This window comes from Alligator mississippiensis, chromosome 4 (assembly GCF_030867095.1).
Source record: "Alligator mississippiensis isolate rAllMis1 chromosome 4, rAllMis1, whole genome shotgun sequence".
Taxonomy (NCBI): Eukaryota; Metazoa; Chordata; order Crocodylia; family Alligatoridae; genus Alligator; species Alligator mississippiensis.
The window spans coordinates 113,190,422-113,392,612 of NC_081827.1; the positions used below are offsets into that span (position 1 = coordinate 113,190,422).

General features: G+C 44.6%; 4 protein-coding genes across 7 annotated transcripts; 1 reads left to right on the forward strand and 3 right to left on the reverse strand.

Moving 5' to 3' along the window:
- Positions 1-47,850: 47,850 nt before the first annotated feature.
- Positions 47,851-74,901, reverse strand: LOC132243259 (cytidine and dCMP deaminase domain-containing protein 1-like). Its single transcript, XM_014606590.3, has 11 exons — positions 74,669-74,901; positions 73,603-73,789; positions 71,611-72,090; positions 69,064-69,113; positions 67,916-68,037; positions 65,473-65,593; positions 54,354-54,390; positions 53,546-53,593; positions 52,994-53,112; positions 51,969-52,079; positions 47,851-50,197 (listed from the first exon to the last, which is right to left on the reverse strand). Exons 1-10 carry the CDS (start codon positions 74,801-74,803, stop codon positions 51,984-51,986), a joined length of 1,395 nt encoding a protein of 464 aa, XP_014462076.3. The 5' UTR covers positions 74,804-74,901; the 3' UTR covers positions 47,851-50,197; positions 51,969-51,983.
- Positions 74,902-76,980: 2,079 nt separating this feature from the next.
- Positions 76,981-108,955, reverse strand: LOC102568025 (cytidine and dCMP deaminase domain-containing protein 1). Its single transcript, XM_059726198.1, has 11 exons — positions 108,889-108,955; positions 107,815-107,911; positions 105,291-105,391; positions 102,237-102,423; positions 97,407-97,835; positions 94,200-94,252; positions 88,561-88,700; positions 85,874-86,015; positions 85,020-85,061; positions 83,300-83,327; positions 76,981-77,075 (listed from the first exon to the last, which is right to left on the reverse strand). The coding sequence occupies exons 2-11, from the start codon at positions 107,822-107,824 to the stop codon at positions 76,981-76,983; spliced, it is 1,227 nt and encodes a 408-aa protein (XP_059582181.1). The 5' UTR covers positions 107,825-107,911; positions 108,889-108,955.
- Positions 108,956-119,005: 10,050 nt separating this feature from the next.
- On the forward strand, positions 119,006-126,812 carry YARS2 (tyrosyl-tRNA synthetase 2). The gene is made up of 5 exons (XM_006276346.4): positions 119,006-119,734; positions 121,501-121,668; positions 124,991-125,146; positions 125,475-125,645; positions 126,453-126,812. The coding sequence occupies exons 1-5, from the start codon at positions 119,034-119,036 to the stop codon at positions 126,610-126,612; spliced, it is 1,356 nt and encodes a 451-aa protein (XP_006276408.1). The 5' UTR covers positions 119,006-119,033; the 3' UTR covers positions 126,613-126,812.
- An 8,156-nt stretch (positions 126,813-134,968) lies between these two features.
- Positions 134,969-197,104, reverse strand: DNM1L (dynamin 1 like). 4 transcript variants are annotated; one of them, XM_019489431.2, is made up of 20 exons: positions 196,871-197,104; positions 182,528-182,675; positions 170,219-170,257; positions 168,935-168,981; positions 167,178-167,249; positions 165,559-165,645; positions 164,301-164,463; positions 162,371-162,491; positions 161,655-161,786; positions 161,076-161,282; positions 160,739-160,859; positions 158,489-158,644; positions 156,015-156,104; positions 154,183-154,275; positions 151,208-151,264; positions 149,975-150,052; positions 144,209-144,376; positions 143,677-143,786; positions 139,422-139,581; positions 134,969-138,050 (listed from the first exon to the last, which is right to left on the reverse strand). In XM_019489431.2, exons 1-20 carry the CDS (start codon positions 196,970-196,972, stop codon positions 137,994-137,996), a joined length of 2,208 nt encoding a protein of 735 aa, XP_019344976.1. In that variant the 5' UTR covers positions 196,973-197,104; the 3' UTR covers positions 134,969-137,993. The 4 variants fall into 4 exon arrangements, with proteins under 4 accessions (XP_019344976.1, XP_006276405.1, XP_019344977.1 ...); XM_006276343.4 differs by lacking the exon at positions 170,219-170,257 and having other exon boundaries at positions 196,871-197,103; XM_019489432.2 differs by lacking the exon at positions 149,975-150,052 and having other exon boundaries at positions 196,871-197,103.
- Positions 197,105-202,191: the final 5,087 nt, after the last annotated feature.

Sequence of the window (202,191 nt, forward strand, 5' to 3'; positions counted from 1 at the left end):
AACCACCTGCCTGCCAGGGCTACTCCAACCTGGCTCAACATACTGTGATCCCAGATACACATTCAAAGAGCAATAAATTCTGGAGTTTATTGCTTCCTATTAATTACACATGTAGACACACCCAGTTAGATCCAAGATCGCTGTGTTAAACTACAGAGTTGTCTACAGATGAAAACAGGCTTTGCACACTTGACCCCACTCACATGCACCAAATATCAATGATGTCACATAGCTGTTTTCTGATGCGTGCCCATGGTATAGCCAGCATCATTCATATTTTGGTATGTTCATGAGAGCAGCACTAGGTCCACCCAACAGTGGCAGCTTCCTGACTTTTTTTTCAATGCATGGTTCATCCAGAGTGGGAGCAACAGGGTGGGTCATGCTTTCAGGACACCTTCTCTAGCACCACCTAACACAATGCAGACAGGTCTTGCATATATGACAGTTGGTTTTCAGTGTTTCTTTTAGTTTGGGTAGTATTATAAGGTACATACAAGGTGTTCTCTGTGTAAGTATGTGTAAGATATGTATTATCTATATATCCCCATTCAAAGCTCATCAGGAAAAAGCATTATCACCAAAGTGAACCATAATACAGCAGACCATCCCGTGCAGCATTTGGAACTGTTTAACCTGGTAGTGTGTGCTAGACATCTTCTCATTAAACTGAAAGATGGTTTCTTCTGTTTTTACAGTCACTGAGTCTACAGGTTCATGTATTTATCCCTGGATATCTGACTAGCCCAAAATACTCAGATTTCCCTGTCCCATGGGTTCTGGAACAAAGCCCAACTGCGTAACTTCATTGTCTTCCCAGAACTGGGACATGTGCTGCTTCTTCAATACAGTGAAGCTATCTCATCTATGCTGCACGTGGGAGTAGATCACAGCAGTCCAGGCAAGGAGATGCTACATTCTGTGTAGGCAGAGCTCTGCTTTACTGTGCCTCTCTCTGGCACATGGCAGAGAAGTTGGGCAGGGTCCATAGGATCTAGTACTACATGAATTAACAAGATTGAACCCTCCATATACAGGGCCCCAGATAGGGACAAAGCTGAGTTGTGGCTCTATATTCAGCTGCTTATTGAAAGGAAGAGTGTCTCCAAACAAATCCCATTTAGTACTTAGTACATGGGTGTAGTGATTTTTGACTCTTGATCCAATCTTGATCCAATCTCATTTACTGAGGCCTTGTCTTCCCTGCAACCTTTAGCTTGAGCTACTCTACTCAAGCTAGCTCAAGTGAGTGGTCACAACTGTGAAATTCCACTCAGGATGCACAGATAGATTGGATTAGCCATGGGCAAGTCGATACAACTGAGGATGCTACATCCCTACACTTTGCTAGCTCAAGCACCAACAGTAGTGGAGCATTGCAGTCTCCCTTCTCAACCTATGGACAAACAGGTGAGAGCCTGTGTGTGTGGACAGGAGTTGGATGACAGTAAAATTTGAGTTATACTTTGAGTTCACAGTGCAGCAAGGCCAATCCTTTGGAAGATCAGAAAACAGCCACGTTGTGGGAGGGGAAGTGGTAGATCTTTGTGTTTGAGGTCACATTTTACATTTCCTCTGAATAGACAATTCATTTCTACAACAAAGAGTATGTCTCAAAATGCACCCAAGATAACATTGCTTTTTTATGGCTGTGAAGTTCTCTAACTTGCCAGTACTGTATCAGCCTCTATCCCCTTTTCCTTCGGTAGTCTCTATGCTCACCTGCCATGACTTTGATGTTTAATGATGCACAAAAAAAAAAAAAGAAAAACAAAGGGAGATGAGATTTTCAATTCTCCATGCTGTTAGGGATAATGGCAGTGATTTTCTTCATGGGACTCTGCTACCCCTACATCCTGCCCTGACCACACCAATATAGGCACAAGCCTGTGACCTCCGTTGGCCTTGCCTTTACAACAAGTGAGATATGGTGACTCGTAACAGAGTAGTTATCCCAAACTATTGCAGGCAAAAGGGTAACCACTGGCCCCTCTCATGTGATTTACAACATTGTTAAGACTTTATACCCTTAGTACATCAGTTGCCACCGGGTCTCTTTATAATGACTTCTATTATTCCTACTTATAGATTCATAGATTCATAGATGTTAGGGTCAGAAGGGACCTCAATAGATCATCGAGTCCGACCCCCTGCATAAGCAGTAAAGAGTGCTGGGTCTATTTGACCCCAGCTAGATACTCATCTAACCTCCACTTGAAAACCCCCAGGGTAGGGGAGAGCACCACCTCCCTTGGGAGCCCGTTCCAGACCTTGGCCACTCGAACTGTGAACTTTTGTCCCCTCTGTGTACAGACACTGCCTAGCATTAGTCTTCTTCTTTCACCCCAAGTCAGGCTAATCCAAGCTCAACTCAGTCCTCCCTCAGGGCCTACTAATTACCCAGCCATACACCTTGATTCATTCCTACTTACAGTCTATCATTCTTCTGGCATGACAGTATGATTCCTATTACGTCCATTAACAGGCCTCTCAACCCCAAGTCAGTCGCTCAGCTTTTGCTTTCTTGCTCTCAGCATCTTGTTTAGTAGTCTAAAACTAAATGGGGAAAACAGGATTCTTACCCGGTGCCCAGGTGCTGCTGCTGCTACTGCTACATGCTGTACCCACTCCTGCTCTTGCTCTTAAAGCCACAGCAGTGCAGTACTGTAGGACTGTGTGAAGCAGCTAGTATTCGCTTTGGATTCAGATTCGACTGATTCGGGGGAAAGTGATTTGATCCAGTGATTCAAATCACTGTCATGAATCGAGTTGGCTGAAACTGATTCGGAGATTCGGCCGCTGCTGAATCAGCCGAACCTCTGAATTGGACAGGCCCCATCCCCCGTCCACTCTCCCAGCCCCATCTATGGCTGGCCTGTGCAGCCCCAACCTTCCGGCTCTTTAAAAAGAAAAGCTCCGGGATTACCAGCTCCTGCCAGGTGAGGAGGATCCCCACTGCCCCCGACTGCCCCACACTGCATGGGGACCTCTGTCATGAGCGCCCATCCCCCACCTACTCTCCCAGCCCCCCGCCCATGGCTGCCCCACCTGGTCCCAGCTCCCAGTACTTAAAAAAAAAAAAGCCCCCACTCACCAGCTCCTGCTAGGTGGGGGGGAGATCCCTGCTTCCCCCGCTGCCCAGCGCTGCATGGGGGACTCTGTCACGAGCCCACAGAAGCCCACATAGCCACCACAGCAGTCGGTGAGTTCGGGGTGGGCAGAGCAGCCATGGGGGCAGGTTTTTTAAAGAACCGGGAGCTGGGGCGGGCAGAGCAGCCATGGGGGCAGCTGGGAGAGCGGGCAGGGGCTGGGGGGCACTCAGGGGCCTGAAGAACCAGGCAGGAGATGGGGTCTGGCGGGGGTCCCACCATGGTCCCTTCCCCTCTCCTCCAGCCTCGGAGTCTGGGTCCAGCTCCTTGCGGCGGCAAGCAGGGACTGCCCAAATCTCCAAAGCTCTCTGAATCTTTTCTGAATTGATTCAGAGAGCTTCGAATCTATTTGGTCCTTTTTATTGATCTCCTGAATCAGTTTGAATTTGGAGATTCAGCTGCCAAATTGGGCCGAAGCTCCTCCGAATTGAATCATCACCTGAAGCTTCACACAGCCCTACAGTGCTGCTACAAAAGCAACACTGTGGGACTCCTTTTGCTGCCAGGCCATGAACTCTGTGGGGGTGGGGGATGTTCTTGCTGCTTCTCCTAAGTTGGCACCTGGGGCTGGTGCCCTTCTTGCCCACCCCTAGTTATGCTACTGGCAAGAATGTTACCAATTTAGGATGAGCAATAAGAGTTAGAATTTTTCATTCTTCAAGAAATAAATGCTTGTAAAAAAGGATAATATAAAAGTATTATTGTGATTCTATTTGGAAACTGTCCCTCTAAACAGGAAATGCATCATATTTCTGGCATCATTGGAGGGGTTGTGAACTTTAGAGTGGGGGTACCTACCCACTAGATGCAGGTATCAATCAGGACTACAACCAGCCACAATCTCTAATAGAGTTGAGCAAACCTATAAGAAGTTTGGATAAGAAAATTAACCTCTTGCACCTGATAAATAGAACCGGCTTTCCTTTAAGATTCCTGGTATTTCTCCTTTCCTCCTGGCCAAAAAAAAAATGGAGAAAATCAGAAAGTTAAACTGATTTCTCACTGCTTTTCTTTTCTTTTTTTTTTTTTTTTAAGTTTCCAAAATGTTCTGATGAATATTATTTTTCTATATTTAGCATGGCCATCACCATGGTGCTGTTTTATTAATGTTCTTCTCTTCAGAAAAAGATGACCTGCCAAAGACAGAATTCTGTAGAGGCCAGTAGCAAGGCAGTGAGCGCTCAGGTATTTTGGTAAGAGGTTCTGTTCTTAATTTTGCCACTGGCCTTCAGGCAAGTCAATTAACTTATTTTTCTATTGTCTGTCTGATCTACCTAGGCCATGTGCTCAATGGAGCAGGGACTGGTTTATCTGTGTTGGTACAGTGTTTAGAAAAGAATTGGGTAGAGTCTCTGGGTATCATTGTAACACAAATATTAGATTTCATAGACATTAGGGCTGGAAGGAACCTCAGAAGATCATCGAGTCCAGTCCCCTGCCCCAGGGGCAGGAAGTCAGCTGGGGTCATAGGATCCCAGCAAGATAAACATCCAAATTTCTCTTGAAGGTGTTCAAAGTAGGTGCTTGATACTTGTAGCTAGTTGGAGTTCAGTCACAGCCTTGGCTTTCCTGGTTCACTCCCTGCAGGACCGGACCAGTGCAAAATATTCCTCCTTGGATGTGGATCCAGTCCTCCATCTTAGGTCTTCTTTCTTTTTAGACGCAGGAGGTCTGCTAGTTCCCTGCAGAGCCAAAGGGAATGCTGTGCCCTTTTGCTGCCTTTCCTCCGAGATGGAATAGCATTAGCTTGTGCATCCAGGATCACTCCCTTGAGGAGCAACCACTCTTCCTGAACTCCCATCCCCATCAGGTTGTGGTCCCTTAGGGTCTCACCTACAATCCTCCTGAGCTTGTCAAAGTCAGGTTAGTTTGTTTCCTACTCTAAACCTAAAATGGAGACTGTAGTATCTCAAATGCAAACATAGGACCCTCTTAGATTTGAGAAGATAAAAATAATATTTTTAATTGTTCCCTATGTGTACTTGTATATTTTCCAGCTGAACATAATAACCCAGCTCATTGGTTGAAAGTTCAGGCTGATCATGATTCAGTGGGCATGAGAGAATTTCAGCCACTGGTAAAATGTTCAGTTTTGTGCTAGTGTCAATCAGTCTGTCATTTGGGTTCTTAGTCACTAGTGCAAAGCTGCTGCATTTGGGTTAACACTGCAGACTACAAAAATTACAAAAGTTCGAATGTTTCCATTCATTTTTGTTTTAACTGAATCAAAAACTTGTCAGTCTGTATAAATCTTTGCAAAAGCTTCTCTCTAAATAAAAGAAACTTTGAGGTAAATAATATAAATGAAATATTGAGCCAAAACTAAGTTGACAGAATCCTTTCATGGTAGTCTTAAAATTAGTAGCTTCAAAGCGTTTGTCAGATCTGATTTCAGAGCAAATTATGATTTGTAGGAATCTTGATTTCCCCAGTACTATCACCTGTCCCTCCTATATTTCCTTTCATATTTTTTCAGACCCATCATTACAATTCTCATATTACAGCTCTGGTAGCCACGATGAGGTAGTCTGGGACAGCTGTAGACATTCAGTTAACAAATTCACCAACAAGAGGCTTAAACATAAACCCCACATCAAGACGAACCCAGCCTTGCTTAGCTGATGAATGAAAAATATAGTTAGTTGTCAAGCATGACAGATAAGAAGGAAGCCCAAACTCTCTTATTCAGCCATTTTTACCAACCATAATCAGCAGATTGCTTTCAAGTAGTAACTCCAACATGGCTTTTTTCCAGCTGTTGGGGCCTTTAATAAAGTCCACATCTTCCTCCCTTATTTCACTGCAAATGCAAACTGACAAATGTAGCGCATGCAGAAGATCTTTTAGGATTAATAAAGGTTTTGGGACCTGGGTGCTTCATTGCATTTAAATATTTGGGCTTTTCTTCCTCCTACTGTCTCAGAAAAAGGCATATATCTTAAAACTAAAAACCCTACATAATCTACTAAGAAAATTAGAGAAGCAGCATTTGTTTGATCATATATTTTACTGGACCAACTAGATAGTTGGGAGAGATGTTTGGTAACATTTCAGGCACAAAATGCTCTTCCTCAGGTCTAGGAAAGAAGCAAATACATTAAATACACCAAACACAATTTTTTTTGTTTAACTCACATATAAAGTAAAGTGGTCATTTATGATTCATAGGTTCATAGATTGTAAAGCTGGAAGGGACCTCGGAAGATCATAGGGTCCAGCCTCCCTGCACCAAGAAGGAAAGACAACTGGGGTCAGGTGACCCCAGCAAAGTGACTGTACAGTTTCCTCTTGAAGATTTCCCAGGTAGCTGATTGCACCACCTCTGGAGGGAGCTTATTCCACAGTCTGGACACCCTGAATGTGAAGAAGTTTTTCCTAATGTTGAGCCTGAAATGGTCTTCTAGGAGTTTGTGGCCATTACTCCCAGTTTTCCCCAAGGGTGCCCTGGTGAACAGTTGTTCACCGAGCCCTTGATGTATGACCCTGATGTAGCAGTAAGATGCTACCAAGTCCCCTCTCAGCCTTCTCTTTTTCAGGTTGAAGAGTCCCAGATCCCTCAGCCTTTCCTCATATGGTTTGCTGCACAAACCTCTGATCATATGGGTGGTCCTTCTCTGGACTCTCTCAAGGATTTCCACATCCTTGTTGCTGTGCAGCACCCAGAGCTGGATGCAGTACTCCAGCTGTGGTCTCAGCAATGCCAAGTACAGCAGAAGAATCACTTCCTTGGTTTTGCTGGAGATGCATCAATTGATGCAAGCCAGAGTATTATTTGCCCTGCTGGCTATAGCATTGCACTGCCAGTTCCAGTTCATACTGTGATCGATTATAACCCCCAGATCTCTTTCATTCATAGTGCTGGTCACATCGGCATTGCCAAGCCTGTAGGTGTGTAGGGGATTGTTTGTCCCTAGATGGAGCACTTTACATTTCTCGATGTTAAACTTCATCTGGTTCCAATCTACCCAACTTGCCAGCCTGTCTAGGTCCAGCTGTATCTGTAGCCTATCTTCAAGCATGACCATGCTTCCCCATAACTTGGTGATGTCCACAAACTTGGCCAGCGAGTTCTTCATCCCTACATCCAGATCATTGATGAAGATGTTAAAAAGCACTGAACCAAGCACCCACCCCTGAGGGACACCACTGGCCACTTTTCTCCAAGACAACACAGTTCTGTTCAGTAAAACTCTCTGGGTCCTGCCCTGCAGCCAGCTTCCTACCCACCTAACTGTCTCACCATTAAGCCCACAATCTTCTAATTTTTTCATGAGAGCATCGTGGGTTATCATATCTAAAGCTTTTTGGAAGTCAAGGTATACCATGTTAACCTCCTCTCTCTTATCCAGGTGCCGGGTTCCCTGATCACAAAAGGAGACCTGCCCGTGACGAAGCCATACTGGCCGTCATTTAGAATCCTACCTTCTTCAAGCCTATCACATATAGACTCCTTGATGAATTTTTCAAAGATTTTCCTTAAGATAGAAGTTAGGCTAATTGGAGTATAGTTACCCAGGTCCTCCCTCCTCCCCTTCTTGAAGATGGGCACAACATTGGCCCTCTTCCAGTCCTCAGGGACTTCCCCCAAGAACCACGAATTTTGGAAAGGTTTTGCCAGGGATTCTGCAATGACTTTGGCCAGCTCCTTCAACACCCTCGGGTGACATTCATCCAGGTCTGCTGACTTACATAATTTTTAATTGATCATACACCAGTTCTATGGCAATAGTAGGAAGACAGTCATTCCTACCCTGCTGCTTCTGTACCATATCTAACATGTGTTTCCCCAGGCCCCCTTCAGCTTGAAAGACTAGAGCAAAGTAGTCATCCAGGAGTTCAGTTTTCTCCTGAGTGCCGGCAACCAGCTGTCCTGAGTTGTTGAGCAATGGCCCCAAACTCCCATTTGTTTTCCTCCTGTTCCCTACATACCTATAGAAGGACTTCTTGTTGTCCTTGATCCCCATTGCTAATTTTAGTTCAGTTGCCACCTTAGCCCTTCTAATTGGTTCCCTACAAGTGCGGGCCATTGTTGTGTAGTCCTCCTTGGGGCATGCTCTAAGCTTCCATTGTTTGTATACCTCTTTCTTCTTTCTTATGAGGACCTTGTTTAGTCAAGAAGGCTTCCCAGCCCTTTTGCTACCTTTCCTCTGCATGGGAATAGACTTCCTTTGTGCTTTAAGGATCGCATCTTTAAGGGACAACCCCTCTTCATATACTCCTTTTGCCTGTGGTCCCTGATCCCACAGCACTTTTCCTACTAGTGACCTGAGCTTGTTGAAATTTGCATTTTTTAAGTCTAAAACTTCAATCCTGTTATCTAATTTGTCTGCCTTGACAATCCTGTTATCTAGTTTGTCCTGCCTGTGACGGACAGTGAATGTAATGGGTTCGTGGTCACTGTCACCCAGGCTACCCTCTATGCTTAAGTTGGTCACCAGGGCATCTCCTTTGGCCAGGACCAAGTCTAGAAGAGCGTTACCTCTGGTTGGCCCTCGCACCTCCTGAGTCAAAAAAAGCTCGTTGATATAGGTCAGGAAGGAATGTGACCGATCCAGTTTGGCTGAGTGCCTCTCCCAAGAGATGTCCGGGTAGTTGAAGTCATCCATGATGACCATGTCCTGTGCACATGCAGCCTCTGTAAATTCTCTGGTGAACTCTAGATCAAGTTCCTCCCCTTGGTTTGGTGGTCTGTAATAGTGAAGAGAAATGGACACTAAAGAAGAGAAATGGGCAGTACATCTATGCAGCGAGAATGTTCAGGGAATCTGAGCTGTGCTACATTGAACACTAAGTATATATTTCACTCTGGAAATAAATGTTATGGCTCACAGCATACTATAGACAAACCAACAGGTTTTACCTGTCCTTGTAGGCTGTACTTAACCTTCCCGCACCCAGAGTTAATCTATTCATAATAGCTCGGCTGTCAAATTAATGAAAGGCTCTTTGCTTCTGTAAAATCTATTGTTAATTTGATGCCTTCCACGAGAAGCATAATTTCATAAGACAATTTTCACTGGTATCAATCTAGCACAACAATGGATCAATTAATGCAGTCATGGTGGTCTTAAATTATCATTTAGACATAGAACTAACTGGTTTCCTTCTGCCCTAAAATATCTACCTAGGGGCAGTGCTAAATAAGTCTTTCCAAGGCTACTCTGGTGTGCCAAGATCTCAGGAACGTCTTTGGGAATATCTGCAGTGGCTCAGGCCAGAAGCCTGGGGGCATGCCTCCCTGCTGGGCTGGAGCAGACAGCTTGAGCCAAGGCTAGCCAGCCCATCCTGGGCTGAAAGTGGGTTATGTGAGCGGAACTTCTGTTCTGTTACAGATTTGAACTAGTTTCAGATCACTTATGCCAGTTTATGTGTAATTTCTGTCCCTAGCCCAAATGAATATAGACAAGGGTGGATCCAGAATTCCCCAAAAGGGTGCAAGAGCGGCAACCTGCACTACAGGAATGGCTGCACCCATAGATCCCAGACTCCTCGGCCCCCACCAATGCAGGCAGAACACCCTCCATATTCCAGGGACTTTTTTAAGCAGGTGAAAATCCTGCAACTCCTCTCCTTCCTCTCCCTCCTACCTCACCTGCCACTGTTGCTTTTCCCGCTGTGCTGGCAACAGGAGAAGCCCTAGAGCTGTTCCTGCCTGCCCCAGCCAGGCTGTGCCAGGGCTGGGTTCATCTGGGGGACAGAAGCAGGCATAGGGAAAGGGCTCCCCCCCTCCACTTATCTGCACTGCTGCTTTCCTTGTCCCCAGCCCACATGCAGCCCAGCTGAGGCAGAAATGAACAGCTCTGGTGCTTCCCTCACCCTCAGGAAAGTAGGAGAAGCAACAGCAGCAGGCAGGGAAGTGGGGGAAGAAGAGGGCAGGGAAATTTGTATGGTTGGTCCAATAAACAAGATTGCCTACACAAATCCTTTCCTTCATGAAAAATGTTATTTAAAAATGGAGGATTTGTGCAATTCTTAGAGACACCTCCATTGGTTAGGACATGTAAACCATATGAGCAATGGGGAGGGGAATCCACAGGGATATACTCTACGGTGAACTAACCACTGGCAAACATCAACTTGGATGGCCCAAAATCTTTTTTCTTGATGTCTGCAAGAAAAACCTTCATGAGTTGTGCACCTATGGCCAATGGAGGGAATCAATTGCTTTGGACTGCTGCGAGTGGAAAGCCACCATGAAGCAGGGTCTACATTGCTTTGAGATGGAGAGAGTTAACGATGAGCTAGGGAAGAGGGATCAGATGCAGGCAAGACAAAACGGTACTCAGCATGCCAATGCAAGCTCAACCAAGTTTGTATGTGTGACTTGCCAAAGGGTCTGCCTGTCATACATCAGCCACTCAACAAGCTGTGGTGGTACCTGGTAACCTACCAATGCCACATTCCCTATGGTCTCCCTAAACCAATGGTTGCCGATGATGATGACATGGAATTCCAGTCCAGGAGAGGTCAAGGCATGGGAACTATGTAGATTGACCCACTTGGAGAGAACAGAAAGGGAACAGTGGTGCATATAACTATAACCACATTTTCACAATTTAAATGGACTTGGTTATTCCATTGCCTGAAATTGGTTATTCCATTATCTAACTTTGGCCACATCAACACTCAACAATTTAGCATCCGGCATTTGCACAAGTTAGGCGTGAATGGTTTCACAGGTGTTAATAATCAGGACCACAATACAGGAGCTCAGCTCATTTGCTGGAAACATAACTAATCATGTTATGTATTTTGGTAAGTGTTGAACATCCCCACAGTGTACAAAATGTTTTGGGGGGGGTTTGGGAAGTTTTTTTTTTGCTTTTTGCTGGTTTTGGTTTCTTTCCTGACAAGATGCTTTTTCATAACTCTTAATTTAATTCTGTATTTCAAAAAATGGGGGCCGCATAATTGTTGCATGTGAGCTTTCTCACTGCTTATAACTATGGACAGCACATTTTCCACCCTCAAGGCCAAATAATGTCCTGCTATGCTTTGTATTTAGTTATCATGTCCTCTGACAGGCAACTGCATATGAAAGGTTTTAGCAAATCCCACTCCTGCTCTCTCCCAGGCTCCGCTCCTGCTCTCCTTCCCCTCCCCTCTCCTCCCCAGGCTCTGCTGCCCACTTTGACTCTCATTACTCTTGCTCCATGATAGCAGGCTCCATCCATGCCGCAGCTTAGGGCATGGAGCGCAGCCCCAGCCTAGCCCCACAGTAGCCACTGGTACAGGGCTGGGCTGGGTCTGTGCTCTATACCCCAGGCTGCAGTGTGGATGGAGCTTGTTGGTGTGGAGCAAGATTAATGCAGGGGCAGGCAGAGAACAGAGGCTGTGTGGGGGAGATGGGGAGAAGAGGCTGCAGGGGGGAGACAGTGGCATGCAAAGGCATGGAGTGGGGAGAGCAGGCAGCAGCTACAGCTATGGCCCCAACCCTGGGTAGTGGCTGGAGCCCCAACTACAGCAGCTGCATGTCTCCAACCACCCTTGTATGCAATTCTGAAATGAGGTGCTTCCCTCCCCCATGTTAAATGTGGGAAGGGGGAGGAATCTCATCTTAGAATCAAGTAAATATGGTATATTTTCTTATAATGTTAAAATACGTATAGCATATTACATATAAGACATATAGTGTATAATATGAGTATATATTATGTATATCTATATATGTAGATTCATATATAGCTGTACATATGAATTATTATAATATGCAACTGTGCATGCGTGGGTGTGTATGTACATGTTATTTATATTTTGAAACATCAAGGATTCCAACATTAGGAAATCCAGAGTTCTGGTTGCCTGTGTAACCTTAATTCTTCCCCTCTGTGTATACCAAAGGAGACATGGGCGCTGTGGGAAAAAATAACATTTGACCATGTAATGAATTCAAATTATGACTGTATCATAATACTAATGCCCAAGGTACCTTATAATCAGCTTGGAATGTCCTAATAATAACAGTTTCTTAATCTTCCCCTATTCCCACTACTCAGTGGATACTTCACACAGCCTAAATGCTAGTCTGCTGACCTGACACCAGTGTGGTACTAGTGCAGCTTTATGATATTTTTGTCAAGTTTCCTGAAACCACAGAAGGCAGTTAGGGTGGGCTGAACAAGTTAGGCTACATTCTGAGCCTGTCTGAGCCATCTGCATTTAAACATGACACTCCAGTCTCAAGTTTGGTTTAGCAGGAAGCATTCAAGTGTCTTCATTTTGAAACCTTGATGATACTGTGCCAGGACCCTCTGTGGATGCATGCTGTGACAAGAAGGGGCCAGATGCTTCAGGGAAATGACTATGAGAACCCTTCTTTGGGAGTTGATCCCTGGACCTGGAAGGAGAACTTCAGGTTTGCCAAATTTAGTTCTGCACTTGGTACAGTTTGAACGTTGACACAGCATAAACATGCCCCACAAACGTTAGCAGTACGTTGTATCTTCATAATGTGGGATACTATTTTGGAATATGTACTGGGCAAGTGACAGCATGGGGTTCCATATTTGTTTGCTCAATAACTTTCAAATCTAGTTTGTTCAGTTTGCAAAGAAAAAGGATGGCTTTTCTAACAGCACCACAAAAGTTCACCCTGGGCTCTGAAAATATCCAGCTGCTTTCCTTCCTTCTTGCATTATCATTAGGAATAAAATTCTTCAAAAAGAACTAAATTGAAAATTGTGACTGTGAATGAGTGAGGCAAATTAAAACTGCTTGTTCCCCGGAGTGATTTTGCTTCTCAGTGTAAACTGGTTGATGTCAGTGAAGTAAGCCAATATAATCTGAGGATCAAAGCCACCATTTTCAAAACTACTCATCTGCCAATAATGTAACCTTGCTTAATATACTTGTACCACAGGTACAAAACATAATGATCACATAAGAAAACTGATTCTTGTAATATATTAAACATTCAGAACAGCCCCAGATAACTATGAAACGCTCTTACATTTCCATGATGGAAAACTCTCATTTGGGAAGAATTTTAAAAGGCTTGGATATCTGAGGTATGTCCAAAGGTCACTTACATGTTAAAAAACAAGCCTCAAATCCATTAAAAATACTTTGATGTTACAAAATAGCCTGTGAGCACAATAGACATCTAAGAACAATTTCTCAACAAGAGGTTAATTTAAGAATGAATTTTTACCAGTTGCTTTCAATGTAAAAATTAAAACCTGGGTAGACTGTAGACTGACACTAGCATGTCTAGATATGTAGCCAGCAACCTGGTTTTAACCGATTTAAACTTGAAGTGTCAGCCTTCATTGTCACTAGCAACAACTGAAGTTCAAGCATTGTCTAAATCAGGTGCCTGAACACTTTTTTAACATAGTTAGACAACTTTCACGGAGGACTGAAAAGGTAGTTGTGTCCTTGATCCACATGCAGGGGCATGCTAAGATTTACTACCAGGAGTAGGAACACAAGCCAAACCAGAGAAAGAGCAGGTTAAAGAGTAAGTTAGAAGCATTCATGTTGGCAGGGCCTGATGCAATTTAATCTGAAGTAATCAAAAGCAATCTAAAAAATATTAACAATCATCTCTGACAAACCTTGTAAAAGGGTGAGGTCCCAGGTGACTGAAAGAGGGAAAACAGTACTTAACTTTTAAAAAGGAGATAAAGATCTGAGGAATTATAGACCAGTCACCTTAACTTCAAAAACCAAAAAGATACTAGAATGAATTATTAAACAATCTGCTACTAAGCACCTATAGGGTAGAAAAGTAGCAAGACAGAGTCAATAAGTTTTGTCAGGAATAAACCCAGCAAACCAATCTAATATATTTCTGTAACAGTTTAACAGGCTGAACAGACGGTAGAAGAAGCAGCAGATTTGATTTTAGTGAAGCTATTGTCACAGTCTCCTAAGCAAACTAGAGAACTGTGGTCTAGACAAAATTACTTTACGGAAGGTACACAAGTGATTGAAGAAGCATATTCAAAGAGTTCTTTATTAATGGTTCACTGGTGTCAAATTGAGTGTATGTATTAAGTAGGGTCCCAAAGGGGTCCTGTCCTGTGTCTAATATTTATACAGTGTGTTCATTAGCAACACAGATCATAGTATAGAGAATACAACTATATTTCTGGGTGTCACCAAGCTGGGAGGTCTTAAAAGCACTTTAAAAGACAGGATTAAAATTCAAAAGATTGTGATAAATCAGAGAAATAGCTTGAAATCAGTAACACAAACTTCAAGAAATTCAAAGTGAAATACTATACGAGGAAGGAAAAATCAAAAGCACAGATTCAAAATGAAGAATAATGGAGTGAAGGCAGCAGACAGGAGAAAAAGTCCTGAGGATTATAGTGGATCATAAAGCAGATGGAAGTGTGATGTTATTGCAAAAAAACCCATAGTTTTGAGATGTATGAAGAGGAATGTCATATGAAAGGCACAGAAGGTAATTATTCCACTCTATTTGCCAATGGGTGATCCTGTCTCAAAGCTAAGGAAGGGAGTGGGTTAAATAATCTGTTGAAGTTTAATTAGCCAACATATGATTCTTTATTCCAAGTCTCTACAAAATATGCATCTCCCTTGGAAGGTAATGGAAGATCTTCAAGGAAGCAGGACAGATCAACACACTTCCCTGGTCTAAACTACCCAGGTTTCTCCAGGCACACACAGTCAAAGGACATTGACACACCTCTAAGGAGGTTGATTGCCTACAGTGAGAGCTGAATGCATTGCCTCTAAATTTGAGTGAAACCACACCCAGATTCCTCATGCTATTTCTAAGTTAGTTGTCACCATGTTGTGTTACCATCTTTCAGCAACTGCACAATTCTAGCATGCACATGAAGCCTTGTCTGCGTGTGTTATTAGTACTTTGTGAATATTTGTAGTAGGCGCTTAATGAGCACTCTTCATCAACATGAGCTTTCATCAGTTTAAGGGAGAATTTGCATACCTTGAATTCTTGTTGTGAAGAGGAAATATGTCAGATAATAGTGTGGAGTCAAGGAGACACAAGCAGCAAAGCATGTGGAGCAGGTATTTTGTATCTGAGTTTGGATTTAGCTGCTGAATCACTGGGTGATTTTAAGGTTGGCCATTAGCTCTTGTGCCTCACAATAGAAAAGAACCATTTTCCAACCTGTGCTAATCAACACTGGGATCCTATTCTCACACCTGTTTCACTTGTGAATTGATTCTGTTTTCCTCCAATGTAACCCCAAGTGTAACTGCGAGTGGTTTTACAGGTTACCTTAAGCTATCATAAAGGCACTTAAAATGTGAGCATTCAGCCATTAAAAGGTGTTAACCTATGCTAAGTACCCTTAAAGGGCACATCCAGACAAATGTGCATGTGCATTTCCCCAGGGACAAACAGCAGCGTCACACAGTTGTTCCCAAGGAACACCCCTGCATGTGCACTCTGGCGTGCAGCAAGTTGCCCCAGGTGGGGTATGGGAGGCCTAGGTGCTGGCCCCAACAGCCTTACCTGGGGCCCCAGGGGCGTCCTGGGGCTGCAGCAGCGGTGATCAGGGAGTGTGGAGCCTGGCCAGCAGCTGGAACATGGGTCTGGCCGGCTGGGCTTCAGTTTCAGGTGGCACATGCTGTCACCATGTGTTCCACCTTTTGGGGGGGGGGTTTGCTTGGGTTTTTTTTTTAAGATACTGAGAGTTTCTGGTATCTAATGTTGCCTCCATGCTGCAAATATGCAACACGGAGAACCTTTTCACATGAGCCACGTGTGTTTTGAGAAGCTGCAAAGTGCACATGCTCACTCATCTGGACACACCCTAAATGTTTTAAAGTTATGCCAATTCAAGTGAGGGTTGTCTTTGGTCTGTTGTACCCAGGTTGCTTCAGGTATTGTCAGTCTTCTCTGGAGAGATAAATCCCTCTATTTTCATTCCTCCAGCATCCCAGGTTGCACCATTCCTAGCCCTTCCCACTCCTTTGCTCCATGGGCAAACTTTCAAATCTCCTGAACTCTGCTTCCCAGGGGACTGGTGCTGGCCCCAGGCCAAGACCCCTTCTTGCCACCAGGGGATGCAAACCCAGCAAACCACCCTAGCACCCAGGTGCAACTCACCAGTTTGCTGCTTTCTCTAGCATCCCTCAGCTGACTGGCCATTGCTGCAATGGGAAGTTAAAAAGCCAGCTAACTGTTAATGAGTACAAGCAATTAGCTTCTAGCAGTGGGTAAACATGTCCCTCCTGATCCACCCCGCCTCTCCGTGCCACTGCCAAGCACTGCACCATGGTTCAGCTTCCCCTCTTCTCTGGTCTTCATTTGAATTGGACCGCTATTCATTTGAAATGGCTCTGCCAGCGCCCCTCTTACCCAACCCTTGCAGTAAGCCTGCTGGATCTCAGCTCTGTCCTGGTGTGGCATGCATGCAGTGAGCCTCTTGGGGCTCAGCTCTGTCCTGGTGTGAGTACTAACCCAACTCCCCACAGCCCGTGCACAAGATTCTGGTCCTTTATTTTTTTTTTATTATTCTTTTTTTCACTCCTTTCTCTTTATTCCTCTCCCCTGTCCCCATTCTCTTCAAACAGGTTTTTTTTCCAAGATTTTTTTCCCTTTCCATTGATGGCTCCAGCTGGCTTGATTAATGAAGTCTGCTGTGAGTCTGTTGGAGCATGCTAATTAGTGCAATCCAACAGCCTCCACATCACATGTATTCAGTGTCCCTGCATCGGAAAATGGCAGCGGGGGCACTTTAACAAAAGCTTGTTGAATGAGCTTTACTTAAAGCTCTCCTGCCCCAGTTTTGAAATGCAGGATGCTGAATACACATGATGCTGCGGGTGCTTTAATTAGAATTGCTCTTAGAGCCACTCCAATTAAAGCACCCTCCCCCTCCACCCTGGAGCATGCCTACAGATGCCCAACATGCCCAAATTTAAATGTTTCATGGGTAACCTGTAACAGCACTGCCTGACACTGATGCACTGAGTCTTCTGGCTGCATCTGGCTGCCTTTTTTGAAAATCCAAATTGTCAAAAGTGATCTTTGACTATGAGCACTTTGGGGTGGCAAGGCTAGATTCAATATGTCTTGAGTTACTTCTCTGTAAAATGAATATAACAAAATACCACAGGTGTGCTAAAATGTTCTCATTGTTAAGTGCTGGAATCCAGCCATCAAAGGGACTCAGTGTAAGTATCCACCTATCAGTGCTGTGATGTGCATGTGATGGAATTTGTGCTCAAGTGATTGAACTCCAATTTATAGCACTGAAATATAAATTACAGTGAAGATCAAAGTGCTGTGATTGTACAGGTTATGGGCATTGTGTGTGTGTGTGTGTGTGTGTGTGTGTGTGTGTGTGTGTGTGTGTGTGTGTGAAGGAGAGAGAAAGAGAGAGAGACACACACACAGTGAGTGAGTGAGTGAGTGAGTGAGTGAGTGAGTGAGTGAGTGAGTGAGTGAGTGAGTGAGTGAGTATGTGTGCACATACACATGCTTCTCTCACCTCCAGGATCCAAAACTCTTCCAGCCCATAATGATTTTATTGCAGTACTGAGGACCCTGAACAATGACAAGTCTGGGTGTGGTTGTATTTACACAATGAGCTTTCTGTTCTGCTCTTGGCATGAGAAAGTAGAGACAAGTTTTCCTTCATTGAGTTTCTATGGACCTTTTTGTCGGCAGGTTTGCACTTGGAAGTAGGATTGCTACTGACAGCTTATCAGTAGTTGATGAGTAATGTTTGAGTACAAGTTTGCAAAAGGTATTTCTTTGTGACTGAGCTCAAGCGAAGAAAGTCGCACCCACCCCCCAAACTCAGTTTGAACTGGATTATTCTGATTTTTCCACTGCACTTTCATCAAATGCGCTGTAGACTTTATTTACACATTAAACACCTATAGATTTCTCTATGGAGTAAGTGTTTTTAAGACACATCCTCTTCAGCTCAGTACTATTGCCATCTATTCTTGGCCTCTACAAGAGTCAGGGGTCTCCTGCCTCTTGCTCGATTTAACTGAATAGTGCATAGCTCCAGTGGAACTGTTTTTGCCAAGGTACCCATCTACTCACTAGTGCAGCTCCTGGAGCCTTTTTACAGTGATTGCACAGTAAAGTCAATGTGGGACCAATAGAGGTGTGGACGTAGGTGTGTGTGGGAGGGCAAGTCCTGGTGATCTCTCTTGAACCAGTGTGCCCTTCTCTACAGACACATCTATGAAGGGGTTCTGCAGGGAGTGTTGCAGCAGAGGTGGCAAAATCCCAGCATTGGAATTCACATGGTTTTTGGCCTCATAGAGAAGACAATTTTAGCCAATGCACATCTGGATTGTGCTACTAAGGCCTCTGCTGTAGATGGTGCAGAGCAGGACCACCCCACAAAACATGTCAAGGACACTGCCACTCAGTGAGGCATACAGTTTCCCTACACAGTGGGCATTCTACGCATGCACTTTAATGCACAGTAGCCTATTTTACTGCGCATTAAAGTGTCACAGAAAAAAATCATGCTAATATGCTAATGCACAGTAGAATAGGCACACATTAGGTGTCACTAAAAAAGTGTTCATTTTTTTCTATTGTGCATTAGGGCAGCCTAATGTACCTTTATGTAGTACCTCAAATTAGAGGTACTAAACTTAACGTGCAGTAGCAAAAGTGCATTAATGAATGTGTAGATGGACCAGTGTTACCCAATTGGGGCATGGCTCACTCTCTGGCCAGACAGCATGCATGGGCAGTATTTGGGATAAAGAGCAGTAGTCATGACTCCATCTACTCCCTCTCCCTTCCTGTGCCTTCTGCGGCTCTGTATTCCCTCTACCAAGCAGTACTATGGTAACCTTTTTATCTCCTCAGTTAACATTTTGCAATTCTAGCTGGATTGAACTGGGGCAGAGGAGCTCTCTGTAAACCTATTGTAGAACAAATAGCACCTAGCCATACCAGCCATTGTCTCTGGTACTGAGGAGCAAAATGATTCCAGACAGCCAGGGCAATTAATTTTTCATCTCTGTGGCTGAACTAAACCTATTGAAAACAGTTTTCAGTTTGGACTTGTTTGTCAAAATGAAAATTAAAAAAACTTTCTTTTTAACTAAACAAATGCTCTTGTGTAGCCTGAAACACTTCCCCTAACCCCCACCCTCATCCCCATTTCAGCCATTTTTAACAAAGGCAAAGAAAATTAAAGTTTAGGCTTAGGCACCATATCCCAAGCAGGAAGGGGGGCCAGACAGGTGGAGGTAGAGGTATTGTGTCCCCTAGTAGCTCAGTGGCTGGTATGAGACAGCTGGGGTATGGGACAGCTAGGGTAGCACAGCTGGGTACGGGGACAGCTGTGTTTGAATCTCTCTTGGGCCTTTGACTTGAGCAGACACCTCCAATAAGAATATCTTAGTTGTGCTAGGGGTATTGTGGACTCAGCTGTTCTCAGGCTTTCCAGTTGAGGCTGTTTCACTTTGTATATTTAAATATTCAGCAAGTGTAGTGAGACGGTATAACACAAAGGTCCAGGTTCCTGCCTCACATAGTATCTAAACAAAGCAGAACAGCTGCAGTAGGAGAGACTGAAAGCTTCTTACGGTATGTCTGAGCTTATTAGCACAGGCACAGGGTTCCTGTTTGGGGGCTAGTGTAGCATGTTTAACAAGAGTGAAAACATGTACCATAGGGTATGTGCAGACCTTCAGAAAGCAGGGAAGCGTGTGTATGTATGTACTTATAAAAATACTGTGTCATAGCAAGGGGTGAGGTGAGTGGGGTGACCGCCCTGGGTGCTGAATTGGGGGGGGGGGGCAACAGGCACTGCCCAGCCAGGTCGGGGCATGAGATGGAGCCACAAGTGGTTCATTTGGGGGCTGCAGGGATGGGGGAAGGACAGATCCTGCTGCTGTTTGCACTCCTGGCAAGAGTGGGGAGGGATGGCATGTGCCCCTCCACCCCCCGGATCTGTTCATGGGGCAAGAGCAGACTGCTGCTGTGGGCTTTGCCCTGGGCGCCAAACTTCAGTGCTTCAGCACTGTAAATATATATAACTTCCCATGTGAGTAGTAATATAAGGATCTGAAGGTATTGCCCTTCAAAGGGCTTTGTCCATAATACAAATGTCAGAAAAATGAAAAGCAATATATATTTACATTTTCCTGAGTGCTGCATTATGAACAAAACCTTCTGCAGGCCCATACCTTCAAACCCTTATATTTATATTCACAGAAGTGGTCCTTTTGACCATATAACTGTTAGCCCTAATGTGAGTAATCACTTGGCCATTTACTGATGATCATAGCAGACATTTAAGGGTCATATTTTTTAAATTTAGAACATGCACAACAGAGCAAAGCATGCAATATTTGCAACCCCTGATGACTTCTCAGGATCAGATCTGAAGGCAAGAACAAAGTTGTTGACTTTTGTTAATAAAAATATGGAAACATTTTTGCCACTAAAATATCTTCTGGGATTGCAGCTGTAATTCATAATTTAATTCTCTTTCTCAACAGGATACAACATAACAAGAGTGATACAAGTATTAACCCCTTCTGAATGTCAAATTCCAAGGCTGAGATACTGTTTTTCTGGTGGCTGTTTTTGCTTACTTTGTTAATAAAACACAGGCAGCCTCACCCTCAAGCTAAGTACAAACAGTCAAAAAGCCTGAGGCTGAATCAATTCAGTCTTTGCAGGTTAGTCTAAACTGTAAAGTTTACACTGAGAAACAACTGGACACCTAATAGTAATAAAACCAGCAGATAAAGGAGGAGCCATAGTCATCCTAAACCGTGAGGATTACATAAAGGAAGCCAAGAGACAGCTCTCTGACACCACCTACTACAAAGAACTACAAGAAGATCCTACTCCCCTTTTCACCAAAAAACTCAACAATACCATCAAATCATTTCCGTCAAGACTACAAGAAAAACTACAGACCTTGATCCCCTCGCTACCTAACCCAGGGACTTTTTACATGCTCCCTAAAATCCACAAACAAGGGAACGCTGGCAGACCTATCATATCCAACCACGGGACCCTAACTGAGAATATATCAGGTTTCATTGAATCAATCCTAAAACCGCTTGTCACCCACAGAGCAAGTTTTGTACAAGACACTACAGACTTTCTACGGAAACTTAAAAACATAGACCACCTTCCCAGCAACACACTCCTAGCCACCATGGACGTTACCAGCCTATATACCAACATCCCACATGAGGATGGCATCCAAGCCTGCCTTACATATCTACAGGAACAAGATTACAACCCAGAATACAGACCCAAAGATATTACTGACCTTATACACTTCATCCTCACACACAACAATTTCACTTTTAATAATCAACACTTCCTCCAGACGATGGGAACAGCTATGGGCACTAAAATGGCCCCACAGTATGCCAACCTTTTTATGAGCCACCTGGAAGAAGACTTCCTTAAGAACTGCACCATCAAACCCTTGCTGTATTTACGATACATCGATGACATCTTCATCATTTGGACTGAGAACCTGCAATCTCTGATTGAGTTTCACCAGAAATTCAACAGTCACCATCCCTCCATCCGACTTTCTTTAGAATACTCCAACACCAACATCCCCTTCTTAGACACAATGATCAGTATCCAGAAGGGTAAAATACAGACCACAGTATACAAGAAACCCACAGACCAACACACATCTGCACAGAACCAGCAATCACCCGAAACACACCAAAAAAGCTGTGATATACAGTCAAGCCCTCAGATACCACCGCATTTGCACTGAAGAGAACACCCGGGATTGCCACCTCACCAATCTTAAAAAGACTTTCACCCAGCAAGGACACTCCTCCAGAGAGATAGATCGCACGTTTGAAAGAGCCACCCAGATACCACGTGAAGAACTGCTGCAGTACAGAAGAAAAACACCCACAAATCGCACACCGCTGGTGATGACGTATCACCCCTCCCTTGAACCTGTATGGAAAATCCTCAAAAAATTGCAACCCATACTAGAAAGAGACCCTGTTCTTAAAAAGATCTTCCCAGAGCCACCCATCCTAGCCTTCAAACAAGCACCGAACCTCACCAACCTCATCACCAGAAGCAAACTTCCTCAAGCCCAGAACACACCAAAAGGATCCAGACCGTGCCAGGACAAGAAATGCAAAACCTGCCAACACATCTCCACCACCCCCACTATTACTACACCCCACAACAGAGCCATCAGCATCCCAGGATCTTACAGCTGCACCTCCAGAAATGTAATATATCTCATCCAATGCACCAAATGCCCTGATGGAAGATATGTAGGAGAGACCAGACAACAACTGCGCACCAGAATGAATGCACACCGGAAATCCATCAAAGACAGAAACACTCAATTACCGGTGGGGGCACATTTCTCACAGGAGGGCCACTGTCCCTCCAATCGCTCAGTCCTGATCCTCAAGGGAAACTTACACAACACTTCCCAGAGACGAGCCTATGAGCTCCATTTCATCAACCTCCTGGATACTAGAGATCATGGACTAAACATAGACAATGGATTTTTCATACATTATAATCTGCCTGACAACTGACTCCCCAGCCCAGCCCAGCCCAGCCCCTGACTTTTTTACTTTTCATTCCATCCGGGAAGAGCACACACCAACTGCTGAAGCTTCCTTAGCCTGACGAAGGGTTTTTGAACCCGAAAGCTTGCTTAATAACTATTCTCTAACCATTTGGGTTGGTCTAATAAAAGATGTCAAATTCACCCAAGGAACCTTGTCTGCCTATGTCCTTAGACCCACACGGCTACAACCCAAACCCCTGGACACACATTCACTTTTGATTCAGGAAATGCAGCCATTTGCCTGCAGTGGCTCAGGCCAGAAGCCGGGGGGGTGGGGGAGTGGGGAGTGGGGTGCTAGAGCACAGCTTTCTGGCACATAGCCAGCATGAGCTGTGTATTCACTTCCTCTTCCTGCTGCCCTCGAGGTCTCTGGGATTTGTGCTCCAGAATGACAGCAGCAGGACTCTGCAGGGTTGCTCATCAGTTCTTCTTCCTGCTTCCAGGTGCCTCTGGGATTTGTAGCCCAGTCACAGCCAGCAGTAATTTCAGTAAATTTATCAGGGCAGGGCAGCTCTGGACTGGAGGGAAGGGGGATTTAGCCGGGGGGAGTGGGGTTTAACCGCGCTCCCTGGCCCCAGATCCGAGCCAGGGTTTACCTGGCAGAAGGGAAATCTCTGCCTCCCACTACCCCTCACTCCTTCTCTGTTGGAGCAGACAGCAGAGTCTGGGGCTGGAAAGCACGCTGGGATGCTGTGGGACTGTGAGTTAACTTAAACCAGGAAGAGGTCTGGGACAGAAGTGTCATAAACCAGGTTGTCCCAAATCAGGTTTCAACCAGCTTGATATTAAACCAGTTTCAGCTATTTTGAAACTGGTTTATGTGCACTGAACTTCTGTTCTTTTGAAGGTTTAAACCAGTTTCTGATCACTTAAACCAGTTTACATGTAACTTCTGGCTGCAGCCTCAGTGTTAATTGGTTATTGCTTGTTAAGAAGAGGGGACTTTAAATGCTTAGTCAACAGTCAGGTAGGCAGTTTCTCTTTTTCCAGGAATTTTCCCAGATGGACATGTAGTAACAAAGGACCATTTAACAAAGGACTTCAGTGATTTGGCAGAGTACTATGGCAGTGATTTGGCCCAAGTACATATTGACATTAACATCCACTTGATATCACTGTATTAAGATAAACAGCATGAAAGGCATTTGGGGTGTGGTTCTAATTGGAAACAGATTTAAGAAACAGACTCACTTTTGTAATGTTTTCTGTTACAATTTATATGCAAATAAAAGCCTTACCTTTTTTTTTTGTTTTTAGTCCTCTGGTCAGTGTTGTCTTACTAATGAGGTGGCCAAGCCCAGCAGGAAATAGATGCCGATGTTGATACAATCACTATTCACATGCACAATGTTAAAAAGTTAAGTGTGGTCTGGGGTTTCAGATTAAATCATTGCCATTTAGTTCCAAAATAACAACCACCATTAAATTGGGTTATTTTATTATGATGATGATGATGATTAAAGACTTTAAAATAAGGAAAACAATCAGTTGAAGAATTTGAAACTTGTGGCATAAAGTGTGCCACCTTCTATTTTAATAATTCTCCTTATTCCCTTTAGCTATGTCATCTTTTATTGGGGAATTTCACATTTGACCAGCTTTTTAGATGGTATTTATGATATCACAAGCTGCTGTTTTTAAGTACTCTGGAAACTCAAGTTTGGAGTGCTACATCAGGCTTGCCCTCAGGGCATCTTCACTAGCTTATTTTTAGGGTTGACATATATGGAACAGGAGTTGCAGTGGGTGGGACCTGTTTACTGACTTGGCATTGAGCCTAAGCCCTCTGTCACTATGGTGTAGACATGCCCTTAGAGTATGTGGCTCTGGATGTAAGCCAGGTAACCCGCAGCCGTGGACATCAGGGAACTCCAGATGTTCTCAACCAACCAGGTAAGGTGTTCTGAACAGGGATGCTCAAGAGATCCAGATGGGCAGAGGCTCCACGGGGGAGGGAGTCAATTAGCTTTTGACGAACAAGGTGAAATGGCTCAGTTCCATTTTAGTTATGGGAAAGTTTGGGGCATTCTGGTTAAAGCATAATTAAGATCTGAATCTGGGAATAATAATAAAAAACAGTAGGGAAACTATATTAAATGGGTAAGGAGTCTCCCTAACCAGAATGGCAATCCATAGTGGTCGTTAAGAGAGCTTTGGCTAAGATGCTGACATGAGAGATGCTCCTGCTAGAACCATTGCCTTTGTGGCTTGGATTGCATTGTGGTTCTGTATATCTCAGTTCTCTATTTTAAAATAGAGATGGCCTGGAGACCCCTTTGAGTCAGCGACTAGAACTGAGATGGCTTGGGGTGAGGCACTAGAGGCATAATCACCTGAGCTGGGATGGGTGGGGATAAACAGACCTACTCAAATTTTGGATTCCATGAATCATGGACAAGAAATTGCAACCTCTGTCCAAAAGAAGTGGCACAGAGGTGAGAGGAGAACAAGGCTACTAATCCTGGCTGGGGGGATTCTTACTTTGCAATGTATTAATTACTGGCCTTTCCAAATTTACTCTGTGTCTAGTTTTCCCACCCTAAAGTTCTCTCTGTTTAAAACCCGTGGACTCATTGCTTATGAATGCGAAAATATTGCTCATCACAGACGCCCAGGTGATGTAATGTAGTTTCCCTGGTTGGCAGAGTTAATGCAACTTACGTTTTTCAGAAGGAATACCTTAATACAAAAAAAACCCTATTTATTTGCCAGTGGAACCTGGAAGGAAGAAAGCACGCATGTCACAGACTTTCACAAAACTTAGATATGCATTTCCTTCTCAGCAGCAGCGTACACAACTACAGAATCAAGAGGGCCATGTGTTTTTAATGGGGTAGGTGTTTTATGTTGTTAGTGTTTCTGCACCAGTTTTACCTCGTGGGTAGTATGTACCTCCAGTTTGGGGAACATTCTCTCTCTCAGTTCCCTACACTCTGCACAAATTTGGGGACCTCAGCTTCTTGTCTAATGGGTGGATGGCTGCATTTTTATTATGAAAAATTAGCTACAGCAGCAATAAAAATAATGTAACTGAAGTTACAGAAAAAAATATTACCAGTAAATGATGCAGTTTCACAGAACTAAGCTTCCTGTATGAATCATTTTTGTGCATCCCTCATCTTGTGCCTAGGTGTGTTGAGGGATATGATATCACTGTGGAGTGTGTATCCTTTTTTCTTTTCTAGGTCTCTCCTTTCTGGATTAATGGCAACCAAAATGTTACTCGATAAAATAATGTTCCTACAGAGGTTTCATATTACAACATTTTTTTTACATGTAGAGCAGCCAACTTTTTTTTTACTTGCTTTTTTAAAAAGTTCTTTCCTGATCAAATCTTTTGTTGAGTTTTTAGCCTCCAACTATTCTGATTCAAGTGCCCAGATTATGAAGGTCTGAAGGGAAGGTTGCATAGTGGAACTGCTGCCAAACCTTCACCCATTCTGGCACTAGCAGGTGCTGAGTAAAAGGCACAGTTATGACAGTCAAGTGACTACTGTTATATTTGTACAAGAACAGACATGACAGAATCTGGTGTATAGCCTTGATAATACCAATCACTAAAACTTGTATTAATTTGGGCTTCAGTCCCAGCATGCTCCAAATTCTCACTGAGCTAAAGGGGAAGTTCGTGTACACGAGGAATACAGGACTGGGCCCATTAAATGGGTGCCTGTAGACATGCGGGGAGGCTGCTCTGATGCTTCGTGATTACAGCACATCAGAGTAGACTTGATTAATCGATGTTGCTGGAACATGCTAATTAGTGCGCTCCAGCAGCCTCTGTGTTTCTTGTATCAGGATCCCACATGTTTCAGAATGGTGGTATGGGCACTTTAACTAAAGCTCATTCAGTGAGCTTTAGTTAAAGCACCCCTACGCCCAGTTTGAAGCATGTGGACACTGATACACAAGATGCTGCAGGTGCTTTTATTAGAGCGGCTCTCGAACCTGCTCTAATTAAAGTGACAGCCCGCCCAGAGCACATGTGAAAACGCCCATTATTATTTGCGTGCATGTAGGAGCTAGACCTGAAAACATGTATTCTTGCGAGCTGCCTTTGCACAGACGTGATCTCACTGAATGCAACAGAACCTCCCTATAGACTTTAGCAGGCCCTTAGTTATTTCAGTGGACTTCAGTGGAACAATTTATGGAAGTCAGGATTCACTGTCTTTGCATTTCTCCCTGAATCTGTTAATATGACTCTTACTATGTGATAAGAAAATACTGATTCATCATAGTCATACAATTAAAACAGGTACCATGCTAATTCTCAAATTTTGTGAGAAAAAATACACAATCAATTGACCACAGCACATAGAACAATGGACACATTAAAGAACAGGTGCAAGTCTCCATATTGAAGATCAATGCTTTTTTAATTTGTTATTTTCCCTATTCTTGAGAAATGAGAATGGCACTCCCCCCAAGACTAATTTAATATAGCTTTGCGAGCAAAGCATCTGCTTCTAAGTAAATGAGTTTAAATCGTTTACAGATTGGATTGTATTAACCTTCCTAATAACTTTTTTCCAGTAATTCAATTCCAGAATTCTCTTGACAAAACATATTTAATAGTAATAATAAAAAACAGAGGCAAACAAATATTAATACCTTCATAAAAGGACAGGCCCCTGAAGAACAGAATGTAAACCCACTATGCACTGCTTCCTGTCTTTTCCAGGAATAATGAACCACCTACCTCAGATAAAAATGTAGACTTAGGCTCAAATCATGAGTGATAACAAAAGTTTTACAGCAGACTATATTTATGTATTGTAGGTGTAAATGTAAGCCTGGCACAATGCAATTAAACATAATTGATGGACCCCAGGAATGGGCAAGATTTGAACATAATCTATGTTTGCCTTGAGGACAGTTGTATGATATATGTCAGGTGAGCATTTGCTTCAAATTCTTTTCAAAGGACCGGCTTTAATCAAACAGTGCAGGGAGAATGTATATCATAGGAAGGATTCTTAAACACAGCTGCACCTAGAATTTGTAATGCTAAATATTATTCAACTCTCAGCTCTAATACTTTTGAACCAAGCAAGCAAAATATGCACTGAAGAAAAGAGTTACAGCATCTTTTTATTACTCCTTGTATGTCCAGAAACCTAGGACACCATATCCCCGGATTGTCAGCCAGTGTGATAGCCATTACAACTGTGTTAAACTTGTTGATGCCAAATCAAGGGGCATATTGGATCTTTTCTCCCTTTTCGAGTAATCTGAGCTTCAAGCAATCTAGTATTTGGTTAATACATGAAAACTTGAAGCTAAATTCCCACAAAACTTGTACTGAAGTCCAGTTCATTTGACTAGCAGAGCATCATTAATTCTAGAATATACTTGTACCAAAAAATGTAACATTTGCCCAGCTTCCCCAAATAGATAAGAAATTTTAAAATGATCTTTTAATTGAGCACTTTGTAAGACTTATTTAATAGCAAAGTTGTGAATATTATCCATTTAGCACATGGAAGGTACATGACTGTATTTCTGTGCAAACCATCTTTTGATTTAAGTCAGAAGTGCTCAATCTGAGGTCTGCAGGCTGGATACAGCCAATTCATAGATTCATAGATGTTAGGGTCGGAAGGGACCTCAATAGATCATCGAGTCCGACCCCCTGCATAAGCAGGAAAGAGTGCTGGGTCTAGATGACCCCAGCTAGATGCTCATCTAACCTCCTCTTGAAGACCCCCAGGGTAGGGGAGAGCACCACCTCCCTTGGGAGCTCATTCCAGACCTTGGCTACTCTAACTGTGAAGAAGTTCTTCCTAATGTCCAATCTAAATCTGCTCTCTGCTAGCTTGTGGCCATTATTTCTTGTAACCCCTGGGGGCGCCTTGGTGAATAAATATTCACCAATTCCCTTCTGTGCCCCCATGATGAACTTATAGGCAGCCACAAGGTCGCCTCTCAACCTTCTCTTGAGGAGGCTGAAAAGATCCAGTTTCTCTAGTCTCTCCTCGTAGGGCTTGGTCTGTAGGCCCTTAACCATACGAGTGGCCCTTCTCTGGACCCTCTCCAGGTTATCCGCAACCCTCTTGAATTGCCGCGCCCAGAATTGCACGCAGTACTCCAACTGCGGTCTGACCAGCGCCTGATAGAGGGGAAGTATCACCTCCTTGGACCTATTCGTCATGCATCTGTTGATGCACGATAAAGTGCCATTGGCTTTTTTGATGGCTTCGTCACCCTGCCGATTCATGTTCATCTTGGAGTCCACTAGGACTCCAAGATCCCTTTCCACTTCCGTGCCACCCAGCAGGTCATTCCCTAGGCTGTAGGTGTGCTGGACATTCTTCCTCCCTAGGTGCAGCACTTTGCATTTCTCCTTGTTGAACTGCATTCTGTTGTTTTCTGCCCACTTGTCCAACTTGTCCAGGTCTGCCTGCAGCTGTTCCCTGCTCTCCGGCGTGTCCACTTCTCCCCATAGCTTTGTGTCATCTGCAAACTTGGACAGAGTACATTTGACTCCCTCGTCCAAGTCACTGATGAAGACATTAAAGAGTATCGGTCCAAGGACCGAGCCCTGTGGGACCCCACTGCCCACACCCTTCCAGGTCGAGACCGACCCATCCACCACGACTCTCTGGGTGCGACCCTCCAGCCAATTCGCCACCCACCGGACTGTGTAGTCATCCAAGTCACAGCCTCTTAACTTGTTCACCAGTATGGGGTGGGATACAGTATCAAAGGCCTTCCTGAAGTCTAAGTATACGACATCCACCCCTCCTCCTGTGTCCAGGCATTTCATAACCTGGTCATAAAAAGAAACTAGATTGGTCAGGCACGATCTGCCTGCCACGAACCAATGACAGCGATGGAGCTGTGTCATCCCACAGGGCTTTCCACAGGTCTGGAAATTTGGTGACTGGCGAGCATTAGCTGTGTTAATTGCTCCAGACCCCTGCAATTCATGCTATCATCACGTCCCCACCACCAAATTTCCAAACCTGTAGGGAGCCCTGCAGTCCAAATGACACAGCCCCATATATTGGTGCACAGATGGCCAGATCCAGAGCACGGCGTCATGATGAAGCATCGGACTGTACCTTTGGACTGGCCTCATGCTGGATTGGGCCTGTGAACCAACTTGTATGCAGAATCTGGCGTGTAAACCAGCTCCATGCCATTGAACTGGCCTGCAGGGCCAAAGACATTGAGCATCATGTATTTAATAGTTCTTATCAGGTGCAAGAATACAAAACATTAGGTACTGTTCCCAGCCCTAAAAATATCCAGGCTAGGGACAAAAATATACCAGTAAAAGTGATTAGAAACCAGTTCAGAGCTGTAACAATGGAAGTTCAGTGCTCATAAACTGCTTTCAAAATTGGCAAAAATGCTTTTAAGATAAACCTGGATGGATGTAGTATCAGACTTACTGATTTAGGTTAAAGTGGTTTATTGAACTTCTGTTCCAGATGCCCTTCAGTTTCAAGTTAATTCAGAGTCCGCCAGCATCTCACGATGCCTTGCAACCTCCCCTGCAAACTCCCCCCTTGCAGGGTGGGTGAGCTAGCTTTAGGCCAAGCTGCCTGCTCCAGCCCAGCAGGGAGACATGCTCTAGTGGCCTGGGCCACTGCAGGCATGTGGCTGCATTTCTGAAATAAAAAGTGAATGTCTGTTCACTTGCTTATCGGTTCACTGTACACAGCTTAGACTAACCTGTGAAGACTGAATTGATTCAGCCTCAGGCCTTTTGACTGTCTATACTTTACCCCAGATACTACAGTGAGAGTGGCCATTTTAAGAACATAGAGAAATAGATATCTGTTTCCTTAGTACAGTGAGACACCTTCTGGTAGTTGACTGAAATTCTGTTTGTTCAAGCTATGGTCATAAAGTGTCACTGAAGCAAATCTCTCTGGCACCTGGCAGTGCAGTAGGAAAAGGCAGGCATTTGCCTCACTGTTTCTTCCTTTGCAATTTTTTTTAAACAGAAATTATTTCAAGCATAGAGTTGGCTGCTGGACTGTGCGTGTTGTAAATATACACAAGCTAATTAATATCCCTGTACATACCAGGTGTTCCTTAACACCATTCTCTCCTCAAAGTTAGTAAGGAGAAAAGATGAGTGATAGATTTAGAATTGCTACTGGACAGCTGTAGTGCTGCAAATGCCACCCATCCTGCAAGTGATTTGACCCAAAATTATACATTCTTCTTCTTAAAAGGACTGTTCTCTATTGCAAGAAGGGTGGAGTGCTGAGTCCTCAGGCTTAAATGTACTTTCCTATAACAACCTGCTCAAGGTTGTTTGTTCCCAAAAGCTTGCAAAGACAAATTTTTCTATTTGAGTTGCTCTAATAAAATATATCAGATTTACCCCCCAAAAACCCACATACTTAGACCAACACAGCTACAACCTATACCACCATCCTGTAACACTTACTTAAAGTGGTGCTAAGCACTTCACAGAAGCCAGGGAAAATCACTACCCATGCCCAGAGCACTTGAAAATCTCAATTTGGACAAGTCATGAAGGTGGCAAAATATAGCACAGGGGGAGAGGAAAGAACAGACTCACACCAGTATGATGACTTGGTTGCTTACTGTAAGAAATATGAGGTCTGGTTTATTGTTTCAATATGTAACAATAAAACGAGTCAAGCTACAAGCAGATGCTATAATTGCCATGTTTGTTGTGGGCAATACAGAAAAAAACTGAGCTGTCAGGAAAGACTTAAATAAAAAACAGAATAACACCTTGGGGACCACAGTAGGAAGGGTAACACTTGCAGGAACTGCTTGAAAAGTGTATGGAAATGCTTATGGGAAATATAGATAAATAATGGGGCTACTGAGCCTGTGAAGTGGAGGGGGTGGGAGAGAGGGGGTATATAAGGAGGAGATTTTCACTTTCCTTTGAAGCATTAAGTGCTAGCCACAAGCATTTTGGTTTTGTCTGAGGCATTTGTGTTGCTTTATGTTAACAAATAAACCAGAGGTGTTGAATTCACCTGGGGTCCTGGGCCAGATCTAGACTGTGGGGCTCCTCATGAGCAAATCCAGCACCCACCTCTGCACCACTTGAACTACAAGTACATTAACCCTCATAACATTCATCTCTCCAAAATGAATTAAACTACCAAGATGCACCTGTGTTATGCCACTGAGTTATTTTTGCTGTCACCCTTTCCTTATCTTTCCTCTTCCTGTTCATTCCTTTCTCTTTCTTATGCTCATTTATCATGCCACCTTTAAAACTGCTTAAAGACCATCAAGGCAGACAATGGGTCAGCTCCTGAGGCCCGGACACTTGGCATAAGCAGCAGGACCCAAGATGTGTGTCAGTAAAAAAAAGAGTAGTTCTGTACCATCCCTTTCTCCTGTGATCTTTTGTTATCAGCCTATCTTAGAGTAGGCTGCGTTTCTTTCAGTTATCTGGCTATTGTGGAACATGGCTCCATCAACTAGTGATTGCACAACTGCACTGTGCTTCATCTCTACTGCCTTCCATCTCAGCACATCTTAACGCACCGGAGAGGGTGGTGTGTAAGTGACAGAAAGCTAGGTACAAGTGTTTTAAACCATCCAAGAGTCCACTTACATTAGGGGGAAAATCCACAGCCACCCTGGCAGGAAGGTTTGTATCAGCCTTGAACTGTTGGAGCGGCCCAAGTATCTTGATATATTCTGCAAAGAATATATATTCATGCTGAGGCAGCACTCTTACGAATGCGGAAAATGCCTCTTTGATTGTACTCTATGGCAGTATAATGCCAGGAAGCTGTTCATCTTGCAGTGTTTAGGAGCTCTTTGTTTACAAAGCATGCGTTTTTTTGGGGGGCGGGGAGCAGGGTGGAAAAGTGTTAAACAATCTAAGTTATCTTGATCCATTTCTTTCATACACAGAAACATGTTTACACAGCCGCACCTGGACTGGCACAGTCAGTACAAATCAACAAGCTCCACAGCGTTCTGCCTTCAGGTTTTATTTTGCATTCTGCAGAAGCATTTCTTCTTCCTAGTTAATACATTAGCTGTAAGACATGTAAATAGCTAATGCTGTTCCTCTAGCAGGCAGATGTGCTGAATTGCTATGATCCCATAGGAAATGGCACCTACAGTTCGCTTAGAGAAGGCGGTTTTCCTTGCTTGGTATTTTTTCCCTTCTGTATCCAGTTTTTAGGCAGTTTATGAGCCGCATAGTACAGAAAAGGCTGTTCAGTGCCATGACGTATTTCAAGCGTCTGCAGAAAATTTAGTATCTTCATCTTGTAAAGGACGTTATTCAAATCCTGACTATGCAAATTCATGCTTACCATAAAATTTTCCCAGTCTTTAGTGGCTGTGTATAACTGGGTTGGTTGAGTCCACCTGTGAATCAGCGCAAAAAACACATCATTTCACAGCTCTGGGAACCTGGCCTTGAGGCCAGCTAATAATGGGTGTGGGCAAGTTCAAAGCTGTAATAAGCCAGTGGAAGTGTTTGCTTACACTTAATAGTAATTGCAGAAATTATTGCCTAGACTGAATGAACAGATGATAGTCAGCATTCAGGCTCTTTAACAATCTCTGCCATGTTAGGCTTGTCATTGCAGTCAGTTATAGGTAAAACCAAGCCATGGCTAACAGGAAACCGGATGGAGTGGTAAAACAAGATAAGAATGGGGCCATCATACAGAGCAACTGCAGCCACTTGGTAAGTAAGGCCTTTCAAAAATGTGCTTTAGTATTGTCAAATGCTAAGTTCTACATGGAGGAAAAGGGAAAGCAGTCCGTACTTGCAGCCCGGGGGGTTGTGTCCTGAAAGCAATGACTCCAGAAAGGTTCTAGGAGCCATAGCAGACAAGTAATTCAACACAAGCTGTTAGTGTGCTTTCCATCCCACAAGTTACTGGGACAGAAAAACCTAATGGGATCCTTGGATACAAAAATAGAGTAGTAAATAGGAGTTAGGAGATATTTAAATCTTTGTGTATGGCTTTGGTGAGACTAGTAGTGGAGCACTGCACACACTTGTAGAGCTACATTCAATTCACCCCCCACTGGACACATCTATGGCACCATTGGTACTGCGCCATCATTTAGTTCTTCCTTTTGAAAGTACTAAATGACAGCACAGTAACAGCCCGTATTGCTCTGTGCCAGTGGTGCACAGTTCTTTCTGGACGCTACATCTCCACAGAAACATGCTATAACACAGGAGCACATTGCTAGGGCGACATAGCTGCAACATCACAGTTTTTGCCCACCAATGCTACATCACCATAGTGTGTTGCTACAGCAATATATTGTCGTGTGTAGATGTGCCCACTAGATAGCTAATGCATAGCTGCCAGTAAAGTCTTGGCATATATGACCAGAATTAGGCAGGCATTCTGCTTTGCTTGTGAAGATGTGTAGTTCTCCTACGCTTTCAATGGATGAGTGGTAAGCACCTCACACACTGGAATTCACCCTGAAAAAACACCCTTTTTTTTTTCCAGTAGACAGGACTTAATGCCTCCAGAAACAGATCCCCAGTTACCAGAGGATGTGACACCCTCCTTTCATCCTAATGGGGGATTTTAACATGTGCTAAGATATCTTCATCTGCTTGGAATTCCCTTGACTACATAAGGCATACACTTAGCTGGATTTCTGACCTGAGCAGATAGATATACATCTACATAGAAGTATTATAAGGATCCTTCTCTGTCCTAAACAGTTTAGTAGTAACAGCACATGCCAAGGATATGAAAGAATATGAGTTGTAATGCCACCCCCCCCACCTCAGCTTCAGAGGATTTGAACTCACACCTCCCCTGTCCCAAGTGTCCTCCCCTCTCAAGCAAGGGGAAGACATAACACTATCTTCCAGCCCCATACTTTAGAAGCTGATCTACTTCTCAAGAGAGAAGGAAGAGCAAGCAAAAAAAAAAGGCTAACTGATGGAGGAGGGTCTGTATTCTGGTCCATGTTTCTCAGGCTGTTTATGCATTTTACCCAATGATTCTTTAATGTCAAATGGTCGGAGTCATGCCATTGCAAACCCTGGCACTATGTTGCATTGCATTTTAGTAACAGGAGCAGGATCTGACTGAATGGAATTGTGAAATAGCAAATTAGGGGTCTTGCAGTGCCCTGGGTGATCTGAAAAGGAATGGATCACCATTCATTACTATGCTCAGTCAGCCCTCCTATATAAGCTGGTGAGAGGGGTCACAGAAGAAGGGTGATTTCAGGAGAGATTTCAGCAGGGTTAGGGGGAGCTAGTGACAGTCCCCTGAGGAGGGAGTTATAAGCAGGTGGAGTAACATGTGAAGACACCTGCTTTTTCGCTCTGAGTATTGCTTGTGCCATTTTTCCCCCAGTGACTTGGTAATGCAAAATGCATGAACATAGGAAACTTTTCTCCATGTCAGAGCAGCATCCGCCTCCCTAAGTGGGGCTTCCTCTTGTTCATTCTCCATCTGTTCTCATGATACTGTCCCCATGGCGTAACTTTGCAGGACAGTGTTGTCAGTCCTAAAAGACATGCAAGCTGCTGGGAGACATGCAAGAGCTCCCCCTGCCTGCTGGCCTCAGGTACTATCCCCCCACCCCTCCAACATCAGTTCAGTTTGAATGCACTCTAATGTATAATGCTTTAATTAAAGTGCAATGGAGCGTTTTTACCACAAGCTTTCTGAACATCTGTACTTAGCCTAGGCTTAAATTGTCCTGAAACACCAAGTCTAGACTGATAAGCAGGGATCCTTGTTTTCCCTGATAAAAAAATTGCAAATTCTCTAATAAAACTCCCCAAATCTGTGATTAAAATTAAAGCCCCCCCACAGCCCCCCTAGCCCTGCTGGTGCCTCTCACTCCCCACCCACAGCCCCCTGGCCCTGCTCAAGCCTCTGACTCCCCCCCCACCCACAGCCCCTGCTCCCCCAGCCCTGCTGTGAAGGGGGCCCCCAGCTGCCAGGGTTATGGCCTATGGGCTCAGGTGAGGGGGGTGGCTCCCTGCCACTGCACGCTCTCCTGGGTGGCAGGGGGGACCTGTGCCCCGCAGATCTGTACACGGGCAGGCTGCGGGCTCAGACTCCTGTTCTGCTTTCCTTCCCCAGAGCCTCTGCAGCCCAGTGGGTGCGACCCAGTGTGGCAGGGAACAGCAGAGCCGCATGGAGAAGCTGCTCACTGCTGCTAGCTCCGCACTGCCCTGGCAATGCACCTCCTGCATGCGGGACTGCCATGAGAGCAGCAGTGAGGGGTTGTGCCCCTCAAACCAGCGGCACACACAGGGAGCACGTCACCAAGTCAGTGTGGAGGCATCCCCACACAGATCTGCTGTTCCCTGCTATGCCAGGTCATGCCCACTGGGCTGCGGAGGCCCCAGGCGAGGGAAGCAGGGTGGGAGCCTGAGTGTGCAGCCCATGCTGCCCCGCACACAGATCTGGGGGGCGCGGGTCCCCCCTGCCCCTTGGGAGTGCCTGCGGCAGTAGGGAGCCGGCCCTCTCCCTCCCCCAGACACCAGCATAACTGACTTTGAGAATCAACACATTCAAGGATATTAAAAACAAGCATCTGGCATCAAGAGCTTTGGCATCAAGAGCAGCCCACCCACTCCACAACATCTACCATCATCTGTCCAGTCTGTTACCACATTACAGGAAAAAAAAAAAAGATCAACCAGCACAACATCCATCGCTGAATACCTCAGCCATGAATGAAACGCAGTGTTTTTCAGCAATAAAAGCCAACAGTTAATTGATAATGCCTTTATTACATGTAAAATATAGTTTATAATGGTATAAATCACAGTTCAAACTTATTTTGTATTTTTATGTAAAGCTGATTTTTTTTTTATTTTTAAGATAACATCATTATAGCATCATTATAGATTCCCTTGTTTCACCCAGTGGACAGAAACGCCTTAGTATGACATGAAACATGGCTGTGGATATACTTGTAGTTAGTGGATAGGAAGGGGTAGGGATATGGCATCATAGCTACAGCAGAGCAAAACACCAATCCTGAGGAGCTGCACTGATGTAAAACAGGGCTGGTTCTGGTGCAATAAATTAATTATAAACAGAAGACATTTTTCTGCTTGTCACACCAAATTTGGAACTCAGGTGCCTATAAGCATGAATATTTATAAACACCTGACTAAATATTAATTCCTACATCCCAGTTTTAAGGGGTCCCCAAAACTTCATTGTCTACCTTGAACTATTGGATGCTTCTTATCAGCTTCTACAGTCAGCTGCTTAGCATGGCATTCTGCCATTTTACTGCAACAAAACTGTTGGTCTTCTCGTTTTCACCCTCAAATGATCAAAATACCTGTTCTGAGTATACTTGCAGTCTCTCGACTTGTCATTTACTCTTCCATAATTAAGAGGCCACAGCTTTACCTTAGTCAAATCACTTGTGCCCACCTCTACTTATGTGAAGCCTTAGTGGCACAGTAACTTTACATTACTGATTTGTTTTTATATGCTTATATTAAGCTGTAAAGTTACAGTTCCCTACCTGTATGTGTTTGAAAGAGCATGTAATTCCACTCCACAGTCACAGAACACAGAGCAGCAACAGATTATTGGAGCGGGCTTGACTTTTGGAGCTTGGGTTGAGTCCCAGGCTTGAAATCTTGCTGTTTTGATTGGTGGAGCCCATCCACAAATCAGGAGACATCAAGAGGAGTTCAGTCACGCCCCTTTCCTGAGGGGAGGGGGAGAGGAGCTCCCTCCAGGCCTCTGGACTTGATTGAAGACTGCAACACTCAGGTCTGGAGGACTTCAGGGGCGGAGCCATGGAGAGTTTAAAAGGAGCTGTGTGCGCAGCATGAGGAGACACAGCCAGGAGAGAGAGAAAAGAAGAGCGGGGCTTAGTAGAGCTGAGGAAATGTGCGAAGCAGGGTGAAGCTGTAGCCCAGAAGCGCCCCTGAAGACTTTCATCAGCAGGGAATGGCAGACTGCTCCAGCAGCTAGGCTCTTGGTGTGCAGCACAGTGCAGGGCATCCAGACCCTGGGAGCTGCATGAGGTGGCTCAGGTCTGCAACCTCTGGCATGCAGCCAGAGACACAGTGCACAGGCCTGTGCATGGAGTAGGACCTTTGGAGTGCTTGCGTGGCTCAGGTCCTCAACCCCCGGAACGAGGCTGGGAGCTTGGTGCAGGAGGCGATGCACGGAGGGTCCAGGACCAGACCGGGCCTGGTGCTGCACGAGGCAGCCCAGGCCTCCAACCCATAGCAAAAGGTTGAGTCCAGGGAGCCAGATGGTGATTGGGCTACTGAGCCAGCAGACGGGGCCGAGCCAGTGGCCCCAAAAGCCCTGCATAGCAGAGCCCTGTTCAAGGGGACAGCAACCCACCCCGAAGCCCACTGCAGGTGAGAGAGCAGCCTGGCACAGAGGCCGAGGACAACCCTCCAGGCCTGGGAGCCGTGAGTTGCAGGGAAAAGAAAATTCCCACAGGGGCGGAGAGTCCCCCTAGTTAGTGAAGGGCTCCTGAAAGGGGCGGTCCCACTGAGAGGGCCCCGCTAAAGTTACCAGCTTCTTTATAGGGCTTGGGAAAAGCCCAAGGGCATTGGGATTTCCCCTCGGGATTGAGTTTATCTTTGGGGTTCTTGCGCCATAAGTGGTGTGATATCGTGCTTTATATTTTGTGAACTCTCATGTTTGTAAATGAGTCCTAGGGCTCTGCTGGGACCCCCTGTTGCTATTATTTCACCTGATGTTTATTTGTATTTATTTGTGACTTATTTATTGTTCACCCATACTTATCTATAGTTTATCTGTTGGCTATCTAGGTTTATCTGTTTCAGATCAGATAATTACCTATATATATGGTGTAAGGTTTTATAGTATTTACCCAGAGGGTATTGTTTATGTTATTTGTTTATATATATAAACAAATAACATAAACAATACCCTCTGGGTAAATACTATAAAACCTTACACCAGTGCGATGTAGATGTAGATGTATCCATGTTTCTTTTCCTTGTGATAAGTTAATGTAAATAAATGTGTATATAGTTAAGTCCCCTGACTGCCCTGGCCTGGTTCTATAGGGACAGAGGGAAACTGAGCGGTCTGCAGTTCCCACCCCACAGCACACCTGCCAGCTAACAATCCCCTTCAGTTGGAGAAGGGGAGTGTATACCCAAGTTACCTTGTTACGTCTCAGCTCTGTGTTCTTGGGCCACCCTGGCACAGGATGCAATCTGTCTGACTCACAAGGACTCACCCCCCCCTCCCTCCCCTCCTCTACCTAAACGAAACTGATTAAGATGCAGTGAGAGACTCACCTAAGACCCTCACCAGATAAGGGTGACAAGAGTGAATCAACTGCCCTAGGTCTCATTTACATCCGAGATGGAACCAGATGACCATTCATTTACATGAGAGATGGAAAACAGAAAGCCTGAAGCAGAGACTGCAGTGAATTCTGGGACCAGAGAAGCAGGGGAGCACTGCATGATGGGGAATCTGTGCTTCCAATGTTAATCAACCCATGTTCACACACACCCAGCTCAGCATTTATCAGACCAGTTCTAATCTGGATTTGCTAAGGACTTTTCTCCCCCCAGACACACACACACAGCTCTAAGTTTAATAGGCATCTCGGGCCGTACATTCCCCGGTCCCACTATGGGAGGCCTATTTAAACTTGATTGACTAAAACTCGGTTGCCGGGTTAGGGAATGCTGAGGCAAGAGACCGAGTCAGAGGGGGTATGGGCAACATTTGAACAATGGTTAAGGGTTTATCACAGCATCCAGCCTGCTGGAGCCCTAATCCCAGGTGTTGTCGTATCTTTCCCGAGACGATTGGTGGAAGTCCTCTCCACAAAAGGTTATGAGCACCCCAATAATTGCTTTAGATCTGGAAAAGTCATGCTAAGCTGAGGCTTGTGCACAACAAGTAAAAATCCAAAATCCTGATGCTGCAAGCTATCTATTGTTCCTGAAGAAGCCATGAGATATCTCATCAGGATATCTGCCATCCATAGGAATCTCAAGCTGGCTCCCAAGTATTTGGGTTACTCCCTAATCTTAAGTGTTTCCTGATTATCAATCAGTTTCCTGAGATGGTCCAAACCAGATAACCCCTTGTCAATAGAAAAGACAATGATTTACACTACTGAGGGTGCTTCGAAGCAGCTGAACTGAGGGTATAAAAATCTGTAAGTGTGTGTGCTTAAGGGAGAAAGAAAAGGAAAGAAGAAGAAAACTCCTGTGCTGACACCATCCCCTGTCATTCTTGGGACGCTGGAAGAACAGATCGTCTCTCTTTTCAAGGACTGTGCTACGGACTGTGCCTGTCAGCTTTGCAGCCTGAGTACTGTGGACTAGGTGAGATTCCCAGCGTTCTCTCTCCTCTCTAGGCATAAACTTCTGAACCTGAACTGTATCAGTTAAACTTGAGCTAAGTTTCCCCAAATACTTAGTGAAACCAGGGTAGTATTGTCATTGTTTGTGTTTGTTTTTCTTTTGCATGTCTATTACTACTAGTACTATTATATATTTCATATGCTTAGCAATAAATAACTTTTATAGTCAAACTGGTAGTAATTGGGTATATTTTTCCTTCTCTGCTTCTCTTTCCTCCCGTGCTCTGCAACAATGCTTCTTTTACCTATGCTAAAGATCCCTGTGAAGCCTAAATTATTGTGGGGTCTGCTCATCAAGAGGCCAAAGATTGGGACGTGCTGAGTTTGAAACACATAAGGGGATCAGCTTGTACAGGCTGATTGACCCAGTTTGACTCAGACGTGCCCTTATGAACTGAATGCTGGCCCATGAGGGTGTCAGCTGGACACCCAGCCGGATTCAGAGGGTTTCTGTTTACCTGTGTGCTTGTGTTTGACTGCATTTTATTGTTGCTCTTATGAACTGATTCTTGGCATATGAGGGTGTCAGCCTGTCCATGCTGATCAGCCCGGACAGGTCAGGTGTGTCACGTTAACTTGTGTGTGTGTTTGTGTGTATGACTGATTTGGTGACTGGAGGAACCCAGTCCCATTGAGATTGAGTCCTGCAAGATAGCTCCACTGGGGGTGAGGGCTTGCAGAAGGGAGAAATACAGCTCCGTATAGTAACACAAGCAGCACACTGACAGAATCACCAAGACCCTAGAAACTATCCCTAACAAATGAGCACACCCCAAAGTAATGGGCAAATTTGGTAACAACCTGAGCTACAAGTATATGAGATGCATGGCAGAAAGATGTGCAAATGCTCTTGGCAAAAAGTTGACAGGACACAAATGGTTAGGTTTCTAATTCAGACTTTGGAGGGTAGTGAGAAGAAAGGAAGAAAGAACTAAAAACTAGGTATAGTTTATATGTAGTCTGTGTAGTACCCTAAATAAAACTTTGCTTTCTCTCTCAATATTTTAACAAGCTGGGTCAAAAATATCCCACAGCTTGTAGCACCAGAAAAAACAAACACATGGAACCTCCCTAATATTCTTATAGGTTTGATCCAGTGTCCACCGAGCTCAGTTGAAAGACTCCTTTTCACTTAAATAAATGCTGGATTGGGTCCATGCAGACCACTGAAAAGACAAAGATTGGCAAGACACACAAGGTAGAGTTGGGCTGGTACTTTCCTGAATGGAGCCTCGGGAACTTTTCATTACTCATGTAATATCCCATACCAGCATGGTGAGAAACCACCTAACTTAAACGGCCTAACTTAAACAGAAAACAAGGAATTCCAGGCAGATTTATGAAGAGACGCCAAGAAGATGTTCTGTCTAGTTCAGGTTCCTGGCCAGATTAGTAAAATATTTCTATAACAACAAAAGACCTGCATTTTAAAATTGCACCTGAACAGTGCAACACACCCCAACCCCCATTTCCCAGCTTTTCTCTGTATCATATCCTAAAGTCTATATTAGCTATAACCAAAGTTCAGGCAAGAAAACAAAAAAGATTAATTCTGAAAGCAAAACACAGAAAATGATTATGCATAGATAGTCATCACACAGCAACCTGGCATCTCTGAGGTAGGTGATCTCCCTTTTTCTGGAAAAAGGTATGTGAATCTTCTCCCAATTATCTCTTTAGCAATTAGACTTTAGCCATACTCTGCCCTCAGCTAAAACTTCCGTGCCTCTTCCCTGGACTCCATGATGAATGCATAGTGGTACTAAAGGATCTGTTTTATTGTCTGAAACGTGTCATACCACACTCTTCATCAAAACACAGCTGTCTCTGACATGAAATACAGGACTTCTTATTTAACAGACACCGCACTACAGGCAAGGGGGAAAAAAGTGAAAAGACCAAGTTGTTATCCAGTTTCAAATACTGGGGAGTTTAAAAAACCAAAAAAAAAATTACCTTGCAATTTGAAATGTGGCCAAAAAACTGCAAGTGGTAAATCCGTACCTTTGGAAAAGATTCTGTAAGGTCTTGAATGGACCACATATCTTGTAGGCTTCTATTTTATACCTAATCCCAAATCAAGAACTGGCATTTTTATTTTCACAGTGTCCCTGCACTTATTTTGGAGCATTGGTTCTATATGGTATCACTGAAAAAAGTGAGAGAAAAAAAGTACCACAACTGATAGCCCATCCTCATGTCCTGGAGCGCATTTTCTTTGTCATTTCTCCATTCTAATATTGCCCAGACCTCACACTGTTTATCTAATGAAATCTCTCAGCAGAACAGCCTGAGGCTGCATGGGCTTGCAGGCTATACCTCTTTGATTACAAGCTATCACAAACAATCAAAGAGCTGATACTTAGAAAAACAGAGACAGCAATGGGATTAATGTAATCATTACCCCCAGAAACAGAACTGTGCTTCAAGAGTCTTACATGATTTCCCAAAAGAAAGCTTCTATTATCAGCTTTTTTTAAGAGAAAGCATTATTTACCAGCTGTCTATCAAAGCAGATTAATATATTCTAATATGTTTATTGATAGTATTTCACATCCCAGTACTTCAAGCCCAAGGGCCTGTGGCAAACAACATATTTTTGTGTACCATTTTCCAGTCACATATATGAGTACAATGACAGCGATACAGAAGCAAGTCTTGGAACCAGAAATACACTAATATACATACAGTCTTCAAAGCAAAATTAGATGGTCAACAGACTCAAACTACTGGGTTTAAGGAGCGGGGGGGAATAGGGTGAAATATAGTTCTCAGTGGGCATGTCTACATGAGACACTAAATGCACAGTAGATCAATTCTACTGCACATTAGCAGGACACAGCAAAAGCCATGCTATTGCACTAATGAGCAGTAAAATTAGTCTACTGCGCATTAGCATCACTAAAAAAGGTGTGCAGTGGCATTACTGCACAATAGTGCTGGCTACTGCACATTCAGTTAGCACCTGTTATTACAGGTACTGAAATAAATACACAGTACCTACGGCGCATTAATGCATATGTAGACATGCCCAGTGATAGATGGGGGTAACACTAGATGACTTAGTGGTCTCTTCTGAGTTTGAAACTTACAAAGCACAGTTCTGTTTCTGGGGGTAATGATTACATTAATCCCATTGCTGTCTCTGTTTTTCTAAGTATCAGCTCTTTGATTGTTTGTGATAGCTTGTAATCAAAGAGGTATAGCCTGCAAGCCCATGCAGCCTCAGGCTGTTCTGCTGAGAGATTTCATTAGATAAACAGTGTGAGGTCTGGGCAATATTAGAATGGAGAAATGACAAAGAAAATGCGCTCCAGGACATGAGGATGGGCTATCAGTTGTGGTACTTTTTTTCTCTCACTTTTTTCAGTGATACCATATAGAACCAATGCTCCAAAATAAGTGCAGGGACACTGTGAAAATAAAAATGCCAGTTCTTGATTTGGGATTAGGTATAAAATAGAAGCCTACAAGATATGTGGTCCATTCAAGACCTTACAGAATCTTTTCCAAAGGTACGGATTTACCACTTGCAGTTTTTTGGCCACATTTCAAATTGCAAGGTAATTTTTTTTTTGGTTTTTTAAACTCCCCAGTATTTGAAACTGGATAACAACTTGGTCTTTTCACTTTTTTCCCCCTTGCCTGTAGTGCGGTGTCTGTTAAATAAGAAGTCCTGTATTTCATGTCAGAGACAGCTGTGTTTTGATGAAGAGTGTGGTATGACACGTTTCAGACAATAAAACAGATCCTTTAGTACCACTATGCATTCATCATGGAGTCCAGGGAAGAGGCACGGAAGTTTTAGCTGAGGGCAGAGTATGGCTAAAGTCTAATTGCTAAAGAGATAATTGGGAGAAGATTCACATACCTTTTTCCAGAAAAAGGGAGATCACCTACCTCAGAGATGCCAGGTTGCTGTGTGATGACTATCTATGCATAATCATTTTCTGTGTTTTGCTTTCAGAATTAATCTTTTTTGTTTTCTTGCCTGAACTTTGGTTATAGCTAATATAGACTTTAGGATATGATACAGAGAAAAGCTGGGAAATGGGGGTTGGGGTGTGTTGCACTGTTCAGGTGCAATTTTAAAATGCAGGTCTTTTGTTGTTATAGAAATATTTTACTAATCTGGCCAGGAACCTGAACTAGACAGAACATCTTCTTGGCGTCTCTTCATAAATCTGCCTGGAATTCCTTGTTTTCTGTTTAAGTTAGGCCGTTTAAGTTAGGTGGTTTCTCACCATGCTGGTATGGGATATTACATGAGTAATGAAAAGTTCCCGAGGCTCCATTCAGGAAAGTACCAGCCCAACTCTACCTTGTGTGTCTTGCCAATCTTTGTCTTTTCAGTGGTCTGCATGGACCCAATCCAGCATTTATTTAAGTGAAAAGGAGTCTTTCAACTGAGCTCGGTGGACACTGGATCAAACCTATAAGAATATTAGGGAGGTTCCATGTGTTTGTTTTTTCTGGTGCTACAAGCTGTGGGATATTTTTGACCCAGCTTGTTAAAATATTGAGAGAGAAAGCAAAGTTTTATTTAGGGTACTACACAGACTACATATAAACTATACCTAGTTTTTAGTTCTTTCTTCCTTTCTTCTCACTACCCTCCAAAGTCTGAATTAGAAACCTAACCATTTGTGTCCTGTCAACTTTTTGCCAAGAGCATTTGCACATCTTTCTGCCATGCATCTCATATACTTGTAGCTCAGGTTGTTACCAAATTTGCCCATTACTTTGGGGTGTGCTCATTTGTTAGGGATAGTTTCTAGGGTCTTGGTGATTCTGTCAGTGTGCTGCTTGTGTTACTATACGGAGCTGTATTTCTCCCTTCTGCAAGCCCTCACCCCCAGTGGAGCTATCTTGCAGGACTCAATCTCAATGGGACTGGGTTCCTCCAGTCACCAAATCAGTCATACACACAAACACACACACAAGTTAACGTGACACACCTGACCTGTCCGGGCTGATCAGCATGGACAGGCTGACACCCTCATATGCCAAGAATCAGTTCATAAGAGCAACAATAAAATGCAGTCAAACACAAGCACACAGGTAAACAGAAACCCTCTGAATCCGGCTGGGTGTCCAGCTGACACCCTCATGGGCCAGCATTCAGTTCATAAGGGCACGTCTGAGTCAAACTGGGTCAATCAGCCTGTACAAGCTGATCCCCTTATGTGTTTCAAACTCAGCACGTCCCAATCTTTGGCCTCTTGATGAGCAGACCCCACAATAATTTAGGCTTCACAGGGATCTTTAGCATAGGTAAAAGAAGCATTGTTGCAGAGCACGGGAGGAAAGAGAAGCAGAGAAGGAAAAATATACCCAATTACTACCAGTTTGACTATAAAAGTTATTTATTGCTAAGCATATGAAATATATAATAGTACTAGTAGTAATAGACATGCAAAAGAAAAACAAACACAAACAATGACAATACTACCCTGGTTTCACTAAGTATTTGGGGAAACTTAGCTCAAGTTTAACTGATACAGTTCAGGTTCAGAAGTTTATGCCTAGAGAGGAGAGAGAACGCTGGGAATCTCACCTAGTCCACAGTACTCAGGCTGCAAAGCTGACAGGCACAGTCCGTAGCACAGTCCTTGAAAAGAGAGACGATCTGTTCTTCCAGCGTCCCAAGAATGACAGGGGATGGTGTCAGCACAGGAGTTTTCTTCTTCTTTCCTTTTCTTTCTCCCTTAAGCACACACACTTACAGATTTTTATACCCTCAGTTCAGCTGCTTCGAAGCACCCTCAGTAGTGTAAATCATTGTCTTTTCTATTGACAAGGGGTTATCTGGTTTGGACCATCTCAGGAAACTGATTGATAATCAGGAAACACTTAAGATTAGGGAGTAACCCAAATACTTGGGAGCCAGCTTGAGATTCCTATGGATGGCAGATATCCTGATGAGATATCTCATGGCTTCTTCAGGAACAATAGATAGCTTGCAGCATCAGGATTTTGGATTTTTACTTGTTGTGCACAAGCCTCAGCTTAGCATGACTTTTCCAGATCTAAAGCAATTATTGGGGTGCTCATAACCTTTTGTGGAGAGGACTTCCACCAATCGTCTCGGGAAAGATACGACAACACCTGGGATTAGGGCTCCAGCAGGCTGGATGCTGTGATAAACCCTTAACCATTGTTCAAATGTTGCCCATACCCCCTCTGACTCGGTCTCTTGCCTCAGCATTCCCTAACCCGGCAACCGAGTTTTAGTCAATCAAGTTTAAATAGGCCTCCCATAGTGGGACCGGGGAATGTACGGCCCGAGATGCCTATTAAACTTAGAGCTGTGTGTGTGTGTCTGGGGGGAGAAAAGTCCTTAGCAAATCCAGATTAGAACTGGTCTGATAAATGCTGAGCTGGGTGTGTGTGAACATGGGTTGATTAACATTGGAAGCACAGATTCCCCATCATGCAGTGCTCCCCTGCTTCTCTGGTCCCAGAATTCACTGCAGTCTCTGCTTCAGGCTTTCTGTTTTCCATCTCTCATGTAAATGAATGGTCATCTGGTTCCATCTCGGATGTAAATGAGACCTAGGGCAGTTGATTCACTCTTGTCACCCTTATCTGGTGAGGGTCTTAGGTGAGTCTCTCACTGCATCTTAATCAGTTTCGTTTAGGTAGAGGAGGGGAGGGAGGGGGGGGTGAGTCCTTGTGAGTCAGACAGATTGCATCCTGTGCCAGGGTGGCCCAAGAACACAGAGCTGAGACGTAACAAGGTAACTTGGGTATACACTCCCCTTCTCCAACTGAAGGGGATTGTTAGCTGGCAGGTGTGCTGTGGGGTGGGAACTGCAGACCGCTCAGTTTCCCTCTGTCCCTATAGAACCAGGCCAGGGCAGTCAGGGGACTTAACTATATACACATTTATTTACATTAACTTATCACAAGGAAAAGAAACATGGATACATCTACATCTACATCGCACTGGTGTAAGGTTTTATAGTATTTACCCAGAGGGTATTGTTTATGTTATTTGTTTATATATATAAACAAATAACATAAACAATACCCTCTGGGTAAATACTATAAAACCTTACACCATATATATAGGTAATTATCTGATCTGAAACAGATAAACCTAGATAGCCAACAGATAAACTATAGATAAGTATGGGTGAACAATAAATAAGTCACAAATAAATACAAATAAACATCAGGTGAAATAATAGCAACAGGGGGTCCCAGCAGAGCCCTAGGACTCATTTACAAACATGAGAGTTCACAAAATATAAAGCACGATATCACACCACTTATGGCGCAAGAACCCCAAAGATAAACTCAATCCCGAGGGGAAATCCCAATGCCCTTGGGCTTTTCCCAAGCCCTATAAAGAAGCTGGTAACTTCTGAGTTTGAAACTTACATTGTGAGAGGACAAAGAAATGCCTTGTTTCAATGCTCCTTGAAATGTGAACCATTTGAAATACCTTCTTCATTTGAACTGGCAACGCTCATTATATTTAATTCAAAAGTACACAATGTTCACATCAGGCCAGAGAGTCTGACCTCACCCAGGTCACACACTGAATTTGTTAACTCCTGCTAGAAACTGCCATCTCATAAAAAATAATGTTTACCATATAAAGGTTCTCTATCTTGTTACATGCCTCTGTGCAGCTATTAATTTGCTAAACCAGACTGATTTCTAATGAAAGGATTTATGCAACTCAAACTCACATTTTATCACCTAGCATAAATAACTAGAAGGGACACACAGATATTCTCACTAACAAAGGACAATTCAAGGTTACAGGAACAGACCTGCAAAAGCACTACCCTTTTTACCCACAAAAAATGGTGGGTTCAGGTAATTTACTCAGCAATTTTTATTCATAATTTGTTATTGATAATAGATGATTTATTGGACATGAAATACACATGCTAGTGATTGATAGAACATGCTTAGATAATCCAGAAACTGCAAGTGACAGATATTACTTTTAGCAATAAGAAAGAAAGGAAATATTTGGCATCAGCTTCATACCCTGTCTAAAATACTATACTAATGATGTTGCAGGATAACATGAAGGGAATTGGTGTAGGAGGCAGCAATGCTGAGAAGTCGATCAGAAATGAATGGTAGCAAGGATGATAAAGAAGGAATTCAGTGAAAATGGCATGCCTTGCTCCCTTCAGCTCTTGAAAATCCCATATGGAATGTTAAAGGTACAATTAACTGTACAAAAGATCTAGGTTTATGAAGCTAATTACATGTTACTTAATAGCATCTGGGTTTAACTTGCTACCCCACAAAATCAACCTGATCCTTCATGATTTGTGAATAGGAAGTCAACAATACATCATACGGGATACCTGTTTATTATGATTCCACAGAACTAAACAGAGTCAAATGCTGCAACAAAATATGTCCCACAAACTTAACAGAGAATAACATACATCCTGAAGAGGAGAAAACTGCTATACTGCCACCCAGTGGTTGACATTCCTGTACACCAGGGGTGTCCAACCTTTTTTGAATGTGGGGCCGAACCATGAACTTTTTATCACCCAGTGGGCTGGCGAGCCATATTCATATTTTATCATCCCGCGGGCCGTATGTTGGACAAGCCTGATCTACATGAGCATCACTCTGGGGGAGGAGAAATGGTAAGCAGTAGAAGTGCCCACCTAGTCTCTTCTATTCCAAACCACAGCGGGGTGTTCCCCTACAGCCAGGACCCCAAGGCAGGGCATGATTAGGTAAAAGTCCCAGGCCCCCTGCTCTAAGCCACTAGACCTTGTTTCCCCTCCCAGAGCATCCTAGTTTCATCTCGCAGCAGCACAAAGCCGCTACCCCCAGCCTGCCTTCCTTCTCATCTCAACTTCCCCTGCCCTGTCCAACTGGGTCCACACTAACCCTAATTCATTTGCACTCAGGCTGCAGGCACTGCTTGCCCACCAACTCCCACTTCCCTCCCAAGTGTCTCTTAGCCTGTTGGCACCAGTAAAAATGCCTTCCATCAGCCAATGCCTGCTACTGGTTGCATTTGTGCAAGGTGGCCCCATGGGCTCTCCATGTGTGGAGTAGTGAGACCCACCATGGTCATGACAGAGGCAGCCTCTAAACCAGTTACAGAAAAAGTAGGGTTGGGTGCTGGAGGCTGGGGCAGGCACCTCTGCCCATGGAATGCCCCCTTGGCCCTGCGCTAGTCAGGAAGAGAAAAGGGGGGCTATATGGCCTGAGGTGTACACGAGAATGCGTATGCATGTAGTGCCCACAACTTTGTGTGCGTGAACATGTGTGTGGAGGCGGGTGTGCACGTGCGCATATGTGCATGCATGTGTGTTTCTGAGTGCATGGGTGTGTGCACACCTGTGCTCACCCCTGGATGCTGCGTACCTGCCCATCCACCTGTGTTCATCCCGGCCCCTGCCTGTGTGAGTATGCGTGTGCAAACCCTGCCCCTGCCCCGGCCGTGTGCAGGGTGAGGTGGGGTGCATGCCCGCCTGTGCGGGGCCACCTCCCCATGCCCAAGCCGGCTCTGCCCATGGCCGCAGCCCCCCACGGCAGGGTCGGTACCTGCCTGCCCAGGGCCATGGGCAGCAAGGCACATCCGGCGGGCACAGGGCGCCGGGACCCAGCAGAGCCGCCGGCCCGGGGAGGCCCCAGCACCAGCGCCGGCCAGGCATCTGCTGGGTCTCTGCACTCCGCCAGACTGCGCCACTGCTGCCCCCACGGCCCCAGGCAAAGTCCCGGCCCCAGGGCAGTGGGGGCAGTGGGCTGGGGCTGTGCTCTTGCCCCTGCGCCTTGCTCTGTGCCCTCCGAGCCAGGCCAAGCACCGCCCCTGTGCCCGGCACGGACCCCACTGGCCCCATGGGCTGGGGCTTCCCCTCCTGCCCGCCCAGGGGCCTCTTTTTAGACAGGAACTGTCACTGTGTTTGTAAAGTGCTTAGCACAATGGGATTCCACAATCTCATCTGAAACCTCCATCCATTATTGTAATAATAAAAATAAATTTTTGCTGCTAGCAAAACATACGTTTTCTGCATTTTTTTTGCCAAAATTCCTGGAGAGAGACACCTATAAATCTTAGTAAAGTTATAACAAGTCATAGAATCCCCGACATTTCAAGTTCATTTTCCCAATATTTGAGTGAGAATGAGGATTTTGATTATTCCAGATGTTTATTCCTTCGTCTTCTACTGCTTTCACACATGGTTCTTCTCCATTATGGGATGCAAACTGTTACAAAAAAATTTAGAAATAAGTAATGTAAGTAACCAGATTCCTGGATGAAACTTTGCTATTAACTGTATCATTGAGTTTAGTTGGAGGTAGCTGATACTATCATTAACACTTCAGTAATATTTCAGTTACTTAAAATTGTTATTTTAAACTGACTGCATTATCCAACTTCTATGTTAATACATTTTAGTTTATGTACTTATGCAGTGAACTTCGCAATCCTAGCAATTATATCCTTACAGAATATCTTTTCATCATGTCACTTTAGCCCTAGTTTCCTGTTTGTCCCATGCAAGACTACCACAACAACAGGCAAGGTTATTTGGGTAGATGTGATATCTCTTATTAGATCAACTAAATAGTTGGAAAACAGTTCTTTACAAGGCTTCGGACACAAACACCCTTCATCAGGTATAGGAAGATGCTGCTGGTGTGTGTGTTCTCCAAGGTAGAAAAGAAACTAATTTACAACAAGCAGGTCTGTGAAAAAGCAAATGAATGGAAGTTAGGAAGACAATGGGTGGAGATAGGAGGGAGGGGGAGGGGGGTAAATGTGTGAAGGAATGCAAGTGGTCAGAGGGGGCAGGTTACCTGGGGTATCAGATGTCAGGCAGGTTGTAATGTATCATAAATCCAATGTGACTTGCATCCCTTCACACATTTCCCTCCCTTCCCCCCCTCCCCTCCTATCTCATAGAGTCATAGAAAATTAGGGTTGGAAGGGACCTCAGGAAGTCATCTAGTCCAACTCCCTGCTCAAATCAGGACCTTCCACAACCAGATCATCCCAGCCAAGGCTTTGTCTAGTCAGGTCATAAAAATCTCCAAGAATGCAAATTTCACAGCCTCTCAGGGTAACCTGCCACAGTGTTTTACTACCTTCCCATTGTCTTCCAAACTTCCACGCATTTGCATTTGCATTTGCACAGACTTGCTTGTTGTAAATTAGGTTCTTTTCTACTTTGGAGAACACATAACACCAGCAGCGTCTCCCTATGCCCAATGAAGGGTGTTTGTGCCTGAAAGCTTGCAGAAAACTTTTTTCCAGCTATTTAGTTGGTCTAAAGATGGAAGTCTGTCCCTCTGGGTCCATGAGAGTGTCTTTGTGAGACATACCTCTGCCTGCCTGCTCACAAAGACACTCTCATGGACCCAGCGGGACAGACTTCCATCTTCAGCTCCCTCTGTACAAAAATGAAGTTTATTTCCTACCTATGGGGACTTTTTACCATCTTGTACCATCTACACGTTTTCCCAGAGCCTGACGAAAGGACTTTGATCCCGAAAGTTTCTAGAAAAGGACAGTTTTCTTACCATTTTCCAGTTGGTCTAATAAAAGATATCATTTTGGAACCAAAAGTTCTAGTTTTTTGTATGTCTAATAAAAGATATCACATTTATGCAAAGAACCTTGCCAGCCTATGTCCAAGATAGCTCCAGCCAACAAGACTACCACAACCACTTTCTGACTTCCTCCAGGTTGCTCATATCTCACAGTTACTCAAGACTGCAGCTACTTCCCAAATCCATGAGATGAAGTGTAATAAGATTACTGACTCAACTGAAGCAACATAATGAATTCCTTCAATTGGAAGGGCTATAAATTTAAGGATCTAACAGTTAGCAAGTATTTCCTATGTGAGGGAAGGGAAATATGGCAAGTGGCACTTCTTTATTTTCTTGCTTAGTAACTGAGGAAATGTAAGATTCCTAAATCAAACTCTTCTAATTAAACAGAAATGGAGGTTTGTTAGTCAATACTACATACCTTCAATGATTCAATCTAAGAAACTAGAGGCATTGTTTCTTCACTGACATCTTTTGTTACATCAGAATCATCTCCTTGCAAGGCAGATGCTTCTGAGGAAGTTACAGTGGCCTGCAAAAATATGAACTTTTACTACTTGTCACACAGAATATGATGAAGAACATCTGAACAGAAGCATCTGAACATCTTGTTCACTGACAACGATAGAACCATTTATCTACAAGTATCTCTGTTAAACAGGAGTTGGAGAACACGTTATTTGTGCATAAGAACTAGAATAAGTTTCAGATCTTACATCTCATTAAATATTAAACATTTCCTTCTCTTACATAGTAACTGAATCTAAACTCTGCCTGCTAATTCCTGTGGAAACAGCCTGATCTCAGCTTTTTCATACCTCACTAATGCCAGTTACATTGTTACTGTGATTAGTTTTCAGACTTACTCTTCCAGAAAAGCCTGTTCTTTCTTCCAGGCTCATTATACCCCTACAACTTGCCTCTGAGAGCAGCCTTTGGAATTAATAGGACTTTCAATTTCCAAGCTTTCCCCTTCTTACTCTACCCCAAGGTATTTGGTTATACCATTCTAGACTCCTCCATCTTTTTTTTCACCACAGCTCTTTTAGACTCAGTACTTACCTGAGTCTGAGAGGCACATCACACAAAAGCCAAAGAAACTAGAATTAAGATATCAATCTCAAAATATCAATTAAAACTACAGAAAAATGGTGCATGCTCCGAGCAGTTATAAAATTCCGGTATGAACAATTTTATGTAAATCTCATGTCCATTTATTTAGTCTTCTTCTCTGCATTATTGTTGTTATAATTGTTTTGTTTGTTTGTTGTTGCAGTAGCACATAATGATGGACTGGGATACCACTGTGTAGACAGGTACAAATACATTATAAAAAGTCCCAAAGTATTTACAGCCATTATCAAACAAATACAAGTAAGATGAGCATAATTATTTTGTCATATTTTCCAATTTAACCTTTTCATTATTAAAAATAAAGGTATTTACTTTCCCAGATGATAATTCTTCCTCTGCTACTATAGCCTTCTTCTCTCCTTCCTCTCCTAAGACTGAAGTTTCTTCAGTGTCCTTTATTTTAGTTGGCTCTTCATCCATTTCAAACGACTCTTCAATACAGAAAAAAATGCTTCATGAAACACAGAATTAAACAGAAATCATGACTGCCCTTGTCCTTTAAAAGGAAAATGCCTTTTTTTACTAAAAGTAAATAGAGTAAAACTGGGAAACAGACTATAATCATATTAAAATTATATTAGGGCTTTTTGTTTGTGAGGGGGAAGCTCTTAAATACAGGTGTATCTTAACATGACAACATATTTCATCATCAGGATTATTTCTGAAGGACTCCTATGGATATAATAAGGTGCTTCAAAAAGAAATGTTATTAATATGCACTTTCAAACTGACATACATTTATCAGACTGATGTCAGTATGGACAAGGTTACACACACAGATCCAGTCTGTTTATTGAATTAAGCCTAAGGCCATAACAATATCGAGTAGATCTCAGAGGAAGCATTTAAACCAATATAACTTACTGGTCAGATCTACGACTCCTCTAGGTTTCATGAGCTGTGGTACTCCACCTGGAGTAAAACAATTTACATGTTAGTTACTGTTCATGCATTATCTATACGAAAAACAGTTCTACAGAAGGCAGTTCAATGCCAGTGTCCAAAACCACACAGTCCATAACCAGCTTGATGTTTATATTTCAAATATTTCTTTAAGCTAGTATACTCTTTGTAAATGTACTGAAGTACAGTAACGTGCTTACTGAGGCAGCATTCAAAAACACAGTAATTTATTAAAATGCAAGTGGTGCAGCAGAATGATTAAGGGGTCTTTCTATAGCCCCAGATTCATGAGTTCACGCCCTGCTATAGACTCATGCCAAAGGCTACCCCCCCAAGCCATATGTCTACAAATGGGTACCTGGTCAAAGGTGGCTTGATCTAGCTTGTGTCTTGCTGGCACAAAAAATTGCTGTGTCTTAACCCCAAGAGTCCAATATGCTGTTGGGCTTGGATGGACTTTCCTTCTATAAAATGGTACAGAAACTATCATACCATTAATGACTTATCAGTCAATATTCTTGACATAGAGGTGAAGTTCTCATTAATATGAACCTTACCTACTAATGGGAGTTACATATTTACAGAAAGACTATGATGTGCCACCTTCAGGCATAATTTGGAGCTAGCTCCATAAAGGAAATTAAGTTTTGCTTGACAGCCATTGTGGGATCTGCACTATAAATTAAACCCTCAAAATCCTTCCTTGGCTGCCACCCAGCCCTGGGGGTAGCAAAAATCCTAGCAGTGGTACCCACCCTCCGCAACTTACTATTTGCTGGATCTTCAGTTGCTTCTTTTGCTTGGTCCTAGAAGAAAAAAAATACAATAAATTAAAGAAAACTATTGGACACATCACTTCTACTGAAAAAAAATACAGTCGGACCCCAAATTACATGGGGGATACATTCCTGAAAAACACCATGTAAGTTGAAACCGTGTAACTCGAGTCATTAAGCCAATGGAAAACAGGGGGATAGGGACCTGGGAGCAAGATTTGATAACATTATTTCATAATGAAAGGATGTTTAAACACAAAATAATAGAATTAATAGTCTTATTAAAACCTTTACTCCCGGCTACATGCTCATACAGAGACAAAGCTTTAGCCCTAATTGCCACGCGGTTGACAACTGCTCCTTTTGTATTGGTTATTTCATTGATCCAAAGATTAAGGAGTTTCTCAACCTTATCTAAATGAGGAATTCTAGTCACCAACGACACTCTTGAACTCACAGGGGTTGTGGTTTTCACACAGTCTCTAATTTTTTTCTCACTTTTTTTAATGGTACACACAGTTGATTCACTTAAACTGTATTGGTGAGCGATCGACACAGCACTATTGCCTTCTCTTAATTTATCAAGGATTTCTATCTTTTGGGCCAGGATGATAGACTTACGTGCTCTTTTGGGCACAACATCAAAGGCTTTCTTTGATAACATTTTCACAAATATTCAGGGGTTAACATAACCAAAAAGATGGACAATCTGGGAGGAAACAACAAGTGTCTGCTTACATAACGTTGGCATCTCCAAACTAACAACCGCTCTACCGCAAACAGTGTAAACGTGAAGCAGGGTATCGTGTAAGTTGAAACATGGTCATGTTATATAAAGCGTGTATATGTGAATCAGTGTAACTCAAAATCATGTAACTGGGGGTCCAACTGTACTACTGAATAGCTTCTCTTGATAAAAGGAACATTTAAAATAACCTTGTGAATTAATTGTGTATTGGGGAATCAGAATAACTCTCAGTATTGACTTGAGTTTTAAGTACCAGATAATTTTTTATAAACTCTAACTAGGTTAGAAAGTCATGTGCATTAATTCTTCAAATATGAGTCTTCAGAATCATTTATACACCCACTGAAAACAAAACAAAAAAAGAAAAACTTTAGTTCAGTGATTTGCTTTTTCCCTCCAGAGAAAATAGGTCTAAATGCATGTTAGGTATATTTGTTTACACTGGGTGCATCTACATGTGAGCTTTTCTGCAGAGTTGATGAATTAGCTCCACAGTAAAGCACCACAGTCTGCCCATATTAGGGCGCAGTAGACTAGTTACTTCCACTGTAGGTTAGTACTGTCCAGGACAAGTATTATCCTACAGTGGAGTAATTACATGCACTCAGATGTAGACTATGACCAGGGCTGGCGGAGGCCCAAGGTTGTTACAGTGTTGGGGCAGCCTGACAGCTAGCTCTGCACTATAGCACCCTTGTGCCACAGCCAGCCTGTCTGGCACCTGTCACCATCACCCGGAACCTGGGGTTGACCCTACAGGCCTCCTGCCAGCCTGGGGCTGCTCCACCCCAGCTCAAATTTTTGTGGTCCCGGGTGCATGTGAAGATTCTGTGCCTGGGAAGTAGCTGACTCTGGCACAAACTGCATCAGTTTTTATTCAGACACATTAATAGCATGTATAGATGAGCTCACTGAGTGTTTCTGACCCCATCCTGCATAGAATTGTGCACGTAGTCCCCCTGGAAGAATTATTTGTAGGAGTGGAGTGTATGCCTAAATGGTATTCTCATGTGCTTTATCATGCAGTAAAACCAACATTGTTAATATAAGATAATGAGCGGTCTTTCACCTCCATCAAATAGTATAAAATTCAAAGGTATGGTTCCCATAGGTCCTGTAACTACACCCTGTTCCTTCTAAAGAGAAGAAAACCCTAAAGCAGAGCATATTTCCATGGTTTGATTGTGCTAGGTTTGAAGTCATAAAGAGGACCTGCAGTAATTTAATAGGATTTCAATATGAGGGAATTTCCTGATTTCTGAGTGTATAGAACTTCAACTTTAATTATATGTTAGTATTTTTATTTAAATGTAATGCTTTTGGCTAAAAAAAATCCTCCCTAAAACCAAACCATATTGCATACCCAAATCTTAGCAGTATGAACACTAGAGTTAATGTCAAAACTCCCACTAACCTCTATTGTATAGAATGAGATCCCTTAATACTCAAAGACTGCACAGAGTAATAAATGCACCAGTGCCTTTAATTAAATATTCAAATGAAACTTCCCACACTCTTCAGACAGCTCTTGCTTCCAGTTCCCCACCTGATAAGGTTCTTTGCTATGTATTACCAGTAAAAATGTCAAATGCCATCCATCTCCAGGATGCAGATCTCTGAGAGATGCATAACTTGTGAAATTTATCATGACAGCCTTTTAATGCCATTTTAAAAAGCAGAAGGAATTTATTTTTTAAGGAAATGAGGGGAAAGATGGATTACCAAGACTGAAAGGGAGGGTGGGAACCAACAGTTTCCTTGCACTGACAGCTTTATACCAGTGGTGCTCAACTTTTGGGCCTCATGGGCTGGGTGAGTAGCATGAAGTTGGTTCATAGCTAAATCAGGCCCCATGCTGCCTCCCTCAGCTCCCCATCTGGGATCAGGCCTCACAACTGCCTCCCTTTGGCCCATGTGTGCTTGGATCATCCCTGTGCTGCCTCTGCCCAGCCCCCATGCACCCTCATCAAGCCTGCAAGCAGGGATAAGGCCCAATCTAGTGTGGGCCCAATATTAAGCCCCAAATTTGATGTTTGATCCAAATATAAACAATTACTTTATAAAAAATTTTTGCAGCTACAATTAAGCTGTTTCTTGGTTTCACAATGTGATGGACTTGGAGTTGCTAGTGACACTTTATGAATATTATATGCTCTCTTTTTTTTATTATTGCAACAGTATTCAAATATATGGTAATAATTCAAGATGATGCTGTCAAAGCAAAGGCAGGAAAAAAATACTACAACTTCAAATAACCACCCATTTACCAAGACACAAGCTACAGTACAAGAGCCATTTGGTTTGATGTTCTACCCCTTACTAAGCTCACTAGCCCTACTTTGTCATGACTGTGCAAAAGGGGTCAGGAAGGCAGCAAGACTGTGTGAACAGGAGAACAGAAATTATGCTGGACTAAAAGATGAACTATACACCTGAAGAAGGGGGAAAGGAACCCATCAGGTCCTGACCAAGAGCATGAGTCTAGCTAAGCAGACATGTATGTAGAATAGGGGTGAGCAAAATATGGCCCACAGGCCAGATCCAGCCCATGGGGTAATTTTGCCTGGCTTGTGGTAGGTCCCTCGACTCCTGCTACTGCTGTTGCCCCCATGTCACTCTGCTCCGTGCCACTCTACCCCATGCCAAGCCTGTGGGGCTGCGGCTGCCTCCGCTTCACAAGCATCCCAGGGCAAGCAGTGGGCTGGCACAGGATGGGAGTGCCCCAGCACTACCTGCCTCCCCCAACCCAGACCTGGTCGTGGCCACTGCAAGTGGCAGGGCATAGAGTCATGGCCAGGTCTACCCCCTTCCTCCCTTGCCTGCAGGTTGAGTATCCCAGGCTGGGGGAGAGGATGGATAAGGGGAGGAGGAAGGGAGGCTAAGTTACTCCTGAGCCTCCTCCATGGGGCTCACAGCCCTCCTCTTTCACTTGTGGGTGCTCCTGCCCCCAGCGAGGCCCAACAGTAGCTTCCAGCTCTGCCCTAGCCCTGCGCTGTCACTGCCTCAAGACCTCAGCCCCAGATGCAGCTCCAGGGAGCCATGCAGGCAGGGTATGCAGGCAGGCAGGCAGCTGCATCCAGGCCCTGGATCATGGGGCTGTGACAGTGTGGGGCCGGACAGGGCAGAGCTGCAATCCACTCCCTGCACACCTCTCCCCATGGAAACTGTACCTGTCGCAGGGGCATGCGGGCAGCGGATCATGGCTCTGACCTAGCCCCAGCCCTGCACAGTCACCCCCCTGTGACCCCTCCCTGTGATCCCAACCTTGTCTGCCCCTCCTGCTCCTGAACACCATTGCCTGGAGCACCATACCACATAGGGAGTTTTGGTAAGTTGTTGTGCTGGGGCAGGAGGGGGGCGCTACTGACCCAGCCTGCAACAGCTGCCCAAAACAGCCCATGTGGCCCTCGGGCCCAAATAATTGTCCACCCCTGATATAGACCATTTGCTGCTTTATAGTCCTTTTCTCTTAAATGCTTTATTCCTATGGTTAAATGAACAAAATTCATACTTTGGTCAAATGTTTCTTTTGACCAAATGCACAGAACATGAACTCACCATCATCAACACCTTGTTCATCCAGAAAAATAGGCACAAGACATCATGGCAACACCCACAACCTAAGCACTGGCACCTGACTGACATCTGAGCTATGCTAGGAGCTGACGATTGCTGAACTGATCACTGACTCATCTGCTCAGTTATGTAATTCAAACTGGCTCCCTAACAATGGCTACAGCAGAAGCAATATCAACAAAAGATCAATGTTGAAGGACTCAAGGACCCAATCAAGCAAGACATCTTCTACCAGTGCCTCAATGAAAAACTGGCAAATTCCAAACAGCAATGAGAGAATGTCAGCACTGCTTGGGGTGCCTTCAAGTCCACCTTCATCAGCACCTGCAAAGAGACACTTTACCAGGAAACATCAAGACTGGTTTGATGAGAATGACTGGGAGATACAAGAGTTGATCAACTGCAAGCACAAGGCCTTTTGTGCTAGGCAGAATGACCTTAACTCCAAGCAAAAGAAATTGAATAACCAACAAGCCAAAGCAGCCTAAAGGAGGACCTGTGATATGAAGAACAGATGGCGGGATCTGGAGCTGATTGAATCCATGCCAAAATCTACAAGCAGGGGGGAAAGGAGCTCACATCACAGCTCCATGCCCTCATCTTAAAGATCTGGAATAACACCACCTGAGAAAATCACAGATGACCTCAGAGATGCCAAGATCATGACAAGCTTCAAGAAAGGAGACATGTCCGACTGTGGAAACTACAGAGGGATTGACTTGCTGTCCACCACAGGATAGATCATTGCAAGAACCCTCCTAAACTATCTCCTTCCACTTGCTGAAAAGTTCCTCCCGGAATCTCAGTACAGGTTTAGGGCAGGGGTCAGCAACCCCACTGCAGCTGCTTGCAGCCTCCCTGCCACCTGCTGTGAGCAGCCTGGGATCCACGGCAGGTGGCAGGGGCCTGCCCAGAGCCTACGCCAGCTGTGGCAAGCAGCCAGGAAGCTGCAAGCACCTGCACTAGGATCCACGGAGCCCCAACCTAGCTTGGTACGAACCTCTTGCAGCCCCAGCAGAGCCTGCTGAGTTGCCAGCTCCCACAGGCAACACAGGCACTACTGTAGCTACTGCCCACACTCTCACCAATACAAAACGCAAAGTGTTTGTCGTGGGAGACTCCATCCTGAAGGGGCAATCTGCCGCTCTGACCCCTTAGCTCGGGAAGTCTGCTGCTTCTCAGGAGCCCGCATCCGAGACATCGCGGAGAAGATCCCTAAACCCCTCCAGCCCACTGACCACTATCCCATTCTCCTTATCCATGTGGGCACCAATGACATGGCTCAGAGCACTCCCAGCCAGGTCATGAGGCGCTACAGGGATTTGGGAGCGGGGCTAAAGGGTCTGGGAGCATAGGTGGTGTTTTCTTTGATCCTCCCAGTCTTGGGCTGTGAGCTGAGAAGTCAGCTAGCCCTGACAATCTACACCCCAGGTTACTCAAGGAGCTGGCGAGCATCAGAGCCCAGCCCCTGGCATGGATCTTTGAGAACTTCTAGCACTCTGGTGAAGTGCCTGAAGATTGGAAGAAGGCCAATGTGGTACCTATCTTCAAGAAAGGGAGGAAAGTGGATCCGGCAAACTACAGGCCCATCAGCCTGACTCTATCCCAGGGAAGGTCTTAGAAAAGATTATTAGAGAGGCCATTCTCAACAAACTGGCTGACAGCAACATCCTGAGGGATAGCCAGCATGGGTTTGTTGTGGGTAGGTCTTGCTTGACCAATCTTATCTCCTTTTACGACCAGGTGACCTATCACCTGGACAAGGGAGAGGAAATTGATGTCATATATCTTGACTTCAAAAAAGCCTTCAATCTGGTATCCCATGATCACCTCTTGGCAAAACTGGCCAACAGTGGCCTTGGGTCCACCATGATCCGTTGGCTGGGGAACTGGCTCTGTGGGCAGACCCAGAGGGTGATGGTTGACAGAAATCAATCGTCAGGGTGCCCTGTGACCAGTGGGGTCCCCCAAGGCTCTGTCCTTGGACCTATATTGTTCAAGATCTTCATTAATGATGTGGACATTGGAGTCAGAAGCAAACTGGCCAAGTTGGCCGATGATACCAAACTCTGAGGTAAAGCATCCACACCTGAGGACAGGAGGGTGATCCAGGCTGACTCTGACAGGCTCAATAAATGGTTGGACAAGAACCTGATGGTGTTTAACACCAAAAAATGCAAGGTTCTCCACCTCGGGAAGAAAAACCCGCAGCATGCTTATAGACTTGGCAGTGCTACGCTGGCTAGTACTATGGACGAAAAAGACTTGGGGGTCATGAGTGACCACAAGATGAACATGAGCCTTCAGTGTGATGCTGTGGCTAGTAAAGGGAGCAAAACACTGGCTTGGATCCATAGATACTTCTCAAGCAAATCTCAGGACGTCATTCTCCCACTGTACTCAGCCTTGGTGAGGCCGCAGCTGGAGTACTGCGTCAGGGAAACAGAGCTTATGACAACAGGCTGAGAGCTATGGGATGACAAGGTCAAATGGTTATAAACTCCAGCAAGACCATGTCAGGCTGGACATAAGGAAGAACTTTTTCACTGTCCGAGCCCCCAAGGTCTGGAATAGCCTGCCACCAGAGGTGGTTCATGCACCTACACTGAATGTCTTCAAGAGAAATTTGGGTGCTTATCTTGCTGGGATCCTATGACCCCAGCTGACTTCCTGCCCCTTGGGCGGGGGTTGAACTCGGTGATCTTCCGAGGTCCCTTCCAGCCCAAATGTCTATGAAATCTATGAAATCTGGGTTGCCTAGAAATTAAGTTGTTTTTTAGATATATAGGGAGTAAAAGGAAGGCCCAGGGAGGAATAGGACCCCTGCTAAATGGGCAGAAACAATTGGTGACAGACAGGGGGGACAAGGCTGAACTCCTCAATGAGTTCTTTGCCTCAGTGTTCCTAAGTGAGGGGCACAACAAGTCTGTCACTGGGGTTGTAGAGAGGCAGCAGCAAGGTGCCAGACTACCATGCGTAGACCCTGAGATGGTGCAGAGTCACTTGGAAGAACTGGATGCCTTTAAGTCGGCAGGCCCGGATGAGCTCCATCTGAGGGTGCTGAAGGCACTGGCCGACATCATTCCACAGCCACTGGCGGGAATATTTGAACGCTCGTGGCACACGGGCCAAGCCCCGGAGGACTGGAAAAGGGCCAGTGTGGTCCCCATTTTCAAGAATGGGAGGAAGAAGGACCCGGGCAACTATAGGCCAGTCAGTCTCACCTCCATCCTTGGCAAAATCTTTGAAAAAATTATCAAGGCTCACATTTGCAAGAGCCCAGCAGGACAAATTATGCTGAGGGGAAACCAGCACAGGTTTGTGGCGGGCAGATCGTGCCTGACTAATCTAGTCTCCTTTTATGACCAGGTTATGAAATGCCTGGACACAGGAGTAGGGGTGGATGTCGTATACTTAGACTTCAGGAAGGCCTTCGATACGGTATCCCACCCCATACTGGTAAACAAGTTAAGAGGCTGTGACTTGGATGACTACACAGTCCAGTGGGTGGCGAATTGGCTAGAGGGTCGCACCCAGAGAGTCGTGGTGGATGGGTTGGTTTTGACCTGGAAGGGTGTGGGCAGTGGGGTCCCGCAGGGCTCAGTCCTTGGACTGATACTCTTTAATGTCTTCATCAGCGACTTGGACGAGGGAGTGAAATGTACTCTGTCCAAGTTTGCAGATGACACAAAGCTATGGGGAGAAGTGGACATGCCAGAGGGCAGGGAACAGCTGCAAGCAGACCTGGACAGGTTGGACAAGTGGGCAGAAAACAACAGAATGCAGTTCAACAAGGAGAAATGCAAAGTGCTGCACCTAGGGAGGAAAAATGTCCAGCACACCTACAGCCTAGGAAATGACCTGCTGGGTGGCACGGAAGTGGAAAGGGATCTTGGAGTCCTAGTGGACTCCAAGATGAACATGAGTTGGCAGTGTGACGAAGCCATCAGAAAAGCCAATGGCACTTTATCGTGCATCAGCAGATGCATGACGAATAGATCCAAGGAGATGATACTTCCCCTCTATCGGGCGCTGGTCAGACCGCAGTTGGAGTACTGTGTGCAATTCTGGGCGCCGCACTTCAGGAGGGATGCGGATAACCTGGAGATGGTCCAGAGAAGGGCCGCTCGTATGGTTAAGGGCTTGCAGACCAAGCCCTACGAGGAGAGACTAGAGAAACTGGACCTTTACAGCCTCCGCAAGAGAAGGTTGAGAGGCGACCTTGTGGCTGCCTATAAGTTCATCACGGGGGCACAGAAGGGAATGGGTGAGGTTTTATTCACCAAGGCACCCCTGGGGGTTACAAGAAATAATGGCCACAAGCTAGCAGAGAGCAGATTTAGATTGGACATTAGGAAGAACTTCTTCACAGTTAGAGTAGCCAAGGTCTGGAATGAGCTCCCAAGGGAGGTGGTGCTCTCCCCCACCCTGGGGGTCTTCAAGAGGAGGTTAGATAAGCATCTGGCTGGGGTCATCTAGACCCAGCACTCTTTCCTGCCTATGCAGGGGGTCGGACTCGATGATCTATTGAGGTCCCTTCTGACCCTAACATCTATGAATCTATGAAGTCCAGCTGTGGAGACGACCCACCCCCACTGTACGCCCAGTGCAGGACATGCCACAGGCCAGATGTCACCCAAACCAGGCAGGACCAAGGGACCTGCTGGGGGCCAGACAAAGTCCCTCCATGGGCCAGATCCAGCCCACAGACCATATTTTGCCCAACCCTGCTCGAAATTCCCGAAGCAAGTTTTAGTCTCCCAGCTCAGTCAAGGTGTATGCTCAAGAAGAGGGCAGAGAAAGTGCTTCAAAGACATCCTCAAGACCAACTTGTAAAAAATGCAACATCAACATCAACTCAGGAAACTATCGTCTTACCTCAATCCTGGGTAAGCTTTTTGAGAGAATTATCCTGGCACATGTCCACGAGGGGCCAGCAAGGGAGGTTATGCTTAGGGGCAGCCAACCTGGGTTCATTAAAGGCAGGTCCTGTCAGACCAACCTGGTGGCCTTCAATGACCAGGTCACCAAATCCTTAGACGCAGGGGTAGCAGTGGACATAATCTTTCTGGACTTCAGGACGGCCTTCGACACTGTCTCTCACCCCATTCTCATTAAAAAACTAGAGGACTGTGGTGTTGACACCTACACAGTCAAATGGGTCGCTAACTGGCTGGAGGGTCGCACCCAGAGAGTGGTGGTGGATGGATCATTTTCGACCTGCAGGGATATGTGCAGTGGGATCCCCCAGGGCTCAGTCCTCGGGCCCGCACTGTTCAACATCTTCATCAGCGATTTGGACGAGGGGGTAGAAAGCACCCTGTTCAAATTCGCAGATAACACTAAGATGTGGGGGGATGTGGGCACGCTAGAAGGGAGGAATAGGCTGCAATCAGACCTAGACAGATTACAGGGGTGGGCAGATGAGAACAGGATGGGTTTCAACACTGACAAGTGCAGGGTACTGCACCTGGGGAGGAAGAACCAGCAGCATACCTACAGTCTGGGGAACTCCCTTCTCGTCAGTGCAGAGGCAGAAAAGGATCTTGAAATCATTATTGATGCCAAAGTGAACATGGGCCGGCAGTGTGGGGACACAGTCAGGAAGGCCAACCATACCTTGTCATACATCCACAGATACATCTTGAGCAGGTCCAAGGAGGTGATCCTCCTCTTCTATGCAACACTGGTCAGGCCGCAGTTAGAGTACTGCATCCAGTTCTGGGCACCGCACTTCAGGAGGGATGTGGACACCATTGAGAGGGTTCAGATGAGGGCCACTCACATGATCGGGGCAGCAGGGCAGGCCCTACAAGGAGAGGCTAAGGGACCTGAACCTGTTCAGCCTCCACAAGAGAAGGCTGAGGGGGCATCTAGTGGCCTGTTACAAACTAGTCAGAGAGGACCAGCAGGCATTGGGGGAGTCCCTGTTCCCCTGAGCACTACCGGGAGTGACTAGAAATAATGGTCACAAGTTGGCAGAGGGTAGATTCAGACTAGACATCAGGAGGCGCTACTTCACTGTCAGGGCGGCTAGGATCTGGAACCAACTTCCAAGAGAAGTGGTGCTGGCTTCTACCCTGGGGGTCTTTAAGAGGAGACTAGACGAACACCTTGCTGGGGTCATTTGACCCCAGTACTTTTTCCTGCCGTGGCAGGGGGTCAGACCTGATGATCTGCTCAGGTCCCTTCCAACCCTACCAACTATGAAACTATGAAACTCATGGGAGACTATCACTCAGGGCTGCCCCAAATGGAGGAAGTGTCTGCTGGAAGGACCTTGGTACTTTGAAACCTTACAATGACAAAAGGAGATGGAAAAGCAGAAGTGGCAGAAACAGTGGACTCTAACATTGGACCAAACCAAGAACCCAGAGCCACCCACCCCACATGGAAACAGAGTCTGGAACAGAGTCTATCAATCCTGGATAGGCCTCATCAGCCACCTTCAGACCCACAGATAAGACAATCATGGAAGACAATCATCCTCAACCGTGAGGGATTGCCAATGAAGATTCATGCTTTGCAAAGGTAATGCTGATCGGTAGTTCCTGGAGGGGAACAAGTGTAATGGCTAAACCCAGTCAGATCTGCAAAGGAAGAACAATTGACACATGAGGTACTGCATCCCATGGCCCAGTTTGCAAGTGGAAGAATCCCATGATTCCACCTCAAGAAAGGTAAAACACCATAAGACTTGAGGGGGTCCAAACAAAGAGAGGACAGCAATGCAGTTAGGCTTGGAACTGTGATGCACAGCTTTATACTGTATTTTTACTATGACTCACATTTCTCACTCGATCAGGCCAAATGACTTTCTGTATCTTCATTTGTTCAATCAGTTTCATGCAGTCACTGCAGGGCTCCACTGTGGTGATTAATACAGCGCCATTCAGATCTTCCTCAGTTCTGTGAAAGACCAAACTCTGTCAGTTTTTATGAATTAGTTCTTTTTAGTTCGTTTCTCTTTTTCTCCCTCTGCCAGTGACCAACTTAGATTATTAAGGCACTTCAGGCCTATAACTAACACTCAGGACATACATCACAAGTTCAGGGCTCTGGGAAGTGATGACTGAGGCAACAAACTCCATCTAAGGTAAGTCCGTTATCCCCCACTCAGCTGTGCTTTCTCAAGACTGTAGAAATAATACTTGTGGCCCAGCCCACATCCAAGATTTAACCATTACTGCAGCCTAGATAGCACCTCTTTAGCAGGGTGAGACAACAGGCTCTAACTGCCTCCTGCAAACATGAGGGAAAATTTCCTGTTCCAATGCCCCACATTCAGTACTGGATCCCTTCTAGTACCCTATCCTGTAAAATCTACCCTATCTTAGAAGAGTATTTTGCCCCCTCGTCCAAGGCCAAGTCAAGCCTTCAACATCTGCTTCCTGTTCTCCTGTTCTTACATTATTGAGAACTGTAACAGGTAGCCTATGGCTCCTGTTACTTACAGAAGAAAACTAGGGGCAAATAGTACTCAGGCAGACAAGAAGGGGGCTACCTGTAAAGGAATAAGCAGCCAGAGCCCATAAATGGGACGTAACTATTGCTGTGTTAGTTGCACAGCAATAGTGCAATAGTATAGTACCTGTGTGAGCAGTAAAAAGCCTACTGCAATGCTAATGAATTCCTGGAAATAGTACAAGATAAAGTCTTGCATGGGAGTCAAGGCAAGACTACAACTGCTAGGTTTGCTGCTATAGGCTGACCTGAAGACAAGCAGCAAAGCTCATTAGAGAACACCTGCAGAGAGCCCAGGGAGTCACCTGATCAGAAAGGGGCAGGGTTCTGGTGGCATATGAGCCAAGGCTAGATTCTGAGTGGTCAGTCTGGCCCTGGAGGCTGAAAGGGAAGGAGATCTGCAGTAAACTGCCAATTCATGAGAGCTGGATAGACATCCTGCTATCCCACACAAATGTCAGTAAGGAGCTAAGGGCTGGCAGAGGATTAGACTTAGTGTGGATGGGGATTTCAGAAAAAAGTCAGTGTGCTTAGAGAATTAAGTTATAGCCAGTGTTTTGGTTTGTTCATGTTTAAACAGTGCACCAGGTTTCAGACTGTAGGAGAAGTCAGGATGTCTCAGTAGGTCTGGGAAGGCACATGAGGCTTCAGCCTGCAGAGGGGGTGGGGAAGAGGGGGAGATGCAGAGAAAGCCCAGCACCAAGAAGAGCAGAGATTGACAAAGGACTGAAGAGTTGTAGAAGTCCATGTGAGAGACTAGGACCCACTGAACTGTTTGACTGTTACACCTGTAAGGCATGGGCATGGCTACAGAGGAGATTGAAAGCTGTGATTAGCCCCAGTGGATGCCCTTGGAGGCATGTGCAGATCAAAAGGGTCTACCTAAGGGGAAGGACTGACTGAGAATAGTGGGGTCTGAGAGTGATGCCACCCTCTGCTATCTACTTGTTAAATTAGCAATGCAGTGCTCCAGAAAACGCATAAGTACATCATGCTTAGAGTTCTGAGGGGGGAGTGATTGGACAAGGAGATGGCACTATCATCTAGTCCTGTAAGCTAAAGGCCAAATTGATTCAATCCTTGCAGGTTAGTCTAAACTGCATAGATTGAACCAATAAAGAAATTAACAGATATTCACTTTTCAGTTCAGAAATGTAGCCACATGCCTGTAGTGGCCTAGGCCAGAAGCCAGGGGGTGCTAGAGAATACCTCCCTGCTCAGCTGGGGCAGATAACTTGGGCCAGGACTAGTCCACCCTCACTGCAAGTGGGGGTGGGGAGGTGCAAAACCTCCTGAGATGCTGGGGGACTGTAAGTTAATTTGAATCTGGAGGGGATCTGAGACAGAAGTTCAATAAACCAATTTAACCTAAATCATTTAAGTCTGATACTACATCCATCCAGGTTAATCTTAAAGCAGTTTCAGCCATTTTGAAAGCAGTATATGTGCACTGAACTTCTGTTGTGTTATTTGAACTGGTTTCCGATCACTTATGCTGGTTTATGTGTAATTTCTGTCCTTAGCCATAGGGAATACAACAGTATAAGATAATGCTGACCAAGAATTTAGTCTGAAGTGAGCGTGCTTAGTGCCTCACAGGTTCATAGCACATTGCAATATTATCTTATGCCATTTTTCCCTTTCACCCACTGAATGAAATTCCCTACAGGTGATGGGATATTATTTTGAAAATAATTTATGTTTTAATAAAAGAGTAAACAGATTGGGTCTTTATCTTACTCTTTTATATACTTAATGACTTCCTACCTCAAAATGATTGCATTAGCTTCTGCACATATGACTCCCCACTCATCAAAACTGCCGTCATCCTTCTTTGCAAACAGACTATTCACTGTCCCTTTTGGATATCCATTGTAGCCAACAGCAACCTGACAGCATACAAAATAAACAAAAACAATTTACTAGAAGCCTACCTAGAGACGCTGTGGTGTCTCCATTCCTGGACATTTCAAGAGCAGGTTAGACAGATTCTTGACTGAGATGGTTTAGTCAGGAATGATTCTTCTTTGAGCAGGGGGCTGGACTGGATGATCTCATAAGGTCCTATGATTCAACGGTTTAGGGCCCAACCTAACTCCCAAAGATTTTTTGTTGTCTACAGTTGGAGTTTGTGTCAGTGTAAAAAAAAAGAGCAAATCAGAAGTTCAACAATAACTGACAAGTAAATATTTTGCGAGAGGCAAGGCTTTCTTAAGGTGATATCTTTGATTGGACTAACTATGTAGCTGGGACAAAGTTAGACAAGCTTTCCTATGCAAGGCATTCTTCCTCAGGTAGGAAGAATTCTACCTGAGGAAGAAAGTCTTGCATTGGAAAGTTTGTCTAACGTTATCCCAGATACATACCTGGTCCAATAAAAGATATCACTCCAAGAAATCCTTACCTCTCGTATAATTTCTGAACTATCATGGTAATATCACTCTTAAACTATGATATAAATATTAAACATCAGACACAAATATTAGAATGACTATAGTCGTACCATAACAGTATGGTCTGATACTCATAGAATATTGCAGCTACTCATTTACTTGCTTCACTTATATTCTACGTGAAAAAATTATATTTTTATATTGTTATAATATAGTCATATGGAATACATAATTTGTTTCTTGGCCAAATGGTGTTGTCTGAAAACCCTTTCTTTGTAAAAGTATCACTTTAGCTTGATTACATTGATTCTGGCTTCATGATTTGAGAATTGTTATGAATCATTATTCATATGAGATGAATTAACTTGCTCACTTATATAAACAATAAACACAAAGCCTACAAAAACATTGTGCATCTTCTATAGCAGAACTGGGCCCTTGAACACATGTTGGAAGATTCTGAGTGGTTTCCTTATCACTTGGAAATTGCTTATTGTTTATGGACTCGTATACTGTACTTACAATGATGTCTTTATGGTAGATCAGTGTTCCCACTCCAGCATTATAACTATCTGAAGGAAACATTCAGATACAGAGGGTTAAAAATACAGGTAACATACAGATGCTTCAATCTATCAACTAAGTCTTAGGTCTTGAATCAACCCAACTGGTGCAAAGAAATACAAAGGATACATACCAAAGCACAAAGAGGTTCATGTTACCACTGCTGCCCACCACAAAGTATTCCACCAAGGAAAGGAAGTAATAAATTGCTGTGGGAGCTCTATAACGTCCAACAGTGACAGTTCTGTGCTGTACCAGCACATTCCACAAATAGTCAGAATGGAAGATACTTCAGCCCACATATGGGAAGATCCAGGATATACTAAAGGGGGTGCAGCACAATGCCCCTCAGACAAGGAGGGGCTTAGGGATGAGGTATGACAAGCCTCCAAGTCAGCAGGGGACACCAGGGAGCTAGACAGAGAGAAGGCACATGAAGGCTGGGGGGCACCTACCCCTGACCCCAACATTGCTGCTGCTGTTTATGGCTGACATGGTGGTGGTGGAGTGGGGGTGGCAGCTGTGTCTGTCCCACTCTAGGCAGAAGCTATGGGAACCAGCTGTACTGGGTGCTGAGCTTGGCTGGGGACAGCAGTGGCAGTATGCAGTTTCTTCCTTCCAGCACCTGCTTCCTGACTATCCTGCCGCCTCCAAAGGTGTCTTTTGCTGGCCAGGAATAGGCACTGGAAGAAAGAACCTGAGTGCCCCAGCTGCTGTCTCCAGCCGAGCCAGGCTCGCCACATGGCCACTTCCTGATGTGTGGGGCTGAAGCAGTTCTGGGGCTTCCCCCATGCTTGTGTCAGCAAGAGGCAGTAGTGTGGTGTGCCAGGGCACCTTCCAGTGCCTGCTCCTGGCCAGCAGGGGCACCTACATGGAGCAGACACTGGAAGGAGGAAAATGAGCACCGCTGCCGCTGTCCCCTCATCAGCCTAGCACCCCACACAGCCTCATCCCATGACTGGCTTTGCAGACCTGCCCCCGAGCCCAGATCAACTGGAACCAGCAGTAGCAGGGGGAGCAGTCCAGAATACCACACCCCCAGGACCTGCCCCTGAGCTGCCCCCACAGCTCTTTCTCTACAACCAATTCCCAAACTTCACACTGGTGAAGTCATCTTGATGGGAAGTACCAACAATGTTTTGCCTTCCTACACCATTCCCTTGTACTGATACTAATAGGGATTTTTGACTTTTTCTTTTATTTATACTAGTAATTTTGTGCTACTGCTGCTGAGCTATCTCCTATTAAGAGAGGAGTCATAACCCTAGTAACCCTTCTGACCACAAGGTACAGACTTCAGCTGTGGACAGATGTTACATTTGTGCCAGGATATACACTTTTTTTTCCTCAACAAAATAAGTAAGAGTACAGATGTTCAAGCTATTTCTGGTGGGAGGGCGGGGGGGGGGGGGGGGGGGGGGCAGGGAAGCAGTAAGAGTAGAGTTTTCTATCACCATGTGTAATGCCTATATGTTTACACATGGCACAATAGGGTTCCCTACGATTGCCAGTACAGTACAGTACTTCATGGTAGAGGTAATATCTTTTATTAGACCAACTAGATTTTGCAACAAAAAAAATCTTTAATTGCAAGCTTTCGGGTGTTTAAGCTTGCAATTAAATAATTTTTTTTGCAAAAATCTAGTTGGTCTAATAAAAGATATCACCTCTACCACAAGTTTTGATTCCTTTTGCCTCAAGACCAATACAGCTACAACCTGGAAATCATTCCCTTTGTTAAAAACTTAGAGTGAAATACAAAAAAGTAGCATGAAATACTATCACAAATATGTTTTTAAAACATTATCATTTTAAACTAAGAAAATGTTTAAGAAACTCAGAAATAGTGGATCTTGATTAAAACACATTTGAGACCATATTATTCAACATTTTACGTAGATGCACAAGAGTGGAAACAAGATAGACCACAACTGCTGTCTCTGAATTCAGCTCTCTAATAGCACACCCTAGCAGTAGCACTTCCTTATGGTGGAAGATACATAAGCCTGTTTTTCTTTCATGTTGGTTAGCTATAAAACATATGGTCCACCCTCCATTAAATGAATACAGTGGGTAGCCTTCCTTTTATCACCATGTACTGCCCAGGAAGCACTGCACTTCTTTAGGGCATAATCCTTCATAGAATTCTTGTTAAGACAGCATGGGTCTCCACAAAATTGAATTCAGACCAGTGTTAGCAGAACAGATTTGTCATTGATTATGGATTTTTTTTGTAAAACTGTAGTAACAGCCTTGAAATAATTTTTTTTTAGGTGATTTGTATTTGTTTTGTAATATTCAAGTAAATTCAATTAAATTATAGTCTCTATGCCCATGTAAACTGTCTAAATCTTGTGATACTACATCATTTTGACTAAACACATACCACTTCACAGTTTTTTTTAAATATATCACATCTGTATTAAATATTAGCCTCAGCTCTGCAGGACTCGTATCTTTTCTGCACTAGATTACTTTCTGACTTTAATACTAAACTTTACTTACCATTTCTTGCTGCTAGTAAGTAACAGAGCTGTAATGGATGAATATATTCAGAATTTTTATGTGTAATGATATGTACTAATTTTTCAACATTTTTTTCAGTTATCTGATTATCAATACCACTTGCCAATTTCTGAAAGCATTTCTGTGCATTTTTAATCTCTTCTTTATATGATTTTGTGAATTGATTCTCTTTTTTAACATGCTGCAGGTTAAGTATTTCCAGAAGTTTACGTGATGCTTTCTGGTCAAATATGGAATTAATTGGAGCAAGTGTCATATGATAGTCAGGTGATCCAGTCTTTGGAAAAATCTTCTCATCCACTGTTTTATAATCTAGAATTGGTATGTAGATTTCTGCAGTGATATAGCTTTCTCTAAAGATGCTGTCAACCTGTTTTGTTTCCACTTCAAGTTGATTCATACTTGTTTCTGTGATTTGCATTTCAAGATTAGGCCAGTAGGACACTTTGGAGACTTGTGCTGCATGAAGAAAAGTAAAATATTATTAAAATAAAAGTACAAAAATTATTTTATCTTCTTTACCATGAAAACTAAACTAAAACACTAATATTTAAACTAATTACACCTTGTTTGATGGAACATTGTTTGTTATTACTGTATTTACCCTAGTCCAAGACAACTTCAAATTTAAGACAATACTCTCAATAATTTAAGACAACCCTCCCATATATAGAATCTAATTAGTGGAAGGTCATCTTAAATTCATCCCCACTAAAGCTGTGGAAAGGAAGGAAGCAACAGGGGAAGAGGGGCCATAACCCAACTCCTTGCCCCCCAACCTTCGCCATCCTTGTTTGCCTCTACCACCAGTGCCTGTCCCCGCAACGCTTGACCACATTGTCACACTGCTGTCCGCCCTGTGCCTCCCCCATGTCTGTGCTACCTACCCCCTCACCCCTTAACCCCTGTGCTTGCCCTCCACTCCCTACTCCCTGCTCTCCCCTGCCACCTGCCCCCATGCCTGTCCCCTTGCTCCCAGAAACCTCTCCCCTACCACCACTTAACATCACTCTGGGACAGACAGTGGCAGCAGCCCTGGCCCAGCCCCAGCACTGCCCAGCCAGGCAGAAGGAGCAGTGGCAGCTCTGGGTTGGGCCAGGCTGGGTTGGGGACAGAGCTGGAGTAGAAGATAAGGGGGAGGAGGGCAGGCTGGAAGGAGCAGGCAGGCATTGGCTGGGAAGCAGGTTGTGTAGTCTCCCCCACTCTCCTTCTCCCTCCTCACCATGATATCTCCCCCCACTTCCCTGCCATGGTCCCCCTCCCCACCTCATGAGCCACCCTGACTCAGGACAGACAGCAGTTCAACTTTGGCTTCGGCTCCAAGTTTGGGGCTGAAGCCACAGCTGAGCTGCTGCCTGCCCTAGGCTAGTGCTTAAATTTGAGATGCGGTCTCTCCTCCCCCTACACTGTTTGGGGCAGGGGAATCTTTATCTTCAGTTAGAGTAAATACAGTAATAACAAAGGCTTTATAATGTAAAGCAACTATAGTTGTCACAGTACCTAGCATAACTGAGTCCTAATGCTCAGCTTTAGCACTTAGGGGTTTCACAGCAAGGTGCTCCCCTTGGTCTGGCACCTTGAAATGGTCTTCAGTACACTCTACATCATTGCCGCCCCCACTCCCAATGCCAGGCTTCAGGATGCAGCTTTAAGGGTCCTGGCATGTGGTAGGATTTGAGGAGCTTTATCCCAGTTCCTCAAAATTGTGACCTGCCATGTACATCTGGCATAGTATCCATATGATTTTGGGGATCTCAGGTAAAATTCACCAGATGCCAACTGAGCAGCTAAATTAACACCTGCCTGCAGCCATAAAATTATGAAAAGAAAAAGACTGAGAGTAGGAAGGGATGAGAGAGGGGAGAGGAGGAAAGCATTAAAAGGACTAAACATGGACATCACTGTTTTATCAGGCTGTTTCCCACAAGTATGAAGCCAGTTACTTTATAGCTATTTACACCTGATACAGACCTTGAACCAAAAATTTTGCACAACTGAGGCAAGGCATTCGAGAGAGATACACTTCACAGCCTCTCACTGCATTTGGAAGTCTTAACAATGCTTTTGGTACAGCATGCAACTCCGTGGTGGAGCAGTCCATTGTGATAATCCTTTTTGGTTTTTCTGCTTCACAGATGACAATCCCAGTTTTGCAAAACTACAGAAAGGAAAGGAAAAGGAAAAGAAATACCAACATCCTTTATAATTTCTTAAGATCAGTCTCTTAAAGCAGAGGATTGTCATGCCCATTTAGATTGTGTGACATTCTTGGAACGGGTCGGAGACAACTGTTTGTTTCAGAAGGTGGAGGCAGGGACTAAATGGACAGCTATTTAGATTTTATTCTGACAAAGAGGGAAACTGATTGAGATCCTGAAGGTAAAAGGCACTATGGGAAACCAAATGAAACAGCTGTGTCATAATGATCAAGTGCACGATTCCCATCTCTTGAACAAAATCAAGGATAAAATGCCAGTAAGTGACAGTCACAACATTTACCAAGCCATTTGTCTGAAGGAGAGTATAAATATTAATATTATTTAACCATCCAAAATGAATATTTATTGAACAAATAGGCTTCCATGATGCACTTCCTAAGGTATGTAATTGGAGGGAACGTTCTAAATTTCATCCAATAACTTAAAGTTCTTAATTGAGCTAAAGAACTCAATTATAGATATTCATCAATATTAATTAGAATAGATGGATATAGATGCAATAATTAAGTGGTAACACAACCTTATTATTCTGCTTACTACTTCTAGCATTGCACTGGAAACCATATCAGGCGTACAAAACCTTCACAAAGGAGAATTTTGATGCTTTTAAAGATTACTCCACCACTGTTGGATGGAATAGGGACCATGCATTGCTCCAATTACAACTAAACAATATCTGTTTTATCAAAGCGAATTGATAATATACACAATAAATTAGTTACAATAAATTAAAATCTGAACTGGTCAAACATCTTAATTAACAACAATGTCTCTAATCCCACATAATCACAACAAAAACTTGAATTCATTCAACTTACAATTGCTGTGTTTGGTTGATTATCCCCATCATTCCCTCCTGTGTTTGGTTGATTATCCCCATCATTCCCTCCTGTGTTTGGTTGACTATCCCCATCATTCCCTCCCGGAATTTTACAATTTGGTGAATTTTCCATATGAAGTGCTAAGAAGATGCACAAATCTTCTTTTTCCTGCAGACGATCAGGAGGACCTAAGAAAAAACGTGGAATTAGAAAGCAGTTCAGCAACACAAATATAGATCAAGTAGTTTTACCCAAATAGTTTTACCCAAACGAAAAACAGTCTGTAGGAATTTGTTACAATGATAATTGCCAAACTGTCTGGTCCCTCATTAAAGTACTACTGCTGCAGATATAATTTCAATGTTCATTAAAACAAAGCAACACATCCCAAACCAATGACTAGTTGGTGGACCAGATCATTTGAAATGATCTCCATCTTTGTACTTTCCTGATCCTGAGACCGTGCTGAACCTGTTCAGTGTTTTGCTGCAAAGAATGCTGGATGGTCCAACAGCCAAGGGTTGCCTTTGAGCAGTGGTATTCTTGCTTTGTCTCCTTCCCTGGTTACTCTCCCTGTGCCAGCTGAAGGTAGTAAAAGTGGCTATTACAGCCCCTCTACCTTTGGCTGGCTTCCACTGACTTAAGTAGTCTTCAGATCAGGCCTTAAGCAAATATCTTATACTCTGAATAACGTGTGTGACAAAATGCAACAATCTGTTTCCTATGCAGCAAGCAACCTCACTGTTCTCCTTCATATTCCTCTTCAAAACTAATTAACTTAATGCATCCGGCCACATTTCCTCACTTGGATGTTAAACTTCCTTTTCTGTTATATAAACATTATTTAACTAAACTCATAATTTATATATCATGCTTACTCAAATCTAAGATGACCCTGAACTTAAGATGTAATTAGATTTTATACATGGCTAATTTATAAATTGGTTAGAATTTTCCACATATGGAATCAAAGTATTGGAAGATCATCTTTAATTCAATCTCCCCACTGCTGTAGGAGGGAGGGCAGTGGGGGAGGGGGACAGGTGATGTACAGAGGTCAAGCAGCTTTCCCCCTGCTTGTGCCTGCCCCCTACCACCTCTACCCTCCCACCACAGCTCTCCCCTCTCCTCTCTATCTCTGCTCCTCTTACTGTCCTTCCACCCCAGCCTCTGCTCCCCTTTCCCCCAAGCCTCTGCTTCACCCTTCCCATCTTACCCTTGCTCCATGCTGACAGGGTCTATCCCTGTTCAAGCCTGAGGTACTGAGCACAGCTCCAGACCAGCCACTGGAACAGCCATTTGGGGCTGCACTGCTGCTACAAGGCCAGGGTGGAAACATGGTGAGTGCCCTAGACTGAAGCATGTATGAAGCCTGCCAGCACAGAGCAAAGGTAGGGATGGGGAGGAAGAGGAGCAGGTGGGGGAAGAGGGGTTGCATGGAGGGTAGAGGGAAGATAAGAAGAAGAGGCTGCAGGGGTGAGATGGTGGGGTTGAGAAGGGGGTGAGAGGAGTTGGGGGGCAGACAGCATCTGTGGTTATAGCCCTGAACCTAGGTAGGGGTTAGATCCTAAGCCACAGCAGCCACCTGTCCCCACCCTCTCTGCCCCCCGCCCCATTGCCCTCATACTTGATTCTAAGACAAGGGGCTCCCACCCATGTTAAATGGGGGGAAACCTTGTCTTGGAATCAAGTAAATATGGTAAATCACTTACAACAAAATAGCTGATACAATCAGCTTTAGTTTAAAACAATGCTTCCCTCAAAGCTGTATTCTTCTCCCACTGATTGGTGCTGTCATCTTTATTTTGTTATAGGAAGGTCAAAGTTTTGCTGTCGTCATGATGGTCCAGGTAATATGTGAGAAGCAAGGTTTGTTTGGAAATACCTTTAATTGGACTAACTATAACATCACATATTACCAAACAAATCTTGCTTCTCGTTATCTGTACACCCAATAATTCCTTGTCATTTTCTGTATGTTACATATTACTATGGTGGGGAGGAGTGGGTCTTGTGTCCTTGCATGCCTACAGTACCACTGGCAATATAGTGGTGTTCTAAAATAATAAATATTTTCATAACAACAACTTCCTTACCATTACTGCAATGAAAGAGGAGAACAGAGATGGAAATATCTTGGAAGGTTCAGATTAAAACTGAGATATGTACCTTTGGTAGCATGTTGGAAACTTGAATATCATCTGTTTGCACAATACCTGGCTCATTACTGTGGACAATTAAATTTATTCAAACATCTTAATGAAAATAAATTATAGGGAGCAAGAAAAAAGAATAGCTCAGAAAGTTTACTAAATATATTTTCTTTTGCCTTTATCACTCTGTCTTTTGAAATCTTCTCCATGTTTTTCCTCTGAATCCTCCTGTGGTTTACTGGATACAGAAGCTGGAGGACACAGGGAAAAAAAACACATTCTAATCAGGAACAGGGTCTCTGATTTCTTTCAAGAGGTTTATTAATGGATGGGATTCAGACTCATAACCATAACAAGGGAAAATTTATTACTTTTTACTGAATGAAACAGAAGGGTTTTGTAAAAATATTTAATATGCTTACAAATGGTCTTTCTGGTCACAATGCAAAATGAATGTCAAGAGGCCTTCAAAACCATCACATTGCAATAGCTTTATGTGTAGATGTACGCATGTGCATATATGCCTACACATTTGGATTTGAGAAGGAAAGTACAGAGGAAGAATAATGGGTGACTTCAAACAAAAAAAAAAACTTGACAGTCTTCAAGGTGCATGTAACAACCTTGTAACACATCAATCACTGAACATTTGTCCTCAATTTTCTTTTACTATGGCACCTGCAAGATGTTATTTCCATCAAGCAACCAGTAATGTTGGGCAAGCTATCTAGAGGGGGAAAAAGTGCCATAGAAAATGTGCTCTGCCAGCACTTACCAGCAAGGGGAACTAGAGAGCTGGCAAAAAGGGCTGGCAGCCGCCTGTCAAGTCTTCAGCTGTGCTGCTAATGAGAAGTGAATTCTGACCCTTGCATACAGCAAGGGAGACCCCAGTGAAATGGGTGGGGGGAGGAAGGAGAGACTGGAGTGCTGGGGATCAAACTCTCCTGGCACACCTTCTGTAGTGCTTTTGTGTACCTGACTTTCCTCTCTCCACATCTTGTCCCCACCAGCAGCTTTTCAAACATTACCATGTACTTCAAATACAACACCGGTCAGAGGCCTATACCATCTCCACCCTGGTAGCAGCATTCTCAATACACTTAGGGCCCAATCTTAAAAAGAAATGCACACATTTTTTCTAGGTGTTCCTCACATGAGTAAAATTACTTACAAGTATGTTTGTATGATTGGGCACTAAGCCCTATGCTTCTTGTAACACAGGGATATTGTCTTATATTTATAACAATAAGATGATAATGAATGGCAGGTGTACTACAGATATATGTAATATCCTAAAATTCATTAGAGGTATTTGCAATTTTGGTTGAATTTTTAGAAGAAGCACTTATCCGATCTTCAGCTGTGACAACCATAGACCAGAAGTTCCCAAACTCTGACAGATTGCATACCACCAATTGAAAATGATACAACATGAAGTACCACTGGCAATTTTTTCAGTTCAACCTTAAGTACCACAAGCAAATTATTGAACTATAAAGTAATTATAATAAATCTGTTAATGCGTATCACTGACAGGTTGTCTGTGTACCACTGGCGATATGCGTACCACAGATTGGGAACCGCTGTTATAGACTGATTCTCTAACTTATTAGGAGCTGATCACTCTGGCATCCTCTTACCAACACTGTTTGCTTTCCTCCGATATCTCTTCTTGCCTTAATCACCCTATTTCCGGGGCAGGCAAAATATGGCCCATTGGCTGGATCAGGCCTGCCAGGCCATTCTATCTGGCCCACAGGGCCCCTAAAAAATTTAAGAAATTTAATATTTATCTGTCCCTGGCAGCCTGTCAAAGATGACAGGAGCCAGGGGCAGTAGAACTCAGGAAGAGCTACCGGCAGGACCAAGCAGCAGCAGAAGCAAGGCCTGCCCCAGCCCCAGTCGGAAGCCCATGCCTGGCAGAGGATTCTGGCCTGGGACTATAAGGCTGTTCCTGCCTCCCTCCACTGGAGGGAAATTCAGATGGGGGGCGGGGCGGGAAGCAGGGGAGGACTGAGGGCGATTGCCTCAATCCTTAGGGTTGGGCCGAGCCAGCTGCTGCGGCCCTGGTGCTACAGCCAGCAACCACATAGTGCCAGAGCAGCTGGCGGGGGTGGGCAGTGAGCAGGCATGCGGAGTGCAGAGACAGCTGGGTGAGAGTGCAGGGCCCACACCAGTGCACCAGGGCCAGGGCCAGCGGGGGCCCAGAGCTGGGGGCAGGAGCATGAGGCCCAGGCCGGCAGGGGCTCTGGAGCTAGGCTGGCTCCCCCTCTCCCTACTGGTGCAGCCTGACCTGGCTCCATAGAACCCCTGCTGGCCTAAGCCCCACACTCCAGCTGCCCTGCTCTGGGCCCTTTTGGCTCTGGCCCTGGGACACTGGCACAGCCCTGTGCTCCCGCCCAACTGTTGCTGCACTCTGCATGCCCCCCCGCCCCCCACCTGCCACAGCCATTTGCCCACTGCTGCCACCACTCCCCTCCACCCCTCTGCTGCTCACTCCAGCACCATGTGGTTCCTGGCTGCAGCGCTGAGCTGCAGGATGCAGCAGGAGCTGGCCTGTCCCCTGCAATTCCTGGCTAGTTCCTTGCAGTGCTACACTGGGCTGGGCCAGATCCTGCTGTGGTCTCAGCGGTGCAGCTGGGACATGGTGCCAGAGTAGCTAGCAGGGGAAGGGATGGGGAAGCAGCAGATGGACAGCAGTGGCAGATGGAGGAGGAGGTGGCTGCGAGCGGGAACATGGGGCCTGTGCAGGTGTCCCAGGGCCAGGAGCAGCAGGAGCATGGAGCCCAGGCTTGCAGGAGCACCAGCAGGGGCTCTGCCCACCATGGGGAGACTGTGGGCAAACCTTCCTCCTCCACACACAGCACCACCCTCCCCCACACACTCACAGCCCCCCACAAACCCCATACCCATTCACAACCCACACCACACCCACATCCTCCTTCACCCCACACCCACCCACCCACACCCACACACCTATCCGCCTCCCCACAAACCTCACACACACCCAAACCCTTTCCCACACACCCACAGCCCCCCACAAACATATACCCATCCCCCATACCCCGCACAATACACAAGAGTAAGGTTTCATCTTAAGCTGTTGCGCAATCACTTCTATGTACACAACACAAATGCATGTATATCAGGACAAAATTTTTTAAAAATCAAATTAAAGAATGTTGTAGTACATGTTTGATTTTTAGAATATAATTTGATATTTTTCTGGTTCCGAGACCTCCTGAAAGGAGTACTTGCGGGGCAAGGGGGAAGGGAATGGACTTCTGGTGGCAAAGGTCAGGAGTTAGAGGGTGGAACTTCTGGTCCCAAGATGGTGACCAGGGGGTAAAGCACCTGTCAAGAGGCAGGGCTGCCTTTGTGGTGCTCCACGGCTTGCCAAAACTCGCCCAAAATAATTGCCCACCCCTGCCTTATTCTTTTCTGTCTTCCAAACTCTCTCACTTCTGCTTTCACTTGTCCCTTCAACCTCTCAGTCCGATAAACTTGCCCCCTCCCCTCACCAGTGCAAACACACTTTAGTTTTATCTAACTTGCAGTAGTGCACCATTTACCTTTTCTATCCCTCATACCATTATCCAACCTCTCCTTTTCATCTTCAGACTCTGTAATGCTGGGTCACAGGTGGCCAGGTCTGGGGCCACTTGGGCATCAATGTAACAACCAGAGTCAGGAGGAGTAAACAGAATCAAGGGAAAAGCCAAGTTAGGAAGCTAGGTCAATCCAAGAGCAGGATCTAGGAACAACTCAAGTCAGGAAGCCAGGAGATTAGGTAGAGCAGTGGTCACCATCTGGTGGATCCCAATTGACTAGTCGATCATGGAGCCTCTGACAGTCCATCTCAGTCTGGGGCAACTGATCGACTGTCAGAGGCTCCATGATTGGGAGTGGCAGGATGCATGTGAAGAGTGGCCAAGACGTATTCTAGGAGTGGCGGGACAGCAGCAGGAGGCAAGTGGCTGGGCTGAGCTGCACCCCCTGCCACCAGGGTTGGGCCAGGTGAGTGGGGAGATCCTCCTCCATCCTCTGCCACCCTGCAGTGCATGAGGGAGTGAGGCATGGGCAGGGGTCAGTGGGGCCCCAGCCAGGCCAGGGGAGGGTTGGAGCCCAGGCATCTCATCCAGGGGTATGGGGGGGCCTCCCACACTGCATGCACCCCAGTGGAGGCTGGGGGTCATGTGCCCCCCCAATCTGTGCATGGGGCAGAAGCGGCTGCCACTGCATGCTGGGCTTTGCGCCCTGATGCCTATGCACAGATCAGGGGAACACATGCCCCCTGGGCCTCCGCTGGGGTGTGTACAGCAGCAGAAGCCCCCCATTGCACTTGGACGAGCTGCCTACTCTCTGACCCTTCCCTAGCCTGGCCCGGCCGGGGCCTCACTCACCCGGTGACAGGGGACATGGGGGCATAGATAATGGAAAGGGGGGGGACAATGGGGCTTAGCCCCCCCCCACACACGCACATGGGGCAGTGGTAGGACCCCAAGACAGCCCAGCCATGGGCTTCCAGCGACTACAGTAGGGGTGGGGGGCTAGGGCAAATTTTTGGGTGCCTGCAGCCCCCCCTCCCCATAGCCCTGCTCCCAGCACTGCTGCCACCCAGCCCAAGAGTTGTGCAGCCAGAGAGGTGCACTGGGAAGAGCCTGGCACCACCACGGCCCCAGCCCTCCCTGCCCCACCCTGCCCCACATGCAGATGCAGGGGCACGTGCCCCCCCCACCCCCTCCTGGGCTGCGTGCCCCTCCCCGTACACCCTGAACAAGCCACTCATGGCTCCATCCTGCACCCACCCCAGGCCTCCGCTTGTCCCACCACCCAGCCCAGCCAGGCCTACTCCCCCCAGCCCCTGCTCCTGCCTGTGCCCCACTCTCTCCCTCACCGCTGGTGCTTTGATTTTCCCTCCCCCCACCCCTTCCCTCACAGATTTACCTGCCAGGGGGGTGTGCCCCCAAATAATTTTTTCTCCCTCTGCCTTGATCTGCCCCCTGCCTGCCCTTCCCTCCCCACAGACTGACCAGTGGGGTGGGAGGGGGTAGATCTTGGATTGCTTTTTAATTCAAAAAGTGATCTCCTACCCAAAAAGGTTGGAGATCACTGAGGTAAAGAGTGGGGTCAGATAGCAAGCCAGGCAATGAAGCAGAGAGAGGAGTCAGAACAAGCCAGAGGAAATAGCAAAACAGGCTGGGATCAGGTTGAGCCCTGCTGCACAGACACTTCCTGTTCCTGATTATATTTGGGATGTGACCCCAACCAACCACTTGGAGGGTAGAGGGCTAAGCTATGATGGATGCCTCAAGGCAGCCTTGTCCAGCATGGGTAATCAGCTATAGGGTGGCAGACCAAGATGAGCAGCTGGGAAGAGGCCCCAGGTTTGAGGCTGCAGCCTGAGTCTCCATAAATGTATTATCTACAACCTCTATCTGTATTGTCTTTCTTCCAATTCAAGTCTTGATTCTTCTCATACCTGTTTACACCCTCCCTAAAGGTGAAGGTACATAGTCTTCTAAGTTGCATATGATTTTGAAAAATGTGGCCACATGGTACACATATTTTTGCTTAATTCAAAGGAACTTGGATTATTAAAAGTATCCTACCTAAAAGAGATCTTGTGTACTCTTAGAAAGGTATGTAGCACTCTATTCAACCTTTACATTATTTAATTTTGTTGGTGTTTTAATTTGAATACACTTAATTTTAGTTTAGACAGTTATGAAATTCTAGGTTATTATTTTATGAACAGGGGCCTGATTCACATGCTGAATATGAATGTCACTGACTTTACTTAGAGATACATCAGCATAAAACCAGTATGATAGTGTGAAAGCTCAAGTGTCTCCAAGCTGCTTTCAGACTGAAGAAAACACAGATTCAGGATTCAGATAAGTCTATTTAAGGCCACAGGAAATCACATATGACTCACAAAAAAGGCATGGAAACGAGAAGCCTTTGTCCAAAGAATGTTGCCAGATACTGACTAGTCATTTAAGCTACAAAGAAAAATTAAACCCAAAAGGGTGACCAAAGGAAACTTGTTTAGCAGATGTATTAATCCTGTTGCCCATACAAACAGCTAAGCTAAGTCCTATCATTATACCCAGGCCACAGGGCCACTCAGAGGTCTAGAAAGCAGGACTCTTTTATGCTTCTGCTTTTTGTTCATTCCAAATCATTGATTCAGCAAGCAGATTTGGGAAGCAGTTATTTGCATGATCTGGTCCCAAACCAAATTGGAGGTAGTATAATCATGTCAAGGAATACCAGTGTTAAGACAAACCTAACTGTAGTGGAAATATTCATAATGGGGAGTTATCGTGTTGGCTACGTAGAATAAAACAGTCCTTTAATATTTTATAATATGCTAGAAATCATTTTAAACAGTTAAGTAACAGTACAGTGATCCAAAACTTGGCAACACAAATACAAAATAAAGTGCATCATCTGTATTTAACCATCTTACCTTCACTTTCCATATGTAGGGGTTCCCACTGTTAGGAAAGAAAAAAATGTTGATTCAAAACTCAGTTAGTGTGTATGTGCACACATGCAAATTCTTTAACAATTTCTTCTGCCCAGACCTGCCATTATTCCTCATCATTATAAGAGGATCCCATTCTAGGAGTGGCCATTATGCCCCTGAAGACCCCTCAGCCCTTGTCAACCTGACAGTCATTGGGGAATCTTCCCTTGTCCTTTCCTGCCATGCCTTGATAAAATGATACTTTCAGAAAAGGGAGACTGCCCCAGGACTTCCCTATAGTCATATCTCCTCATAAGCTGCTCATCTCCTTAAGGGCTAATTACGTGGTCTCCATCCTCCCAAGTACCTATGCCCAGGTCTCACAGATGTCACACATCCTGATCAGATTCTAACCACCATTAAGAGCTTCTAGCTCTGTTCACCCTTACAACAACACTCCAACAACACTCCAACTCGCCCCCAAGCCCATCAGAGTTCACAAGATGATGAGCAGACATCTCCAGAACTCATGAATATGTAACTATGCAAGCAGATACACAGGGTGTGTACAGAAGTTACATTTTTCCCAGATTGAGGCCCCTGAAAGCATTCTGTAGCTATAACACAACAAACATTCATGACTGCAGAGCACTTTTAAGAAGGCCAATTGTGCCAAATTTAACTCTTCTGATGCAGTATCAGAAAGGAGCACTCTAGGGCCCTTCCCTTTTAGCTCCCTTCCCCTCCTACCCCCAGCATGAGGGTCTTGAGAGTGACAGCTGTGGTGGCCATGACTGGAGCTATGGGGGAGGGGTATGAAGCTCCCCGCACCTCACAGCCCAGTCCAGCTACCCCTGCTGGGGTCTTTGGGAGAGCCAGGCCAGGTCTACATGGTAGGTGGGGCTCCCTCCTCCCCCAACCCACAGGAAAGCATCTTGACAGTGGAAACCGTGGCTGTTACACTCGGAGTTGGGTCGGGGGCGGGGGAAACACAGCCTCCCACCTTGTGGGCCTGTCTCAGCTACCCCTGCTGGGGTCTTGTGGGGAGTTGGGCCAGACTCATGAGGCAGATGGGCTCCATTTCCCTCCACCCCCACCCAGCTCTGGGCGTGGCAGCCACCACTTTCAAGATGCTTGCGGGGGGGGGGGGGGGGGGCAGGGGAAAGGAAGACCCCTCTGCCAGTCAGGCCTAGCCTGGCTCCTCCCCAAGTCCCCAAAGGGGGTAGTTGAGGGAACTGTGCAGCAGGGAGTCTCTGTCCGTCCGTGCGTCCGTCCTCCCCCCCCCCCCCCAGCTGATGCAGATAGTTGTCAGCTGGCAAAGGGCAAGGCTGGGGAAAGGTGTGGTCTGCCAGCCTCCTGGGAGGCTGCTGGAGCACTCACACCTGCTGGCTTGGGCCAGTGCAGGCAGGATCTGAGCCCCCCACCCACCCAACAGGTGAATGTTTGAGCACTCCCCACAACCAACAGGTGAACGTCTGTTAGGTTCGATGGCACTCTAACGCATGGCACTTTGTGTAAAGCGCCATAGTTAGAATGCCTGTCAGGGAAGCATTCATAAACATTCCTGCCAAAGAAAATTTACTTGTATAAATATTAACAGAAAGCAAATTTAAAGTGGTCTTGAACAGCTTCAGAATAGATATTCTGTTTTACTAAAATCAATGTTCATAACTACTTTTTGCAATATTTTCCTGATTTGGCCTTCAGCAAGGTAACTTACCTGATTATATGTGAATTTCTTCTTTAAAGACTCTAGGATGCTCTGAAAAAGGGGGAAACACCCAAATAAGTGAAGGTTAGGCATGCTATTTATTAGTTAAAGCAAGGATCTAAACATCAAAGTAACATTATTTGTACCTGCATATGATTTTATCTCAACACAACTAGTTGTGAAAAGGGAAGTGAGCTGAAAAATCAAAGCACTCTGCTTTTACAGCACACACTGTGTTTACAGTGCACTCTGCATTTACTTAACCATTTACTTTTCAACCTTTCTCCAGACAAGAAGCAACACCTGCAGTCACACATTTCCTTGTGCTTCCCCTTAAAAGCAGTGGTGCCTGTCAGTGAGCACATCCTTGAGATGCTCAGGCTCCTGAAGACTACACCATTCCTATTACAGAGAGAAGCAGATGGAAGCACTTGTAGCTAACTAGCTAGTGCCAAGAGTAGTACCTAAGGTCATATTAAAAATACTCTGAGGATGAGTGAAGCAGTGTGTTCTTTATGAAGGACAGGAGTGAGGAATCCTCATAATGAGAAAAGGGATTAAAAGCAGGCTTGTGAGATAAAGCAAAAAGATAGACTTCCTTATGTTGAAGGAAAGGGAAAACTAAGATCACAGTGTAGAAAAGACACCTTATTATGTGATACGGGGATGGAAGGAAGACAGATTATGTCAGAATTTTGTGGGATAGGAGTGATGATCAGGGTGTGACTCTCAACCAATTTTATACATCTTACATATATTTATAGGAGAAACTATGTCCATCTATATATATATATATACAAAGCACTGGCCACCAAATAAATGTGCAAATACATAACTACGTTAATTGTATTAGGTGAACATACTTCTTGGTTTGATGTTGGCTTTGATGATTCATGTACAGAAACAATATTCTTTATGCCGACACACTCGATGTAGTTTTGACATTCAAGGCATGGAGGTTTGCTGCAGTAAAGAACATCATTCTCTTCTATTTTTTTTTTAGTTCTGAAAAAAAAATGTAGTCACATAATTTACTTCCCAGCCTTCAAATGACGCTTTCACTGAAGAACCTTCTTTCTCAGCAGGCTGTACTTCTCCATCTTATATCTCTCATCTCATTTTGCTTTTAAGTAGCTCATCCTTATGAATAAAGATGGAATAAACTGTTGCATTTATTATTTATAACTGTTTGTAACTATTGATTAACAAACTGTGTCTGTTTTGTCAGGGGTGTACGTCAGGATCTGGGGAAACACCTGTTCACCAGGACGCCCCAAGGAATGACAAGGTCAAATGGTCACAAACTCCTCCAAGACCATTTTAGGCTGGACATAAGGAAAAATTTCTTTACTGTCTGAGCCCCCAAGGCCTGGAATAGACTCCCTCCACGGGTGGTGCAAGCATCTACTCTGGACTCTTTTAAGAAACATTTGGTTGCTTATCTTGCTGGGATCCTTTGACCCTAGCTGACTTCCTGCCCCCGGGGCAGGGGGCTAGACATGATGATCTTCCAGAGTCCCTTCCAGCCCTAATGTCTATGAAATCTATGAAACTGGTTTAGCTTCTTGAAGTGCTTAAGCTTTTCTGTGCAGGCCTTTCACCAGGCAGTACATTAAGAGCTATTGGAGGCCAAAATATTACCATGTCTCAGAACTCTCAGTGTAAATCAAAAAGCAACTCCACTGGGCCTATATCTAGTGGAATGGGAATCAACAAATCTGAAATTTAGTCCTTCCCCTCTTTATTTGTACTGAGTAAGTTATAGTACCTCCAAGTATATCAGTTTCTGCAACTGTGGGATGAGAATAATAATATTTTCCTTCTTCACAAGGATGCTATAGATTAACGTATTTAATGTTCAAAAAGTATTTTGAATAGGCAACTCTTTTGTTTGGTAAATACAATTCATTCTTGTATCAGATGTAAACCAAGTTAAAATAAATCAGGCTCCTACTACAGAGAAGCAATTATTTGTTATTTTTTGCATATTTTAAAGGAATGTGGAAATTAAACAACTGAATATTTTCAGTTTGGCCAGAGAATGCTATGGGGTTAGAGAAGTTTGCTGGATTCAGGGGAGCCAACTGGAAGTGTCTGTTTTATAAAACAGGAAAGCTCCATAATTCTAGCATATTTGAGCCTCCTCAGCCAACCTTAAACTGTATTCAAATGATCAAATGATCTGGGAGAATTCTCCCAAGTTTGTTCTCACAATAGAGAAACTTACCTGGAATGCCCTGTACAGACAGTCAAGCAGAGCAGCGGGGAGCCTGTGGTGCTGACACTGGCTTGTCAGTCTGTTGCAGTCTGGGCAGGGGGTGCAGGGTCTGATGAATTAGTAAAAAGGGAATGGGGGGTCTGTGCCTACCCTGTGCATGGAGTCCTCCAGCCCTGAATTTCCTGCCCCATGCCAGCTCAACTGCAGACAGGCAGGGAACTGTGCTTCCGAGCACCAAGTACTGCACTCTGGGCAAGGCAGCAGCATCAGCTGCATCCAGAAGCAGGGTGGTGGTCAGTCAGTTCTTCTCTGGCCTGAGTGGAGTCCAGGCTGTTCAGTTCCACAATGGGTTGGCTATGGTTGGGGAAAAAAAAGGAGCAGAAATGCTGGGAGCAGAACACACCCCTGAAGTGCTTCAGAGCTGGGCTTTTCCAACCTGAAGCATTCAGAGGGCATGTTCTGCTTCCTGCTTGGCTGGAATTGACACACTGTCTTCCTGGACATATGGGCTGGAGAAGACAGGAAGCAAAGCTCGCTGGGATTCTGGATGACTGCTCTGTGGCTTCTCTTGGACCAGTGCCTGCCATTTCAGTTGGTTTGCTACCAAGTTCTTTTTCTCCCACAGTAGCCACTTTTGCCCTGGGAAAAAAAGCATGAGTCTCTATATACTCATGGGGCATTTATAGAGGTTCTCTGGAAGTGGTGGAGGGGGGGTCTCCGAGAACTGCTTTAATTAAAGCGCCTGAAGCGTCACATGTATCACTGTCCCCACACTGAAAAATGGTGGCAAGGGCACTTTAGCTAGATCTCATTGAATGAGCTTTAGTTAAAGCACCCCCACTGCCATTTTTCAGCATGGGGACACTGGTACACCTGACACTGGAGTCTGCTGGAGCATGGTAATTACCGCACTCCAGCAAACTCGATTAATCAAGTAATTACAGCATGTCGGAGCAGCCTGACTGCACATGTATTGGCACCCATGGTTTCTCTTAAGAGAGAAGCAACACTATAAGGAGAAACTGAACATCTGTATGCAGCAATAATCTGCTCATAGCACAGCCATCTGCCTATTGCTAAGGCAATGTCAGATACTTTAACATACTGACAGTGTATTCCTGTGCTCAGTAGTATATATTAATAAAGTTCTGTGGATAAGAAATATTACATGGAGACCAGGTAAGCTGTCAAAGGTGTTTGATTACAGAAATTTATATTATGGTTTCACAGTTAGTCACATGAGTACTACCAGTGCAGTGGCCAACATTTCCATTAAAAACTTATGTAAAACTGCTATATAAGTATAATATATATAGTAATATATATAGTAACCTGAATAGGAGAGCATTTACTTCAGCATGGACAAGGAATGGCTTTTTTGCAGTTCCTTGCTTATTTTTGTTGATTCTCCCCCGACGAGGCAGGTTTCCGAATTTTGCACCAATAGGGTATCCATTATAACCTACACCAAACTACAAAAAAAAAAAAATCAGAATCTAACGCATGCCTTTAAAATAATAATAATGGCTAAGAAAATATTAGACAAATATTATTATAGTTTAAATAAAGAAATTACAATTGCATGAGAATTAGAAGTGAAATCCAAAATGTGGGGGCAGGAAGATGCTGGGAATGTTTAGCTCTAACTACACAAAAAGAAAGCACATTGTTTTAAATGAACTAAAAATGATGCTTTAGAACAGTGATGCTCAACCTTTTTTCCTGGTGGGTTGGATGGCCAGTGCCTTGTCCAACTGTCACCAGAGTGTGGTTCTGATCCAGTGCCCAGGGCCACTGTGATGGGCACCATCTAGTGGGCACATAGAAGGGGCGAGGGGCAGTGGAGCCTGAGCCTAGCCCTGCAGGAGGGATGGGGTCTTCATCTGGTCCCACAGGGGAAGGAGGTCAGAGGGATGTGACCCAGCAAGGGAGTTGAAGGGGACATTGCTCAGTTCTGCAGGAAGGAGGAAGAGTGACCCAGCCTAACCCAGCCCTGTCAGGAAAAGGGGGCATAGCCCAGCCTCATGTTGTGGGGGGAATGAGGCATGGCCAATACCCCTCAGGGAAAAAGGGGGTGTAGCCCAGCCCCAATCTGGCCTGTGGGGGAAAAGGAGGTATTGCCCAACTTCATGGGGAGGCGGGGAGGGGAAGGGGTACAGCCTGGCTCTGACTAGGCACAGGGAGCTTGGAGCTTGGGAATTTGACAGGGAGGGGGTGGCTATATTAATGGCCACTGCTCCCCCGCTGCCAAATTTCTGAACCCATGGGGAGCCCACCAAGCTAGATTCAATGGCTCCATGGGCTGCATTTAGCCCTCAGGTCAGAGGTTGAACACCCTTGCTCTAGAAAATGTGGGCCTGTCGCAGAGCACGGAGGTACCCTGCTCCTAAAGAGGAGAAACTGCTAGAGAAAGAGCCCTAGCAGTGGATAAGGAGCCCAGCTGGTGGTTGCCAGGGCAACTGGAGTCAGCATATGACCCACACCTGCCAGCAGTCATCTGGCTGTAAGGTGTTACGCCTCAGCTCTGTATTCTTGGGCAACCCTGGCACAGGATGCAGTCTGTCTGACTCACAAAGGACTCACCCCGCCCCCCCCCCCTACCTAAACGAAACTGATTAAGATACAGTGAAAGACACGCCTAAGACCCTCCAGATAAGGGTGACAAGAGTGAACCAACTGCCCTAGGTCTCATTTGTATTCAAGATGGAACCAGATGACCATTCATTTACATGAGAGATGGAGAACAGAAAGCCTGAAGCAGAGACTGCAGTGAATTCTGGGACCAGAGAAGCAGGGGAGCACTGCATGATGGGGAATCTGTGCTTCCAATGTTAATCAACCCATGTTCACACACACCCAGCTCAGCATTTATCAGACCAGTTCTAATCTGGATTTGCTAAGGACTCCCCCCCAGACACACACACACACACCTCTAAGTTTAATAGGCATCTCGGGCCGTACATTCCCCGGTCCCACTATGGGAGGCCTATTTAAACTTGATTGACTAAAACTCGGTTGCCGGGTTAGGGAATGCTGAGGCAAGAGACTGAGTCAGAGGGGGTATGGGCAACATTTGAACAATGGTTAAGGGTTCATCACAGCATCCAGCCTGCTGGAGCCCTAATTACAGGTGTTGTCATACTTTTCCTGAGACGACTGGTGGGAGTCCTCTCCACAAAAGGTTATGAGCACCCCAATAATTGCTTTAAGTCTGTTAAAAGACTATAGTAAAATCTGGAAAAGTCATGCTAAGCTGAGGCTTGTGCACAAAAAGTAAAAATCCAAAATCCTGATGCTGCAAGCTATCTATTGTTCCTGAAGAAACCATGAGATATCCCATCAGTATAATCTCAAGCTGGCTCCCAAGTATTTGGTTACTCCCTAATCTTAAGTGTTTCCTGATTATCAATCAGTTTCCTGAGATGATCCAAACCAGATAACCCCTTGTCAATAGAAAAGACAATGATTTACACTACTGAGGGTGCTTCGAAGCAGCTGAACTGAGGGTATAAAAATCTGTAAGTGTGTGTGCTGCAAGAAGAAGAAGGAGGAGGAAAGGAGAAGGAGAGGAAAAGGAAAGAAGAAGAAAACTCCTGTGCTGACAACATCCCCTGTCGTTCTTGGGACGCTGGAAGAACAGATCATCTCTCTCTTCACGGATTGTGCTACGGACTGCCTGTCAGCTTTGCAGCCTGAGTACCTTGGACTAGGTGAGATCCCAGCGCTCGCTTTCTCTCTCTCTCTCCTCTCTAGGCATAAACTTCTGAACCTGAACTGTATCAGGTAAGCTTGAGCTAAATTTCCCCAAATACTTAGTGAAACCAGGGTAGTATTGTCATTGTTTGTGTTTGTTTTTCTTTTGCATGTCTATTACTACTAGTACTATTATATATTTCATATGCTTAGCAATAAATAACTTTTATAGTCAAACTGGTAGTAATTGGGTATATTTTTCCTTCTCTGCTTCTCTTTCCTCCCGTGCTCTGCAGCAACGCTTCTTTTACCTAAGCTAAAGATCCCTGTGAAGCCCAAAAATATTGTGGGGTCTGCTCATCAAGAGGCCAAAGATTGGGACGTGCTGAATTTGAAACACATAAGGGGATCAGCTTGTACAGGCTGATTGACCCAGTTTGACTCAGACGTGCCCTTATGAACTGAATGCTGGCCCATGAGGGTGTCAGCTGGACACCCAGCCGGATTCAGAGGGATTCTGTTTACCTGTGTGCTTGTGTCTGATTGCAGAGTATTGTTGCTCTTATGAACTGATTCTTGGCATATGAGGGTGTCAGCCTGTCCATGCTGATCAGCCCGGCCAGGTCAGGCGTGTCACGTTAATTTGTGTGTGTTTGTGTGTATGACTGATTTGGTGACTGGAGGAACCCAGTCCCATTGAGATTGAGTCCTGCAAAATAGCTCCACTGGGGGTGAGGGCTTGCAGAAGGGAGAAATACAGCTCCGTATAGTAACACAAGCAGCACATTGACAGAATCACCAAGACCCTAGAAACTATCCCTAATAAATGAGCACACCCCAAAGTAATGGGCAAATTTGGTAACAAAGGGGCAGGGCCTGGCTCTTATAAAGCCCAGGAGCTGAGGCCAGGGTAGTTCCCTGCCAGCAGCCAGAGAGGCAGGAGCTCCCAAGGCAAAGATGTGAGAAGAAGCCTGACTGCAGGTACAGCTTAAGCTGAGTAACTGGATGGCAGCTCTGCGATGTTTGAGCAATGTTGTTATAGCCAGGCGGCTTATGTTGAAGTTGTAGCCAAAAGGCTTGAGTTTGTGTTGCTATTTATTACACCGGTGGTTTGGGTGAGGCTATAAGGGGATGGAGGAGGCCTCACAGGGGACCCACAGCAGTGTGGGGACCCCAGCGCCAGTAAGGGCGCTGCGTACGGGGTGCACAGACCCCAGCCCCAGAGGGGGTGGTTGAGAAGCCCTAGTGCGGGCATGGCGAGCCCCAGAGAAGGGGGCAGCAGTGCTGAGAAGGCCCCAGAGAAGGGGGCGAGTGTAAATGTGACAGACCAACATCAATTCCAGTTGCAAGGCTTGGGGCATGGTATAAGGGGTGGTTGGAGCCACGCATAGCCCATAAGGCTAGGGTGCCCCGAAGCACCTGTTTGCAGGACAAGACCCACAAGGGGTCCGGAAGTCTACAGGGCCAGAGGTTACAGTGGACCGTGTCCAAGAAGATGTAAGGCAGCCTCCATAATATATTGGAAGAGCAAAGACATGGCGGGCAAGAATCAGATGGTGCCCTTGGGCCAACTTGGCACGGAGGAAGGGGCCTTAAGGAGATCACGGCCCTCCTGTAGTTCCCTGCTGTGACAAGGCCATTTTCAAGAATTTTCAAAGAAGTGGGAAAGATTAAAACAGTAGCATAATAGAGGGGAAGCAACCAAAGTAACAGTCCTGGGCACTGACTCTGGGACAGGGGAAGCACAAAAACTGCAGCAGCTGGGTTGCCATCATACTACTGGCAATACAGCTACTGATGTTGCTCAGTACCCGGAGCACTTAAGTGCCAAATTATGCCCCTGGATACAAGGTTAAATTCAAATACATGTAATCTCTTATAACGATGTCAGTTACTCTACATTTATACTAGTATAACAAATACGAATCTGCTCTCAAGGGTCTAGTGCTGGAGTATATATTGTTCCTGTGTCACTGAAAGGGCTGGGAATAAAAGCAAGGAACTCCATACCCTTGCTGTGTTTTTGTAGCAGAAAGCCCCCTTTTCCTCTTGCCTGCATTTGCTCTCCCCTCTTTGGATATATTTCTCTTTTTCTACCTTTTCTTCCTTCCTCTTCCTTTCACTTTAAGATAAGGAATTGTGTTTTTAAAATTTGTGTGTGTGCATTTTGTATCTCCCCTTGTAGTTTGGTATTTTTATCTATTTGTATGCCATGGCATTGGTAGCTTATATTTTATACTCCTCACCTTTCATCTTTCAAATGAATGTATTTAGTTTCATAAGTAAGTTATACATTGTAACAATGTATAAAAGGGCAGGAATCAAACTGTCCTTCCCTGTATCAGGCTGGCCCTTGAAAGAGCGAGTGAATCAGTGATTGAATGTGTAACACTGTAGCAGCAGACAGCAATTAACACCTGGGACATTGCAGATCAACCAACAGAAGAATTCAATAGAAGACAATGTAACAACTGGGAAATCTCTAAACCTCACTGATCAAGGGCTAGAAGCCCTGGTCTGAGTTAATCAACGCCGGGGACCAACTTTTGGGCTGAATATCTCCAGATCGACCGCTCCCAGAGCCCTATTCAAAATTCATCAACGGACTCCCAAACCTGCACGTACATGCGGACGACCCCTGGGGCTGACAGATGTCATCCAGTAGCCACCAAGGCGGGGGGGGGGGGGGGGAAGTCCCACGAGGGTCAACGACCCCTGGATTGGTCAAACCTGAAAACTGGGGAGTCACCAAAGTCTGCCAAGGACAGATAAAAGGCAGTGAAAAGTGACCCTCAGGGGCGCCCTCTTGATCTCCAACTCAACCAGACCTGTCCAGCCAGAAGGACCAGCCAGCGACCCCCTTCTGGAGGATAACACCACACTGAAAGAAGCCTCGACTGGCCATCGACAGCAGACTCCAGCACTTGTAGGATAAATATACCTGACTCTGTAGCTTGCTACTGTGTGTGTGGGGACCAGCCCCAAGGTTTATGATTTAACTCATTACAGTGTTTCAATCCGCCTAATAAACCAGAATTTTAAGGATCCCGAGTTGGACATTTGTAGCCAACATTTTCATACCTACATATTTTAATATGCACCTACCTTGCATAGTGAAACTACCATCTACTTGTAGGTAGAGGCAAAAGATGCTGGGTCAAAGACCAGCCAGGTATCAGTGACAAAAGCTTGAAGAACCAGGAGTGGTATACTTCCTAGTTAATACACTGCACAGAGTGACAAATAAAGAGAATATATGAAGAATTAATCATACTTACAAAGTATCCATTCTGACTGTATAATATGCATCCAACACCTTGATTTGGATCATCTTTTAAAGAAACAGAATTGTGTATCACTTAGTGGTTAGACTTTTAAAAATATTCTGTGTATGTTGTTCTTTAAATATCGAAACAGAATGTGAAAGTAGGCTGTCTGAACTGCTACAAAAACTAACATAGGGCATAAAGTTTATAAATGTTGTCCATTTATAAAGAAAAAAATATGTTGCTAATAGGAAAGTGTCGTCAAATATATAGAAAAGCATATTACACATCAGAATAAAACAACCTAATTTGTATCCAAATATTTCTATCTCAAAATATATGGTAAATCCCATACAAACCTTGAAAGAGCAATATATATTTTTTGTACACATTAATACTGTCTGTGGACAAATTTCAAATATAGCACTAAATATGTGGATTTACCTCCATCTACCTTTAACTGACAATGTTATACATTGCCCCTGGCAAACTGTGTGTGTGTGACACATTATTTTAAAGAATAAGTGATTATATGCAATTTATTCCAAAATGTGTGTTGAAAAACACTAACTGATATTTTTCATGGGACAACATCATTTACAAGAAAGTATTCAGAGGCAAACAGATATACACAACACATATGCAGGACTCATGGGGTGGGACAGACATTACACAAACCAGTTTAGGTGATCAGAAACTGGTTTAGACCTATAACAGAACAGACATTCAGTGCACATAAATCCGTTTCAAAATGGCCAAAACTGGTTTAAGATAAACCTAGCTGAATGTAGTATCAGACTTAACTGATTTGACTCAAACTGGTTTATGCAATGTCTGTCCCAGACCCCTTGCTGGTTTAACTTAACCAGAGTCCCCCAGCATCCTGGCATGCTCTCTGGGCTGGGCTCTCTGCTCCAGCCCAGCAAGGCTGGCCCAACCCCTCTGCTCCCCAGCTGGGACAGGGATGGGCAGGGTCAGGGGTCTGGCCAAAAAGGGGTTTAATTCCCCCCTCCCTGTCCCACCAGTGGGGACCCAAGCCAGGTCTGCTGGGCATGCTGGCGTGGCCCCTGAGGCAGAGGGGGGCAGAGAGGAGAGTTAATTCTCCCTTCTACCCCCACTGGCCCCGGGGGACCACAGCTGGGTCTGCCCGCCCTGACTACCGTTGAATGGCAAAACAAGCTCCCTCCTGTCCTGTCCGCTGGATGCCAGAGGGAGAGGGAACAACCCCGGTCCCTGCCCTGCAACAAGGGACCCCACCGGCTGGCATCTGGCCTTGCCAGGTGGGGGCTGGCTGGGGAACGGGCTTCCGTGGACAGCTTGGAGGTGACAGTGGGCTCCTAGCCCGGCAGTCACCACTGCTGCAGCCCCTGCCCTGTGCAGCACCCGGGGCTGCAGCCTAATAAGCAGCTGTGGGCTGGCTGAGGTAGCGGGGTGTTCTGCCCCCCTCGCCTGCAGCTGCTGCTGCCACAGACCCACACATGCAGCTCTAACTCCATCTCCTGGATGCCTTAGAAGGCAAAAAGCAACTGAGTAGGATACTTCAGTCTGGAGGATGCAGCCAGAGCTCCACATGCAAGAAAAAAGCCACTGGGCTGAAGACCCCACCACCCCCCGGAGCAGCTCCTTTAGCCCAGCAGCTTCATCCCAGCTCAGGTTGAAGCCTCTGGGCTAAAGAAAGCTCCCCCAGTCCTGAGTGGTGCTGCACAGTGTGAAAGGAGCCACAGCTGGAGGCAAGGGGAAAAAGCCAGCCCTGCCATGCCAAGCCAGCTTACCCTTGCCTGCAGTGGTTTCTCCCTCTCCCATTCTTGCCACTCTGGGAGACAGTGGGGAGGTGGGGCAGGGGGGAGCTTCAGTGGCTACTGCCCCACACGTGGAGCTCTGACTGAAGCCCAAAGACTGAAGCCTTCTACCTGGGAGCCCTCTACATTCCAAGACATCTGGGATCTGAAGCTGGAGCTCTATGTGTAAGTCTGAAACTTCCCACCCCCCACCCAGAGTGGCATGGTACAGCATGACCATGGCAGCAGCAGCTGCAGGCAAGGGGGGCAGAACAGCCCCCTGCTCCAGCCAGCCCACAGCTGCTTGTTAGGCTTTAGCCCTGGGTGCTGCAGAGGGCAGGGGGCGCAGCAGTGGCAGCTGCTGGGCTTGGGGCCCGCCAGCAGCTCTGAGCTGGCTGGGGAAGCCCGTTCCCCAGCCAGCCCCCATCTGGTGGGGCTAGATGCCAGCCAGCAGGATCCCTGGGGGGACAGGGGGAGGGCAGGGACCAGAGTTATTCCCCTCCCTCCAGCATCTGGCAGAAGGGACAGGAAGGGGCTTATTCTGCCACTTGGCAGCAGTCGGGGTGGGGAGACCTAGCTGCGGTCCCCCGGGGCCAGTGGGAGTAAAGAGGAAAATAACCCCCTTCCCTGCCCCCTCTACCTCAGAGGCCACGCTGGCCCATGGCTGCAGCAACAAGGGGAGAGCGCCTGGCAGACCCAGCTCGGTTCCTTGCTGGTGGGACAGGGAGGGAATAATTAAACCCCTCTCTGGCCAGTTCAGCCCAGACTGGCCATGCCCCCCAGCACAGCTTCCCTGCAGCCAAGGGCACACTCTTAGTGCCCCCGACTCCTGGCCTGAGCACCTGCAGGCCTGTCTCCGCATGTCTGTACTGTCACAAACCGGTTCAACCTAGGCAGGTTATACTAACCTGCAAAGGTTGAATCAATTCAGGCTCCGGCTTTTTGAGTGTCTGTCCCTAGCCATGGAGTCAGAATTAAGGTTTTCTACCTCTGATGAAAAAAAATGTTTATATGCATTTTGGAAATATTATCATATTTGCTTTTAATTTGCTTAATTAATATCATTTCCGCAATCTATAACTATGAAAAACATTTTTGTCACTTAGCAACATTAGCAATTTTATTTAGAAAAATCTTTTTGGGGTCTGAAATATATTTGTGTGGTGCAAAATATTTTTCTGCAAGTTCACCTATATTGATTTGAGTTTAAATTTTTACTTGTGTCTCAGATATAGTATTGGGCTGAAATTCCAACAAATATGATACATGTTTAACAAAAACTAATTAGCTTAGCTCTTCTACTAGGAAAGCACACCGATCCCCTTATTATCCACATAAGCTGCAATATATTTGACATTGTTATTCCCAACAAATTCAGCAAAAACAATAACTCAATTTTCATATTGGTTTGCTATTTTTCTCTGTTCTCAGGAATACTTACCAGATCTGGCAGCTAGAAGATAACAAAGCTGTAATGCGTGAGTGTGCCTTTCTTCCACATCAGTATCTTTTATTTCAAACTTCCCATGACAGCAGTGCAGCAAGTAATCAAGAGAACGCAATGCATGGTTCATCTGCACTTTACATGCATTTGCATGGCCCTTCATATTCAACAATGAACAAATATCTTCCATGTCTTCTGGCACAGTGTCAGCATAGGTAAGCTTGCATTTTGGACACTGCTGTCTTCTGATGCGTCGTGAAATCTTAGACTTCACCATGTCAGAATCTACATCCGGCAAAAAAACACTGCTACTTATATGACTTCTTAGAAACATTTGGTCTACTTGCTTGAGATCTTCCTCGATTTCTTTTTTTTCGCCCTTTATTTCAGGAGAAAATGGCCAGTAATAGACTGAAGCAACTGATCCTAAAAGGGAACATTTAGAATAAGTTATAACAGAGGTGCTTGACCTCTTTCCTATGGGCCAGATGTGGCCCACAAAGACATGGCATCTGACCCATAGGACTCCCCACAGATCAAGAAATTTTGCAGTGGGGGAGCAGTGGAAATACCACTTCCCTTCCCTGCTTCCATATCTCCCCACACTGCAGGGTCAAACTGGAGCCAGGCCACACAACCTCCACCACACCCATTGAGGCCAGACCATACCCCCTTTCCACTACCTGCTGTGAGGCCGCTGGCTGCCCCCTCTCCTCCACCCATGCAGCCAGGTGCCCCCTCTTCCCTCCATGACCACCCTGGGTACCAGATGGATGGACCAGGTACTGCTCATCCAGCCTGCCAAGCAAAAAGGCAGGCACTATAGATTTATAATACCATCCAACAAGTGTTGATGAGTAATACCTGTCTTTTTGGTTAAAATATTGGGCTCGATTATCTCCTTCAATGTGATCATTTTGTACAGCAGCATTGCTGTTTTCTGGGCTCTGAGCCAGTGTAGGATCAGGGCCCTAGGCTGGCCGTGACATCTCCTGGTAGCCACTCGACCCCTGCCCCCACTCTGGCTCCTCGGGATACCTTCCCTTGCTACCTTTCCTGCAAAACTTTGAGGTTATTCATAAGATTTTAGGACGCTACCCCCAGGGCCCCAGAGTGAGCCCAGTCTATCTTTGCCTTGCACCTTAGACACTATGCTGTGGCTTTGCTGGCCCTATTAGTGCCTCAGGCTACCCATTGCCTTATAGGCAATTTATGGCTTCCTCCAACCCTATAGCTACACCCAGGCCTAACAGATGTTACATTAAGTTGTCCACTGGGCCCTCCAACCCATCCATCACACTCCAGTTGGGCTACTGAGCCCCTGGCCCTGGCAAGGCTCGGTCTTCCTTGGGCCCCTGGCCCTAGTTCCTGTTAGCCTAACAGACCCCTGGCCCTGGAAAGGCTATCTCCTTTCCCTGAGCCCCTGGCTCTAATTTAGCTTCTGCCCCTTTGAACAAGCTTTAGCCCTCATGGCTTAAGCCTGCTATGGCTTCTGAGTCACTGTCGTAGGCAACGTTTTTTGAGTAGACGTGATTATGTGGTTATGTGGTCTTTTATTAGACCAACTGAGTAGTTGGAAAAAAGTTCTTAGCAAGCTTTTGGACGTAATCACCCTTCTTCAGGCATAGGGCATGTCTGCAGGTGGAAAGAAGGGTGGTTGCACCTGAAAGCTTAAGAACTTTTTTCCAACTGCTTACTTGGTCTAATAAAAGATATCACATCTACTCAAAAAACCTTGCCTGCCTATGTCCTTAGACCAATATGGCTACAACCAAAAACCGAGTCACTGATGTGGCCTTAGTCTTCCTGGCCTCATCCCAGTTTCCCCAGCCTTCTGGGGTCCCTAACCCCAGAGCGGGATGATTTGGCTTACTCTCAGTCCTCTGGGTCCCTGAACCCAGGGTCAGCTGTCTGATGCTAGCTTTAGCTCTTCAAGCTTCAGCCTAGTTCATTACACCAGCCTCAGCACCCTGGGTTCCTGACCCCTGGATAGGCCACTTCCACCAGCCTTGGCTCTCTTAGCCTTAGCTTATACCAACCCACAGCCCTCTGGGTCCCTGACCCCAGGCTAGGCTGCTTGCTACGGAGTGCCCTGACAAGCACCCCTCTGTGGCCTCGGCACTAGGGCTGTGTGAAGCTTCACCAGCTGTTTTGTTTTGATGCTATTTCAACTCATTTCAGGCTTCAAACAGCAAAATCGAAATGAAATGAAGGGCTTCGAAACAGACTTGAAACAAAATGAGGCCAGTCGAAATGTTTTGAAAGCTTCAAAATGTTTTGAAAATTTTGAAATGTTTTGAATTTCAAAGCAGCCTGGTGGTGGGAGGCAGGGCAGAGCCAGGGCTGCACTCCGAGCCACAGCCCCATGTGGCTCAGCCCCGCAGAGAGTGCAGCCCTGGCTCTCCCCGCCTCCTATGATCAGCTGTGGTGCATGGCCCGGGGCAAATCAGCTTGTGTAGGGACCCGCCACCACCATGATCCTGGGGCAGGGGCGGGTCCCCGCACAAGCTAATTTACCCTGAGCCCTGCAACCGCCTCAGATCAGCTCTGGTGCGGGGCCCAGGAAAAATCAGCTTGTGCGGGGACCCACCCCCACCCTGATCCTGGAGCGGGGGCAGGTCCCCGCATGAGCTGATTTGCCCCGGGCCCTCTTGCCACTGGCCCTAGGAGGCAGCGCCAGCCTGCTGCGATCCGGGAAGTAGATCAGGGCCCACACTCCCGGGAGCAGTCCAGCACAGCACCCACAGCCCTCCTGGGTGTGCAGGCAAGCCTCCATCTGCCTGCTGGATGACAGGAGGCTGGTGCTGCCAACTGGGGCCAGTGGCAGCACCGATCTTCCCAGCGCTGGGTGCAGGCTCCCAGGCAGCAGCACCAGCCTCCTGTCATGCGGGAGGCAGTCCGGCACAGCCACTGCAGCCCTCCCAGGGGTGCAGGCAAGCTCCCGATCTGCCTGCCAGATGACAGGAGGCTGGTGCTGCCAAACGGGTGCAGCCAGTGCAGGGAAGACCCCGGCAGGCAGCATCAGCCTCCTGTCATCCAGCAGGCAGTTTTGGGGGCTCTCCCACACCCCCGAGGTATAGGGATGTGTGAAACAGCATCAAAACAGCAAAAGAGTTTCAACAAAACAAAATGCAACAGTGCTTTCAAAATGAAACTAAACTCGAAATGAAACACTGTTCCATCGAAATGTTGAAATGGAAGTTGAAGTGGAATGATGCTGTTTTGCACAGCCCTACTCCATACCTCTCCTATAGCCACAACCCAGTCCTCTGGTTAAGCTAATCAAAACAAATGCAAGCACAATGGCTGTACAACAAAAATCCTCTCCATACTGGGTCAGTACTTCCCTGCAAGGTATAAGTCCCCCTTAGCTTTTCCCTCGCAGCTCTCTGAGACAGCTTTGGAGCCAAGCAGACCATCTCATTCAGGAGCTCCTTTTCCTGCATTCTGCAGAGCCAGACTGCTTGCCTGGTCTCAGGTACTGGTCTTAAGTGCCTCCAAAGCCCCATCGTTTCCTGGCAGGTGGTTCTCCATATGATGACCAGCCTGACCTTCTCTGCAGTGGCTTAGTTGAGCTGCTTGCAGATATTTACTCCTGGGCTGCCTAGATGTCTGCCCCTTTTGCAGTTTACAGCAGTGCAGCTAGCTCCCAGTATAGTCCCTCCCCATGAGGTAATTCCTAATCCCAACTGTTACTGGGCTGTTTGTTTCCCAAAAGCTAGCCCTTGCTCAGCTGCTGGTCCCACCCAGCAAACTTAAACTGGTGCAGCATCCCCTTAAAATCACAGGAGCCTCTGGCTCCCCATTACACTAGCCTCAACTTCAGTGTAGAGCAGGGGCGGGCAAACTGGCCTGCAGGCTTGATCTGGCCTGCAATGGGCTCCATTTCCCAGCAGCCTCTGCCTGCATGGCTGGGGCCAGTGTCCATGGCAACACATTGCAGCTGCGGCTGAGATCTCCATGGAGACCAGACCCAGCCATGTAGGCAGGGGCTGCTAGGAAATGGAGTCTGGCTGCCAACTAGATCCACCATTTTACCCACCCGTGGTGTAGAGGAATAATGATTTAGACTCCACCCAGCAGCTACTACATCACACATCTGCCCCAGTGACTGGTAGAAGGGGTCTGGCTGGGAAAACAAGCTAAGGCCAGGTTGGTTCTACACACCCTACAGATGGTTCTGGCATGACATGGTTCTGGTACCTAAGCATGGTACAGCATGGATCCAGCCTGGCCTGGGTCCTGCAGCATGGGCTGATCATGGCGGTTACCCCCCACTCCTCCCTCCATCAAATCTTATCTGACTTTCCACTCAGATGGATGGAGGGCAGGGAACGGTCAAAGAGTCACCAGGCTGGAAGCTGCAGAGGTTTCCTGTTGGGGGCTGGGTGGGCTTACTGCTCAGCCGCTAGCTCCTGCCCAGCTACCCCTGGGTCCTGCTGCCACTGGCACCTTGTCATCTTTGACAGGCAGCCACACACAGATAATCATTCATTTTCTAAATTCTGTAGGGGCCCCGCAGGCTGAATAAAAAGGCCTGGTGGGCTGAATCCAGCCCGCAGGCCATATTTTGCCCACCCCTGGTCTATGAACTCAGATCTATACTGCATGCTATGAGAAGTAAAACTTTTGTCCCTAGCAGGTGAAGCTTTCCCCGGACAAGTAACCTCACTTGTTTTAGAGACTATGTGCATAACAATGGATTTGCCAGATTAAGGCACAAATAACAACATTTTTTTTAGACTTTATATTCCGTGCAGGATTATTTCTGAATTAACTACTCAAACTAAATGCCTGGTAGCTTCAGTGAGTTGCTATATTCTTTACCTTGAATGAGAAAAGTAGCACACGTAGAACAAGGTTTCCTGGACAAATACACAGTGCAGTTATTTAACGAATGGGGAACATTCAGGATGATTTGTTGCACAGCATGTAGGTTTTGTGTGGAGCAGCCCATTGCCATCACTCTGTGTATTTTGTCTGCCTCACATACTACAATACCAGTTTTATTGAACTGAAAGAAAACATGTATTTTACTACTCATCTGCTGATTTACAGTTTGAAGTAACTATATTTTAAAAAGCAAATGTTACAGATTATGCTTAGAGACCTATAAACTCACAGCAGAAATGGGCTGTGTGGCAGCTCCTTTAATATTGCAGGTTCCCCTGCGAATCCTTCCCCCAACCAGATCCCCACTGACTAGTGGAGGGGCCCTGCCACACACCCCTGATTGGCAGGGAAGTGAAAACCGCAGTTTTAAATATGGCACTGTTTTTGCCTCCCAGCCAGTCAGCAACAAACAGCAAGGCTACCAGGACCCCTCAGCCAATCAGCAGTGGGGGGAAAGGGGGCGCAAAGGGCAACCTGCAAGATTAAAGGATCTGCCATCCAGCCCACATCTGCTGTGAATTCAGTAGGTCCCCAATTATGCTGCACAAAATTTATGCACAGTAATATCTGGTTAATTTATTATTCCATGCATGGGGACTAGGAATGATGGCAGATTATCTAAGAATGGTTAATTATCAGCAATAGCCATCTTCAATGTTTTGTAAGGTATATTTTGCATGCCATACCAAAACACAGAAAAGAACATACCTCTGGGGTTCATCAATATTTCTCAGAGAAACATACTAGCATAGTTAAAACAACTAATATTATTCATATTTTACTACCTGATCAACATGGTATACATTAATAAAATCTATTTAAGAAAAAGTATTTAAAATTGTAGATTAGATATTATACATATCAATGCTGCTTTCTTATCTAAACTGTTGTTTTGTAAAATCCTCCAAGATAACTTCCTTTCCTATAAAAGCAAGTTCACTTTAAGAGATGTGGATCTTAAATGAGTAAATTGTAATTCTTTACATATTCACAGATGAAATAATGATAGGATGCATTTAAACTGAGGAAGTAAAGATACAAGGTCAAACAGGAATGTCAGAAATTTCTTCCTAGAAAATGTTAATACTTTAGGGCATTTTTACATGTGCTTTAGAGGTAGGGGGTGCACTTCAAAGTGCCCCGAGTCTCCCATGTATCAGCATCCTCATGCTTCAAAATGGCACCAAGATTGCTTTATCTGGACCTTGTCAAACAAGGTTTAGTTAAAGCGCCCACGCTGCCATTTTGAAGTGCAGGGACGCTGATACGTGAGATGCAGAGGCTGACGGAGCACAGTTATTACCATGCTCCAGTGAGTGCTCTGGGAGACATGCTGCACAAGGGAGGGGTGGGGGTGGGGGACACTTTAATTAGCACAGGTCTGAGAGCCATGCTAATTAAAGCACCCAAAGCAGCATGTGTATCAGTGTCCCTGTGTTGAAAAATGGCAGCGGGGCGCTTTGAACTAAAGCTAATTAAAAGAACTATTAATCAAGTCTGCTCTGATGCGCTGTAATTACAGCATGTCAGAGCAGCCTCCCTGCACATGTATAGGAGCCCTACGTATAAGAACACCAGGCAATCATTAAAGGAGTAAGTGCAAACACTTCATCAATCCCAAGCACTCACTCTAGCTTTGCACTTGGTGGCTTTAGGGGACAGTGAGGAAGGATTCTGCTTCTCAGGCCACAAAGTCTCTACTGTTTTGTTCATGCTCAACAGAGAATCCCACCTTTGCTCTTCCCCTTGTCGACTCAAACCATCAGTAAATCCTTCTGCAGGCTACTAGTGAAGAGCTCTTTTGGGATATTGCTTTAAAGCGAGTAAGGGGCTATTAGGGGATGAAGTTCTGTTCTGCTGTGCAACAGAACTACAACTAGATTAACTATAGGACTGTTTTATAGCTCCTATAGTAATCTAATGGACTTAATAGCTAGGACTAAACAGTACTGATTAGCACTGGTAACTTTTAATTGACGTTATCAAGGATTTTAAGAGATTACATCTCCATCAGCAACTTGGACGAGGGGGTTGAAAGCACATTGTTCAAGTCTGCTGATGACACTAAGATGTGGTGCGAGGTGGGTACACTTGAAGGGAGAGGCTGCAACTAGATTTAGACAGACTACAAAAGTGGGCAGATGAGAACAGGATGGGGTTCAACATAGATAAATGCAGGGTGCTGCACCTTGGGAGGAGGAATCCACAGCATACATACAGGCTGGGGAGTTCCCCTCTATGCTTTCAAGAGGCGGAACAGGATCTTGGAGTCATTATTGACTCCAAGATGAACATGAGCCGCCAATGCCAGACTGCAGCCAGCAAGGCCAGTCATACCTTGTCATGCACCCAAAGATGCATCTCAAGCCGGTCCAGAGAGGTGATACTCCCCCTCTGTGACATTGATCAGGCTGCAATTGGAGTACTGCATCCAATACTGGGCGCCGCACTTTAAAAAGGATGTGGCCAACCTGGAGAGAGTTCAGAGGAGGGCCACCCATTTAGTGAGAGGACAGCAAGACAGGCCCTATAAGGAGAGACTGAGGGGCCTGAACCTGTTCAGCCTCGGCAAGAGGAGGCTGAGGGGGGACCTGGTGGCTGCCTACAACCTCATCAGGGGAGATCATCAGCAAATAGGAAAAGCCCTATTCTTCCCTGCACCACCTGGGGTGATGAAGAACAATGGTAATAAGCTGATGGAGAATAGATTTAGGTTAGAGATCAGGAGGCAATATTTTACAGTTCGGGTGGCCAAAATCTGGAACCAACTTCCTAGGGAAGTGGTCCTCGCCCCTACCTTGGGTAAATTCAAAAAGAGGTTAGATGATCACCTGTCTGGGGTCTTGTGAACCCAGCATTCATTCCTGCCTGTGGCAGGGGTTCAGGCTAGATGATCTGTTCAGGTCCCTCCTGATCCTAACTACTATGAAACTATTAGTCCCTTTAATTGGAAAGAAACACCTTTGACAGTGATATAGCATTACATACCTTTTCAGGTGCATTATTACATGCTGGAGATTTCTCCATATGAAGAGCTAGAAACATATACATATCTTTTTTCTTTCCTATACGTGCAGGAGGATAGTAATCTATATAGATTCCAATAAAGAACAAGACATATTTAACAGATAAATTCAAAATGTGCCCTGATCCATGACTGTTAAAAAGAAAATGTCAAATATTGTAAGTTAGGTGATCTATTGCATACCTATTACACAAAGCGTTTGGACTGAAATCCTAGCCTCAAATAAAGTCAATGGGAATTTTGCCATAAGTGTAAATGGTGACAGATCAATAACTTGCAAAAAGTGAAAGAGAAAGTGAGAATCCCTCAAACTAGTTGCTGAACAATCTTACTGCATGAACACCACCTGTACAAATATACAGACTCTCTCTCTCTCTCTCTCGTGTACACACACACTTCATAACCAATCAGTGACAAATGGGAAGTGAAAGCATCTCGTACACACACACACACACACACACACACACACACATTTCATAACCAATCAATGACAAATGGGAAGTGAAAGCAGTCTTATTAATATAACACAAATAAGAAGGATTTACAATAGCCCAGAAATCATTTATTGTTAGCTATTGTGTATAATTGTATACAATAATAATAATAAAATTAAATACAATAAAATAAAATAAGTACTTGAAAAAAAATCCCTATTTAGTTCAGATCCCATACTAGAGGCCTTATCTGGTAGAATACATGGCTTGCCTCTTTTTTTATTCAGTTAGACCAGTGGTTCTCAACCTTTTTAGACTGTGGACACCCCTCATTAGACTTGAGGCACCCCTCAGAAAATGCCAATTCTTCATTTTCACTTGTTTTTTGACTATGGGAAAATAATAGAGCAATTCTTCTGTTGCAAAAACCTCAGAAAGACCACAACAGGTCAGAATGTTTTTAACACTATGGATTCTCATTTGAAAAGTTTTCCAACTATTTAGTTGGTCTAATAAAAGATATCACATCTACTCAAAGAACCTTGTCTGTTTGAAAAGTTTGGTTTTATCTTCTGAGTTATGTTTGCACACCTAACAGTGCTAGCACTGCACTTTTGAAAGGATCTCACATCACCCCAAGGTGCTATGGCACGCTGGTTAAGAATCACTGAGTTAGACCTACATTCTAGTGGCAATCAGTTTGATCAGCCAGAGACAGCTCACATAGGTGCTGGGGTAGTACATGCAAGCAGGATGGGGTTTGCAGCAATGGAACCATGAAGGAGGTGGTGCAGTGGGGTGTGGGAGAGGAGCACATGGGAGACCCAATGGGGGGTGGGATGCATGAGGGAGATCTGTAGTGGGGGTCAGAACCACAGGGAAGACCCTACAGCCTGCTCCCCAGCTTCACCCAGCTTACCTTAGCTTCAAACTCCAGCCCTCGCCAGGCCTGGAGCTTCCACCTCTGTTTTTGCCTGACTGGGCTGGGCTGGCACTTCTACCACTGTCTTCCCTGGAGCTGAAGCCAGAGCCACCCCAAAGGGAAGCAGCAGGAGGTGGAGAGGACAGGCAGAGGTGGAGAGGACAGGCACAGGGGCCGGGGGAATTGTCTTGAATTCAATGCGTGCTAAGCAGGGCAGGAGTGCTAAAAAGCCCGCATGGCTCGGCAAAGCATCCAGGAATGCCTGAGGGCAAAAAAGGAGGTGTACAAATAGTGGAAGCAAGAGGTTATCACCAAGGAGGATTACACCTCCGTTGCTCGTGACTGCAGGGAGGCAGTTAGGAAGGCCAAGGCAGAGATGGAGCTAGGGCTAGCGAGCAGAATTACATATTTAATAAAACTAAAAGAATCTATCATTTTTTTACAACTTCCACAGACATAGCATTGTCCTCAAGTGTGCAGTGCTGAGCACTAAGCTAAAGATTTCAGAGGTAATAGAGAGTCACAGAAAAATAATAATTATTTAATAGTGTCTATACTGGAATAAATAGTTGAACATTGCTACTGGTAATTGTTTTTCATTCCATTCAACTCCTCCATTTAATTATATTGGAGGTTGATTTTAAACAATATTCCACAGCTTCCAAATTTATCATTAATACTCATACCTTTGTTAAAGGCATAGGTTCAATCCCACTCTACCCATTAGGCATCCAAGTGATACCAGGCATCTAAGTGCAATCATATTCCATCCTACTCCTAGTCCATGCTGTACTAGGAAGCATGTACAGGTGCAATTTATGGTCTCACATAATATGGTCTCACATAGTACCTCTTCTGTCCTGAAATTCTACCCTACTGTCATTCACTCCCGTGCTTTGAAGGGCAGGTATTGCCAACAAGTTAACGAGGCCCTGGTTTATGATTACAGCCCTTGCACTCTTCTGCAATATAAACAAATAAATGAACTTGGCAGTGATAAATCTCCCTGTCATCAAGCCTACAAAGCAGGAACCCAATTATCAAATGTGTGAACTACTATTTTTAAATAAAAATCAGATATTAGTTCCTCTTACACATAATATCAAAATGTAAAATCAAAGAGATACAAACCTGGTTCCATGTTCCAGAGTACTCACAATCTCTTTTCCTCTGGAAAAAAATAACTGAGAATTTCCTTCTCCCCTTATTTGATACGCCAGTCAAAACACTGTAGTAGAGATTATACCATTACATTCCAGATCAAAACCATGTATACATGGAGAACGCCCCCCCCCGCTTAAAAAATTAAAAGATGTTACAGAAAGTTATATTAACTCTTGCATTTCACACAGAAATGCAATGTAAATTTAGCCCCTGATCCCAGAGGGAGCCAGGGAGACCCCCCTCCCCCATTCCCCTGCAGACCCCAAGAACCTCCCAGACCCCAACAATCCTGCCATGGGCCCTGCCTGCTCCCTCCATCATCTATCCCCTCAATCCTCCCACCGAGGATCCCATCTGTCCCTCTGATCCCCTCAATCCCTCCCCAGAGCCTGCCTGCTTTCCCTGATTCCCCCCCGCCAGCTGCCTCCCTGCCAGGCCCTCCACCCAAATCATAACTTACCTTAGATCAGTGGTCTCAAACCTTTTTATGTAGGAGATCATGTTTTGCATTTAAAAGCAACCCAAAATCTACCGTGTGCTGCCCCCTCTCCACCCCCCACCCCCCGGCCCAGCAGGTAAATCTGTGGAGAGGGAAGTGGGGGGTGCAGATTGAGGCAGAGGGAGGAAAAATTATTTGGTGGTGTACCTCCCCAGCAGGTAAGTCCCACCCACCTGGGGCCACGCTCAACTTACCCGTGCTCCTGCTTCTACGGCACTGTCTATCACCACAAGGGCCTCGATCTAGCCCCTGCCCCTTCCCTCTCCCACGGACTAACCTGCCGGGCTGGGGCACACGTGCATGCACACGGGCACTCAGCTCCCCACCCCAGCCTCGGATTGACTCCAAGAGGCTCCAAGATCTACTGCAAGAGGCTCCAAGACCTACCGATGGATCGAGATCCACTGGTTTGTGACCTTAGATCGTGTATCCTTAGATCAATCTAACATCCTCCTAACCTCTGTATGCACCCTTAGTTTATCTTATACACCTATTTTAAAAGCCACTACCATAGTATCAAATAAATGTATAGTTTTTCATACCTGCTTTTCTGCTATTACTGTAGTCTGCATGTCTGCAAGTTTAAAGCCCTGTAAATGTTGAAGGGGTTTTAACCATCGAAAGTGAAACTTAAAAGCAGTTCCTGTTTTTTTGTCATGAGTCACAATAATTGTATTTCACATTTCAGCATAATAGTCCCTCCTTAATCTTTCTGTGTGTATGTGTGCATATGCATGCTGTTTCAATTGTTCCATAAAAACAAGTGTAATAGTGGTCTTTAAATATTTATAGTAATCCATCTGGAGCAGTCTTTAAATATTTAAAAGGTTGCTATAAGGAAAAGGGATAACAACTGTTCTCCCTTGCCACAGAGAGCTGGACGTGGGGCAGTGGCTCTGAATTCCAGCAGAGTAGATTTAGATTAGATTTTAGGGGAAACTTACTCTCAGAACAGTGAGAAAGTGGAATGGACTGTCCAAGGAACTTGCACAGTCTCCTGCATTGAAGTTTTCAAGAGGAGGCTGGGTAAGCATTGGACAGGGATGATTTGGGAGTAGATTTTGTACGGAGGATTTGGCCAGCTGGCCCTTGAAGTTCCTTCCAACCAGAGGCAGATCCAGAGGTGCGGGGGAAGGAGTGGGAGGGGCTGCACTGGTGCATATGCACCCCCTTTGATTCCTTTTATAACCAAAATTTAAAACCAACTAGCAGTGGCAGCAGCATTTCTAGTCAGGCAGTGCTGAGAGAGTCAATTGACTTCACGGCTCATTATAATATACCTGAACCCTTCTAAACTCTTCATTCCACAGGTGGTAAGGATCCCCTCTTCTTTTTAATGGTCTTGATATTCCACCCATCAAGCTAGCTTTTTTCTGCAATTCTGCTGTCTGTTAACTGCTCCTGAAGCTCCTATTTCACAGCCCTGCAGATTGTTTTTGACTCATTCCAATGAAGTTATATTTGTTTTTACTTCAATCTTAAACTGAATAATACAGCCCCAGGGCCCTTGGATATTAGTAAAGCTTCTAGTTAATTTTTAACTGTAGAAAATATATGTGTTGGTTTATACGTGATCATGCACCTCACCATCTGCTCCCCAGTTTTCAAAATACTAGATCTGGCCATGTTTCCAACCAAATGATATTATATGAAGTAATGGATATTGCAAAACAGTAGAAACTGGCCAAACTGGCACAAGTTAGGTGGCTCAAACAAACAAAACAATCAGCTTTGCCATGATGACTTTTTATCAAGATCTGTGTTTTTTTTTAATCAAGATCTTTCTTTTACATTTGCCTCCCTCCAGTAAAAGGTAACTTCTCCATTTTCTGTTAACTGGTAAGTGATAAATACAAACAGCTAGCTTTTGGTTTATGTTTGCTGTTCCACCTATCTGCACTGCAGAAACTGAGCCACTGAAGTGAGATTCTCTACAGGGCTATCAAACAGAGAGAATGATTTTAATACAAAAGACTAGGAATGGAGAAGAGGGGAGCTGAGGAGCAGTGCTGAGACAGACAAATCATAAATTCATAGGGGTCATAAAAACTGATCAAGATAATGTGCTAAGACTCTGTAGTCCTTGATTAGACCATGCTCAACTCTATCCAGTCTGCGGATGACTTCTTCTGAAATTTCTCAATTCAAGTTGTCTTTAAAGCTCGAACATGCAACTGCCTTTCCTGTCTTTTGTATTCAAGTCACTCTGTTTGATAGCCTGTTCTGTGCACTTCCTTTCACAGCATCTGACAAAGTGAGCTTTGGATCCTGGAAGCTTATGGATCTCTGATTCAGGAAGGGCCCTGCTACACTTTCCAATTCAGGCTGGAAAGAAGCCAGCAATAGAGCTGTTACACATTTTCAATCACTCACTTTGTAGCTTGTTGTGTCTTTTTGGAGCCAGATAGTCATTTTTTATTGTGTGAACATTACTTGGCATGTTCAGCCAGTCTAAATTGATTGTGCAATTCACCAGTGACTCACATGCTAATTCTTTCACACAAGGCCAGTTGAAACTTACGGTGTACATTACCAGTGAAATGCATCATATATATATAATGTGAGGCAGGGGCCTATGTCTATGACAGATTCTCTGCCAGTATCTGAAGGATTCTTATAGGCTAAAGCTAATACCCTGGCAGTAATATCACAGGAGTATGATATTGTGTGCATACAGGAGACACACAAAAGAAATAATAACTCTTCCCAGCCACTGAAGGGAAAACACATGTTGCTGAAATAAGTGATAGGCAGTATAGCAATGCAGTTTTTGCTAGATCTGACCTGTGAATTGATCAAGTGTATATCAGCACAAATGAGAATAACATCGAAACCATCACACTTAGCCTCAAGAATATCACTATAACATCTATAAACAAAACACTATCTAGTATTTCCCAGTGGAACAACCTACCTGACAGTAGCACATGCAAGTTCAGCCTTGTGGTTGGTGACTTTAATTCCCATAATACATCATGGGGATATAATGACAACAGTGATGGCATCCAAATAGAACAATGGGCAGAGAACAGTAACTTGATGCTGGTACATGATGTTAAAGAACCCAAGTCATTTAACAGCAGCCGCTGGAGAAGAGGATACAATCCAGGCATCAGCTTCATGGGCAGTAGAATCAGTCAGATGTGCAAGAAAGCCATGCTGGAGCCCATACCTCACACCCAACATCACCCCATGAATATCAAACTAGGGTCCCCAATAACAGTGCAAAACACTCCCTTATGCATATGTTTCAACCTGAAGGCAGCCAATTGGGCAGCCTTCACAGAGGCAATGAAGGAATCAGTTGGGGACATTACACATACCTATGAGAATTATAACAATTTTGTGAGGGCTGTGGAGAGAAGTACCTGCCACTCCATCCCACGGGGCTGTCAAGTAACATATATCCAAGGCAAGTTAAGCCCAACATCTGGTCTGTACGCTCTCTATAAAAAAGAATACTGTCTCAACCCCTTCTCAGAATCCATGATTATGCTGGGAGAAATCCTAACACACAACATAGGAGTAGAGAGATGCAGTGTTTGAAAAGAGATGATTGAGAACATCAATCTGACACATAATAGCAAGAAAGCTTGGGTAACTTTAAGAAAACTAGGAGATGACAACATCACACCTCTGGCTATATCAGTGTTACTGCCAACCAGGATGCACAACAACTGCTCAACAACGGAAAGCACTCATATAGAAGAAACACCAGAGAACACCATTGCTGCATTATACTATCTGACAAGCAGCCACCTAAAGACCTAACCCGCCCATTTACTATGAAGGAACTAACAGTCAGCATAGTCTCACTGAAACATTGGAAGGCAGCAGTAGACGATGTACTTGCTGAGATGATACAACACCTAGGACCCCTTGCAAGGCAATGGCTCCTTGATCTATTCAATGCATGCGTGATGAATAAATAAATATCATCAGTATGAAGGAAGGTAAGAGTCATAGATTTGCCCAAACCAGGGAAAGACTTTCACCGCCCAAAAATCAGCATCATCTACAAACTCTATCCTGCAACAAATTTCACTTGGTAGATTCTAAACTTACACAAAACCAAGCAGGTTTTAGACCAGGTCAAACCTGTGGAAGCCAACTACTAAACCTGATACAACACATCAATGACAATGCAGTGTCTGTTGACCTATCTGCTGTATATGATCCTGTCCAACACCACATCATGATCCACAAACTGTACTTTATGACTGACAATTTAGATCTAAGCCAGTCCATTCATAGCGTCTTGGAGAACAGGTGCTTCTACGTGGAACTAAATGGGCAGAAAAGTAGATGGCACTCCCAAAAGAACGACCTACCACAAGGCAGTGTGCTCGCTCCACTTTTATTCAACATCTATATTAATGATCAGCCACTTCCTGCTAAATGTCAGTATTTCATCTATGCTGATGATCTCTGCATTACCACAGAGCAGAAGAATTTTGAGGACAGAGAAGATTCTGGAGAGGACACTGGAGAATTTTGAGGACAGAGAAAAAATCCTGGTGCTGGGTGATGCAACGAAGAGGCGTCACCTGGTGAAGATAAAAATGAGCCCTGAAAGCGCTGGAGGAGGGACGTCGAGGGCCGGAGGACCAGCAGGAAACCACCAGGCAGAGAGCATCTAGCTGCTGCAGTTGGCAGTGGCAGCGGTGGTGGCAGCGGCGGAGGCAGCAGGAGCTGCAAAGGATCCCCGAGCTGGGGAAGACCGGTGGGGATTGAAGACGCCGGCAGGGAAGCCGGCAGTGGCAGAGGCAGCAGGAGCTGCAAAGGATCACTGACCCGGGGAAGACCAGCGGGGATTGAAGACACCAGCAGGGAAGTCAGCAGCGGCAGGAGCTGCGGGGAATCCCCGTGCTGGAGAAGCCCGACGGGGATCAAAGGAACTGGCGGAGAGACCAGCAGCGACTGCTGTGAGAGCCGACATGGGAGCTCTCATCAGAAGCGATGGGGGCTGCAGCTCCTGGGCAGAAGTGGGTCCCGGAGGGGAAGAGAGAGACCCTGGCTGGGGTGGAGGCATAGACCCTGACCCCAAGGGCACGCTAGCTTAGGGGCATTAGGGGCTAAGGGAGTACGGGACACTTCCTGTGATTTCCCCATGTCTGTTTTGTTCTTCCTTCATCTCATTGTTCTTGTAGTCGAGTTATCAGTTCTTTTTTACGTCGGGTTGTTTCTGGGGCCCGGGGCTTTATGGTGGTGAGGGTATCGGTGGTGTTTCCCTTTTTCGGGCTGATCTATTTTAGTTCCCTGTCTAGAACAGGTTAGCAGAGCCCTCCATTCCAGGCTGGGGGCAGTGACCCCAGTCAAAGGTGGAAAAGAGACCACAGGAGAGCATGGAGAGGAACAGCAGCATCTGCCATAGATAGTGTAGGGCGTCGAAAGGGACATCCCCAAAAGCCGCATGCCACCAGACCCTCTGGGTTCGATCAGAGCTCGAGGTGCCCGTTGGCAAGGAAGGACACGTGAGGACCGGGAAGATATCAACAGGGAATAGCCGCAAAAGATCTTGAGGCTCATTGAGAAGGTTGGTGTATGGCCAGGGTGTAGGGTAGGTTGAAGCCCCGTGGACATCCGCCGGGACGCATGACCACTCTGGAGGCACCCTCAAAGGGAACCCCCTTCACTGTGTGGAAGCAAAGGATGGCTAAGGCCTCAAGGGGGGGAGAGAGAAATTCCTTAGATAAGAGGAAGATGACCATTAAACTGTCTTGAAGGACACAAGACAGATAGCCCCAAGGCGGGAAAAGTTAGTTTAGGCAACCCTTTGTCTTGAATCTATAAAAGGTTAATTGCCCTGGATGAAAAGGAGAGAGGCCACAGCAGAACTCTTCCTGTAAGTGTCTCTCTCCGATAGCTATCGAAATAAAGTTTCTACCTGACCTGATTCCAAATTCTACAGCGTGTTTTTTCCAAGACAACTGAAAGACCATCCAAAGTAATGGTATGCGAGTTTGGGGGACACCACAAAGGTAATCGAGGTATCCTATGGGGTCTACGCGAGGTCCCCTGGCGAACAAGGTCAGCTGCTTGGGCCAAGGTGGTGTGGGAGCAAGCCTTCGAATGGAGATGGGCACAACCACCCTCCTAGTGAGAGAGTTTTTCCTAATAACCAACTTTGCTTGCTGCAACTTGAGACCATTGCTCCTTCTTCTGTCATCTGCCACCACTGAGAACAGTTTAGCTCCATCCTCTTTGGAACCACCCTTCAGGTAGTTAAAGGCTGCTATCCAATCCCCACTCAGTCTTCCCTTCTGCAGACTAAATAAACCCAGTTCCCTCAGTCTCTTCTCACAAGCTATGTGCCCCAGCCCCCAAACCATTTTTGTTGCTCTGCTGGACTCTCTCCAACTTGTCCACATTCTTTCTATAGTGAGGGGTCCAAAACTGGACACAGTATTCCGGATGCCGCCTCACCAATGCAGAATAGAGCAGAATAATTACTTCTCTTGATTTGCTAGCAATGCTCCTACTAATGTAGCCCAGTATGCTGTTAGCCTTCTTGGCAACAAGGGCACACTGCTGACTCATATCCATCTTATTATCCATTGTAACCCCCAGTTCCTTTTCTGCTGAGCTGCTACTTAGCCAGTCAGTCTCCAGGCTGTATGGGGGGCATGAGATTCTTCCATCATCCTAAGTGCAGGACTTTGCTGCTGTCCTTGTTGAACCTCATGAGATTCATTTTGGCCCAATCCTTCATTTTTTCTTAAGGCCTAATCCTCCAATTTGTCTAGGCCACTGAATCCTAGCCCTACCCTTCTGTGTATCTACTACACCCTCCAGCCTGGTGTCATCTGCGAACTTGCTAAGGGTGCAATCCATCCCATCTTCCAGATCAAAATACCAAAATACCAAAGCTGAGGTCAATGCACAAAACAACATTTTGTGTAAGCTTGCAAATTCCAAGTGGAAAGCACAGCCATCCACCCTACGTGTTACTGCCATAGCACTTTGTTTCTCTGTGGCTGAATATGCCTGCATCATCTGGGGATACTCAAGTCACAGTAAACATATTGACACCACCCTAGATGATACATGCAGAATTATAACAGGCTGCCTAAAACCCACTCCTGTTCCCTGCCTATGTGCACTATCTGGCATAGCGCCCCTTTACATCAGAAGGGAAGTGGCAGATGACATTAACCGGCAGGTACAAGAGTCAGATGACCACCACCCATAATACGGCCATCAAGCAGTGCGCTGTCTGTCCTCTACCATACCATTGACCCCATCACTAGAATCAGCCAGAACTAACCTCTGGCAAACAGAATGGGAGAAACTAAGCAACAAAGCTCTTGAATGGAGCCAGCAAAGAATTACCTGCAGTGAGGAGTTAGCATCCGGCTCCAGCTCCATGTAGGGATGGAGATGGATGTTACCTACTTGGACTTTAAAAAGGCTTTCGACAGTGTCGCACTCAATTCTTACAAGCAACTTGAGTAGCTGTGATGTGGATTTTTTCACAGTAAGGTGAGTGAAAAGCTGATTTATGGGACACACCCAGAGAGTGGTGGTGAATGGGTCAATTTCTACCTGGAGAGATGTTGGCAGTGGTGTCCCCAGGGCTCTGTCCTTGGACCAGTACTGTTCAATATCTTCATCAGTGATTTGGACGAGGGGGTTGAAAGCACTCTGTCCAAATTTGCAGATGACACCAAACTATCGGGTACAGTAAACACACTGAAGGGCAGGGAGCAAATCCAGGCAGATTTGGATAGACTGGGGAAGTGGGCGGATCAGAATACAATGCAATTTAACAAGGATACGTGCAAGGTGCTGCACCTGGGGAGAAAGAATCTCCAATACACCTATAGACTGGGAAGTACCATTCTGAGTAGCATGGCAGTGGAAAGGGATCTCGGACTCTTGGTCGATGCAAAAATGACCATGAGTCACCAATGTAATGAGGTAATCAGTAAGGCTAACTGCACTCTTTCTTGCATTATGAATCACGAGCAGGTCTAGGAAGGTGATACTTCTCCTCTATGCAGCATTGGTCAGGCTGCAGTTGGAGTACTACACGCAGTTTTGGGTGCCGTACTTCCGGAGGGATGTGGATAACCTTGAGAGGGTTCAGGGAAGGGATGTTGTATGGTTGAGGGCCTGCAGGTAAGATCCTATGAAGACAGACCGAGGGACCTGAATCTCTTCAGCCTCCGCAAGAGAAGACTGAGAGGTGATCTTGTGGCTGTCTACAAACTCATTATGGGAGGTCAGCAGGGAATAGGGGATACTCTGTTTACCAGGGCTCCCCTTGGGGTTACTAGAAATAACAGCCACAAACTAAAGGAGAATAGATTTAAGACTGGAGATCAGGAAGACATAGTTTACAGTGAGGGCTGCCAAAATATGGAATGGACTTCCAAGGGTGCTTTTCCCTACCTTGGAGGTGTTCAAGAAAAGATTAGACAAGCACCTAGCAGGGGTTATTTAACCCCAGCATTCTTTCCTGCCTAGAGCAGGGGGTTGGACTCAATGATCTACAATGTCCATTACAACCCTAGAAATCTATGAAATACTGGAAGCTACAAATGGTAGAACCTGAAGACTGAGTGGGTCTTGGCAGTAGGACTGTACGAAGCTTTAGGTGGTGATTCAATTTGGAGGAGATTTGGCCTGATTCGGTGGCCGAATCTCTGATTCCGAATTGAATCAGGGGACCAATTAAAAGGTCTGAATCGATTCTGAAGATTTGGAGAGCTTTGAAAAGATTTGGAGAGCTTTGATGATTCGGGCAGTCCTCGGTGGCTGCAGCAGGGAGCTGCAGCTGGACTCAGAACTGATAAGTAGGGGGCAGGGGAGGGGGGGCTGGAGGAGGAGGGAGGGGACCATGGGGGGAACCATTGCCAGCCCCCAGCCCCTGCCTGCTCCCTCAGCTCCCCCTGACCTCCCGCCCCAGGCCCCCCATGGCTGCCCCACCCAGCCCCAGCTCCTGGTGCTTTAAAAAAAAGCCCTGGTGCTCACTAGGTGCTGCAGGGTAGGGGAAGGGCAATCCACACTGCCACCCCTCCCCTGCTGCATGGGGGGGCTCTGTATGAGTCCCCAGATCCCTCTTGCTCCCCCAGCCCCCCCATGGCTGCCCTGCCCACCGCAGCCCCTGCCCTTTAAGAAAAAAAAATAGAGAAAAGCCCCCACCACTCCTGCAGCAGCCTTGGGACTTTGGGGGGCTCCTGGAAGAGCCCCCCATGTGGCATGGGGCAGCAAAAGCCAGCGGGGATTGCCCCCTGCCGGGCAGGAATGGTAAATCCGGGATTACTGGGGGGGGGGGGGTCCTTAAAGGGCCAGAGCCATGGCAGGTAGGGCAGCCGTGGAGGGGTTGGGAGGCTCGTGGCAGAGCCTCCCATGCAGTGTGGGGCAGCGGGGATCACCTCCTGCCCAGCAGCGCCGAGTTGGGGCTTTTTTTTTTTTTTTCCAAATCAGATTCAGCTGAATCAATTCAGGACAGTGATTCGAATTGCCAAATCAAATCACCATTCCCCGAATCCAAAGTGAATGCTAGCTGCTTCACACACACCTACTTGGCAGATGCAACTCTCTCATGAAATCATGGGGCCTCTACGTAATGGACCACTGTGCTTGTCAGGAGAAGCAAACCGTGGATCATCTCCTGAGAGGCCCTGTAGCACCAAAGCTCCCCCCAAGCTCTGGCAACACTAACACCAGAAGCAGCAGCCTGTTCTGAACATAGGGAGCAGACCATGTAGAATGGGCTGGCTGGAGATGGGATGAAGAAGGCTGAGCCTGGTGAGGTCACGAGGTGGGCTGAGAGCGTCATGAGGTCATAAGCAGACTGAGCCAGGGCTAGGGCCAAGGCTATTCGCCCCCGCAGCTACTTCGGGCCGAAACCCCGCCTCCCCTTCCTGCTCCACTGGTCCCCGCCGCCTCCTCTCCCGGCCGGCTGCTGCTGGGGGGAGCGGCATCGGCCCCTAGCTCCAAGGAGCAGACCCGGGGGTCCCCTCTGCCTCCAAGGAGCAGCGGAGGCGAGCTAAGAAAGCTGACCTCACTCCCCGGCCCTCAGTCCCCACGGTGGCTCTCCGCTGTTTGTCTATGTAGGGCACTCTGATTGACTGCCAAGAGGGCCAATCAGAGCGCAAATAAAGCTTATAGACAGATTTAGGTTTTTCTAATATTAGAATAATTCCTGGAGACCCCAGGGCAATCCCTAGTCATGAGGTGGGCTGAGGGTGTCATGAGGTGACAAGTTGGTAGTGAGCGTGGTGAGGGTGATGTAGAATGGGCTGGCTGGAGATGGGATGAAGAAGGCTGAGCCTGGTGAGGTCATAAAGCGGGCTAAATGTCATGATGTCGCAAGTGGAAAGAGTGTGCTGAGGTTACAAGGCAGGCTGAGTATCAAGCTGTCATAAGCAGAGGGCGTGCTAAGGTCATGAGGCGGGGATGAGGGCCACGAGCTCCTTTCCCAGGCGCGGCGCGTTGCCGAGCAACACCAGGACGGGCGCAACCAGCGGCACTCGGCGGCCGAGGAGCCCAGGGCCCTTTTCAGCAATTTGCGACACGAGAGCTGCTTTTCCTGTGTGTAGTTTCAATCAGGACCCGCAAGCGCGGAGCCAAGCGCAGCAGCCGCGAACTCCGCGATCCCGCTCCGCTACCTGCGCAGGCGCTGGGCGGAGCTGGGGAGCGGACGATGCATCCTCCCAGCCTGCCCCGCGCGGCCAAGATGGCGGCGCGCATGCTGCGCAGCGGTGCGGCGCGGGGGTTGCTGGCGGAGCAGGGCGAGCGGGGCCTGTTCCAGAACGTTTTCCCGGCGGCGGATCAGCTCCTAGAGCTGCTGGCGCCGGGGCGTCCGCCGCTCGCCGCGTACTGTGGCTTTGACCCCACGGCAGACTCGCTGCACGTCGGGCACCTTCCCACCCTGCTAGCGCTGCTGCATTTCCAGCGCGCGGGGCACGGCGTCATCGCGCTGGTGGGCGGAGCCACGGCGCGCCTGGGCGACCCCAGCGGCCGCAGCGCGGCCCGCGAGCCGCTGCCGCCGGAGCGCCTGGAGGCGCATGCGCGGGGCCTGCGCGAGGGGCTGCGCCGCGTCTTCGAACACCACCGCCGGCTCTTCTGGCATGAGGCGGGCGGCGCGCGCCTGGGGGATGTGGAGCTGATGGACAACACCCAGTGGCTGGGCCACAAGCCCCTGGTGGACTTCCTGGCCGGTGTCGGGATGCGCTTGCGCATGGGCACGCTGCTGAGCCGCCAGGCCTGCCAGGCGCGCCTGGAGAGTGATGAGGGCATGAGCCTGGCCGAGTTCCTCTACCCAGCCCTGCAGGCCTACGACTTCCTGCACCTGTACCAGCACCATGGCTGCCGCGTCCAGCTGGGCGGCACCGACCAGATGGGCAACATCATGTCGGGCTACGACCTTGTCACCAAGTACGGGCTGCCAGGCACCACCTGCTCCACCCCTCACGGGACTGGTCTCTCCCGGGAGCCGGATGGACGCCAGCTTCAGCCCCCTGGGGAGGCTGGCCCGTGAGAGATGGCTGCCTGGGCCTGCCCTCACGGGGAGGAAGAGCAGACCCCTCTAAAACGGGTCATGGCGGCTGGGCTGGGCAGGAGCTGGAGACAATGGGACTCCACCTGCCTGGTGCTGCCACCTCATGCCAAGTGGTTTGCAAACCTTTCCCAGAGCTTTTTAGGAGTTGGGTTCCCAGATGCTTTAGGCCATCATTTTTCAACCCATAGATTGCAACCCAAAAGTGGGTCACAAAAATACAGAAAAGGGTCACGAACAAGCTGTAAAAATCGGTTCTCCTTTAAGGGAGAAAAATGTAGGAAACCGTGGATTTTCCTTTGCAGGCTGGCAGAGTTTCACCTGCTTGGAAGCCCCCCTTGCCCCACACAGTGGGGGGCTGGGGTTTGGGGGCAGGGGTCAGTGGGTCAAGAGTAAGGGCACTGGGTCGGGACTGGCCATCAATGTTTATAAATGGGTCCTGGTACAAAAAAAGTTGGGAACCACTGCTAGCATTGGCAGTGTGTAACCCCCTATGAAAAGGTGCAGCCAACAGTGTCAGCAGCACCTGCAGGCAGTAGCTGCTCGCCACCCGCCCCACCCCACTGCCAACACTGCCAGTGGTTTCTGTGGGAGCTCCCTGCTTACCGCTGCTGCACTTCTGCCGCCATCAGTGCCGCTGTGGGCACACATCATTCATGCTTGCTAGAGGCATCTTAGCCAGAATGGTGCTTAGCGGGTGTTGCCTTGTCAGCTCAAAGGATTACTGCTCCATGCCCAACTTTCCTTAGCAAACATACCCCCAAGGGCAGGCATCAGTTTCATGAGGATGTGGTGGGTAGTCAAGAGCTTTCAGGAGGATTTTTGTTCTTTTTCTGGTGCACTGTGGGGGGCGGGAAAAAGCATTCCAAGTTTGCAAACCAGCCTTAACGACACTGATCTTAGCTTAACAATGGTGAGTGAGAAAAATTCAGTGCATTTTATTTGCCATCATATTTTTGAGCATTGACAGTAGCCTGTGGTCATGCTTTCATGTTTTGTGCTGTGACTGTGAGGGCCTGGAACTTTACTGCAGGAAAGCCAAGAGCCTCTTGTAGCTTTCTTTTCCCCTTGTAGGAACTCAGATAAAATGAGACCCTTGACAAAAAGCAAAAGAGCGCATCAGTGGAAGGCCTTTTTTTCAAACAGCACTAGCCTCTAAGTAGACATAAGTTTTGGATGCCTGGAAATGCATTTTTGCATTGGCTAAGATATAGGGCCCTTGAGTAGGTAGGGATGAGATGCGTCTTTAGACTTTAAGTCTAAGATGCTTCAGAGGAAGGTGCAAGATGCAGACACTGAAAGAATAAATCTGCCTCTAGGAGAAATTTCCTCCTAAATCCCATAAGCTAACATTGGTTTATGCCCAGAAATTTGAGGGTTTTAAGTTTTTTTTTTCAATCCCGATTAGTTTTCACCATTGCATATGAGAGAGGTTAGATTCATGCATGCTACAAACATCTTTGCCTCCAGCATCTAGTGGTACTGAATTCATAAGATTCTCTTTCAGTTTAACATTAATACAAAGTAACTAATCTGTAAAGGTTTGGAAATGTCTGTAAAAGAACCATTGGTTCTTAATAAAAGTTATATTTAAGCTTACCAAATAATGTGATTTTAATGTGCAATAATTCCTTCTCTAACACAGGGTGACAGGAGAAGAGGTGTTTGGAATTACTGTGCCTCTTATTACCAGTACCACTGGAGATAAATTGGGAAAGTCTGCTGGCAATGCAGTTTGGCTGAACAGAGACAGGACCTCTCCATTTGAGCTGTATCAGTTTTTTGTCAGACAGCAAGATAGGACTGTTGGAAGGCAAGTAGTTTCTTAAAACTTTTTTTTTAACAAAACTTGTAAACTGTGTCTGCCTGTAATAGTTTCACCAATAAGTAGCTTTGTTTTGCACAGACACAAAATATGAGATCATGCAGTAAACTGGATTTCCAGTATCACTAGGCCAGTTAGTTCTTCCCCTTTTCATTTAAATGTCAATTAGTTAAATACAGTCCATAAGGCAAATTTCACAAACAGGTATGAGTAAACCTCACTTACACATACCAGGAGATGGATCACAATTTAGCAGGTGTGTGAACAAATGCAAAAATAAAACTAATGCATTCTGGTTTTATTTTGATAAATATGATCTTTTTGTAAATGTTTTAGGGAATGTCTTGCTATTACTATGGCACTCTTGGCAGAAGGACACTTCTGAGCATGCCGACCTGTTCCAAACTTCAGAATGCAGCAATAAAACCACCAGTGGTGGGGAATGCCTGCTGAGCAGTTTCACTACAATGTTTCTAAATTTGGTACATGTGACTGGGAGTAGATGGGCAACATGTACTCCAAAGCACTGGTTTTCAACCTCTGGTCTACAGACCCCTGAGGGTCTGCAGGCTGTATCTAAGGGGTCTGTGAAAGATGATAATGATCAATCAGAATTATGTGAATACCCACACTTATCATTCAAAGGGGTCCGCACCTCCATTTGAAATTTTTTAGGGGTCCACAAATGAAAAAAGGTTGAAAACCACTGCTTCAAAGCATCCCTTCCTAAGCAGTAAGTAGCATGGACCTACTACTTGATTTAGTACCGAACCTTACAGTATTCAAGAACCTTTGTTGTGAAGAGAGGAGAAACTACCATTTTTTTTCTGAATTGTGAAGGATCCCAGTGAGCCAAGTTCCAACTACAGCACAAGTTTTGTATTCTGTGATGGTTCACAGAATATGGTTTGATGCAATATAAAATTGCTGGTAGATTTAATGTTAAGATCGTTCACCAGCAAAGCCCCTAGAAATAGTGCATGCCCTCAAACAAAGTGTAAGATGATGTTACATCAAGAGGAGACCAGAAATTTAATTTCTGCACTTGTTTTCTAAATACCAAAGCACTCAAGAGAGGACTCCACTCTAGCAATAATAGAGTAAAATAAAAATATACTTTCATTGTTTTTATTTCTATGCTCAAATTAGAACATAATTTATTCATGGGTCAGTTTCCAGTTGCTAGCTAAGATCAAGCTGTTAAGCAAAGGAAAGGCTTAAGAACAATTGAATCAGAAGAGCTTACCGCTCTTATTCAAGTTAGCAATTGTATTCACATCCAAGCTGAATTTTTAGTATTCTCAAAAAAGAAGTATTTGATACTTACAAGGAATACTTGACTGAGTAGAAGCAACTGCAGTATTTGCTTCAATGAAAATCTGTGTTCACCTTAGCATAGTTCCAGTTCCATCTCAGAAAAGATATACTCTGCCTCTAAGAAGTATTATTTTTCACTAAAGTGCACCATAATAAAATTAAAACTTAACTAACCTACAGCATTTGTGTTGGATATTAGAAACCTGGGATTCTGTAAGCTTTGGCCACCTGAGTGGATGAACCACAGTATCTACCATAACAAACAAATCTAAGAACTTAGGTCTGTTTGCTGCTCTTCTCATACCCTTCACCTTGAAAGGTTCATGGGTGTTAAAAGGATTCAGTTGGGTATAGGTATGGCTTTTTTTTGAGAATAGCTCCACAATGATGGAGCAAAAACTACCCCTAATCCTCAGAAATATTTGGAGACCATTGAAAGCATTCGGATATGGGTGTCCAAACTTCTTTGGTCCGCTATTTCATTGATAGAACAGTTTTTCAAACCAAATTATCAGTGCTCAGGTAGCTTCTGCCAGTCATCATTACCTATAACACCTTTCAGGAAGTAGAATACACAAATATTTCTACTATTTAAAAAATAGATTTAATAAAACTTCAGGCCTTTATATCAAAGATACAAAAATGACACTTCATTCTTCTGCAACACGCTAGTACATTGTTATTTACAAGAAATTATCTGGTATTTTGCTAGGTGTTTCTTGTATTGAAATATGCCCTTGAATTAATTTTGTTTATCCTACCATGTCTTATTTCTCAAATGAGGTACAGTATGGTATAGTCCTGTACTCTACTGCTGGGCACTGTCCACTGAGAACTATTCCTATCTAGGAATAGCAATCTATGTACATGTTATACTTCACACTATACTGGATAAATTTGCTTTCTTCTTATAGAATAAATACAGAAACTTCATTATCATGTAAATGAAATTGTAAATGTCTTAACTAAAGTAGCTCATATAGTTGAAAAGTTAGTAATGAATGACTTATTTTTTTAAAATAGAAAAAGTGTCTCAGTAGCATTATTTGGCATAAATTATAAAGAATTTTTGAAGCCTGTACACATGAGGAAAGACCAAAATAAGCCACAGATGATACTTTTAGCTATACAGGCAGAAATAAATAACTATTTGAAATTGTTGAACTGTTTGAATCAGGATTGATTTAAATAAATCACAAAACATGTTAACACAGGGCATTATGTTTTTATGGCAGAAAGAAAGAAAATCAAATATCAATTGGTATAAAAATAAAATAATTCTTGCTCTGTACCAGGGTGGATTTAATTTAAATAACCATTTAAATCACCGGTCAGGAAGCCTCGATGTACTCACTGTTTTCTACAAAAAGTGCATTCTTGTTGTTTGCTATCCCCTATTCATTTAACTTCTTGACGCTTTGTACTTTTATTAGAGAGATATAAGGGCTTGATTCTGTACACAAAACTTGCAGAGAGACAATAGGGCTGATGGGTAGGTATTCAGGTCTGTTATCTCTCATCATATACTGCTGTTGACGAGTATTATCTCTGGAGACACAAATCCAGTTTGAGAACTGAAACTTATGTATCACAGAGATGCTTAATGGGCTCTTCTAGACTGAGCATTAAGTCCCATTGGGTAGAGCGGTTTTCTTTAACCTTTACTGATTTATAGAGGAGCCTCTGGGAACCCCATAAAATGGGGCCCCTAACGTAGTCCATGGGCTGTTGTGACCTATTTATAAAACGTCTAAAAAGGTTACATGAATATCTTGTCTCATAGTATAAAATTAGAAGTTATAATCCCTATTACATTATATCTTTGAGCTTTAACATACCTTAAATTAAAACTATCTTTATATAGGTTTATTTTTGTAAAAAAAAAAATCTTAACAAAAATACGATTAAATCAAAAAGTCTGATTTAAATAAAAAATCCTGCTTTTTGTTTGTTTTTAAATCATTGATTTTTATCCACCCTGCTCTGCACTTAGGTACCTGAAACTCTTCACTTTCCTTCCTCTTGCGGAGATTGATCATACTATGGAAATGCATACTAAGGAACCTGAAAAGTGGGGTCCGCAGAAACGACTTGCTGCAGAAGTAACTAAACTGGTTCATGGCCAAGAAGGTCTGGAATCTGCTAAAAGGTAAAGCAGAAAAAGATACTGTGTGGTTAGCTTGTACTCAGCTGTGTTTTGGGGACAAAATGCAGAAGAGGTATATTACGTATGCAGGCTTCAAAGTAACATTGACATGACAAAGATGAGTCTTCATAGGAGGGTAGAACCTTGTGATAGAAAGGTGTATAGTGGAGTGTAATGCTGCTTCAGTGCGCTTGTCTACTCTTGAGGCATCCATTCCTAATAGGTGCTGGGGAGGGAGGGAGAATCATTTGTATTTGGGTGAAACACTTATCTGGTCATAGAAACAATAAAACCCTGATTTTATTAACAGTAGCTTCATTTTTCATTTCAGGTGTACTAAAGCACTGTATCACAACAGTTTGGAGTCTTTGGAGACCATGTCTGACCAAGAATTGCAGGAACTATTCAGAGAGGCTCCATTTACTGAATTGCTGCTTGAACCTGGAATGACTGTGCTTGACTTATGTCGCAAAGCAAAAGCTATTCCAGATGGACCTCGTGGGTATGAAACAATTTGTATTTTTTAGTAATAACTTTGTTACATGGGTTGCAGTTCTATAGTTCCAAATACTTGTTCTAAGGTGAGGGTCCGCTTTATTTGCTTATTCTAGTCCATGAAACATAATTATAGATATCAGAATAGCCAAGTAGCCATTTGAAATTAGTTAGCAAGGTAATTCCTTATAGTGGTTAAAAAAAGAGGGATGGTATAACTCATTGAATCAATTTTTATGTGAAGTAATATGATAGATCTCAGCTACTTATCCAATTCTGACCCATACTGACAAAAAAAATTTTCACGCTAAGTCTGAGTTATAGAGTATATTCCTCATTGCTATGTCTGTGTTCTGCTTTTGCTATGCAGAGGAACCTCTATAAAAGTTTACTTATGTCCTTCTAAATTAATAATAAAGAATTCTAAACACCCTACAAAATGAACAGAACTGTCAAGAAACTTGATCTGCCAAGCCAAAAATATTCAAGTAGTTTAGCAAAGTTATTGCTGGCTCAGTGAAACAGGGAAAGGTATTTTATAGTGAAGGTCATAAATGTTAATAATGAAAGTTCCCTTCTCTTCTGCACCTCAAAAAAGATCATTGTGTCAGCATTGGGGGGTGATGTCGGTTTGTCACTGTAGACCTTGACTGATTTTAAACAGATGACCTAGAAACCAGAAGTTTTATTTCATTATGAGACCATTCAAGTTTCCTTAATCAAAATTTATGCAATAACGAGCATTTCTTTTAACTGAACCTTGAGGTTTAGTAGGAACAACCAGTTTCATCTTGCAATGCTTGTTTGTTTCAAGGTACCAGATGATTACAAATGGTGGAGTTTCTATAAACTATATTCGAGAAACTAATGCTGAAGCTGTTCTAATTGTTGGACAGCATATCCTGAAGAGTGGAATATCTCTATTGAAGATTGGAAAGAAAAACTTCTACATAATAAAATGGCTTCAGTTCTGACCAAAAGAAATACTTTATTAAAATATAAGATACACCTTCTTACTAAATTGCCTGAAGACTGTATCCCAAGTCATCATCTGTATTATATGTATTGCATAATATACAAGTACAGCCTGATAGTGTAGCATATTATCTCTCTCACAATGTGAGAACCTACCTAATGATCTCAGATGATTCAATTAAAAATATTTTTGAAAATAGATGTGCATGTTTATTTTAGTTTTGATGGTGAATAAAAGCCACACATAAGATGCTTCTAACAAAATGCTATTCTATACCTCTCTTCCCTTTGTAGATAAAGCTTCATTCACTTATTCAGACCTCCAAAGCCACATGTATTATTATAACATGCTGTTGAAGTCTCAGGCTAAGCAGAGATTGCCAAATGAGGTGGATCAGCTGTACCAGGATGTGTCCTGGTGCAGCTGACCCTCTTCATTGGGCAAAACATGGATTGCTTATTCTCCTACCTACTGATGCTGTGGGACAACAGGTGATGCATTCTAGAGCTTGATGGGCCTGGTCCTGCACACCCTTGGAATTCCACACAGGATCAGACCCCTCAAGCCTCGGGAGTGCCTTCCCAGCTTTCCCTATTTACCAAGAAGGATCCCATGGATCTCGAGAGCATGTCTCTAACTGGGGAAAGTCAGGGTTTCTTACTTACAGTGAAGGGCTCCTGGGATCTCTGGGGCCTAGTCTCTTAAGTGAGGACAGTTGGCTTATCAGCTTGCTAAGACACACCCCACAGATTATAGGGGTGCTTCTCAGTAAGCAGCTCAGGTGCTTTTGGGGCTTGAGGGGCCCAATCCTGTGCACCTTGAGAATTTCTTCACAGGACTGCACCCCCAGGGCAGCATGGGCAATTTTGGGTTGCCAGCACTCATGCACTATAAAACAAGCACATCATCTGCTAAGTAGCAGCACAAGGTATCACCTTGCAGGCACAAATTTTGAATTTTTGCAGCATGACAAGGGGCTATGAGTATCTGCTTGCTTTGCCTTTGTGCTGCCATAAAAAAAATTGTATCAGCAGCACAAAGGGAATTACTACCATTTGCTATCAGTGTTGATTTCATTCCCCACCCCAGGAAGAGAAGGAAGCGCCCACAATTGATTCTAGCATGTTTAGGTTTTTCAGTTTTCAGAAATGCAGCAGATTTGGAAGTTTAAATTTTGGATTCTATTGTCAAACATCTGCAATTAAGTGACAGTTAAGGTTCTTTGAACCAAGGAATCTCTCCAGAGGAGAGAAGTAAAGGCAGCATGAAAAAAAAAAAAAAAAGAAAAACTAAGGAGCAATAAAATACCCAAAAGATGGTAGAATGACTTGTGTGTTTAGGAGCAGTGTATTTCATGATAATGAAATCTTTTTCATTAGTTTTCCATATATACATTTGCAATCAGTTTGCCAGCATAAGGCACTAAAAATCATATTCAGACTTCTCCCTTTACTTCCCTGGCACACAAATAAATTTAGAGTTAGCTGCCTGGATGGTTAGGTAGGTAACCAAGACATTTGGAATTGGCTTATCTGAAGAACAAAACTGAAAAAAATCCTTTTGGGAAAAATTTCTTTCGAGTAGGAGCAATGTAAAGATTTTGTCATGTGACAGGTGTAAAATGTTTTTACCATGTACTGCAGGGAGCCTAGCTGTCTCCCATGATGTTTTTGCAAGTAGCCTAGCTTAGAAATGTCTTCCCTTCACTGGTGCCTGGAAAGGCAGGACTGTGTTGTCAAATTCAGCAGTACATCTTAAGTGGGATGCAGCGATATTTTCCAGAGTATACAGATACCCAACCTGTATTTCAGATTCCTCTACCACTTCCCGATTCTGAATTAGATGTTTATTTTCTTAATCAAATGCTATTCGACTCTAAACAGTGCAGGGAATATGGGCAGTTATCCAAGTTTGTTACCCTCTAGCATTTCCCACAAGTGTACACAAACAAGCAGAACATAATACAAGTTATATAGCTTCAGGAGTAACAATGAATTCTGTGATATCCTGAAACAAAAATTCAGGAGCAAGTCCACTGGTCTCACAATAAGACTACTCAGGCCCTTGATAATCATCCTTTCATATAGTTTAAGAGGGAACACAGTTTTCTGATTTGTGGAGCTCTGGGAGCAGAGTAACACATTCCGAACAGACTGGATACAATAAAAGACATCCCAACCCAACACACTTTGATCTGATAATTGATAGGCTTCTCATAAAAATTATAGGCTAAACCATCATACTTTTTGGTTTTTAATGATCTGTCTGGGCTAAAATCTGGACTCATGTCTTATGTAAAAACATGAGATATTTAACTCTTAAAAGACCAGACATTCTAGTCCACTGTATTTTCCTCAGGCTCATAAAACTTTACACTATCACCACAGAGTTCAGTACTAAACATCACCATTTATTGCTAATAGGCTGCCACCTGCCTTCCAGGTTCTTAATGGCACTGTTCTTAGTCAAACAGTTAACCAGACTGACTGGGGTTTGTTTGCAAAGACTTCCACAGCTAGACTTACGGAGCTAATTACATTAACCTCTCTTCTTTTTGTGAGTCAATTACCACTCCTAACAGATGAAAGCATGAGATCTCTATTTCTACTACCTAGTTATTATGTAAAAAGGAATGTACTCCTACCTACAACCAGCACATCCCTTTATACCCTGGTGAGCAGGTGATTTCATAGATTTCATAGACATTAGGGCTGGAAGGGACCTCGGAAGATCATCGAGTCCAGCCCCCCGCCCAAAGGGCAGGAAGTCAGCTGGGGTCACAGGATCCCAGCAAGATAAGCATCCAGTTTCATCTTGAAGGTGTTCAATGAAGGCGCTTGAACAACCTCCGGCGGCAGGCTGTTCCAGACCTTGGGGGCTCGGACAGTAAAGAAATTCTTCCTTATGTCCAGCCTGAAACGATCTTGTAGTAGTTTGTGACCATTCGTCCTCGTCATCCCTTGGGGCGCTCTGGTGAACAAACGTTCCCCTAGATACTGGTGATCACCCCTGATAAACTTGTAGGTGGCCATCAGATCACCCCTGAGCCTGCGCTTTTCCAGGCTAAAGAGCCCCAGGGCTCTCAGCCTGTCATCGTAGGGTCTGCTTCCCTGACCCCTGATCATGCACGTGGCTCTTCTCTGGACTCTCTCAAGCTTCTCCACATCCTTTTTGAATTGTGGAGCCCAAAACTGGACGCAGTACTCCAGCTGCGGCCTCACTAAGGCCGAGTACAGGGGGAGAATGACGTCCCGGGATTTGCTTGAGAAGCATCTATGGATGCAAGCCAGCGTTTTGGTCGCTTTACTAGCCGCAGTATCGCATTGCAGGCTCATGTTCATCTTGTGGTCAATGATGACCCCCAAGTCTCTTTCTTCCATAGTGCTAACCAACATAGCACTGCCGAGCCTATAAGGATGCTGCGGGTTTTTCTTCCCAAGGTGGAGAACCTTGCATTTATCGGCGTTGAACACCATCAGATTCTCATCCGCCCACTTGCTGAGCCTGTCCAGGTCAGCCTGGATCACCCGCCTGTCTTCTGGTGTGGATGCTTTGCCCCAAAGTTTGGTGTCATCGGCGAACTTGGCCAGTCCGCTTCTGACTCCAGTGTCCACATCGTTAATGAAGATGTTGAACAGTATGGGTCCAAGGACAGAGCCCTGGGGGACCCCACTGGTCACAGGACACCACGATGAGTGACTTCCATCAATTACTACCCTCTGGGCCCGACCCCGGAGCCAATTTTCCAACCAGCGGATCGTGGGGGACCCAAGGCGACAATTGGCCAGTTTCTCCAAGAGACGATCATGGGACACCAGATCGAAGGCTTTTTTGAAGTCAAGATATATGACATCAATCTCATCTCCCTTGTCCAGGTGATAGGTCACCTGGTCGTAGAAGGAAATGAGATTGGTCAAGCAAGACCTACCCGCAACAAACCCGTGCTGGCTATCCCTTAAGACGTTGGCGTCGGCCAGTCCATTAAGGATGGCCTCCTTAATAAACTTTTCTAAGATCTTCCCCGGGATAGAAGTCAGGCTGATGGGCCTATAGTTAGCCGGATCCACTTTCCTCCCTTTCTTGAAGATAGGCACCACGTTGGCCTTCTTCCAGTCTTCGGGCACTACACCAGAGCGCCAAGAGTTTTCAAAGATCCGCGCTAGAGGCTGGGCTATGATGCTCGCCAGCTCCTTGAGTACCCTGGGGTGAAGATTGTCAGGGCCGGCTGACTTGAAGGTATCCAGCTTCTCAAGATGTTCCTTCACAAAGTCAGCATTAATGGAGGGCAGGGGATCACCCTCACCCGGACTTCCCGGCCCTGTAGCAGGCACGGGCGTCCCATGGGGCTGATGAAAGACCGACGCAAAGTACCTATTTAATAGGTTGGCTTTTTCCTGGGCGTCAGTTGTCAGTTGCCCCATCTGGTTCAGCAGGGGTCCAACGTTGCCCCTGCTTTTCCTCCGGCTCCCCACATATCTGAAAAAGGACTTTTTATTGTCCTTGATGCTCAAAGCTAGCTGGAGTTCAGTTGCAGCCTTGGCTTTCCTGGTCTGCTCCCTACAGGACCGGACCAGTGCAGAATAATCCTCCTTGGAGGCGACTCCCATCCTCCATCCTTTGTAGGCCTTTTTTTTTAGCCTCAGGAGGTCTGCTAGGTCCCTGGAGAGCCAGGGGGGCTGCTGTGCCCTCTCGCTGCCTTTCCTCCAAGATGGAATAGACTTAGTTTGTGCATTGAGGATCGCTCCCTTGAGGAGCAACCACTCTTCTTGAACTCCCCTCTCCCTGCGGTCACAGTCCCTTAGGGCCTCACTGACAAGCCTCCTGAGCTTGTCAAAGTCGGCTTTCCTGAAGTCAAGGACTTGCGTGTTGCTGACTGACTTGCCAGCTTTTCGGCGGATGGTGAAGGTGATCAGCTCGTGGTCGCTGTCACCCAGCTTCCCATCGATCACTAGGTCGCCGACTAGGTCCTCCCCAGTAGCCAGCACCAGGTCGAGCAGCGCTTTGCCTCTCATTGGCCCATAGACTTCTTGAGTCAGGTAGAGGTCATCCACGCACGAGAGGAAGCTCTGCGACCGCTCAGATTTTGCTGAGCGATCCTCCCACGAGATGTCTGGGTAATTGAAGTCACCCATGACAGCCATGGTCCTGGAGCAAGCTGCCTCAGCCAGTTCCCGGGCAAACTCCTGGTCTAGCTCAGGACTTTGGGTGGGAGGTCTGTAATAGACTCCCACCATTGTGTCCCCTGTGCCGTGTTCCCCACGGATTTTAACCCAGAGGGTCTCCAGCCGTCCACCCTGGTCGCCAATATCGGCTTGCAGGGACGCGTAGCTTTCCTTAACATAGAGAGCTACACCCCCCGCCCCTTTTCTCTACACGATCCCTCCTGTACAGGGTATAGCCATCTATCCCCGTGGTCCAGTCATGGGTGGAGTCCCACCAGGTCTCCGTGATCCCTATGACATCGTAATTGTTTGCACTGAGCAGGAGGATGAGCTCCTCCTGCTTATTCCCCAAGCTGCTGGCATTTGTGTACAGGCAGGCAAGTGCCCCCTGGGGGGCTCCTTCCTTGCCCACAGATTTTACCAGGGCTGGGGCTGGGGCGGGCTCCCTCGAGTGCCGTGATCCGCTGGCTTTGCAAGGATTGCTCAGCGGGCCAGCAGTGGCGGTCGTGCCCCCGTCCCCCAGCGGGCTTAGTTTAAAGCCCGGTGGAGCAGATCAGCCAGTCTGGCTGAGAAGAGCCTCCTCCCTAGGGGAGAGAGGTGGAGACCATCTCTTCCCAGCAGCTCGCTACCTCTCTCGCCAAAGAGCGGGCTGTGGTCATGAAAGCCAAAGCCTTCCTGACAACACCAGCGCCGCAGTCTTTGGTTGACCACATAGATCCTCCTGTCCCTTCTCAGCCCATAGCCTGAGACTGGGAGGATCGACGAGAACACCACCTGTGCCCCCAGACCCTTAAGCCCCGCTCCCAAATCCCTGTAGCGCCTCATGACCTGGCTGGGAGTGCTCCGAGCCGTGTCATTGGTGCCCACATGAATAAGGAGCATGGGATAGCGGTCTGTGGGTTTGAGGAGCTTGGGGATCCTCTCCGCAATGTCCCGGATGCGGGCCCCTGGGAAGCAGCAGACTTGCCGGGCTAAGGGGTCAGGGTTGCAGATTGGCCCCTCCGTCCCCCTCAGGAGGGAGTCCGACTACTTTCATATTTGCCCAAAGTGACCCCACAAAATCCCACAATCTTAATATGGGGAGGGCAAGGAAGAACTCTTAAAAACAGGTCAACTCAGGAAATTACTGTTTTCCTTGTCCAAAGTTTCTCTGCCTTAAGCTGTTTAAAGCCCCAGTAGCTAGGTGTCCAGAATCCCATGATATGAAATCATTCAGGAGGGGATCCAGAGACCAAAGAGGGTTTTAGTCACACAGGAGAAATTACCAAAGGAAAAAAAAAAAAAAGCAGCACTTGTCAAACACCTACAGGCTTTACTTACTATGCTTCACAGTAGCATCCTTTGGCAGGAAAGCACTTCCAAGTAAACCTGAATAAAAATGTTGCATATTTACTGAAGGGATGAAAATAGTCTTTTTCTCTTCTCTGCTTGTTACACTCCAAATACTATGGATTGTTGGAAGAACTGAGATCCAGAATGGAAGATGAATTCTGGAACTGATACTATCTGGTATATGCTCTCCAACAATTACTGAATAGATTCTGAGCTAGGTATATTGTTTATGGTTAAAATAGTTTACATGTTACCAGCCAAATCTGGCTTTAATTCAGTGTTTTATACAGTTATAGATTTCATAGACATTAGGGCTGGGAGGGACCTCATGAGATCATCAGGTCCAAGGGGCAAGAAGTCAGATGGGTAGATTAATACTTTGGAAATGCAGAAAGAACAGTAAGCAGTTTAGGCACATTTAGGTCTCCTTGCTTTGAACAGTGCCTGGGATAATTGTCCTGGGCAGCTTCTAGAAAACAAATAATAAATGTTAGTATACTAATAATAGCTACCATCTCAATTTTGGAAACTGCCTGCTGTATCTGAACAGGGGAAGCCCAAAGAGTTCAGATGCAGGATGGAACTCTTGCTTTAAATCAGGGTGAGTTTTCTACCTGGCATAATTTTAGGAAATTATATTCTGCAAGTTCACTTTCCTAAGTGTTGCAAATATTATCTGTTAACAGGACTGGGGCCCTGGAAGAACTTTAAACTCTAGGATCCCCTAGGATTAGAAAAAGATATATTTGCTGATCTCATCATTTTCAATTTTCTGTATCTTTTGTCTAGGCTATATGTATATAGTTTAATTCATTGCCTGCTGTGGTGAAAACAATTTTGTTTTGACCACTCCTCCCTCAAAAGAGTAATTTAATCTAAAGCCTGAAATTCCAATCTAATCTTTAAAATTGCTGACAGCTGCTAACTTCACAGAGGTATCTCAAAATGAAGAGGCAAAGAGCTGGTAAACCTGAAGACTACCTGAATACCAGGGATAGATGCAGGGATTCTTTGGTTTTCTTCAACAGTCCATCAAAAATTTCACTCATCCCTATTCTCCCCTCTCAAAGAGATACAGCTTTCATAGAAAGTTAGGGTTGGAAGGGACCTCAGGAGGTCATCTACTCCAACCCCTTCTCAAAGCAGGACTAGCCCCAATTACATATCAGTCAAGGCTTTTTGTCCAGCTGGGTCTTTAAAAGCCTCCAAGGATGGGGATTCCACAACCTCTCTGGATAACCTGTGCCAGTGTTTTACTATTCTCCTAGTGAGAAAGTTTTTCCTCATACAGTTACTCCTCACTTAACATTATAGTTATGTTCTTGAAGAATGTGACTAAGCTAAACAATGTTAAGCAAATCCAATTACATCACAGTAGCTACCTACTAGAACGTGGTGGCCAAACACTGTCATAATGGAACATTGCACAACTTTAAATGTGTATGTTCTCTAATAGTTCAGCGATGTAATAATTAAACAACATTAACCGGGACGACGTTAAGTGAAGAGTACCTGTATCTATAACTTGAATTGACAACATCTGACTAGTTTAAACTCTTTTTGAAAGAGGTTTACCAACCAGCTTGAAAAAACCACCAGTTAGTAGCCACATAGGTTTCTATGCTCCTAAACTACTTAAATTCCTAACATTGATGCACTGAAGGTACAGAAGAGGGGGCTGTGGACAGATGTGCTTCTGTGGCTGAAGTCCAGAAAATACAGTTATTACTAACAGCTATCATTTAAAGGAAATATTTCGTATACTTCTGATAAATAAGATTTGATACGTATTTTACATACCTTTGAGTGCACACCCTTCCCATACAGACCTATCCCACAAAAGTAAAAGGTAAAACTGACCACTTAAAAAAGTAATTTATTGACAAACTATGTGCAAGTCTTTCACACTATCAATTTTATTTACAGTAGTAACATACATACATTGGATGTTAATGTTAAGTTTCTATTTCTCCAACCAGTTTGTACTAAATAGTTTTCCCCCTCTATTTTGCATCAGTTTCACTGGATACTAGAAGATTTGTTCAAGATTTCTAAAGCCTATTCCTGATGGAATTAAGTTAAATTTCTGAAGAGATGCCAAGCTTTTCATTTCTGTAGATGTAGGTTTTCGAGGAAGAAAGCTTCTTACATCAGGTTATTTGTACAATGCACAATAGGTAGAGTTCAAAATCAATTCAAAACCCAATGGCAAAAAAAAAGATCCAAAAGCACTAAACCTCTGCCTACACTGGGATTCCTTCTCTAATTTTCCCATCACTTATTTGACTGATGGGAGCAAGACAGGAGTGTTAGCATACACAGTGCCAGTGACTGCTTTGCATTTGCCACATTAGTAATTAAATTCCTCAGATTAACTCTAGTTCACAATGCTTAAAAATACTAGCAGACGCCTGTCTACACTAATGCTCCCATTGCTCTACTAGAACTAGTGGTGGAAAATTTTAAAACAAGTCTTAACACATAACACAAGTATATATTATAAATGTGTATTTGATTTAGTCCTCATGATTCAAAGTTGAACTTCTGGGATAATTAATACATTTTGTGTTGAGTGTATTTATTCAAGCTACATTACAATGTTAAAACCTGATTTTTTTTTTTTTTTGAAGCTGGCATTGGTAATGGCAAGTAATGTTCATTTCTTTCCGCAAATCATACATCAGATTATTTAAAAGGTAAGTAAGACCACATGCACAAATTTGATATAGCACTTTGGAAAGAATTCAAGCCAGTAATACTAATTAGCACTTAGCTAATTGTATAATTGCTTGTGCAATATTCCTCACTTGTGAGACTTCCTCAAACATACTGCACTCATTTGTTAATGCATGCTTCTGAAAGTTCACAAGATTCATATAATTTCTTGACAAGTAGATTGTAAAATTTAATTATGGACTCTAAATTACTGCTTATTCCTTATGTCTAGCACCAATATGCTGGAAAGTAACATTTTTACATCAAATGGGGAAGGTAAGAAGCAGAGGAGCAACATAACACTTTAACAGTGTTAAATGTAAAGTGGATTTCAATTATAAAGTGTAATGCTTTCATTAAAATATAAAGAAACTGATCTGGTGGTGAACAGTAGTATTAAAGCTGGTTTGTATCCTGCCTTCAACCTGGCCTCATATTTCCAGGACCACAGAAGGCAGCACTTTTTCCCTCCTGATTTTTACCATGTGAATTTTGAAGCTACTTATAGATGTAGAATTTAATGTTATATGTTAGGTAAAAAGAGTGATACATGTAAGCCAAACAGCATTAAAGGTTTGCTTCTGTTGGTCTTAATTTAATATGAAGATACTGCTGAGAAACTTAATTTGAGCATTTACTTGGGTCAATACTTTGTTAACAGCCATTATTATAAATTGGTTCTTCAACTGTTCATAAAATTACCAGGTTCATAGGTTTATAATAGTTTAGCAGCTTAAAAAAAGTATGCAATTTCAGTTAAATGTTGAATTAGTGAAGAAACTGTGTGTGGAAGGAGAAATCTTATTGTATTGGTCTGATACACCAAGAATAACCATACATATGGGCAGTAACATTTAACTTCAACAAACAAAATGTGCATATGAAAAACAACACCAGGAAGACCATTGTAAATATTTTCACTTTATCAAATAAGTAAATCTGTGTGAAAAAAATACGTGCAAGTGTACTGGAGTCTGAATTCATATAGGAGACTATAATACATTTTTAAAAAATCAGAAGCTCATGTGATCCACGTTTAGCTGTGCTAGCTGTAACCAGGAGAAAAATCTATTATCAATTACAGTCCCAATTTCACATTTGCTGCTCAGACTACTTGGGTCGTCTTGGGGAAAAAAAAGTAATCTAAACACACAGTACAAGATTTCCCTCCCCCACCCTCTCTTCCCAAGAGCAGTAATATAGTACAAGCACTCCAGTCCTCCAGTCCCTTCCATGCCTTTGTTCTTTCCAAAATTACTTAAAAAGGAAAAGAAAAAGAAGGGATTCCCCCCTCTCCCCTTGTCTAATTTATCCTTAAAGAAACACTTACTATCCCACAAGAGTTTCAAATTCATTTTTATTTTTAAATTCTGTCAGAACAGCTCTACTAGCAGATGGTCCAGGGCTTTGGTCCCAGAGGGGGAGGTGCTCGTACACCTGATTCATCCCCAACAAGATATGCAAATTCTGGTGCACTTTTATTGGCTTGCACCAGCTCGTTAGCAGGTCCTCTTGTTAGCTTTAAAGTTCCAGGCTAAATCATCTAAAGTGAAACTTGCTTATGCGGTTCAGAAATTTGTTTTAATGCTGCTTTCTTTTGAAGTTCTGGAAAAAAAAATGGGGACACACATACATAGTTATATGGGAGACATCTCTACTGGGCCAGCTATCAAATTGAGACTGCCATTTGCCATGGTGCATGCAATATACTTGAAGAAGATATTTGGTACTCTCTCCTCTTCACAGCATTGAAACTTCTATTGTAAAAGCAGCTTGAAACAACACCACAAGACTACACTGTCCATCTGTATCTACGGGCAACTGGTTTAGCAAGCCAGGCGCTGGAACTTTAATGGTTCTTCCCAAGGCTGTCGGAAGACAGTAGACTTGGTTCTGCTTTATTTGCACCAGAAAACTGGTAAGAAAACATTTAGAGCCATTTATTATGTGGATTAAATATGACTGTTTTTTGTTTTTTTTGTTTTGCAAAGTACAGCATACTTTTCTGTCCGAAAGTCAAACCAACTGTCTTTACGTGAGCAGGTTTACACATAGTTGCAGTACACATAAAAGTTCATAAATAAAATTCTACTCAGTATACAATGCCTAGCAATATTCAAGTCATCAGGGTCTCCACCCGTAAAAACATTGTGGCAGGTAGAGAAAGCCTTCACCAAAGATGTGTCTCTCGAATCTCAGCAATAATCTGACTGGCTCGCTGCAAGGCCTGCAGAGGAAGTAAAAAAAGTAGTTAGCTTTTACAAAAATATACTTCTCACACAGCAACCAGGAGATTGTTCTAGCTGTGGAATGCTGAAGTTCAGAAACCAGATCATGAATTTGGAGGCTCTAATTGTGAAGGTCTCTGAAGTCCTCAGAGGGAGAAATTATACAAGGGTAAAATATTACAAAAAGGTGCTGTCAAGACAATGTCACACAGCCTCTGTCAAGCCATCCCCTCAACTCTCAGGAACCTGATGTTACAAATTAAATTTGAAACAGAGAGCTCTCAGGTTAACATAAAAGGACTTTGTTGCTATCCCTTAAAAAAAAAAGCGCCCTTTCCTTGTTATAATATAGCTGATCCCCAGCCCTGATCTCCCCAGCTCCCTGATCCCTCCCATATCATCTTTGAAAGTCTGGGGCACAGGCATCAGGGGACTGGGTGCAACCACCATTTCTCAAGCTCCCTGTATGCCAGCATGTTTGAAAGTTGCACATGTAACTGGGCATTTAAAGATCGGACACATGGGAAACCTAGGATTTGGGAACTGCCTATGCACTGGCAAGGTGAAAGGGCAGGCACACCACCTGGTATCAGGGAGATGTGCCCTAGCAGACACAGGATGGGATGTGAGCCCCCTAAAAAGTGCATCCTGCCATGGCAGACTATGAATGACTGGCATGGCAAGATGTGCGGTTTTTGGGGGGTTTTGTTTCTTTCTTTTTTTTTTTTTTTTGGGGGGGGGGGGGGCAGGGAACAGGGATCTGGGATAAAATTCCTTGCATCCTGTCGTGTAATCAAATTAACGTCTTCTAGGGGTTTAATATGCCACCCTGCCCTACCTCCTGACTAACCGCACAGCAACAAAAGCAGCACTGATGCAGTATTTGCCACACCTTCATTTAGAGGAGTATTCCAATCAAAACCTTTAAGAGAAAAGCTTTGCACTGGTCACCAAACTACTGCATCACCCAAGACCAGGATCTTACTGTGTAGACAGGGAAATGCATTCAAATGCTGTGAAACCCCATTTTCAAGTTTGGGCTGAACAACTTCAAAGAAATACTTTGGAAAAGCTGAAACAACCCTTACTATATTAAAACTGGCTGATAAAACTAAGAGACTACAGTCTGCACCTGAATTTCTGGTTTATTTCAGTAGCTAGATTAGTGAAATAATGAATGTTCCCAGTATTTCATTACTGCTTTCTTGCTTACTTATTGCTTCTTTTAATAGTAACAAATATAAATCAAGGAAAAAACATACATGGACATACATCCAAAAAATGCAACTACTGCTATATATGTAGAACCTCAGGAGATTTAATCAAGTGATAATTCAGGTTTGATTTACTGTTCCCAGAAGATTAGATACCTTTAACATGTCAGCTGCTTCCTTCCTGCGCTGTGCCATGTCCTCAGATTCAGTCAGAAGGTCATCCAACAACAGGGATTTGTACAGCTGTCCTACTAGCTCACTCTGAAGAGTGTCCTTTACGTGATTCACTAGGAAATGCATCACTGCCTTTGGCACACTGCAAGCAAAAAAGAGGAGGAAAAAAAACCCCTAAACCCATGAAACCAGGGTATTATTAAAACATTAAATGAGTTAATCTTCATGTTTAAGTGCAAATAATTTGGCCTGAAGTGACAAGAGACATTTGCATATTAGGGCTGCGTGAAACTGCTGTGTTTTGATCCAGTTTTGGAGGACAGTGATTTGTTTTGGTGTTTCAGATCACTGTCCTGTTTTGTTGCAACAAAATCTGTTTTGGAGATTCAGCTCTGCTGAATCTTTTCTGAATCTATTTTGAATGGACTGCAAGGGAAGCTGTGCACTGCCCTACCCAGCTGGGCAGGGCTGGGGGCTACAGGGCCCCAGCAGGCAGCAGGACAGGGCTGTGGATGGCTCATCTGGGGAAGGACTGCTGCCTTCCATGCAGGCGAGGAGACCCCCGCACGGATCTCTGATCCCCGTCACGCCAGGTCGTGGGGCAGGGAAGCAGCACGGAGTGGCGAGCAAGCCTGCTGTCCCTGCCAGGCAACTCGGCTCCACAGGGAGCAGAGACCCGTGCCAGGGTCTCCTCACTGCTGCTGCCCACCCCGCGCTGCCCCGGCAATGTGGGTCTACGCAGGGCGGGCAGCAGTGGCGAAGAGACCCCAGCACGGATATCTGCTTCCTGCGGAGCCAGGTCTCACGGTAGGGCAGTGCTAGTCCCTGCCATATGACCTAGCTCTGCAGGGAGCAGAAATCTGGGGCTGCACAGGGTGAGCAGTGGTGAGGAGCAGACCCCAGAAGGGATCTCTTCTCCCTGGGGAGCCAGGTTGCACAGCAGGGATCACCCAGCTCCCTGTTCCATTTTCTAGCCCCAGGTTCGATTCCCCCAACTCTTCCCAGGGGACGTGGGCCCCTGGATCTGCACGCTGTGTTTCTGCAGGCTGGAGCCAGCAGCAGCACTGCAGTCTTCCCAGCGCTCGGCGTGGCCTGTGCTGAGCAGCTGCCACTGTCCACAGCCTGCAGTGGCAGCCTGCTGAAACCCGCGTACAAATCAGGGGCCACACCCCCCAGGAAGAGCTGGGGGAAGCGATCAGAGCTAGATGTCAATATCAGAGCAGTCCCTCCCCACCTCTCTCTCTCTTCTTAGTTTTTGTTTCCCTGCAAGTTCTGCTCCAAAATATTTGCAAAACGTTTCAGAGCCATTTCAGAGCCTTCCGTTTCGATTCAGATTTGGCGTTTCATGTGCCGAAATGGCCCAAAACACCTCCGAAACGGAACAGCAGCTGAAATTTCACACAGGCCTATTACGTATTGCTGTAAGCTTAATTGCTTTTCCTAAATAGCTGCAGTGATTATATGCAGTCTAACAGGCCAAACCTTTGCCTCTGAGGTGACTTGGAGTGAGGTGGTTACAAAGGGGGTGGAGTTGAACTGTTCTCAGTGGTGGCAGATGACAGAACAAGGGGCAATGGTCTTCAGTTGCAGCAAGGGAGGTTTAGGTTGGATACGAGGAAAAAAACTCTTTCACTAGGAGTGTGGTGAAGCATTGGAATGGGTCATGCAGAGGTGATACAATCTCCAACCTCAGAGGTTTTTAAGGCCCAGCTAGACGAAGCCCTGGCTGGAGTGATCTGGTTGGGGATGGTCCTGCTTTGAGCAGGGGGTTGGACTAGATGACCTCCTGAGGTCCTTCCAACCCCAATTTTCCAAGATTCTATGACTGTACTTTACAGTAAGTGAAGGGACTCTATGCTTTGTTCAAATAATAGAAAGCATAATATATTTTTTATTACAGTAAGAACGAGCAGTCAATCAAGATCAGGCCCCAGGAAGCCCAGCATGCTGAAACACTAAGACAGCTCTTCAGTACAAGATAACTAAGGCCTTACCTATACAATAGCTGTTTCTGCTGCCAAAAGGCATTCACACCTGCAAGGTCCCACTGCAGCAGCTGTGCTGGCACAGCATGAAGGGCATCTTGGGAAAGCACCCACCATTGAATGGGTCACTAACCCCAGTAGAGAGAACAAGGGTCTACATACATATTCTGCTGCTGGTAATCTGCCAGCTCACAGTTCTGTCTGCAGAACTTGCATTCTGCCCTCAAAATTATGTAGTGTGGACCAGATGGAAGGGAGAAGAGGAATGGACACAATGTTTAAGGCATCTAACAGCACAAGCACAGCTCTTCCAAAACAAATTCAGGGGGGGAAGGAAGGGGTCAATTAGATGGGAATTGGTGAGATAATGCTATTATAATATATATTACTGAACTGCCTACAAGCCCTAATTATGGAACAGCCCCAATGTGCTCAGCACTGCGTAAACAAAAGGCACTTTTTTTGTACTGTCAGGATGCTGCAAGACCCTTTCATGGGTACCATGGTGCGACTGGGAAGGAATGCAGCACGTGAATGTTCCTGCCTGCATTAGGGCTCTCTGATAACCTTAAAGCAGGCAGGAGTCCCTGGTCATGCCACAGCCCTTCCCAGACCAACCCTTCATGGCATCTCCCAGAAACAATGAAGTGCAGGGCCGGTGGAATTATTCAATGAGCCTCCCTCCATTTGTGCTGCAGTAAACTGCTGTTCTATGAACTGTGGGAGAGCCTGCCTATGGAACTGATTTTGTGCTTTAGTCTGTGCCCTCATTACAAGTAGGCACACTACTAACCTAAGCAGAAAAAAACCCAAGATTACTGCCGATAGCCCTTAGTGACCCAGCTAGCTTAGACTGAATGTACCACTAAACTCAGGTCAAAATTGCGTTTGGATGGAAAGGGCCTGAGGCAACACTGTGGTAAAAGCCTCTATGCAGAAAGGTACAGAATGTTCTTTTCAAAAACAGGCATTTTCAAAATATATCTCTGCAGTAGATATTACATAGCTTTGAATGTAAGAGCAACTACAATGTAAATGTTCCCCATCTATGAATGTGGAAAAAAAGTGCATAACAAGGAGAAATCTTGTTCAGAATCATAAAAGGAAATGCTGCTTAACTAAAAGTACTGAGATAAAAGTTAAGTAGTAGTTGATTTAGGGTAAGGATCAGGAATAAGTCAACTAAACTTTTCAGTAACATTCCAGTGGAACACCATGCAGCCTCTGCCCCAAAGACAGCTGCAAAACCTACATTAGACACAATACTGAAGAATTTTCTGGAGAAAATCTTCTGGAGTGACAATTTTGCAGTGGCCGCAGTACTGGCAAAGTAACTTGATTTAACCTCCATCTTCTAGATTTTTTCTCTCTCTCTTTTTTTTTAAATTATACACAAAAAAAAGAGAATATATTGCTTTTTTCCTACAAAGTATTAATAAAATCATGCAGTTACTGCTCTGTTTGCTCCTTAGATTGAAACAGAACCACGATCTGCTTTAAAGGCAATAACGTCATAAAAAATTGTACAACTTGTATGTATGGCACACTTGGATATCTGCTTCTTCAACTCCTATGGACAAGGACTGAAATACTTTAGCATAAGAGCTCCACATGAGCTTCCTTAGTTGAATGGTTGATAGCTGAAAAGTTGAGTGTTTTGAAAGCCTAACTATACTTGGGGTTTTACCACAATCCACCTAACACTAATTGCCATGCCCTACAGCTGTAGGGCTCAACCTTTTGGCCTCATGAGCCAGATGAGTGACAAAAGGCTGCTCTGCAGGCCGGATCTGGCCCCATGCATCGGTTCCCACACTGCCTTGTGCTCGCCCCACACAACAGGAAGGGGCCCCACACCACCCTGTGCATCCAATCTACCATGTAGGGCCATGTTATCCAGCCTATAGGGCTCTACCTTGCCTGAAAATTTGGCAGCAGGGAAATGGCAATTAATGCTGCCCCACCACCAATTTTGGGAGCTTGCAGTGCAATATAATACGGATCCCCCAAAGAAGTAGAAAGCAATACTACACACTCTGAAACAGTGCACTCTTCTCCTTAGCAAATGACTTCAGTTTGATGAGAAATAAAATTTCACAACTTCTACTCTTGCAGAATGATTATATTGTCCATCTCACTAACAAGACAAAGCAATATAAAAGCAACCTGATGCCGACCATCACTTGCTGCTGAAAAAAGTGTACATAGCTTTGGGAGATAAGAGTGGTAATACAGAAAACATGAGGCATTACCTGTCCTGAATGTTCTTTCGGACAATAAGGAAGTAGGATTTAATAAGTCGTTCAATCACCTCACAATCTCGTTGTTCACGGGCAGAGAGTTTGCGTGCAACAGGTACAGGCTATATGAAAAAGCAAAACAAAGTTAACCTGTAAACACTGTTTAAAACATTTCACTTCTTTGGATAGCAGAATGTAACTTTCAAAGGAAAGGTACAATGCAGTACCCCCTCCTCCCCTCCAAAAAAAAGCCCTTTAAGAGAAAAAAACGTAACATTTTTTAGTTGACTGATGTTCTGTTTTTCACAACCTCAAGGTCCCTGACAGTGAAAATGCCTATCCATTCATTACTGCTGAAATTGGGTGTTTGCGCTACCAATGACAGTAGATCATTTTGCAGCACTAGTGAAGTAGGAAAACTGTGAGAATGAAGTCAGTCTGTTTCCCCAGTTGCATAGTCCAAAGGTGCTAAATTCAAAACAGACTTAAGTCTTGTTTCCTGGATCTGAGCTACAAGGTGCAGTTACATCATCTCTCAACTCACCACATCCAACAGGTTGACAGCATACCCTTTCTGTGGGCTGGCAGGTAAGACTGAAACTGGTTTGGGCTTTTCCTCAGTAAACAATTCTTCTGTTTTTGACGGTTTTAACATCCCTCTCCAGCTGCCTGTACCGGGCTCTTGTGTTGCATCCCCTACTCCAGGGACAGCCTGCAAAAAGATCACAATACAAATATACACCAAAAAGTTAAAAATCAAAGACACCACAAAGGCAGTCTCCAGTGAAACATACTACTACTCAACTGTGGGCAAAAAGTGGTGGTCTGCATCTTGGAGTGTACATCCCTTACTGAGACTCATTCCAGACTTTGCTTCCAACACCTTTTCTCTCCCTTTAACTCTGGGTAGAGGACTTGAGAGAGACTCATCCAATTCACTAAATATTGACCAATGTCAGCGTGAACAAACTGACTCGTTTTTTTTAAACATGTTTTAAACGTCTCAAAAACCCACTTTTCATCTTCAAGAGGAAATCAGACCCTCAACAGCTCAAGTCCCATCAAAAAGATCAGACACACATGGGAGATTTTCCAGTTAAAAATGATTCAACTGTGCCAGTGTACTTCATTTCTTCTCAATGTACTCCTCTGCACAGAATAAAAGTACCTTTCTGGGTTTATCTGAAACTGTTTCAAGGAGCCATAGAGCTGAATTATTATAATTCAATTTAATAACTTAAAAGTCCACAAGCAGACCCACAATACTTTTTGCCAGTGTAAGGCAGGACATGAATATAAACTTCCTCATGCTTTCTAACCATTCTATCATTCCTATGATCCTATGTAGATAAGGTCTAAAGTATATAAATTGTTTTTAAAAATGTAAGTTAGGCTATTAAGTCATGCAGGAAGTTATGAAAGTGTTACCCTGCATCTTGGAGCAGCAGCACCTACAAAAACAGGGAGCAGCAACTTTTCTTTGGTTCTGTAATTTCTAGGCAGTACAGCTATGAAGGGCTTGTATAATTATTTGAACAATTGCTCCAGTGCTTCAATTCAGGTAAAAACAAAAAGGTCCCTTTTAACAGCTGTAAGAACCACATGCCTTGATGATCCCAAGTATTAAAATGTATGTTGCACAGCTTTGAAGTTGTAGCAATCAATCTCCAAGGCAACCCCTTCTAGGTGGGTGAGTTTGGTTTGGCACACCAAGAAACAAAAATTTAAAATAACCCAAATAGGCAAAACAAAAGCAAAGCAAATCTCCCCCTAAGTTACTGAAAGTAAAGGACTAGAGTTCTTAGCCTGTGCAGTCTCACACAGAAGGACTGACTCACTGACACCTCCCTTCCCCCCTCCCACTCCACCCCCAGGTCTTGTATAGGGAATATAAAACACCTAAATGTAGACTGTGCATTAGGAACATAGGATGCAAAAGTATCTCAGGAGTAACATGCCAAATGTTACATTAGTCTAAATGACAGACTACACTGGCAGCTCTCATTCACAAAATCCAAGCATTTCCATTCCTCTCTAGGCACCTACCAAACTGTTCATTCACCGAGCTCACCATTTTTCCCTTTGTACCTAGAGCTAATTGGAAAAAAAAAGGAAGTAGAAATTTACAATTCATATTTGGATCACCAAAAGCCTCAAAATACAACTTACAATCTGCTCAAGAGCAGACAGAAAACAAGACAAACCTGTATTACTGTGCTTATGGTTAAAAAACCACAACTACCATAAAGCCAATCTTTGGTTTAAAAGGTTCTGAAAGCAAAAATGGCAAATAAACTTTCCTACAAGTTAAAAGCAAAGTATTCAAGGACGAATACCAATTCTGACCGACCAGTGGAACTGCTCAAGGTTTTGGTTTTTTTTCTTTAATGCTCAGCTACTTAAAAGCATGATTAAAGAGGTGGTTAACTATGTTAATCTGAAGTCAAGCAGAAATAGGGAAGTGTGTGGGCTTTTGTAAGTGATTAATAGTATCTGACAAAGTGCACCGTCACATGAAGGCTCACACCTCCCTGAACCAGTTGCCTGACACTGCTGAATGGCCAGGCAAGGGCTGAGATTCTCACATGCTGTGATCTGGAATCAAGGGCATACATCAGGGCCTGGGAGAGCATCTATTAACCAAGGCCCCCCAGGGGAGGACAAGAAATAATGGGCACAAGCTGATTGAGGATCGCTTCAGACTGGACACAAGGAAAGATTTCTTTACAAGTCAAATGCCAAGGGTTTGGAACAGTCTCCCCAACAGAGGCAGTACAATCATCCACCCTGGTGATCTTCAAAAAGCATCTTGACGCCTATTTCACTGGAGTCATTTGATCCCAGCAGCCTTTCCTGCCCAAAAGCAGGGGGGCTGGACCCAATGATCAATAAGGTCCCTTCCAGGCCCTAACAACTATACAACTATGAAACTATGGAGCAACCCAAGCAGCACCTGAAAGCAGGTGCGTTTTTTTTTGGGGGGGGGGGGGGGGTGCAGGTTGCAAGGGGGCAGGATAGCTGCAGAGGAAGAAATAGGCAGGGCACAGGACAAGGGGGCCACCTCTCCCCTCCATCCACTGCTTTCCTTGATGTAGCAGTGAGGGTAGACAGGGAATTTAAGACAATCCTCCAATACCGTAAAATCTCCCTTATCCAGCATGAGTGGGGAATGCTGGGTGCCAGTAATGTAAAAATGCCGGTTATCTAAAAATACCCGGGGGGTGGGGTGTGCATGCAGTGGTGGTGGTGGATGGCAGCGGCAGCAACACGGGGGGATTGTACGTGGCTTGCATGTGATGGCAGCGCAGGGTGGCTGCACGCAGTGGTGGTGTAGTGCCAGTTAATAGAGGATGCTGGCTAGCAAAATGCCGGAAAACAGAGATTTTACTGTACTTAGATTCCATGCCTGGAAAATTATAAGAAATAAATCATTGAAGTGATTTATTTCTTATAATTTTCCCAGATAATCCCCAATAATTAGATTGTCTATCTTATATTCAGGGTCATCTTATATTCGAGTAAATACAGTATTAGTAGAGTAGAGGCATTAAGAGAAACAACAAGGGGTTTAAAAAGGAAGCTTAATGTTCAGCTAATGTTAGGACTTCTGCTCCTAATGACTTCACAATTTAGGTGTTAAGCTCCTGAATACAGCTCTAAATTAGTGGCCCCACAGGCACGCAAGGCCCCTCTCAGAATCAGTCACCGCATTCTTTTAAAAATGAACAGAATCTAGGATAGAGTATTTAGATGCGTGCACCCACATAAAAGTATATATTTTGTATAGTGAACAAGAAAGCACCAGACTTCAGCAATTCCCCTGCAATTATTGATACCATCCTTCCTGGTGCCCTAAGGAACACCTACACCATCACTAACACCCCAAACTCAGTGTCAACAGTGCAGTTTTCAGCTTTTTCAGGTGCTTGCCCCTAGCCCATTCTTACTACATCCAGTTATGATTCCTGTAATCAAATAGCTAGCACCTAAAGAGAATTCTAGCTCATTGCAAGCAGGGTTATGTACATGTTGCACCTAGTACAATAGGCACCAGGCGATTCTGCCTGTGAAATAATGTGTTAGTAGAGGTGCACTGATACATTGGTCCGATATCGGATCGGTACCGGTATAAAAAAAATTTGCTGCATCAGATATCGGCCCGATGGGGCTGATAATTTGGCTGATAAATGCCCATGCTGTGTGCAGCCACAGCACAGCACTCAGGCAGTGAGGACCACAGCTAACAGTGTGGAGAGCTGTGTGCAGCTGGTAAGTCCACTGTGGTGGAAGGGGAGGGGGCAGGGAAGGGGTATGGGGGAGCAGATCAACACCCCTCGCAGTGAGGGAGGAAGCAGGCACTGACCAGGCGGGGCAGAGGGAGGGGGCAGAGGAGGCGGCTCCCACCCCAGGAGGGCACGGTGGGGTGGCATGTGTCCCTGGATCTGTATCTGTGCAGGGTGGGGCAGGGCTCTTCTCGGTGGGGGCTGGGTTCGGAGCAGGCTTCGGTGGCACTGGGAGGATGCTGCATCCACCCCAAGTTTTGCTGCTGCTCTGCTCTCAGTGCTGCTGCTACCAGCCACCCAGCACAGCCCTGGCTCTTCTCCAGCCCCTCCCGGCTCAGACAGCACCTACCCCTGCACCCCCTCCCTCACCACAGGGGGTGTTGATCTGCCCCCCCCCCCCCCCACAACAGACTTACCAGCTGGAGGCAGCTGTATCGGAAATCGAATCAGTATTGGCTGATATGCCTCCTTAAGTATTGGCTATCAGTATTGGCCCCCAAAATCTCTATCGGTGCACCCCTATATATTAGCAAACAATTGTTGTACATGGATGCAACACAAATGTAACAAAGCAGGTAGGCTACTGGTGTGGAAGTGTAAAAAGCCATTATAGGATGCCTTGTACAAGTATGAACCAATTAGTGAGCAGAGATTAGGGACTTCAAAAGCGAAGCTCATTAAACAGAGCCTGCAAAATTCCCTGCAGGAAGCAGGAGACTCACATTTTAAGAACATCTCTTGCTCTCCTTTATTAACTGTTAAGACATTAAAACATGCAGTTTAAAAACGATACTTGACATGTTTGATTAAAGTACTGTAGGCTACCTTGGTGAAAGAAGTTTCTGCAAATAATGGCTCTGCACACTTGCACCATCACATACAGCAAACAAATGCTCCAGCTGAAAGCAGCAAAGGTTCTACCTGAATATACTCAGCCCATTTCCCATCTTTATACATTGTAAACCAGTTGTTCTCAAGCTTTTCTGAGTCAGGGCACCCCTCCACCACATTTAAAAGTTTGCAACATCCCCAGCTGAGAACCACTGATAGTGCTGCCTCAACTTACCTCCATGTTTCCATCTCCAGGTAAAACTGCCCTGTGTGCCTGCTCTTGTACAGCCAGCCTAGAAAGGGCTGTGGCACATGCACACACTCCTGTATTAGAGCTCTGATAACCCTAAAGCAGCATTTCTCAATGTGTGGGTTGTGTCCCAAAAGCGTGTCACAAAAATATATTGAAGGGTCATGAACAAACTCTATAAATGGATCAACAAACTTTAAAAATGGATTCTCCTTTAAAGGAGAAAAATGTGGGAAACGGTGGGTTTTCCTTTGCAGGCTGGCAGAGTTCCAGCCTGCAAGGGGCTGCTTGGGAACCCCCCACTATGCCCCACAACCCCGGCAGCAGATAGTGGGTTGGGAGGGAGAGGCACTGGGTCAGGACTGGCCAATGTTTACAAATGGGTCCTGGTACAAAAAAAAAATTTGAGAACCACTGCTCTAAAGCAGACAGCTGGCTTGGACTGTAGCCCCTTGCAAACTACTCTCCTCTTCCCTTTCCTGGAAACAGAGGCACACAAGTAGAATTTTCCCCTGAACTTCTGTTTCCAGGAGGAGCTTTTTTTTAATTTATTTTTTGGAGTGGGAGGGGGGTGTTGCTGGATGGGCTACAGCCCAAGTCAGCTATGTCTGCTTTAGGGTTATCAGAGAGCCCTAATGTAACCAGAATGTGTGAATGGCACACACCTGCAAACAGGGCAGTTTTATCTGCCTGCATCATGGAACCCCTGAGGAAGGAGGGGAGGGTTCCTCAGAGCATCCCTGGGTATAGCAGCATCCTGGTGGAGAACCACTGTCCTACAGCGTTATGAGTAGTGATAGGCAGTCTCAGCACTAGAGGACACATGATCCAGACAGAAGACGCTGCGCCAGTAGTGACACACATGCATATTAAGTTACTTTCAGCTGTGTTCAAGGTGCATCACAAGAACATGCATGCCATGCTTATAGAAAGAATCAGGACACACCTTGCCATCAGCCTCAGCAGAAGCAGCAGTAGCAGTTTCCTGGGAGGCAGGTGCTAATGCACCTGTAGGTTTAGTAGACTAAAGGTAAAAAATTCAGCAAAAAATCAAATGAAGACAAAGCCTATCTAATACATTTGTGCATTGTTCTCTACCAGTGTTGTTAACCACCCAGAAAAGCACTGGAACTTTGAGATTTGCAAGCAACATGGTAGTATGGACAGAAAAAAAAATAAACTTCCCAAAGGCTTTGAAAAGGAGCCGCTTTAAAATATATCTATCTATCTCAAGCAAGCATTCTGCTTGGTCCCCAATGTCCAAACTGCAGATTTAAAAACTATACTTTCCAATGAAATCCATCAAAAGCAGAATGTAACATGCATGGTTATAGAGCACAGAAAGCAAACTCTAGACTGCTTAAGGTTCCCAATTCATGTTGATTGGGCTCCCAATTCACCCTGATCCTATGTTGGATACATTCTGGAAGTTCATTGAATATAAGTTACAAATTGTGACAATTCCTGCAAGGTTAAACCAACATTTTGGAGACACAAACAAGTCATTTTGCATCAATCTGGGTTTGCTCTACTTTTACAGACCACCAAGTATGCGTAAGTACCTGTAATAAGCTAAAATAATGACAAATTGTTAGAGGGCCTTTTCCACAACTAAGCAGGATTTTTCAGGCCACTTTGTTCTGTTTCATGTGAATTAATTAATTACCCAACTTGTTCTGAGAACCTGGCAAATTAAACCCACTGACTGTATACAGCTGAAGGAGCAGTAACTACACTGGATCCCTATCTAAGCATAAGGATAAACTCCCATTTTTTGCTTCATTTTTTTCTTCCCAAGACAGCAATGTTGCACTCCTCTAAAGCCGTAAAAGGGACTTGTTTGCACACTGTACTTTATAAGCCTCTCCCTCAATCTGAAATTAATCTCTCTCAGTCCATAGTTATGACCCACTCTGTTTCACACTTGCAAACACATTAAACCTCACCTAAGTAAACAGGATGCTTATGCACCCTATGCACGTAGGGCAGTGCATTTGCTCTTGGCGGTTTTTAAAATCTGCACAAAGCTGTATCCAAGAGAAAATGTTCAACTCCAATTCACTCCTTCATCCTGTGAAATAAAATTAAGTACTAGGGCATCAGACCAGGGATTGTCATGGTTGGCTCAGACTGAAAAGCACACATTTAAATAAATAAATACAAACGTATATTCACTAACCTTGTCTCGTGGCATGGTTGAAGGTAATTCCCGAGCTAACCTGTTACGCCTTTGCTCCTTTAAAAACAAACCAGCAAAAAATTTGATTATGTATCACTTTGTCAAGGTGCACTCAAGCTTTATTGCTTCAGGGACAACGACCTAAATCAGAGAGGCTGATGCTAGCATTATGTGCTATATTTACTGTAGCTTATATTCTATACTACAAGGCTCTACAGTAGACGTGCTCAAGAGTAGGCCAGATCCAGCCCATGGTCCCATGTCATCTGTCTCACAGGCATCCCATGGGTCCAGAAATTTAGTGATAGGAAAACAGTGGCACCACTCCCCTGCTGCCAAACTTCTTGCCCCTTGGCCCTGTGCACTGGATGAGGCCTGGACGTGCACAGGGCAAAGAGTGGCGCTGGGCCCCAGGGCCCCAATCCCAGCAGACAGGGGGATGTGTCTGCCCCAACCCCCTTAGGGCCAAAACTTCTCAGGAGGCAGTGGTGCTGGAATCTCAGGACCCAAATCCAGCACTCAGGGGGGCAGGGAGGGTGTGGACCAGCCCCAGGCGGCCTTTCTGGTCCGCAGGTCCAAAAGGCTGAACACAACTTCCCTAGAGCAAAACCATAGATAGCTGAATAAGACAGGTCTGAAGGCATAAGTATTCAAAACTAATTGGCAATATTAAACCTCCACTGAATAACTGTTTGATGTGCAGAACAGTGAAAGCAGAGCTCTTAGCAATTACGCTCAAGAATTCAGTTTCTGTTCTAGAGGCACCTATTTAGCATGGGTCAGGTTAGATCCTCACAGTCCTCGTTAAAAGAACTGCATTTCTGAAATAAATCAAGAGAGACAAGCTTCTATTGGTGGCTTGGCTACTTTGATCATTATTGCCCCAAAAGGCAAGATACAAGAAAACAGCTTGTGTTACCTATGGAACAAAACAGTAGCTAAAGCATGTCTGAGTGCATAAAGGGAAAGATGGGAGTGATCTGGTAATTAAATCTGATCCCTGACTAAATAAGGATAAAACATGACAACTTTTATTTCTTCAGACATTTTACACAGAGAGTCTTGTTCAGGAGGGTGTCAGAATTACACGTTATTAAGTAACAAAGGCAAGATTAGCATAAATTTATAGACACTTTACAACCCTGTCCTCATGCTTGTAATGGGATCAAACAGAGGTGCACTTTGTCTACTCTACACCACATGGGCAGACCCCCCATAAAAGTTTAATTGCAGAATCGAGGCCATAACTCCTCAGAGCTTAGAGTTTTATACAAAAAAAAAAATACAAAGAACTGAAACAGTAAATGCAGATAAGATGACAACAATATCTGGATAATTAGTTATTGGGATAACTTGCTGCTTTGGTTTTAATAGTCTGTAATCTCTCATGGTCCTATTGATTTGTACGCAAACCACACTAATTTGCCATCTGTTAGAAGTGTAATTAGGCATTTCCAGTGTGTGTTCATATTAAACCATGACAGAATTCATTCTTGATATGGATTAAAAGCTTGTAGCTGGCCTAAGCCCTCCATAGTAGATGTCAAGCCAGATGATGCTCACAAAAGCTCTGGATATTCTTCAGCTTCTCTTGGTTTAAGGACAGAAATGGTCAACTGTTCCACTTTACAATATTACCTTCTATTTGGTAAAAAAATTCATGCAAGAATGAAAAGCAAAATTCCTTGACTGATTATTTTATTCCATCATAACAATGTAACTGCTGCATAATGGACATTCTGATATTTTTTCATAAGAACCTGTACACTAAAGCATCTGTTAAGATCATACAGTTCTTCTATAAAAGGCAAGAGAGCTTATATTTTCATTCAAACTTCTAAACATATTCTTTCTAAACATCAAAAATTATTAGTTCATGTGTCTATACCATGCAAAATGTTGAAAATGACCAACTACTGAAAATTAGTTTCTCATCATCAGTCCCCTTGGAGTGATAAATTAACCAAGATATAATGCATAATAATTAAAGAGAGGTGTGTGCAGAGAAGATATGAACAGGCTGGAGAAAATAAGAAGCAGGGAAATCAGACAATTAAAAGCTTTAAAATATTCGAAATAGAATGTGATTATTCAATTCAGTAGCAAAGTCTCCAGCAGAGCAATAAGTAAAGATTAAGTTTTAGTGAGGGAGTCAGCCAGCAACAAAATTTAGCAAGAAACAATTCAAATGTTGTACTAAATACAGCCCTGGAAAACAGGCAGGCTAATAATGCTGCAAGTGGCATAAAGGAGAGAAATGGTAAGGGGCTTGCATGAGTTAGAAATGGACTTCAAGGGAAGATGTCAGAAGTAACTAGAAACCAGCCTGAAAGCAAAGCAGAAGTGTCAGCATGTGCATCATCTCTTCGTAATTAAAGGATACCATGGGAATGAAAGTATTAAATACTGCTGTGGGGGGAGCCAGAGTTAAACATGCCCATTACTTGTTAGGAGACCATTTCATGATTATGTACTTAAGATCTTTTTTCAAAATGAGAAAAATCTAAAGTAACAACAGGCTCTTGATATCTACAGTTATTCAGTCTTCAAGAGAGAATTACCAATAAGCTATTTCTTTCCTAATATGCATCTCTTCTGATGAACACTATGTATTGCATTCTTTGTTTTGTGAGGTTTTGATCCTGTTGATAAGATGTAGAAAAAGATGCTAAAGTGATATTGGTATTTAAAACATACTACCACAATGTATTTCCTTATTTTTAAAAACATGATTAAAAAAGGATAAGGAATGCTTCAAGCTGCTCCAAAGGAATATAAAAAGATGCCTTATAAAGACACTTAATATGTATAGCCTGTAATTACACATTTTTTGTATTATTATTAAGCAGCTAAAGGCACAAATCAGTTGCAAGAAAAAACAACATTTATGCTCTTTTTTTAATTAGGAAGAAAGCTTATTCAAGATTCCACCTAAATAAGAAGAGCACCCCATTAAAAGACTGGGTGTTTCTTACCTCTATGTTGTTGTTCATTAGCCCACAGGCATCGGCAAAGTCCGGATGTTTAGTGTTGATATAGGCTAACTCAATGGCCACCAAATTATGAACCTGGGGGTGAAATCAGTCATAGTTTAGATTTTATTAGGAAGTTTAGTGCTAGGAAAGGCTGATGAAGCTGACACTGAATAAGTACAGATAGCATGAGGTGTAACCATACTGCCTTGCAGATGTATATGATTTCCGACGAAGGACAACTTGGCAAATAGGTACCTCATTCACTGCATCATATTCAACTCTTCAGTGATCTCAAAACTACCCACCACCCCACTCAAATGACACTTTTACTGACACTCTACTGCCACACTATCTGGCACACTGAGCCACGAGAAGTTGGGGTGATGGCCTGCAGTAGAATCCAGAATCCTGGGTCTCTGGTGCATATGACGATCAGTGGCAGGAAGGTGGGCAAAGGCTGACATAGCCCTAATCACCATCTAGCCACTTTGCCTGTTATCACTGCCACAACCCTACCACCCTGGCCGCCAACCCCCCCCCCGCATGCCTTTGGCTCCAGCACGGGACATGCAAAAAGGGCTGGAGCTGCTGCCACATGCTCCAAGTCAGAATCAGAGCTGGCAGCGCTGTTGCCACTTCCTTATGTCCTTGCCTGGATCTGACCCACATGGAGAGTCACAGCCCAAATGCAACCTGGGGCACAAGGTGAGTTTAAACACCCCTGCACTAGATTGAATCTAGTCCCAACTCACTTTGTGCTGACCAGATGCCATAAAGGTAACTAACTTTCAGTAACAAGCCACGTGCATCACACTTGAAACCGTAACCCATGCAACTGTCTCAAAAGTTAGTGAAAACATCTACTTCTGTAACAGCGCAATGTTTTTGTATATTAATATCTGTTAACATAATTCTTTGTTACAATCACAAGTCAACAACTATCATATTTCTGAGCATGTCTTTAGGCAATCAGATCTAAATGTATTCCAGGAACTGACAGACACCTGCCTATGTACGAGTGATGAAAGTTTTGCAAAAATGCAACGCCACATCTCGCTACAGCATACATACTTCGTAGTTAAGTTAAAGGAAAATAGCCATGTTTAGAAAGGATAAAATTTCTCTTCACTTCCAGACAACATGAAAAAATTAAACAATCACCATAGTGATACCAAAAGAATACAAGTTCAGAAACTGGAGATTTACAGAAATACTCAAATAATCATCCAGTGCGTTTATCAAATGCTCCTAGCCAAGAAGCGGATGCTAGTCTTTCATGTTGATGACACTTCAAGCTTTGACTGGTTCTCAGTTTAAACACACATGCTTTCATTTGTCTACCAGCGGGATGGTGCAATATGCTGGATCAGTACTTCAAAACACCAGTTTCAGCATCTGCATATATTAAGCAGCATTAGAAGAATAAATAGGGTTTGTAAGCTATTTTCAGTAGTACATTCATGATTGGAAAAGAAGAAGAGCTACTGTGATAAAAAGAAAAAGTGAACCCCAAGTGGCACAAGACCAGAAGGAAAAGTTGCTGGTAAAACTTGAAGTTGTAAGGGGAGTGCAAAGGACAACAAGGAACAGGATAGGGAACATAAATTAAAAATGTTGGGCTCCTCTTTGAATAGTTTAGCCTAAATATGGATTTAGAAAATCATTAGCTGGCTCCTCCTCTTGAAGATTTTAGTTTTTCCCAACATTTGTTAAAATTCTTAAGAGATTATATAGTAAATAAAAATATTAAGAAAAGGAAATTACCACTACAAAAGAACAATTTGCTAGAAGACAATACCGGGTGGTCAAGAAATAAAACTGAAAAAAGTTACCATTTCATTTGTAACAGGTAGCCTTTTACGCAGAAGACAGGTCACTACTTCTACTATGGCATCATGTAGTTTGGGAAACCTCAGTAATTCCTGAAATACAAGGCAGTAAACCTTTAGGTAGCATCATTATATTGTTTTGAAAAAAAAATAAATTAGACCAAAGCCTTAAAAACCATAATATTAGACTAGCAACAACCAAGGTCCAAGGCTCTTAAAGGTAGAGTTACAATTAGGCTTTTTTCTAGATTTGGATCAATAGTGTAACAAAAGGTAATATCAAGGAATGTTCCATTTGATATTTAGCATTGTTAGTTGTTGTCCACAGGGATGCATTAAGGGCTGATTCATTACATGAACACAGTTTGGATATGCTGAAATTTGAGACTATAGTATCCAGTTCAAATTGAGAGTGATTTGTGTGTACAGAACACCCAAATGGGATATGAGCAAAATACTGGGGCTCAGAAAGCTCTATGAAATCTGTAACCATAGCTACAGTAGTTATAACCTTGTTCATGTCTCATTTCAAGAGTTGTCCCCCAATTCCTACTACTAAACTGCCTTCATGGCAATTTCTTTCCTACCACCCACACAGAAATTTTCCTGTGCTCTCTATTATAAAACAAACAAATTTTATTTTTCCCCCTCCCGTCTTAACTCAGAAGATGAGAAATTTCAAACCAAAAATCTAACACAAAGTCAGATGGTTAAGTAAGGAAGAGACTTCAGAAGCCAGAATGTAGCATAAATTTCTAATAATGTGCTTAACTTTCCAACTGAAAAAAAAACAAACAGAAATGCAAGAATTTTGAAAGAAAAAGATATAACAGTAAACTGGCTTCCATTACTTTACATATGACTACTCATTAATTTTAAAAAGTTCTTACATAACTTTTTTATTCATTCTGAACAAAAAAAAAGTTCCCTATAGGAATAAGTGCTTTGGAAAGCAACTTTGTAAAGTTTTCCAAAAAAAGTTTATTCGACATATTGCTAAAATCTACACCTTGCTGTGAGTTAACATAACAAGGCTGAAGCGTTGTCCTTGATGGTACCTGAGAAAGGACACTTGATGCCTGAAAGTCCATCTAATAGCTCTAACTATACAGTTGGTCCAATAACAGATATCATTAAAAAGCACTGATTCCCTTAACATACCAAGGAAAAAAAAATGTATTTTCATGTAGAATTTTTTTTTAAATACCGCATTTACCCAAATCCAAGATGACCCTGACTTCCCCACCTGCCCTGCCCTGTGCCACTTTTGCTCCCCCACCCCGCCACAGCCTCAAGTCCCCACCCCACTTTCTACGTTGTCATCCACTCCAGAAGTCTCTATCCCCCACTTGCCCCTACACCTCCCCATAACCTTTACTCCAGCACCAGCAGGCTCCATCCCTGCTGCAGCCTGGGGCATGGCCCCAGATCTGGCCCCACTCTGTAGCAGTGGTACAGAGCAGCGTGGAAAGGAGACCAGGGGCAGCAAGGGCCCAAAAGGAGTGGCAGGGAGTGCAGAGGCAGCAGGAGGCAGGCAACAGCTGCAGTTCCAGCCCTGACCTGGGGTTGGGGTTAAGGCTGGAGCCACAGCAGCTGCCTCCCCCCCCCCCACCTCATACTAAATTCCAAGACAAGGGGCTTCATCCTATGATCATGATAAAAGGGAAAAAAACTCATCTTGGTATCAAGTAAATATGGTAGGTTTTTGCCTGGCACCAAGAATATAGATTTAGATCAGCTGTTATGACTGCCTTAAATTTTCAGATTTAAACTAAAATTTTCCACCTATAAAAATCAACCTTTTTATTAATTTTGGTATTCAACAACAGTACTCAAACTGCATTCTTCTAATGTTGAGCATCAACATTTTTATGACTAAATCCCAGCACTTAGCAGGCTCATATGTTAAAAGGCTTTGGATACAAACAGACATTTGCTTTTATCCCAGGATAAACCAATTTATCCCAGGACAAAGTTTGAATGCCCATGTCCACTGTCTCGGGAATTGCAATGTACGCCTGAACGGTTATTCTGGGATTGTATTACTGAATCAATGACAGAAAAGCAGAAGTGCATTAGGCTGCTCACTAAATGTACACACATTTCTGCTTTGGGACAAAGCATAGGTACAATTTGTCCAGGAATAAAAATGCAACAACTATTCCTAGCTTTTGTGAATAAGATCTTATACATATTTCCAATGTAACTTACCTCTGGAGAGATAACTACAAATTGTTACATGCTATTTTTATAGGTGCAAATTTTAAAAAGCTTTACTCTGTGCCTATTCTTTTACAGCAAGTAAACAAGACAATTAATTTTACTTGAAGTAAAGCCACTCATCATTTTCATATTTGTCATAAAGCACTGGAACCAGCTTTTACAAGCTGAGGACTTTTTAAAAGAAAAAACTTGCAACTTTTCCCATCTTGTGTTGAAAATAAACAAACTAACTCATCATCAACCCCTGGGTTTACCTGAGTACTGTAATTGCTACAATGCTGGATAATCCTCTGCATTTCCTCATGAACCAGCTCCACACAACGCAAGCTAGGCTCCTCTAAACGTTTAATTTGCCTCTTCACCAACAGTTCAAATGAAACTTCAGGCACAAACAAGGCAGGACGGGGGCCCTATTAAAAAGGGAAACAAAGTGTAGTTATACTGTATACTTTAGTAGCACACAAAACGTGCTAAGGGCTATACAGACCAGAAAGGGGCATTTTTTAAGTAAATCACATCTTACTCTCAACCTCTTTTTGCATGTTGTTTGAATTATATTTATATGGAATAATGGAAAAAACCTATTAGAAGAATGTTATAGTTATCCAAAACATTACAAATCCAGGAAAGGTAAACATTAAGTTTATATTTAAAAGAAAACCAAAGCATTTTCAGTAAGTAATGCACATTAATACACCTTACCAACTGTAAACATTTCACTAGGCCTGTAATAACTACAACACACTTCCCACTCAGTTACTGATAAATGCATTCAACTAATTCCTTCTTGACACTTTTTGAATGGAAAAGTTTTTAGCTTTACTGTTTTAATACATAAACTGAACACATACCCCCTACCATAGAATACTTTTTACTGAATGAATATAAAGAAGTATCAGCTTTAAATAATCATGTTGTTAATTTAACTTGCAAGAACAGATTCATCAATGCATTAGAGTGGCACAGCAGCCAGGGGTGATTATAGCCCATTAGCATGCAGCTGATTTACTGCTTTAAAGTGCTACATTGGCCAAACTAAAATTACATAAACAGGAGCAAGTAAGAATCCAATCCCACTCAGTGCTATAAAGGGCTCTCCACAAAGTCCTAGATCAGTCATGCCCTGGGAAAATGTCAAGTACTTAAATGCTCAATCTATCATGTGATCACCGAACCTTTTGCAACAATTTTGTCAAAAATCTATGAATGAACACTCTTTAACATATCTGTTTCCTTCATGCAACTAAATTATTATAACCAACAGCAGTGTTTCATGCAAAAGAACTGCAGAGGAAGGATAATAATTAGCTACCTCCCACTCTCAAATACCTCTCTTAAAAGTCAAATTAGTCAGTCTATAGCCCATATAATTGGTGCTCAAACTTTCTGTCCAGCAGGCCAGATGGGCAGTACCTGTCCCCTCCATAGACTGAATCTGGCTGGTGGATGCAATCCAACATCTGGGACAGGTGCAGTGGGCCCCCATCCAGCTGTGTGAAGGGGGTGGGGGGAGTACCTCAGCCCCAAGCCAGCAATGCAGGGGAAGGCGGTATGGCCCAGCCCCAATGGGGGGCGGGGGGTGAGAAAATGACCCAAGTCTGATCCAGCCCCAAGGTGGGAGGAGGCATAGCCCAACTCCCATCTGGCTGGGTAAAAGGAAAGCAGGCATGGACCCGTCATGTAGGAGAGAAAGGGGTGTAGCCCAGCCACAATTTAGCTGGGTGGAGGGAAGAGGGGGTATGGTCCAGACTCAGGTGGGGGGGGCGGGGGGGCGGAGTGGAAGAGAGAATAAGCTGGTCCTGAGCTGTGCAGAGGGAACAGGGCATAGCGAGCCCCACTCTGGCCATGCCAGAGGAGGGTCATGACCCTACCACAATCCACTGAATAGGACGTGGGTGATTAGCAGTGGGGAAGGATGGCAGTATATGCTGTGCCACTGCTCCCCCACCACCAAATTTCCTGACTCATGGGGAGTTCCACGGGATGGATGCCAAGGCTCTGCAGGTTGCATTTGGCCCGTGGGTTGGAGTTTGAGCACCCCTGGCCAACATACTTGCATCTACCTGTTAAATTATTACGGTTATGAATTACATTAATTCCAATATGATTCTCTTCACCTTATAGTCTGTGCTAAATATTTCAATTTAAAACAGATGGACTCTTAAATGCAAGTTACTCCATTTTCAAGGTCAGATAAACCAAAAGACTGATGCTTTTGCATGTCTTGAAGGATCCAATTTTAATTTTTTTTTTTAAACTTTTGAGCGATTAAGAGGTACACTCTCAGAAAATTCAATTCACACTTGGTAAGGACTAAAAATTGGAGAGGATACAATATTCCGTATGAAAACCACAGAAGCCGAATCCCTAGTTTAAATGTAAATTCTTCCATTAAAACCACTATTCCCATAACACAGACAAAAACCGAAACAACTGGTTTTTAACCACAGTTCAAACCCAAAGCGGGCAGTAAACATTAAGAAAGCCAGGATACTACTACTCACTGTAGCATTTCTAATGGCAGTCAGAATATCAATAGTATTAAGGCCACCTAAAGGGTCAACAGATTCTAATGTCCGCCCAAAGGTCTCATGAAAAATATAGCAAATTCTGGCTCCACCACACCTGAAAAGTGGGAAGAAAAAAAAAAAAAAAAAAAAAAAAATCAAGAAATTAAAGAGGAAGTAATAAACTGCTGTTTTTCTGTGCTTAAAAATATTTTACACTAGCATAAAGGTTTTAAAAGCAATGTGCTCTTCTTTTCTGCTACTGAATTTTTAATGCAATGTGATCCAGGTCAACTATCCAAATCAGAATTCTAAGGAACAATTTCATACTTACAGCTCAGAAGTTTCTATGTATTTTGCTGTTCCTTCAATAGTGTTGCAATATTCAGTGGCAAATTTGGTAATAAGCTGTAATAAAGTGGCGCTCTTGTCCTCCACAGGCTCTCCATAGCTATTCAGCAGAGACTGGTACTGAGCAGCTAAAACATTTATCCTAGTTTTCAATTCTGGCAAGCAATCCCTGATATGATGCATTAGTAACCTAAAAATATGGAGAGGATAAATTCCTGTCAGAAGGGGGAAGAAGAGATCATTTTTATGTTGTTATCTCCATCATAATTTATAGGAGAAACAAGCAGGAACAAGCAAAAATAACCTTGTACAATGAAAGGAAGCCATTTACTCAGAAAGACCACAGTAACATCAGAAACTGAAATACTGAAGCAAAAAAAAGGAGACCTCCCTGTTTCACTATACAACAGCAGCATGTTAATATACACATTCATTTTAACATAAAATTGTATACGTTACTACCATATATAAAATTTTATACATGCTACTAACACTGCCTTACATTAAAAAAAAAAAATCACTGTTTTACACATTTTGCATAACAAGTAATTATCTGAGATACCTGTTCAATGTTCTAGCAAGATATTTTGTTCCATTTCGGTTGGCTAGAGACGGATACTTCTTTTGAAGAAAACCATATTCATCCCGGATAGAATCACCTACACTCTTCTTATTGTTGATATCCAATTGGCTCCTAGAGTTGGATAAGATTATTAGCTAATTAGTAAGTACATAATTAATCTAATGTTTGCTTCCATTTTTCTTGATAGGACAACAAACATCTACCATTCAAAATTAGCCGACTATCCCAGAATTCCTCTTCTATAACAGCATATAACAAGATATGGAAAACATTTTCTTATGGATATGAAAGTGGTTGTAATACACTGAGGGCAAACAGATGACACTGTATTTAAAGATGCTACGAAGGTTGCTCCATGGACTGACTTACTCACTTGACAGCAATATAGTATGGGAAGCAGCCACACAGTACGCTAAGCAAGCAGCTTCTACATCACTTTTGACATGGACAACTGAAAGGATGAGGGAGAAGGGTAGCAAGGTTTTGAAACCAGGCTCCTTCATAGCAGTCGACTCTCGACAACTGGGTTAGCTTTTATATGAGTTTCTTTAACTAAATGCAAATTTGACTCTAAAATCTGCAAATGGTTTAGTCTAAAACCCACGTCTATATACATGAAAAACCAATGAATTCCTTAATATTGAGTTTTTTTAAAAGAACATATAATGTGTCAATTCCCAATTATATGTATGTACCTGTTTACCACCCCAATTATGCCAAGTTTAACTGGAATCACACGTCCCATGAGTACATCCATGGCATCAGTGCCAGCATCCATAAGATCGAGTTTTGTGATAACAGCAAGCGTTCTTCGACCTATCCAAACAACAGGAAAGCCATCATTTACTAGAAGTTTGTCAGTCAGTCTATTCAGTTCAGTTAGAATCGGCAAATATCCATTTTCTCCTGAGGAAAACAGTACTACTAATATAGGCTCAATCAGTTCCTGAAGAACATCATCAGATGTTTCCCGTCTCCCCCCAAGGAAAACAGGAACTTTATGCACTGAAGAGGACAGCATCTAGACCCAAATTTGGAAAGAAGCATATCCCATAATCTCAGATATGTAAATTTCAAAGAATATTTTTGAAGTCCAAGACTATTCTGGGGCTATAACAGTGACCAATAAACTAGGAAGGATTTGAGTGGCTAGGTACTTAAATGAAAGGCTAGTAGAGACAAGCCAGGTTATGTCACATCAAGAAGCATTCATTCACTTTCTACAGGACTATAATAAACTGGAATCTTAGAGCAAAGATAACTGAGACAGGGCTCCTGAAAGCACCGTTTACAAACGACCACAGATCAGAATCCTAACCACAAACAGAAGGGTCCTTCTGCAGTTTTTTGCGGGAATAATGGTATCTGAAAAGGACTGGGCCTATGTTCTCACAGCTAACTGGTCACTAAGACTCAGAGTTTAAGGCTGGGAATTCTGGGAAGTAATCCTACAGTCAAGATCAATCATGGGTACAAGACAGTAAATAAAAAGCAAGGTCTGTTGCTGTGAGCCAGGTTGATCAGACTGAGCAAAGACACAGAGGATGTTTTCTATGAGGATTAAAAGGGTCACCAGCAAGTGGAGCCTATGAAGAGCTTAACGTGTAGAGGCCCATGGAGAAAAAAAATCTAGTGCACAATGCCACTTGAAAAGAAAAAAAAACCCCAAAAAACATGTACTGCAGGGAGAAAGACCTTGAATTTCCTCACCAAAAAGGTAAGTAATAAATACGTTTAATAAATGAGAAATCCAGAACCTGAAAAAGAAGGTAGAAGTAACTTTGCCTTGAACTTCAACAATATGTTGGAGATTTAGAGGGGCCATGCAGAAGAAGGGAAATCCCTGGCCTGTCAATGAACCCAGGCAGGAGAGGTAATACAACAAAGAATTGTCCAAAAGTATATTAGCTGCAGTCTCTTAATCCAACTTTAAAGCACCTATAGTCAGCATATTTATTTGAACAACAGACTCCAATAGATATGAAAGGGCTTCTTGTATACAGTCTATAAGTTTGCAGAGTGCTTTAGGAACCTTTTGGATTAAATTCACCATATGCCATCTAGCCACAGGAAATTAAATCAACAAGCACTTGCCAGATTAATACAGTGGACAATGGGAAGCAACTGAATGCTAGATCTTTCCAAAGGCTCATTTGCTCCTCTGACAATTAACACAGAACCATGTGTAACAGCCAATTAGCACCTTCAGGAATATGCATTTTTCTTCAACAAAAGGAACACTTTTTGAAAAATTAAGCAATCATAAAGGAGCCATATTAAATAAACATCAAGGAAAGCAGCATTCTTCAATACCATTTTGCAGCTCTGAAAATAGCAATAGATCATATGATTGTATTGGAATAATAAAAAGATCAGGATTACCCTTGCTTGCGAGTCAGCAAGCCCTTACTGGATACCGATTCATCTTAGCATTGCTAATAGTTGCAAAATGGTACGAAATGCAACTGGAAAAGTGCAGCTATTGTATTTTCCAACAAAACGCAGGAGTATGAGGAACAAGTACCATTTCCCCCAAATAGCTTCAATCTCACCCATATTTACAATTGATTCACCCAGAAAGAAAGAAAAAAAAAATCACAGACCCCCGATTAGCTTGCTGCTTACCATCTGGATCTACCTCTCGAGCAATTTTAAGTGCCTCTGATGTGGCCATGTCTGTGTTGGCAGCTGTGACTGCCAGAATAATTGAATTTGGGTTACTAATGAATCGAAGAATTAGCTCTCTGATTTGAAGTTCAATGTCCTTAGGTTGATCACCAACCGGTACCTAAAGGAAAGAATAGAGAACTGAGACGGAAATCATGCAAATGCAAAACTAAATCCACCATCTAAAAGAAGTTACTGTAAAAGTCTACTCCCTACAACATTATGTAATACTGTGATTTCTCTGTCCCATAAATCAAATTTGAAAATCATGAAGATGAAAAACCTGAGAATGGGTTGGAAAATGGGGTATTAAACTAACTGAGTATATCATGACAGAGAAATATTGCGTTTGGCTTGAATTGCAAATCAGAGGTATTTGGGCCCCTATCTGTTGTCTCTTGTCTTCACAGGGAAAAAGCAGCCCCTTAGCACAGAGAATTCAGTTAAACCATCACAAGATCCAAAAAAACTCCTCTGCTCAAAGCGTTTCCTCCATTATCCCATTTTCCACTATTCGTGGTACAATGAGGCTGCATTGCAACTCCTATCAGAGAAACTCTGGAGAAAAAGTTGATTTAATCATTTAGGGTGCTGACAGACATGAAAAAAAATAAGACAGAACAGCATTTTACTGGGAGAGGCAGCGCATTAGTTCAACCTGGCTCTGCAGCATCTGTATAGATTGGGCACTTCAGCAGGAATTTTTGGCACTTTTATCTAATAGCTAATTCAATCAGCCATTACATAAAAGCCCCAAAAAGCCCCACTGAAGTGCCCGATCTATACAGATGTTTTGTGAACCGGGTCCAACTAACAAGCTGCCTCTTCTGGGCATTCACTGCGTTCAGTGCAGGGCGTGCTGAGCTTAAATTAAAACATCATTTTTTTCCACATCTGTAAGCAGCCTTAATCAATGGCTGCTGACCTCTGAAGTTCTATCTCCCTTATAAAATTTATTCAGCTTCTGATGCTCCATAACACTTCCTCCTCCCCTTCTTGCTCAGTAAGGGAGGGAAAACAGAAGAGAACCATCAAATATGCAAATGTTAACTACCAGGTGCGGATGCTTCAAGACTTTGTAAGAACTACTGGTCAACTTGAAGAAAACATTTTCTGTTTCTAAACAGAAATCTAGATAGTTTATGCAACAGTGGTGTTTTTCTTTGATCAAACACTCAACTTTGCAACAAACCAAAAATCATATTCAATCTCTTACCTTTGTCATTCCTGGCAAATCCACAAGTGTCAAGTTGACAACATTAGGTGAAAAAATCTTAAGGTGAATAGGTTCAGGGCTGATCCCCTAGAAATAACAAAGATGTGACCAAGAATTAGTCAAAATACTTGCTTTCTGGGCAGTATATTCAGGTAACAAAACACCTTTGACAACCCGAAAATATGTGCTTGCCCAAAACTAAAGCCAATCAAATTTATGAACCAAGGTCTCGGCCGTCTCTGCAGTTCTGCTTTCCCTTAGATGATACATACCATATTTACCCGTATCGAAGACAACCCCGAATTTAAGATGACTCTCCCATTAGATTCCATACATGGAAAAATGGAAAATTATAACAAAATTATACATGTACCAAACCTCATTATCAGAGGGTCATCTTAAATTTGTCCCCCCACACTGCTACAGCATGGAAAGCAATGGCAAAGGGGCAGGTCACTGAGGGTTAGTGGAGTGGGGAGGCAGGCAGTGTGGCTTGACCCCTGTCCCTGCCCCCCACAATCTCCCCCAGTAGCGTGTCCACTAGGGCTGTGCGAAACTTCAGTAGCCAATTCGATTCGGAAGAGATTCGGCCTGATCTGGGGACTGAATCTCAGAATCTGAATTGAATCGGAAGGCCAATTAAAAGCTCCAAATCAATTTGAAGCATTCAAATAAATTCAGAAAAGCTTTGGAAAAGATTTGGACGCTTTGGAGATTTGTCCATGGACTAAACAGGCAGCTGACACAGCTGCCTCCAGCTGGTAAGTCTGTTAGGGTTGGAAAGAGGTAAGAGGGAGGAAGGGATTGGGGCTGGGACAACCTGCCCAGTTGGGGCAGGGAGGTGAGTTAACTTGGGAAGGGGGGGCACAGGATGCGAGCATGGCAGCGCTGGGAGCGAGAGCTCTGCCCTGCTGCTGCTTGCCCAGCTGGGGCAGCGGGGGCAGGATGCAGGTGCAGCTTGCTTCAGGCAGAAGAGGGCAAGCAGCAGCAGGGCATAGCCCCCGCTCCCAGCATTGCTGTGCCCACATTCTGTGCCTCCCTCACCAGCTAGCAAGCAGTGGCAGGGCAGAGCCCCCGCTCTCAGCGCTGATGCGGGTGCGGCAGCGCTGAGACTCGTGGAGGCTATGCCCTCCTGTTGCATGGAGTAAGCCACGCCTGAGTCAAGCCACCCCACCTTATTGTAAGGTCTGTATATATTTCATAGGCATTAAGGCTAGAAGGGACCTCGAAAGATCGAGTCCAGCCCCCTGGCCCGGGGGCAGGAAGTCAGCTAGGGTCAAAGGATCCCAGCAAGATAAGCATCCAAACGTTTCTTAAAAACTACAGCAAAGAAGAATTACATGAACCACAACGAAGAAGAATTTAACTTGGAGAGGTAGACTCTCCTGTGTGTTACTGTGTGGTAAAGTAGACTAGTATCAATTTCCTGAATCTTCTTTTAGATTAGTCATTTCATACCAATGCTAACATCATCTGGGCGTACTAAGTGGATCCACTGCATTCCTTCCTATAGAGTAGGGCTGTATTGTGCTTTTCTAGCTTTTAGCTTTCAGATTTTGCCTCAGAAATTTAAGAAAGCAGTATATTCTTTAAGTTAAAATAGCCTGCTTGGGACTCACCTTATTATTTCCTGAAATCCTCTCAGTTTCACTCTCAATTTCTTGTCGGATTTCTTCAAAGTCTGTATAGATCTGAAATACAGAAAGAATAGGAACAAAGTCAGGGATAGCAATTCCTTACTACATAGATTGTGGCAACACATTGATGCGTTCTTACCAAGAGCAAGTGAAGTACTGTAGCAAAGTAATAAGAGATGAAAAAAGAATCGCCTTTAGCGCTATTTTAAATATGGAACATTAAATGGAACATTAAATAGGAGAGGTTGGTTAAATGAGGAATAATATTCACTTCGTTTACCGTGGCAGCAGCAGTTAGTACTGCCTACCACAATTAGATAAAGGGAAAAAAAATTATCCATCTCAAAATGCCTAGTTTATTATTGTACGTGCAAGTGTAACAGACAGTCCTACCCTCAGTTCCACACTTGTCTGCTCAGGTTCTCTGTGCCCTTTCATCACCATCTCCTTCTAATCTTACCTGGTCTGCCTCTGCTCTTGCAGCCAACTCTTTCCGCTCACACAGAATACCGACAAGTCAAAAGGAGGTAGTACAAACTATCCCCCCAGTCCTCTGTACTTTATGATCCCATGTTCCTATGCATATGCTTCCCCTGCCAACCTCCACATATTTCCCTGCACCTCCACTTCTGTCCAGCAGCTGTTGAAATACAGTTTGGAAACAACAGCAAGTCAATCTGTGGTTATAACATTTTCAAAATGTTTGACTGTTACACCACATACACATAAAAACAGCTCTCTGCATATGTGACCTTACCCAAAGCAACACAAGGAGAAAGAAAAAAAAGACAAACACACCTCTGCATTTAGAATATCTGCCCTACCCCAACGTGGGACCCTTTTCAGAGTCCAAAACCAAAGCAAAGCAACAGACTAAGGAAGAAAGGCTTAAAACAAAACAGGTAAACCTAGAAAGCCCAATAAGCACTAAAGCAGAAGTGTCAAACTCATTTGGCCCCATGGGCTGAATAAGTGGCACCACACATGGTGCCCGCCCTGGCTCGCCTGGGACCTGCATTGCATGTAGTTCCTGCCCCAGACCAGCTAAAGCAGGTGCCGCATGTCCCAGGATGAGTGTTACATGCATCTCATCCCAGGCCCCGAGCACAGGACTGACCCAGTACATGCCGCACATGGATCAACTAGAGACCAATGGCAGCACCAGGGATTGGATGGGGCTCTGTAGGCCATATCTTTGACACCCCTGCACTGAAGTCCTTCAGTAACTTTGTCCTTACTTGCTTCTTTGTCGCATAGCTGGGTCAAGTTCTCCTTATTCCCTTCAAACTCCTTTGGAGATCTTTTTACTGCCTCCTTGGGTTTTTTTAACCTGTGCTCCAATAAGTCCCTGATTAATCCCTTGGTTGACTAACTGATGGTAGAGTATATAAAACAAAACCCAAATGATTTATGACAGCATTTCATGATCTCTGCAAAGAGACACAAAGCAAAGCCAACAATACAAACAAATTTGGAATTTTTAAGCTAAGCTATTTGGGAGTTGCAATGAAATGAGAGAGAGAACCCCAAAGATACACAATTTAAGAGTGTTTTGAGATTGAAGAAGTTCCCACAACCTTTCCAGGGGGGTGTAAAACCTACTTCAAGACATGTAGCACATGGAATTGGTTTATTTTAGGGAAAATTTAAGAAAGAAATATTTGGATGAAATTTCAGTCACATAATGGTAATTAAGATTAACCATGCATGAAGCAGCTACTGCCACTTCGGAAGCATACCTTATTTTTGGTGTGTAGAAATTTACCCCATTCTTCTGCATCAACACCTGAAAACAAATAATCATTACATGAGCGATTCAACTTCAACACCTTTTTTAGGGCCTGTCTGTTGCAAAGTTTATTTTTAAGGTGACAATAGAGAGTTAATCTATTATCAGAAGTTAAACAGTTCGATACAAATATATTTAACATTCTGCTTATCCCAACATCTGCTCCTCATTCCAAGCTTTAATTTGTAAATCTGTTGTCTAATTTCCATTTTCTCATTTGTGGACCTAATTAAACACATGACTCATTTATCTATCCTAGCAGGCTCCAGAAGTGCTCTGGCCTACTTAAAGATTAGCTTGTGAAAGTGGGGGATGGGGAAGGGGGGAGAGGAAGAAGAGGGGACAGGAAAGGAGGGGAGGGATAAAAAAAATCATTTTCGGTCTGCTTTTTTGTTTTTGCTTATAAAAAGTTTTTTTTTGTTTGTTTCTTTGTTTGTTTGTTTGTTTTTTAAGATACAGTCTCTTCTTGGGAGGTTCTATCAGATTACAGCTGAAAGGGAAAATTATGCTGGAAAATGTAAACAACACATTGTGAATAGTATTAACAGTGAAACTTTGGGGTTAAAGTCTTTTCAGGACCAAATCTGCCAAGCATTTTAATTCAATGGTGATTGACAGTGTTTAAGACCTTTGAGGAACAGGCCCAAAGACTGCAAAGGAGATAGAGAAGTAAACATTCCTATCTTCCAGTGTACATGACTATCAATATCAACTTTAGCTATATTTGGAGACCCTTGTGGTCACATAACTAGATCTCAATGTTTTAGCAAAATTTTCATTTGAGATTTCAGGCTTCTCTACACAGAACTCAGTTTTTTAAGAAAAACCAACAAGAACACAGATGAGTATCTGGCCATCCAAATAGTGCTCATCTACAATTAAAGCACGACAGACTGGTTCATTCACATAACGATTTCCAAGAGATGCTCAACAGTGCAGATTAAAAAGGCATTTGGTAACTAAAAATGAACATTATATGATAAAGCAGCACATCACAAAATAATTGAAAAAAAAAAAAAAGGTTAAGTTCATATCTTACATTCTATTGCAATGCAAAGTCAGAAAGAATTAAAAATTAAAAAGTCACAAGGCCCAGAAAAATAACCAGTCAATACAGTAGCTAACGTTCAAAAGTAAAAGTATAATCAGCAATAAGTGGCATTAAATGTAGGTGGTTAGCATACATAAACATGCAGAGGATGTGTAGGGAGGAAAAGCAAGTGGTAAAGGCAACCTTTAGAAAGGTGTCTTGGATTTTTCCATGTGGCTGGGTCTGCAGTTAAAGAGAAACAGCATTGAATCATGTTTAGCATTTGCTTTTACATTTTATATAGCATTTTTTTTTTGATTTTCCATATTAGATGTATGGGGATCACAACTGCATGCATAAATGTGCATGTTATTCAATTATTAATGATTATGCATAATGCATTAGCACAATATACAGTAATTAGATCTCATCTAAACATTGATAAGTAAATGATGCACATTAAACAGATATATCATGTCATGTAGTTTACTTGATGTCTTTATTATTGCTGTTCATCTGATTTGACCAATTGACCATGGAATACTGATTTCAGCACATCAAGCGGTGCTTTTTCTTTTGTTATTCAGCACAGCAATCTTAACTTCCCTGGATCAGGTATGTTTCCCTATGATGAATTAGCTATGCAATGAAAACAAGGCATTAGTCCAAGTGCTTCTTGAGAGTACTTTTGGAGAAGGAAAAGATCAATAACTTTTCTGCATAGTTCATAATTATGCATGTCAAAAAAATTCTGCACTTCAGTGAGCATAAGACATGAAGATTAAAAAAAGTGGCCATAATTCTGAAGTTGAGTTGAAATGTTGTCAGAGCTGTGATAGCCCAAGCGATGCACAAGAAGTTTTTTTGCACTTCGACTATTACAATGGATTAAGTGGGAATTTCAGTTTCATAGTTATTGGGGGCTGGAAGGGACCTTACAGATCATCAGGCCCAGCCCCTCTGCACTTGGGCAGGAAAGACCAAGCTGACCTCAAAGATGGCACCAAAAGAAAACCCCTGGCTTCTCCCATAAATCTATGACAGACTTGACAAGAGACAGTGCCAGGTAGCTTGGACCTCAAACTTTAGGTTTTGTTTAAAGCTTTACACAATCCCAATCAAATAAATTAAAACACTGTTTTTACAGTATAAAAAATTTGGATTTCAGTATTCTGCTGTGGTCCTTGCAATTTAAACCTCCACAGCATCACAGTAGCACAAGGACCAAAACTTAGACTTAAGGGTTTTCGTCACACCAATCCGTGCACCGCAACATAGGGCTGTGCAAAGCGTCAGCCCCCGATTCGAATCGGCGGAGATCTGGCCTGATTTGGTGGCCGAATCTCGGAATCCAGAAACTCTTTAATCTCTCTGAATCGAATCAGAACCCTGCAAATTGATTCAGAGAGATTTGGAAGGATTCAACGATTCAGACATAGACACAGCTTTAAATGTTTTTTCTACATACCTAAAGGTACCAGCAGCTTGTGAATGCTGAGATGCTGGGGTGGATGGAGCATCAGCAGTGGACCTGGAAGTGGACCAGAAGCACTTCTGGGTCCATCAGGAAGCACACTGAGGGCCCCCCCACCCCACTGGCTCAGTGACTGGTGCCTCCTAGGTCTAAGGGGGCACCCGGGGGGGGCACCCAGGGCCACCCTGAGGCCAGTTACCGAGCCGGGGGAGAGCAGGGCCCCCCCCAGTGCGCTCAGCGGTGGACCCAGAAGTACTTCTGGTCCAATTCTGGGTTTGCTGCTGAGCGCGCAGGCCCCACCCCCCGCTCCCGTGGGATGCTCCATCTGCCCCAGCATCGCAGCGTTCATGAGCTGTGCCTGGTACCTCAAGGTACGTAGAAAAAAACATTTAAAGCTGCATCTATGGCCGAATCGCTGATTCTCTGAATCAGCATTGAATCTTCACATTTGGATTTGGCCGAATCGGATCAGGGACAGCGATCTGAATCAACAAATCGAATTACTGTCTCCGATTCAAGCCAAATCCGAATCAAACATGGCCCATTTCACACACCCCTACTGCAAGGCATCAAAAGCCTGGTAAATGCCAACTGCCTGAAAAAAAAAAAAAAAAAACACACAACAGTGGTACTTGCTCTTGGTGTCAAATTCATCTGGCCCTGTGGGCCAGACCTTCCCCTCAATGTGCCAGATCCAATACACACAGTGCTCATGCAGGGCAGGGCCAGCACCATGCAAGGTCAGTCCAAGAGGCTGTGGGTCCCAGACTGGCTGGAGCAGGCACTGTGTGCAGCACACGTCCCAGGCCCTGCCCCTAGGGCTGTGTGAAATTTTGGCAGCTGTTTTGTTTTGGAGGCATTTCAGCCCGTTTTGGTGCCCGAAACACCAAATCCGAAATAAAACGGAAGGCTCTGAAACTAAACAAAACCATCCAAAATGTTTCAGATGTTTTGGAGGCAGGCTTGTGGGGAAACAAACTCAGAGGGGAGAGGTGGGGAAAAGAACTATTGTGATATTGACATCCATAGCTGGCCAATGTCTGTGATCTGTCGCTGAGGTTCCTTCCAATCCCAGTACTCTGGGGGAGGGATGGCAACCTGCTGTCATTCTGTGCACAGATGCAGGCCCCCACGCCCCCCAGGAGGAGGAGGAGTCTGGCACAACCCTGCAACACTCCCGAGGGGTGCGGGATGACAGCATGCTGCTGCTGCTGGCGGGGGCCAGTGCCAGCACCTAAGTCTGTTCGGCACAGACCACACCGAGTGCTGGAAAGAACCCAGTGCTGGCACTGGCCCCAGCTGGCAGCGGCAGCCTGTTCTCATCCTGTGCACAGATCTGGGGGCCCGTGCCCCCTGGGAAGAGTCTGGCAAAGCCCCACAGCCCTCCTTTTAAAGTACCAGGAGACTGGGGCTGGGTGGGGAATGGGGCCAGGCGGGGCAGCCAAAGGCGCTTCTCCCATGGCTCCCCCGCACCAGGGCAGAGGCAGGCATAGCCGGAGAAGCCATGGGAGAAGCCTCCATGGCTGCCCTGCCCAGCCCCAGCCTTTAAAAAAAAAACAAAAACAAAAAAACAAAAAAACAAACAAAGCTCCATACTCACCAGCTGCAACATCGGCAATCAGGGCCTCTGAGGGCTCATGGCAGAACCCCTTGGTGCAGCACAGGGCAGTGGGGATTGCCCCCCCTTCCCCCTGCCTGGCACCCATGCAGCAGCTGTCGCATCGCGTGGGTGCAGCGTGGTTCAGCAGGGCACCACGTGCCGTCTGGGAACTGGAGCAGCTCTACCTCTTAGCCGTAGCCCAGCACCGCTAGCCTCAGAGGCTCCAGTTCTCAGGCAGCACGCAGCACCCTGCCGAGCCGCACTGCACCCATGCAATGGGGCAGCTGCCACGTGGGGGGGTAGGGTGATCCCCACTGCCCCCTACTGTGGGGGGGAGCCTCTGTCATGAACCTTCAGAGACCCTGATTGCTGATGCTGCAGCCAGTGAGTACTGGGCTTTTTTGTTTTTTGTCTAAATGCCAGGAGGCCTTGGCCAGGCCAGGGCCGGGCAGGACAGCCATGGAGGCTTCTTCCGCGGCTCACCCCACCCAGGGAGAGGCAGGCATAGCCAGAAGAGCCGCAAGAGAACCTGCAGCCACCCAGCTGTGCCTGCCTCTCCCTGGCTGATCCAAATCAGTGCCGAAACAGCATCAAAACTCCAAAATAGATTCAGTCGAATTGAAACAGAACAATGACCCTCCGAAACAGCCGAATCTGAAACCAAAATGAAACAGCCATTTCACACAGCCCTAGTGGACACCATGCGTGGGTTAACCTTGAGACTTGGGAAGCACCAGGGGCCAGATGATGGAGCTCTGCAGGCCAGATGCAGCCCTTATGCTGTATTTTTGATACCCCTGATCTAACACAACATAGGTTAGGAAAGTGGGAAAATGAAATGCTCGTTAATGACAGATAGTGAAACAGTAAGATGAAACCTGTTTACAATTTCAAGAATAACAAGCAAAAAGCAGATTCAGGAAGGCTTTCCAAATTTGCAAGGTTAATACAAGTAGAAAAATTAAATCACAGCTATAAAATATAGCATAACCTAATTGTTGAATCAACTGCTCTCTCAACATTTAGTACTTACTTTAAGACTGGACTTGCATTCTAGCTAAAGAAGAAACGTTAACATTTTGTCTCTCTTCCCTTACCATGGCACTATGCCTAAGAAAGTTCTCATACATACTGCCCAATCAAGGTCACTTGTTTAAAACATTAATACACTTAACCTTTTTCCCCCATGCACTTAGACATGAAAAGCCAAACATTTCCAAAAGAAAGTTTGTAACGTAACACTGGACAGTCACACAATTAAACCTGACATCTACAGGGTTAAATCACCCCAAAATCAGTTTGAAAGGGAATTGGCACTGCAGAAAGATAGGGAAACAAGCACTGCTAGGAAGACATAGATCTACTACCTGCTTATCTACAGAAAAGCAGAGACTGCACCATGGTTCTCCCCCCCCCGCAAGGCAAACAGAAGCTAGAAAACAGATCAGCCTGTTACTCAATGATTCACTGGGCTTACTGACAGTTTTGTGCCATGAGTTTCTAAACTGACACGTCAAAACAATATACATTAAAAAAAATTACTAGTCTACTAAGCAGCAGTGGAGACTGAACAGCCAACAACAGTGCGAATCTTGGTGTGTAGGAGGAAAGAAAAGAGCAAAGGTTAGTTGTAAAAAATTACATAAATGCAGGGGACAAATTTTGGCAGGAGATGGAAAAAAAAATTAAGAGGTGGTAAAGAGTAATATGAAGAAAGAGAAGGAAGAACACAAGCAAACAGAGGTGAAGAATGAAGAGCAGTAACTTAAATGTGGGAAATGAAATAAAGCAGGCAGGCATAGAATCAGGATGGGAAAGAATGCATACCATAATGCCAGCCTCAGGCATAACAGATCTTGAGTCAGGCCCTGAAAACAAGATTGTTGGGGGAAGGGAGTAGGGGGGGGGCAGGGATAATACATTTAAGAAAATAGAGCCTTTAAGGTACACTCAGCTCACACTTCCAATTTTTTCTTCTTCTACAATCATAAAATCTAAAAAATTCTGTAGGCTGCTACATGAAGACAGTCTCATGTCATCACTTACCTAAAACTATAGAAAATGGGCACACAGGGCATTTATACACATCCTTTTTTTCCAGTGATGTGCCAGAGATCCGCCACTTCAGTAGACTAGACTTGATTAATCAAGTCTGCTCCGCATGCAAGCTGAGGCGAACTGCACCGCGCCATGTGCAGTTGTATAAGTGGTGAAATGCACATCAGCACGCAGAAAATGGTGACAGTGGGCTTTTGAACTAAACCACCTCCAAGGCCACCACTTATACAACTGTATGTGTTGCAGCACTGGGGGCTTTTCAAAGCAACCAGTGCTGCAATACATTCATGTGCAAGGGTGCCCAGGATGGCAATACTGGTATAAAAGAACCCATTTTAAGGCTACTAGATATCAGGACAAATTTTCCAGTATTAAAATCAAATGATTGTTTCAGGGACGTTTTCTATTAACTTGAATAATTTAGTTAACAAATAGAAATACAATAGTTTCATTGGCAAATCTTCTGATTCTTGTTTCTAGGGCTACTGAAAATGTGTTTGGTCTCTGAAAAGCTACACTTCATCATTCCAACAGAGGACTACAGTCACTATAAATGACCCACTTTCCACTTCAAAAAGTTGCATATGAAAAACAGAGAACAGATTAAATTAAATATTCCACAGAAACAGTATAAAGATTTTCATCAGCTATGAACAGAAACTTTAAGACAATCCATTCAATAAAGTAAGAACTCTTTATCTCTCTCTTTCCTAGAAAGCTCAGAGGCACCTGCTTAACATTTGAGAAGATTCCTCCTAGAATTTCAATTTAATGCAAAGCAGATGATGAGAAGAGAGATTACAAAAATATATTAGCATACAAAGTCACTGAAATAGAGGGGTTCTGGTATTAATGAATAATCAACATTATGAAACTAACCTACAATTTCTTATTTAAACACTGGGGCATTATAAAAGGCATGCTAGTTTAAATGGTTATGTCAACTTCACACCAGTTCTCCTATTCAACAGAACTGGAATTCCCCAAACAGAGCTCTCAACTGATGACCGAATCCCCATACTGCCCTTTTGGCTCCAAACCCTGCTAGATGCCTCCAAGAGAGGTATCTGAGTTACTCCAAAGAACTCTTCCCCAAAGCAAAACTCCAGTCAGAGTGAGTGATTAAACAAAAGCTGTCAAGAGCCAATAGATACAACATTTTTTTGTTAAAGCATTACAGAGAGTAATTTTCTCTACTCGCTCTCCTTGTTTCAACTGCTCTGAACAGGCCTGAACACTTTTGATAAAAATCCACTGAAAGATAGCTTCAGAATTATTTGATACTATTCCTCTGCCAAAACGCTCTTTGTAATCTACAGTACAACGCTCCTTGACAAAGCCCAGACGCAATGAATTTATCCCCATGTCAGTGTTTCTACGTTTCTTTGCTGCACATCAAGTTAGTCTCCAAGTTGTCATTCTACCCTACAGCCTTCTCGTGGGAGCACAGGAAGCTAACCAGAGTCATAAAAAGCTACGATCAGGTTTTCCGTACAAAGATCATCTAGAGCAAGAGCTCCATAAAGCAACGGGCGGCAATGTTTTTGGGCAGAGTGCCAAAAACACCCACAACCTCAACTTATAAAATGTTGTTGTGCCAAGGTCAGACAGCACAGAGCCACGAGGAGCCCAATACTTGTTGTGGCAGCGCAGCCCCAGCCTTTTCCCCTACTCCAAACCGAGGTGTGCATGCACCTGCCACCAGCCAGGCTGGAGCTGGGCCTATCGTAATGCAACTGCTAGCAGCCTCCTGGCTGCCTGCCACAGCCAACCTTGGCAGGACCCTGCTGCCTGCCGTGGAGCCCGGGCTGCTCTCAGCAAGCAGCAGGGAGGCTGCAAGCACCTGCATCAGGGTCCATGGAGCTCTAGCCCAGATCATTGCTAGTGGTGGGTGCATGTGCACCTCAAGGTAGATGGCAGGGAAGGGGCCAAGGCTGCACTGCCACAACAAGAATTGGGCTCCTGGCAGCTCCCCCACCATCCACCGCGAGGTGCATGTGCCAAGCAAAATGCCTTCGTGCATCACACCCTGACACACATGCTAGGAGTTGTCTACTCCTGCCATAAAGCAAAGTCAAGAATAAAATCAGCAAGACATGAAGAAGTCCAGCTGGTTTTCCAGCTATCCTCCCTCCAAATTTATCGAAATTCCTGCCTAAAGACTAAATTAAAAATCTATTCTCTCATGCCATCATTCTATTCTTGCTCTATACTAAATAAAAATGAAGACTTGCAACTAAGGAAAATGTATGTACAACATCTTTGATCACTTCAAATGCATCTGTTCCTCAAAGTCTTAATTAGGGGGAGGAAGTGTCTTTCCATGTCCTTCTACAATGCATTAGCCCACCCTGATCTCAGTGGGGTACTATAGCAGGAACAGACCTTGCTTCAAATACTACAGCTTTTCAAATGCCATGTAAAAAGCTGATAAAGAAGTGCTTCATAAATTTCAGATTCTGGATTTACTACTTCCACACTGTCTGTTCAAGATGGAAATGTTTTACTTTCCAGCCCAGATAACAAAACACTAAAGGTTACTGAATTACCCAGGCGTATGGTTCCCTCCTTCCTCCCCACCCCCAATCTACAAAAGCGATGAAGATTAACTACAAAAACGATTCGTAGCTGCAAGGCCAATTTAATTATTAATGAGGCCAGATGTTTCACAGAGCTTCCTTCCCCTGTAATTTCACAGAAAACAAACAATGCAGTGTGTTACCATATTAAACATGCCATAAGGGAAATCATTAGATGCCACCTACAAGTTACCAAACCACAAACCTCCTTCCGTAATCCAGTTGTGCGTCAGGGAGAGTATGTATATCCATCTGAAGTAGGGTCACGTGAAAATACCATGTTCACTGCTTCATTTCTTATGGAGTAGACTATTTTCTTTGCACTGATATTTTCCAGCTATTTTGGGTTTACAGTTACCTTAGTTGGCAACCTGAGAAGACTGTACAACACAGGGCAAAACAAAATAAAACCTCTGTAGTCTCTCATCCCAGAAAATCAGAAATCTATTCAAATGCATGGCTGCAGCTCTATTTTGCCCACCAGGATGCTAAGGAGCAAACTCTGAAAGCCCTGGGAGAAACTTTCTCAAAAGAAAAAATGCAGTAGACTCAATCCTCAGATCACACTGACTCCTCTGAAAGGAGGTCAGAATAAAGCCTGCAGAGTCATGGAGGCAATGCTACTTTCATTAAAATCTGTCTTTAAAAAGTAATGCACTAGTCTGTACTGTACTTGGTTACAGATGTTTACTCTTACAACAGGCAGCAATTAAAAACTCTTTAGATTATAAAAAATTGAGGTTTTAAGATTAAAACACTCACACGGATGCAACACTTCAGGTGACAGAAACATATCTAACAAAGCCTCACTTCCAGAACCACCAATGTCCATGAATACTGCGTATAAATATAAGCAGTATAAATTGACTCAACATTTTAACACTAGTTTTGCACAATCCGCATAATCCAAGATATCAGTATCTACTATTTTAACTGGAATATGAACTTGTGCTTCCACAGAGCTGATTAGGAGCATATTCATAATTAGCATACTCTACTGATGAAGAAACTGAAGTTCTCTTACATAAGCAACAATAATGGACCAAATATTACATTTTAGTAGAATTAGAATAGGTTCTCTGCTACAAATATCTCATATAAGATTCTCCACTGCTCTTGGAAAGTGTCATTTCTTGCTATGCTGAGCCCCTATTGGGATTTGTAGCATTATATACTGCATTTAAATAAAATTAAATTGCCTCTAACTTCACTGTGATTAGTAATTAGCACATGTTACCTGACAGTTAACTTGACTAGTCAAGTATCACAAGGCTAGTTCTATGAAAAGCAGCCAATTTGCATAGTATTTGCATAGGAAGGCACCACAAGATCAGCTTTTTTTTATATTTTGTCATTAGAGGAAAAAATATTTTAAATTTACAGTATGTTCTTGAAAATAAACTTTACAGAATTTGTACCAGTTGACTTCAAACTAAAAAGGAACTAGAACAGCCCTCAAATATGTCTTTGCGATCCACACAACGTCAACACACTGGTATTTAGATTCCAGTAATAGCATTTGCTCTGGATTTGTACAGCACACAATAGATTATCAATATACATAAAATATAACTCTGAGAGAGAGGGAAGTAGATCCTACAATGTCACTGAGCTTCCTTCTAATAATCTCAGCTTGGTGGTAAAAGTATGCACAAGTGTACAATTCCAAAGGTTATTTATCCTGAAACCCCCTTTTCCCTGCTTAAATGCAACTCAAATTCTGGGCCTCAACTTCCTAATTCTTGTTTTACAAACAAACAGACCAAATCTAACAGTCTACTTTGACATGGTGCATGGCTTATTTTAGAAATTTTACATTCAACTATATAGTAGCTCAGCAGCATATAAATCAGACAAAGTTCAAAAGAAAATATTATGACTTCCAAAAAACAAGATAATTCCTTAATTCCCAGTCATTGTGCAAGACATTTACAAGGCATTTTTATGACTTTAGCGTGTCCAAACATTTACTGTATCAGGACAAAGACAATAAGACAGACAAAATCTAATAACCACTTTCTGTTACAGACAAGTAACGTATTTACTCAAAGCCAAGACGAGGCTCCCCACCCCCATTTCACACAATGGGAAAAAAGCCGTGCTTTGGATCTGAGTACCAGGGCTGGGCCCGAAAGCTACTGTCTGCTTCTACTCCCCAACCCCCGCTGCAGCAGTGCAGGGAAAGGGAGAAACAGATGAATTTAAGATGACCCCCCAATAACTCTCTACACAGAAAATTATAAACAAACTTACAATTTTCCACACAGAAAATCTGATTATTGGGCAGATCTGTCTTAAAATCAGAGTCACCTTGGATTCAGATAAATGCAGCATATGTGTGTGCTGTGTGCATGAGATCTTTGTATGCATTCTTCTGCTCTGTGTGTGCGCGCGCGCGCACACACACACACCCCCCCCCTTTGAAGAGTCCCTTTGAAGCCCCTGTGTATTAGGTTTCAGTTCTTATTTCTTGCAGGATCCTAGCAATTTGTTTGTATAACAGAAAACTTCCAGATTAGTTGATGAAAGCCATAAAAGCTCTCCATTTTGGTAAGATTAAATCTTCAGTCACAGAGGTTAAAGGGTTAAAGTGTAAAGTATTACATCTGCACAGTACACACTGGTTTTCATCCATGGATCTAAATAGACTTTACAAATATTAATTTAACTCAGGACTATCCAACTGGAAGCCTACAGGTTGCATGCAGCCCATGAAGGGTAAATATGCAGCCTCTGGGCTTTTTTACCCAGTCATTGCTTCCTCATCAATCTCTGGCTGCTGCTTCCTGCCTTGGTCCCAGGGGCAGACAGCACAGGGAAGTGAGCATGAGTCTGGGCTATGTGGGCAGGAGGGAAGGGTGGGGAAAAGGAAACAGGGGCCTTGCAGTACAGTGGCAGGGTGAGAGCACCCACATGGGCATGTGTTGCCAGGGCAGGAGGGGGAAGTGTGTGTGGGGGTGTAGAGAATCACATTTTCATACTTGCATAGTACAGTGGGTGGGGAGGGCATCCAAACAGCACGCCTGGTGTGGCCCTTGCTGATGTGCTATAGTCCCTAAGGGCTTAAATTGGACAGCCCTGATTTAATCTAACACTCTTATGCAACAGGCTTTGCTAACCCCATTTTATATTTGAACAAGACAAAACCCAAGATAAAAGAAAAACTCTTAACAGAGCTAGGAAGAGAACATGTTTCCCAACTCCAAGCACTCTACATACAAACCCATTTTTACACCTTGAAGGCTGAGGAATATAGCACACAAGTTAGTAATTAGTATGCATGAGTTATATTGTAAAAACAAAGTAAAAGCAGTTCTAAGGGTAGCAAAGCATTATATACAGGAAACAAGCAAACATGAAATTATACTCCATGTCTACATTTAAAGAAACCAGCTGCCTTTTTGGTCCTGTTTCAATATCTACATGCCTTTCAGAGTCTGCCTCTGTGGAGGTATTTTTACTTTGCATTTGTGCTTGCCTCTTGCTGCCACAAAGAAGTCTGGCACTTAAGCACTTCCAAAGTCCCACCACTGATAGCTGTTCTTCAATGGCCAAAGAGTGCAAGTATTACATTAAGAAAACAAAACTACTTTAACAGAATTCTGGGCTCTTGACTTTAAAGCTACTTTTTAAAAGAAGTTTTATTTAAATCCACATGGAATTAACGAATATTCTTTGTTGCTGCAAGTGGTAAACCCAAACCCAAGTATACTTGGACTTACGCCATCAGTGTACTTCCACTGTCAAAAATCAAGATTTTAGAAATATTACATTATAAGCAAAGACAGATTAGTATGCCCAGCGGTTTCTCACTTCCTTAAGATTGAGAGTGTTATTTAATATAAAATTAAACTGTGTCAACTTCGCAAAGGACAAATGAGGTAACATTCTTGACCAGCAAGAGATAAGGAGGCACTACAAGAAACTAAAGCCTCACCCTACTTTATGTGGTTTAAAATTTCTTAGCAATATGATACCCATAATCCAGAGGTTCCAATATCTTTGCATCTATACAAGGTCCGTATCCCTTACACTATTTTTCCTGTGTATGTCCATTTTAAACCCTTATCCATAAAAATTATGCTCTCATCATGTGAGGGGAGATTTTATTGCTCAGCAGGACATTAAAGATGCAGCAAAACTGTCCTGCAGATCCTAGCCATTGGAATCATAGGAAGTTAGGGTTGGAAGGGACCTCAGGAGGTCATCTAGTCCAAACCGCTGCTCAAAGCAGGACCGTCCCCCCCAACCAGATCATCCCAGCCAAAGCTTTGTCTAGCTGGGTTTTCAAAACATCCAAGGATGGAGCTTCCCCCACTTCTCTGGGTGACCTGTCCCAGTGTTTTACTACCCTCTCAGTAAGAAAATTTTTCCTAATATCTAATCTAAACTTCCCTTACTGCAACTTGAAACCACTGCTCCTCAACATTCACTACCAGCCACACACTGTCGTAAGGTCTTTGGCAAGGTCTTCTCAGAAGTGCTCAAAAAGAGACAGATGAAGACTTAAAATAGGAACTGTATTGAAAGTGCAATATAGCAAAGCTTCTGAATTTAAGCTATTCTGTTGTATGGATAAAGCAGGCTGCATAAGGAGCTACAATATTTTTTCCAGTAATATGAAATATTATATATATGCATAAATAAATAAGATACCAGAGTGCATCTGCAGTTTAGGGTTAAGATTGGTGTATTTTCACCTTGCTTGAGCCTACACAAGAAAAAACAGAAATACTATCCTCAAAAAGAAAGATAATTAGATAAACACATGAAGCTTAAAATCCCAGTTAGATTACACTTACCATTTTCATCTCCGGTTGTTTTCCGACTGTCATCTAGAGAAACGTGTACCAGCTGCAGGATAAGGGGTCTCCGGGTGATAATCCCAGTACCTCTTGGGAGCAGATCCCTTCCCACAAGACTTTCCAGCACTGAACTCTTTCCACTGCTCTGAAAATGGGAAGAGAGCTAAATGACTGTCTTAAAATACTGAGACGCTGTAATATTCATTCCACTGTATGGCTGTAGCTTTTATCACTCACGTATGTATGTATGATGCCCATTCTTACCTCTTCTATTCACTTTCCTAACCCTCATGTTACTTCGGACTGGTAGATAAAGAAGACACAAGTCACTGGTATCATGCTGTGCAGCCAGATACAATATAGGGCAACGTGGCAATAGGTTTGCCTAGTGTAATGTAATGAACAAACAAGTCTCCTTTCAACATTTATGTTAAAACCTATATGTTATAAAAAAAATATTTTTTTTAATTATCAGAATTGTCCCTACCCAAACTAGTTTGTCTGAAACAGCTGTCCCTATTCTACCTTTTAACATGGGAGTGGTAGAAAGGAGGGTTATAAGAGTTAAGGTACAGGTGTGGGCCAGGGCTAACAATTCAAAGGATTCCAAGCTCCAGCACTGACCATGCAACACCTATGGACAGTCACTTGAAGAAACCTATAATGGCATTTGATGAAAGCTGTGCCCATCTAATTTCCCTTGGTGCTAAAACCTTAATTTTTTGGATCTGTGCTGAGCAACCTGCATTTTAACAAATTTGTACCTGCTCTTTCTGCAGTTGTAAATAGAAAATATTGGACAAAAATGGTCCAGAACCCATTTGAAACACCTTGGGATTGTACAACAATGCAAATACATTATAACACTGACTCAACAAAGCAGTGAGGGCAACATCAGAATTTCCTTGGTCTTTTAATAGTTCGCCGACTGCAGGGAGCACTACCACAAGTTTCACAGTAGGTCAGAACATCATTTTTCTTCAAGACAGAAACACCATCAAGGCTGCTCTGAGATCCCAGATGGAGTTTCCAAGGATTCACTGTTTTGCTTCTGCATATAATTATCGCTAACAAAGGTACTGCGCATCAAATTACACTCTCAGTAACACCTGTCTACATTGTCTTGAGGAATTTGTGCAGCTGTGATTGTCAGGCCCAGTAATCAGAACTTAACAAACAATTCCATTATGGAGGAACAGGCTACAGATTCCCGAGCCTTTGTCTACACCGGAAAGTTGACCAGAATAATTATTGTGAAATACACTACTCCAAAATAGCTATTGCAGAAGAGCTTCCTGTTTGGGCTCTATTCTGAAATAAAAGTGCTTTTATTCTATGGAAGTGTACAAATTATACTGAAATACAATGTCCAGGGAAAGAAATTCTTCCTAAATAGCTTAATATCCAACAGCTATTCCAGTTAGTTTCCCCGTACAGACAAGCCTGTCAGTTGTGCTCATTTTCCAGGCCTGACAAAAGTAAAAAGTGCATTTACTATGTCAAAAAATGGGATTCTGAAATGATGGGACACTGGCTTCAATAGTTTTTACCTAAACCACTTTTTTGAAGCATCACTGCACTGCAGGCAAAATTTTAAAAGAAAAGCCCACAAACACATCAACACAAGTCCCTCTCTGTTTTTGGGAGGGAAGGGACAGCCTGTCTACTCCCAGATCTTGTAACGGTTGGGGGGGGAGGGGGGGGGGAAGGAAGAAAGGATTCAATCAATGCAGTCAAACTCCAGTGCTGCTGCTCTACTTTTGGCTGCCCCTAAATGCATTATTCCCTACCCCATAAGATCTTTTCTGGGTTAAAGACAACAGGGCTTTATGCCATGACACCCACTCTAAGGTAGGCTGTAGATTAGGTAGTCAGCTTACTGCCTTATTAAGACTGCTAGATATTAGAAAGCCCAGACCCACCTCCTAACAAACAGTGCATGCTAAAAGGGCAAAGGAAGGGCGAAAAACAGGACCAACCTGCCATTGTTCAAGTCTGAGGGGTTCCAGAATCACTCACGATGCCCAAAAGCCCCATCTTCCTAACTAAATGGAAAAGGTACCAGCGAATAGAACTAACTGCAGTTTTTCCCAGCTGCCAAACAGGAGTATTAGAAGCTGCTCATTGGCACAAGTTTCAACTAATATGTGGACCTGCCACTACACAAATATGCTAAACCAATTGTTTAACATTATCAGAGCAATAGCATTCCAGTTTATAATCCAACAAAAAAGTGGAGACATCCATTTTTTAAAACTAACTGTTCTCTAAACTCGATACAACAAAAACAAACTGATGGAGATACATTATTCAGATATTTGATAACAGTAAGGGAAAAACTCATGGTGCCTTATGATGAACCCTGGAGGAATCTTCTCCAAAAGCTTTACTTACATAGCAGAGAGCACATCTGTTGTTCCCAAAAATATTTTCTCCTAAGGGCAGGTTTGAGACACTAGGGTGAAACAGACCAATTACAAAATGGTCAGGAGAAATCGGGGGGAGGGGAGGAGCTACCATTCAGTGAGAGAACAAGAGGCCTGGAAGCACACAGAAGTCAAAAACACAGCAATGTTGTACCCTGGCTCAGCTGTCCATTCTCCCAAAATGAGCTGGAAGCAGCTCCTAGAATAGTCAATGTTAACAGAGCCACTAAAACTGCCAATTTAATGAATCATTAAAACCCTATCGCAGTGGTCTCCACCCTTTTTAAGTAGGAGATCACCTTTGGCATTTAAAAATCAACCCAAATGTACGGTGCGCCCCGCCAGTAAGTCTGTGGGAGGAAAGAAAGCGGGGGCAGGGGAAACATGGAGCCAGAGGGAGAAAAAAGGTAAGTCTGTGGGGCTTATGAAGCAAATCAAGGCTCCAGCCCTAGCCCCACTTCCTCCTTCACAGGGAGAGGGGGCGGGGGGCAGCTTAACCTGGCCCAAGCCCCTTCCCTCCCCCATGGGCTGACCTGCTGGGCTGGGGCATGCGCATGCACCTGGGCCCTCAGCCCCCCACCCCAGCCTCAAATCAACTCCAAGAGGCCCCAAGATCGATCAGTAGATCAAGATCCACTGGTTTGTGACCACTGTCCTACTGGGTCCAGGATAGGGTGCGCTTGCAATTCCTGTTTCTGTTACAGCTGTCATTTTTTTTCTAGCCATCTGCTGACACTGTATGAAAAAGCAACGTTGTTCACATTGTGGAGGGATTTTTTTACGGCCATAAAAGCCCTAAAGAAAACCCTGTAATTTCTACAGACAGTAAGGTTCCAGGTACTACTCAACCTGACCCATCTCAGCAGATGACTTCATGCTTTCAAGGAACCATATAAATGGCTAATTAACATAAGTTTCACTTAGTCAAAGCAGGGTTGTGGGAGGAGGGGCCTCCACACAAAAGAGAAACAGCTGCATATAAAACCATAGCTGCAACAGATAAGAACAAGAGATCTAGAAGTGCAAATGCATGATCCCTTTCCAGGCTCTACCTGCTCTGGGGATCTGCCACAATCCTATCCAGCACTGGACAGTCATTAATACAGCCACACAGGTATAAAGCCTATTGCTTCCATGAGTAGACTTCTCTGCTCAAACATCGTGAACTTTTCCAATGAAAGGAAAATACGGCTGCACCAGACGTTAGGGGCGTGTCCAGATGAGCGCGCACATGCCTCTTGCCCCGCCTCAAACCCCTTTGAGGTGGGGCAAAAGGCACGTGAGGGAACCAAAAAAAATGTTCCCTAGACCCCTGGATTGGGTCTAAAAAAAGCAAAGTTCAAAAAAAGGGTGCAGGGCACGGTCCTGGATCGGAGGCAACCGGATCCCTGCCCCCCCCCCCCATACTTAAAAAAAAACAACACACAAACAAAATAACCCAGCAATTACTGGCAGCTGGAGCTGCCATGTGGCTGACTGGGGCCCCGCTCGCACAGTGTGGGGCAGGGTGACAGCCCCAGAAGCCCCAGCCTGGGCCCTCCTGCCCCTGCACTGTCCTGTGCTGCCTGGGGTGGCTCTGCCAGATGGCCCCAGAGCCCCCCCCACCCCTGCTTCTAAGGTAAGCAGAGGCTTTTTTTTCCCCATTTTTTTTCCTGTTCTTTTTCTGAGTTTTTTTTAAAGTGATGGTGTCTGGGGTTGTGGGGGTAGCCTTGGGGCAAGGCTGGGTGGGGCAACCATTGGAGGGTCTGGGGGAGCAGCGGGTGGGGCAGCCATTGGGGGGCTGAGGTGGGGCATGTGGGCCTTTTTGGGAGGGGATAGCCCCTGCAGGGGCCATTTGGCCCCTGTTGGGCTGTACCCCTTGTGTAGGGGATGAACCCCCATTGGGGGGCTGAACCCCTTGTGTAGGGGGGCCAATCACCCTGTGGGAGGGCAGCGAAGTATGTATTAATGAATTCATGAAAGATGTATTTAGAGTTCACTTTATTATTATGATACAAGACTTGCTTTAACACTGTAGATATATCAATAAAACATTGCCCAACTGATCGCTATCTGTGTCTCACTCTCTCGCTCTCTATAGTGGTCTTTTGTTTTACTTATGGAGGAACATGGATTTCTGGGGTATTTTACAGAGGGATTTTAGGATCTTTTTCATCAGGGATTTTTCAGTTTTCCAATAGGGAACACCAGAATTCCTGTGAGGGAGGCCAGTGGCAGGACCCTGCATGCTCAGAGCTGGTACCTGGTGCCCAGCTGGTTGTGGCTGACCTCCTGACCAAATGGGGCCAGGAGGACATGATTTGACAATTCAAAGCAGGCTACCACACCTGGAACATCTTCCAGGCAACAGCTGCCCAGATGGCCGGGCAGGGGGCACACATGGCAGTAGGGCTGCACAGAGGCCAACTCTGCAGCCACAACCCACTGGCAGCTGGCCTAGAGGGGCAGATGCCTCTACTGGCTGTACAGTCCCCATCAGGGTCTGGCAGGTGCACAGCAGGTCACAGCCAGGCAGCAGCCCCCACCTCACCGCCAGACTGCTGCAGTGGGTAGAGGGTGCAGGGAAGTCTCAGGGCTGCTTCAGCAGTCCAGCTGGCACAAGAGGTAGCGTCCCCAGGTAACAATTGGCTGGGCCCCAGAAGCTCCGGAGAGCAAGTAGCCCTGAGCTACTTACCAGGGCGGCTTTTTATACTGCTGAGGACAGCACAGGTGCTAGCCCTGGGCTCAGCTCCCTCTGGCTGCAGATCTGGGAGGAGCCAGGCAGGGTTATTTTGCCCCAAGTGGCACAATTTGCTCCACACCAAAGTGCATGTCTGAACATGTGCGCTGAAGCAAAAAGCCCTGGCTCAAATTTGCACCACTTCTATTTGAGCTGCTGCAAGTGCATGTGCTTGCATGTGTGGACGCGCCCTAGGTGTTTCTTCCTGGTCTGTGCAGGCTTGCTAAATAATCATCCACGTGAGCAAAAACTGGGGTAAAATCTGAAGTGAAGAGAATGCTTCACTTGTGGATGAATGCAGCAGAGGCCACTGAAATTTAAGTTACCCAAGTCTTTATACTTCTCCACAATGCCCCATGATGACAACTTTTACAATTTTTTCTCCTATGGCTGACGAAGGGCATTTGTGCCCAAACACCTGCAATTAAAGAATTATTTTTTGCAAAAATCTACTTGGTATAATAAAACATATCACCTCTACCACGAGTCCTGATTGCTTTTTGCATAATGTCCAACACACTTTCCATAGTATTTCTGTCTACCTAGGAGTATATACTTGGCTTTCCGAACTATTTTCTCACCTTCCTGATCTGAAAGTTAAAACCTTAAGTTTCCTTTTTAATAAAAATATATCGATATGTTCCTATCCCATATCCCCAGAATCTTAAAGTGGAGATCCTGATATCAAAAGTGAGTCTATCAGTGAGGAATTGAGGATACTACCTCAGTAAGAGCCTTTAAAAAAAAAATCAAGTGAAAATAAAAGAACTGTAATGCAATCTCAAATCTGCATGCAGATGTGACAAGACACTGCTTCCAAATGAAAAGCCCACCCAGCATCAGATTCTGCAAACTACCTTACATGCTTTCCAGCAGGAAGTTCAGAAACTTCACAAGCATCTACACCAGACTGAAGAAACTAGAAAAGGGGTTGGCAAAATACGGCCCGTGGAACCAGGCGCCTTCATGCAGCATGTTCAAGCCAGGCAGTGAGCTGTGCCTGGGCCACACGTAGAAGATGGGGAGAAGCGGCAGCAAGGAAAAGCTGGTGCCACATCAGAACATGGGCTTGCCTCAGACCCAAGCTGGGTTGTTCCAGCCTGCCTCTCCAAACAGTTGCCAACTGCCAAACTAAAAGAAGCCTGTGTTTATGTGCATACTTCCAGGTATACTGGGATTACAGAAAGTTTGCTGGACAAAACCAAGGCATCTTCTTGGAAAGCTGGTCTCGTCAACCTCTTGCAATACGTATACGTGCAACTCAGCACTATAATAACTCACCTAAAATTCTGTCCTAAAAAGTCACTATGGGCATGCACAGGTAAGGCCAGCATTTTATATATGGCACAAAATAAATCATAATGCTTTTCTACAATAAAGTTACTGGAAGAATTGATGTGCCAGTAAGCTACAGACTGTCTTGAGCAGCAGGATGGACTAGATCAGCGGTTCTCAACCTTTTTTGTATGGGGACCCATTTGTAAACATTGATGGCCAGTCCTGACACAATGCTCCTCATCACTCCTGACCTGCTGCCCTCTTCCCCCAGGCCCCAGCTTCCCAGTGTGGGGGGATCCCAAGCAGCCCCTTGCAGGCTGGAGCTTTGCCAGCCTGCAAAGGAAAACCAACCGTTTCCCATATTGTTCTCCTTTAAAAGAGAATCAATTTTTAAAGTTTGTTGATCCATTTATAAAGTTTGTTTGTAACCCTTTCACGTATTCTTGCAGCACACTTTTGGGTCACAACACGCTGGTTGAGAAATGCTGGACTAGATGACCTCATAAGGTCCCTTCCAGCTTTACTTTCCTATGATCCTACACTTATTTCTGTACATCACTTAAGGTCAGTGGAAGAAGCAATGATTCCTAAGAATCTCTGCACATGTCAAATATTAATGGCCTGAAGAACTATAGCCATCTCACCTACATACTTAGATTAACACTCTCTGGGGATGGCCAAATATGATAATATTCTTATTATGTACAATGAATTAGTTATATTTCCATCACTTCTCTAACTCAAGACCTGACTTTGAAGCACATGTAATTAACTTCAATGACAACTCTCTAATTACATGCACATCCTATACATGCACTCATTCATTCAAACAGCACCACTCTGCCTTTTTATTCTACTGCTTTGTGATGTTTGGTTGTGACAGTCCCATAGTGCCTTTTGAATAGCAAGTCCTCAGATAATACAGAACAAAAAGGTGTCACAGCACTGGATGCTGCAATGCTACTGTACATGTAGCATTTATGTGGTATTCCCAGCCTGTGTTTGTTAATGATTTCTTGATTAGACAACTTGAAGAAGAAACTAAAACACAAAAACCAAATAAGAAATGAAGAATAAGCAGGAGGAACTCATTCTCCTGCTCAGTGCAAACAATTACGATGTCATAGGGATAACGGAGACCTGGTGGGACTCCACCCATGACTGGACCACGGGGATAGATGGCTATACCCTGTACAGGAAGGATCGTGTAGAGAAAAGGGGCGGGGGTGTAGCTCTCTATGTTAGGAAAGCTATGCGTCCCTGCAAGTCGATATTGGCGACCAGGGTGGACGGCTGGAGACCCTCTGGGTTAAAATCCGTGGGGAACACGGCACAGGGGACACAATGGTGGGAGTCTATTACAGACTTCCCACCCAAAGTCCTGAGCTTGACCAGGAGTTTGCCCAGGAACTGGCTAAGGCGGCATGCTCCAGGACCATGGTTGTCATGGGTGACTTCAATTACCCGGACATCTCGTGGGAGGATCGCTCAGCAAAATCTGAGCGGTCGCAGAGCTTCCTCTCGTGCGTGGATGACCTCTACCTGACTCAAGAAGTCTATGGGCCAATGAGAGGCAAAGCGCTGCTCGACCTGGTACTGGCTACGGGGGATGACCTAGTTGGCGACCTAGTGATCGATGGGAAGCTGGGTGACAGTGACCACGAGCTGATCACCTTCACCATCCGCCGAAAAGCTGGCAAGTCAGTCAGCAACACGCAAGTCCATGACTTCAGGAAAGCCGACTTTGACAAGCTCAGGAGGCTTGTCAGTGAGGCCCTAAGGGACTGCGACCACAGGGAGAGGGGAGTTCAAGAAGAGTGGTTGCTCCTCAAGGGAGCGATCCTCAATGCACAAACTAAGTCTATTCCATCTCGGAGGAAAGGCAGCAAGAGGGCACAGCAGCCCCCCTGCCTCTCCAGGGACCTAGCAGACCTCCTGAGGCTAAAAAGAAAGGCCTACAAAGGATGGAGGATGGGAGTCACCTCCAAGGAGGATTATTCTGCACTGGTCCAGTCCTGTAGGGAGCTGACCAGGAAAGCCAAGGCTGCAACTGAACTCCAGCTAGCTTTGAGCATCAAGGACAATAAAAAGTCCTTTTTCAGATATGTGGGGAGCCGGAGGAAAAGCAGGGGCAATGTTGGACCCCTGCTGAACCAGATGGGGCAACTGACAACTGACGCCCAGGAAAAAGCCAACCTATTAAATAGGTACTTTGCATCGGTCTTTCATCAGCCCCATGGGATGCCCATGCCCGCTACAGGGCCGGGAAGTCCAGGTGAGGGTGATCCCCTGCCCTCCATTAATGCTGACTTTGTGAAGGAACATCTTGAGAAGCTGGATACCTTCAAGTCAGCCGGCCCTGACAATCTTCACCCCAGGGTACTCAAGGAGCTGGCGAGCATCATAGCCCAGCCTCTAGCACGGATCTTTGAAAACTCCCGGCGCTCTGGTGTAGTGCCCGAAAACTGGAAGAAGGCCAATGTGGTGCCTATCTTCAAGAAAGGGAGGAAAGTGGATCCGGCTAACTATAGGCCCATCAGCCTGACTTCTATCCCGGGGAAGATCTTAGAAAAGTTTATTAAAGAAGCCATCCTTAATGGACTGGCCGACACCAACATCTTAAGGGATAGCCAGCACGGGTTTGTTGCGGGTAGGTCTTGCTTGACCAATCTCATTTCCTTCTACGACCAGGTGACCTATCACCTGGACAAGGGAGATGAGATTGATGTCATATATCTTGACTTCAAAAAAGCCTTTGATCTGGTGTCCCATGATCGTCTCTTGGAGAAACTGGCCAATTGTCACCTTGGGTCCTCCACGATCCACTGGCTGGAAAATTGGCTCCAGGGTCGGACCCAGAGGGTAGTAATTGATGGAAGTCACTCATCGTGGTGTCCGGTGACCAGTGGGGTCCCCCAGGGCTCTGTCCTTGGACCCATACTGTTCAACATCTTCATTAATGATGTGGACACTGGAGTCAGAAGTGGACTGGCCAAGTTCGCTGATGACACCAAACTTTGGGGGAAAAGCATCCACACCAGAAGACAGGCGGGTGATCCAGGCTGACCTGGACAGGCTCAGCAAGTGGGCGGACGAGAATCTGATGGTGTTCAACGCCGATAAATGCAAGGTTCTCCACCTTGGGAAAAAAAACCTGCAGCATCCTTATAGGCTCGGCAGTGCTTTGTTGGCTAGCACTATGGAAGAAAGAGACTTGGGGGTCATCATTGACCACAAGATGAACATGAGCCTGCAATGTGATGCTGCGGCTAGTAAAGCGACCAAAATGCTGGCTTGCATCCATAAATGCTTCTCAAGCAAATCCCGGGACGTCATTCTCCCCCTGTACTCGGCCTTACTGAGGTCGCAGCTGAAGTACTGCGTCCAGTTTTGGGCTCCACAATTCAAAAAGGATGTGGAGAAGCTTGAGAGAGTCCAGAGAAGAGCCACGCGCATGATCAGAGGTCAGGGAAGCAGACCCTACGATGACAGGCTGAGAGCCCTGGGGCTCTTTAGCCTGGAAAAACGCAGGCTCAGGGGTGATCTGATGGCTACCTACAAGTTTATCAGGGGTGACCATAAGTATCTAGGGGAACGTTTGTTCACCAGAGCGGCCCAAGGGATGACGAGGTCGAATGGTCACAAACTACTACAAGATCGTTTCAGGCTGGACATAAGGAAGAATTTCTTTACTGTCCGAGCCCCCAAGGTCTGGAACAGCCTGCCACTGGAGGTCGTTCAAGCGCCTTCATTGAACACCTTCAAGATGAAACTGGATGCTTATCTTGCTGGGATCCTATGACCCCAGCTGACTTCCTGCCCTTTGGGCGGGGGGCTGGACTCGATGATCTTCTGAGGTCCCTTCCAGCCCTAATGTCTATGTCTAAGAAATAACAGAACAGACTTGCATCTAGGCGCTGCAGGAAAATTCAAATTAGTAATGCCACACTTGGGTTCAAAGGATCTAAACTAATAGTAAATGTACATTTCCACTCCTTTAACTAAGGCTGGTAAGTATGTTAACTAAGTATCCATAATAGGATACTGATTTATTAGCTTCTGCAATATTTAAGAAGAACTGGCAACTGAACATTTTTCACACCATTTTGAGTAATAAGAACATGACTAGAGGCAAGAGGACATCTGAGTTAATGCCCAAAAACCCACTAGGAAATATTTGGTCATTAGAATTAAAATGTCTAAAGGAGAAAAAAGTAGGTCACTGAAGTTCTGCAGAGCATGTTTTCAAGGAATGAAGGAAATGATAAATCACAAAGTAATAGAAGAAGAAAGCACATAAGGGAAAGAGAAAGTATTCTGAGATAAATTAAAACATGACCAAGGGTCATGGACAATTTCTAGTTATAAAGGCTCTGGAAATATACAGAACGCTTGTGGCATGCAGAGAAACAAGAACAAATCCACAGAATGCCACCAGCAATATATGAAACATCAGATAGCAAAGAAAGACTGGAATTAGTTTAGTAACCACGGTGAACGAAAGCAATGGATGTACTAAACACAATATAACAATTAATTTCTTTTGCAAGTAGAATATACTAATACCAATGTATATTTTAAGGAGAAAAATGAGTGTGTGCATGTGCATATACATACACACACAAATGAACGGGAACCGTGTACTGACAGGAGAAATTCTTTCATTTGACAGGGTCCGTTTCCACAAAGGAAGATGCAGGTGCAGAATACAAAACATCTGAATACTGTAAAGAAAGAAAGGTGACATTACAAGTCTTCATATATCAGAACCCTACTAAGAAATGAGAGCTCTGAGAAACAAAATTGAAGGGCCATATAGCATTAAACCAAAAATATCTGAAGTAATTGGCCCATAAGGGGAAACTTAAGAGGCATATTTCAAAACTTACTGAAAAGACGATAACACTGACATACATTTGAGAAGTCTCCAGAAATCTAGTGACTCAAACCAATCTTAAGGCAATAAAACTGGAGTCACCCTAAATGGTCCAAATTCAGAGTGCAGCTATTATACCTAATAACTATGATACGACAATGTTTTCCAGTAAAGTATTTGGTAAGGATACAATCTATCACTGATGAAAGGAGCTCTTTAATAGTGTCATAAGAAATTCATCTAGAAGATCAGTAAGCAAGATTCATTATTACAGTAGACAACACTACTGAATATTTGAAAACACTGAATGCTTCTAAATGTAAACTGCTCAAACTAAGGGTGCTCATTATCAGGTAGTTTATTCACCTATGAATGGTTAACAAAGAGAAAGTTGTTCATCTTTTCAGATTCTAACCCATGTGCTCTAAAAGTCTGTTGCCAAATTGCAACATAAGCAAGTAAAATTTAATCATAAAGGTGACAGAACAATGCCACAACCCCACCTCAGCTTCATTTCTAGAATGGAAAAAGACAGTAAGCCTATTTTATAGGTAGCAGTATTTTTAAGTGCCCTGCTATGTCAAAGCAGATCCCTCCAAAGAACAGAGAAAATAATCTATTGCAATTATTTTATGTTTACTGTGCTAAGCAACTTATGTACAATTAATTATTCCATCTTAAAAAGTTGATAAAAAAAGAGAATGACACTTCCTGTACTACTACTGTCCATTATGGTCTAATTGGCTTTGAAAGAAAGTCTATTATATGCTTACATAATACCCATGGTTTAATATATATTAAGTGTTGAAAGGTACATAGAAATATTTTGAATAAGTTGGTTTCAGAAGCACTGATAGTCTTATTATCTCCTCTTCCTCCTCTCCTACTTATCAGGTAACCAGCAAACTGTCAGGAGGGGAGAAGGGAGGAGTCTGGAAGAGAAAGGGATGCTGTAACCCTAGACACAAATATCATTCTTACAGAAAATTTTAACATGGTGCCAATCCTGCAACTTGAGCCATGTACCTAGCCATGTACTCGTCTACAGACAAAGCTTCACCAATGTCAGTCAGGCTCCATGTGGACAAGAGTTACAAGTGATGACAAAATATAAAGACTCTGCCTCACTTCCAGTATAGCTGTCACTGTCATTTCAACAAATGGTCAACAACAATAGATGTGGCAAACTTCCTTTTTTCTAGATGAAGAACAATACTCTACGTCACCATAAATGCAAAACTTGTTGAAAAAAAAATCTAGCTGACTCGGTACTTTCAATACTTAAATTTCCTGCATTTCTCTCAGTGTAGACCAGTAATTCTCAACCTGGGTCCTGTTATCACTGTCAGGTGTACAAACATGATTCACAAGATAAACCCCAAGATTTCAAATAGGAATCCATAGCGTTAAAAATATTCTGATTTGTGGTGGTCTTTCTGAGTTCTCTGCAACGGAAAAAATGTTCCATTATTTTTCCATAGTCAAAAAACAAATAAAAATTAAAAGCTGGCATTTTCTAAGAGATGCCTTTGAGTCTAACAAGGACAAGGAAAAAGAATTAGTCAAGTTTAAGATGACCAGATCCCTTTAAGCAACAAAAAGGCACCAAAGTAACTGTCATAATTAGGGACCTACCAAATTCACGATTTTCCGATTTTCATGGAAACCATGAATTTGGGAAGCTCCCAGTAAAAAAGCATGGTCCCAGTGAAAAAGCAGGTAACTGACCAGCAAGTAGGGGGAAGCACTGCAAACAGAGGCAGGAAAGCCCTGGTGTCCTGAAGCATGGGGGAGGGGAAGGAGAGGAGAGAAAGGGGACAGGAAGACTTTTGTAGCAGAGCATGGCATCCCCCTCCCTGCCATGCCTCCCATTAGCTGAGGGGCCCCAGAAATCACTCCCCTCCCCAGAGGGAGGCATCCAACTTTCAATCTCCAGGAAGGGGCGGGATACCCAAGGCCCCTAGCTAATCAGAGATGGGGGACAGGAGGGAAGGGGAGGGGAAGGGGTGCCACACTTCTGTGAAAATGCCAACTGGCGCTGCCCTGGGACCACAAGATCTGAAGGCAGCTGCCATGAATTAGGTAGGTCCCTAAACATCACTTACTATAACAGCTGTTCTCAACCCTGCTCCACTTGAGGCACCCCTTTGTAACTGCTGTGAATGGAGCGGCACTCTATTGCAAAAACCAATGTCTACGCTGCAGTGCTTACCCCCTTACAACTTAAGAACACAACTAGCGCCACCCCAGGGCAGACCCATGGTCCGTCCTGGCCAGGACCCTGCACCTGACAGCCTTATAGCTTCTCTTGGTGGGCAACAGCCCATGACCCCTTGGCAGTAACAACCAGGCCTGTCCCCAACACGACAGAGCAAAGGGTGTCTGCTATAGAGCGGAGCACTGAACCAGACCTCTCTAGACCAGCAGTTCCCAATCTGCGGTACAGGTACCGCCAGCGGTACACAGACAACCTGTCAGTGGTACGCGTTAACAGATGCATCACAATTGCTTTAGATGACAAAAATTCGTTGGCGATACTTAAGGTTGTATCATTTTAACTTGGTGGTGCACAATCTATCAGAGTTCGGAACCGCTGCTCTACAGCAGCGACTCCCCTGCAGGGTGCCCCACGAACACGCTTCACATGGCAGACCCACATTTCTCAAATGGGAATCCAAGGCATGAAAAACATGCAGTGGAGAAGAATTCAGAAAAGACCACAACAACAACAAGAGCTGCTCTGTTATCTCCCTGTCAAAAAAAAAAAAAGCGAAAATGAAGAGCCGGTGTTTTCCCAGGGGGGCCTCGAGCCTGGAAAAGCTGGAGCCCCACTGCCCTGCCCTGCCCTGCCCCCCCCCGGGCGCCGCACGAGGCTGCCCTTGTGGGGGCCCGATGCAGCGCGGGGGCCGAGGCCGGGTGGAGGCGGGGCTGCGGGGCGCGGGCGGTCATGGGGGGCGGAGGGGAGGGTGCCCTTGAAGGCGGCCGCGCAGGGTCAGGTGCCGCAATCGGGGCAGAGCGGGCGCGGAGCGAGGCGGCCTCACCTGGGTGCCCACCACGACGATCTGCGGCAGCTGGATGATGTCGGCACCCACTGTGTTGAACACGTCCTGCAGCTTGTTAATGACCGGGATCAGCGCCTCCATGGCGGCGGCGGCAACGGGCGGGCAGCGGGGCGCAGTGGTAATGAATGGGCGCGGCAGGCAACGGCTCTACCGGCCCCGTCCGCCAGCCGCCATTGGCGCCGGCCCCTAGCCCAGCCCGGCCTGGCCACGCCTCGCCCCAGCGGGCTGTGCGCGGCTACGTCATGACGCTAGCGCGACCGCAAAGGCCGGCGGGAGCTGTAGTCTCGCGGGTGTTCCTCTCCTTCGCCGTTCGGCCCCGCCCCCCGAGCGGGCGAGGCGGGGCAACCGGGCTCGGGGTTCTCTTGGGCTTGTCATCGCCCCGTCCAGCGCGGCTGCCCCTCCCCCCGCCTGCTGCGAGCCCAGCTCCCCGCCTCGTGCCGCTGTGACATCAACACTCGCACCGCGCGCTGCCTGTGCCCGTTGCAGCGTCACAGAGCGCAGCTGCGTTTCTGTGACGTAGAGCCCTGCCTGCCTTCGTATTTCCCCGGTGGTGCCAGGTCATAGCTATCTAGATTCTGTTGGAAGCTCAAAATGATCCATTTGCTGAAAAACGATCGTACACTGAAAAATATGCAAGTAAGTATGCAATTAAGAACGCACATAAATTGGCTCATTCCCTTTCTATTGCTCACTATTAAGTACCAGCGAGTGAGTGAGAACTAGCTCACCAGAGCTGTAGCATGTCCTTCTTTTGAGGCAAGCAGGAATAAGAAAGTGCTGACAGCCGGCCCAAAAGTCAGTTAAAACTCCCAGAGAGTGATCTGGGTTTTGTCTATGCTGCATCAATGAGCTGCCCCAAAAGTGATCGTACATTTTGAACACTTCTACTATTATTGATCATACCAGAGCTGAAATGATTGTACGAATGCGTTAATTATAGTACACCTGGCAACCCTGGGTGCACCTATCCTGGGGGTGCTGCAAGACACGCGTGGGGGGGGGGCACTCCCACAGCACAGGCAACACTGGGTGCTCAGCGAGTGCGACTTGGGGTGGGGAGCCCCTTTGCCAGCCCTGAGGCAGGAAGCAGTGGGGGTTCCCTGTGGCTGGGGATGACATGGAGGGGAGGGTGCCATCAGGCAGCTCCATGTGCTTGGACCGCTTCCAGCTCCCCCAGGTGGCATCTCATGGTTGCAAGCAGCAGCTTCCAGTCAGGATCTGAGGTGCTGCAGTCCACCTGGCAGTGCTTCCCAACCAGGGGATCCAGGGGCTCAGGCCTGCCGAGGAAGCTATGAGACCTCTTTAGTTTTGGAGGCCAATAGCAATGTGTTACATATTGCTTGGGACAAACGATCAAAACAGGGACTGAAGTGGAGGTCAAATGTAATAACAAGAGTGCCAAGGGGAGACACTAAATCAGACAGCACCCACTAGCCATCAAATGAGTTCAAGGAGTCTTTCAAGGGTGCCACAGGGTGCTGTCTAATATTAACATGGTTAGGGCCTTACCCTATTACCTACTTGGTTGGTGTATTGTGGGAGGGAGGAGGGGTGTCCTAGTGAGAGATGTTGTTCCTACTATGAACTAAAAAGCTAACGAAAGCAGAGAGATGGCTTTTTCTGAGACTCCTCCTCAGTCTAACAAAGGGGCCCCAGTTTAAAAAGGTTGTGAACCACTGGCTTAACTTAGTGCTCTTGAAGCATAACAGCAAGCAGCAAGAGGAGAGGGACACAAAAAAGCCCCACCTATTCATGGAAGTACACACACACACAATGTAACCCTTTAGGTAGGGCATGTGGGTTTACCCTTATCTTGCCTGCCAGGTTTGCTGCATTGCAGTAAGGCTTTGTGTGCTGTGTGGGTTGCTGCTAATTTTTGGTCCCAGTTTATGGCATTCCATGTAAATTTGCATCTCTCCATCTTGCTAAGTTTATTTACAACAGAAATAAAGGCTCCTGAAGGTTAGGGAATGAAACAGTTGTATTTCTTTGAGGAAGGACCAGCAAGGTTTTTTGTTTTTCTTTTTTAGTTTTGTGCCTGGTAAAGACCCCTCAGTTGAGGTCTTTGTCCTGTGTTAAGTTCTACAGCTGTGTGCAGAGCCTGTCTATCTACAGGGCACTCAGTGGGGCAACCTCTGTTTGGGCCTTGTTACACTTTAGGCTGTGAGCTGCACAAATGTTGATCGGCTTAGTGCTAGCTTGGAGTTTGGAGCAGTCACACCTTCAATTTGAGTGGCACATTTATGGAGAGTGGCCACACCTTAATGGAACAAGAACTGAGTTGTGAGGATGAAGAGATAATCCTGTCCTGGAGTGGCATAACTTTGAACCACATAATGAGTGCTTTAAAACACATTAACACCTTAATGTGCAGACAGGGGTTAAGAGCTCCAGGAGCTGCCCAAATTTACCGTACAACAGTGCCCTTTCATGCTCCGTGTTTTATGCATTAATGAAAGGACTTGATAAGGCCAGTGGAAATGCATAGGGGGTGCACATGCACCCCTTGAGAGCGCTGGTGCACGCCCTAACAGCAGCGTTTCCGACTTAGATGATGGGCGAGACAGGGGCAGGCAAGACCACTGGTTCCCCCGCCCCCCTCGCTACCCCCATGAGAGCACTGGCCAGGGAGTGGGGGTGTCAGGAGAAGCAATCCCTGTGGTCCCCACAAGGCACGATTGGCTGTGGGGGGACCCCCCCCTCCCCAGTTGCTGACTGGCTGCTGGCGGGGCAAGTGCCCCCCCACCCCCGACTCAGGAGGCACCAGTCGCCCATGCATAAGGCAGTGGTTCTCAACCTTTTTATACTTGAGGCACCCCCTCAGAAAATGGCAGCTCTTAGTTTTCACTCTGTTTTTGGCTATGGAAAAACAATAAAGAAATTCTTCTGTTGCAAGACAGCCCACAGCAGGCCAGAATGGTTTTAACACTATAGTCGAAACCTAGTCAAAACCTCTGGGATTATTTTGTGAATCATATGTACATGTTTGCACACCCAGCGGTGCTAATATTGCATGATATCCAGTGACAACTTTAAAAGGAGCTCACAGGTAAAGCACCCTGGTTGAGAGTAACTGGAGTTAAGCCTTTCATTTGTACAATAAAAGATAGTTGCCCTGTTGCTTCCTGTGTGATCTCACTGGGACAAATCCCACAATGCACAAAGTAGATAATATGGTCTACATAAGACCACTGTAAAGGAGGTGCACAACTGGTTGAAAAACACTTTCAAACAACTTTTACCAATGGAACCCTCTCAAACAAGGGCCTCATTTTCAGTGGAGACTCCCAAGAGTCTGTCCTGTGCCCAAATCTATTTAGTACTTTCATTAACAATTTGGATAATGGAACAGAGTATACTATTTGAGGATGACAGTATGCTGGGAGGGCAAAATGATTCCAACAAATTGGAGAGATGGTCTGAAATCAACAAGTTGAAGTTTAATAAAGAAAAGTGTGATGTGCTGCACTTAGGAAAGAAAAATCATGCTTATAAAATATGAGAATAAGTAGTTACACAGTAGTAAGGCCATAAGGGATCTGGGAGATATGGTACATCATAAAATAAAGGAGTCCATGATCTGATGATCCCAAAAGCCAAATCTCATTCTGGAATGAGGAGTGCTATATATAAAAAACAGGAGTATTTATTCTACTCTCCTAGGTACTGATGAGGCCTCAGGTACAATTCTGTATCAAATTCTGGCACTGCACTTGGAGATGAATTAGAGAAACTCCAGGAGAAGAGGAGATTTAGAAGATATGAGCTATCAGGAAAGGTTAAAAGAACTTGTTTAGTCTAGAAACACGAGATGGGGGAACTGGAACATGGTAACAGTCTTACAACACAGAAAAAGGTTTGTGTTAAGAGGATGGTAATCAATATTTCCCCATGGCACCCTGGGGAAGGCTAAGAAGAAATCTAGCTTAAAACAAGTTAGATTTTAGGAAAAGCGTTCTAATTTTTAGTGTGGTAACACACTGGGAAATAATTTGGGGAGGGTGTGAAATTTCCTTCACCAGAGGCTTTTAGAAAATATTGTACGAACATCTGTCACAGGCGGTCTAGTTGTAAAACACTAGGGTGGCATATAAATCTAATAAGTAATTAAATATGTCTAGTTCAACACCCTCCACTCCATCCCCTGACAAGGAGACAGTGTTAATTGTCATAACCAGGCATCCTGATTTTCTCTCTCCAAAAATTGCAGATTCTCCAATAGAAATAGCAAATTCTCCGATTAAAACCCCCAAAATGTGTGTTTTTCCATGATTAAAATGAAACACCACTATATATAAAGATATCAGTTGACTACAATGTTTTATTGATATATTTACCATTTTAAAGCAGTTTGGAAGCCTACCAGTGCCTCAATCACTATACTAAAATAAATCCTAAATACCTATAAATACTGGCATTTGATTGGGGGGGGGGGGGGGAGAGGTGTTCTTGAAAAAATCAGAAAAGTGCCCCTCTCCCTGCTTCCTTCACTCACCAGGACACAGGTCTACCTGCAGCTGTCCCTCCCCACTGCTTTGTGGCACTGAGCAGCCCTGATATACCGGTGCCCTGCCCATGCCATTGCCTCTCACTTGCCAACCACCACCCCCTGGGTCCTGCTGGTGCCCCTCACTCCCCACCCACAGTCCCCACTCAGCCCTGCCAGAGAGCACCCCCAGCTGCCAGGGCTATGGGGCTAGGGACCCAAGTCCGCAGCCCCGTCCCTGCCAGCAATGCCTGAGCGCCAGCTACCATCTGTGGGAGGTGGCAGCTGCTGCAATGGAACTTATTTAGTCCCATGGGCAGCATGGCTGAAGTGGAGCCTGTGGGGTGAGGCAGATGCGGACTGCCCACTGGGCTCAGCGCTCCCCGCCCTGCTGCTCTCCCCTCCAAGGCCTCCATGACCCAGCGGGCAGGACCCAGTGTGGCAAGGCAGAGTGGGGCGGGGAGGCTTGATGCTGCTGCTGGGAGCTCCATACCGTGATGATGAGGTGCCAGCCTGCAAGGGAAAACCCACCATTTACATATTTTTCTCCTTTAAAGAAGAAAATCCAGATTTTTCTCCTTAAAATGAGAAAATTAGGGCTTTACCACATTTTTTCATGGTGAATGGAAAACCCAGATCCCTGGTCATAACCTGAGAAGTTAGACATCAATGAAAACACCACAATTAAAATCCAGATTCAAAATGTAACTAAGGTAGAACAAAGCAGAAGCAAAGCAGTTATGAACATAGAACCAGGAAAAGCTGGGTTTGGTAAAAGAAGTGTAAATTAGATAAGGAACTGATTAAAAGGACA

What these genes read in the sequence shown, in the direction of transcription:
- LOC132243259 (XM_014606590.3), bottom strand. Translation starts at nt 74,803, where the DNA reads ATGGAAAATTCACCAAATTGTAAAATTCCGGGAGGGAATGATGGGGAT. An exon ending in AGGAGTCGTAGATCTGACCA is followed by an intron (nt 53,113 to 53,545) that starts GTAAGTTATATT and finishes TCTGTATTGAAG; the next exon opens with AGTCGTTTGAAATGGATGAA. An exon ending in AAGAATTATCATCTGGGAAA is followed by an intron (nt 52,080 to 52,993) that starts GTAAATACCTTT and finishes ATATTTTTGCAG; the next exon opens with GCCACTGTAACTTCCTCAGA.
- LOC102568025 (XM_059726198.1), bottom strand. An exon ending in GTAAATGCTCTCCTATTCAG is followed by an intron (nt 86,016 to 88,560) that starts GTTACTATATAT and finishes TTTTTTTTTCAG; the next exon opens with AACTAAAAAAAAAATAGAAG. An exon ending in AGCCAACATCAAACCAAGAA is followed by an intron (nt 85,062 to 85,873) that starts GTATGTTCACCT and finishes CCCCTTTTTCAG; the next exon opens with AGCATCCTAGAGTCTTTAAA.
- YARS2 (XM_006276346.4), top strand. Translation starts at nt 119,034, where the DNA reads ATGGCGGCGCGCATGCTGCGCAGCGGTGCGGCGCGGGGGTTGCTGGCG. An exon ending in GGCTACGACCTTGTCACCAA is followed by an intron (nt 119,735 to 121,500) that starts GTACGGGCTGCC and finishes TCTCTAACACAG; the next exon opens with GGTGACAGGAGAAGAGGTGT. An exon ending in ATTCCAGATGGACCTCGTGG is followed by an intron (nt 125,646 to 126,452) that starts GTATGAAACAAT and finishes GTTTGTTTCAAG; the next exon opens with GTACCAGATGATTACAAATG.
- DNM1L (XM_019489431.2), bottom strand. Translation starts at nt 196,972, where the DNA reads ATGGAGGCGCTGATCCCGGTCATTAACAAGCTGCAGGACGTGTTCAAC. An exon ending in GGATTTCAGGAAATAATAAG is followed by an intron (nt 165,646 to 167,177) that starts GTGAGTCCCAAG and finishes TGTTATTTCTAG; the next exon opens with GGGATCAGCCCTGAACCTAT. An exon ending in TACATAGAAACTTCTGAGCT is followed by an intron (nt 160,860 to 161,075) that starts GTAAGTATGAAA and finishes CCCACTTTTCAG; the next exon opens with GTGTGGTGGAGCCAGAATTT.